The sequence below is a fragment of the Pithys albifrons genome, chromosome 10 (genome assembly GCF_047495875.1).
Source record: "Pithys albifrons albifrons isolate INPA30051 chromosome 10, PitAlb_v1, whole genome shotgun sequence".
NCBI classification, from domain to species: Eukaryota; Metazoa; Chordata; class Aves; order Passeriformes; family Thamnophilidae; genus Pithys; species Pithys albifrons.
The window spans coordinates 14718778-15007135 of NC_092467.1; the positions used below are offsets into that span (position 1 = coordinate 14718778).

Consider the following 288358-nt stretch of genomic DNA (forward strand, 5'->3'; position numbering starts at 1 on the left):
AGAGAGGCATCAGCCAAGTATGCAAAGTTTCAACTTTTCTATGTAGTTCTTATGAAATGCCACCTAAAACAGTCAAGAGCTGTATATACTTAGACTTTCCTAGAACTGGAGTAAAAATATTGAGATGTTGAAATGTGAATTTACAACTTGACTTGAAGTCTCTGCAGACTTGCAAATATTACCCATGAACATTAAGAACTGATCCACTGCAATGGATAGAAAATTGTGTTTCTTTTGTCACCAGATCAGCTTTCACATTAGTATTCTTGAAATTTCTTAATTAAGAAATTCTTAAGTGTGTTGCAAACATTTCCAAACAAATATATACAATTCCTATTGTTGTTCAGCCTCTCACAGAGTGCTAAAAGTAAATTGTTTTGGAGTTTTGTTACTATATTTAATTTCTGTCTGAAGAAAAAGAATTTTGTTTCTATTGAGGCATGCCAAAATACAGTTGGTTAATTTTCTGTGATTAGACACAGAAAAGCGGAGTGTGTCAAAGATCTTAAGCCTGTAAAAAATCCTGATCTTTTTTATGTCACTTGAATGTCACTGAAGAAAGGTCTAAGACACTTGAGGAGACACTGCTCAGTGGTTATCTCTGTGGGTTATGCTGCATAACTGCTCTCATTTGATTAAAATGTAAAAGCAACTTTTAAAGGGAGGAAAATTACCTTAAATTGCCTCCTTCCATTATCTTTAATTTTAAAAAATTGCCTGCCTATCTGTTTTGTCTTTCACCTCACTTTGGAAGATGCATCCTGATTCTGCTTTTCAGAGGTGCATCTCTGGGCATATCACAGAATATATTTTATCTCTCTGTGTATTCTGGGCTTGGGATCTCTTACCAAAAAGCTTTTAGTGTGTCTAGATTAGTAGTTTAGTTCAGATCAGGAAGATGCTTCTGAAGCTCATCTGCTTGTCCCTGCTAAATGTGCTTTGATTCATGTCACGGAGCAGAGTCAGGGTGCTTTATTGGATCTCTTTCACATGAAACTGAAAGGAAAATTGTTCCAAGAGCATGTTCAAGGCTCTCTGACTGCGTTCAGTCCCTAGTCAGACCTGATTAGTTCTTTTTTTGGCATAAACCCCCATGAAATATGCCTGGTGAACATGTCAGGTTACTATCACCAATTGTTTCATTCCATAGCTCTGTTTCTAGTGAAGTCCAGGTCTTGCTGATGTGTATACGGCCTCTGTCTTGTTATTATGATTTCTTTTACCTGAGATAGTCTCTATCTCTTTGGCCTTGAAAGTCCTTGTGAGAATGTCTCCTAAGAATTAGCTTTTTGTGAGACCACATCCAGTTGCACTTTCTTTGTTAGGAGGGAAGGAAGGAAAGCAATTCTTGGCCAGAGCCCAATCTGAGGTTTTACTATATATACATCTGTCTGATTGTTCAGTGCTGGGGTTCTGCTTTGCCCAAACAGGAGAAGCTGAAATTAGCTATGTTCAAATTGTCCCCAAAATCAGAGTATTCCCCAGGTACTGTGGAGTTTAACTTCAGGCTTGCCACTTCTGGAAAAACAGGGAGAGGAAAGAGACACAAAAGGAGATTTGCCAGATAACAACAGACAAGTGACAAAAAGAAGCGTCCTCTCCTTGCATCATATAACTCACCAGTTCTGGAGTCTTCTGGGACAGGTTTTCATTTCCATTTTCTTTCTTGCCTTTCCAAAAACCTCCTCCCAAAAAGAAGTGGTAGAGGCTGATCTTCAGATGCCATGTCTCTCCATGTAGCATTTTTTTGACAAAGCTTGACTCTAATGAGACTAAAAGAAGAATATATTTCAGTAATGATGAACTAATGCAGTCCTAGGGAAGTGCTCCTGGACTGTCTGGGTCTTCATGGCAGGGCAGTGTAGCAAATTTCTGGATTTTAATGAGATAAGCAAAATAGCTCCCCTTTATTTATAGGCTGAACTTGTTTAAATTAGAACAGAAGCAGTTTGCAGACTGAGGCTGATACACTGTGAAAACACTGACTTCAACACCAGTGACATAGCACAGAGTTTTAGGTATACATCATAGCCACACATTAGAAAATTGAATTGTTGATGCTTCCTCGAGTTTGGTTTTTTGTTTTTGTTTTTGTTTTTTTTTTTTAAATTTGGTCCTGTCTGTTTATCCCATGTGTAATCTGTGTCCCCCTTCTACCTCTTCCTCCCCCACTCCTTTTTCCTGCTCTGTAGACATTCTCTATAGTTTGCAAAGAACTCTGGTACAGAAAGTGCATAAACATCAAACCTGAATAGACTGAGATCAAACATCCTCAGTAAGGTGGGAATGTTTGGTGCCAATAGGGCAATTCAGAGCAGTTTTGAGGTGATCTTGGCTTTTATACTATGGTTGAAGCGCTAGAATTCATTAACATATCTGAGGCTGATGTATCTCTGGAACCTAAGAAAAAGAAAATGATAAGGAAGTGATCCTCCTTAAGATTTTGGGCAATTATTCTATGAAATTAATATAGTCTGTCGTAAAGGTATCCTCCAATTACAAATTCAGTCCAAGCAAATGGTTTGAACTGAGCTCACAAAATACTTGATTTGTTTTTCAGATATGAAATGTACTAGTAATTTTTGTTCCTCACTGGAACACTTAAGCAGGAAATAAGCTTCAAAAAGATGTTATTGTAATAGCATGTCATTAACTCCTCTTTGCAGTTGGCTGAAGCCTTGAAGAATTTGGGATAAAACTGTGTTGTCCTAATGAAACAGCATTTAAAAAAAATTAATATGTACCAAGCTAATAGTTACTTCAAAATTTTGCTTCCCTAACTGGAAAGCATTAAAAGCTCAGAGCCACTGTGAAGGATGTGTTAGCCAAAAATATTAATGAAATGTGCTGATCTCCAGATATATGCTCCCACATACAAATATGTGGGTTCTGTAATTGTGACCAATTAAGTGTTGTGGCTGTATTGGCTGAGAGACTCACCTCAGGAGCTGGCTGGCATTCAACACTGCCAGTGTTTTAATCTGTGAGCTATAAAAATGGGGGGATCAGGGGTTGGGGAAGGCAGCCTTAACAGCAGTCCAGTCTTTACTAGTGGGAAGGTCCTTAAAAGGCAAATTAAGAACTCCCCTATACCCTCTTAAAGTATATATAGCAAGTGTATTCAGCCTGCCCTGGTTTTCCCCTGTTAGAAGAAATTTATTTTTTGAGACTGAGCTATGTAGTTTTCTGTGCTTCTCAGTGGTTGTGCTACAATACAGAGATCATAGATCTCATTCCCATGTAAGGACACTTCTTTCTGCTGCAGAAACTCATTAATTTTAATGTACACCAGTGAAGCAGTTGAGTGGGCTTTGAGTTCTCCTTCATAGCAGCATGTTGTGTTGCTTCTTCACCACTGAGTTCATTATTCTTTTATTAATAAAGCAGGAGGAATACAGTTTGTACAGTCCTAGTGCTATCTTGCTTGGATATCACAGGGGATGAACACTCTTCAGAAACATGGAGAGCCTGCCTGAAAATTGAAATGAAACATTCTTTATTTTGTTTAATCCATGAGTGAAGAATACAGGCACATATTTCTACATGATTTGCTTCTTCTCTATTTTCTTCTTACTCCATAAAGTTATGCAGATCATGGCTAAGAAAATTGTCTGTGTAAGAAATAAATGCCAGTGATGCCATATAGGGCCAATATAGAGCTTGGCTGCAATTCCTCTGCCCACAACTGTATGTAAGATGTTTCCTCAAGCCTCCAATATTTAACTGCACTGTTGTATTTTTAGAGGTATGTATTTACTTTCTGTGTTGCTTCATTAGGATTATACTTCTTTCAAGCCTTGGGAGCCCAGTTCCATTTCTGCCAGTTCCCAAGTGGGTCTGAAAGCCTTAGCCCAGTTGTGCCAGGATGTATGAGGCATTCATCTGGTATTCAGGGCAGTGAAGATTTTTACGGGAGGCACGCAGTGGTGCTCAAACCTGCATGTGTTAGTTTAGGCCTAACTCTGATTTGAATTCAAAATGGAGGTTTGATCCAACTATTGAATCCTCCATCCTCCTTGTCCCACCTCTGCTCGGTCAATAAAAAATAGCAAATACAGAATCAGTAAATTCGGTCATTTGAAGTTAGTGCTCAGGCAGAATAAGCAGTCATTTCTGCATATCCAAATACTAAGCATAGTTTTACTTTATTATAGAGTCTCTACTTAATTTCAGTTTTGATTCTGTAGAATATCTCAGGATTTGGATGTAGAGATTAAAACCAACCAGCTGTTCTTAAAGTTTCTAAGACCAAGTCTTCCTTTCTCTTTTTAGGCTCATCTCTCCTAAGACTTGATCATTCTAGTTTATAGGCCTCAAAGTATCTTTTGATTGCAGTAAATTCCCATACCTTGAAAAATGTGCATCCCATGCTCTATCACCAGCTTATCCACCCTGCCTTTCCTGGACAATTATTCAGGAAAAAGAATGAAGGAAAGTATACTGGAATGCCTCCCAGTAACCCCATGCTGTTGTCTCCCTGTGGTGATGGATCAGTGTCCTGTCAAGGGCTGCATGCCTTGATTGATGTGCAGTGTGAGGGGGGATCTGCCGTGTTTGCTTGTCTGCAGTTCCTGTACAACAGAAATGCTCTTTGTAGTGTCTTTCTGTTCTGCACCGGGCACTGGGTGTGGCTGGACAGCAGAGAGGCAACCTTGCTCTCCTGTAATTGTTACCTACATAACAAGTTAGGTGAGTCCTTTGTCGGGAAGACAAAGCAGGTGAGCATGTTTTGGTAGGCAGACTTCTGTCTGGTATGAACATAGACTGGAGGGGTTCAGTGAAGATCTGAGCAGACAAAAAGGCAAGCACTGAAAATACTCAAAGGGAAAAAGCCTTTCGTGAGGACCCAGGGTGCTGTGTTGGAATCTAAAGATAAAGCAAAGTTTATTGTATATATTGTTCTCCCCTATGTCTGCATTAGTGTCAATGCTTTCATGGTCCCCTCAGCATTTTACCTGCCATCAGAAATGCAATTTTTTGCCAGATGAACGTTTCTGAAAGTTTATACAGTACTCTTGTTGCCAGATATATGGGAAGGAGGTGAAGTTTGTGATCTCTTGGAAGAAGTGTGGCCTTGGATCAGTGTAAACTGATTGGAAAGATTGTCACCTTTTATCATTGCCCTGTCAGGCAGAAGATATTTGCCTTGGAGTAAGTAAACAAACAACCTGTTTATATTTAAGTTAATCAATGGAAGAGTTGGTAACACCCTTTTAGTGTAGGAGGAGAGGTGTTTTCCATGAGCAGATGTCTGGATTCCCTGAGTTAGGAGTGCAGTCACAACTCTGGTGGCTGGCATAATAAAGGTAACCAGCTTGCTATCAAGAAATCTCTGCTGGGTAATTGAGGAAATTTAAAATCAGAACAGTAGGTTGGAGTACAAAAAGACACATATATCAACATCCTCCCTCCATCCTGAGTGCTCAGTTAGGCAAAAGGAGATAGATGCCTTGGTCAGAGTCTGGGTAAATTTCTGGGAGTGGTACCTGGAGAGAGAGTCACTTGCTGCTTAAACAAAGGCAAATTCTTACTGTGAAAGATAATCACAAAAAGCACTGAAGATTCCTACCCACAGAGAAACTCAGGCCTGGAGATAACTGAGATTTGGAAAATGTTTTATGAAAAGAGCCAGATGATGGCAGCATTGAATGCAGTAGAAGACTGGGAAAATTCCTGGGTTAAGTGGCAAGAGACCTGCCCTTGAAAACTGAGTCAGGGATCAACCTTTTCATCTAATCCTCCACTTCAGCAGTGGCTTTTGAAATATAGGTTTGTGGTTCTGTGAAGAAGAAAAGTGATTTTTTTTTCTATGAACATGTGTTGATCTTTCAAAAGCTACACAATAAATCAGCTCAGAAATATTTTCTATGTGGCATCAGAGATAAACAATTTTACTTCACCCTCTCAGACCATGAAATCTTGTATTTTGTTTTCAGCTGTATAAATTCTTCTAGATAGTCCTGTCCTCTACTATCCTAATTTCTTGTCACCAAGACCTAATCTGTAACTATGGCAGACTCCAAAACACAATTCAGAAATTAGATATAATAGGAAATAGAAGCTAGGTGCATGTTACTTTTTCAAGAGAAAATCTTAACAACACATGTCTGAAAAGATTGACTTGGGCATCTAAGATGCTAATGTATTTTTTTGTTGTGTGATAGAAAAGTGCTGTCTCTGTGGCAAAATATCAGCCTGCATCTTCCACTGTTTTACTGGTATTGGCAAAGGACAAGTTCTGGAGCTACTGTTTTGTGCTGATGATAAAAGAAACCAGCTGGGCTATTAACTCCTCAGAACTGCTTCTGCAGAGGTAGCCAGGCCGTCCTGGAGAAGCAAGCATGTGCTTTCAGCACATGAACTGTTAGGAGACAGGAAGAGAAGACAGCGAAGCAACACAAAGTCACAGCACATTCACAGCTGCTGTAAATATGTCTTACATCTATGCTGATACAATTTAAAAGTGAGACTGCACCTTTATTTGTTGGTAATTTTCAACTTCAGGAGAAGTTCCATAAGCCAAGGTGCTCCAATGGTTTTATTTTAATGTTTATTGAAAATATTCCCTTCAAAAGCTTATTGAAATAGTTTTATCTATAAGCAAAAGATAAATGACTGTAATGCACTTGAACATTGACTGCTCTTCTGCCAACAGAGACTACTGAATTAATTCTAGTTACATCTGCTGACTCCTCCGTCTCCTCGGAGTTTAATTAGAAATTTCAAGGACATGAGTATTTTACATCCTGAATACTTACAGAAAGAAGAGGTGCTGCAAAGAGGAATGGAGACTCTATCAGTTTCTGAGTTTCTGGGTAGAATAGGAGGGCAATGCATTTTAGGTTCAAACAACTTCTGGAATGGCAAACACTCATTGCTGCTGTGACAGGCTCTGTCTCTACAAATCTCAGTGATTATACACTTGACCCTAGTTTGTAAGCAGAACTGACTCTTTTGCCTGCACTTCCTGCCACTTGAAAAGGAGATAGTTTCCTATGCAAAGTAGGAATTATCAAGCCCTGTTTCACTGGGCTGCTTTGAAAAGAACTAAGAACAATAATGTTTATCCTTGTATTTGTGTAAGCACGTCCTTGAGACTGTGCTCACTGTGAGTTTCTACCTCAGCACGTGCCAAAGATCAGATTCTGGCTTATTCCAGTTCTATTAATTGTGATAGTGAATAAGGGCATTGGAGCTACACAAAACCAAAAGAGGATATTTCCTTGTGAAACCTCTCCAGGACAGCTCACTGTTATGATAAGAGAACAGGCTTCAGAAGAAAGTTGACTCTCCTCTCTATTCCTGACAGATCTCATAAACAATAGGGGTCTGATGGGTTCTATGGCTTGTAAAAGCAAATTCAAACTATTCACTAGTACTAGTATGGAAATCCAGAATTCCCATATACAGAGAAGTGGTGCACTCCTCTAGCCTATGTGAAATGAAACAGGAAGGGGAAAATATCTTAATGAAGAAAAAAGAAAACAACAACCAAAACCCCAAGAAGATACCTGCTGCTACTTTTTTTCCAATGCAAACTAAAATTCTTGCCAAGAGAAACAAATTGCTTAATATTCATACAGGGCTTTGAAGCTCTAAAGTACAGTAAGTGTTATTATTTTTACTGCAGTTAAGATTGTTCTTCTAAATAGATATATTGAATTTGATCCTTAAAACATTGTCTAAATAGGCCTGGGTGATAGTTTTCTGAAAAGGAATGAGTGATATGGTACTATTATCAATGTAGTAATAAAGCATTCACAATTAGACTCTTCATATAGGCTTGGAGGAAAGGAATTTGAGTCAACATGTAGTACCACTGAAGATATTTAAAGGTAGTATAATAATGGTCCTTCCACATCCTTTTAGTGCATATGACTCTAAAAATAATTTTTTTTTAAAGAGAGAAAATTGCTCCTGGCTGTAGAGTGCACTGTTTTCAAGCTATTCTACACCTCTGATTGTAAGTACTGCCATCAGGTGGGTGAACAACACATGACCATGAAAATGGGCATCATGATTGTGAAGTGATACTGCTAGTGTCCATTTTCCAGGAATGCTAATTGAGTGCATGCCAGGGGTATGCAAATAGAACCTCAGTACATGGCTGCACTGCTCCCCCTTAGAGATCTACTATTCTATTATTCAATGAAATCTTTGGTGTCTTTCCTAACCCACAACCTTCAAGACGACCAAAAGTACTGATGTGTCTGCTGTACAGTCTTTCTCTGTTGTTACTCCTTTGGAGTGAACAGGAATATCTGGACAATGTATCTTATAGGCAAATTTAAGTGTCTGAACAGTTCCAAGAAAACACTTTACTCCTAATTAGCAGCTAGTTTAATAAACAGATGTTTTGCAGCTGCCACATGGTTATGCTGAAAAACGTTGCAGTCTTCGTTACAAAATGTTGCAACTCTGGAATGGGACTAAGACCAGCTGGTTATTTAGTATAGAATCCTATAGTAACACCTTCTTTACATCTTTATCTTTTCTGGGATAGGAAGGACTTCTGTGGTTAGGTTATTAGGATAAATGTGATATGAAGACTATTGTGACTGTTTGACCAGGCCTGGATTACTGTCGGTGGACAGCAGGCCTCAGAAACAGAAAATCAAAAGGTATGACCCAGCAGATGAACTTCCCAGATTTTTTTTAAAATCCTTGTGTCAGAAATCTTTTTAAAGCTACATTTCCAGTTTCATTTTAAGTGCAGTGAATAATTTTGTAGTAAGTTCTAGGAGGTCTACAAATATACAACATAAATTATGTTGTAAGTCTACTTAATTTGATTTGTTGAGCAGCATTTAGAATTGCCTTCTTACAGCAGATAAACATAATATGAATATATCTACAGCACATTAGGCAGATTCAGGGCTGAAACAAAGTTCAGCCTGGAGGTGGTAGAACAGTAACCAAAGAAGTTAATGTTTTCAAATAATAAACCTCACTGAAAGAATTTCACATAGTTTTTAATTTGAAAATTATGACTGTCTTTTCTGACCTTGATGCATACTGCAGTCTCTCATGCTATCTTTCTCCTACTGTCCATTTTCCCCCACGACGGATAGAAAAAAACCCTATATTGTATTTGAAAGAACTATTTTCTCTTGATTATTCTAACTTCAGTAATGACATTCATGTCAGTATTGGAAACTGTCCAGAGCTCCCAAACTCCTTCCAATAACAAATACAAAAGATAGAATGATTTTTCTTGGCCATGTTACTTTCTGGGACAGTGAGATTAGGATGATGTATACACATTTATTGTTCATGTGTACAGTGAACGTCTGCAAAACTAAAATGAAGTTATCCACTTAGTCTTACGTGCTTTTTCAATGTCTGTGTTTGCAGATCATATTTATCAGTGTTGCATTTATCAAAAGGAGAAACTAGTTTCAATAGATCATTACTTCACATATTGGACAAGACTATGCAGATTGCCACTGATTTGTAACTAGAACTTGCCTGCCTATCTTCTTCTCATGATTTCAATTTGCTATGACTTAATTTTCCGCAACTAATTAGAAATTGTTTATAGCATTACTGTGTGCTATTATGTATTTCCAAGTTTTACCCCAAAGGTATTTGCATTTCAGTTCTGAGTGAAATTTGTGCTGTACAGTAGGTGATTTGCAAGGTCCTTTGTGATATTTGTTGATAAAAGGTGCTTTGTAAATTATCTTTGGTACCATATGGCCTCTTCATGTTCCCAATTCAAATCCACTGGGAAAAATCCTCTCGGCAGCATCAACAGAAGCACATCTGGTCCACACACAGTCTATGACAGAGTATTCTTTTGGTTTGATTAGTCCTTCTATGGAAGTTCAAATGTATTAGACATAAGAAGAGGTTCTCAAAAATGAAATCCGTTCTACAATGTGTTTTGAGAAATGCCAAACACTGTTCTCAGTAGAGACCAACTTTACAGATTTTGAAGTGGCTTGGTCAGAGTGAAAATCGTTTGTTAGGGCACTGCTTACAAACCATCTGGATTTTCAGGTCAGTACTTTGGTGCAGAAATGCTCCAGACCTTGCATATTGAAGGACAACATGCTAGACTTTACCAGGTTTTCCTTTTTCCTTGTTGCTGACCACTGGTTGCAGATACAAAGCAAGTGATGACTATTAGAACAGCGATGATCGGTGTTGCTTTGAGATGAAGCAAAGAAGTACCCGCGGGATAAGCTGATTGTCATGCCTGCAATACAGGCAGAGTTTTCTTCTCCTGCTTACAGAAAAGCATGCCAAATTTGTGTCAGCGATTCTTTCCATTGCTGCCTCTTGCAATCTGAAAACATTTTCAAAATAAAAATGACAAAGCCAGCGAGAATGAACCTTGACAGCAGTATAATGAAATGTGTGGGAGGAAGCACTCAATCTGCAGACTTTGAAAGAAAATTTAATTCCTCCTCCAGTCCTGCAAGATGTGGTATTGGACCAAGGACTTTCAGTACAAGTAGGAACAGCATACTGTCTAATTCATGCATGGGGAAAATAATCTCTTCTGGTGAATGCAATATTAATACTCCAGGGTTTTCTCCATCTGTTGTCACGTATGCTTAGAGTGTACCTCTTTGAGGCAGGAAGTGACTTTATTGTTTCATGCATTTACTGTGCCTAGCACAGTCAGACACTGCTAGGGGGACATAACCACGACTGTAGTACAAATAACACTTTTTTCTCTCAAGGAAGTCACAGGAACAAAGGAATGATATCATCCCTAGACATATAAACTACTTCATTAAAATAGATGTACTGTTTGTAACTGAATGTAAGTATAAAAATTACCTCATTACTTTGCTTTAATGAAGGTCCCTATTTTCACATAATATAACTTGTGTAGATCTACTGACTACTGTATCAAACAGCATGAGCAGGAGAGACTTTCACTACTGGTGGGAAGATACAAAAAATAATCATGGTAAATGCGGTGAAGGTAGGAAAAAGAAACTGGGCTCTCTGACAGCTCTCAGCTCTGAGAGGGCACATGGCACTCATGATTTATAAAGCATAATTTCTCTAAACTGTCACCTCTGCCCAGGCAGAAGCATCCAGGTCTTTGACCCTGAGTACTAAGAAGCTGAACTGCAATTGTACAGCTGTGTTGGGAGAAATATTCTTATTTGTAATCCTATCAGCAGTAAAGAAAGCTACCCATGGTTATATTGGTGTGGGTCTACAGTATTTCAGGTGAAATTTTATAAGTCAGATGTATTAATGACTGGAAGGTGAAATGAACTTTAAAGTGCTTCAAGTGAAAAAAGAGATGGTTGATGGTTTTTAAAAAGTTCTGTGGGCTTCTAAATATAAAATTAGAGGCCCTTTGTGGACCTCATGTGGTGGATGCCCCAATCAAACAACTTTTAAGGTTAGTGTTATAACTCAAAGTATCACAAAGAACAAGATACTTTCTCACCTAGCAAAGTTTTCTACTTTTTAATTTATTTACTGATTTCCTGTTTGCAGTTACAATATTAAAATTAGTGTTATTATTCACCTGAGTATATGCTGTTTGGCATAAACAGGGATTGCAGAATCAAGTCCTCATCTGAATTACTGAGAAAATACATTTGTGTAAATCAATTACAGTCACTGGTGATGAACCAAAATACTCTTTCCTTTTCCATGTAAGAAGAGTGAAGGCAAGGTCTTTGGTATTTTTTTTTTTTTAATTAGACATTGTAGCTCTTACTTGTACCCCTTGGCAGTTTTACTGAACCAAACTGAGATCTCATCAGGTTTTAACTGTATGGTAATAGCTTTGTGGGAGAAGACATAGGTTTTGAGAAATGGCAAGAGTATTACAAACGTTGGGTCTACAAGGATGCAGACTCTACAAATCCCAATGCCCCTAATTCTGATATTTTATACTGGGTCTACAAGGATGTGGACTCTACAAGCCTTAGTGCGCCTAACATTGACATATTAACATCAATGGTGTAATAAAAAGTGCATCACAAACATGTCTTCTCTATTGTATTTTCCCTTAGTCATCCCCTATCTAAGTTTCTTCTTCTCGTAATTCCATTGGGTTTCTTTCCTGCCATCTCTCTCCAATGGTTAAAGTTCTGTATCCTCACTGGTTCTTATCCCTGTTCTCTGATCCATTGTTATCCTTGCTCTGTCATTGGTTGTAGCAACATTCCACCCCTTTACTCTATTGGTCCGGTTTTCATCCCTTATTTGCATGCTCCTGACCAATAGGAAGCCTTGTACCACCACCCTTCCAGAACCTTCCCTGCCTGAGATTATATAAATGAGTCGTTCAAATAAACTTTGCTGCTTCTGCCACCAAACCTCCTGGTCTCTGGTCATCCTTCCTTTGCAGCTGCAACGCATCGGGAGCTCAGGTGGGCTTGGCACAGAGGGAGCCTTTCCCAGTCCTGGGAAGAAATCCTCAGACCAATTTCATCCACCAAGAGCATAATTAAAATAAGCCATCAAACAGTACTGAAAGCACAATCCTATGTATGCCAGTACTTGAGGTTCATAAAGACACACAATCCCTAAATGTTTCAGTACAAATTAGTCTGGATTGGGTGCTTAAGTAGAGAAAAGGTTGTCCTGTGGTAATACATAGTCATAAGAAATTATTCTCTAAACATTTTGATCTTAGACTGCAGCTGGCAGTTCATTTGCAACCTACCCTTTCTTAGTGTTTTTTGTCAGGGACATAATGTAGTTCTGTGTCACATAGCCAGAGGTTTTTTCACATGCCTACCTCTGCAGGGTAGACCAATTTGATTGCAACTTGTAAATTCACCACTCAGGAAAATTGTTATGTAACTGCAATAAAATGTCTAATCTCCCTTTGCCCTAAGCTGGCATACATGGCTGGATTCTTGGTGAGTGCAGAGCAGTTAAGTTGAAGGCAATGGATATTTTGCTGCTCTGTAACAGCTGAGAATCCAGGCCAAAATATATATGGAAATTGTAAAACCTCTGCTATGGTTTCTGATATTTTCTGGTGTTTTAATATTTTGTTCTTACATATACCTCTACAGTAATTTCTGATTTGTATTGTCTGGGTGAAAACAGGTCTGAACTTTTCTATCAGTTTACATATATGATACCTGTTCAAGAGTAACTCTTGCTCTCTGCAGTAGGAAACAAAGGGAAAGTAAGAATCTGTTTGTTTTTTTGACAGATGTACCAGAAGACAGATGGGAGGACAGGGCTGTGGCTGCCACTGAGACTGATCTGGTCTATCAAGGTGCCTGTGGTGGCTCCTGGAGCACAGGGAGGTGAGTGCACTGCAGTGTCACACCTCAGCCAAACATTTTGTTGCTGCAATGGTTCTGGTGTGTTCAGAGAGTGCACTGCTGTTGTTTTCACTGTCAGTTCAGGGAACTGAGTTGGGCTGAATGATTTTTCCCACCTCCACTACAGCTCTAGTGTAGACGAGACCAGAATGTGATGCCTGCAGCCAATAGTCTACAGCACCCTGAGTTTAGGGGCGAGAGAGAACTGAAATGTTAGTTGGTCACCTGGCTGCCTGAGGGAGTTCATGAGAATAGAGTAGCATTTTGGGATTAAATAGGATGAAGGAGTTGAGGTTACAATATAATAACCTAAACATGACTGAATGTACTGAGGAGGTTAAAATTAGCATTTACTTGCACTGGTGGTATCTTATTTTGCAACTCTTAGAGAAAATAATTCAGTGAGAGTAGAATTGCAGCAGTTAAGTGGATGGCAAGTGTTAGTACTTTTCAGGCCTTTGATTCTGCTTTTCTTCTTCCTACCTGCTAGATCTAAAGTACTTGTTCAACTACCAAGCTGCAACCCACAGCAGGTTTATGCTAACATCTTTGTTGACCTTCTAGAAATAAACTAATTTATGTAATATTTAAGTAAACAATCTTTCTCTCATGCTATAGGTGTTGCTATATCTTGAGTCCCTACTAAAACACCACTGAAAAATAAACACTGTATGTTTTAGTTTGTATCTATCTATCTATCTATCTATCTATCTATCTAATTTACTATCCATTCTCATTTAATCATCACTACTAAATATCTATTTGGAATAGAAAGGATATTTATTATAATGTGAATATTCTGCAGGTGAATTTTTTTCAAATAAAGCAATTATTTTATTTAATTATTCAGATTAAGTAATTATTTTATTAAATAATAATACTATTCTATTTCTCTTAGTATTCCATCAAATTCTTCCTATATTAAGTGACACAAATTCTTTATCAAAAGTAACTGTAAGAAATGACCCTGAGATTAGCTCAGTTAGTTAGATCATGGTGCTGATAACACCAAGGTCATGGGTTTGATCTCTGTACAGGCCATTCACTTAACAGTTGGACTCGATGATCCTTTTGGGTCTCTTCCAACTCAGAATATTCTGTTAAATCTGTGAAATGCAGTGTAGTTTGGGGATGCCTTGTAGAAATGTGCCTCTGTGAAGCCCAGCAGACCTGTGCTCCCACCAGGGGGCAGGACGAGACAATAATTAAGGAGTGTTAAAGGGAGAAACCCAACAGCGTTGCTCTTAATACCCCCAGCTGCAATTTTTGCAAAAGCACAAGCTCTGCAGCTGTATGACTGTCTAAATGAAAGCAAGTCTTCTGAGGATTTTTTGAAGGGGAGTTGTGTAAACAATGCTTGGCTTCTGAGATACTGTACATCCTTACAAACAGAAGTCCTGTGGTCTATCGACAGAAGCATTTTAAATCTATGTAAAGCTATATAATAAATCTGTTTCATCTTGTATAAAACAGTTGTGCTTTAAATCTCTTCTGCAGCATTTTAGCTATCATTTTTCTTAAACTCAATTTGAAGATAATCCTAAACACTACAATTCAGGACTACAGCATTATATTGTCTTCTGTAAAAACAACATAGTAGAAGCCTGAGGCTTATGTCATGCCCAATTACAGAAGAACCCTGATGTCTTAAGTATTTCTTGTGTCTAGGAATAATGCAGAAGGCAGCCTACTTTCTAAGATATTGCAGTGCCCCACTTGTGCCAAGACAGGAAGAGACAACTGACTGAAGCCTATTTAGTCTAACCATAAGTCATGCTTAGCCGTGAGGAGCAAAACTAAATGCAAAAACTAGATTTGTTCATAAAAAGTGGGTGTGCTTGTAAGGAATGCCATTCATAATTAATTATAGCTTAATCCCAGATGATTTGAATACTCAGAGCAAGAGGATTGTGAAAAACTTTTTAGTAATTACACCACAGAACTTGATATCTGTAAAAGGTGAGAATCATCTGAGAATAGAAATGTGTCAGCTGGTTACCAGGACACTGCTGAAGTGTGAAGCTTGTAGCTGGTGCTTATGCTTTGCTGGCAGCCATAATTTTACACGTATGTTACCAGCGTTACAATTTGCCACGCACCAGAAACCATGTTGAGAGTAACTGGATTTTTCATCCTATAATTAAAGACTCTAGTAACTTGAGTATGTCTGCAGTTTTTGTTTTTCATTTAAACTTTATGCTTCATTGTTGCATTTGGCTTGAGAGAGGTTATTCAGGTAGGTTAACTATGTCCAACAGTACAAACAGATGTCGAAGGTCTGAATGCTCAGAGGTGCATGGAGACTGGCCAATATAGTTTCTTACCTATACTTCTGAATTAAAACTGTGAATCTCAGCATTGTGCCCTTCCCTGTCAAAGCTTTAACCACAGCTTTAGGTGGTGGTGGGTTGTATTAAACAATGCATTTAGAGGAAGTGGCTGCAGAGCAGGAGTCAAGTAGCACCTCTGCCACGATGACATGTTTGTGATCATCTGCCAGTTCTCCTCCAAATCTATCAGAGACTTAGAGTTTGTTTCTTCCATGTAAACTTGGGGGTTTTTCTCATTTCAAAAATCTAAATTATAGGAAAAAAATTTAAAACTTCAGCTTCTGGAATGCTTCATAACCTATATGTGTAAGAAATTATTCTTTTGGCTTTTACACAGGTTTGTCATAGGCTGACCAACTTGTACAGGTTGAATGGGACCCAGGACCGAGTCCAACCCACTTCTCAGAGCAGGATCTGTACTCAGTTTGAAGTAGCTTTCTTAGCATTTTGAAAATATCCAGTTCTGGAGACTTTTGGGGCTGCCTGTACAACCTGTTCTACTGCTTCATGTCCTATCACTGTCAAAAACCATTTTCCTGATGAAGTCAGAACCTTCCTTTTTAGTTTATGTCTGTTGTTTCCCATTCTCCTATCAGGCATTGCTGCAAAGGACTTTATCTTCCCAAGAACCTTGTAGGTATTGAAAGGCTCTGTTAAGTCACCCTAAACCTTCTATATCCGTGCTGTGAAGGTGAATGTTTGTATTTCTATATTTTCACCATGACTGTGACACTTACATAACTTTCTATACATTTAGATGGAATCCAGGATACTCTTAAAGATTATGGAACACATTATACTAAGCTCTCCTGGAACAGGCACAAATATTAATATAAACGTACAATGTATCTAGATGTATAACATATAGGTAGATATTACCATAATAATATATAAAAATCCAATATATTTTAAGTAAGATATAAACATAATTTATAAGTGTCTAAATCAAATATATATATTTATTTCTAATACCTGTCAAGTACTTTAAGCAATCTTTTTACTACTATGTTAAAACTTCTTTAGAAATTTTACATATTAAAGTGCAAGAAATTAGATTTAAAAGTAGACTTAATATACATTATTGTGAATTTCTGTTCCCAGTGAGCAGATTCTAATGAGATATCTTGTTGATGTCAGGAATTAGGGAAGAAATGTGCTGCTGTTCATCTTTTTTTGGTCTAATGTGGCTACTTCCAGGAATGAGAAAGGTGAAAGGTGTTGAGTTCACAAGGGTGATGGCAAAACATCATCTATTCTCACTTGTGTTGTCTAGATACAATCAATTAAGGTGTGTTGAATGCAATGTACCTTTTTTCTAAAGTAATTTATAATATAGAATTTTGAATCAGTTAAGATATTCTGTAGCAAAAGGCAACTTGTAAGGAAAAAAAAGAGTGAACATAAGAAGACAGAATGTGAGAATAATGTAAAAATTCTCCTTGATTTAATTGTACTTATCACAGTAAATTCAAATTTTCTCCAAAGCCCTTCACAGATGTACTGCTTTTTCATCTGTGAATCTCGGGAGTGCTAGAAACATTAATTAATTAACCTTCTTAATAATTCTGTGAAAGAATATTGATCATTATGCTGAGATACTCATTTTAGAGTGATAAGACAAGACACAGAGACATTAAGTAATATACATAATGTTAAATACTTTGGCAGCATCTTAAGCAGTTACAGTGAAAATTCTGACAGGCAGAGGTGGGATCTGAAAAGGTAGCCACCTTCAGGATATCTTGAATTGAGAACAAGAAATAGTTTTTCTAGTTTTTATACTCTAGTTCTTCTAGCTACTGGACCTAAAAACTGCCAAGCAGGAGTTGAACAGCAATCTGGATTTCAGTACTATCAGAAGATGTAAATACAATTGTCTCCTATGATGAATTAACTTCTATCTGATATTTTTCTAAACTTTGTTAGATCAAAAAATTCCAAGAGAGACTTGGCTTCTCAAGTGTTTTTCTAGCATTTATAGTAAAGAGAGAATCTTTAAATGATGAGTACAGTTAATGACTTATGTAGCAGTAGGCAACCTTTCCTCAAAGAAATCTTGCTTTAGAGCAGTGGCTTGAGGAAGCCTAAGTCATTATTTTTAATCCTAATGTTGGTACTACTATGAACTGTATGAATTCTTCTTTATGTGAGAACAATATACAGGAAAAAATGAAAAAGATTATATGGAATCTGATGTTTTTGAGTGAAGAAAAACCTCATAGACAGTACTCAGGAGTTGTGAGAGGGTAAACTGTGTCCTACATGAGGAGCATGGATGGAAAAAATACTTGTAACACAGCTAAGAATAATTATTCAAATTAATTGTTACTTTCAAGGATAGCTATTGTTATACTGAAAAGACAAAAACAAAGCAGTGATTGGTTATTTCTCCTTAGACGCTTTTGTTTGAGTTGATGCTCTGACTTGCTTCTTTTGTCCCCTAAGCTATAGGCAGGTTGTGTAAGCCCAGCCATAGAAGAGAAAAAGCAGTCCCTGTTTCTCCCCATATCTGTAGATTGATCTTGGAGTAAAGAGACTTTTATAACTTGGGACTAGTCATCTGTGGGTTCAGTAGACAAAGAAAACAATACAAGCTATACAGATTGCAGGGAGGCCAAACTGTGGCCAGGACGGGAAAGAGGGAGTACTGTACACCTCCAGTATACATGGGTTCTCATTAATTGGAAGATCATGAGGGAACAGAATTCAGTAGATTTCCAGATTATTTTCACTAAGTCCCCATGTGGAGCATTATCTTTCCATTTGTGAAAGAGAAGTGGCTGCTAAGTTTGCAAATGCTCACTGTTTCTGAATTGACATCTAGGTCTGAAGAGCTGCAGGTTTGCACTTGTCAAGGCTGCAGTGCTTTCCACTGTATTCAATTCTACCATTCCTGGTTTGATGTGGCTGTTTCAGAGCCCCTCAGCTGTGATTTCACATGTGTCTTCTTTTCTTCTCCACCTCATTAAGGTGTGAATTAGAACAGTCTTCATTAAATACCCTATGATGTTATTATATGCCCCTTCATCATGTATGACTAAGGGAGAATGCTTCCATATGTCAAAAGAATGCGGTGTGGATGCAATGTGCTGTTTCCTCAGGACAAAGGGAAATGCAGGATGTGAAGATAATCTATAGATGTATACATATTGTGGAGTAGGAATCTCCTTCATATTTTTCCCTCTGTATCTTTTATTTCTTCTATAATGTCAGTGTTGTGTGTGACATATTTTATAGAATAAATATATTTAAAGTTGGTTTAACTGAGAAAATGTAGAGGAAAAAATAAAAGACATAAATCCAACAGAAAGGCTATAGATATCTCGTGGCTTGCAGATATCTTCTTCAGTACTGTTTCCATGGAAATTATTTATAGTGCCTGGAGGGAGTGAAGTGCAGGTCACAGATCCGCAGAGCTACAGTAGGCTTTCAGCCCAGTTAGGCAGAAATCTGACAACAACAAATGGGAATGTCTTTGAATGAAGCTCTTCTGCTTTCATAGGAAAATGTAATCTCTTATAAAAATGTGCCTTTGAAAGAAAAATATTAATCTCTGTGGCAGTTTGGGGTGAAAATGGAACCAAGAGCTGTCGGTTTTCATAATGAAAACAGCTTCAAACTGTTTTCCCTCAATTCCCCCTCCCCCTGTTTGTTGAAGTCATTAAGGGTTTCATCATAGTTATTAGAGCAGAATTCTAAGTACCATTTTGGAGAATCACTGTGTATTCCAGTTTGGCTAATTATTTTTCTTCTCAAATGTCTACCTGAGATATGCTGAAACAGAGCACAAAAATGAAATCTGGCAAACCCTGTATATATTTCCAGTCATCAAGGGGTATACTCCGAGTTTCATTTACATAAAAATCTATTTTATATAAAATACTAAACATACATGGAACATTTTTTATATTAATGTCTATTGCATGTATGTGTGGGTTTTTTCTACTTAAAGACTTAAAAATGTTATATAACAATTTGTGAGACAGCTTTTTGTCTAAATGAATGCTTTTTATAAAGAATTTGTGAAGAGGGGCGTACAGATTTGTGGACCGTAGTTTGAATGAAGAGTGCCATTCTTTAATTTTGTCACAAAATCTTTAAGGATTTTGAAACCAAATGATATTTGTTATCCTCATTCTAATTTTTTTTCCTTTTTAAAAGAAAGTAGTTTGTTTCTTCATCTCCTTCTTCCTGGTTTATTAGATAATAATGAATACTCCCTATACTCTTTAAAGATTAGGATATGCTATGGAGTTACCTATGACTTATGAAGGCTCTCTGTGAACCAGATACTGTGGAATACTAGCTACAGTATAAAAAACTAGGCATTGTTTTTTTCCATTTTGTTGGAGAAATACAGAATGTTCAATATAACAGTAAGTCACTTCAGAATAACTCAATCTGTATTCTGGGAAAATAGCAAATGCAGGAGTTGGATAATGAAATAAAATGTCCTGAAAATTATTTTTTTAGGATTTTTGCACTAGGAATGTTCATGTTCTCCTTCATTTTCGAATTCTTGTAGACACTGTTGTACAGTGCATTTCCAGTAGTTACTTCAAAATGTAAATGACTATTAGTGATCACAGTGAAGCGTTAAACTAGCAACTCTACACATATAAACCAAATTTAAATAGATTTAGCCATAAACCATGACTTTAGGTCTTGTGTGCAACTATTTTTCACCTTTAGTTTAGTATCTGAAAGGTTGTACCTACCATAATGTGATACACTTTACTGTAACTTCTTAGCCGAATGAACTGTGAAAATCAGGAGATAATGGAGTTATTGAAGACAGGCCATTTTCTGCTGGTTATATCAAACGAGTAACTTCTGTGCTGTCCTAAATGCAGGGACAAGGCTTATTATTGCAGATCAATCACAGAATGAATAAGATTGGAAGGGACCACAGTGGGTCATCTGGTCCAACCTCCCTGTTCAAGCAGGATTATCCTAGAGCACATTGAACAGGATTGTGTCCAGACAGTTCTGAAATATCTCCAGTGAGGGAGACACCACCACTTCTCTGGGCAATCTGTTTCTGTGCTTGGTAACACTCACAGTAAAGTTCTTTCTCATATTCAGGTGAAACTTCCTGTGCATCAGTTTCTGCCCCTTGCCTCTTGTCCTATTGTTTGGCACCACTGAAAAGAGCCTGGCTTCACTCTCTTGACATCCTCCCCTCACATGCTTACAGGCATTGATGAGTTCCCCTATCAGCTGTCGTTTCTCAAGGCTGAACTAGTCCAGCTCCCGCAGACTTTCCTTGTAACAGAGATGCTCCAGTCCCTTAGTCTTCTCTGTTGACGTCTGCCAGAATTCCTAGAGGAGCATTTTGTCCTGAGGAGCCCAGACCCAGATCCAGCACTCAAATGCAGCCTCACTAGGGATCATCTCCCTCGACCTGTTGCTCATCCTAATGCACCCCAGGATAACCTTGGCCTTCTTGGCCACAAGGGCACTGCTGGCTCATGGACAGCTTGTTGTCCAGCAGGACCCCCAAGTCCTTCTCCACAGAACTTCTTTCCAGCATATTTTCTCAAAGAATGGTAAGTTTTTACCATTCTAAAACTGTCTAGAAATGAAGCGGGGGAAATAACTTACCTTACTGATCCTTTTCTTTGTCTTCATTTGTCTGACATGGTTTAACGTGAGCTTCTATAGTTTGTGTGGCTCTCCTCTACTTCTCACATGAGAAAAGTATGGCATTTGTTTCATACAAATGTTGTGACAAGGTGTCTCTCCTCCTCTCTCCTGCCTCAATTTTCCAATATCTCTTAGTTTTTTGGGTTTTTTTGGTTTTTATTTCTATTTGGTAAATACTCTTCACATTAGCTCAGTGTTTCTAACAGTTCAATTAGGTAAGCCTCTTGACCACTCAGGTGTAAAAATCTTAGAGGTGTCTGCTGGCTGGAGATTATATATTAACTACAACCTAGAAATTCAGCTCTCACCTCATTAATCCATTTGAAACCATCTGTTGTAAAAAGATGCAATATGTGACATCACCTTATTTCCCCCTTTGACATCTGCCAATTAACTTTTAATCTCAGAGAAATGTGAGAAATATGTTATTAAATTCAATGATTTTGTGGCCGTGCTTTTTCAGTTTGAATATTCTGGCTGATAATTGTTAAATAGCTTCCATTAAAAGAAGCTCCATTTGCAATCTTTTCTATATGGCAGTAAACTTTCCTTTGTGTCATCTTTCCTTGTTGGGACAAACTCTTCTGAACAGCAGTAGGCACAAAGCCATGGACCCTAGGAGGTGGTCTTGGAGGAAAAAGAAGAGCAAAACTAGACCAGTCTATATGCTCCCTTCTTGTGTAAAATGTGTTTGGATTCCCAGAGTGCTATGGAATGGATATGGAATCAAATATCTAGGAACATGCCCATGCATGTTGTGGTCCTGTCCTATAGGCGTGGACTGATTGCAGAGAGCAGTAAGAGCTGTGAACCTTTCCCAGCTCACATGGTGAAAGGAAGATTAAATAGTGAAGCTCATTCTATAGTGTTATTCTATATCTTGGTGAGAGAAGGCTTAAATCAGTGACAGCCTTCTGAAAAATAAATTTTTAAATGAGCATTAGTCAGCAATATTGAGTTTGTTGCAGGTCTTTTATACAGACTTATACAGAATATAAACCCCCTTTTTTATTTTGCAGACAGAAATGACGCAATACTGTTCCTCATTATATTTTGTCCTCAAATTCCCATGCATATCATTGCAGTGCTAATTTGCTACTTGCTTACTTTTCTGATCTACATAAATCCTGAATGTAAGCATTCAGAACCCAGAATGTGTATGCCAATAGAAGCTCAGAAATATTATTTCATAAGAATGAAGCAATATTTCAAGCCTATGAGATCCTTCTATTTTAATGGTATCCCTATTCTTTCAGTTGTATATCAACTATATTTGTGTTTATTATAATAATGCTATAGTAAAACTGGATGGTAAGAATAATTTTTTTAGGTAGCTTTTAATTGTTAAGTGATTAGTAAACTGGTATCTTTGCTTAGTACCCATTGTTTGCTCTGTGTCGAGGCCAAAATAAATTTTCTTCTAGAGATCAGTGCACAGGTGTAGCTTCCCAGGTAAAACCCTTGCAATTATTAGGGTTTTTTTTGACCTGAGGTGCTAATTAAAGCTTAGCAATAAAAACAGACCCCATTGACTCTGATTAGAGCAAACTCTCACATAGACCTGTACCCACTTTGTAAAATTTGACTAGTTTAAACAGCTTCTTTGGCTTTTGTTTTCCATTGCACCAGATTAATATCTTTGTTTTATTTCATTTCACCAAACTGAAACAAGTAACAAAAAATGTAGGGTAAATGGTTTCTTTTCAGCCAATGAGTACTTGTGTTCTTACCAGCCAAGCATAATACTACCCATAATGTGAATAATGCTTCTCGATTTAGTTTTGCAAACTACTGTCTACTTTTTTTTATTTTTTTTTATTTAGACAACCAGGCAGAGTGAGACTTCTGAAGTACATTTCACAGAGATGACTGTATAAATAATCTAACACAGTTGCCCCAAATTTTTTAAGAACTCAGAGATGGATGTCCCTGATGAAATATTCAGGAGAGATTTGGTTGTTCTGTGCAGTTCTCTACTAGTCATTACTGTGTGGTAGCTCTACAGAGACATAAAATATACAATATGTGAGATTTTCTTGTAGCACTTTATCTTCAGCACTCTTTCTCTAGAGCTTATTTCACAGCAGCTTGTGCCGAACAATTATGAATAAATATCTACTCCTGTGTTTGCATAGCCAATTCATAAAAGCATGAATGAAAAATGATAAATCTTCTGCAGTTTACTGCACTTGTGAGTGGTACTTGTATCTATAGTAATTATTTCATTTTTTGTCTCTAGAATTTAAGCTATCAGTGCAATAGCTTCTACATATGAGCAAGATGATATACAGTGCACACTGAATAATTCTAGGCAAATAAATTTTCAGCTGTCTTTGGCAGGAAGGTGTATTTGAGAGGAAAAGCACTTAGTGTAAGCTGAAGTGCCCATAAGCAATGCAGTTACATGGATGTGTCAGTTGCCTGTTGCCCTGTTGACACTTAAAGCTTACATTTTCTATTATAATTCCAGGATGACTATGAAGCTCCCTGACATGAGTGGACTTGGTCGATCACTAAACAGTTTGTAGTTGAAATCAAATCTGTTTGCAGTTGAAATCTTCATACCAGTCCTATTTCTATTTCTGGTTTTGGGTTCCTTAAGCATTATCTCAGACAACAAAAACAGCTGGTTTCCTGTTAGTCTTACAATGTGAATGGAGTACTTGGTTCTGTCATCTTTAAAAGAGAGATTCTCTTGTTACTAATGTCATTAACCATTAGATGTTAATTTTCTAACAGTTACACAATTTTTTCTTAACAGAGGTGTTAAGTTCATCACTATCAGCTAAATTCTTTCACTTTGTGTAAAAATAAGTAACCCAATTGGATGAATTGGATATACAGCAATACATTAACTACACAAAGTTATGAAAGAGTGGGAAAGTAAAAGAGTGACATATGTAAGCCCCAATACATTATATTTTAATGTGGATTTGAGTCTCAGACTTTCAGCTTACCCTACAAAAGAATCTGACTGATTTGCTGACAACCTTCCCCCAAAAGAAGAAGAAAGTGGTATGTGCATTGTAACCATGTTTAAGTGTGTGCAGTAAATACAGTAGTCCTTGAACACTTTTGAGTTCAGTGGAAAGACCCTAAAGATTCACCATATAAGAAAAGATGAACAAACTGTTTTCACACAGAAGTTGCAGGTTTTCAAGGGCACAGCAGTCCTTCACTGTCCCCACAACTAACTCATGTTCACAGGTGTCACTGCATACATGGCACGTGCTGTCTCATCTTTTATTATTTGATTTGTACACATAAGTGCAGTCATTGTGTATATACATCAAAAGACTGGAGCTGTACAAATAGAGAAGACATGTTACAAACAGCCCCCGCCCTTTTAATCATTTTGGTGGAAGTAAAAATGGGTGGGTAGAAGATGTTCTCAGTTCTTAGCTCTGGGCTTGGACCTGGGTGCTGATTGTTCAGATGTCCTTGAATAAAGGTCTTCCTTCCAGTTTTCAGCTGGCTGCAATTACATTTCTATCATCTTTCTTTTTAATATCTGGTGATTTTTTTTAAATCTTACTAAATATGAAAGCAGATGCAAGGAAAAACATCTGCTGTAGAAAATATTCTGAATCATAGTTTAGAGAGCTTATGAATACTGTAGGCTTAACACTTGAACAAAACTGTGTGGGTGGCACATTGTCAAGTGCAGACAGCATGGTGGGAGATCCCAGTATAGAAATCTTTTTTTAATGCTAGTGAAAAGATCAAAGAAAAATTGTTTGGAGGGAAAAGGCTTGATTTGGAGGGAGAAAGTAACATATTGGACACAAATTAAATTACTGTATGGATTTGGACAGACATGGCATGATTAAAAATCCATGTAGTTAATCCACCAAGTCTTTATGGAGCTCATTACTGTCATGTGGGAAAATTCCTGCTGTGAACTTTGGGCTGATTTATATGATTAAATATTAACCTATGGATTTTTGATAATTGGCCTTTTATTTCTAAGATCTAAATTTCTCATGTTATTCAATGATCCAGGAAGAATTTGAAAATTCAGCTGTGCTTTTTTCCTAGTGAAACTGTGTGTTTTCTGATGCTGTTGTTTTCAGCTCTTTCATAGTTCTTCTACCTGGCTTTAATGTTGCAAGGTCAACTAGCTGGGTCTCTAGCCAGTGCTCAGAAAATATTAACAGAATATGAGAAATGGATGATTAGGGTGAACAAAATAAATATTGTGGGCTCTGACAGAATGTAAAAGATTGTACTTGTTACCAGAACACTCTTCTGATTTTAATATAAATGCCAGCTAATATGCGTGTTCCAAAGACCTGTCTGCCAAATATGTTGGATTTGGAAAAGAAATGTTCCTGGCAGTTGCTGTATGCTTAGCCTGCCTGTCGTTATTATGTTCAGCTTTCCCCCCCCCAACAATTGTGCACTTTACATAAGTGCAGAAGAGAAGCAATTTTAAAGGTTTTTTATGTATAAGATACTCTATAGGCAACTCACCTGCTGGAAATTAAATGCTTCTGTATTTGTGACGATTTTCTCCCCTGCATACAACATTTGTTCCACAAAAAGCCATGATTGCAGAGGTGGAGTTCTTATTCACTGATGCATTAGTTATAGTGAATACAAATAATTTTGTATGTGCTTTAAAGCAAGTCAAGCAATTGTTAATAAAAACAATTTATTTACAGCAGGGCAGGAAATTATATTTTCCCAACCTATAAATATTCACTATTAAAATACTTTTTTTCTCACAATGAAATTTGGACCCTCAAAAATATTAATGAACTTACATTATGGAAAACTGCAGTCGGGAAAATTGAAACATCTAATTCAAATGACTTTGAAATATTGAATTTATTTCTTATATTCATTTTATATTCCAAGATCATGCATGCAGATAAAAAAAGAAATTCCAACCAAAAATAGTATTTTCTGTGTTTTGGAAAAGCAACATAAGCTATTTGGATATCCATAGATATTTTTCCATTTCTCTGAAACAAAAAATCTGTTAAAGTGTTTCTTCATCACAAAATGTTTTAGCTCTGAAAATACTATGTTCTTAATTGAAAATATTTAGTCAAACTACTCTCATTGACCTGCAGCACAGACTTCACCCTTGTATCCATTTCTGATCCAACAAATACTGGATTTGTTTATTCAGTTTAATTTAAAAAATGACATTATAGGACATTTGCCATATTTAAAATTATTTTAGTAAGGAGAGCAGACCCACTGTTTTATTGAGCTTTGCAGTAGTTTAACCACCCAAATATGATAATGAAAACTTCCATAAGAGCCTTCACATTGGCACTGTGCTGAATTATCTTGAACAAACTATACCTATGCTGCATACAAAGAATATGAGTGCTTGACATATTAAAAGTAATTTAGGAGTGAGAATGCCATCTTCTCTGGGACAGAGAGCAGAGTTCCCCTGCCCACCATGATTTTGCTTGTGTGAGTGAATAACTAAATAGGCACTTAGAACTGGAATGGGAGATGCATCTCTGGCTTAGCAACTTCCATGGTTAGTGTACCTTATCAGGCACAGCAGCAAACAGGCAGGATTACTGAGCAACAAGGGGATGCTCTCTAATGTAACCACTCTGCAGGCCCCTGGGATTGTTCTTGGGGAGAGGTCAGATCTCCCAGCTATCACCTCTGAGGCACAACCTCAGGGACTGAGAATTCCTCACTGTACAAACTTGCCTTTTCCTGTCATTTGTAGAAAGCGTAGGGTGATCTGGTAGAGGTAGAACCCCAAAGGTGAGGGAATGAATACACCTATGTGGATTACCAGGCGTCCTGCAGCAGGAGACCCTGACAGAGTGAGAGCCTTGGGGCACTTGTCAGTAGGTCATAAGACAACAGGGGCATGTGGCAGTCTCAGGCATGTGAGATACAGTCTGATTGCACTAGGCAGGCAATTAAATAGGAGCAGTTTCTCTGAGAACTCACTGTAGCTATTTTTTACATGAACTACTGTGGTATCTGTTTCCTGAGACATGGGCTGGGTTCACAAGACCTTTGATTTGTACTGTAAGACAACTCTTTTTTGTCACGATACTGCCTGCAGCTTAGCTATGGCTTCATTTCTCCCAGATGACTTACTGGGATTCCTAGTTTAGTTTCTGTCCAACTGAAAACAAAGCCAGAATTATAGTTGTATTCTTTTTGTGTATTGCATACTATATACTGTGGCCTTGAACACACAGACATGCAGAAAGCCACCTCGAACTTAGCTCTGAAGTATCTGTTGTTCTGTTACAGCATATATATTTCTGCTATTTTAGTTCATGAAGTCCATCAGCTGTCATAAATTTTTCCTCACTTGCTTTTAAATTGTGGTACTTCTAAGAAAACGCTTAAGCATTTACTTGAGAAACAGCACTTAAGCATTTTGTAAGGGATTGGTTGTGTGAAGCAGGACAGGAAAATGTCAAACATAACACATTGGTTCTGCTACAGATATTTTTTATGTTTCTGAGGTGCAGTGCTAGGTTTATGTGGCAATGCTGGGTTCTGGCTGACTCCTCCAGGAGCACAATGCCATGCTAATGCTATGCTGGTTGTTACAAGGAGATTGCTTCTTCGAGGAGTGTTTTAGTGTCTTTGTGGAAGGACAGAAGTTATTGTAGGTTAGCAATTTGTCAGGTTCCATCAGCTACATTTAGAGTAGATTCTTTTCAAAATAGACTAGACTGGTGTAAAACCTTAAAGGTTCCCAGGCAGACTCATGTCAGGTTTTCTGCCAAAGAATGATATTTAATGAAAGTTATGCTGTTTCACACCTTAACATGGCTAATGTCTTGTAGGTGTGATGAATCTTGATCTTCAAATGGATTAAATTTGTTTCATGGACAACATAGATGAGGATTTATTCCCCCTGGCTTAGAATTAAAAATATTAGGGAGAGGATTTCATGTAAATCCTCACTTAAGGGTGTTAAAGATTAAAGTGAGTTTTGATTAGCATAAATCTCTCAGTGTCTGTTGCCTGGCCCCTCACAGCTGCCCATAGGTGCCTTCCTTTAAGAAACAGCAAAAAGAGATGTATTAGTTCATCAGAACTTGTTGGGACAGCCCACTGTGAAAAGTAAATCTGCCATGACTTTAGGCTATATGGTTCCTTGAGGTGCATTTGCTTAGTGCCTAGGAAAGTCCTGTAATGACTAAATCTTGTAAAATAATTCTAATCCTTCTTTAAAGATTCTGATCTTTCCCAACTCAGATAATCCTTTCTAGTTGTTCTTAAGTTGAAGCTCTTTATTTTTGAAGTTAATGTAAATTCAGGCTCTTAAGACATGCCAACCTAATATAATATTACTTTAGCTCTGATCACTCTCGTGGTTAAGAAAAAGAGAAGGAAAAAACACATTTCAGGCTCACAAAAGCAGAAGAGAAAATGTCTTTTTCTTGGAGTTCTGGCTTTTCAAATGAATTCAAGAACAGGTGTGTACTGTAAAGAATTCTGTTTCAACTGGCTCTTAACGTTAAGGGTGTTTTTTAAAAATTATGTTTCCTTCTCCATAAGACATTTTAACAACACTAAATGATTTTTAAAAATATTAATTTTAGTCTGTGTCATTATGGATGGGTGGATGGATGAATATCTGTCATTGCATATGACAGGCACCTACTCTTACAGAGCTGTCAGGCTTGTGCTTTTAGTGTTATTGCTTCCAGGAAGAAGTGCAGTTGTTAGGAGGGCTGTTAGAAGACAGAAGAGAAGGCATTAAAGATCTCTTTTAACAAAGCTAAGATTTCATATGACAGGGTACTAAATAACTGTATGCATAAAGTACTGGACACACCTTTGAATTTTAATTTTTGGACAGGAATATTGAAGTATTGAAAGTCTTGATGTTCCCAAAGAGATTTCATCTGGTTTTCTAATGTGTTGTAGTTTTCGCAGTCATTTGTGAAAATGTGGTAGTTACTGTTGAGAGCTGCCCTGTGACAGTGAAAGAGCCTGTACGAAGTGTAGGGAAAACCTTGTTGTTTAGAGACTGTGAATTATCATTATTACTTCTTTTCTCATTCTGGCAATACTGGGAATGTTGTTGCTTTAGGATTATTTAAACAAAAAGTAATTCTTAAGTAGAAATTTATATTAGGACTGTGATGTAAATCACCTTACATGAATGTTGGATATCAGCAGCCACATCCTGGGCACTGAAGTTTCTTGTCAACTGTATGAATTTTCACTCTTAGGTGACATACTGTAGTTTAATTACCACATGTGAGCAACTCTCACATTCTGACAAAGGAGAGTGGACTACAGCAGTTAAAAATACTCAAATCACACCTGCTCTTACATTTTCAAGGCAAAAATCAGTAAAGTGAACTATCTAAATGATGTAGAAGACTGTTTTGGTCCTGATTTGATGGCCTGATTTGTTGCTTTAACTAAAGCTACTCAGAGCTTTACCAATGATGGAGGAAAATTATGTCTATGAATTTCCAGTTTATGCCTAATAACCTCTGTATTTCATTTCACAGTAGCCAGTTTACACCTGTATGTGGGCCCTTCCTGGGCCCCAGCCTGTTCTTCATGGTTGAGATCCATGGAAATACAGTTATGGAATCTATGTGAGTCTCTGGAAGTGCTTAAAAAGATGTATAAATTAAATTTCCTATATAAATGAACCATCTGGTATGCCAAAGAAATAACTCACCTTAGTGCATGTTTTATTTAGAACAACAGAATAAAAATGCTAGTTCTGTGTTACTCTAAAAGTAAAGGAAGAACATAAAAAAAAACCCTGAAAAAAGATTAAAAAGTTTTAAGTGACACCCCCGTCCCCTCCCAACCCCGTCACTCCCCCCCCGACACCTCCAGTATATATTAAACTTGTTTTCTAAAGGGTATTTTTGTAATACATAAATAAGTGACTATCATGTGGGAAGATGTATTACTTTTTGCAAAACAAGGAGTTTTTAGAATAGGTTTGTCTGAAGTTTTGAATGAAATTAGTGTGAAGGTCACTGCTGGAAAGCAAGAGGAACTATGTCAAAGAGAAAGGGGCAGAATTCTTCCTTCTCACATTATGGCGTGGGAATATTCTGCTAGGAAGTGGGAACCTTAAATCATGGCTGCCTCCTTGTATTGATTGTCAACGCATCTGAAAACTGTACTTCTGGAAATTATGGTTCTGACTCTTGTGATCAACAGTGCCAGCAAAAGGAAGGGGTTAGGAAGGAGCCGGAGACTGTGAAGATGGAGTAGGTGGGGAGAGAAGTAAACAACCAGAAGAGAAACCTTTTCAGCAGTTATATGAGAATGCTGCCTTGCTTTTGTTTTTCTGCTGTGTAGAAATGAATGGCAAAGCCACAGGGGAAAAAGCAAATGTGATTTCAGTCATTCTGTTATGAAAACACATGAAATATTTTTATTGTTATTTAATTACAGTTAGAAACTATTTAAATCATAACTAGGACCAGTTAAAAGATGACAAATGTTGAGTTTGGTAGTTATAAGAACAAAAATTGAAGTGATTTTTGACAGAAATCACTTTGACAGAAGTGATTTTTTTTCTTGCTATGTGTTATCAATTCTGAAACATCTAAAAATAAAAAGCAAGAAAGAGGATACAAGTAATATTGGTACAGGGCACATTGCCCCACACTCAATCAGTATTCTGCACCAACAACAGCTAATAGTGCTTATGTCAGCTAGACCAAGGTAGAAGGTTACTAGAATGTTACTCCTGTAAGAACATTAAATTTGCATCTCTCTGCATGCTCTCTTTGTAACATGCAATTGGTTTTTGTTTCATTTTCTTTAATACAAAGTTGCCTACAGAGTTGCTGTAAATACTTCTGGAAATTGCTGCTTTTAGTAGTCTTAGTGCTGAGTCTGAGCAGAAGACTGGAGGGTTTTTATTCACTATCACACACTCATTTATAAAAATCTGTGGGTAAAACTCCCCATATTTTCCTTTTTCTTCCCTCTCTGCTCACCCCCTTGCACCTCTGCCCCAGAATGCATGGTTTATATTTGCTTTTAATCTAGTTTATGTCTTGATGAAGCTCTGCCTTTTAAACAGTAACTGGTTGAAGTAATTTTCTTGTAAAGCCTTAATTTGTCAGGCACTCAACTGCTTTTAATATTGTGTTGCTGCTCAAAATGAAAAAACAGCTTTTTAATGTTTTGTTTCCCAAGTTGCCTTTTAGAGGTTTTCTGCAGGAAGATCTATAAACAAAGTCTCATCTGGAAGTAGAAGAGTGAAATTAACATTAATATTTTGGTGCAATCCTAAAGCAGTCTGCATTTTTTTAACCATTAGAAACCATGCAGAAATATAATGTCTGCTTTGCTATTTTTATTTCTAGTGTCTTTCTTTTAGGTGCTTTACAATTTCACTTTTAAGGGAAAAGTATCACCAGAGTAACAAAATTCATCAGAGTTATCACAAAATGTCTGTGTGAATTTGTTCATTTGTAACTGACATGGATGAGAAGAATGGAAACAGAAACACACCTTTCTGCCATACTTGTCTATGGAGAGATGTGATGAGATGTTTAAGGACAGCTGTTTTATGAAGCCTCAATGTATTCCAAGTGGCAGCTGCAGTTTTCTAAACAGACTAACAAGAATTGAAGAGCAGCAGACCTGTATGTTTTGAAGAAAGTTTTTATCTTTTTCCCATCCATGACCAAACTGTAGATGATAATAAATTGCATAGAAATTGTCAGAAAATTGCAGGGTCTTGCAAGGGTTCAAATCAGACACTAGGAAATGGTGGCTTTAGTTTAGGAAATCATTGTCATTTAATATGGCTGCATTAAACCCAATTTCCATCAGGCCCTGTGTTTTATCACAAAGGATTTTTTTGAGAACCTTCTGAACCATGAACAGTTGAGCAGTTGAGGTTTTTCTTACAGTATTGTATCAATATTTCTTCTTGGTCTTCTATATCCTGAGATAATTTTTTCCATCAAGCCTTTCTATCAGTAATTCTTGTAATACTTTTGTTTTTCACAGTGAAGCTCCAGGCAGTCCTTATTACAAGATGCACAAGCACATGGAATTATTTAATCTCAAAGAACTTCATAAATGTTGAGAAAACAGAATATAGTATATTAGAGTGTGTTGTGAATATCAACCATAGCTGACAGCAGAGATAGAATTCCATAGGCTTTGTTTGTTTACTGAGTTACATATTTGAAGAATGTTAAGGAGTGGTGGTGAGTAAAAGAGGAGGCGAGTCCTGGATTTGCAGAAATGTTGAGTCTTATATGTCTATTGTAATAGCCAGCTGGTAACCACAAACACTGGAGGTGCCTTTTGCCAGGCTTACATTTCAGCCAAAGCACCTATAGAAATGTGTTGGTACAATTGTAGAAGGGCGTGTTTTAGTTGCTGGTTTTGTATTGGTCTCTTTGTAACTCAGAAATACTTGGTGATACTATTTCAGCCAGCGGGTGGATGTGCAGCCATCTCTCTGTTCTGCCACCAGCCAGGCTGCTGCTACAGTGCTGAATAGAAAGATATTTTTCAGTGAACAACCAATGCCTTTCCTCTCTCAAACTGTCCAGTCTGTTTCAGAAATCAGTTCTTTTTCCTCAGACTATTCTGTGAACATTCAGTAGATACTGCCCATCATCATGTGAGCTTCTTGGGAAGGGCAAAGCTATTCCATCTCTGATTGTGCTTTTGCTTTGATTTCAAGAAGCAATCTGCTTTTATCAAGTTCAGTAAGCTGCCTTTTTCCACTACACTGCACTGTAGCATTAAAAAATATCAGAGAATGAAAGCTAGGTATCATGGGATTTTGTCTTTCTTTCTGGTAAGACACCTTCCCAGTAGCCTTTTCCAGGAGTGGAATCTAAACAGCTGCTGCCATTTGGCTAAATTGACTTATTCAGCACTTGTGCTTGCATTTAGAGTACTAAAAGTCTGAAAGCTGCATGAACATCACTTAGACTAAGTTCAGATTTGAAGTAACGGATAGAGAGATACATACATACGTACATATATAAATGAATAACAATGAAAATAACAAACAATGCAAAGTCTAAAAAACAAATGGAAATGTATATATTTTGAATAAATTCTTTTTCTCATATCCTTGCTTTTCTAAAAAAAGAGAAATTAACTCAGTTCATACTGAAGTAACAAATGAGCTATTAATGGAATCATCCAGATCAGAGGTTTGCGTTTTTGAATCCTGATGTTTTTCAAAGTGGACTTTTTAAGGTAAATGTAGCTTACTATGCTACTGTCCTGTGATCTACAGAATGATAGCAGACTGCCTACTTAAATAAAATGCTGTTTGAATGCTTCAGAATAACCCTCAAGATTAATCCTGCTTTATGTCACAGCTATGCTCATTTACATGTCAACAGAACATCAAAAATAGAGGTGTACATTTTCTTTTTCAATATTGCCTTGACATGAAGAAACATATTAACTTACCTTGTGACAATGGCAGTTCCTTGGGTTCCTTCTGTAACTTACAGAACAGAAGTCACTTAGAAGAGAAGTCTCATCATGGACATAGGTTGGCCAGACATCCAGCCTGGGGAGTAGATTTGGGAGCAACTTGGGGCAAGAAGTCTCTGTGGCAACAGCTGTCAGTGTGCTCAGGTGGCCGACAGGTCCAAAGGCATCCTGCCCTGTATCAGAAACAGTGTGGCCAGCAGGAGAAGGGCAGTGATTGTCCCTCTGTACTGGGCAGAGGTGAGATCACACCTCAGATACTGTATCCAGTTCTGAGTCCTTTACAGAGAGGGGCAACAGAGCTGGGGAAGGATCTGGAGCACAAATCTGATGAGGAGCAGCTGAGAGAATTGGGATTTTTTAGGCTGAATGGAGTTTGGATGGGTGTCAGTCATTTCTCCCAAGTAACAACTCACAGAACAAGAGGAAATGGCCTCAAGTTGCACCAGAGAAGGTTTAGATTTAATATTAGGGAAAATTTCTTCACCAAAAGTTTTATCAAGAATTGGAACTGACTGCCCAGCAAAGTGCTTGAGTCACCATTCCTGGAGATATTTGAAAGATGTGTAGATGTTGCACTTTGGGACATGGTTTGGTGGTGGCCTTGACAGTGATGGGTTAATGGTTAGATTCAGTCTTAGAGGTCTTTTCCAGCCTACATGGTTCTGTGAAAGACTTTGTCTCAATTGCTGTGATCCTACTCATAAAATACTGAAATAATAAGTTTGTGAGATTCAGGTATGTCCTTTTTTTCAGAAACAGCTAAACATTGGATACCTACAAATTTTATCTCCTCTGAGATTTGTTATATAACACAGCCAGTTGCAGTGGTTTGAAGAAGCTAAATATTAGATGAGTACTGAAAAGCAGGTTCTTGTATTCTCTTGAAGATTAAGGCTGAATTTAAAACTTTGAGGCAGGTCATCTGCTACTCTACCTCTGGCACTGCTTGCAATCCCCAGAAAAAGTCGTGACATATTTCCCTCTCCCCACTGGGTGCCCAGTCTGATGTGCCCTACTTCTCTGACCTGTTCTTAGAGAGAATGAATTTAGGCCAGGTCCTCAAACTTTGAATTTGTTCAATATGATTATTTACTGAAAAGCCAGTTTCTGTAACGGCAAGTAAAAATAAAAGATCACATTTCAATTAGAAACAATAAGCTAATGAGGAGGTAGTCTTACAGTATTCTTAAAAGATTTTAAGGGATTATAGAGTTTACAATCTGAAATAAATATGCATTTTTGTGGGCAAGATCTTGAAATTAATAAAAGTAATCCAGATCCTATTAATTTTCAGTGGATTGTGTATGTTGGTAACAGGATATATGGATGGGAGTTACCATTCAAAGGAAATGTCCAGCAGTCATCTGCAGTTAAGGCACAGAAAGGAAAACAGGCTGATGGAATTTTATAACTTCATTTAATTTCGTGTAGATAGACTACAAATACCTGTGAAATCACCATTCATACATATATATGTTTATTTCACTGTCTAAATGTAAACTATGTATCACTATAATTTTCTGCAGTCAAGTATCCACCCTTGAGTTGGCAAATTTTTTTATGGACCCTAGGGCATCAACCTGAAAAGGTTTAGCTCACAATGACAACTCTGAAGAAACAATTAATATTAACAATAATGTTGAGCTGTGTTTGGGTTGAAAATAGTAGTCTGGACCAAGAACCAGAAATGGGTAAAATGAGTAGCCATTAAAAATCACTGATTATCACCTATATCATGAACCTTTCTGTCAGATTTCGGAAAGCAAAAAGCAATAACATTTTAGAGAAGATAATGCTCAGCTGCCAGACAGTTGCTTTGGTGAGTCTTAAGCTTAACTTTTTTGAAGGAGGATGTAGACATGGAGCTTTCTTCAGCTGGGGAGAAACAGCACAAGTAGGAGAGCCTTTCTGCCATTACTGAGTAGGAATAGATGTGGCACAGATACCTGATGCCAATACTACAGTGAAGTTGTGGGTGAAGTGAGGAAGTAAGCTTGAGATTGGTGATAAAATTAGCAAATGTAGCATGGAGATGTCAAGTCTGGATTCATTGTACTTCTCTGTAAATAATTTAGTCCTGAAGTAATGTCTTCAGTCTGAAAATAGCTATTTGGCCATTTTATAGCAATAGACTAACATTTTCAGCAATAGAGAAGACTGGAGTTTTTTTACTTTGTGTAGGTGACTATATTCCTTATGAATGCATGTGTCTGTATGCTAAAATAGAGTATCTAGACTCTTAATTAAAAGTATCCTGCATGATATCCTACCTTTAGACTTTCTCTATAAGGAATTTAAAATCATAAGATGGAAGAGTTGCTAATATAAAGAGTAGATGAAATTTTATTTATGTAAAATGGACTCCAGTTATTATCTCTTACGCTAAGGGGGAAATCAGTGCAGTGCAGGCTTGGGGACCCCGTGTAGTCACCTGGTGCTAAGCAGATACCAAGTGTCTTCTTCACACACCCCCAAACCCCACATGAGGACCTTGCAACAGTTGAAAAACCCATACTAGGAATTTTATTTTGGTTTTGTTTATAACCAGAGATATAATAGAGTAAAGCTTTTGCTATTGAAGGTGTGTTTTTTGGTTTTGATGTATTTTCTTCAGTTTGATCATGTTCTTATCTTGTTTCAGTGGCTTTAGATCAGGTCCTGTTGCTAATTTCTGTTCCATTCAGTTTCCCTGGTAACGTTTTATTTTTAGCATCATTATGCTTCAGAGATCTGGCATGGAGGGCTCATTTTGAATATGAACTATTATAATTTTAGTTTAAATATTTCATTCCATGGACAAAAATGGTAAAACCCTCCCAGCCAAAAGCTGTTCTATAAACTATCTATAAATATATAAAAAATATTGGCCATATTACGTTGTTAACACTTTTATTACTTCCCCCACTACCTGCCTATGGATTCAGAGGAAGATTTTGGGGATACACATTGTTGGGCATTCAGGTATTTTTAAATCTTTTGAAAATCATTAGCCTTTTGTGCACTAGAGGTGTGTTATTCTGGTTTTTCAAATCTATTACCACAGCAAGTCTCAAATTATCATCAGCACTGTGATTGTAAAATAATTTGTCTGGCAGAAAAGGAGGAATGCTTCTCTCATTCATCTTCAGCACTGTCTTTCCCTGCAAATTGTCTGGACAGAAGCAAATAAGCTGTGTGGAGATTGTATCTGTTTCCAGTTCTAGGTTATATTTAGTGACATGTATAGTCACCTGAGTGCCTTGGCTAGAACTTTCTTCAGTCTCTGTAAGGAATGAGACAAGCTGAAATTCTTGGTTTGGAGTCTACAGCAATGATTGCATAATAGGATTATAGTTGGAGGTTGCAGATTTTGTTTCTTTCTCCTTCAATATTATCTGCTTGTCCTTCTGAATTCACACAATGACTCTGTCTTAAAGAAAAAATGTAGCAGTTTGTAACACACTTTGGTTTTTTATATATTCATTTATGTAATTATTATTCACGTTAACTCTATCTCTCAACTGAGATATTGGCCAGCCACCCCGACAAAGAGCAGTGCTTGAGGACTTAGGCTGAATTTAGTGGGAATGAAAGTAGCTCTGCTAAACATTAACAGAGTGAAAAATTAAAAAGAAACTTACAAACAACAACCCCCCAGTCTGATCCTAATATGATGCTTAGGCAGTGATATACCTCACTGACAAAGGGGAGAATGTAGTGCAACATTCTAAAGCTTTCAGTATTTTTCAAGGTAGGTTGGATGTAGAGTGCTGTTTGCCCATTAACTGATCAAGGACTTTCTGATTATGTCTTTCAGTCAAGCTGCATTGGAAAGATGATCTGTCAGAATTTATCAGCAGATGAATAATTATTTATCCTCTTATGTAGGCTCCTATTTATAATATTTGTTAAGCAAGTTCTCTCTTAGGGACAGATTATAATACAAGCTCTTCATGGTGTGATGAAAGCCTTCCCATACCTCAGGCTTTGTAATTGCCTTTTATGTGAAATTGCCATAATAAGACATAAGGTCTAAAAAGCTCCTAGGCTTTAACTGAAGGTCCTGTGCTATTCAGAATATGCCTTGGTTATAAGCAGATGCTTCTATTTTCTGGTAATCCTGAAATCAAGGCTCTTCTATAAATGAAAAAGAACCCCTCATTTTCACTGTTGCTAGGGAATGGTAAAAGAGAAATAATCCTTCCTCTTCCTTGAAGAAATGGCCAATTCATGTCCCAAAATGTGTAATTCTCAGTATTTTCTAGCTCTGTAACTTCATCTGTCCAAACAATCTTGACTCAGTCTGATATAAGATAGTCTGATGGGACTTAAATGCCATTAAGATCTCATACTATCTCTTGAGAGATGAAGCAAAACAGTAAGAAAGTGGCTAGTTATTGCCATTGGCCCAACCCAGCTGCCATACCCAAGAGTAGTGCTAATGAGAGTTGATGGGTTTCTTTCTGCCAAATTTGCTTTTTTTTCTTTACATAGACACAATTTTTTCCTCATACAGGGAGACAAAAAAACAAGGCCAACCCAAAGAGTTTCTTTGCTAACACTCCTGTCAGAGTCTTAAGACTGGGGAGCCGAAGACATAGGTTTGACCTTTGTGTTCAGTGTGAGCGACAATATAGTCAACACAGATGTGGTACAATGTGTTCCCACAGAGCAACATTGCTGAGTCAAAAGGCAATCCTTTTCTCAGCAAGGTGAAGAGTCACCAGAATCAACTAGATTTCCAAATGTGTATTTGGAAAGTATATGTTAAAAAGACACAGATCGAAAGTACTTTTTATGCTTAACTGATACATCTGTGATACTGAAATCCAGAGGCTTTTGTTTGTGTAGTTGTTCTAAGGTATTGGTACCAGAGATGTGTAAACATTGCAAATATCTGAACTTCTAGATTAATAGCATCTTAATTCAATTGAATTTCCTGTTCTGGAAATATGAAAGAACTTTTCATTAATGCAGGAAACAATTACTGCAGTTTGCATAAGGTCAGTCCATGCTTTTTGGTAGAAAGCAGCACTTCTGTGTAAGCTGCTGTCACAGAGTACCATTATACAGTGAAAACCATGTAGGAGTGCATTTAAATGGAACACTTTATTTTTGTCTCACAGCAGATAGAAAAACTGAATAATTTTCAAACATACCATTTTTTTTCCCTATTTAAGTGATAACATCAGAATTCTACCAGGAACTGGCAGCACTCAGTAAAGATCAATACAGTGGCAGGAGGTTATACCATCTACCAAATGTCATCTTTGTGCCCTAGATATAATACAAATAACAGATATTACATCTCTGCCTAGAATTTATTATACTACTACTTTGTTTTTTGTTGTCCAGTCTTTTAAAGAAGTGAGAAGTAGGTGGGCTCAGAATTCAATATATCAGATGTGTATCAGTGCTAAATTCTCTCTAGATAACCTAAAGCTGCACGTTACCATAATTTAAAAGCAAAAATACATTTGCACTTCATTGTAGAAGTATGAATAATGAGATCCTGACTACTGACAAATAAGATTTCAGCCTTGCACTGTTGTCATTGTCATTTTTTTCTTAAAGTAAACTTAAAAGTCCAGTTTCTGTAGTGATTTAGACAGCAGCTTATTTTTATTTGATCAAGGAGCACACTGATTGCACCTAAAGCAGTTGTCCTGTAGGTGAAACAGGCTGGCCAGTCTTTACAAGGTGCTCTAGGACTGGCTGTAATAGAAGGTGAAATGTGCAGTGTAGTATATCCTTCTGGCAGCTGGATTCTTTACATACAAGAAAGTGCCATCAACTGGAATAGGAGAGATGGTCTTGCATTAGAAACATGGAATTTGAACTTCATTCTCTGTCAAATAGGTACAAAACACACAAAAATAAAGCACCCTTTAACTGCTGTAGGAGTAATGTCTGGATAAGAAATGACGAGGCACTACAGCTTTTTTCATTTTTCTGAGAATACAGAGCACTCTGGACATAAGATTAAAGCTTCTGAATGATATTTAATCCTTTTTTAAGGTTTTTATCTTGGATTTTCCACTAGTTATTAAGAATCTTCAGTCTGTGCAGCTATGTTGCATTATATATAATAACTTACCATCATTTATCTGTTTCAGATTTTAAATTCTTCTTGAACAAAGAAAATTAGATGCATTTTGTGGTATATTGCTGATCCATGGGTTGTGCTCAGTGTAGCAATGATGCAGCATAACAGCAGCTACATTTGTTTCTATGGCAGCAGATCTCTTGCGGTGTCTCTCCACAGGTTTTCCTTTGTGACAACAGACTGTTTATACAGTTTAACACAGCTTAGTGGAACACAACTGCTACTGCCCAAGTCACCACCCTTGCTAAAAATTCACTCAGTGAGCTTGACCTGGCAGCATGCTCCTCTCACAAGTTCTGAAGCATTTTAGCTGTGTTAGTTGCATGTCCAGTGTTGGATTAGCTACTCTTTCTTGTTGTTATTTTCAAAAATTTTAATCTTGAATATCATGAAGTATTCATGTAACTTCTGTATCACTTCACAGGTATGCTCTAACCCCCTGCCCCCTCCCAGTGAAGGAGCTCAGGGGCTGTGTAAAACAGTCACATTTTGTATCTTAACTGTGAAGGAAATAATTTATTTTAAGGTGACCCAGTCTTCAAGTACTTGATGAATAATTGAAGATGGATTATAAAAGCACTGATTGTACTAATTAATTGTCTGCTCTGCTTGATAAATATCATATGCAAATTTAAAAGTTATGATATTATTCTTTTGGTGCTGCTTAATCTTCCATTTTGGAAAACACCTTAAACTTTCTCCTGACTCGCTTTTTTTTCTTGGGTAAACTATAAATTGAGAGGGTTTTTTTTTTTTTAACTTGTATCTGAGTTTTACTTGCACCGTAAAGGAGGTTCATGAATGGAGGACTCTTCCATAAGTCTCATTAAAAATGAAAGCATTTTAAGAAGCTTCTTCCCGTAGTCTGCCTTGGTTTAGCAAGTTAGACAAGGCTGTAATCTGTTAGGCATACAGAGCTCACAGAACATCCAGAATGTGCCACATAAAGTCTTAGCTGTCCTGATCATTTAAAGTGCATGCTTCTCTTCCATTTTTCTGCTCCTTATGAAAAGGTGGAAACTCATTGTCTCTGATAATAAACCAAGGCATTAGTTTGTCATCATACCCATAGTGGTTCCCAGGAAACTAAAACCTAGAAGTGGCCAAAGCCTACAACTATTCCCCTGCCAGGCTGGTGCACGCTCATTGTTGGGAGATAGAGGATGCTGGAATCACTACTGTGAAAACTCTCCTCTCTGATAAGAACAGAGATAATTGTCTCAAACTATTCAGAAAGTTAAGAAGTATTAGAGGAGACTGCAACTCCTGCCATCCAGAGGTTTTAGCTAATATTTCTTTTGCTCCTGAGATCAGATTTTCTGCCCCTGATGAGGCTCTGTAAAAAAAAAGTGTACATTTAGCATTCTGCTACACTACTTCTGGACTAAAGTAAACAAATTTCAGGGTCACTGCTTAAAGGACAAGTTTTGTAGCTCAAGCAAAGAACATCACACAAATGTATATGTGAAGAAACATTAAAAGAATGCACACTGAAAACCTTGATAAACATAGATTAGACCAACTGAAAAAAACATAGCTAGTTTTAGGGAAAATTCTAATATGGGTATTGTTTGGAAAGCATTGATTCTATTGGCATATACTTTACAGGTAAACAGGAGCCAAGATATTGCTTCCAGTTGTGTGATGTTACTCACGTAGCAGAGCTAGTTTTCTGTCCCCAGTAAAGGGTAGGAACAGAAGTTGTAATCCACAAGGTCAGTTTGAAGCAGGTACAGAAACTTTGAAACAGGATTACATCACACTCAGATATATTCCAATCTCCTTGAATGATTTGGTGAGAGAGCAGAGCTTTTTCTTATGCATCATTTAGTAGCTGCACCGACTTGACAGATCCACAAATCCCCATGACTCTCATTTCTGTTTCTGAGCAGCATTGGAAAAGTAATACAGTAGTAAAAATCTGAATGATGGTTTGCCTTTGAAGACAGAGAGAGAGTTTGCGGAGAGATAATTTTTTTTCTTTTCTCTTTTTACTCAAACATGAGAGGTGCATGAGACTTGCTTTAGTTTTGGATAAGTTTTCATCTTAGCTCTTTTTTTTTTTTTTTTTTTTAGCAGGGCTATGCTGATAAAGCCATTGAATGTGCAAGTTTCCTATTCTGCTTTATGGCAAAACCACTGGAAGAACAGATTTCATATATGGGGGGCATAACTAAATGATGTCTTTATGCATATATATGCATAAGGCCTGAAGAAATTACTCCAGGCTGGGCATAAAAGTTTAGAGAGAGTATTTATAGCCTTGCCACAACCTTTTCCATGATTTAAATTATCTGTTTAGCTTTATCCTTCTAAACCCTGGCTTGAATACCTTAACTTTGTGTTGTGTGTGTCTTTGTATGCACATGTATGCAGCTGGAATTCCCTTACTTTCCTTTTGCATGTGAAGTATGGAGGCACTTGCAAGTTCTGTCCAATGTTTGACACATTCTGTGCTATAAGGTTTCTGAAGAGATTTTATTCATAATTTTATGAACCAGGGTTCTAATGCCATTAAAATATTCCTGCCCAATTAAATGTGCACTGATCTGTCACACAAAAGATCTTCATAAATCTGTACCAAACTGATTCCAGTACAGTCTCATGTGTCTTCTTATATGAAGACCTTTGAAGCTCTTTTAAAATCCAGCACAAAATAGATTTAAGTTTCAGTTTAATCAATCATACCTTTGACAACTCCTTTGCATGTTCAGATATAGTCATCAATCTGGATCAGTGAGGTCTCTTAATTTAGTGACTGTGTTGCTGTAGCCAGAATGGTCTAAGAGAAAATGACAAGCTTCGTCAGTAGAGGTAATTTCTCATTTTAAATCAAATTCTATAATATTACCTCTACGTCAAAGGTACCCTTCAGGGAGGGACTTTGTTTTTAGTCTAAGTTAAATTGTTTAAAATGGTCAAACTAATTGTCTAGGCCCCTTTGTCATCCATGGAAAGGGCCATTCCCAGAGAAGAACTCATCAGGTTTGTATTAGATGTCAGCTTTCAGCAGTCATACCCAAGCCTGCTGTTTTACTCTCTTGCACTCCTTCCCAGGGTCTCTCTGAGCCATACCTGGGACAGCACTCTGTAGCTTTCCCAGGCTACCAAAATATGTTCCGGAGGGTGGGACACCATAACCTTAGGCCACAACCCTTGTTCTTCCTGTAGCCTCACTCAAAAGTATTGTCTGCTGTGGCAGATAATGGACTGCCACACCAGCATCTGCTGCTGGCCAAAGGAAAAGCCTCTCCTGAAACTGGCTACTCCTATTGTGGTGTCAGGACATTCTCCAGCCCCAGCCACGAAAAGAGAGCTCCTTCAGTCACCACAGAGGGAAGAGTATCACACAATTTTACTTAGACTTCCCTTTCTTTGAGAGACAACATGCTGTTTTGTGATTCAGTATTGCCTGAGGGCCCCTATCTTAAATTGTCACGAAAGCCATGGGACAGGGATTGCCAAGTGACCCAGATCTGCAGTGCAGCTTGGAGCAGTATTGGTCAATCCCCACGTGTCTTCACAGGGAGCACAGCACACATGTGACATTGCTGTCTGGCAGCCCTGCAGGGCCTAGATGGAGGCAGCAGTGACAGCAGCTGCCCAGTCCCATGCCAGCCAAGGCAGCCACCTGCTAGAAGGACACACAAGTACAAAGTTACAGACTGCACCAAGGCCCAGGCACATGCGGGAAAAGCTTCTGAGAGTCAGTCTGCTGTGCTGCCATGCATGGCAGGGGGACTGCTAGTTCCTGTGGTGCTTGTTATGCCATTGGCAATATTGATGTGTGCCTCACCTACAACCGTGTCTTCCATCCCAGGCACTTAGGGGCTTGCTGTTGCCCAGTTTCAAGCTGTTTCAAGACAGGCTTGGAGGCAATCTTTGCTGACTCCTTACCATACTGCATTGTGTGGCTTCAAGGTAAGACTGCTACACATAAAACATTTTTCACTGTTGGCCAGAAAAGGGTGTATGTCACCTGCTGACTTCATCCTAACATCTTCTTCTGGGGAGAGCCCATCCTCTCAGATTTGCTCATGACATCTGCCCTGTTCTCTTTCAGAAATCCAAGGTTGGCCTCAGCATGTATGACAGCTCCACCCAACAATTGCAAGGTGTTTTAGAGGCACTAGGGGCTTAGCAATGCAGCTGGTGCTCTAGAATAGTCTAGTAGAAATGTCCTCACATGGCCTAATGTTCCCAATTCATTTGCTTTATTTTCTTGTAATATGTTTTTTGCATAGAGACCAGCTTGTTTGGACACTGTTCCTTATAACTTCTTACTACTATGCAAGGTCTTAAGGTTTCCCATCGATGACCACTTTTAACATGTCATATCTGATACTGAAAAATAATTTGGAAAGGAATGAAACTTTGCTTCACCACAGAGATAACTAAGCATCAATGAGGAATTTTATCTTTATTTCATGATGTTAGCACAATAAACTCACACAGTAGCATTGATCTGTACTTATTTAACAAAATACATTTATAGCAATTTACAAATCTTTTCCATTTGAAAACATTGCATAACATTTTATTAAACACAATACTTTATATAGAGAATTCTCATTTAAAAACATATTTTATTTTAAGTATTTTCTTTTTTTCAGTAAAGCACAGCCTAACAAATAAATTGGTGCCTGTTAGCAAGTAAGAAAATCAGAACACTAAGAAGATGTCACCTGTCAATTTATTTGAGTAATTTTTAAATTAAGGTACCAGTGGAATGTAAACAAAGAGTAATTTTACAAAAGGCTCCTTATCAAATATACATGCAGAGGTCTGAGTTCCAATGTATATATTATTACATTTCTGTTCTCTAACGTAATATAATTTGATAAGCCATTATTAAAAACAGTAGCCTTTGGCACTTTGAGTAAAAAAGAATATATCAATATTTATGTATAGAACACAATTTCAATGATTACACAAGAGCTTTAAAATCTTTTCTTAAGAAATAGGAAACCTTAGGAAAAATATCACACTGCACTTGAAATAGTGCAGCAAGTTTTAGAGTAATAAAAGCAACACATATGCCAATATATATCTGACTAAAACCAAGGAATAAAGAACAAACACTCCCACCAGGAATCCTGCTGTTTTCAAAACAGCTAAATTGCCAGAGGGAACATTTTTTAATCTTTGCTTTATTGCCATTATTCTCCATTTCAATTTTCCATTATTTCCAGGTTCATCTACTTATGTTCTTTTCCCCCTGCACTTACAAACTAACAAACAATTGCATCTTATTTCCCTGCATTGATAGGCCAACAGTGTTTGTGTCTTTACCCATTCCTTTAAAGCTAATCCTACCTGCTTTATCATGTACCTAGACTAAACTAAAACCAAAGGGTTTTGTTCATGACAGTCCAAGTGTTTGTAATTCCTTGGCATCTTGTACAAAACTTGATATTAAATACCAAGGACTAAATATTCATCCTTTTGAAAAGAAAAAAAATCCTGAAAATACTAGAGTCTGAGAACTTATCTCTAAAAAAACTACATTTTTTCCCTGGTATCTACGATTATTTTTCCCAGCTAATGTGCCTTGAAGTGTCTCTTCAACATACTGTGCCTTTAATATTCACAATATGCTGCAACCCTACTGGGTAGCTTCTTACAAGTAACCTGCAGAATACTTTCTCCCAATCATTTTAAGTATGACCGGGCCATCTTCTATCACTAGCAGGGAGAGTGTGGTCATTTCCTTAAAGACCAACTCCATCCCACAGCACTGGGTGATGGGCAGGTGAGGGAAGCATTGCTTGGCACGGTTGGCTGACAGCAAGCACTCAGCTAAGCCTGGAGCACCTGTAGAACTGGGAAGGTATATAAAGCTTTCCATAGACTCTCAATCTTTTCTTCTATACAGATTAGCAAACACCATCCTCATATCTGTGAAATTACTTAGGGTTGGGGTTGGGTTTGAGATTTTGATTTGGTTTTGAGGTCTTTTTTTGGGTTGCTATTTTTTTTTTGGTCTGTGTGTGTATTGTGCTGTTTATCTTCTTGAATGGGATGACTCTTCTTTCTACCTCCTACTTCACTGGAGTAGGGTGGGTTTTTCCTTAGAGTTCTGTGGGGTAAGGTCTGTAAACCGGTTTGACTAGTACTATGTATCTGATTCTCTGATACCCTAAATCAGAACGGGACTTAGACCAAAACACTCCTCAAGAAACCAGAGAACAGACCTGGTCTGTGACTACATATTCATTGAGAGGACTGCTAAGCCATTCCCTCCCCCTCCCAGCAGGGGAGCTGGACAGTGTCTGACAGCAGTTCTTTTTCAGAAAGAAATGGGAGAGAATGAGGAGCTGCAGTGGGTGAGCACTGTCCCTGGCTTCCTTCATGGTTTAAGTCAGAGCCAAATGTAATGAGGCATTTTTTTCTAGCATGCCCAGGACATGCTATGCTTATTCCTTTCAGAGCTTATCCTTTCAATAATTTTTGGCAATGGAGATTTTTAGCAGGCAAGTTCTTTGTTATATTCAAAGCTCAATATACTAAAATAATCCATTCTCTCTCAGGTGCAGAGACCCTTCACATTGTTAAGTGGCAGTGGTGGGAAAAAAATACCATGTTTAAGAAAGCTCTGGAGGGTGTCTCAAGGGAGGTGAACAGTAGTAGTGGCACAATGCAACACTCATTCAGTGATTCTGCAATACCAAGGTATTCCATTTTTTAAAACGAAGCACAAATCCCCTAAATGATGGTGATGGGGATGAACTTGTGATTGTTCTTGTGGCATACTAAGCAAGTGAGGTGAATGACTGCTCTTAAGTGTGATCTACTGTATTAATTCCTGTCTCCTTGGAAGCTGGTCAGCAAAGTGGTCGTTTATTTTTATTTACTTATGGCTCGCCTTTCACTTTTGCACATCTTGCAGTTATTGGTGTCCTACATTATATGTTTAAAAACTAATAGAAAAATGGAAGAGTTGCTGAAGGACAGAATAAGAAGTTTAAAAATGTAAAATCTGAATTGTAGTACTTGATAAGACCCCTTAAAAAACATAATTTAAAACAATTCTACAAGTTAGCCCACTAAGAAGCAGCCTCTTCATTAGTAGCACCTGTTCTTAAACAAAAGTTGAGCAGTAGCAGCAAAACTATTCAAAATAGATAGTCATTCCATTCTAACTGAATGTCACCCACACAGTTTTTGTTGCAGTAGACATCTTAAAGAACTACACAAAACCTTTGCAATCTTTGAATGTGACAGATCCACTATAACAAAGCTGTAAATATTTCCTACGCTAAATGAATGCAGCCAGCATCATCATAGTATTAGCAATATTACTTTTAAAGTAACTGCACATCAATATGTCATGTTTGCAGAGTCTAATAAGTATGCTATTTTTCAAAACAAGTAAAGTTATCATCAGCACCATCCTGTATTAAAGATTTGGTGCAAATTCTGCAAAGGTGAATATATACCACTGATACAGCCTTTGCTGTGAAAAAGTCAGTCACTTTTGGACACAAATATGAAATAAAAAGTTGGCACATTCAGGAAATACAGTGTCTGTGTTCAAGACCATTGTTTTGATTGACATCATCACCCTCAGATAAATGTTTTGAGTCTGAAGAAACAAGTTGCATGAAAATGTTTCACACTGGTTCTGGCATTGTGCTTTTTCCCTCACCACATGCTTTCCACAGGCTCATGCACACTGCACATCAGCAGCACTGATCTGCTGGTCAATAATTTGGCACATAAAGGTAAATATCAGCTCAAAACAAAGAGAGCAGAGCCTGTGTCAAGACGCGTTTACTTTGTGGTGAGACCAGCTGATGTCTCCTTTCATTCCTTGTATGCTCGTGTGGGGGATGTGCCTTTGTAGAAGATGTTTCTGGTGTTCTCTGGACTGCTCCCTCTCTCAGGAATTAAAATGATGTTACCTTTTCTTCGAAGTGTTGAGTCCCGACTAGAAGAAATGGACAGAGTCTCTGAGCCAATCTCACTTCCTTCCACTGGTGTGACTCTAATCGTGGTGATTCCATGATGGTGATGCTCACTGTTATCTATGTTGCTTCTTTTCCTGTCACCTGACCCATAACTGTCTTTTAAGGAGTCACAGCTCTCTGAGTCTCTGTTAAGATCATTTAGCTCATATGTCTGACGAAGGGTGACTTTTTCAGGACCTTTCCATTTCCATGACCCACTTCCTTCCCCTTCTGATGGCATCTGAATTACAGGTCTGTTATTTTCTGGATGGGCTTCAACTCTAACAATGCTACTTGGCTCATGGTCTGTCAAGGTTTTGTATCTGATGGCTCCTGTACAGGTGACCGTGCTTCCCTCTGAACCCTTTGGACTGCTCTGGAGCACTCCTTGCTGCTTAGACATGGCTATTACTTGCATGATTCTTGGCTGGCTATTGCTTCTACATGCAACACTCTTCTCAGCAGCTTTCAGCCATTTAGCTCTAGCTGAACTACTTTTGGGTGATGTGTTCACATTCTCCTGAGTCTCCTCAGGAATATGTACTAGCTGGGATGAGCCAGGACGTGACTGAATAGAGACCCTCGGCCCACCAGAGAGACCTGAGTTGTTACAACCTGGTACACTGCCAGGTTGGATTTTCAGGTATTGGCCAGTTGGGCCATGATGATCACCATTTACACCCACTCTGGAGGGTTCGGAGCTTGACCTCATTTCGATAGCCCTTGGTGGTGACTGGCCAGATTCGGTCTCTATTACTTGCAGTGACAACTTTCGACTTTCATTCTTGTTCTTCCACTGTGAAAGGAGCTGTTTGGAACGGGCAGAATCCATTGATGCGTGTATTGTTGCATTTCGTCTTGCTGGATCTTCCATGGACGGTGTGTTGACTCTTGGCAAAGTGTTGCTGAAAGTGACCATGTTTTCCTTTCCCATTGGGCTTCGTGGTGTTATTATTTCTACATCAGCATTTGCTCTCTTGAGATTGGTCAGAGACCCTGTATCTCTGTGGTTTCTATTCAGGATACTTTCTGTACGGTGAGAGACAATGCCATCACTGCTGCTACCATTTTTACCTGGCAGGATTCTGTTGGCATCTTGACTGAGGTCTGTCAAAGACCTTAGAGGTTCTCTGTGAAAATTTGGGTGAAACACATTCTCATCACTTGGTAAGAAGTTTCCCACAGCATACAGGCCCTAAGATATTTGAAGAGAAGCATCAGCAATCAGGAATGGGAAAAAAGGACACACTTATGGTACTTTAATTACATTCTCTTGCCTTTATATAGATACTGAGTGACATAATTACTCCTGCTAACCTGACAGGGTATGCTCACTTTCCTTTCCTCGCTAATATATTCTTAGTCCAAATTCTGTCCTCAGTCTAGTACATCTGGATATGTATGAAGTCTCAGTAGGATAACTAGGGCATATAATTCATGGCAATAAATAGTTAAGGAAAAGATTCATTCTCCATGAGTTTTCTTCTTTTTATCAAACAAAAGATACAGCTACAGAAATAGTGTTTTGTTAGGAAAATAACAAAATAGATGTTTGCAATCTCTTAGGCAGAGCTATTTTTCAACTATACTCTTTCCTAGTCTGATTTACTGAATCTTGTTATGGCTTGAGTTGTACTCTGCCATAACAGATTCTGCCCTTTCTACTGCATAATAGCCATGTAATACAATGCCTACATCACAGAACAATTTATCAACTTTAAATCAATTGCCTTTCAAGCTGTGCAGAACTGTAATAAGATTTATTTATACAACATTTTCTTAATAAAATGACTCTGCTGAGGAGTGACCCTTCTACGAAAGGGTTGAATACCTGACTCAATCACTTGAGTTACTTGATCTTTACACTCTTTTCACAATTATTTGCAGTTTCACGCTATTTCACCTCCTCTTCCTCTTATTGGTGTGAAGTTTTCAGGGCAGATTTACTGAATAGTATGTATCCAGGATAATGTACTCTCTGATGTATGTTGTCATGCAACAGTATATGAAGATCTGACAAAGCATACTTGTTTGTGGATTTCAAACACAGGAACAACAGCTCCATTTATGATAGTTTATAGCACCTTAATAATTTGAAATAATATTCTCAATAGAGTGCCTTTCTGCTCACAGTGCAATCATAGAAATTGACATTAGTAGCTCATGGGGTTTCTGTTACCACTCTGCTGTTTCTTCTGCCACCGTGAAGACAATTTTTCCCCTGGTCACCTTTGTAGACCATCTTCATGTACCTTAGGTTATGTAATCACAGAAAAAAGGGGACAGGAAATGAACCTTTTTTAGTATTATACTAAAAATCATCATTGACTTAGCACTGGCTGCTAAGACTTTTCTGTTCACCTGCCCACACTTGAGCACAAGTGGTGTCAGAAGCAGCTCTGATTGCTCCCAGGCACCTGTGCTGATGCTGTGCTGAGTAGCCAGGGCAGCAGAACTCCTGCTGCAGACACACTAAGAGCAGCAAGCAAAGGCAAATGCTTCATGAGCTTCCTACTGGCAGATACAAACAGGCCTATCCTACGTCCATCCTTACAGGACCCTTCCAAGGTGCTCCATCTGTTTCAACCCATTCCAGGGGAAAAGCATAGGAATAACCTGATTTGGCCATCCTTTTTCCCTGCATAGTATCCCTAAGAGCTTCAAAGAATCACAAGTGTATAATACTGCTTTGATTTCTTGAAGGTTCAGCAATTTACTCAGCTGAGTTGCTGATACTAATTCAACCATTTTTGAGATCATAAAGCTAACACTGGCAACATAAACTCAGGTCAGAAACAAGTACTAATTCATCCAATATTTTTCTTGTGTTATGGTTTTAAGTGTGGAGTAGAAAAGATGGGTATTTTTAAGTATTTAATGAAGGACATAAGATTAGAGCTGTTTCTGTATGCAATGCCAGATGATTATCTTCCACTTTGTACATTGTTATGGCACCTTAAATTGAAACACCTATTTGCTTTTTCCTGTTTCTTTGAGGGTATTTATCCCTAAATCATCATCTTCAATACATTCTGACTGTAACTATGGCAAGTGACCATAATGAAAAGTTTTCATTAAAATACCAGCACTCCTTTTACAGTCTTACCAGTTTTATTTGCTAAAACTTAACTTAGACTATTATATTTACCAAATAGAGAGCAATTCCTCCTCCTATTAGAAAGCCACAGTAAACATCAACTGGATGATTCTTATACTGGGTGATACGAGTCAGACCGCATATAATTCCACAGATGATAAAAGCAAAAACTAAGAGTGGTTTCAGAAGTTTTGAAGAGTCTGTTAACGTAGAATTGAAGTACATCTTGAAAAAGAAAGAAATGAAGAAGCAGTTCAAGAAAAATTTACCTAAGAGGATATTAATTTCTTGCATTCTATGTTTCTTTCACACATAGATCACTATTACACAGCAGTAATACAAATAATCAGTTTAATTTTATTTTACAGCCCTGTTAAAATTTGCTTACTTACTGTAGTAAGATCTGAAATCACAAGGAATAGATTTCCAAAAACACAGGCAGTGTTGCTCATCGACATCAATTAGGATAAGGATTTTATGCCTAAATACTGTTCACAGTCAGGCTAAATGTTCTGTAAATGTGACTAAGGAGCCACTGCTTGTGAAATACAGAAGCCAGATGTCATGCCAGATGAGAGCAATAACCTGTTCTAACAAAAGCTACCACCAGATGCTTTAGAGTGCCATTTCTCAACTGAGGGCTATAATGTCAGGGAGGGCACAAAAATTAAGTGGAGTAGTTCATCAGTATTATTCCAAATTTTGGCCTTTTTCTGGGCAGAATAAATACTGGCAAACTCCCAGTATGCACACAATTTCTATTATCTAATGTGCTTAACTTGTCATGAGTGATGGATTTGCTTTTTAAACTTTGAGTACTTGTACAAACATTATAGGCCATATTGAAGAAATCAGCTGTGATAGCTGCAGCACACCCTACAATTCTCTGCTAGTGACTGATGGGTTTTATTCACTTGCGTTGCAGTAGCACCTTGAAGGCCTCTGGGAGTGATTGTGCCATTTCATCCAAACTTCAATTCTATGGAGGTCTAATCAAACTACATCACATGAATGTTTGGTCCTTAATGCCTCAAGTTTAAAAGCAGCGAATCAAGTGACGACAGCAATAAAGAAAAGGCAGCATGCATAAAGGGTAATTTGAAAGGTAAGTTAATATATCACCCTATAAGACAGATAAACACTGCATTTTATATGTAGATTAGATGAGGCATCAGATACACTTTAACATTACACTTTTTGCTGCTTCTTAACAAAGGATGTGAAACATTTGAATATTTTTCTTGTTTTTTTAACAACTACAATAAAACCAGCTCTATTAGTAGTTTCATTTTGCTTTCAAATTAGGAGGATAAAATCTTACATCCACCCGAGATATTGGGGCAACACATCACTTTACAATATATGGCAAATTACTTTCTGACTTTTGTCTTGTATAAAGGAAACTGAACAGAGTTGGTTACTCACCGAAATGTACACAGCTGCAAAGGCTGCCAGGGTGGCATGTTGAGAAGGGAATGACTTTCTGCCAAGGAAGGATAATAAAATTATGATCTCAGTTCAAATTCACTGTGCTAGTGCTCATTGAAAAAAACACTGGGTGTTATGGTTTTCTTATCTTACACTTCCTAAGCAATATGTGATTTATCAGAAACATTCAATTTCTAGATTTCTTTTCTGTATTCTGGAGAAAGGACCAGTGTTAATGAAATGCCTTTATTTTGAACTAAATATTTAGTGTGAGACTTCTTGTGTACTAAGTGTGTGTACTAAGAGCAGTGGGAACAAGCTAAAAACTGCTTCCTTGACTAAGAGAAATATCTATACATTTATTTCTAAATATATATTTACATAGAAGTACCTAAATATAAAACTTTTTAAAAGCATGAACTTTGATCTTATGATTATTCTCATTAACCTTACTTTGACTCTTTTCAAAGTAAGGACTCATACACTTTGATAATCAGGCCCTAATTACAGCAACTGCATTCATCATCTTCATGCCTCTTGCTTTGTTGCTTTAATAATGGGGGGATGACAGGGTGATATTTGCCTCAAAGAGAGGCAAACTACATCTTTATTAGCTGTGTGGCTTTAGTTTGGTTTTGGTTTTTTCTTAAATTTCAGCACTTTATAACATGACAGGAGTGAATGGAGCACAAGAACATGGAGAGGGTATTTTAAGAATATCCGGATTCCTCCTTGATGCCCAGAACAAGAAGATAAATGAAAATATGACCAACTCTTACAGACAGTAAGTAATATCATGTCTGTTCTTGAAACTGCTGAGGGCCTTCTGCTCCCATTGAAAACGTGGAGACTTGAATAATGTGGACTGGGTCATGAGTCAGAAACTTCAGATATGAAAATTAAAAAGTGACAACTTAGCTTCTACTTCTGTGACAAGAAGAGGCAGGTCTGTGTAAGCAGAAGCTACACATGAGGCTCTCTAACATTTTAACATTATTGTTATAAACCCATTTCAATCCTCTAAAACAACTAAAGTGATGGGAACATGAAGGAGAGATTTTTTATGCAGTTGAGGGGGTGAACATCTTGAACATCTAGATCATCGCTTGTAGAAGTCCTAAAAAACTTCTAAGACCTCTGTGCTTTAGAAGTGAGTAAGATGCAGTGAAGATGCATAGCAGTTTATATCTGTCCATTTATCTTCTTAAAAGAGTATGGACATGTAATGTAATGTGCTGGCTGTCTTGCTGAAGATGCCACAACAGCAACTTTTACCTGAGAAAGCTCAGTTTGGCAAAAACACTTGCACAATCATTTGTCTTCACAGTTGGGTCTTGCCACCCTAACTGGGCTCCATGTGCAGCCATTTTCCTAGCAGCACCTGACTTAGCTAGCCTAAAATAGCAAAGACTGAAACAGAGCCCTTTAACTTTAGACAAAGGGGTTCTTTTTCTACAAAGCAGCAGTCTACTTCCTAAATTTCTTTCCTATGTATTTTGCCTTGTCTGTTCTACATAATTAATTGGCAGTCAAAGATGTGCACGTGGTTCAGTGTGAATGGTGCACTGTTGACCTGAATTTGGTGAGCCCACGGCTCCAGCAGATTTATGACTCTGGCCAAGATGAAATCTGCAGGATTCCTTTTTCATTTCTAGAGACAGACCTAAATTCTTCCCCTTTTTTTTACCTTCCTGAACTAACCTTTCACAAATAGTATCCCTGGGGAACAAGTTCAGGGTTGAGGACGGCCAAATTGAGACATGAAAAAAAAGTAAATGTTTATAATAGCTCATCAACTCCTTTACTCTGTGCAGGTTTTAGTGAAGCATAAATCTACTTACAGTCTCTGTGGAGCCAATGTGTAGATTTGATTCTATGAACTTTAGTACCACTCCGAACTTAACCTTAATTTGATGGCATTTTTACTGTTTATAGGGTGTGCCACTGTGCTACAGTTAGTTTTCTCTTTATTCTATTTTCTATTCATATGCTTTCAGGGCAAGCACAGATTAAATGCACTCTCTGAACTCTCTAATTGTGTCACTTCTTTTGTTCCTCTATTTATTATCTTTTAATCTAAAATGAAAATAATTCAAGCTAAAAGTATGTGGCCTTTTTGTATAGTTCTGTATTGAAAAGGTGAACACAGGTCTCAAAGAAAATGTGTCCTGAACTTGGATGACAGTGTATCACTCTAATGCTCATGCATGAGGATGTGTAGAAGGGAACAAAGAAAAGAAAGAGTCATACTGAGAGAGAGAGACATACTGAGTTAGAACATCAGAAATGACAGAGGAGAGAGACCTCACTGATCTGAATGGAAATGATTGAAAAGGCTCTTTGAAGATAAACAGAGGAAAAGATGGACAATAGGGACCACTGGATATTCAGGATATTGCAGAAAAATGATTTCATGTGATCAGCTGGACAATTATGTGTTTTTCTCTATACTTTTCCTAGGGGAGTCTAGAGGCAAACTTCTGGAGCCAAAGTTTCTGGGAAGTACAAACAAAAAATGAAGGCCATTAGGAATCTCAGAACAAGTCCATCACAAACTGAAATTAGTGACGTCAGATTAACCTCCTGTACTGTAGAATTTATAATTCCTACAGTAGATGCTATACATATTAATAATTGTATAGGAAATTGTCTCCTTTCAAGGACGGAAAATAGCTACTAATGACTGTGCTTCAAAATCTGACAGTCTTCCAAAGCCCACTGTTAAACTAATATCTTTAAAAAGAAAATTGAACATCACATTCATACACTCACCTATGTTATAAAACACTGACAAACTCATTCAGACTTTAACTAGAAGAAAATCTAGAAATTGAGACAGAAAATGAAAAAGGAAATGAATACTTAAAAATGTAGAAGATGAAGGATAGAACTAACCTTCCAGCATTGATAATATTGAGATCAGCCCCTGAGCAAATATCTTCCACAATATATGAATTCTCTGAGCAGGATACATTTAAGGACGTGTAGTTAGGCTTGCAAACAGTCAAGAAATATGGTGCCTGATATCCTGTTGATAGCTGTATAATATCAGTAACAAGAGCAGTTGCACAAAGACCAAACACATGAACACCTAGGAAAGAAATCAACACAGAGTGTGAACTTTATTATATGACTTAATTAGATTAACTAATTGTGAAAAATACATTCAACAGTACTCTCTTAGATTGTGCCATTGAACTCGAGAGAATTTAACTCAAGAGGGTTTTTAATGAAAGCTTATTGCAGAGTTAACTCTTTAATATAAAAATTAAAATAGTTTATGCTTGCATTCTTCCTGTTGATACTTAAAAATTTTGTTTTGATGGCTTAATGTCCTCCAACATCTTTTACAAGAAGTGAACTACACTGGAGCTGCTTTAATTTGGAAAGAAGCTTTCTGAATAGACTAAAGGACAGTCAAGTGTTTGAGGAGAACACATGTGCTCATCTGGTCCTTGGACTTTCCCACTGGAATACAACTGCCAAATAACATGGACAGCTGCCCATCAGGTCATTGCTCTGAAGACCTGTTCTCTTTTTACCACCACAGAATCACCAGCTGGTGATAACTCTGGCTACCTTCACACCTCTGGTATTTTTTAATATTGTGTCCTTGCCACTAATCCAAATGTTGAAGTCTATTTTGTAAGGGATCAATGTTTCTGTCTGCACAAGGCAATTGAAGTAATGCAACTGCTTTACTGAACATTTTCAATTGCACTTCCCCTAAAGATTTGCCTGTAATTCCCTACTTGTGTTCATATAGATAAATCTATTGTTCATCTTAAAATTGAAAGAACGTTAAAATCATTAAAACACGAGAGAATCTGCAAATCCAGAGTATGAATCAGGAATGAAATTCGTATGTCTGAGCTTGTCTTTTTGCTGATGGAATACCTAACAGGAAAGAAAGTGAACATGGGGTGACTTTACAGTCCTGCTTGCTCATGTTGTCATCTACAAACCCTCTGCTTACTTCCTCACTGCTGCTCATCACAGGATGCTTTGCTAGTCACAGCTGCATAACCCTACTTGCCACTACCTTCCTGCTTGCCAAACTGCAGAAACCCAGTGAAGAGTTGTCCTACCAGGTTTTTAGTCTGCTGTCCTGCTGGTTGTCTTAGCCTAACCTGCCTTCTCTAATGAATTTCTGAAACAGAGTAAACCTTTCCTTTAGCTTTTCATCAGTGCAGGAAATTAACTGTGAGAAGAGGATCAAAGTTCAGTTGCCTTTTCAAATACAGTTTTTCATAAATGACAATTAAAACTTAGTAAAACAAAACAATTGAACATGTTCCTCTGTCATTTGAGTTGCCAGATTCTAGCCCTTTCTGAGAGAAAAATAAACACATTCCAGAAAAAGAATGTCAAACCTACAGTGAGTTTCTGTCAAGTTTTCACTGTCATGCTGAGTACTGTGACAGGTGGGTTGAATCCTTCTGATGCATTGAAGACAGGCAGGGGAAACTATACACTGAAATCATTAAAAGGCAGCCAGCTCAAGGTGGGCAGGGAAGGAAAAACAAATTATTCTTTTAGAAATACTGACAAAAGTATAGGAAGGGAAAGGGAAAACAGAGAGTGTAGATGCTGCATTACTGAGTATGGGGCTGCTCTGTTGCAGTCTGGCAGTTTCTTATATTTTCTAGCAGAAGAAGATATACGCCAGTGATGGCTCTGTTCTGAAAGGCTGTTTTAGAGAAGGAAACCTGCATGCTGAAAATTAAATGTATGTGGAAAGCTCTACTTTGTGACTAATATTGGAAACCCACCAACAAATCTGACAGCTCTTCTAAGGAAAGAATTGAAGTTGCATCCTCCTGCATTAATATTGGCCTCTGTTCCAATCCCATTTCTTCTTTTGGACAGGCAACAGTAGAGAATTCCTTCTCCTATCATTATCTGCAATGACAAAGGAGCCATTAAATTAAATGTAGCATTTACTCAGAAGATCCTGATTGAATTTAAAGGGCTGAAATATAACTGTAACACAACCAATGTCATACACTGACATGTACTCGCCTTTAAAAGACTTGCACCAATGTGTGAACATAAAGTAATGCAACAGCCTGAGTGAGGGCAGGCAAGGAGGTGGCCTGAAATTAAATGCAAATGGCATACAGTATACAGTGCTCAGTGTATCCATGCTTTGATCTACAGCTTAATCTTAATACTGCTACAATAAAAAAGCAATAATCATAAAATCTCACCTCTAAAATAATCCAGAGCCACTGCAATATCCCAGTGCTCGTGAGGTGGTTTTAGTATTCAGTCTTGGCTGCAAGCCTAGCAATGCCTAGCAACTTCTAATTACATGACAGCCTGCTCTTCTGTATTTGTTTAATTTGGCTTGGTTTTTAACCAGATTCACAGCAGCAGAAAAGTTCTGTCCTTATAGTCCCTCTGAGCACACCAAGCAAAACAGATTATGACCAAAGTCCTAGACAAGAGTTTATAAAGGGAAGAATATAAATGGAAAATGGTGTTCCTGATGGAAAATCCAGACTCATTTATACAATTGCAGTCTCAGATTCTATTGTCTTCCTTGTTCAATAGTACAACAATTTGGAAATCCGTACAGGGCTTGTACAAAGTTCAGAGTAAGGGCTGGATTGAAATATTGAAATTAGTGAGGCAGTTCTCATCACTAAAAGGAGATTCATCTTGCCTAGCCAGAGCTGCATGGAAAACTAATACATGCAATGCACAAAGCTTACAATGCAAGGAGATGCCAAAGCATCTGAATTATACTGAATCTGCTGTAATTACCAGGGAAGTTTGTCCATACTAACACCCCTCACCCTTGGAGAAGGGAAGCAAAAAGGCCAAGCTTAGTCTAACTCTTTTTTTTTTTTTCTAAAATTTTGATAAACTTGTCAGAAAAACTGAAGTATGAAGGTTGTCTTATGACATGGAAAAGTCAGTGGAAAGGGTTATTTAAGGAATTTTAATTAGCTGAGAACTATGTTCACTATTATCTGTCTACATTGGATCAATTTGCAGCTCAAATTTCCCAGAGAAATCAGTAGTACTTCAAACTTGAAAGCCTGAGAAATTCTAATCATTTTCAGCCAAGCTTTAGGAAACGTCTGGTACAGGGAAAACAGCAGAGAGATGGATTAACTTGTGTGATAGAGGAAAAAAAGTGGGAAACTACAAGTTCTATGTCAAGGAAAATTCAGAGGCTGGTCTTTCCAAAGAAACAAACTCCCACAATCGAGGAGGCAGTAGGACTGAAACTGGCAGCAGTGAATTCTCCTGTGTCAACTGATGTCCCAGATCAATGTGATCTAATTTCCTGGTGATCTCTGTTAGAAAGGACCTTTAAGCAGGTTTTTAGTCAGTGGCTGACAGGAATTTGAACTTATTTAATGGTAATTAAATAACTGGTCCTAACATTTCTGAATAAGTAACTAGAGAGAATCTGTCAGAGGATCAGAGTCAGAGTTCTTTGAAGCAAATGGCAGTCATGTTGCAATTCAGGTATATCTGTATTCCAGACTTAAAATTTCCATCTTGGTAATTTCTTCAAGTCCAGTTGTTCCACACTGAAGTCTCCTGTGGTTTGTGAATACATATACAAATTTAATCTATGCCACATGCTCTAAGACATATATCAATAATTCAGGTAGTTAATTTCTGTGACCTTTCAGGGCTACAGAACAGATCTGTTTAAAAGCATTTGCTTTTAAACCAAATTAATGAGCAAAAAAAGCCCAAAGGAAAAAACAAAAAAAAATATATAAAAAAAAATAAAGCCCCAAAGCCACACAGATCTTTCTGTAATAATGGCTTGGGAAAATAAACTATAAAATGTTAGATTTATTTTTTGTAAAAAAAATATTAAGTGAACAGTTTTATATATAAGTTCTCCACTCTTGGGCAAAATTATCATGGCAACAAAAAATAATACAGAAAAAAATAATAACTATTGTAATATTTATATAAGACTTTAAAGTGGGACTGAGACTGGAATTTGCTTGTCTTCTACCCTCTATGCAATTTGCATTTTTCTCTTCTTTTTTTTTAAAGGTGGCTGAATCACACCTGTATCTTATTGAGTCTTGATGACTCCCTGCCTCAAACTGCATTAAGTACCTGAAGTGCAGACAGAGGCTTGGATATGTTGTGTTACTAGAGATCCTCAATTCCTCACATAGCTCATGTTTTCTTTCCCATATTTTACAGTTTTTATAAAGTGTATAATTAATTGATATATTCATGTAAACTAACATAAAATGCTAAACTCTACAAGATGAAAATGGCACAATCATAATCTTTTTACACTGTGCTTCACTGGCCTATTTTTCCAAAGAAAAAACAACAAATTGGACAAAAAATCTCAGAGCTTTTTACTTCAGAATTTTTTTTACTCCAATAACAAGGAGCTAACACCTTAAGAAGGTTGTGTATTTTGCACTATCACCCTCCAGTCTCCAACTAATACAAGCATTACATTAATGCTCACACCAGTATTAATGAATTACACCTCCCTAAGGACTTCAGCTTTTAGCCAGTTGTACTTTGAAACTTCGGAATTTATTTTGTTTACCATTTTTTTTCATGGCATGCTCAAGTGTGGGTTTGAGCTTGCTCACATGGCAAGCTTTTGGTCAATATTCTCTACTGCTGGTAGAATGATTCAAGAAAGAATGACATTTTCTATTGCAAAATTTCATGCACTGCCAAAATAATTCAGCTGTGATCAAAGCCCTTAATAAATACTATGTAGGGAAATGGGCATCTTTTATCTTAATTTAAGATGTTTGATATTACCTAGGCTTGACATAAACTCTCTGAAGCAAAAATCAGGTTTTACCCCTTTACTGTGGCCCGAGTCTAGAGAGTCCTTCTTTAGCTATTTGAGAGAAGTCCAATTTGCTGCAGCAGAAATGCTGTCTAACCTTAAGAAATCCAACCAAACCACAATAGTGAAGTTTTGTTTCTATCAGAGTATTTGATGTTTGCAGCAATCATTTGCATCAGGATCACTGGAAGTATTATTTCCTAGTTCCTAAGTAAGTACAATTTTTAGCCTCCTGCTTGTGCAGAATCCTTCAAAAATTATTTCTAAAGCAATGAAAATCAAAATCAGTAAGAACAGTTCAGTTTAAAGAAATAAAGGCACATGAAGAAAAAATACCATGGAAAGCAAAGAAAGAACAGCACATGATGATTTTTATACAGGCATCACATTTATAGATTTTTTTAACTGTAAATTGGATAGTATTATAAAAGCAATGAACTGCTTGAATATAAGGGAATTCAGAGAGCTGGCAGCAGAGATATTTTTGCAGCTGGCCTTCGAGAAGGGCCTATCTGAGATGTGCAGTCATTGCTGTCAGCAGAGAGAAGAGATCCTTTTAAAAGGTTGGTTCAGCTTTTTAGGTGCATGGAATCACCCACTCAAGGTGAATTTCTCTCTCCATCTGCTGGACAGGAGTGGTGTGAGAATAAGGTTCCTATCTGAACTGTTAAAATCAGACAAATTGAATTCCCTCTTTTACACATGAAGTCTTTAGATTTCATTTTAATTTAACACAGAATACTCATCCATACAAGACAATTTATAGGTTGTTTTTTTTTGTGTAGAAATGGCTCATATTCTGACAAGACATTTCTGTTCTACAAAAATCATCTTCTCCCTTTGGGTGAATGGTTAAACTAGCTCCCTTTGGCCTGCTCTTAATGACTAACTCACAATTTAGAGGTGTTCCAGTGTTATTTGGGAAAATGTAGTTGAATTCACTGACAAGACTGATAGACCTTCTCATTGAATAAAACTAGTTTCAGCAAAAGTGGCAAGTTCAGGGCTATTTCCAACAAAATCTTGAATTTTTGTTGTATCTCAGAGTATGGAGATGTCCTGTCTAAAAGTTCAAATATTTCTGGAGCATAACAGAATGATTCAAGTCATTCTCACACAATTGTAGATGCTGTTTCTTAACATTAATGCCCACAATCAGGACAATGAGAGTAGACAAAATGCTACAGGGGATGTTTTAAGGAGTGGGTCTCCTTTTGCTATAGAAGAATTATGTATGAATTTAATGAAACTAAAAGAGCGATTTTCTTTATGTCAACTGAAACTGTTCAAAATCCTTATTAAGTGGCAGTGGCACCTCAAACTTACCGTAATTGATGGTCCAGCAAAAACCAGACTAAGCAACATCAAGAAGGGCACAGACTCTTGTGTAGGTTCAATGTATGGCATACTCAGACTCTTGTCATAGCAATTAAATCCAGAGTGAACTGGCTTGAAGACATCAGTAAGTTCAAGAAAATAGAGGCTAACGACAGAAGATGCCAATATGGGCAACTAGAAGGGAAGAGAACAATAAATTACTGTTTGGAAATGGAATAGCAATGCTTTTGCAAAGACAACAGTCTCTTAATAAATCTCTGTGATGTTTGCTATTTACATCTCACTGCTCCTTGTCATATCCATTTTATTATGTTTAAATAATTAATTCTCTAGAGATCTTATACTGTTCAGTTGATATCAATAAGCATGTTGCCTATCAAGCTAGTCAAAATACCCAGTCCAATCTTCAGCACACATAATTTAGCCTTTTCATCTACAAATCATTAATAGACAAACTTGGATTTTAATTTTTTTAAAGGAAGTACCAGGACTGCAGTCTCCCATATGGGGCCTCAACATTCTGCTGTTCATCAGTTACCCTTTTTGGTCCTTTAGCAACTTTCTGTCATGTGTATGACAGTCATTACATCAAAGCCAGTTTGTATTAGATTTCAAAGTAATAGCTAATGAAAACCAGTATCCGGTGCTTCCCTAGAATCTAAATACACCATAAAATAGCATTCTGCCTTTGTATATCTATTTTGCAATTCTATCAAAAAAGCAATTAACGCTGGCAAGACCCAGTCTGTTTGGAACCATGACAACTAAGGTCTTTTATCCTCTATTTAGTGATTTTACTCTTCGCAATTACTTCCAGTAATTTATTAAGAGTGGAGTTGGCCCTTCTGAGGATTAATTCACCCCTGCTTGCCACCAGCTCCTGAAAGCAGAGATTCAACCAATAAGTCTCTGTGGAAGGAAGCAATTCAAGAGAAGAAATAGCAAAACCACATTTTAAATCTATTGTTTTTTAAGTGATCAAAAAGGGCAGCCCTGCCTCCAGCGTGGGTTGGGGCATTCAGAGGTGACCAGCAGGATGTGATTATTCTCTGTATCCACTTAATAAATTCTCAGAAACTCTTTTTGTTTGTTATTTTCCAGAGTCTTCCCTGAATAAGGCAACACTAGAACAACTTTGTGCTCCTCCACTGAGCAATGACTCCCTACCGGTGTTTCTACTGCAGTGAAGGTACCTATGGCTAATAGCATCTGAGATTATGAGAAATAAGGATTGTACTACCATAATTTGGGGCATACTTAGATTATGTTGTTCTTGTAATGTTCAGTTTACATTTACAAAAATTACTGATTGATTAAAATCAGTGTAATTCATCCCATTCTATGATAAAATAAAAAAGCAGAGGTAAGTGGGATCAATATTTGTTTTGAAAAAATGATTAATAAAATCCACTATACGTGGCAGAGGGACAATGGTTTCTCTCATTAACTGGCAATATTCAGATTTGTAAGCATTGAGCTTTCAAAATGTAGGCTTTTTGTGCATAAAAAGAAGTAATTTTGTGTGATTAAAGGAGGAATGTTCTAGCTAAATTTAAGTGGAACATCTTTTTAATATTATTTTTTATCTTTGATGTGCTGAAGAACAGATTTGAAGAGGGTGAGTTTTATCTTCTGAGTGTTCCAAGCAAAATCTGAAAAAGGTGGAGAATAGAAGAAATTTGCTCATCTGGTTATCTGTGTTCAAGTTGATTGCACTGCAATGTCTCATAGTATAGAGGCTGTGATTGCATAGAAAGGGAGGAAATGTGTATTGGCATCCTTAAGTGCTGTGAGGATTACAAAAATAACAGCAGGATCTAGGAAGTTTGCTTCAATAAGTAGTGTGTGTGTGTGTGTATATATAACCCAAACAAATATATATATATATATATATATATATGTATTTGCATTCCTGTGCTATATTACACATACATATTATGTACAGTATATAACATACACAGGAGGCAATGCATGTTACGTGAATACACAATTTATAACTATTATATGATCTGACATAAATATGTATGGATAATTATATACAATGTCACTAAGTTGAATCCTACTTCCTGCACACCACAGGAAGAAGTCCAATTCTTTAGCTGAATGCATAATGCAATACTGCTTCCCACTTCCTGCTGCGTGCAGCCTCAGTTGACCACAAACCCAGCATGCATCATTAGTCAACATGGACTATACTGCTGACACTCTTTATACAGATATGCAGGATGAAAGAGGACTTCCCTTAACTCTTCAGACTCTGGGAATAATTTAGATTGTTGTGAAACTAGATGCCTTTCTCTCAACACCTGCCTACACAGAGACTATGGACCTGATTGGGATAAGTGCCCGTCTGAAGGAAGGCTGCCACAGTGCATGTTGTCCTGGCGTGCAAGGAGCTTGCATTGAGTCTCTGCTGCTCTTGCTGGGACATTTGAATTCTGCACAGCATTTGAACTCACACATACTGTAACTTGCCTTTTGCAAAACATTTAACTCTTGAAACATTTGCAATGTCTTTTCTTATTAACTGTTTGAAAGTCATACCTAATGACTTAGCCAGGGTCCATGTCCTATGGGGCAAACCATTTGTAACAGGACACAAACATTCCATTGAGCTAAATGGACAAAACAGGCCCCTTCTTTTCATAAATTACACGATTTTTTAAAGATGTCCCCAAAAGTTCATTTCCTAGAACAGAAACACAGAGCAGGCAAACTCATGGAACACCTTGAATTCAGAGTTTCATCTTCAGTGTGTATTTTTCCATTTCTCCAATACCAGGAAAGGGGGGGCCCCCCCTTAAACAACAGGCTATGTGTTACCCACAAGTCCAACTCCACTTTGATCACAGTATTCTTAGGAAGGCAATTGTTTTAAATGGCAATATTAAACTATCAAAATTAGGCAATAAGTGAAGTGGTATTTTATTGTGAGACACTAAAATCAAAGATGTGGATAACTTTTTTCTAAACTACTGTATGTAAGCTATAATTTTATTATTAATTACAAAATCAAGGACTTGGAAAAATTGCATTGTACTGTCTTATGACTTCACTACAAGACTCCCATATTATTTGACTATAATTACCCATTCTGCTAAAAGAAAAGAAATAAATTTAAAGGATTATGAACCTGCAATGTAACTGCTTACAATACTAATGAATAGGTGTGTAGTCATTTTTCTATATACAGTATGTCAGATCCCAAAAGACATTTTTCTTCCAATCTTTATAAAAACACAAATATACAATGCATCTTCTTGAAGTCTTAACTTTTCTTAAAAAAATGTTTCTACAATCTTCTAAACAGTATAACTGGCTATTTAGTACATGAATATTTATGGGGTGTTCTGCTTCAGGCAGAAATCTGTAATTACAGACTTCAACTCCCAACACCTTGAAAATGTCAAATATAATTAGATAGTAGAATGTGTATTGTTTTAATTACAAAATGGAATAGGAATTTTCCTGTTCCTAATTAGAATAATAAAACCTCCAGTGTCAATTCACATATTTTAACTAGCAAGTCTTTATACTCTTACTGACTTGGCTAGCTAATGGAGAAACATCCCCGTTTATCCTGTAATTTAGATCTGTAAATGTAGAATTTGATTTAAACGATCAATCTCTGCTTGGCTTAGAGCCTTAAAAGTCAGAATCATAATCAGCATAGGTGCTGAAAAAGTTTGATTTATGGTCTATTTATTTTTTAAGTTTTTGTTCTTCTTTCTCCTGCTGTTTTCTTAAACTGTAAATCAAAAGCCTTCGTTACACATAGGACTTTCCTATTAATAATTATTAATGTTATTAATATTTTAGAAGCTTTTGCTGTATTGAGCTAGGAATTGTCCGAGCATCAGAAAAGATGTTCTCTGTTCTGAAGAGTTCAACAATGATGTAAATGCCCAGAGATCTTGTAAGTAGAAAATGTCCTGTATGTTACACAGTGTGGGAAAAACCAAAATAGTGTTGTGGCACAACAACTTCTCTGAACTGATGGGACAAGAGGAAAAATATGTATCACATATTGCAGAGAACTGAAAGAAGAGTGGTTGGGAAGGAGTTCAGAGGTGGGAGATAACAGTTCTCCAGGTTGCGCATCACTCTTCTGTGGGACATGCTGTGATTGCTCTGGGGGGTTTTGGGGTGCTTCTGATTTACTTGTGAGGATTAAGATTATGCAGTACCCACAGTGCCTGCCCAATTTTTTACTGGTCCCATGATATAGCCTATGCATCAAAGCTGTGCTGGTCTTGCCCCAAATGTGGAAGCTGGTTACCCCTTAATCAGCAAGTCTAAACTTGCTGGAGCACTCCCAGGTAGATGCTTCTGTTAAACTTCCTGATGATTAGTTTTCCATGGCTTTGAATGCATGAAACAAGAAACCTGTACAGCTGTAGCCCCCTAAATGCATTATCCCATTGCTACTAACAAGCCACAGATTTTGTACAGAGTTTGCAAGGACTCAGGACCAGGGCTTGTCAACCATGCTTTGTTTGTACTTGTCTTGACCTGCCTGGACCTTTGTTTTTATTTGTTTTAACTGTGCGAGCAGTTAGAAATAAGGCTATGTCTAATTTGTTTTACTTTCATATATCTTTGTATGGTACTTGTCTGCCTGATTTTTGTATCTATATCTCGTAGTAACAAGTAAAACCAAGCTACTTATGACTGTAGTGTAGTGCACCCCAGTTTTCATGGCAAGGCTGTGGTATTGTGGAAGACTTTATTAAATTTATCATAAATGTCCATCCTTGTGCCAAAGAATTCATGGTCTAAATGACAAGGCACAACAGATGACTGAGACAGGAAAGAGGGCTGTGGTGGGTTGGAGGAGACAAGGCTTTTCTTAGCCAACCACTAACAGCGATTGCAGCTTGCCACTGCTCAGGCTATTGTCCTGTTGTACTTTGCTGTGGGATAAACAAAGGACAGCAGGAGAGAATGGAAAGAGGATGAATACTGCAATGAATACTGACATCATAACTGTGATTGAATAGTGTCCTTATAAGGCCAGTATTAGGAAGTAGTATCAGCTAAATTCTGCCATTTTCTCTTGGTTTTGAGAACTCATTACTCTTTGAAGAGAGAGTACTAGCCATAGGATGGCTATAGAGCAGGAGGCCTTGCCTAGCATAAAACCGAGATTTTTAGATTTATTTTTATGTTCTAAACGTAATTCTTAAATACCTCAGGTTTATAAGAGAAGGCACTCAGGCTTTTCAGAAGTGTAAGACTTGCATCTGTATAAAGGATTTTTTGCTTTTCTCTCTGAACTCAGGTTTCTGCTGCTTCTTGTCCTTTTTTTGGACGCAGGTTTCATCTATCCCAAAAGTTATAAAGAATAAGTCTTTTCTCTAAAGGATTTTTACCTCACCATTGTCTAATTTTTGAGGAACTTACATGTAAAGACCTGATATAATGATCTTCTAAACTTAACACTATTTGATTGAATTTCAAATCAAAGTTTAATTTCAAATTCCAGTTGTCATTGAAATCTATTATCATTACCATTTTGGAAAATTAAGTTTTCCATATTCCCAGCATTGATTTTAGAATTTAACTTAATTGTTTGGTAACTGCAAATTAGAGTCTAGCTTCGGAAATACAACTGATATCAAACATTTTGATCTTTTACCAGACTTTAATAGAAGGCTCTCAGTATGGGTAAGACCAAAAATAGAGCTGACATACCAGTGTTACAATTACTATTTATTTTAGAAATCTCAGTCACGCTGAATGCATGGTAATCCTAAAAATGCTTCTTCTTTTTTATTGTTTTTATAAATGTATGTGAAGCAGCAATTACACAGGGTAAAACAAACAAAATAAAAATTGTTTAAAAAATATTTGGGGGCAGGAATAATGTAAAAATACTTTGCAAATATTTCTATTCAATTACATATGTGTTAAAATAGAAAGTAGGTCCTTAAGCATAAATTTAAAATGCACAAAATGTCATTAATTTCTTTTCAGTGTGACTTCAAATGTAATTGATGATTCAGTATCTTAATTATTATTATTGTTTAATTAAATCAATGATTAGTTATAATCAATTAATAACTATACACACAATGAGATTTAGGATATTGTACATACTGCTGATGACAAAATTCACTGTATGCTCCTGCTGCAAGGTTATGGTAAATCAAGAACAGGAGCACTCCAAAAAAAGGAGGTTGTGTTCACTTCAGTGCTACCAAATTTCATCTAGAATTTTCCTTAAACACCCCATCCCTACACAATGCTACAATTTATTTTACTCTTTAAGGCATTCTGTTTCCCCATATATACAAAAAAAATAATCCTCTGGGTGCCAGCCTTTCTCCAGTGATTTACTCCCATGTTGTTTTGCCACTTCTGAACTCCCTACAAACTGAGCTTTTAAGTTACAGGAACATCAGTCAAGGTAAAATGTTTGTAACAGCTCAGCTATTGGGCATGTTAAGGTTCCACAATATGCTGTGTTTTATTCATTTTGGCTGCAGAGTAATAGATTTTTAACAATTATGGAAGAAAATCAAAGTGGGGGGAGGTTATTAATTTTTGGAAGAGGCAATAACTTCAAAAAATGCATGTCCTTCAATTTCTGCCATAATCAGGCCTTCCTTTACTACTGGAAGTATTAGGTCAAGAGGCTATTCCTGGACTAAAAAGGGAGTAGGGCCTTCATTCACTAAGAACTACTCAGAGTTACACTTGCCAGGCACAAAGCCAAACACAGATGGGACATCCAGCTTGTGTCATTTGCATTTGTTCTCCCAAGACAGGCTTGGCACAAGCCTGACACCTCCCTTTTCACTCCACTTTTCTGGTCATCTGCTCTAAAACTGGTGTTATGCAGGCTATAAGCACAAAAGTGGCATGGAGGATATAACATTGATGACTTGGCCTATGAATTATAAAGCTATTTTGAATGTGCAGCAGCCTCCTCAGGCCTCAGATAACCCCTAATATTTGGGGGATTCTGGTCTCTCATGCATTGTTATAAAAAATCTGACATCTCTGAGTCAGCCACATGACAAGGTCAGCTGAATGAGCAGACAGCTAAGTGTACTTCTTCCTCTGCTCTCACACATGGTTGACTCTTTTGAGAGAAAAAGCCATGTATTTGGAAAGCATTATGCTATTTTGACAGTATGGGCATAATTTCATCTTCTGTAGTTTGTGTTTTTTTCTTTTTTGAGTGGTCTCCCCCCTCTGCCAGTTAACTTAAGTATAAAAGAAAACCAATCTAGAGAGAAATAGGCCTACATGTGCCTCCAAGGCACAGTAGTGTAGCTTAACTCTTACATTAGATCAAAACATCAGGTTCTTCAGAAGAAAGATTTGGTCCTACAGCCTATTCTCCTTCTCTTTTTCTGATCACTGCACTCCTCTGTGTGCCTCTTGCAGTCACACCTATACGTGACTGGCAGGTGACTATCATTAAAATGTTGTGCGCCATGCATGACTGAACAGCTGAAAAACATTCCAGATGTGACTGAGAAGTGGCACTGAGCTATCAAATAATATTTCAAACCCAACTCTGTCAGTGTATGTCAGAAACAAAGGGAAATAAAGCATCTGTTGCTGTGGTACAGTGGCCATTCTCTAGAGGCACTTATTTCAATGGAAGCTGATGACCTCCTAAGTCTTACAGCCTGGAGTTTTACAGTGATAAGAGATCTTTGTGTTTTCTGCTGGTGAGAATTCCAGCTCCTTTGGGGAACAAGAATAAGTGGTCTTCCAGTACTGAAAAAAGTGTTTCCAAACAATCCTGGCATGATTAAGGCCTGTCTGGAAGCTCAGGAAAATGCAGAAAAAGAAGCTACCTTTATCAGTATGCATGCATCACAGAAGGAGTCTATAAGTCAATGTAAGGAAAAAAATACAACTGTACAAGGGACACTGCCTGAAATATCTCTCATTTTAGTAACTGGAAGTTAAGGAACCAATAGATGAAAGCTGTGTCACAGGAACCCAATTTAGCTGGAGAATAAGTGCATCAAGTCACTCAGATTGACACCAGCTTGACCTTTTGCAAGCCCTCATCTGAGGCACCGGATGAAGTAGTAACGCCACTGAAGTCCAAGGCAAAATTTATAGTGGCTTCTGTGAAAACAGGATTTAAACCAGGAGTTTTTGAAGTGGAGTAACATGAGTGCTGACAGTCTTTTTCCTTCACCAAAAAGAAATGGATCTGTCCTGCCTCCTAAGTACAACCGTTCTGCCAGGAATGGAAACTATGTAACTGGAAGTTTTCCAGATTCATATTAAAATGCAAGACACCATATTCCTTCTGAAAGGGAATATAATTACAATATACTCTGAATATATTGAAAACAAAGTCAGTTAACAAAAACCAAAACTTATTCCAGGAATGCTCCTTTTCAAGATCTCCCAGAGGAGGCCAGAGGGCCTATGAATTTTCATGGGATACTTTGTCTTTCTCAGCTATGCAAATGAATACAGATAGCCCATACAGTCTACAGAACCCTAAAATACCATAAGCATAATTAGGAATAAAACAGACCTAACTGCCTGGAAGTACTGATTACAACATCCTTCAGGTAAGTATACACAAGGCAATCTAAAATTATTCAGCTCTCAGGCGTCTGTGCTAATCAGAGGTTCTGCTAAGCAGAAGTATTATCAGTCCTTTAAAATGACCTCTAGAACATTCATATGAGACATAGCAGAAATCGCCAAGTTATTTTATTTTATGAATTATGAAACTTGAAAATATGTAACTGAAAATGTGTTAAGATTTACTTCATCCTACTTATTTATTTGCCTCTCATGTTTTTAGGGAAAGACCCATCTCTTTTTTCAAAAGCTGTCTCTTCAGTTTCTTTCCTTTACAGTTCTATGTCTTTCAAAGCTTTAGCCCAATTCTCCTTTTGCTTTTCCTGAACAAATGAAGAATATCTCTAGTGATCTTAAGAGAAGCATTTTTGTTTTATGTTTTAACTCTTTTTTTGGCAAAACCTGCTGGTTTGAATTATCCATCAGTTCATAGAAGATGTCCTGAGTTGGAAAGGGCTCACAAGAATAATCCGAATCCAACTCCTGGCCCTGCACAGGACCATCCCCAGGAGTCACACCACGTGTATGAGAGCATTGTCCAAATGCTTCCTGAACTCTGTCAGCCTTGGTGCTGTGACCACTGCCCTGAGGAGTCTGTTCCAGTGCCCAGCCACCATCTGGGTAAAGAACCTTTTTCTAATATCCAACCTAACCTCCCTTGACACAACTTCAGGCCATTCCCTCAGGTCCTATCAGTGGTCACCACAGAGAAGAGATCAGTGCCTGCCCCTCCACTTCCCCTTGTGAGGAAGTTGTAGACTCTGATGAGGTCTCCCCTCAGTCTCCTCTTCTTCATGGCTGTTACAGTCTCCGGTTCTGGATATATTCTATGTAATCATATTTTATGGAACCCTAAAAGTTGTTGCCACTAAACACATTTTTTTACAGGAGCATGTCTCATTCATAATACATTCTTAAGGACCTTAATAGCTGAAACCCCTCAGTGTCAGAACTGTATTTGCTTGCTGCCATTTCTGAAGTTCTGCATGCCTTCATTATGTTGGTTGCTACATATACCATTTCACTCTTTAAGGTATGTTTCATTTGTATAACATGGACACATCCCTGTCCTACTACTTTTTGAATTTGCAATTCCTCTTCAACCCAACATCCATTTTTCCACATCTATCCTTTTGTCTAGCATTCCTTTTTTTACAACATATTTTCTAAACAATCTGCTTTTTCTTTGGCCTAGACCTCCTAGGTAGGTCTTGATGGAAAGTGAATGTCAGCAAAACCCTCATTTTCTCATGTGAAGGTGCAAAATGGGCTATGGCTTTTTTTCTTGCAATTCAGATTAAGTGGGAAGGGACTGTCTGCGATGAACAGGACAGGGAAAATAAAAGGGAATGAGTGCCCAAAGAAAAAAACATAAAAAACTTCACAGCATTCAGAGGTGAGAGGTTGACGATCTGTTTCCTATCATCTAGTCATGAAAGCAAAAGCTTTAAAATTCAGAAAGCCGTATTTAGAGCAGGTAAGTTTTGGTTTTAAGTAATTGTTGTTAGATTGCATCAGGAACTTACCTTCTGCTTACAAAGGAAACCCATGTTACATAGGAGTGCCAGTCAACCACACTGGGTGAACGTCTCTGTTCCTTACACTTGCAGACTTCCCATTGCAATTAACATGTCTCTGATTAAATCCCTCTTTATTTGGTACAGCTTAATTTTTGGTTCTTTTTGAGCCAGTCGCAACAGAAGAATCTAAGTCATCATGTCCTTTACTGGATGCTACTGAAGTGCTGGCATTTGCTGTGCAACAAATCTTTAGAAAGGCATTGTCATTAGTCTGATTAGAATTAGTGTGCATGTGTGTAAATACAGAGTGGGCGCACCCAAGTAAGACAAGCTGCATATTTCTTTCTAAATATATGGATTGTTGCTACCCTTTCACTCAAGTGACTTGAGTACTCAACTGAAATGTGAGACATGGTTTCAAATCCCACTGCTGTGTAACAGTAGAAGGCTGATAACTCACCAAAAGTTTCCTAATCAATGTTTATGCTCAAGTGTATTGCACTCAATGGTTTTTTCTTGATGTTGCTTTTACTTCTCAGTTCAAGAAGGGCCATAAGTCTTCAGTGCAGTAATTAGAACTTGCTCCTGGTGGGGAAGGGCTCATGCAAGCTCTAGATTTTTATCCTGTGACTGTGTAATACAGAAGTCCTAGAAGTTCGCTAGGAGACAATTCCACTAGGTGAGGACTTTGACTCTCTCTCAGAGCAACTGGGTACTGAAGAACTTTCCACCTGTTTTTAGATGTAGCTGTAAATAACTTGCTAAGGGTCCTAGAGGTCCATGCCAGAGTAGAGAACTTGCCTGCCTCATGTGGGAACTATACACAGAACTTGGTGTAAGTTCTTCATTGCTCACAGAAATCCTTTGTTTTACTCCTTGTAAGAGCTGCAGGTAGCTTCTAGGGGAAATACAAGTATGCAATCAATATTATATAAGACAACTATTAAGAGCAGCAGGCACACATTTTGTGCTGTTGTTCTGTATTTTGTCCCATCTTGCTGCAGGCCAAAGCACAGCCCACCAAATAGCACAGGCTCTGTTGTATCTTCCAGGATCTCCGTATCATCCCCTGCATTAGAGTTATGCCCAAGCTGAGGTACAGCAGCTTCACTTCCTGTTTGGGTTCCCAAAGCAGCAAAACAGCACAGAGAGTAAAGAAGCCCCTACTTTTTTTTAGGGGGTTCTCCAAGCTTGACCTCTGCTGCCTATGAAAAGCTAATGTAAGATACGTGGCACAACAAGTCCTTCCATCAAGAGGCTTCTCTTGAGCAGGCCTAATTACACTGATAGGATGAGCCTGATGCTTCCATACAACCACCCTCTGCAAAGCTTTCCAGTTAGTGCAGCTTACTTAGCATAAGCTGCTGACCATGCCCAGGTGCTTAGGGAGCAGAAACATTCCACTGTTACCTAAAATTCCTTCTCAGCCCAACCCCTCCTACCTCCTAGACAGCCTCCTGTTTTATATTTTGCCCAATGGTTATCTTCTAATATTTTATACACTAAGTATTGTATATATTTTGAGTGCAGTTATAGTTAACTTACACCATATTTTACTGTTAAGGTCTTCACATTATTTCATGATTTCTCTCTTAGGTAAGTTACATGGTGCCTCAAAGTGCCTCAGCCTCTCTTCCCTGTGAGTGGGGTCAGATGAAACACTTTGCTCAATTCATAAAACATTTTTACCTTCCTCTTACTGCTGTGCCATTAGACAAATCCATAAGCTTAAACTGTCTACTTATGATCTTACAGAAGCACCTTTGTGACTGTACTTTCCAGGGAGGCTAAATATCTCCAAGTGAAACACCAGGCAGCATCTCTGCAACTCCACCTGCTACCAGCTGAGCAGCCATAGCAGGTTTTGCTCTTTAAGATGCGCCGAGAACCTAATTCTGTTTTCAAAACAGACATTTTTAGCTCTCATAGAAGAAGCACATAGTCCAGGGCTCAGCAAAAATGTAGCAGTGATTATCATTTTGAGAACATTTCTATTTTTATAAGCATTCCCTTATGAATATGATTTTTATTCTATCAAAGCGATGTGCCCAGCGTTTGCCTGGAAGCCAGTCCTTCTTGAAACATGTCTTCCCCTCGAGAGGCTCCCGTGCACATAGCACACTTTAGCTGAGCAACCCTCTCATTTTCTGAGTAATTTTTAGAAATAATTCCCACTTCAAAGAGCTAGCAAGAAGAGGCTAATTTATGCCTGCTCCTTACAGGGGGCTTCGATGCTGATTTCGGTGAGACAAAGCCTCACGTAAGGGCTTTGCATCAGCCGGTGCGGAGTGCGCGCCGAGGCGCGCTCCCTGTCCGCGGGCGCGCGGCGTTCCCCGCGGAGCGGCTGTGCCCCCTCCGCTCCGCTCCCCGCCCCCGGCCACTCACCTCCACGAAATAGAAGCAGGGCAAGAGGGTGACGCTGTCCTTGGTCACTTTGCCCTTTGGCCGCTCCTTCGCGGACATGCTGGCGGGGCTGCGGGCGGCGGCCCCGCGGCCAAGCGCTGCCCCGGCCGCTCGCAGCCGCCCGCCCGCCGCGGGTCTCCTCCGCCCGCCGCCGCTGCGCCGAGCGCGGGGCTGACGTCAGGGGGCGGCTCGGCGGCGGGCGGGGGTCCCGCAGCCTTAACCCCTTCGCACCGGCGGTGCGGAGGGAGCCCCGGGACATGCGCCCAGCCCCGGAGCGCGCTGTGGCTGCAGCAAGCGATTTGCAAAGGTACACATACAGGTGTGAGAGACCTGAACAGGATCCCTGCGGGCACGAGGATGCTCCGTGGGGAGCCTGCGGCATTTATGTTGTTTCTGGGAAATATTTTTTTGTGAAACAAGGCAGTAGAATTGCTCTGGGACTCGCATTTCAATACGAGCAATGTTTTCTTGCAGGTGTACTCTTTTTGAGATTAGGTCGCTAGTGACAGTTCACCCCAGCGAGAGTGCCAGTCAGGGGGAGTGGTGCGACTGGGACTGAGCCAAACTAAGCTCTTCAACCCCATGTGGAATACCGAGGGATGTGATTTCTCTGATTTGTGAAGTATCTAGTGCAGTTCCTGCTGCAGTCTTGAAGAGAACAGAATTAACCTGAACAATTGTTTCCATGGTGAAATGTGTTGAGGTCCTATTTATGGATCAAAGTTTGGAGCCTTTTCTTAGGCAAGCTCATGTTGATGTCCATGAGAGGTACTGTGGTTAAGGCCTGCAGGAGTTCATTATGCAAGATAGCATTTTCATTCTTTGTAGCACACTAATAATGTCTACAAAAGTTGTCTTGTGCCTGTAAGTTTATTTTTGCATTGTGGTTAGCTTTAATGTTCAAGGAGATAAGTGTGACTCAAGCAGTCATTATTTCCTATCCCTCCTCATTTTGGGGAAAATGGGAAATAACTGGCTGTTCTTGTTCAGAGGGTTGCTAATATCTTGGCTGCTATGGCAATGATGGGGGTGAAGATTCTCATCAGCCCCTTTTCTAGCTGTTCTCTTTTCATTTATTTGGGGTGCATATGCCAATCCATACTCTGCACTGAGCAGACAAGCAAAGACATTTCATGAGAGGGTAAAATTAAAAAAGTACTCCATACTTGTAGGCAGGTGTGGAAGGCAAGCCTGTAAGTCTGACTCCAAATCATTGAAAAAGACTTTTCAGAGATGCAACACGTGTTGCCATACCAACATGTATTCTTGTTCTAACCCTGTTTGGAAAGATTTCCAGGGTTTCTGCTGGCTCAGGAATCAGGGCACCTGTTGGTAACCTTGTGAAAGGCAAGCTGGGGGACTCCAGGCAGTGGAGGTGGCCAAGATTGTTACTAGGAGCAGAGGAGATTTGCAGCTGTCTATCAGCACTAATTTCCAGGAAATTACTGTGTGTGGTGTGGAGATGTCTGGTAGTGCTTCCTACCCATCAGTCTAGCCTTTAAGTAAAAAAAGCCTCTTTTTGTTAACTTTGCTGATGGGTTATTCCAAGTAAAACAGCAAGTGTCAGGGAGCTGTAGTAAGATTTTGCTGTTGCCAAATATGTAGCTACTTTTTTGTCAGTGACAGACCTTGTCGACAACTTCTGCCCTTTATCTAGTCAGAGGAGGAAATGTCTTGGTCCAAGGTGTGGCATGTCTGTCTCACACTAGTCTAAAGGTAATACTGATGGTCAAGTATGGACATGGCTAGGGTTCATTTCCCACCCTTCCCTCTGGGCTTTCCTTTATGTTCTCTTTTGAGAATCAGCTGTAGCAACCTATTTCTCAAGAGTAATTGTGCTGCCAGCAATGTGTTCCTGGCTTCCACCTTATTCTTCACCCTTCAGTATCCGGAGAGGGCTGCAGACATTTGGACCTTATGTCCTGAACTAACATGTGATCTCTGTAATATAGCAACATGTTAGTATAAAGCATAATTTTTGTTTTGCTTTGCTTCAACAAACCCAATCAAGTTCATGGAAACATGTAAACAAGTTGGGGAACTGAAAGATGAAATTCACAGATGTGGAGTGTAGGCCTCTTCTGACTAATCTGGAGTAAAATTTTAAGAGCAATTTATTATTCCATCAACAAAAAGAAAACTTGGCCATCAGTGGGTGTCCCTGATGATTCCAAGCTGACTTTTAATTGCTTAGTTTGACACAAGACCTTGCCTCCTTAAAGAAGTATTGCTGGTGAAACTTCTTTAGGTGAAGAAAGCACCTTTCTTTGTACTCGTCAGGCAGACAGCAGCTGCCACAGTTATTGGAAACATGATTTGAAATTATTTTCTATCACAGTCTAGTTTGTTGGCAAAGTTCCACTGCATAAAATGTGACTGCAGGTCACTCTGTATTTATCCAGGTGCTCTCTTCCCTCTGCAGCAAAGCCTGCCTTTATTCCCAGGCTTTGTTAAGTGGGCACAGGCAATGACTGTGGTTTCACTGCTTCCATGGGAACAGAAAGCATGCTGCATAAGGAGGGACCAGTGCTATATCACTGAATAAAGCCACTTGCAAAAGCAGTATGAAATAATACGGCAAAGATTTAAAGAGAGCCAATGAGTGCATGGCTGTGCAGATTCCCTGGTCAGAGAACGGCTCTGAGGGGTTTGTAGCAGGCACATGTTTGGCCAGAGGCTGCAGCAGCAGCTGCAGTTGCAGTTACCATTGCTTAGTAACCTAAGAAAACCTGCTTTCCTCTGGTTACTACATAATTTCCCTGCAGAAAGGTCACTTGTGGGACTGTGTGCATGGATCAGGGTTAACTCATATTATATAGATGGATTTTTTGGTTTTGGTTTTGCTTTGCCCACTGAGTGTGAAATAGATGATATGAACTCAGCATATTAAAACAGTAATCCTCTCTGGAGAAAGAGTGGCATATGGGAACTGGGTTCTGCTGTGGAACTGACAGATGTTTTTTGTTCTGCTTTGCTTGCCATATCAGAATTCAGAAATGCAGCAGTGTGTATTTGTATATGTATATTCTTCTTTTTTCCCTCCTAGTCTCTCAGGAAAATGACTGGGGGAATTTCCTGTGTGTATTGAATTCACATGTTATTCAGTAAGTAAATCTGCCCTGAGAATGTGAGGGGACATTGCTTGTTTTACAGTCATCCATTTAAAAGATTGTTGTGGCCATAAAACATAAATTTTTACAAGTATTTCATAAGCTGGCTTTCTAATCTTTGGTTCAACTACTTAAGTATAGTCTTTTATTCAGAGAAAATAAAATTCTGGCTGCCAGGACAAAGCCCATGTCAGACAACATGGCAACATCTTTTCTAGCTTCCTAATAAGGTACTTTAGGTATGAATCTTGTAAATGTTACAAAAGGAAAAAAAACCTGTAGGATATAGCAAAACTAGATAGCTGAATAATATCAAGGGTATCCCTTTAATTATTAACATTTGCATTAGCTTTCTTGAAGTGCACGATTTTTTCCCCTCGCTTTTTCATATTAGGGCAACATTTTCCTCTTTGACCCGTCTGTAGATCCCATGTGAGCAGCACATAGTACTCTTGGATAGATGGCATGTGACAGCATTGGGAGATTCATAGTGGAAGAAACTCAAACATACAAAAGAGATGAACAGTGCAGATGGGAGAGTTAAATTCTGCTTGGAGGTTGTAATTACAACAAGCAATTGTTTCTCCACTATGCCTAATAATCTCCTGTTGGGGTAAAGCTGTCATCTAATGTCTTTTCTTTGGCTGCTAGATATAGGTCACAGCTTTAAAGTAGCAGATTACTCTGAGTGATTCCTGGCTTTCCTGAATTTTGCATGTTTTGCATGAGTCATACCAGGATCATTCTTCTGAATCTGTGGGTTTAAACACTGTTTATCAACATATCTACATATTATTTTGCAGGTATACATGCTTTCTGACCTTAAATGTGGGTTTGGGGTTGCAAGCTGTGTGGCTGCAAAAGCGGAATGCTGGACTGTGGTTTCTATGAATTGCTTCCCCTTAAGTCAGATTTAGCAATGGGCTGAGTGGTTATGTGGCTTGTTAGTGAAGCTGCCTTGTAGCTGGCTGGTGTGGAACGCAGGAAAAAGAGTCCATTTTTCATTATATTATGCCCAGTCTGCTTTTATTGTGATGCTGATAATGTTAGGTACTTGGTTGCCTGCATACAGCTGTGTTTAAGATCTTAGTTACAGGCATGAAGGCATGAAAATGCCAGAATGTGAAAATCTAAGACTGTTTCTGGAATATCAATGGCTCTTTAAGGCAATGTCATGCAGATATCAATAAAGCACAAATCTGGATTATTATGCGATGACCTGTCACAGATATTTTTCTTGAATCTAGGGATGTTATCACCAGCTAATTAAATATCACCCATTTGGTGCATGAGCTCAGGCAGAGGTTGAGACAGAAACTGCAATCATGCAATTAACAATAGAACACATTTGTCTAAATGGAAGTGCTAAGTCCCAGCAGAAATCCTGTTTGTCCTGCAGTCTGTATGAAATAGCATGTCAGAAAAGGGCTGGTATACTTGTCTGACATTTTTAGGACTTCAATAGCCTGTTGATATTTATTAGTCCATTCCTTTCTGACCACTGCACATTTGCTTCTGAACATAGTCTTGTCTTATCCAAGAATCTGATATCATGTTATTCCAACTTAAATAACCTCCTTCTCAAAATGGAGAATTTTGATGGAAAATGCATGTTTCAAATTCTGTGTGAAAGGCAAACTGTGTGCGTGACTTTGAGAAGGAAATTTAGCAAGTGAGTTGTAAAAACACAAGATAGTGACATTCATAGGCAAGAAAAATATCTAAAATAATAAAATATGTATATTCAGAGTGTTCTTAGATGGCCCAAACTCACAAGTGATAAAAATATTTTATTTTTACAGTATTGAAGTCCAATATTAACTTTCATATGAGCACATCAGTTATTTTGGAAGTCTATAATCATAGTGCTGTTGTCAAGGACGTAAATTAGGCAGCCTCACAACTGAAGAAAATGCCTGTCCCCAACCATTAAATATTAATTTTCATAGTTGGTTATTAAAACCAAGGCATAAAAACATACTTTGTGTGTGCATAGGCACATAATTATGGAGGTTTTGTATTTATGAGGTCTTAAGGCAATGTGACAATTGAATGAAGTCACATTGGCTAAAACAACTGCAATTCCACAATAGCACTCAATATATATCAGGATTAACAATTAATACTGTATAGCTCCAGAGAACTCTGAGTAAACTAACAGAAAGGGAGAAACCTTGAAATACATATTTTATTATTTGTATAATATTTTCATTGAAAGAAATCAATGCCATCAGGTAGCACAAAAACTCACTGTCAATAAATGTTATGCAGAATCAGTGCAAAAATCAGTCTATCATCTTATTAGACTACAAGTGGAAAAAACCTGATCTATGACTAAGTTGAGTAGAAATACCTAGATTATGAAAACTAGTTGAATATTCTTGGAGACATTGTTCTTTATAAAATAAACACTGGCAATGAAAGGATACACAATAATTTTGTACCTTAGTTCTCTAATATGTGACTGAAGAGCTGTCAGATGGCTTCCAGCCCCTTTGTGGTCCTGCTTAGAAAGCTGTTAAAATCAACCATTGCTGAAATAAATGTAGAAAAGTTTGTTAACAATGGGAATGTAGATGCAAACAGTCAACAGGTGTTCACCATAGAAACGGAACAGTAATTATTTCGGGTATACAGAAAGATGTAACTGTACTGAAAATAAGTGAGAATTTAGCACTTGATTAAAATCTTACCTCTAGCAATAGTTCCTGCACAGCAGAGGTGTGCCAAATAGGCATTCTTCTTCGACTTACTGGGATGCTCTGGATGTTTTCTAGCACATAGCATAAAATGACAGTGGCAGAAATGGATATGTAGCTTTCAAAACAGTTAAAGCTATGGTGCTCAAACTTTTTCCAAGGACATGAAAAGTTGCAGATTGCAATCCTCTTGTCGTATGATGGAATTCAACATCTGTCTACACACATTCAGTAGCTGCAGTGCTTCTCAGAAATGGGGATTTACTGCACACATGAAGGTCAGTAATACTGCCCATGCACAGTGGATTTAGTCTTGTGGACCATAGTTGTGCACAGTTAATTTGATGCACTTCAGTTTCTATACATTACCAATGAATAAAGGCCAATGCAGCCAGTTAAATATCATCCTTTTTTCTATACCAAATAGTTTATTTCTTTTGACAAGTTCATTTTTTTTGTAGGAGCTTCTGGACTTCCGTGTGGCAGAAGTATATTGCTGAACTTCAGAGTGCAAAGCCTGAACAGGGGTGTAATGGTAACTGTGATAATGAGAAGATATCTATCATGTAAGTTGCTTGGTGCAGTTCTTTGTCTCCCCAGACTGGAATATCTTAAGCACATTCAAGCCATTATGACTTTTCACTGAGTTTTAAGGTTTGTAACTATTACACATAACTTGCAGAAAAAATAGAGATGCTTTTTTGTAACTTGAGTGATGCAGGCCATATTCTGCTTACAGATGTGCCTGTACAATGAGTGCTTGAGAGATAAATGGGTGTAATTTTCTGTGATTGTTCTCATTCAATAACTTGTCTTTTTTAAAATCAATTACTAATAAATAATTCATTTAAGTAAGCAAATAGCTTTAATAAAGACATATTTCTACACTTGCTTGCATCCATACACATTTTAATATATATAATTTTCAAATTGTCAATTCTGCATCTAAATTCAGTCTGTCTTTTGCTACATACCTACAAAAAATGTGCAGATTTTTCAGATAGCATTTGGGAGTAGGGAGTTATTGCTGATGGTACCAGACTCAGTCCCCAGATAACCGTCCTGCAACAGCTTGTAATGTTTTCAGAATATGGGAAAGATATAAGATGATTTTGCAATGGTGTAAGCAGAAGTGGAGTCTGTGTGTATGCACACAGCATGGTGTGGCAGTAAGTTCTTGTTTTGTGTAGCTGCTCCAGTGAAAACAAATATGATAGGATAAAAGGAAATGGGAAGAAACAGGGAATTAGATATATCTGATGACTTATGAATGCTTTTAGCTTCATGTTTTTCACTTAGCACCTGGCTCTCTCTGGGTGGTTGCTCCTGAATTTGACATATTCCAGAAAGAGAAGGGCTACAGATGAAATCTTGGGGAATTAATGCTCAGGGTGTTTCTCAAGATAAATCACAGTAGCCGAAGAATACCTCAAGTTTGTTGCCTGCAGCAAGGCCCTGTTGAAGCATTCAGGAACACCAAATGCCCTAATAACCATTTCTGCAGGCCTCTACCATAGACTGGTTGGTGGAGAATTCTCCTGCTGGCCTAATATCTCTGCAGTGTGTCCCTCAGCCTAGAGACATGTCTCCAAAGGGAGATCTGACATCTTTATGACTTTTGCATAATTAGTGCAAGAAATCCACAAATGAGGCACTAAGGCTTTGCTCATAACTAAAGGGGCCTTAATCTTTATTGTTGATTTTTGTAGATATGTAGAGGGGAAAGGCTGTGTAGCCCAAATTCAGAAAAAAATCAGCTGCCATTCCCAGGCAGTTGCAACCCAAGTAGAGGCTTTATGAGTTAGGTGATGAGATCTACAAGAGGGGAGAAGCTCCTTTTGAATACTATGGGAGTAAATGGCATTCATGAACAAACAGCTGTCAGTTTAACTGAGGAGGATGGAGCTGTGCATTGCCTGATGGACCAGATCACTGCAGGTTAAGGGAACCCTTAGTGATTTGCTTTGGTGAAAACTTTATTGAGCCAAACCAGTAACTTCTTCCAAACACTTGTAAATCAATGAAAAGCAAGGTATTTCTTCTTTGAAACAATACTTTAAAAGGGCCACAGCATTTTATGTACTAGGATTTCAAATCGATATGCATCTTAATTAGAGACTAGAAATTGTTTAAAATCTCTTCACGCTGTGGACAAAGGGTGTCACCCTGCCCACTTTTCTGCAGTACACCTGAATTGCACTGAAATATATTTATTTATATCTTTAACTCAAATTAAGCAGACTGCTGGATTTTCAAAGAAGCAAAACCTTACAAAAATTATTAATTCCAAATTAATTTAAATAAACTGTGCAGTTTTATTTATCTTTCCCAGGAGCTCATTTACATTGATTGAAGAATTTATTTTTATGAAGTTTATATGCTTTGATAACAGAATATCAGTATAAGTACTTATTTAGTAGAATGTAATTTTCATGTGTTTTTCATTACAACAATCTGCCTTCCTGCTCTGGTAGAATGCTTTCTGGATACGAATTCTAATGATAAATAGGGAACTGTGACCAGTGACAAATAACAAGTCTAAACCCAAGGAAAATAGATGAAAGAGGTATTACTTTTGTAACTGCTTAATACTTAATTTTACTGTTCTTTGAATGGGCTCATCTGTCTTTCTAATGGTAATAATTTATTCCAACTATTTTTCTGCATATTATACACTGCTTTGGCAACAGAAGAGTTTATAATTTTATTATAAAATTCCATACTTAATTAATAATTAAATAAGACTGGGGGAATATTTCATCTCGTTCACCTTGGAATTAAATTCAGATAATCTGACTTGCTGTTAGAAGATCTTAATGTTATGAATTTCCCTATAGTAGGAGAAGTAGGGCAAGTAATCAGCAAAACTTTCTTGTTTATGTGCATGCCACTTGATGAATATGCAGATGAACCATATCATCATCTTGAATACCATGTGAAAATTGTTTATGACTCCTAGCTATCATCATCTATTTTATTTATGGCATAAAAACAAAGTTAAAAGCAATGAATGCCCTTATTATCTTAATAAAATATTTTAAATCACTGTGATGTAAAGATTATGATCGCTGTTAAGAGGATGGAAAATATTGACACTTTTCCAGGAGTTAAAGTGTATTCATTCATCTGTTAATGGATTGGTGGATGAAACAATAAATATTGATTTGTCTTGGGATATAGATGTGAGGTTTGGAGATTTAATGTGATGTTTCAGAACCAGGTATCACTGTCCATAATACGAGTTACACTTTTCTGTGTTTTCTTGCTACACATTTTTATATGTTCTCATTTTATTTTCAGCTGTCCAGATGCTTGTGCACCTCTTGTTCATGTCTCTTTTGCACATTTACCCCATTTTCCTTGCCATTTCACCATTCCAGTTCTATCACTCCATTTTTCTACACACCTTTTCTTTTCCTTCATCTACCTTAATGTCTTGTTTACTCTTTTCTATATAGTTTCTTACTTTTCTTGCCTCCTGCCAATCCTCTCTTCCTTATCCTTTTCTGTCATCCAGCTCTTCCAGTCTTCCATTTTAATATTTTCACCCTCTTTTGTTTACCTTCAGCATGTTTATTTTCAAACTGCCTGCAGATTTCTCCACAGTGCTTCAATTCTTTACTTTTGCCTGTCATGCTGTCTCCTGCATATTGCCAGCCAACCAGCTTTGCTTAGGGCAGTAGTTATTTGAGACAGAAAGCAGAAACCAGGTGACTAAGCCCTGAAGTGAAAAGCAATATGATACCCTTCTCTTTAGTTGTGTCTGTGCCCTGTGCTTACCATACCCCTCTAAATATCTCCTGTAGCAGGTCATTGCTGCCTGTGTGCCACTGGCCTGTGCTCGCCGGCTGCAGCGATGCTGAGGAGCTGTCCAAGGTAAGACTGGCAGTCCCATCTGTCCTGTCCTGTCCCACCTCATCCTGTCTTGTCCTTCTGTCTCTTTACTCTTCAGCATTTTAGCACTGAGCTTTTCAGGAAAGTGGCTGCAGATGTAGCCAGAAAGCCTCTCTTTGTCTCGTCCTGGTAACTCCACTGCTGTCTGTGGCGAGGCATCTGTTGACCGGTGACCAGTTAATAGAATTCAGGATAATAGTCTCAAGTTGCTGGAGTCAGTAGGATGTCACAGTGCAGGCAGCTCAAAGACCATTCCAGCTGAAGAAGATAAGGAGCTAAGTGGAAAGCAGTATCTTTTATTGCCAAGTTTGGCAGGAAGAACATGCATTTTCTACTCAGAGATGGAATTACAGACAGAACGCCAGTGCCCTGCTTTCTTAATCCCTTGCCTAGCCAGATTTCTCAGATATGCAGATATGTTGAGTCTTTTTTCTACATCCAATTCAAACAATTTGATTGTTTTCAAATGTTTGAGAAAATGCAGTCAAAATGTGCTTGTGTGCATTGCTATCAGTATTGTGAACTGACATGTAAGGACACTTTTCCAGTCTGTTGACCTAATCTTTCATTTAGGATATATGTAATGGATATCTGGTATACCAAAGATGATGTAAGACACATTGACAGGTACAAAGGATCAACCTTACCTCTCTTTGTTTCAAACAGTACTTTGTTTTCATGGCCATTCTCGACTAAGTAATTTTCTTTCTTGCCTGGAATATTTCCATCATCAGTCTGAAGAAGTAACATCTCTATACAGAGGATTAGAGAAAGTTTTTCTGTTTTTCAGTTTGTTTAATTTGTACATTTGAGAATTCTTTGTGTGTAATTAATTAGTTTCTCCGGTGGTTCAATTTCCCACTCATTTATGTGACTCTTTCCAAGAGTGATATTCCTGAAACCTATAAAATTAGGATCACCTTCTGAAAAGCAGAAGGCTGGCACTGGCACAGAGCATAAAAAATTTGTTGTTTCTCTCATTAACTTTTTTCCATCTTTCTTATTTTACACTTTTGTGACATGAAGACAACACCCTTTGCAGTCTGAGGAGATGGTATGAGCGTTATGTAAACAATTTAGATTCATTACCTTAAGATCATTAGAAGAAAGCCTATTGTTGTTACTGTAACTCTAAAGATACTCAGTTGGGTACAATTTCTAACAAGATGGATGGGAGTTAGAATTTTTCAGGAACTTCGAAAGGTGTTGGAGACCTACAACGAATACTTATGATCTTTGTCTCTCTATACATTTTGATTATGGACTGAGTCCTATTCCCAAAGGATCTATGGGAATCCTCTACTGTCCCTAGAAATTTTGGAGTCAGGTATGATTTACAAGAGGTTCATCCACTACTCCATCTAATCTCTTTCAGTCACACTGTCACTAAATGACAACATTGCAACAATTAACTACTTCTGTGTCTCCAAAAGAACTTACATATATCATATAAAGTTCCTCTAGGAGACAGTGAACCAGAGGTTGTTTCTTCCAATGGGTATTTTCCATAGGTATTATCCTTTTTAATACAATGACACATTTTTAATGATCAGTGGGATGATTTTCATGTGGAAATTTCACAAAACAAGAAATATGGGTTATTATTAATACTGTTTTTTTGAATTATAAGTCACAGATTTTCCCTTTAAATGTAACACATAAGATTATTATATCTATGTAATAACTTGCCATCTTTCAGTATATTTAAATTCCCAAGTATTTTTTTCCTCAATATTTTCTGAGTCTCCAAGGAGTCTTTTAAAATGTAAAATGGGAAAGACAAGAAATGAGAGTTGGGAAAACAGTGCTGAGATTTTTTTATATGCATTAGCTATTTTTCTGATTTGTTCCCATTATGAAAATAGGGCAAACCAGTAGTGTTAGCAGTGTAATGGTCAAATGTCTTGGATATCATTTCTGAGTAAGATCAGCTTCTGTATTCTGGAAAACCATTGAATATGGGAGAAATGGAAGCTGGTTCCTAAAAGGTCATATAAAAATCATAATCACTTGAGATTTATAAAAATTATGCCTAAAAACATACCTCTGGCATGTGCAGGAGGGCAAAAAAGGAGGACACGTATTTGAAGAGAAGTTTGCTGGGTTAAGTGTAATATTCCTCCGCGGTTTTCTACTTCAGGAGTTGTATGCGCTCTAGGGATAGGAGGGAGGACAGTCCCCATGTGGATCTGTAGATGCAACTTACATAGATTTAAGTGTCACCTCTGCTACCACAAGATCTATAGTGAATAGCTTACTTCGTGAAAAAAAGAAAAGGAAAAGAGAGAGCATTTTTCTGAGTTATTTGCTGCTACTTAATCTACCCCAAGAAAGAAGAATTGCATTAGGATACAGAGCAGAGAAGTACAGATTATACCTGATATAATAGGACATGCATTAATTTTTCATTAAATGTGAAAATTAAAAAGAAATATTCACATCTATTCCTCACCCCTGCCCTTTTCCACCTTCTCAACCTACTCAACTTCATGGGAGTAAAACACTAATTTAAGTACTGTTTTTATCTGGAATGGATTTTACAGTAACCAGTATAGCAGGGCAACATCATTTGCCTCAATAGTTTCCCTGTAAAAACCTGTTTTAAACCAGCAGCAGTCATTTGCCCTCCCTTCCAGTCTTGAGTGCTTAACCTTGGATGGGAGAATCGTGCTGAGTTCTTTTCCCCAATGAATACTCACCTGCAATTAAATTGCTGCTGATGGCATTGGTTACTCACTTATACCTGGTAACATCAATGTCTTCAAATGATATTGAACTTCCCCCTGTGCTGTGCTGTTTGCCTTTTGCTGGTTTGTGAGAGAGTTGGTGAGAATTGAGTCCAAACAACTTGTTCTGTAGAAGTGCCCCAGGATGTTTGTGGAAACATCGGTTATTGCTCAGCTGTGCCCTGTGTGAGTCTGGTTTGTCTTGGCTCCCAGCTGGTCCTGCTAAATGAGTTACAACTTTCATGGCTAAATGACTTTGGGAGGGCAAAAAATGAAGCTTATGTACCTGTGTGTTCTGGCCTTGCTCCCTTGACCAGTTGAATTAAGTTGCCTTCATTGAGATGGTAGAGATTTCACTGGGAAGAAACATTTGCACCTTCAGTCAGTGACTGCCCCCAACATTTTCAGGCAATTTTGCTCTATTTAGGGCCTGGAGACACCAATGCTATGTATTAAAACAGCCACAATCTCTTAAAAATGTGATGTTTAGTTAATGATCATGCTAATCAAGAACAAATAAAACTGAGTATTTGGTTCCATTGTGTTTTCTTAGGAGTTGAAAAGAAGTAAAGGAAATAGTTTTGTGACTATGGTCAGCAGAAGTAACTCACTATTTCAATATAGGTGATCCACCATGTAAACCCTGACTATTTTAGCATAATAACTTTCTAGGTTAGTATTGTATTACACTTAAGAAGGAAAAATCTGGTCCCAAATTAAGTTAGTGACTTCAGTCAAACTGTAATATAAAGTATTTCAAAAGGACTTGCACTCTCTATGAAAACAGGTTATTGAAATGGATCTTTGGTCCCTTTTTAAGGCTGAAAGGGTAAACATGGGAAAAGAAGTTAAATCACACCTCCGTAAAGCTCATGTTTATTTGTTTTACATACTGGGCAGCTTTGTCTAGAATTGTCTGAGATTTTTTTAAGATCTCTTTTATACATTCTTTCTGAAATTTGGATTCATCTTTCAAAGCAAACTTTGCTGTAATGACGTCCATATTTCCTGCCCCACTGATATGGCTTACATCATTTCAGTACCATATAATGTTGGATCATTACTATAAAACATATCCTTGTAAGCAAAAAGAGAATTAAAAACTCAAGAGAGGCACAGCCACAAGAAAATGGTTCTGTCTCTCTCTGTGAATGAAGGGAAATGTCATCATAGATCAGACATTATGCACTACGCATACATAATGTATATATTTTTTCCTCCCATTTTCTCTCAATCAAGTCTGATTATGAAGGAAAACTAAAAAAAAAATGGACAACTGGAAATTGCAAGAGTATGTTGGTTTAGAATGCTTTGGATATTATTAAATGAATTAGTTATGCCATCAGTGGGAGAACAGCTGCATTCTGAACCAGGAAATAGCCTGATTCTGCCTTCATTTTTATTTTAAGCCAGTGAAAATAGCATGTGACTGAAGTCAATGTATCTAATGAATCTTTCAAAATATCTTCCTGGTAGGAACTACTCAAAACATAACCACCTTGTGTGCAAAAACCACTGGAACCAAATATTGCTTCCTGGTGTTTCAGAGTAGCTTCTTTAATTTTCAGTAGGATTTGGGAACATAGTTCAGTGCTTTGTCTCTATGTCTCTTCAGCCTATATATTGCAGAAAGAAAAGGTTATCAATTCAGCAAATTTGTAGAGCTCCACTGACTGAAGGGGCTAACTTAGTAAAGTTGTAATGCAGAAGTCCATTTGGAACACTTGGAACACTTCGTGTTCCTACAAATACACTTTCCCTTACAATGTGTGTTTTAAACATTTATTTACTGTATATTTTAGGTTGTCTCATATTAATTTTAAAATTTTAAATAGGCCAAGAACCCTGTAAGGTCATATTTCTCTGAATGTCCTCTGTACTTGCCCCAAACATGAGATCATGGGAAAACCAGAACAGTTGGTCTGAAGATGCAGCATTAAGGAGAATATGTACTTTGAATTATACATGGTTGTCTTCATCTGTCAGGGTTTCCCCCCTCCTACTTGAAAATACAAGGCTTTATTGGCACCTACAATGCAAAGTTCTCAGGGATATGTGCTGTGATGAAAGTAATGAAGTGGCCTGGAGAGTATCTGCATTTTGTCATTTATATAAAGGCTATTAATGCTGAAAAGAATAACTGTCATTATAGAGTGTTTGATGGTCAATTGATATTTTTTTATGCTATCAGCCTAGCAGTAAAGTGATCTGTGTTTAATGTAAATAGCTGTGGCAGGAAAAAATAGGACTCATGGTAGAGCTTTATTAAACATCTTTCATAGAAGAAAAGAGGGGTAATTTTGCTACCTCCCCAATGACCTGGGTAACATATAAGCTGCATAGTTCTCAGACGCCTGCATGATATGGCACTGTGTGTTTTTAGCACCTCTCATCCTTAGTTCTAAAATAAACTTGAAAATGTTAATTTTCTACTTCAGATTGCTGGTAATGTAATTAAAATAGACATTTTTACTGAGTTTGCATACTCTTTCTTTTTACAGTGCTAAGATCCTTTCACATATGATAGTCTTAAGTCCTGAATGTACTCCCTAATGAAAAGCTCTTATGTCTATATTCACCCAAAGTCTCATTTTTGCATGTATCTGCATATATATATATATATATATATGTGTGTGTGTGTTTGTATGCATATATACTATTTTCATGGCCTGCTCCATATCTCTCTATTTTCTTAACAAAAAAACAATCAGAGAAGACCAGGGACACATGTTTTAAGAATTGTTGTTTCAAATCTTCCTGCTTTAATTTAAATAGATTTCTTGAAAAAATGTGGAATTTTCAGGGAAAGGACCGAAGAATCCCTGTTTATGCTAGGTTTGAAATATGCAAAAATTGTAACATTCCCTCAGCTTTACTTCTGCTCCAGTCCTGCATTTACCTGGTTCTGATCTTTCAAATTGATCAGGAAAATAAATACACAATTCTCTTCTATTTGTAGTCCAAAAGAGAAAGGATGATAAAAATGCCAGGCATTGCATGGATATGTTACATGGCTTGCTGTCATAGGGAAGCCTGCTCTTTCTAGCCTGTTCTGAATTGTTTGCCTGCAGTTACAGTTGTGACATCAGGGCATCTTCTATCTACAAGCCTGTGCTTCACAGCACCAACAGTACTCCACAACAGTGCTCTGTCATATTACAGGAGACACTAGGGCAATTCTCTTTCCCTTTAAATGTTTTACCTACTGAACAAATGACTTTGCCATATGTGTCATTGAATAACATGAGGAATAAAATCTCCTCATTTTGGACAACATCTCTGCCAGAGAAAACCTTCATCTCCATTGTACTAGTCATAAATTGAGAGTTTCTGAGTGTGATTTCAGCCTTACTGGAATTGATGTTGAGGGGTGAAGGACAGTTTTTTACAATAAATACTGAGGAACAAAAATATTATTAAGACTATAAGACATCCCATAAGAAAAATTCTCTGAATTTGGATAAAGTTGAAAATATTTTTTTTCAAGTGAACAGAGAAATTGCATAAAGATCTTAAAGAAAAACAAAAATAGCAATAACATTGCTGTTCTATAGTAATACTACAAGACAGTACAAAATGTGTTTGTATACATTAAATTCAATGGCCTTTCCTCATGGGGAATCAACACATCATCAGAGTCCTTGAAGTCTTCTCTAGGGTTACAGCAACAGACAGCTTTCAGTTCAGATAAAGTGATGACTGCATGTGTAACTGCTGTAACTCAGCTGTGCCTACTGTATGTGAAGGTTGCCCCCATATATGTGTATACTGCACAACCCTTTGTAGCTTTGCCCTGTTTCATGTGTATCAATCCATATTCATATTCATGCACTTGCAATTAGCCTGCTTGTTGGAGACCTGAGTAGAAAAATATTAGTGTATAAGGAGAAGTGAGGGAAAGGATGTAGATCATCCTTTACTGTACAATTAAGGCCCCAAAAATGATCAATGGATGTACCACTAACTGAATAAATATATAGTACTAAGCACAAAGAAACCTTGCTTTTTTAACATTTAATGCTGTAATAAAAAAGAAGTAATAATTGTTTGTATTACCCTATAGACAACATATATTGCAAAGCACTATATAAGGGTGGGGTATAGTCTGAATATGCTTGTTTAGAGGGTTTAATTTAGAATAGAGCTGATCTACTTGCAGTGGTACACTTCAGGAGCAGCTGTACTGCAGTGAAGGCAGTAATCTCAGCACAGACTCAAAATCAGGCCAGTCAGATTGCTTCTGTATTTCATGGTAGGCTCGATTAAGTAGCTGTTTGAAATGTTTTTGTGGTGGTGTTATCAACATCCAGAAAGGTAGTACTGCTTTTCTCTAAGGCTCAGTTTTGTCTGCATTTGGCTCCTTCATTGTGTTTCTATAGCCTAGAAAGCACTCAGTAAAGAGAAGATGGAAGCAGAGACTGACATCCAGGCATGTTTTCAAGAGCATCTTTAATAAGAGAGAGGACAAGTATGTCACTCTGTTCACTCAAGCAGAAGTAGTTATGGTATGTCACTAATGCAGAGTGCATGGGCTCATGAACCCAAGCATGCTTCCTGCTCTGCTGCCTGCTTTTTTCAGTGTGGTGGATGTTGCATAGAAACGGAAAGGACATAAGGCATTGTATTTCAGTTTCTGCAGCTCCTCAGTGCAGGAACACCATAGGTTACTTTTTTTTCCTGCTAGGAGTAACAGTGATCTCCATACAATGGTATGAACAGAAGGCATGAAGCTTATTAATTCTTTCAAGTCAACAAATTATCTTAACCTGGATTTCCATGCTCTCTGTGACTGAATAAAGCATTGATCTCCCCGGGGTGATGGGCTGCCTGCAGCCCTGCTGGGCAGGGATGGCCCGGCTTGGTCCTTTCAGCCTCTGCTCCTTTCCTCTTTGTTTCTTTTCATGGTGAAAGAATATGCCATCAGTATTTTTATCCAGCTTCTCCTCTGCTGCTCTAGGGGATCCCCGTGCAGTGCGAGCAGGCAGGAAGAAGTGGGGATTGAGCAGGTCTGCAGTTTGGGCACTGCAGGAGGGCGAGGAATGGCGACCCCGATGGGGCGGCTCCAAAGTGCAATGGGCGCAACTGGGGCTCTGGGGGACGAGCATGGGCGGTGGTGGCAGCAGTTGGGCCACTACAAGAGCGACACCAAGGGCCACATCCACTTCCAGCCCTGGAGTCTGGACAGTCAAACAGGAATTCTGCTATGGGAGATAGAAATCTGTCGTCTTTTGAGCATAATTGATTTATAGAGATCAGTCGGCAGTGATTTGCATTGCTCCTTCCTTAGCTATGTCAGTCACGTGTGCATAATCTTGTTTTAGCTGGCACCGGCAATTCCTGTTGGGATTTTCCACTGCATCAACAGAGTGCATTCAGAAATGGCTATACATCCAACTTGCTCAGTCAAAAAACCCCCATACATTTGAACCTTTTTTCTATTTTCTCAGTGAGTCCATGTAATGTAGAAGCAATCACATGCTACTATAGCTTTTCATGTTTATCCTGCTATTCCTCTTACTCCTGTGTGCAGACAGACAGCCACGGAGAGCAGCCTCTCACTGTGCCCCAAGCCTCTCTGCAGGCAAACACATACTGCCCATTGCCCTGGCTGTCCCCAGCCCAGCACTGTGCCGTGCCCTGCCTCTTCCTTTCACTGCCTTTAAAAATATTTTGGCACTATATTTTTCTTCACTAGAAGTATTTGATTTAATTAAAAGCATGTAAGGTAGTTTGTTTATATAAATGCCTAATGCATATGGAAACTTCCTAAAGATGCCTGTTACTTTGTACCTGGTTCTGTTAATGTTGATTTAACAGGCATAATGAGTAACTGATGTTGCTAAGAAGGATGGTAACACTTTAATATTTTTAATTACCTAAAATTATCTATCCTCTGGAAGAAATGAACCAGAGACTGAAATATGCAGGGAAATATTTTTTAATGCATTGGGGAATTGATTATAAGAACTCACGTAGATGAAATGCTGATGAGTGTTTAGGAAGACTAATTATAGTTAAAGATTGCTTTGCTGAGCATAGGTTGATATGCAACCTTGCTGTATCTTCAGAAATCTTTAGAGTGTAGAACTCAAACCAGACTTTACCTTTTTTGAAATCTGGTACATGTGCATTTATGTAGTTTACAAAATGCTTTTTGAATGCAGTGAGTGAAGGATTGGTATGTAAATAAGGAGCCAAAGCATCATACAGCTGTAGCAAAACTGGATACAACTTCCCTGGAAAAATGGAGTCTGATTTCTAGGGGCATTCAACTAACAGGAAGAATCTGCACAGCTTGCAGAATGCAAACTGTAATGTTTTTGCTGTAGTCTTTTGCATAATTGATTTATAGAAATCAATCAGCAGTGATTTGCATTGCTCCTTACTTATGCCCTTTCAAGGGCTTAGTGAGTGGCGAATAAAGTGTACTGGAAGGCAATATTTGGGATTAACGAACTCCTGCCTAACATAGTCACTGACTCCAAGCTAGACACCCAGAATGGGACCTAATAAGATAAAGACAAAGAACTTAAACTGCTTCCTGAAATACTTTTTCCTAACTAAAATAACAGTCAATAAAATGACCAAAAATAGGCCAGATGAACATAGTCCTCTGGTCAGGATAGCGAACAATTATTTTCATATAGTGAGTTGAACATCCAAACAGATCTGCCATTTCCATAGTCCTAGATTGAAGAGAATCTAATGCTTCCCAGATTATCACAGCAGGTAAAGTGAGGGCTTCTTTTGTGTCTCAGGTGAATGTTAAAACAACTACTTTCCCAATTATTAAAAATCTTATTAGAAACCAGACTAAGAAGTCTTATGAGTGACTTCCACTAAATAGAGGTATTGCATATGAAATTTTTCTCCCAGTTGCATAGGCACACAGTACCATACCTGTCACAGAGAATAGTTGTCTGCCCACTGTTTACCCATCTTCCTGCCCTACTCAAACAATCTGTATTGATTTTATACCAGATTCATCCACCATAATCATGGTCATTCTTCCTATGGGATGGGACCAAACTGGGAAAAGGCATGCATCTTGGTTTTAAGATGGGTCTCTGGGCAGCCTAAAGGTTGCTGCACATCATCACAATGATGGCTGAGTTCTTGGTGGAAAATAAGCACGTGCCTTTTTTCCTGTATGGTGGAAGAACACAGCAGTTTGTATGCCCACAGCTGAGACCTCTGAGAAACAGAGGTACCTTTGTCATGGTCTAAATAGAGAAGGATATAAAAGATACTGGAAACACTAAGAGATGCAGGTATAGATGACAGCAATGGGTGGAAGGACGAAGGTAGTATCTTCAATTTCAAATTTATGGCTATGTAACTATAGCTAAAAGCTCTTGATTCTTTGCATGAAGTCTTTCTTGAGTGCATCCCCTAGCCTTAGTTTTCTGGAAAAAGACTTTCAATAATGAAGCTGAGAGCCTCTAAATATGTGTGAAATACAGGCACATAGGGTTCTAAAACAAGTGCTGTTCCTTGTAGTAATGCCTACTTGGAAAGTATGGCTGTAAAATTTTACAGGATTTATTTTCAACTTCCTCCTGCCCAGCCTCACCCCCAAGATACTTCTACAGTCTCCTGATCTAACATGTGGGGAAGGAAACAACCTTGACCACATGTTTTATTTTCTGGTAGTGACAATGCAATCTTTTATCCTGGTAGAGGTATTTCCTAATATGTGTCACTGGTGGTGTACCATTCATAAAACTCAAGCACAAACAGGTCTTCTTATAGGAATTATAACCTTCAGCTTCCTAGTAGCTTTCTGCTATCTATCTACTCTGAGGTTTCTTTTGTGTAAATTAGAAATAATTAGAAAAACTTACTATTATTGGAAATCATCAAGCCCATATTCGTGTATCTTTGGATAATTTGAAGACATGAGACATCTCGGTAGAAGACAGGTGAGGAAGTAATGAGAGACCAGCTCATATATGATCACCCAGAGACATATTCAACCTGGTGAACCAGCAGTACTTACTCCCTGTCTTTTTTAATCCATTATGCTTATTCCTTTCTACCTGTGGCATACTCTGCAAAATTTTTCTGATGTACATATTTGAAGTGCTAGGAGATCAATTGCCACTTAACATTTAATTTTGCACAACTGTATCTTGGAAACACATTTTAAAATTATCTATCTGTCTGTCTGTCTGTCTGTCTATCTATCTATCTATCTATCTATCTATCTATCTATCTATCTAATCGAAGTAACAAGCAGTTTTTCAGAACACCTGAAGCTAGCACTTGACTAACTAGTAAGTCTGGATGGACACCAGTGTTAACAGTTCCAAGGACTTTTTTAAAAGGTACAAAATTTTTTAAAATAAATTGTTGTCAAGTATTTGAAATTATGCTCAAAAGTGTCCAAAGTGATATCCCCAAACCTGTTCAGAAAAAAGGAGGATCTTTAAATCTGTCTTTCTGCACATTAAGGCCAAAAGTCCAATTAATTTCAACAGAAAAAGGAAGAATCATTAGTCTTTCCTTTCTGAGAAAAGCAAAAAACCACCAAATCTTATCAAGAACCATTATGTTCCAGAGTCTTTCACATATAACAATTAAAATCATCCTTCAAATGTCAGCGTCAGATTTCAGTGTCAGGTAGTCACCGCCTGTTCTATTATTACTGTTGCTGCTTACTTTGAAAAAAGTCTATTCATCATACATTCTTTGTAAAGATATCCAGTAAGATGTTAATCTGTCTTTCCATCTATCTCTTGTACTGTTTTTATTGCAATTGCATCAGGATCTCAGGACCATACACTGTATTAATATTAGTTAAAAAAAAATAGAAAAAATTGGTGACTGTCTGAGACAGTGGAATGAATTTGTACCCTTTTTTACTGTGTGGTGTTTAGCATTTATGCATTTTGTTCAAGGGAGTTAGCCAGAAGCCTAGTAGAAATATAAATCATAGCTGTAGCTAAACTGAAGGTGGATCATGTCTACATCCATAGTCAAAAACTTTTTAAAAGACCAGTTTTCAATACAGGGTGTGCTAAATTATGAACTGGATGTTTAATTGCATGAAAGTCATTTTAGGTTGAATCCCTCTTTGCCCACACAGGAGTTCTTGCAGAATATGCTACAGCTTTCAGTGGTTCATTTAGATGAATGTAGGTAATTTCACATTTTCAAGTGATGCCATTGTTCCAGTAGTCTTTGTTAGAGACTTAGATACTTTAAAAATAATTCGACTAAATATTTTTCCTTGTAAGCATGGACAATATGACAGTCTGATCTTAAACCTTTTTTTTCCTTATTCTTTGTTACTGATTTTAAATTACAAGCCACTTACAGCAGTGACCATCTTTCCCTTGGCAGCAGTTAGTACTTTTGGAGTGTGTTTGAAACTTTAATGAATAGTACTAATTACACAATTCTTTACAGACTTCAACAGAGTCACAAGGCACTGCAACATTCATTATCACAAAGAAACTCACACAGTGCGTAGAACATTTGCAAGATGCTTTCCAGCAGATCTCAACCAGTTGAAACATGTTTGACCCAAATGCCTGAAAGTCTATTGACTGTGAAGGACACCCACAAATTTTCAAAAAGAAGAAGAAAGATGTCTTAATACCATTAAAATATCATAGTAAGATAGCTTTCTTTTGATCTGTCTTTGATTATTTCAGAATAGTGGTAGACAAAAAAAATCTATTTTTGAGAGCAAGAGACCCTTACTGTTCTCAGGCTCAATGCACAGGCATGCTAAGTTATAACAGAGGGCCATGTAGCCTGTCCCCTGTTTCTGACTAGGACCATGAAATTAAAAAGTAGAAGAAATAGAGAGTATGTCCTAATGTTCCTTCATCTGAATTTAGTGATTTATAGTCTGAAAGTTTTTCAGGATAATCACGTTTAAAAATTGATCTCAGGGAGTGCATCTAAATCCTTTCACAGGTTTAGCCTCCACAAGAATATAAAAATTAAAAAAACTTTCTGAAACAATACATTTGTTTTATTAGTGATATATTTCTTAATACTGTAATAGCAAAGCAAAGAAAGGCCAGACTGTGCTTCTCAAACTGAAAGCTAAGCTAAGCTTTCATTGAAGAGCTGGTATCCCCATCACAACTTGGATTTCAACATGTTTTCTCTCTAGAGGTTCTTTTCCTCTATGGCATGTACATTTCAGCTGTTGTTTACTGTTGGGTTTTTTTAAACTACTTTATTTTAAAAGCCAGATGTCTTCAGCTATGTCACTAACGCACCTGATGGTACTATTTAGTATTATCTTTCGTGTCTACTTACAGTCTCTCTTTGGAAAGAAGTCCTCCATTGAGTAGCCAAACAACCAAAAGCCTTCCTTCTAAGATTGGTCATTGAGTCATCTTGCTGCTTATTTAATCCTATATTTCATACCTATTCTTAGGGCTGGAAGAATTCCATTAAAAACCAGGGAAGGCAGTCTTTCACAATTGAACATTTATCAGCATGAAGTACAATTAGTGAACACTCCTGTTCTTGCATGGTAACTTTTTGTAGCTCAGGACAAGTATTCTTGCTCCTGCCATACCACCTTTGCTTACCTCCAGATCAGGTCTGATGACTTGCTCATAGACTCTAATGAAAATCTTCAATCATTCATACATACCTCTTTTGCATGTTGTAAATGTGCTTCTGATCTTATCCTCCATCTGCTATTTCTTTATCCATTATTTTGGTCCTTTTCTCATCTTTGTCATTATCTTCTGTATAGTGCAAGTCATGATCCTACTTATTTTCGTTGCCTCTTACTTTTCTTATGGTGCTAGCTGCTCTTTTTTCCCCCTTGGTGTGTCTGCCTGTTTCTGTTCTGTATTTCTCCACCTTGATGTTTCAGTTAGCTGTCTTTTCTCTTACCTTGTCTTCATTGTATGAGTGGCTACTTTTCCATGTGTATGTTTTAGATCATCATTTTCTTCAGGCATCTACAGTTCTTGAATCTTCCATGATGTGTTGTCGTTTCTTCTCCTTCACATCCTTAAATCCCCTTGAAAACTTGATTCTATGTACCCATAGCAACAGCCGCTTCAGATGCTGGGACCAAAGCAAGCACTGAATTACTTCTGCAGTGCTTTTCTTGTTTACCATATCACTTATAAATGGGAGAGCTGAATTTTCTTATCTGATGACTCATAACTCTCCACTAGAACTGATGTCTGAGCCCTTTTCCTTAGAGCTTAGTGAACAACTCCTAAGGAACAACTAAGTTAGTGAAAGTAACCTTTTTGATTTTTTTCCAGTTATCGTAAAACAGAATCTGTTGGATTTTTACAAAGAGTAAATACTGAATGGTTGTTTAGAGTGTGATGAGCCTTGGAATATTCTCCCACAAACCTTTAAAGAATAAAAGTCAGCAATGGGCACCACATATCTGGTATGGTAAGGGCGGAAATAGGATAGACCAACTTTGTTAGCAGCCATCTGTCACTCCCACAGACATTGCCTCTTGTGCATGAGTGATTGAAAACATGTGAAACAATGCACTGGGTTCAGTCTGAGGGGATGGCTGTGCAAACCCTTGGCAAATACTGCTAGAAAGCTGCAAACACCCCTCAGTCAATAATGACAGCTACTGATAAGCTCATCACAAAATATCAAATGATACATAGCACCAACTAGAATGTTAAGGAAACCACACAGGTGTTATATATGTAACATGCATATGATCAATTAAGAAATTAGGAGTGAAATGCAGAAGTGGCTATGATACGTAGAAAGGTGCTTAATTAAGCAGGAATGTAGGTGTATACAGGGTTCATTGAACTTGTGAGATGAGATTCTGGTGTGGTTTCTTATGTTAATAATACTAGAAAGAAGCTGCTTATCTGATTATACAGATTGTGGAGAGAACTAGTTCTTTTAGCAGAAGACTGTCCTACAAATAAGATGCATCTTGACCATCTGTTGCCAGATGGAAGTGTTCTACTTCTGAATCACTGGCTGCAATGACATATTTAGACAATGAATCTTTCATGGATAGATCCAAAGCACAAATACATGCTGAGGTTATATTTTGTGTTTCCTTGGCATTGTTATAGTATGGCTATTTACTGCGATGAACGTACTGTTGTTTAGTAGATAGCGAATCTAGCAGTTTGCACCCACTCTTTGTGAGACACCCCAACTGCCTGAATAAGAAGTACATAATTTATCACTAAAAAATGCAAATACAGCATAGAGGTCCTACTTCTCTTTTCTCTTGAAATGTGTAAGATGATTTGAGGAGTCTGAACAATTCAGCCTATGTACTTTGATACCCATTGCAGGCAGTATTTTGGTATTCAGTCAGGCCCAGAACACAGCTTATCAACTCACATACCTTCACTTATGGGTTTGTACTGAAATTTCCCTTGTGAAAAAAAAATAATTCTTTCTTTTTTTCTTTTCTTTTTTTTTTTTAAGATATTTACTGTGATTTTTTTTAAGTTTACATATTAAGAAGAAAAAATTTACTTAAGCTAACTGGGAACTTTACAACTGTGCAGAAAATTTTTAAGTCACTGCTGTTCTAATGAAGTATAAAGATGATTATCATGCCTAAGTTCTTTGAAGTTTAATTGTGGCATTTTACACATATTATTATGTCCAAATTAGATCTTATGGAGAAGCTGAGAACTGTCAGTGACTTTTATTTCAGGAGAAATAATGCTGGGTTTTAGTCTTACATGAGCTAAGTTTATTTGGCCTGAAGGAAATAGAACAAATAAGTGAAAGCTGAAGAAATAGCATGTAGAGATATATACATGCCAGCCTCCATCAAATTTTTCAAAATAAGAAATAATTGATAAGTTATTGTGCTGCAATGTCATAGAGACTCTCATACCAAGGACATTGTGCACCATGTTGATTTTGGAAAAGAAGAATCATACCTGCTCCCATCTATAGTTGCATCACATTTCTTTGGCCGTGCAGAATTTGCTTAGATAGTCACATGAGGAAAGTGCTTAATATATTTTAAGATACAGTTGAAAGAAAAGCTGTAGCTCAAGGCAGGGAAGAAAACCATTACTGTGAATTGAGCCCAGATTCCCAAAAATCACCATCAGGAATTCTGCAGATCAGCAGTTCAAAACAACTTGAGATACAGCTATTTTTAAATACAAATTAGTTTTGATATACATATGATTGTAGTGACTTATGCTTCTTTTGTATGCTTTTGGAGAAGACTAGTGCAATTGATTTTTTCTGGAAAAATATTTAGAAATAGTAAACTTTATAGGCTGGCGTGTCAACTAACTTTTAATTTTAATTAATACAAGATCCTTGTAACAGAAACAATAATGTGTGACATTTATATCTTCCCAAAAGTAATCAGCATTACTCAAAATCTGAATATTTGGCGATTAAAAGAATTTAAAAAATCAGAACATAAATGTCAATACTGAATAAATCTGAAGAAACCACAGTATGACCTCACTTACTCTGCCATAATTTTGTTCTAATAATACTGTTAATGAGACATAGAGCAAGAACATTAATCAGCTCGATAAGACACATCAGCAGCTGTCTTACAGCTGATTCCACATGAGGCTACATGACAGAGAGGGCAAAGTCCATCACTCATGGTGGGCCAACTCTGTATCCACTGTTGGACAGTGACTGTGTCTGCTCAGTCCGAGACTTCAGATAAGGAATGCACAAACTAGAAAGAGTTCAGAAAGTGTAGTTTGGCCAGAAAGTACTTCAGTGACTCTAAATACTCAATTGAGCATTGAGTGAGGCAATGAATTGTGAGAGAAAAGATGCTTATCATATGTAGGTACAATCATGCATACACCAATCAAGTCTGACTCACTCACCGCCTCCACAGCACATCCAGCCATGACTGCAAGGGACTCTCAGCAGCAGCAATTCTAGTGTCACTGGTGTGGAATTAAAACACATCCCTTTAAATTTGCATGTTTTATTTGTGAATTATTTGCTCAGAACTTCTAGGATTCAAGACTTGGCCTCCATTTGGTTTAGAACAAGCACAATGTTGCTACCCCATGGCTTGGCCCGTGTCATTTGTACCTCACTGGCCATTGATAATACATAGAGAGCTGCAGCTGCCTTTGCCTTCTGTGGTAAATCCATTCCTGACTGGAGAACAGGCTGTAGACTAAGGCTAGCTTTTTAAAATATTACATATATTTAAATATTTTGATTATAAAACAGAGACCAAAATGAAGACAATAAGCCATTCTAAGATCTATATTATTGCAGATACTATGCTGACTATTCTGATGAATCTCTGCAGAGATTGCCACAGTCAGCTGCCTCGCTGTGGGAAGGTGTCTGTGTAGATGCCTTCTGAGTGGCAAGGGCTTCCTGTTATTATGGTAGAGGGTTGTTGTCACATCCATGGTGGATGGTATTTCCTGTCAGCACTAGATTTTGCTCTTTCACTCCAGTGGGGGTCTCTTTTTTTTAAGTACAAAACTATAGGACTAAGGTTTGCCTTGATTTACAGGTGGTGTAATTTTATGGAATTCTTTTATTGGTTAATCCCATATTAATCTGCCTGCTTGCCAAACAAGTGCATTCTTCCCTCATCTTCTTAACAGAAAAATGACCTTGTTTTTCCTGATACTGCAGCTTGTTGGGCAAAACTTAATCCTGTCGCTACAAACATAATCCCATGAATCCTCTTCTTGCTGATAACACTTTTTACTATCTGAACTCCTGTGGGAGCTTTTGATTTGGTGTTTGACAGGCTTCCAGGTCCTCCTAATGTTAATCTTCAGATAATGAGTAATTTTAAAAAGAGAGGGATATAATTTGTCTGGTTTATAGCTTTCATTTTTCATGGTAATAAGATTGTCACTCAATTCTCTTACAACTGTTTTATCGCTTTTTAGGAACTCGTTTTATCTAATTTCAAAACATGAGAGCACAATTCAGCTCCTAGTACCACCACAAATGACACACCCATCAGAAGGTCAGCAAAGAATGAAGAAACAAGATATTTGTGCAACATAAGGGGAAATCACTAGGGAAAATACTGTGCTGGTATCTATTTCATTGCCTCCAATCTTCTGGTAACATTCTCCCCCATGTTTCCTTTACTCTTGACATAGATGTTGCTGTCCATTGGCAATCACTGACAGCCTGGCAGGTGTTAAGGGACCTTGTTGACTATGGATTAATATGTTTGTGAGGTGCAAGGTTATGTGGGAAGAAGTGGCAAAGCAAGTAACTCCCCTGGGCTTCAGAGGGAAAGAGCATCTGAGTTCATTACTAAGCTTCACCAGTTAGTGGCACTCACGAGTTTTCAGGTAGCAGAAGCAGCCAAGTCACCCAATTCCTGCTCTCATCAGGGTGATTCACAACTGGTTTTGCATGTGTCTCTCAGCTGATAGCAACCTATTATATTTCTTTCTCTTCATTAAAATGTCATGGTCTTCTCTATTCTCCATTACCACTATGAAGACTATATAGATTTCACACATAAAAATGGTTTCCTATAATGAAGATTTTCTTCATAGCACAGTGACCTTATTTTCCTGTTTTCTTGACCAATTCAATGTTCCCCAGACACATTCTCTGTTTACTGAAGAGTAAAAGGGCTACTGATGGTTCTAGTGAGCTCTATTTGCTTTTTAGTAAATTCTTTCTTTTTTTAGTTCAAAGTGCATCTTGCATCTCCTAGTTTATTAGTAAGTATATTTTCATTAGTATAGTTGAACTTTACCTATAAATGGAAAGAGACAAATGAAATAGATGATGCCGTGATGCCATTTGTGTTTCTAGATAACCCCCAAGTTACAGGGAAACCTCATGAGTGATGGAACAGACATCCTGTAGTGATACAGTATAGTGTCTTGGATCTGCTTGGCATGTATAACACACTGGCTTTCACAAATATTGCTGAAGACAGACATATGAATGGCAACTCTAGATAATGGATGTAGCAAAATAGTGAGATTAGGGGACTCCATTTCAGAACTCAGGATATTTGAGTTCATTTTTCTGGCTGTGGCAGAAATGCAGTATTAAATAAATCTCTTGAAGTCATGGTCAAGCTATGAGCCTGAGTACTTCCTCTTCTGTTTCTGAGTAATATGGGAAGTGATTAAATTCTAGGCAACTTACTTTTTTAGGCTAAAAGTTTTTTAGAGTTTCCCAGAGCTCCTTGTTGATGTCACATCCTAAGAACCTGAAGTACCTGAGTCAGCAGACATGCTAGAAATTGCCTATAAAATTGATTTTTAGACAATATGCAGAGCAGTGACTGCTTTTTCTGTAAAAACATTCTGCTGTTTTGGCCATGGTCTTGCTGTCAAATTCCTACACACCCCCCCCTCCCCCCCCCGCCTTTAAACAGCAGCTAAGAGTTAGTGGTTTAGGGATTACAGAGATGGTGCTGTGATGACAGTTGGACTAGATGATCTTAAAGGTCTCTTTCAACCTTAATGATTCTATGAAAAACCCACGCTAGAAACATGAATGCAATTGTCTCACATTGAGGAGAGGTGTAAATTGAAAGGATTTTGATCCAAATGGTATCAGAAACACTGAGAGCAGGTTTGCAACAAGTGTATAACGTGTGGATGTTCAGCCTACAGTGCCAAGTGTGAAATTCACCTGAGGCTCCTGACGTGCTGTCGTTCAGAGCTGCAGGAGGTGCTGCCGCTCAGACAAATGCTCTTTCCAGAGCTCCTCCTGGAGGTGTGTGCTTGCCATCTTTCTTCCCAAAACAGCACAGATGTGAATATGACGCCCCAGTCCAGCAGTGAGGGAGATGGGTGGTGACATGCGGCAGGAGTAGGTTGTCTAGAGCGTTGTCCTGGAGGTTGTTGGTAGTCATACCCCCAGAACAGCAGCTGGAGGGAGGCAGAGTGCCTAATGCATACAGATCGCTGCAGCCAGAGAAACTGTTTCATAGGCTGCCTAGTAACTAGTTACATAAAAAATTCATATCACTAAAACAGAACTAGTCCTTCAAGAAGATAAATTTATAGGGATGCTTGTAGCATTTCAGCCATTCTCTTACAGATGGCTTCTTGATGCCTCATTCAGGCTCACTCATCTTCCTCCAAACTCATAATAGCAACCTCTGGAAAGGCATTTTCACATATCCACTGTGTTTATCCTGTGTAAAGAGTGTTCCAGGATCCAACCAGTGTCCATCTCCATGCTATGGAAAGAAAAATTCTGGATCACATCTCAGGCTTTAGAGTACATCCCCATTTCAGTGCACTGAAAGCTTTGGAAATTGGCAGACAGACATCTGCAGTACTTTCACAACATTAACAAAAAACATGTCACTCCTTTCATGCCATGTTGGAGACAACAAATCTTAAGTCCTTTTTTGTTCTTGAGGTAATAGCTGAACAGGAGGCACATATTCGTCCTTAATGCTCAGAGCTTGTTCCCTTTTCTTCAATGTATTGTTAGCACTTAATAAATAATAAATAACTGCTATGTTGGTGTCTCCTTAATGAACTGAGCCTATGGTCCCACTGTGCAGTAGTTGTGCATGCACAGTTCCATATGCATTATGAATGGCTATATTATGTAACTGCATAATGCAGTGTCAAGGAGCTTCTGGGACTCTTGCCTGAGTGAGGATTTGAATAGAATATGAACAGCAGCGTTTGGCCCTGGGTGCATACAAGTAAATTGATCAACAGTAGAGCACCACTCTTTATTTGCCTGATAATGAAGTTCAGCCTCTAACAATCTGAGAGAGGTTTTGAGAACATATGTCATACTTGCTTGCTTATGGAGCACTTTTTTGTTCATTGTTTTGGATAAACACAAGCAATGCAGATAACTGCTGCTGTGTTTTATAGCACCAAAGACTGGGCTAAAAATGCCCAGAGTGACAGGGTCACAGCTAAAAATCCCTCAGCTCCCAGGGAGACCCCAGCTGGTGTATGCGTAAGACTCATAGAACTGAGCAAGAGCTCTGCCTCCACACTGCTACTGACTCACTCTTCAGGAGAGGGAGGCGCAGTGTCAGGCTCCCCCAGCCACCCTCACGAGGGGAGCAGAGCATCAGAGATGCTCAGTGCATTGCTGGCAGCCAGGCTGCAAACATGAAGCAGAGCTTGTTTTTGTGATATTGCTTGGAAACCTCTGCTTTCTCTTTCTCATCTGGGCACATGCATAGGCAGGGCATGGGAGGGAGAAAGAGAAGAGTCAGCTGCAGCTTAGTAAAACATCAGAGGAAGAAAGGGAATCAAAGCTGAATTTGGGAGGCCATGGAAGAGAGAGAGAGGAGATGCAAGGTGCTGAAAGATGTGCTACATGCAAGAAACAGAATGAAAGTGGAGTATACAAAAACGATAAAGAGAAACTGGAGGGAGAACACAGAGAGAGAACATAAAAAATGAGTGTATGGTGAGACATAAATGGAGAACAGTGAGGAGAACAGCTGAGAAAAACCAGAAGACAGCTAATGGACTATTTCAGTATCTTTTAGGAAAAGCCTAGAGGGAAGCTTCTACAAGTAGAGTTTTGAAAAATTAAGTAATCAGAGAAATAGCGGTTGTTGCTTTTGTGGGGTGTTTTTAAGGAAGAAGAGAGTAATCTAGAGGGACCACACAGAATTTAGAAGTTTTCTAATTCTTGAGGATTCTAGCTTCTCTAGAGATTTTAGTCAAATTACTATATCAGTCATGGGCTGATTCGTAGTATCATTACCTCCACAGTACTTTGTTTTCTGCTCTACTTTTCCTATGACAGAGATTAGTAGGGCAGTTTTTTCTTTCAGGAAGTTATTGCTTTTTTGTTTGTTTGTTTGTTTTATTTTTAACAACAGATCTTAATTTTCTTGCAAGGGATTAGGAAAGGGTTTTTGTAGCTGCAGTGTTTAAAATAAATATGCTGTGGCTCCATCAAAACCAAAGATTTATTGTAGTGAAACTGCAAGACACAACTTCACAGCTTGGTACTCATGCTTCTGTAGAAGCCTGGTAGATTAATATTTAAGTTTTGAAAATTTTTAAGCCTTCAACTAATGCCTCTTCAGCAAAGTCCTCTAGTATAAACTTTAAGAACATGTAAAGTTTCTTTGAAGTCAACAGAATTAGAAAAGCTCTGCAGAGAAGAGATAGAGGATTTGTTTTGTTGAATATGCAGGGATATAATTAGTATAATTTTAAATAAAAATCTTTTTATAGATACTGTTATTTGGAAGAAAAATTAATCGATTTAACAAAAAAGTAAAATCTCAATTAACTTGAAGCTTTTTCATACTGGAATGAGGGATTACACATAAACAGTCCTTTTCTCTGTTGTAATGCTTGCCATTCCTTATTTTTGTATAAGCCTCTGTTTTAAGCAGGTCTTTCCTAGTTTGGTGTGGGCACATTATTAAAAACAAGGCTAGCTTCTTATAGATGGACACAATATACTTTGTTTCCTTCACAGGTGAACATGATTTCAAACAGCAGGCCTCAGTCTCAGAGAAACCACATGATGTTGCCATGCTCCCTATTAGTTGAGGTAAGCAAGTACTGTAGATGCATTGCCAACTTCTTGAGTGTATTTTCAAAGAAAATGCTCTCAGCAGCTATAATCATGTTTATGTTTATCTCAACTTGGGTTGTTCTCTGCTAGCTGGCAATCACAGCAGCTGTTAATAAAATTCCTATCCTTATACTGTACTTTCTTTCTGCAATTCTTTCATGAAAGAAATGGAGTCTGTATGCCTTCAATTTCATTTTAAGTGATGGTGAGGCTATGAAGTGCCAGAATCCAGGGGAGTACCTGTGAGCCGGACCCATATAGATATTGGCAACAATATTCCGTAAGTCTAGAATTCTTTTCATTCTTAAACCACCTTACATTTGAGAGTAAGTTTCATTATTTTAATTACGAAGTTAAGGAGTAGTGGAACTGCATGTCAAGGTTTTGCTCAAGGTTGTTCAGTCTGTTAGCAACATTTTGGAATAATGCATATTGTGTAACTTAAGCACCATCTAAACCATTCTTTTATTTTTGGCACGTCTTACTGAGGCACTATAAACAATTGATTTTCCTTGCTCTGATGTTTGTAGATCACAGTTATGTCTGCCCTGCAGTGGGGCTGGAGCTGCAGCACAGCATAGATGTAGTTGGATGTAGGTGGCTCTGTATGATCTGCCTCCAAGGTAGCTCACTTGAGCCCCACCATGGACTCAGCAGAACTTGTCACCTGCAGGGACTTTGAAGTGCTTGGCTACTGTGACTATACCCCCATTTTCAGTCTAATTGTGCTGAAGTCAGACTTCGATCCTGAGGGGTATGGGTAAGGCTGGCTGTGTGTGGCTGGGGGCACACTCATTGCACTGGAGTGTGTGGGGCTGGCAGACACAGCCCCTTAATACCTTAGTAAAACTCATGCTAGCACTTAGGTGTAAGTGCACTGCATTGCAGTCATCATAGTGCTGTGGTGTGGAAATGTCCCATTTCCAGTGAGGTGCAAGCTTGGACCAAACTCTCTTGTAACAAATATGTTATTGCATAACAATATATATCTTGTGGAACCCAATCAAATACTGGTGTGAAGGGCAGGCTTTACACTGGCATTCAGTTTAAGGTAGTTGCACCCATTTATATTGGCAGAGGCTTTGTTCTCATTTCTCTTAAAGCATTTCTACATCCAAAACATTTGGATCATGCAAAAAATTCCAGCACCATTTTGCTTATCTTTTAATGCATGCTAATTATAATGAAAAGTCCTGATGGTTCTTCCAGGGTTGCCAGTTGACTTGGTATGAGGGAGCCTGAGGGAGACAATTAAGCTGTATTTTCAGCACAATCTTTCCTGACTTACATGTGCACACTGGTAGCATTGGATTCTGTGGACTGCAGATCAAAGTGGAACATCTTCAGATAAACATTTCTGAGGCTGAGGGAGAGTGGGGGATTTGCATTCAACTTTCTGCTCAGCCATGGACTTCATGTGCCGTATTGAACGTGCCACTTGGGCCTTACTGCAGAGGCAATTGGGCATTGTTATTCCTGGATTTCAGGCAATCTGATTAGTAGCAGTTGTTCTGGGCGTTTCAGTAGTGCTTAGTTTTGAACTTCAGAAGTAAAACTGAGGAGCTTTAAGATTCCTCTGTGAATCCAGTTCCTAGACTCTGTGTCTTGGTACCTGTCTCCTTACCTCATACTGGTGCTGGGAAACCAGTGCTTTGGTTCCTGGGGAATGCATAGATTCTTCTGTGATACATTTAGAATTATCTGATAAATGGAGAGTGGGGGATGTCATAAATTGAGGGAGAAAATAGCAACGTGTCAAGTAAAAGTTTTTTATAGTGTAATCACTATGGCTTAAGTGACCTTTCCTGAAGACATTTTCATCCTCCATGGAGTCTTTCTTCTTTGCCTTTTAAATTAAAGTGTTTTTTTTATTAGTACACTTTGGAAGTTATTTCCATGTGTATTAAAAATTGCTTCATTATTTCTGTCATATAATTTCAGCAAGTTTTGTAACTTGGGAATTTATGTTCACTGTTTTCAAGTGATATATGTGATCCATTGTGACACAAATCACTGCAGATCCACTGGCTTTTCTTGCATGTGCTATGTCACATTGAGACAGCATCAAGATGCATGACCTAATGGTATTAGGGAATCCAAAACTCTGATGATGTCATGATGCTATTATATAATTTTGTATCGTGAAAGTAATTAGGAAGATGGTACAGAGCAAATAGAGTTGTAGATGGGGATTGGGAAATATGAATTCTGTTCCTCAATGTTGGGGGGAATTGGTTAGCCTTATTCAGTTTCTGGCTTGTTATTTGTAAAATCTGAATAAAAATTCTACACCCACATTTGACATGATAAACAGATAGAAAACAACAGATAAGTTGTAGCAGTACTGTATAATCACTTGTTATTATCATTGTTCTCCAGGAATAAGGTGATCCAAATGTTGAATAAGCTGTAATTCTTTTTTAAAGCAACTGGATAAGAGAAGTGAAATATTTGAGCCCCTGATTTTAGTATTTGGATTAAAAGGTCTGTGAGCTTTCTCAGCCTTCCTCTGAAAGCCTTGTAATATGTTCCTCACCCCTCTAGCAGAAGAAATTAGTCCACTCACATACATAGAAAGTATACTAAGGCAACAGTTGTGCTTAAGCTTGGACTGCAGCATGTGAGCAAAAGAAAGTACCAGGTTTGGGTTGAAGTATCTGCAGACATGTGGCCACAAGGCCAAGTCCCCCCTGCTGCTGAAAGCAGCCATGAGGTGCCAGCAGCAGTGGTGGTAACTCATGTAGTGCCAGTTGCCTGGAGTGACCTGATGTGCCTGCAAAGTGTATAGAACTGGGCTGTCTGTCAAAGAAACTGTTTATTTGCAGAGGCACAGTAGTAACTAAGTGGTTGCTAAGTGTGTGTCTTTTTCGGTGGGTATTTCAAGAATTTATTTTGCATCGAACACAGTAAAAATCTGTTTTCCTGAAGATCCGTCAGCCTTTATTATCTTGACTATGTCAGCATTTGAGCAGGTATAAATGGGATACAGGTTATGACATGAGACTCTTCACAAGTCCCAGCTTGCTTCTCAGAGGAGTGTGTCTGAGCTGTTGTTGCTCTCCATGCCACTGATGTCATGGCAGCACTTTCTCCTGAACTCTACAGCAGAGGGTAATCAGGGGCTTAGCCCTCAGCCAAGGCTTGGCCTGGCACTCCTGGCTGGGAGCTAAGCAGGGGCAGCACTGCAAAAGCTGCGTGATGATCCAAAAGTACCTTAGCCCAAGAAGGCGATGTGAATGTGCTTGTTGGAAGTTACACCAGGGAGTAGTTACATACCTGTTAGTCAGGTTCTATTTCACTCTCTTCAGAAAAATATTACTTTTTTATGAGTAGCCTGCAGGTTAGGAGTAAAAGAAAAAGTGGAGATCAGAGTGATTTACATTAGAGGAATACTAAGTAGTTTCTCTCTTGCAACAAGGCACAATAAGGTTTTCTGCTTCCAAGCACAGGCTCAACTCTGCTAAGCAGTGATGTTGTAACAGGTAGATCTACGTGCTCTTGCCCTTTTTAGCAATATTCAGTGCATTTTTTTCCTAATTAATTTCTAATCTTGGGAGAGAAATTACCTAATAAGGTAAGATGTACAGAAACTTCCACTGGTGAGAGACCCAGGGTCTTTGTGTACTTGATTGCTCTCACAATATTAAACTTTATGCCTTTCAGAATGTCAGATTTACTCTATTGAATAGTCTTACAAACTACTACTGTCAATGTTTCAAAAAATGTCTGTCCTCTCCGTTTCACAAATGATAGAAAAGATGCACCTGGGTGTTCTGTCATCTGTTTCAGGTGCTTTCATTAGTCTAATTCAAATAGTTGAACCTTTTTTAATCTGTTGATCCTAGTGGGTAGAACTAGTTTATAGTTGTTTACCCAAGCTGGAGGAAAAATAATTATAGATTCTCTAAGACTTTGCAAGCTCAAACCTGAATCTGCATGGCAGAACCTGAGCTGTGAAAACATCTGTTACATGTTATTGTTAAGAGCTTCTGCTGGTTCAAGGCAACATTTATGTAGTCTCTCTGATACTTGTGTTCTGTATCAGACATTGAATTCTAATGGTATGTTGCTGCACTTGCTTATTTATTGTTTTCTTCACATTTTTTCATTAAAGAAGTTAATGTAAGCATCAGATTTTGAGATTTACTTCCTCAAAGCCATGAAATAAAATAATGTAGTTTCTCCAGCAGTACCAACTCATCCAGCTGCTATGACTGACCATAAATTTAGATTACAAAGGCCAATTATTGTCCAAAGGTATTGTTCAATTTTCCTTTGACCTGAGTTTTCCTACCTTACCTTGTCCATTGTTATGCAAAACCTGTCTTATTTCTGCTTTCTCTGAGATGTTTTAAGTCATTTGTTGATAAGTGAAGTATTTTTTCCAACATACATCATGAAAACAGATGTCCAGGTAACAGCTGTGAGGTCACACTGGCTCTCTCTCTTTAAGGGAAATCCTTGGGACAAGGCAGTGAACTGTCTAACTGCCTGCTGGACTCAGTCTTAACTACCCTAAATCTAATGGTCTGATCATGTAACTTCTTAGTGTTACTAGATGCAAACTTTTGCTGTTCTTTCACACTTTTGGAATTTTAAGCTTAGGCATTCTCATACTAAAATAACTAAGTCTATTACTATCATTTAGTAATTTAAACAATCTATATTATCTGGGGTTTTTTTCTGGTTTTCTCTTTTTTTTCCCACTTGTGCATATAAAAATACTCACTGAATCTCTAGAGCAGGTATAATTCCTTCACCTGTTATTAACTTTTGGAACTAGACTATTATTAACTGTGGCAGTAGGCAGATGCCTTAAAACATGTACCTATGAGAATATTGTCTTCTGTGTACTGCAGACACATCCCAGTTACATCCATCAGCTATATATCTACCTATCTACCTACCTAAATTTTGTGGAAAAATTTACTTTATTATGCAGGAGAATTCTGACTGATAGGCTTTGTCCTTAGGATTTTTTGGGGGATATATTTTGTAACAATACAGTGGTATCTTTTTTTTCTGCTTCTCAGGAGACCCTGGCTGACATTTTTCTCTGCCTTGGTTATACACTCTGCAGAGCTCCTTATGCAATTTACTCTCCATTGAATTGTGAGCTTTTTTATAACTGAAAATCCAGATGACTCAGACAATTCAGAGCTGATTCAACAGCAGGAGGTCAATCTTAGTTTCTCCTTTACCCTTTGAGTTTTAAGGATTTATTTTCTATCTATGAAGGACATTATTTATAATCTCTCTCTTGTGCAATTTTCTCAGCCTACCACTTTCTTCTCCTCTTTCTTTTTTTTCTGTTTCCAGTATCTAAGTAGCTTGTTAACAGCCGTAAAAACTGGCCAGTAAGGCATTTAGCATAGAATGCCCAAACTAGTTGTTTGTGAGTGACTGATCTGCAGTTTTATGAACTTGTGGTGATACTGGAAAGGCAACAGGGAAGTAAGTATTTCACATCTCCCACCAAAATAGCCAGCCTTAAAATCTCAACTTATCAAACAATATATGTTTTAATTTATAAGTCTCTAAATAATTTTTTTCTTTAAATCTTGATTTTTTTTTCCAATGGGCCTTAAAGATACTACACTGAAGTGAAACACTAGATGAATAAAGTAGCTTTCTGCTTCTACCAAGTATATTTTGGGTGTACATTTATTTATATATTTATTCCCATTCCAAGACTTGTAATCCCTTTTATGTGTGGAGTAAGGTGCCTGATAATTTTTTCAATGTCAAATTAAATAACATATGAAAAGGGAAGTAAAATATTAAAATGTGGGGCAGATTTATTTCTAATAATACTGTTATTATATATTGTTGATCTCTTCTCCATGATTTAGCTCTTAGAGCTTTGCATAGACATTTTAATGCAAAATGTAGGTCCTGAAATAAACTAAGAAAATATAAAGATTATCATAACAGTTGTACCATAATAATAGCAAAATATATTCAGCTGTTTTATTAATTATGTTGTAAAAAAAAAGGAAAACTGTTTCAAAACAATGTACTGCTTTAAATAGCATAAATAAATACAAAATACCAAGAGAGGATCAAATATATACAGTCTTCGAAGGAACAGAAGTAATACAGAGATTTAATAGGATAAATCAATAAATAAATAAATTATAGCTGATAATCTACCCCATAGCTTTCAGGGACTTTGGCTGTCTTTGATAGAGAGTTGTTCCTTCAATTAAAAGCTCTTTTGCTCATTTTGTCTTAGGGAAAGTATACTTTTGACTATCCTGCCTATTTCCTGGAGCATCTGAGTCTGGAGGGAGATGGCTTGTTTTTTCCAATCATACACACCCTTGACTACTCATGGTTTATGACTTCAGATAAAAATACAGTCCTAACAGGTGGCACAAATAAGTTGCTTTAGGAAAATGTGTGAGTTTTGAACTAGGAAGTGACTTGCTTAGGCAGTCTTTGTCAGGATGTTATAGAGATTATCTTACACAGCCACTCTCATGACTGATTGTCCTCTAACCCCATTTCAGAAACAGAAAAAAAATTACTGGGCCTTTTAAAATCTTACTGAGTTTGATATATCGATCATCTGACAAAGAGCATAGAGAGAAGTTGCATGGGAATTTCCCATTCCAATAGATTTTTCTTTTCCTTTGTGGAAATAGCAAAGTTTACCAACACAGACTCTGCTTTGCGAAAGTTATTGCCATATATTGATTAAACTACATTTACTACACTGTTCACATCAGTAACTTTTGGATTGAAATTACCTTACATGAAAGTAATTAATTCACGATTCTTTCTGGTTGCTAATTTCTGTTACTCATTTTAGTAATGCTTTAAAATGAAAAATCAATATAATAAAGATCTGTTCCATCATTGCTAGACAGGAATAGTCCCCTGTTAGAAACAGGGGAGGGCTCCAGCTCTCTGTGTAGTATTTAACTTTCAAAAACAGCAACATGTTTTACTTGACAATGCCCTGAAAAATTAAACTTCCAACCATATCTAACAGGATGATAAACATTCAGAGAGAAGAGGATTTCAATATTAATCATTCACGGAGAGCCATACAACTGAGAGAGAACGAACTGATGCTGATGAAAAGCATTAACTGTGGTAATGAAACTTTTTAATGTCTTCTACTGACAAGGCAAGCATTGGAAAGCTGCTGCTTCTTTGAAATGGAGAAAGCATAGTAATTCAATAAATGTTCTTTATTAGTAATATAATCTTCCCAAGCAATTTCTGAGCTTAGCTCTCATAAACCAGTAATGCCCTAATAAGCATTTGCACTGTAGCAGGTAATTGTTTAAGGCTTGTATAATAGAGAACCAGATGCATCTAAACATTCTGTGTGGAAGAGTTGTGTCAGCCACCCCAGGCAATGCAGAAATGAGCCACCTTCCCTTTCTTCATCCTCAAATTCTGGGACTGACCAAAATTGCAGGAGCCAATAACATGAAGTGGTTACCATTTCCCCTGCTTTTCATAATGCCTGGTTTACTTATAAGAAATAGGTCAAAGCACAAGAAGGCAGGAGGAGAACATGCCAAGGACCATAGGATCCAAGGGAGCTATATTCTGAAGGAAACTAATCCATGAATGACTTTTCTTTTCTGGACTTCTCTTGACATCTGAAGAGGTTCCCAGAATTTTTGCTCTTCTCTGTAATGCAATGACTATTTCAGCCCTGACCATGAAGCACGCAGGGAGAAAAAAATTCTGGTATCCAGTGAATAAATTGTGGTTTATCACTGCTGCTGGCCCTCCTAGAGGGGAGGGCATCGTGAGTTCTGTACCTTTTGGATACAAACATATATCTGAACTTTCCTTTTTATGAGGGATATTTTTAGTATACTTAGGGATATTTTTACACAGTGTATGTCTTTTCTATGAATTTGTACAGCATAACTATTCCAATTAGTGTATAAGCTTTGTTAATCTGTAGTTCTATAAATCACCCACACTGGTGATATTTTTCTTGAAAACTGAAATTAAAAGATATATGTATATATCTATTCATTGTATAAAACTAGTGAGATATAGCTACTGATGCAGGATTAAAGTGCTGCATATCAATAGCAATGAAAAATTTCTAGCTTAAAGATTCTTTTTCTCTTTGGGGAAGATTCTATGACAAAATCTACTCTGCTTCCCTGTTTACATAAGCCTTATTTCTGGAGTTGCTAGTTGCAACATTACTCTAAGGCAACTGAGATGTTAAGTAGAGAGTGCAAGATTAAAACCTGTCTGGATGATATGCTTTGTTTAAAGTCAGATGTAATACATCCTACATGGTTTTTCCTAACTTACTGTTGACTGGGGCTGTGTAACTAATGCCAAGGTCAGCTGGGACAAATCTGATATTGTTCCCATTTCTGTGGGATGATTTTTGTTTCCTTGCCTTGCTTTGCCTTGCCTTGCCTTGCCTTGCTTTGCCTTGCCTCACCTTGCCTCACCTTGCCTTATGGAATTAAATACTGAACATTAGGATGCCTAATAAGCTAAATAATTTGCTTAAATCCAATTTGGATGCTGTCCTAGTTACTGTAGAAGCAGTATTCAGCATGCTGGATATTTGCATTGCTCTGTGAAGAAAAGGTTAATGCCATAAAAATTGTGTGTCCTAAGATAGTTGTATCTTTTTAGCAACTGTCCACTCCATTTCCCAAAGGTAATTTTTTTGCTAGCTTACTGAGAATATGATTCTGCAGCCCTTATGTTCTGTACTCAGATATCCTACTGATTTTAATTTCTATAAATCAGCAGAATTCTTATGGGGAGGAGGGGGGGGGCAAAGACCAAAGACTAATAATATTTTGATATCTCTCTATTTCTGAGCTAGTTGTACTGCATTTAGAGTTTTACCACTTGCAGTCACTTCAAAGGAAATGAGCCTTATATGCTTCTAAAAATGATAGTTTTCTGGCAATATGAGGAGTATAAGAACTGAATGATGCTTTCAGTCCATAAAAGAAGTCACTGGGCAGTCATAACAGAAAAGAGATATGAATCTTAGTTGTGGCAGGTATCAACTAATCTCCTCCTGAAATGAATCCAGAAGATATTTCATATTCCTTGGTCTGTCCTGGTGATTCAGCCTTCTTTACCTCTCTGCCACCTGCCAGGCATATGAAGAGCCAGGCTGCCTCTGCATAATCAAATCTCTCCATCCTGTCCTGCTGTCCCATCAGTGTACCAGCTGCCTCTATGAGTTGTTGAGCTGCTACCTTTTAATCCTTTTGCTCTGGCAGAAGCCTTCAGAATCCTCCCACTTACTGCATTTTCCCACAAGAAACCTGTAATTTCAACTTCTGATGTTCTTGCCAACTTTGTAAATGTACCATGGCACAAATCTCTTGCTCCCCACGTTTCCTTTTCTAATAATTTTTTCCCACATAATCATTGGTCTCTTCTTTCTTTTAGTACAGTCTGTTGTCTGTAGTTAAGCTGGCCTGATGGATGAATAAGGCATTGAATGAGTAAGAAGTGATCAAAGTAAAAGAGTTGTGTATTAACCAAACATGTATTTTGTTACATAATAATTTGACAGTGTTCCCTATTATATTAGTGATAGTAATATTCTAATCTAATTAATTTCTTATCCTTCAGTCTAACAATTTGTTAAACAGAGAAGATTTTTAAATAAGAAGCAATCTCAACTAAGTTAATTTAGCAGAGCTTAAAAGCTCTGGCTATTAATAATTCATGGTGTCAAGTTACCACAAAGAACCTTCAAAAGCTGATTTATTTATTATTTTACTATTATTCTGGCTCTTTAGTTTTCCAGCTGCTACTTTCACTTCAGGCTTCACTTCTCAAAGCAGAAAAGGCTGTTGCTATGTCTCCCAGAAGTGAGTTTTCAATGTTTAAGTTCCTTCCTTGTTGCTTTCACGAATCTCCTGCTAATCCTTGACAGTATAGTTTTTGCCTGAAAGGTAATTATGATAAGAAATTATGACCAACTCAAAGGGGTAGTCTCTCAGCTTATTTTTTAAGAGACAATCCTGTAACACATTTAACGTAGCAACTTACTGAAGCACACATACCTACGTATATATAGCTCCATCCCTTGAGAAAGGGGAAAAGTAAAGGATATCTTTGCTACTACCAGTGTAAGTAAGTGGATGGGAAATTTCACTTTGTATCAGTTCACCAATTTAGAGGAAATATGATTATATTTTTAGATATGAATTACAATAATCAAATGAATTACAATAATTGCAGTGAATCACCATTAGAATGGATTATAACCATTTAAGACTAAAGACAGCAAATCTTTGGGCTGGAGCAAATAAAATGTAATTCGCAGAATCAGAGAAAATTTTTGGTTCAGAGCAGGGCTGACTTCACTTTTAGGTCAGATTCCTCAGAGCCTTGTAAGTGAAGTTTTGAATTTATTTTCAAGTATAGAGATACCTTGAGAGTATCTGAATAATGATTGATAGAAATGGAGGTTTCCTGAAACAATTGTTTTGTAGGAATGCAGTCACTTGGAAAAATATGCTGACATCAGTGTGAGCAGGTCTAATGCCTTTGTTTAAAAGGTTGGCCTTTCAGTCCTGTTATGAGCTTAGCTTTGTAGCCAAAAAGGATAGTGTAGAGACAGTGTTCTGAAGAAGTTGGGGACTTCTGAAAATACAGAGACATCTGTGCTGCAGTGGGCATGGAAAGTGGAGATTTATGAAACAAACCAGTGTAGGAAATCCCTGTGAGGTGTGTCCTCACTGACCTGGTGATGGAGTCATTCATGGCAGTATCCCAGGGCTGTACGAGTGCTTTGTGTCTTTGCAGCTGACCACCTTTTGTCACTTAAATTTTCCTCTTTCTTCAGTTTTCTGTCTTTGCTGCAGCCTCGTGAACAAGCTACAAAAGAAAGGGCATTTTTCAGAGATGAGATGTGTGTGAAAACACGAATGTAACATGAATGTCTTGGTGTCAAAGAGAAATGTGTGATACACGAGTTCCTTGTAGCTCTGTGGATCATGAATACTGAGGCCACACCAGGTGCCGAAGAGCTGTGTCTGAATGATGAGTGTTATGAAATGGACTTTAAATATTTAAAACTGTCAAACTGATCTAAGAAAATAATGAGCTCTATTTCTAGCTTTCTTGCACAGTTACCTGCTAGCAATGGATATTGTTTGTAATTCTGTTTGGTAAATTCTGTAAGCTTAGGTTTGGGGTTTTTTTATTTTCTTCATTGAACCACTGCATAAAGGTGTCCTAAACTTGCTCTTTCTGTGCTTTCATTGTAATTTTATGAAGTAATGGATAATATCCAATTTTGGAATGGGATTTCAGGTGTAATGCTAATGAGAAATGTCTGGTATAATTTGTAAGAACATTAGTAGTTTTACCGCACAACTGTGTGTGAGCTGACCCAGCAGAAACTGCCACAGAGGGAGTGTTGGACTCTTGCCAGGATGAGCTGCATACATTAACTACAGCCAGAGCTGGATATATGCAGTGATTTTGGCACATATTTTATTATATTGGCCTATTTGCCTTTGCCTTTTGATAGAAAGTTAGTAAGTGGGTTAGTTTAATCTTATGTACAGATTTATGATTGCAGCAGGAGTTCTGTATACCTTATCTGTTCATGATGCAATGGTTAAAGGCCAAGCTTGGTTAAGGAAAGAGGTAACTGCAAGTTTTACTATGCAGCTGCCCTGAATTATGGAATCATCAGCCATGAAAGGGAGACCTCACAATTGCATGCAGAGTCCCATGCCAAAGTGACAATCTCATTTCTTTACACACCTTTGGATGGGTTTACATTTCCCCTCCTCAGTATCTCAGAATATGTTATTCCCCAGTCACAGAATTAGCAAAAGATAATGATGCTAATTATGCAGAGCTAAAAATTAGTCATACTTCTGTTTAACTGTGGAATTTCAAAATGAGAGGGTGGGTTTGTCCAGAGACCCACAGCCCTGGCCACTAAAACAGCCACCCTGCAAGTAGACAGGGAGTGACTTTTCATAGAAGTTTTCCTGCAAATGAACAAAGTCTCTTTCAGTTAAAACAGAAGTTTATTTCCATCTCTCTTGTAACTTCAGCTGTTCACAGATCATTGAGAAATGTCTATAGTATCTGTAAAAGCACTGGGGACTGCTGGGATCCAGTTCCTACAGGTAGCTAAACTGGGGGTTGGGGATGAGAACATAAGGAACACCAGAAAGGTGGCTGCAGAGGATCACCATTTCCTTCCTTCATACTTCTGGGCTTTCAGATTGATGAAAGTTTTATACTGACAACATAGAACCTTGTGAACTGGGCAAACATTTACTTTAAGTGTATCCCCTTAATGACTGCACAGAATCTTTAGCCAATAAATTATCTTAATTAGTCTCACTATTTATAATAAAAAGGTACAAAAGAGAAGGCAAATTACAATGCAGAAAACTGACATATTCAAATGAGTGAAATTAATTCTGTAATATGTAAAGAGAGTTTTAGAACTGGTCTGTAAAATCTTCAGGCATTGCAAAATGTCTGAACTAATTTTGAATTATGTACAAAATTGGCTGTGTGGATACATAGTGTCCTACACAGGGTAGGTCTGTGTGATCACTTTTTTCCCCACTTGACTACTGCAGCATGAATAGGCAAGTGCTCTGCTTATGTCAGCTACTGTTCATTAATCTGCTGCATCAGTCTTCTAGGGCATCATTGATTACCTTGCAAAGGGGATTTATTTCATCAAAAGAAATTATAAGAATCTGTGTGAATGAGATAAGTAGTTTATTCCAACATTCAGAGGTTAGTCATATGATTTTTATTGAGCCAATTATGCCAAAGATTGCCAAAGTTTAAAGTCTGTATAGCATTGCAATTAGCAAAAATGTGTCTATCAATGAAAATAACTTCATAGCTGCAGTAGTAATTTTCTAAGTGGCAGGCTTTTTCCTAAGTTTATCTTCAGTAAGATTAAGTAATCATTATTTGAGCTTTCAAGTACTAGTGTTTCATGTAAATTCCCACTGACAAAACTGTGTCTGTATTTTTTTATTATGACAGTATAGTGGTAGACATGCTAATGCGGGCTTTAATTCTCAGGAATTACAGGCCTAAGGGTATACGGTGTCCTCCTGGCAACCCAAGTCTTTGTTATAACCTATGAAGAACTTGCATACAATAATACTTCTTAATTTGAATACAGATAGCAGTTTTAAGAAGATTAATTGAATTATTGATGTAAACACTAACTAGTCAACTAATGTGCTGTGACTGCTACTCATTATATCAAACTCAATCATTTCATTGTTGCCTTGTCCTCCTCCTCATTTGTTTCATCTCCATATGCTCACTCTCTCATATACTTGCACTGCATCGTATGGGGTGCCCAAGCTTACTGGGGCAAAATGTTGCCTTCTATGTAAACAGTGTCCAGCTCTACATAATACGGCAATACAAATGCAATATTAATGCTTATGCTGCTACTAATTTGACTTTTTTCATCCATGTTTGAGTCTTGGAAAGTATAATTCCTATTTTAGAGCTAGTTTAGTGTGTGTAAGTGAAACACAAAATTGATCACATCACACGGGAGCCCTTTAAAAGAAGGGTGCTAGTCTAAACTAGTCATCAAAGCTCATGTCATTATCATTGCAAGTGGTATCATCAGAGGCTGGTATTTCTTAGGATGTAATGAATGACATTTTCAGAAGATGATTAATCCTGCCTTAATGTAGTAGAGCTTAGTCACCTGACAGAGTTGTCTCTCTCTGTAAACTACTACTTTGACCATATGAAAAGCTTATATTTGGTGCATAACTTGTTTGAATCATACTGCAAGTGTTCTGGGCAAGAAGCCTCCATTTCTGATTCTGGGCTGATTCTGCTCAAACTGCTAGGAAATTATATTTGTCTTGCATTATGATGGTCCTACAAGCATAAATTTTAGCCAAAAATGCCCTGGGATTTAGGACTTACATTACTGCATATAATTTTGCAATTTAATTAATCAATTAGAATGTCCTTATGTAGGACTAATAGGACACTACTAGTGTAGTAGTGTGGAGATGTAACAGGAAAACAGTCATGGGGCTTGCAGCTGCTGACACTCTGATAAACATGAAAGAAGCAAAGAGAAAGATACAAACAGTGGGATGATTTGATATCAATTCTTATTTTTCTTTCCATTGAGATGGCTTTGATGCATTGGCTCTGTTTCTTTACTGCCATTTGCCATAGCAATGTTATATAATTAGAATATACTATTAGCAGTGGTGATATAAGCATATGAAAGGTTAGTGAATTTGGTTTGGAATTGGAAATATCTTCCTGTAATGAAGGTCATGATCTCAAAGTATTGCAAAACAGTGCATCTGAGGTTTTTCTTTGTCTGCCCTGCTCTGCATTGTGTCTCCTGAGCTGAAATTTCACTTAAAGTTAGGTAGCAAATGAAAAGACCAAGATAAATCTATGAGGACTCCTGCTCTGAGCTCAGTGTCACTATTCCCAAGGAAGTTAATTTCAAAACAAGTCTGTCTGTTAAATGAGTTTCAGCTGATAATTTTATGAGTAGCCTTCTGAAACAAAAATTGTTGGTTCTGGGCTTTTCTCTGCCATTCTGTTGTCTTTGCATATCACAGTAGTTGCAGAATATATTTAGCTGGTTACATTAGTCACTGGGGATTGTGTTCTTATATTTCTATTTGTTTGATTTGATACATGTTTGCATATTCAACTGTGCAGTCAATAAACATCATGTTCTTTATAATAAAAGGCTATCTTTGGTTTTACTTGATCAGCTAACTGCATATTCATGAAGGCAAGTCACTGGTGTGCAGCCTTTGCTTATAAAGTACATCTGTAAGAATGAGAATGTGCTATGAGTATTAAAATAAAGCAACATTTGGTATTATTGTCTGTTTTTGTAATATGCCAAGCACCTTGTGGAGGTGGACCTACCTTACCTATGCATTCCTACCCTTCATTGTTACACTAAATAGTAGTCTATACATTACAACAGTCGACCTCTATGAAGAGAACAGTAGCAAGCTTCAAGTGCGTGTAAGTTTTTCAACTGGTGCAAGTTAGACAGGAGCTAAACCAGATTTTAACTTAATGTTATTAGCTGCAATAAATCAAGCCTTTCAGACTTATTCTAAATGAAAAAAGATCTTCTGAATAGAAGGTGAAGAAGGGGCTGAGAAAGGTTGAGAGTGTGAGAGCAGGTTTTACCTGTACTAAAATAAATACACAGTTCATCATTGTTTTCAGAAACAGACATAAATTTAGAGAGCTTTCAAAGAAAAAAAATCATTGAAGTTTTTATATACCTTCTGCTTTAAAGTTTTGTAGTTGAGCCCCTTGCTATTCAATAAAGAGTTATGGAGATTCCTTCTAAAATCCTTTCGAGATTTTGATAGTAGCTTCAAAACTGTTTTGTGAAAACAAGAATTTATGTCCTCTAATGCATATATGCATTGATATCTCCATTGGTATGTGTATGAACAGAAGTTGGTTTGTAATAGACTATTTTATTAGCTGGTTTCAAGAAAAAGGTTGATTTTCCCCAATGCCAATTTTTGAAAGAAATACACCACCTGCATTTCTCTGAGGCATGCACTCAAATAGGATGAAGAGCTGGGTCTCATACTTATTGCAGTCCTGCTGTTGACTTTGGTCTCTGGATCAGGCCTTATATCCTAACAATGAAGGTGTTTGTATGCAGTTTACAGGATTAAGATTTTTGTGTCTGTAGTAATGGTTATTGAACTGTGGTAAAGAAATGGTAAAAAATAAACTTTGTGCTAGGCAGAATTCACCACAAGATGTCTCATGTCTCACTTTCAAAAATCTGTAAAGGTATTGAGCTATCCAGCTAAGCCTGGTGAGAGTAATGCAAATGACATGATTTAGATTCTTCTGGAGAGTGTGTTAAGAACACATAAAAATAGACTGGATGTGGAATCCAAGCATGAGGAGTGTGTTCTTTAAGGGCTGATTAAAAATAAATGCACAGAGATTAACATCACTGAATATGGACAAAATTTTCTATAAAGGGGAGAAAAAGGAACAGTTACAGCCCAAGTACAACACTAGGAGAATGACTACAGGTTATAAAACAGAGCAATCAAGTCTCATTTGTTATTTCTAATAGACTTTGCTATGTAAGATAAGTGGGCTCTTTATAGCTAAGGTGTCCTTTTAAAGACTGTTTCCACTCCTGATTTTGGAAGGCTTAGGGGGTGAGATTGGGTGTGGGAAACTTCTACTGTTGCCAGTAATGAGCCAGAATGACAAGTTGATTATAAAAATAAAATGTTGCATTTCATACAACTGATGGCCCAAACAAGTAGTTATGCTCAGAACTGATCTTTTGTATTGAAAAGTTTTTTAATGTAAGTACATAAAATAAAGTTGGTGAGTTGGGTTTCTTTAAGGAATCTAATTTTGAACTGTATGATGGACTATTTTGTTAACATATAACTACAAAGTATCTCGAAAACGGCTTACATAAAAGTGTCTGGCAAACCACAGAGAAAAAAATTAAGAATTATTTTTTTGGAAAATCACGAGTCACAGAATCACATATGAAGGTGTTTAAGGAATGACTGGACACGACACTCAGTGCCATGGTCTAGTTGACATGGTGGTGTTGGGTCATATGCTGGACTCAATTATTTCAGCAGTCTTTTACCATCTAATTGATGCTGTGAGGCCTTTATGGCTCCGGCGAGCAGTGGCGACGCGTTTGCCCGCCCGGGCCCGTCCGAGCCGCGGCTGTCGCGGTGTGGGAGCCGCGCTGCCCGCGCCCGCCCGACGGACGGACAGGTGGTGTGCCGGTCCAGAGGGGCACTCACGGTGCCCCCTGCCCCGTAGGCGGGTTCCCTTACTAATCACGGCCGCGCGGCTGTGCCGTGGGAGCCTTCCGGGGCCGGGGGATTCCCAGCTTGGTCTCCCCCCGCAGTGCGGAGCCGCCTCCGCCGCCCGCTCCTCCCCGCCGGGCCGGGGTCCGAGGCGGCCGCCACTGCCCGGGCGGGGCGGGGAGGAGCCGCCCCCCGCCGCCGCCGCCGCCGCCGCGCTCCGCCCGCCCCTGCACGAGCCGCGGCCGCGCTGGAGCCGGTGCCGGTGCCGGTACCGGTGCCGGAGTGCCGGGCCGGGCGCCGCCTGCCCTGCCCTGGCCGCGCTCCCCGCCGGGCCCGCCGCGCTCCCGTCGCCGCTGAGCCGCCCCCGCCCGCGGTGGCCGCCGGCGGGGAGCGGGCGGAGCGCGCCGCCGGGGCCGGGGGCTGCCGGAGCCCACGTACATGCGAGTGCCCTCTCCGCTCACCAGCATGCTTTACTTCCAGATGGTGATTATGGCAGGGACCGTGATGCTGGCTTATTACTTCGAGTACACGGACACCTTCACCGTCAACGTGCAAGGCTTCTTCTGCTACGAGGGCGCGTACCGAAAGCCGTACCCCGGCCCGGAGGACCGCAGCGCCGTGCCGCCGGTGCTGCTCTACTCGCTGACCGCAGGCGTGCCCGTGCTGGTGGTAAGCAGCGTCCGCCCGAGCCCTCGCTCTCGCGGTTCGATGGGCCGGGCCGGGCCGGGGCGGACCGGGGGTCCCGGCCGGAGCGGCGCCGCCGAAGGGAGGGCTCGGGCCGGGCCGGCGGGTAGGAACCCACCGTGCTGCCGGGGCTGGGCTGGGCAGGGCCAGGCGGGCAGCGCTGCCCCTGCCCCTGCCCCAGCCCCTGCCCCACCGCTGCCCACCCGCGCCTCTGAAGTTTATTTTTAGCACCGGTTTATGTAACTGCCAATGCCTGTATTGCCAGCCCCGTGCGACTGCTTTTGGTAAAAATTATCTGTTTGTCGAAACGCGTGTCGGTTGCAGGTACGATGGACAACCTGAGGGAATCCCCTTGTCAGCAACCACTTACTGATGTGTCAGCCGGTACTAATTAGAAACCCCCCTGTCAGTTTTGGTTTTGGAAAGTAAACTGATATGTGCAAGGAACAGGGAACAGTTCTACTTGATTTAGTTGTCTCTATATGTCACATTTATGATTTACTGATATGTGTGCAAATGAAACTGTGCATATGTAACTGAATGTGATCTTCTGTCAATCAGTTTTAAATAGGTCTGTTTAAAAAGAGATTTATTACATTGATTTTCTTTGGGTTTATCTTTTTGGGAAAACAGCTAAGAGGGAAAAAACAGTGAGATGTCTTCTCTTCAAGCTGTTGAAGGTACTCTGTGTTGTCAGATAAGGAAGACATTAGTTAATTTAGTGATCCCTGACCATACTGTGGACCAAAGAGTGACAGAGGAATATTTAACCATTGGGGATGGATCATATATTGACTCACCAGGTGCATGCACAGTTACAAATACAGAAAGTTCTTGTAAAGAGTTTATTTTAATCAACTATGAGCATTAGAATAATTAAAAATAGCACCATAAGAAGAGGCCCTTTAAGATAGTAATTATTTGTTTCACAGATTATATTTTCAGAATATAATCAGGGTGATGCTATGGTAATCCCAGACAAATTCTGCATTTTAGCACCATGAGATCACAGCTGGTATCCAACACAAAACATTTTAGAGGATAAGCCTTAGTATTTGAGACTTTCTTTGGGGTTTTTTGCTTTGTTTTTATTTCCTAGGGATTGAACCTCATCATTTGGCAAAACATTGTTGGTTGCTTGTTGGTGATGTTTTTCTGTTGTTGGCATGTGATGTTTGTTTTGCTTTTAATTCTATTTCTTTTGTTTGGCTCAGGAAGTTATAAAGATTATGTCAGATATTCATGTTGAGCATCAGTTTTTCCTATATGTGTCAGCAAAATGGATTGATAGTTTCCATTAATTTCCTGGGTGCTAGATGATTAGGTGAGAAATCACCATGACATTTTGGGTTGGCAGTCTTGTAATTAGCCTTGCTAAAAAGCTAATAATAGAATTTAATTGTATTTAACTGGGCTTCCTCTCCCAGTCACCAGTCTTTTGGGCAAATGATGTAATTTAGGATGTCAGGGCATGGAAAACCACATTCTAGGTGCCTGTGTTGCACTTTTTGAAAAAGTAATTTTGTTTAATTGTGTTAAATTGAAAATTCAGTGCCTGGGTATCTTGCTACTTCAACAGCACAAAGTCTAATAATTAATTTTATTGATTGAAGGCAACAATTTTCAGTCTTTGGACAGAATTTTGGTCTGATTCACTTTGGAAAATCCTCCTGGACTTAACATTTACACAGGATGGCACTTGCTCAGTTGTGGAGAATATGTACATGGCCTTTGCTCATTCTTTTCATTGACAAAAGTGGTGAAAGGAATATTTCTTCAGCAAAGAAACTTGTTTGTTTTCAGTTGTAGTTGAAGTTCCTTCCCAAGATCTTGGAGATTAATTAGATTATCTTCTATTTGATTTGTTTCTTGTCTATGACAGTTTCTACATACATGTTCTTTGTAATTTTTTTCTGTAAATGAAATACAAAAATTAATCGTATAACAAAGCTGTATTTCTGTCTGTAAAGATACAAATGTAGACCAGTGAAGAAAACGGATTTCTGTGAAGGCAATTGTACCTTTTCTCCCCCCAAATCATTATTGTCCTCAAATATAGCATATTAAATACTATGATTTATGAATTTTAAAAGAAACAATCCTTTTTACTGTTTCTGGAGTTTTGAGAGTGAGCAAGAAAGAGCCTTTACCTTGTTGTTCGCGGCAACTGAGTTTTTTTGAGGGATGGAACTTGTTGAATTGGAGCCATAGAATGCTTCAAGGTAACCAGGTTCTCTTAAAATGACTCAATTAATGGCTCCATTGCATTGAGTTTTAATGAACTTTCTGAAAAAAAAGAGTTTTTCCAGTGCCTGTCCTCTTTCTACATGGCTGCTATTAGAAAGCTGCAAAAGTAAAGTCCCAGTGTGTGGTTCTGTCGTGACGAGTATCTCCAAAGCACTGGGACTCCTGCAGCTGTGAGGCTTCACACAGCTGCTCATCCAGAGCTCCAGTGCTACATCAGACATGCTGTGGCAGATCTGAATGTCAAGCCTTGAGGTTGGGCTGAGTGTCTGGTCACAGAACAGCAATGTGCATGTGCTGAGATGTGAATAAAATGTATTGTGAGCACTGTGCTAATCCTGAGAACTTTCAGGTAAGTCTTTAAAATGCTGCTTCCTGCTAGTACATTCCTGCAGCCCTTGTACAGCACTGCTGCCATGCTTTCATTCCTGAATCCATCTGCTTCCCCATTTCCATCTGCCTCCATGCCATCCAAGGACAAATGCAGCTGGCTGTCAAGGCACAGGTGCTCAGGAGTCTGATCTGGGAAAATGCAGTCCCAGGGCAGAAGCAGCGTCTGCTTTGCTCTACTGTCATGCTTGACTTGCAAGTGCTCTGGTATAGGAAAGGGAAACTGTGCCTGAAGGAAGGAGGTTTGGTTTTGTACTGTGTGCTTGGGACTTACTGAGTTTGTGTATCTACAGTCTTTGCTCAACTTATTACAATGTATTTACCAAGCCTTTGGTCATCCCTGAATTAGCGGCAGTTAGACTGGCTTTTATGTAGGTTTCATGAAATAAAGCAGGATGCATTATAATGTTGGGTTTCTCTGGGTTATCTCTAAAGGGTGTATGTTTCTTACCTGTTAAATCTGTAGTTTGAGTTCTTACACTGTAGAATTTTGAGGGCCCGAAAGATTGGTTTATTTTGTAAAAAAGGCTGAAACCAACTGCACTTTAACATAAAGTATATAGTCTAGTCCAATGTTAGATTTTTATTTGTTGAAGGTCTCCTAAGTCATGCTTTTAGGTACAAGTAAAGTAATGCCTCAAGTGAGTAGACGTGTTTGCATAAGGAGCATTAGACTTGCTAGCAGTAAAATGTGGATGAGGTGGAAATTGCAATCAGAAGAATGGAAAAGCCCTAAGTTTGAGATTTTTTGAGGGAAGAATGAGACTTGGGCAGAGGCAGTGCCCCTGTGGGCTGCCTTCCTTCTATTTATTTCAGGGTTGAAAGAGTACTGCTGGCTCTGTGCTCCCATCCTTTTACTGTCCATAGCACTAATACCCTGAAATCTCTGGTAAACTGTGAAATTCTCAATATGTGATTTGGGTTTTTTTTCTTGTTTGTTTTTTTCTTTTTTTTTTTGTTTGTAATTTTTATCTTTAAGTCAAATGTGAAGGTGACAAGAAATAGGCTCTTGATTTGAGTCTGTTCAAATATGTAATAGGCATAAAACTGCTAGTTGAGAGCTCAGTGCTATTTAAGCCATTTCCCAAAGTGCCAGTTCTTGCTCAGTGGGCTGGTTGCTTTTTTAAACTTGTTATGACAGATGTAGCTTGGGAAATGCACGTCAGTCTAATCCTTTAGCTTCCAGTAGAATTGATTTGTAGAACAGTGAGGCTAGTGCCTCATGTTTTCAGAATCTATAGAGTGATCAGTTCTGTGTTATTTCTTTCTGATAGATCTTAATAATTTTGACCTCCTTAAAAGAACTCAAAAGAATTCTTTTAGCGATTCCACATTCTCATATGGATTACTTAAAATGTCAAAGTTGCTGAAGCAGTGGATGGTGCAAAGTTCAATGTATTGGACCTAAAATGTATGCTGACTGTCATATAAAAGCCAGGAGGAGATAATGACACATTTTCATTAAGATATATAAACAGTTTTGTTATGCAAGTGTTTTTTGTTTTTATTTCCAAGTAACAAATGGATGATTACAGTACTTATCCATAAAATATAAACTTCTATTTGCCTTGATGAATTCCTAGATTATTCCATTTTTCCTGTAAACCAAATAAGACTAATTTGTTTTAAGATAATCCTTCTAATGTCATCACTGAAAAAATATCTGCCATTTAGACATGAAGTATTGTATTTTCTTTTTTTTTTGGTAAACTGGGGAAATCTTTAGATAGGCACATCCCAAACAAGGAGTGGGTCTCAAAAATCAGGCATTCTGGCCTTCAGTTTAGCTTTAGTAGTAACTTTTTCCTTTCTTTTGAGGAAGAAATTTTGTATCCTGGCAAAAAATCCCCCCTGTAAGGTGAGAGATGCAATGTCATTGGTTTTGTGTCAAATTTGTTGTACTCTGATGCTTAAGAAAAAACAAGATAATTTTGTGAAAACTGAGAAAGAAGCCCCCTTCATAAGTCTCCTTTCTTCTTCAGTGTCTGCTGATCTCAAATAGTTCCACGTAGCTCAAGAGTAGTTGAAGAATGTGCAGAGACCTGAAGGAGATGCACCACTTGATTCCAGCACATAGATGTAGCTGATGTGATTGGGCATGCTCCCATCTCAGTCTTCCTTTCTGAAGCTGCTAGTCCCTATTTTCCTCGTGACATCTATGATTCCATATGCTGTGGCATCAGGGACTGATCAGATTTTACCAAGCTGAGTTCTCAAAATGCTCCTGGCAGAGAAGCTTTTTGTTAACCTGTAGTTCACTGGAACTATTTTGCTAGTATATAACTTAGTGCTGTACATGCAAATGGGTTCTATATTGTGATCCATTTTTGAGACATCAAAATGCTTTGTTATCTGTTCATTATAACTCAAAGAAAAGCACAATCTAGAATTAAAGTTCTGAAAAAATAAGTTTTTCTGAAAATGTTCACTGTGGATTTGCTGTGCCTGGAATCTGTAAGTTTGCCTCACACCTTAGATGTTTCTTTATTCCTCACCTTTGAAAAAAACAATACCTTCACAAATGTTTCTTCAGCCTATTTTAGGCTAATTACTTTTCTATTTTATAACTGGTACTAATCTCTTTAGCTTCTATGCACACCTTGATAGTTTGGAAAAAAACTAAAGCACAGGGGTCATTCTGCTTTTGTGGGACCCCATCTGGAGTACTGCTCTGGGCCCCCCAGCATAAGAATAACATGAACATGATGTAGCGATGCCAAAGGAGGGTCACAAAGATCAGAGGGATGAAGCACCTCTCCTATGAAGACAGGCTAAGGGAGCTGGGGTTGTTCAGCCTGGAGCGGAGAAGGCCTTGGGGAGATGTTATGGCCCCTTCCAGTACATAAAGAGGGCTGAGAAAAGCTGAAGAGGGCATGTGGTGATAGGATAAGGGGGAGTAGCTTTAAACTGAAAGGAGGTAGATTTAGATTAGAAATTAGGAAGAAATTCTTACCTACGAGGGTGATGAGGCACTGGAACAGGTTGCCCAGAGAAACTGTGGGTGCCCCATCCCTGGAATTGTTCAAGGCCAGGTTGGATGGGCCTTTGAGCATCCTGGTTGCAGAGGGCAGAAACCAGGTCATCATTAATGGTCCCTTCAAACTGAGACCATTCTATGGTTCTGTGAATCAAACAGACTTTTCTCCTGATCACTACTTGAAGGATCTGTGCATCCTGAAGGAGACTGTTTTGTCTTTTCTGTCAGAAACAAATCAAGGAGACTTGATAAATAATGCAAGGATAAACAGTTGCCAATGGCTCTGTGTTACAGGGCAAAAAATCTTAAGTGTATGTAGCAAGGTATTCAGTTTTCATTTTTATGTACAACTTCTAGCGCAAGTTGGAGGAAAGTGTGCAGTCTGTCCTAGCATTCTTTTCTGGGAACAGTGTATTTTTTTTATGCTAGGTAGCTGCAATACTGGAACATCTAGTGCCATTTTTGGTATGACAACATATACACTACACAACAAAAGATTAAAATTTTATGCCTAGAATTGTAGGAATTGGGTAGACTAATCAGCCTCTGAAATCAAATGGAAATACTTTTATTTGTATGAGAAACTCTCTTTAGCTTCTTGATATGTGACCTATTTCAATAATACTGCAATTATTATCTTTGAGTAGCTAAATGTTTTTAGCTTTATCTGCCTTTTTCTTGCTGATACATTTGTCAGCTGTTAAAACTTCACATGAGTAAGGAATTGCCAGAATAATTTGTTTACTCTGTGATCATGTTGTTCTTGCAGGCCCCATTTGGTCTGTGTTATCTTGGTTCTGTTTCAACTTATTTGCGCAGCTCCAACTTCTTTCCTTGATAGTTTTCATCTTCCATTCTCAAATGGTTTGGGGGAAGACAAAAACCTGCAGCTTCTTTTATTTTTAATTTAATGTGCAAATACTGTGGACTTCAGAAAGACACTTTTTTTTTGAATGGGGAATGCCCTTTTCTGTAATGGTGGAAGGCAGGAAATCTTTAAGGGATACTTTGTGTCATGCTCTTCCTTTGTGAATAGATAATTGCTTTGCAACTTTACTTAAGAATAAAAAAAATAAATCACAGTGTTAAGGCCTGTGGTAACTTCGTGTAGCAGATGTCTGTATTGGCCTGTTGGGACACATAGCAAGAAAAATGCATGATTTGATAGTCTGATGCTGGTTTCATCTCAGCATAAAACCACTAATCCAGCAGAGCTGTAACCAGGAGAAACAAAGACTCAGAACCATTGTGGATTTTCTTGGGAATTCGTCTTTATCTGTCTGTCTTCCTTTCGTGGTGTGATGGCTTACATGAACACTGCCTGCAGAAGTTGTGTTTGTGCTTCCAGTTGAATGTATTTCTGTTTTGCTTAGTATGCCTGCAATTTACAAACACTAACAAGATTGAGGCCATATGCTTCATCCTTTGATGGGCTCTCTGGAAGTAAAGTGGTAAGCAGATGTGAACAAGGCAGACGGGGTTCTGTTTGAAACAGCTGAATGCCTATTTGTCCTACAAATGATGCACTTATGTTTAAGTGAGGAGTTGTTAATCCAACAAATCCTGTATGATAAAGGAATTGGTATGCGTTGTTTGTAATCTAAAATAGTAGGCTTGAAGTAATAATCAATTTTTCCACAAAACAATTCCTACTCGTTGTACATCCTTCAGGATTGAAGAGAGTGGTGTCCATATGATACATACTAAATGACAGTCAAAGTGGAATTTTAAGTATCTTTAGCTGTTTCTCAGCCTTAAAAGCAGTGTGATGTTTAAAAGCTTTATATGCTCTTGCAGTATCTCTTAGATACATTGAAGTGTGTGACGGCCCAGCTTTCATCATGAATGGTTTTTATTTAGAAGAGGTGTGGTAACCTCATAGATTGCAAATAAAAATTCCAACTGAAATGGGTATACCACATCTCTGGCACTCAAAAAGGATGTACTTGCAACATGCTGTTTTAATGAGGATTATCTGTTGAAAACATAATCCTTTGTATTCATGCATAGTACAGTGAACAAGATGTTCAGACTAGGAAAGCAAAAGTTCCAGCACTTGCTGTCTCTGATACCTGGCTTTACTAAGATCACTTCTATTGACCTGTGGGTCAGAATGTATTTATTTTAGTGTAAATGCTAAAAAATCTGCAATAGAAAAATATATATTAAGACTTTTTAAATTCTGCTATTAATATAACACATTGTTCAGCTTCAAAATTGACTCTTAATTCTGGATGCCATTTCCTGGGGTATGAGGCACCACAAAAAACACTTCTGGTTTTACTAGATGAAAACCTAGTAGGTTGTGGATTCCATTTCTGCTTGTTATTCTGGACAACATACAGTTACCTGTAATTTTGTGTGTATTATATAAATGTATCATGATTATCCATTGTCTAATTATTATACATTGTATTTTAATTCAATTAACCCTATGTACTTGTTAATGTACAGCCAATTATAAATGTAGTATAACTGTTTTAAGGGATTTTTTTCTTTACAAGTAGTATTTTTCCTTTTCTGGTGATATTACTTCTTGCTTCTCACCCATGCAGGGTTAAAGAGAATGTGTGAAGGCTTTCAAAGTTTTTAGTTTTCTAAATAATTATTAAGGGAAAAAGTAGCTATCAAGAACCAAAGTCAGCCCAACAGTATCCTGCTATTCTGATTTTATTTTTTCTTTCTCTGCATAGAATTTTGAAACACCTGTTGTTAGGTTAGTGGGTTTCATGCTGTCTCTAAAAAGGATCAGTCATACATTTTTTTAAAATATTCTTTATCGTCAAATTCTGAACAATATTATGAAGATTTCTTTGGTCAATGCATAGTTTGCCTCTTTATAAATCATATTCAATATTAGAATTACTAAGTGGAACTCAGCCTCCCAGTATAGTTATTTTGGATAGTAATAGGGATTTCTGTGACCTGTCTGTAGCAATTTAGGGCTCAGACATGACTGAATTAATTCTGCTTAAAGATTTCTTAATCATGGGTCAGCTGAGCTGCAGTAACCAGTGACATACAACTTGCAGCCTGTGGGAAGCATGAGGTAAAGTATCGGAGCTTGACGTGCTTGAATTAAGATTTAGAGCAATATATGTTACTTTTTTAATGTTTTACACAGTGGCTCTCCGTAACGGGGCTCTGCTGAGAAGTGGGGACCTCATATGGTCAAACAGCTCCTGTCTGATGTCTGACCTTCCCAGGTGCGAGTCTGTGTATCAGTTCATCTCTGTGCAGAGCAATGTGTGGAGAACGTGCCCGAGCTTCAGCACATACTTAATAGTATTTCAATCATATTTACATAGACTGAGCTTGATGTCCAGAGCCTCTTCACTGTTCAATTTCTGCTTTTCCTGTTCCTATGAGGAGTGTCCTTGGACCTCTTGGGATGTATCAGGGCTCTGTCATGAGGCCAGGTTTAAGGCTGCTGCCATTGTGCATTCAAACTGTGCAGACATGAGTCTGAACATCCAAGAGGCCCGAGGGAGGAAAGAGGAGTTTGTGCTGCATTGGACTGTAGGCCACAGGCACGCTCAGTGTGATGGTGTGAGGACCGTACGGCTGTTGGGATGGTCCCCTTTGCCAACTGCTCACGCTTGGCTGCACTCAGCGCTTCAGTCACTCACGGGGACTCTTTCCAGAGCATTTAGCAAAGGCAGATGAGGTTTGTAGGCAGACTGACCTTGGGGCATGTGAGTGTTTTGGGGACATCTGCAGCTGGCAGAATGAATGTACAGAGCTGGGTTGTGAGCTCTGTCAGACTTTGCCTTCATAAGGGGATCTGACCACTCAAGCAGGATGGACATCCAGCCTTTACTGCCTAGCTGTCAAGTGGTAGTTGTGAAACTAGGCTTCTCTGTAAAGCATTAGATTTGTGCATGGAAATAATTATGCATGAGCTAGATACATACTCATTGTTAATTAATTATCTTGGTATTGATGGAGTTTAATTACTTTTCGGTGCTACTTGGAATGGCAAGGCTTTCCTGAGGTGGAGTATATGAGGTGGAGTATATGAATGAGTATGGTGCTGATAGAACCTTTTTATGGAACCAAATTTATTTTAATAGTCAATATTGCAGTTTTACTCAGTATTTCTTTTGTCTCTAAGTTGATTGTAATTGTTGTGTAATTATAAGTAGAAGCAAATCATAAAGCAGAGACTATTTCCTTAAGAAACTAAATGTATTCACACATGTGTTTACACACAATGTGCTGCCAGAAAAAGTCATGTTTATGTGGTTGACTTGTATAACTAACTAGGTTAGTTCAAGTGTACCTTTAAATTTATATGCCAATGGCAAAAAAAGTAATGCCTGAATGAATTAATATCTTACAGATCTATACAAAGAAGTTGATCCTTGTTAAGGTAAAGCATTATGCATTATTTTATGAGTGGAAGGAGATACAGTCGCATGTTGGAGAAGAGTAGCTGGGCTTACTTTGACCAATAGACTTTGCAATTAGTTTTCAGAATGCCATTACATGCCTTAAAGAGCTGTTTTGATGCTCTGCTGTCTTCACAGCAAAGTATACAATCTCCCCTCTGTCTTGCAGGCATTTCCTGTACTAGGAATTTTTTGCTAAAATTTCCCACTCTTGCTGCTCCTGTTTTCAGCTCATTGGCTGCTGTGCTAATGAGGGCACTTGGGACTTCCTCTTAATTCAAGCACTGCATTGTGTGAACTCCTAAACAGGGTCAGGCAACATAGCGTTGCCAGCTGCACATCTGCAGCCATCTGGATTTGTAGCAGGAGCAGTAAAATAGACATTGTGTAGCAGAGTTGAAAGAGTGACAAGAGTGCTGCAAATCATATTTGCAAAAAACCATAAAGAAAATGACCCCTATTTGATCTAGAGGATGTACAGTATCATTATTGAAAAGGCATTTATACATGTATACAGACAAATGGGATATGCTACTGCTATGCAGTGTTGTGTGAAAAAGCTTGCTGGCTAATTCACTCCCATTGCATTGTTAAGAGCAGAGGTAAGTAATTACTAAAGCCTCTGGTGCTCATAAACAGGCCTCTGCCACCACTTTGATGACTTCATTAAGATTCTGTTTCTAATCAACATCACTTCAATATCTTAATTTATTATAATAACATTCTTAAGGAGAAATAATTGCACACTGAAATTAGAGCTTTCAGGCTTAGGAAGAAGATGCAGGGGAAAGGTCATACATTGTTTCATATCTATTTGTTATTTCATGGGAGTCTGGAAGAGGGACTTTGACTTCTTTTTATTGTTCACAGCCTTTCTTAATGGCCACCATCTCTGATGACTGTTATGTAACATCATGGTCTGCCTGAAGTCAGGTGAAGCTTCAGAATTTTAACTTTTGTGCAGTTATTCTCTTTGACAGTGTTACTAAAGTGTCAGTACAAGTTGCAGTCTGTACTTCTCTTTGAAAGCTTTTATTTGGTCACTTGTTTCCTGTCTTTCAGACGCACTGAAAGAGTGGATTAATACCGTCAGGGTTTGTTGCTGAGTAGTTTTACTGCTGGTTTTATGCTGAATGCACATACTGCACACAAGTAACCCTGATGAGAGACAGCTCAGAATAAGTAATAGTTCCAGATCAATGCTTCCATGCATTGGCTGTTAAAATGTTTTAAACCCATTGTTAATGACACCTGGATCCTTTGCAGTCATGCTTACAGTGAAAAGGCACAAACTATTATATAATAAGAATAACTTTAAGGTAATACATTCAGGAATGGGCATTACATTTTGGGACTTTTCTTAATGATTTATCTGACCTGTTAAAGCTCCTTCCCAAATATTTGGTACTACTCCCCTGTAAAATTGGCTTGTCTTCCTAGTTTTGTTTTACTAATTTCTGGGGACAGCACTCATGGCTAAGATCCATCTCCCGACTTTGGATGAAGTATTGCTTTTAATCTAGAGTGCCATAGGTTTTCACAATCAGTCCGGCTCCTGTTGAAATTAGTGGAGTTATTACTTTTGATTTCAACTGGAAGAAGTTAATGACAATGTATTTGATGAGTTGACAATTATGCTGTAGCCTAAGATAATTGTAAAGGAAGAGATGCTTATACAGAGGCCATTATAGTAGGAGTGGAGCTAATTGTGTGATTTCAAAGAAAACTATTTTATTGTGAAGATAACTTTCAGTAAAATTATTTTATTAATTTAATAGAATTTTTTTATCGAGCTGCCTGCTTAAATTTATCATTATGAATCAAATACTTATAGATAATAACAACATAAGTAAAAAACCCCAATTACATGTGAGTGTTTTGCAGATACGCTTATTTTGCCACAAATACCGAGAAAACAATTTGTGTGGAGTCTTACAGGTATTAATCCTATGTACAGCCTGTTTTCCTCATAACTTTATTACAACAGAGCTTGCTTATATTGTTACAGTGTTTGATCCTTCAGTTGAGTTGTTTGACGACGATGACAATTCAGTGAAAGTGGCTTTCCTTGAACTGATTTCAGGAATAATGTATCTGCAAAATGTGGCTGACCTTGAGTAGAAGTGAGATAGCAGTAAGACAGTGTAGGAAATTAAGATATTCTCTGTCCTCTGAGCCTCTGAGAACAGTTGGCTACAGTCATCTACTGACTGTAAAACCACTACTTTGTGACCAGAATCTTTAAGAGATGCCTTTTATGTGTTCAGTTTTTATTCAAACAGGGATGAAAGACCGTTTATGTTGAATTTTGCAATTGAATGTTCATCCTGGGTGGAAAAGTGCAGTTGCGTAGATCACCTAGGGTATAAAATACAACATAACATCACTGTTGGAAATGATCACTGGAATGGGTGTCATAAGCATTGGTATTGTGTTTATCAAGGAATAATATTTTCATAATGCACAGATGGATTAAGAAACCAATCTCCCTCAAAAGAGAGAAAAGAGTACTGTTTTCTTAGGCAGTCAAGAAACAAAGGGGTTTGCCAAGGCCAGGTCAGAAGGAACAATAGCTTTTCTTGCATGTGTCACTGGAAGTCCAATAGAAGACTTCCTTGATACAGTTGAGTGCAGAGCTGAATATGTATGAAATTCGTCTTCCAATAGGGAAGATAAATCATAGGGCTTTGAGCATTTTGTTTTTCTATCACATTTTAAAGGTCGAAATTAAGCGCTTGAAAAAAATTGAGAAATTTCAATGTCAAATTCTTTTTCAAACTCCCTAATGAAATAATTGTATTTAACAGCAGTGTTTTTCAAGTATTACTCAGAGATAGGGAGACTAAAATTAGTTGATCTCTGGTCATATTACAATTCATCTTCCTAACGAGGTGTGTTTGGTAAACTGTGGAGCTTGGAAGCTCTGGATAATGGCATGCTTGTAAAAAGAAAATGCAAACAAAAACTGTATGAATTTCCTGTTTTAAGAATCTTATCTGGAGCATTTGAGTCTAAAGTAACTTTACAGTTGGAAATGTGAATTGATGCTTTTAGAACTGAGTTTTGAATTAATTTTTCTCTCTTCCCCTCACTATTTACTAGGGAGGGTTTTTATATGTAGAGATTTTCTCTAGATTAATATTTTTTCCTAGCTTTTCTTATTTTTTAAAATTAGAAAAGCTCAGTGCATGGGCAAGAATTCTCATGAACGTCTGTTATCTACTACTTCTTGCAATGTGTTCACCAAGAATCCTCAGTATTGTGAAACCATGCCAGCAGTTTAGATAGTTTTAGAACCAGGTGCCAGACACTTACTTGGCCCCCAGGCTGCCATGTTGGCATTGCTGAGTTTGCCTTCCTGGTGTCCTGGCCATTTCTAATCGCTGGGAGAGCTGCAGTGCAGAGCAGCTGGATGTTCTTCATCTCACAGTGATACAAAAGGCTTAGTAGACGTGAACAGGAGCTGTAATGCCAAACACAGTGGGCAAAGAGGGCTGAATGCTGAGTGAATCTCACTGAGTTGGAGTCTGGCAGGGCCGGTGCACCCTGTGGGTGCTTCTGTCATGGAGCATCAAGTACTGCCAAGACTTGTGCTCTGGCCCTTCTCTTAGTTATGCTCAGAAGAGGGGAGCAAAATGACCTTTTATGTAATTAGAATTTGCTCTGGCAATGTGTGATTCCAGCCCTGGTGCTGCTCTGCAGAGACTTTGCCTGTTGGGCACGGCAGTTGTGGCTCCAGAGGAGATGTCGTTTGTACACATGATCAGTTGCTCAGTTAAGAAAAAAACAAACAAAAAGGTGTGGCAAAAAGGAAGTTCTCAGAAACTCTGTCCTTAAAAACATTTCATTTTCTTCTCTCATATGGTAGAGTAACAAATGAAGATAATTCAGGGAGTGTTGAAGTTGCCTGTGTCTCTGTGATTATGTGCTCTTGGGACTTACTTCTGGCTTCCTGCTTTTAAGTGCTTGGTACTCTCTGTGCCTCCTGCTTTTAAATACCAATAAAGTCTTCATGAAGTGAGCAGTCTTTACGGTTGTTACATGTCTACAATGTATTAAAAAGTGGAATAAAGAGTATTTGTTCCTGTCAGAAATAACATTTTTGTTTCATGGCATACAGAATCACAGAATATGATGTGTTGAAAGGTACCCACAAAGATTATTAAGTCCAACTCCTGGCTCTGCACAGGACCATCCCCAAGAGTCATATCATGTGGCTGGGAGCATTGTCCAAACACTTCCTGAACTGTCAGCCTTGCTGTGACCACTGCCCTGGGGAGCCTGTTCCAGTGCCCAGCCACCCTGTGGGTGAAGAACCTTTTTCTAATATCCAACCTAAACCTTCCCTGACACAGCTTCAGGCTGTTCCCTTGGGTCCTGTCACTGGTCATCACAGAGACTATAGAATAGACAATATATAGCCATATTCTGCACTACAGATAATAATTCACTATTAGATAGGTAATCTTTTATTGCTGTTTTTCTTTTGTAAGTGGCCATGACCAAATATGTACCAAGAACTCTATTTAAATTTTAGTATTTATCTCAAATGGAAAAAAAAAGAAAAATAAAAGGATAATATGTATTTTTAAAACAAAATTTACTGGATAAAAAGGCTGAGGTTTGTGTTTTATTCAACATCTTTCTCTAGAAAAAGCAATTTTCTATTCACATCTTTTCTCGAGACTTTTGGAAGCTCTATGCAGTAGGGTCCTATGTCCCCATGCTGAATGCAAGAGGGGATATTTTGTATTTAATCAATAGCAGAGAGATTTATGTAGGATTTATTTTTTCATTTTCTGCAAAACTACTGGTCATTTTTCTCTATAGAAAATGTACTTCTGTAAAAATCAACCAGGGCATTTGCTGTCAGTTTAAGCAAGCAAGGAGCAATGAGAACAAGAAAAACACAAAGAAAATGGCCTCAAGGGAAAGCTCTGCATAATGAACTTGAAATTGCTACTGCTGGAAATACTGTTGCTGCTTTTCCTGCCAGGACTGTCACCTCACTCAACATTTTTCCGCTTAAAATGGAGAGTAGAGCAGCATCACTAAAAGCTGAGGTTTATGCTGCTGGATTTTCCAAACTCTGACCACTGTGCTCGTTGATGGCGTTTCTAAAGAGGAAATAGGCCAGAAATACATCATGGTCTCAAAAGTTAAGAGAACAAGGTAAATAGAAGGAATAACAAAGCATATGGAAACCATACTTTTAGACGAGACATGCACCACACTTTTTAAGTGGAAACTCGTAAGTGAAAGAAATGGAGAGTCAATGCAACTTAATTGATAACTATTTTCCTAGAGATGCGTAAATCATCCCCAAGATTTTTAGCTCCAGTTCCCAGCTCCCCTTATTGGCTTATAAGGAAGTATGAGGAAGCTCAGGAAAAAAAAAGCAAAAAAAAAGCAGAGCTGTGGACTGCCCGAGATGCTCATTCTCCAAAGGGACAATCCCTTGCCATGTTGTTTCTTGAGGATGGTCTCACAAAGCCTTGGTTAGGGTTCGAGTCATGCCTGAATGAGAGAAATACAATGAATGAAAAGAAGTCAGAAGTGAAATTACAATGGACAGTATTGGAAACTGTTCTTAACTTGACAAGTTTAACACATGGATGAATATTTAGTGGTCTTTTTTTAATGCAATAACTGCTTTTCAGGGTTACTCATCTATCTGAGTGGTTGCTGTGGCTACAGCATAACCCTGAGAATTGGCAGAGAGGGAATCGTATTGCACGATGTTCCTTAGCCTGTGGGAAATATTTCATGAACATTTGTATATCCTAAAGTAGGTGGTAGCTGTAAAGGTCTGTGACTGTATAAACAGAAATTTATTTTCTAATCCCAAATAGATTATGAACCTTAAATTTCAGGATTTATCTTGTTTAAATGCACTAATGCACCCTCAAATATCTTGTCATCCAAATGAATGTTTAATTCTCACTTGAGTCCTGAGGTTTTATAGGGAATTATGTGATACATGAGAAGGTAGGCCATAAAATAAACCTCACTAGTATTTCATAAGTGCAGATTTAAGGTCATTTATTTGTATAGGTGCTGGCTGTTGTAAACTATAGGTGACAGTAGGGGAAGTTTGTTTATGGAGTCAGTTTACTGGAAAATCAACAGTGCCGGAGCTGGTCTAGCTCTAATATTTGGAATGAGTCAGGCTTGACATTTTAAGTTGGAAAACAGCTCAGAATTTAGAACTAAGTTAAGAATATATTGGATGGATCATTTTAGGTGGGCCAAATTAGGTTTCCGAATTGACATGCAGTGCTAAAACTAGGAACAGCTTGCCTGGATTCAGAAAAAATGACTAATACAGAAAAACCTTGGACTTATTTGGGAGTAAGGAATCAGTGTAGGGAACATGTGCTAAAGGCTGTAAGAACCTGTGCAGAAAACAAGGAAAGGGACAGGTATTAGGTGGTTGGCAATAAATATATTACTAGTTTAAAACAACAATGAAAATCAATCAGCTAATAAATTAATCAGAAGTCAAGAGATGAAACAAGAAGAAATATTAATTTTAGATCTCATCCCTCCCAAATTCCGTTCCTGCCTTTGAATGGGTTGTCATTTCACAGACAGTATACGATTGCCATGGAGATGGTTACTAGAACTTCTCCTGTCAGTTAAATTTTTCTGAGTTAATACTTTTTTACGTGCTTCCATAAGAGTAAAGGGTCATTCTTGTCTAGCTCCTTCTTGTAGCAATTATGTAGACTCTGTTTTTATCTAAGGACTGTGAAAGTTAGTTATATATATGTTCTTTAGAATACTGAAAGGCCTTCACTTTGTATTGTTAGTCTTCAGGTGGAAATTGTTCTTTTCCTTATACTTTACATGCTGTAGTTTTATGTCCAAAGGTTTTCTCACCCTTGGGGAAGGATTGCTTCCTCTGCTTTTAACAGCTGTTGAAGTATCTGTGCGCTAAGAATTTTAATACATACCTTCAGGAAATTTGTACAGTGATCTTAAGTAGTATAACCCTGTTAGAATAAGGTAAAAGATACTTCTAATATGCTCTTTTTTCATTGCAAATTGTATTTCTGTACCTGAAGTTGTGTAGTTTTGTCCAGAGGTTTATGTTGTCACAACATTCAGATTCTCCATTGCAATCTTTCACCATCAGTTTTGGATCATTCCAAAAACTTTTTGGCCCAAGACTTAGAGAAAAAGTACACAAATAATTCTGTTAAATTAAATGTCATTTGTTGAGTGGTTACAACTTGCATATGCAGTGGAAGGGGTAATGGTGGTTCCTGTGCCAGCAGGAATACAGGTATTGTTTCTTTCAGGAATATATCAGGCATGGAAATTATTGTAAAGGGCAAGGGGGAGATTGCCCTCATTTTCCTCTACCCTGTAGGGCTGATTATTGCCAGTTATGCTGGAGAGAAGAAGGGGAAGGAATTGAGCTAGGAAACAGAATCTCTCCTGGGATTTACTGAGATTGAAAAAGATTTTCTTTCCATTTCTGAAACATCAATAGGCTGATTATTGAGATGAGCAGTGCTTGTGCTGAAGGATGGAGGAAGAAGAGCTTTAGCTGAGCTGCCAGTACAGAAAAATAAAGAACCTGTATTTATTGCCAAATTCTAGAAGGATTCTATCAAAGTGAAGGCACAGAAGCACTGAGATGACTGCCTTGTGTTCTCAGTGGCAAATTCCACTCTGATCAGTTCTGACAGTAGAGCACTAGGACTACTATAGCAAAAGTTTTGTCTTTACCCGGGTTCTGCATCCCTTTGACCCTTGCACATACACACCCACTCTACGACTATTTTCATTCAGCTCCCTGCTGTTCTTGGAGCTCAGGGTTTTCTTCATCCAGGTCACCATCAAAGACGACAGAAAATGTAACAAGGAAAAATTGTTGGCAGCAGCAAGGATCTGGATGCAGCCCTTGAAGGCAGGTTGCTGGAAATGAGGATGTCCTTTCCTATGAGTGAGCAATTCTCCCTTTTGTTAACCCTGGCTTCCCTACCATCCAAGAAGGCCTTTATTCTTAGATCAGCAGATTCAGTCTGTGCTCTGAGCTGGAGAGTTGAGCTTGCTGGCACTCTTTCTCTTGGTGTTCTTGCAAAAGGTTGAGCACTGTGTATCACAGATGCTTCTCTTGTGCTGAATTTTGCTTTTTCCTGGAGTTCTGAAATCTGTGAAAATTTTACTGAAATTTATTGAGTTTGGCAAAAAGCATGAGTTAAATGCAGACTCTGGCTGCAGTCAGGTTGCCTAGTCCTTGATGAGCGGAAAGAAAGGTGTTACTGTGACTCACAATAAAAATAATAGTGTTTCAGTTCTCACCTTTATGAGTCATATTAAAACTAATCTTTTATTTCTATGTTTTTTCATGAGTGCTATAGGGATCGTTGGGTTGAATTCTCCTTGTTGTAATTTGGGTGGCCTTGAATTCAAGGTTGAGTTACTTTTCACGTATACTGATCATTTGCTAATTATAGATGAAGGAAATCTACTTCAGTAGGCTGAAAATTCGCTTGCATCAAAATAGAGGATACTTGTTAGTTCAGGTATTGAAATTTCTGTTTCATCTAAAAATTCCACTGGGATCTGAAGCCAGTCTGAAGTAAGAGATAATGACTGTTTTGATGACAAACTGAATTTTGCTTTTTATGTGCTTGCCACCACAGTTATTTTTGTTACTTGTGCCACATTATTTGTAAGAAGTAATTTCCTCCTGTGTGTCACAATTTAGCCCAAGGTTATCTGTGTAGATCTGCATGCAGCTAAGTAAGGTCATTAATTACATTCTTCCTATTGACAACAAAATTTACATGCGAGTCAGTGCCCACAGATTTTTTTTTCTTAGTTTTTTTTGGTTGGTTGGTTGGTTGATTGTTGGGGGTTTCGTTTGTTTGTTTGTTTTTTGTAACCAGTGCTCTGTGTAGAACTGTTCAGACCTATTTTGATATATCAAAAGTCTGTATTTTCCTCTTAGATCAAATGTTTAGGAAAACCTAGGCAGTGAATCAGATTTTATGGTATTATGTCTTATATTAAGACTTCAGTTTCCTGTTTATCAGTGTGAGGTACCTATCAATAAGCTTTACAGCTTTTCGTAGAGAGGAGTGAATACCAACAGTGAATCAAGGTTGGAATACAATACAGTGCTCAGTATTTGACCATTCTACTCTACTTTTTGATTATACTTGTTCTACCTGCCATAAAGCTTCAGTATCATAAATTTAAAGGGGTACCTGCTTAAGGCTTGGCTTTGGCTTTAAGTCTCAATACTGTAATTGTATGAATAAGTGAAAGGTTATGCTTTGCTGCACAGATAAATACACAATCTAGAGGGGATATTTTCCATTCAAAACACATTTTTCTAATTTTGTGGTTTTTATGTTTACTTTTTGCTGACTGTAATGTGAATGATATATATATATGAGAACTTTATTCATTTGGGGTAGTGAATGTGAAACAGACCATTCTTAATGTTAAAATATCAGTGGTGACACTGTTCAAGTTTGAGGAACAGAGCTAAAGCCAGACTTGATAAACTTAGCTGGCAAAATATGAATCAAACCCCGTGAAGTACCTCCTGGCAAACCAACCCTCTGAAATGAACAGGAGCTCTGTTAAGATTTTTTTTTTATTTTCCCCCACTATAGTTCAAAATTTAAAGCTCAACCCTGTGAAGTGCTGAGTGTCAGCAAAAGCCATGTGGGAACTGAAATGTTCAGCGTCTTCCAGGATTAGGCCTTTACTTTGGTCCAAATATGTATTATGTGATCTGTTGTTCTTGAACTAATAGATTTCTTTCTTTCTCTTTCCCCTCCTACTGAAAACTAGGTTATGATATGTCGACTCCAAATCCTAGTTGTAATAATTTATTTTCTTTTAAGGCAAATAAAGTAAAGCAAGCTATAAAGCATATTTCCCTCATAAGAAGATTAATCTACAGAACTTGATTCATTTATCTTGTCTTTTGTGCTGGTTTGGTCTTGTTTCTTTAAGATGAGATGACTGTCTCTGTAATATTAGTATATTTTACTTGCTGTAATCTGATGTCCCATTTCTCTCCCCTTTTTCTCCTCCCCCAAGATTATCGTTGGAGAAACTGCAGTCTTTTGTCTACAGTTAGCTACAAAGGATTTTGAAAACCAAGAAAAAACAATATTAACTGGAGACTGTTGTTATATAAATCCACTGGTGCGCAGGACCATCAGATTCCTTGGTATGAGCAAAATTATTGCTTTCATTTTTATTGGTGAGAGTGATCAATTATGTCTTAATTTTGACCTGGGGAAAATATTCAGATAATCATAAAACATTTCATGCATAGTCTTAGTCAGGTTCAGTGTTCCTTTTAGGTAGCAAATGAGGCTTCTTGGAAATTTAGGTTAAAAATAGATGCAGAAACAGCAATAAAATTAGAAAAAATTGGGACCACAAAGGGGGAAAACAACCAGAAGGTCTGGAGTGGGTTGAAATGGAGAAGGATGATATCCTTGTGCCGTATCTAGAGGTGATGGCTCACAAACACACACACACAGACACAGACACAGACGCACACACATATGCCAAAGCTGAAGGCATTGGGGTATAAATGTGTGTTTGAAAACAAGCCCAGTTTAAGTGCTTTCTTAACCTGGATATTGTATTATAGTCTCTAGCAGAAAACTGTACAAAATTCATGCTACACTGATTTTGGCTGAAACTCCCCCATCAACTTTGGTAGATATGAAGTGCCATCTTTTCTACTTAGTTTGTTCTAAATGTGTTTGGAGGAAGAAGCCTCACCACTCAAAATGTGTATTGAATATTCCCAAATGCTACTTCTTAATGCATGCAGGGATGCCATAGCAGGGTTCAGTTCTGTTGTTTGCTTCTCTCTCATGGCTTGTATCTAAAAGAAACAGCTGGAGGAATGAGGTCTTGGGGCAGCTAATTCTACTATGAGCCCCAGTCTCAGGGGGAGGGAGGGCATGTGCAGCTGTGTCTGTATGTGGATTGTTGATGTAACAGCCATGCCTGCCTCTCCAAAGTGAGATTGCTGCTGTCACATTGAGTGCTAAAAGCCATTAGGAATGCGACTGTCTTGCATAGGTCTGGAGGAGGTGGGGAGTGATGGTGAGGAGCTCTTCCCACTCCAGTTGCTCTGTGTATAACCAGTGCCTAAGTTTCCTTCCTACTAGGCAGGCCCTCCTTTTTTGCAGAACCAAAAAACTGTTGGGAGGGAGGGCAGGGATAAACCAAAACCTCTGTGCTGTTCTACCAGATGAGGCATCGCTACCCATTGTGCTCACACAAAGTGATGTGTCCGCCTGTGTTGGGGCAGTGCACACCCTTGGGACTTGCTGAAAGGGGCCCTCTGTGAAGCAACTTGGCTAAGCACAATCTGCTGCTCACTAGGGTCTAGCATCTCAAGGGGAATTAACATTAGTGTGACAGTGCTGACCAGCTAGGATCCCAGAAATCATTCTTGATCCTCTAGCTTTGCTGAGAGAAAACCCCGACCTCTAGAAATGCACATGTTTCTGTGAAATTATGTCTGCTGTGATATTCATCCATTAAAGTCCCCATGGTGCCCTATGGCATTGGGATTTGCCAGAACTTGCTCTATATTCACAGTGAATTGGAATATGAGAAAGGTAAGGTGATTTGCCTGTGGAAATACAGGAGGAAATCTATAGCTCAGGTGGAATTTGAACAGGCACCTGCTGGCTTTGCCTCCTGGCCAGGGTGCTGTGTTTGCATGTTCTTCCAGAGCTCATTTTCTATTTACAAAAGGATAGAGAGGGACCTCAGAATAGGAGAAATCTGTTTTCTTTTAAGTAATCAGATACATGCATTTACATTCTAATGAATGAGTACATGTACTTAATGCTTTGCTGATGTGTCTGATTAAAAAAACTCTTTAGCATAAGTAGCTCCTCAAATATATAGATCTTTAGCTCACTGTGTTGATACTGTGATTAATATGCCATGCATAGGGATTTACCCAGAAGCAGGCAGCTAAAGACAACTTGTAAATGGCAATATTGAATTATTCAGCACTTTAGCTTCTGTACAGCTCTAAGGGAAACGTAAATGTTTGTCCAGTATGTGTTATGACTTCAATTTAGTTCTCCATCAGGACCAAGCTTCCTTTGTTCTCAAGCAGATTTATAGGGTGAAGAATTTGGCTCTGTCAGTTTACCATGTTTAGTAAACATGGGCAAAATTTAGGAACCAGTACAGCTTACCTACCCCAAACAGGGGAGGTGCATGGCTAGGGGCACTAGGAAGCTGGGCCACTTGCTCAAGGGGTGAATGTGCTCCTATGGAAGATGGAGAGACTTTGGGTGTGTGGGTACGTTGCACTGTTGCTGCTGCAGTTGTGTAGGAAAGTAACATCTCCAGCATGAGCCATGATCTTTAGAGTATAGTACATGTGAGAATTTTTCATATTCTTGAGTGGAAGAAGCTGATATATTGCTATGATAAATACTATAACATGTTGCCCTGGAGTGAAATTTTCAGGAAATTTAACTCTTTGTTTCCCTCTTCAGGAATTTACGCATTTGGACTGTTTGCTACGGACATCTTTGTAAATGCTGGACAAGTAGTAACAGGGAATCTTGCACCCCATTTTCTTGCACTTTGTAAACCCAACTATACAGCACTTGGATGTAAACAGTACACACAGTTCATCAGTAGCGTACATGCCTGTACTGGAAATCCAGACCTTATCATGAAAGCCAGAAAGACATTCCCATCCAAAGAAGCAGCACTAAGCATATATGCAGCTATGTATCTGGCTGTAAGTATATTATACTATTTAATGTCACTATATTTTTTTGAGAGCAAATGGCTCACACTGTGAGGGGGAGGAGGGAGGAATGGACAGAAGATAAGACAACTATTGGGTGATTTTCTGTATGTAAACCTTCTGTAACTTACTATAAAGCCTTTGAGAATTTGATTAATTGAACTTTATTCTGACAAGATGTAGTGGTTTCTGAGCCTTGAAAGCCAAGGCAATGCTAAGAGAGGACAGCTTGTCCATAACGGGTTACAGATTTAGGATAACCAGTTTCTTGATTTAGCTTTCCCCCATTTTCAGAGCATGTGGGATGATACTTTGTTGGGTTGTAAAGAGTAAGGATAGGGATTGCCTCTGACTGGTAGTGGTTCCTTTCCATGTTTTAACTAAGTACAGATCAGTAGAATTGCACATGGCCATATTCTTTGGTGGGGTGGAGCAGAATGGTGAGTATATATATACATCCGATCTCTGCAGGTTGCCTTGGATTTATGTGTGTCTTTTGGTACCAGGATTGGTACTTAGAGGTGCCTCATTGCTCATGTAAAGTCAGTTTGGCTCTTATGCAATAAGGTGGGCTACTGGACAATCCACCCTTTCTTCCCTGTCTCTTCTCTGTTACAAGGAGTGATAAACAGGGCTGGAATAAAACCCATGTTTACTGCCTGGCATCAGAGCTGTTGTGTAGGCTGGGGAGAGGCAGGGGAGAGGACAAGTGACCAATTAATCTCACTCATGTAACTCTGTGCAGTATTCACTGGCTTAGTTTGGAGTGCTAGTCTTAAGCAGGAGCACATCTTGTTCATGTGCTGTCCCCAGCACATGCCTATGGGAGTCTCTGACCTGATCTGCCCTGTTAATCACAGTCCTTTGTAGCCTCTGGATGGGCCCAGGCCTGCCCTCTATAGTGTCAATAGGAAACTAGGCAGGTGTGTGTTCCTCTGTGATCATTGCACGAGTCATGCCTTAAATTCCCTCAGTATTTGAACAGTGTCCTGCCTCTACATATGTATGTGTGTATAGGCGTGTGTGGATGTAATTGTGTGGTGTGTATTGCTTTTGAGCACATACTGAATGGGCTGACTTAACTCCTGATTGATCTGGAAACTGGTATTTGCCAACATGGCAAAGATCCCAACCCCATCCACACTGTGTCAACTCTGAGCTTCTGCATATGGTTTTAGAACCAGCTGATTAAAATCTACAGCACTGATGGTAACATTTACCAAAAATTTCTTGTGAGCAATGTCTGTTTAAGAGATGTGGATTAACACTTAGTACAGGCAACTGATACCTGCAAATAAGAGAAAAGCAATAATATTCTATTCTAACTTGAGGCAAGTGTAAGTCTCCTAATAGTATTGTCTTTATTTGGGGAGATCTAAGGTTTTGTTTGACTGGAACATGCCTTTAAATTTGGGGCAAGCTATTTTAGAAAATACTCAGAATTTTTCATTTTAATGACTCCTATTTTTCTTATCCATCTGTAAAGTTGTATTTCCACTGTTGCCATGAGTCACAGTAACTAAAGGAAACCAACTGTTCAGCTACTGCAAAGCAGGAAGGAAAATAGTATTAATACATTTAAAAAACATAAATAGACATTAGTAAGGTTTAATGCCTAGTACCTGTGCCTTTTGACATGAGCAAGAATACTTTATGCAGACCTCGCCTCTGGTCAATATGCAGTTAGCAGTATCAAAAATTAAAACTTCTGTGATCCGTTTCATGACTATTTGCTCTTTGAGTACCTGCAGAAATAAATACATCCTGTGTCATTACTGTATCACTGCATGATGCGTGGCACTGTCATCACTTAACCGAAGCACTATAAACTGCTCTTAGGACAGGATATCAGAGTTCTTATAGTAGCTCCTTGATGCAACGATACAAGATTGGCAATTGGTTTGGGGATTTTTTTTTGCTTGGTGGTGTTTTTGGGTTTGGTGGTTTTTTTTTTTTGTGGTTGTTATTGTTGGTTTTGTTTGTTTGCTTGGGGTTTTTTAATCCTATTGCGTGGTTGAAGCTAAAAATACTGTTGGTTACACATCAGGGGAAAAAATTGCAACGTTCCACTATTTGAGATCATGTCCTTTCACTGACATGATGTTTGGCCCTAAATAACAATTTCCTCATCACTGTTCACTGGAGTAGAAGATTTAAAACAGTAGCCTAGTCTTTGAGCCATGTTACAACAGTTATTGAGAGCATGGACATAAAGACCTTCATATATTGCTCAGTATTTCAATAGCATATAATTTCTGGTACAAAATGTACTTTCTTTTTGATTAATAGAAATTTGGAAGAGGGGGAGAGGTTGTTACAGAATCCTCTCTGGGTATTTCAGCTAGCTGTGCACAAAACAAAACCAGCTTAAAGTCAAAAAACACACAAGCTGATCCAAGGCTCCTTGCTATCTGAGAAGGTCAGGTAAATGCCCACTTGCGTGATTTCACCAGTCAACCCATTTAGAAACAAAGCCTGTACTTTATCTAATAATGCTCCTATCTCATTTCATTTAAGTGCAGCCACTTCCCTAGCACCTACCATCTGTGCATATTGTCTTGGTAACAATAGCTTCCTTTTTCATCCAAGTTCTTGAGTCTCCCTTTTCTTCCCCTTCCTCACTTTTGAGAGTGGGTGGCTGCTATGGTAACTCAGAATTCCCCTCCTGCTTGAAAGTGCAGTATTTTCCAGACATTGTATTGCTAATATTTAGACCTCTCTATAATATTTGCCTCCATTACTTTCTTTCAGTACCTATCATGAAAGACTTGGCAATGGAAGTGTTGAATGGCAGCACTATGGTTAGCTGTTTTCTCTATCCTGCTCCAAACACACTCTCAGTGATGTGTTACCTGTCAGGTTTATTTTTCCAGTGTACTAGTGTATTCAAGATGAACGATGGTAAATCTATTCAGAAATCTCTAACCAAGCTGGCTGCTATACCTGGGGCTTTGCTTAGATGTCTTCTTAGCTCATTGGAGATGTTTTGTTTGTTTGTTTTTGCTTGCGTTGGTTTAGTAAGTTGACTGCATCATTTCTTATGAGCATTCACCCTTTCTCAGCTGGAACATTTGCTAACACAGGTATTAAAGACAAACACTGCAACTTTATCAAATAGAATACAATTCTATAAGCCAGATTTTGAGAGGCATAAGATGACACAGTCTGGACAATTAGAGGGATGTTTTGAAGCAGCCAAGGATGCACTTACTTTTTTTTTTTTTCTCAAGTGAGACATAGAAATGAGAAGTTATGAGCTTTTTTTTTAGTAGAACTTCAAAGTGATATATGAAGATTTAGTCAGCCTTTTCCATAGATTTAAATATAAGACTTGTGACTAACAGTTGTCCTTTGGTGCTTCAGACCTAGGGGCTTGGTCTTTGCTAGTTGTAGTTCAAGACAAATTCTATTTCATCCTATAAAATTTTGCTGCCTTTTTTTTTGTTTTGTTGTTTTGGTTTTTTGCTTTGTTTTGTTGTTGTTCTTAGTACATTGGACAAGAGCAGTTGGAAGCCAACCAGTCTGTAGGGTAGTGTTTGAACTTGGTGTTGCTGCAAAGATTTCAGATTTGGATTTGTAATGGTAGAGAAACAGGCTTAATGTCTTGATAATTGACATAGCCCTTAATTCTGTAGGCAGCTTTTGTTGCTTTATGCTGTGAACCCTTGGTTTCAGCTATGGCCTTAGACAGGACTAGCAGTTAAAGCTTACAAATAATTTCTTCTCTGCAGAGCTTTCATTTGCCCCATGATCATCTGCTCTGCAAGGTTCTTGCTCCTGCCATTCTGATGCTTTGTTTTTACTTTTTAGTGTGTTTGTAAGTCACGGGGTAAAGACAGCAGGATGGTCTGGGGCACAGTGCTGGCAACATGGTGACATTCTCCTCAATGTCACTTCTTGGTCCAGTCTTTAGCCATAGGTCTAGTCTCACCTGTCTTGAAGTACCCGTTTGACTCCAGCTAAATGAGCAGCTGGTGGAGGCATGATAGGCCTCTGATAGACTTTCAGCAGTGTTCAGGAGGAAAAAGAGTAGCATGGTCATCTTATTGAGTCAACTTTGTTGTCAATTTTTTGTTAGGAAATGAAAGAGTTAGAGGATTCTTTTGGCTGCCTTTCAAGGGCAGTGTTAGGAATGTGGAATTTCTTTTCTCTATGATGCAGCAAGTAAAAGTATCCCTCAATTCCGATTGTACAATATATTGAGTGTATTGGTTACTTTCAAACTGAATAGTAAACTAACATTTGGAATTTGTCTAAAGACTTTAGATATTTCATATCAGTCAGCTCTTCATGACAGTTCAGTTGTTCAAGATAACAACCTCTGTGTTCTTGGTACAGTGAAGGATACCTCATTCCTTCTCCAGTTGTTTACAGTTGCAGCTGTGGAGAGCTTATAATGCTAAAATTAATAGTAAGGTTCAGAATTTCTAGAGCTTTCTTTTCCTTTTGCCAACCCAGACCCCTGACTTTGAAAGCCAATTTTTGTCTTGATAGTAATAGTCTAAATAGTAAGTGTAAAACATATGGGGAAAGCTGAAGGAGGCTTCAGAAACACTAAAAATCTTCAGTGGGCAGTTGAAGAAAGACCCAGATAATATGAGAATATGATTGTGGTCTGCGCTGGAAATAATTATTAACAAAGGAAGCTGAAGATATTTTAGATTGTCAAACAGGATTCTATCTAATCATTGTACCTGGTTATAGACTACTACAGCCCACTACTTTTTCAGCTTTTTGATCTGAGTATCTCCGTTCTTATAGATAGGATGAATATTGGAAGTTCCTTGTATGAGACATTTATAACATTACTTCTATTACTTGACTAGTTCAGTATTATTTCTTTAATGATAGGACCCCATAAAAGCAAAACAAAACATGAGATAATTTATATGAAGTGCTGCCAGGAATAGGTGCCTGTACAGTGATTCGTTCCTCATTCTGCTTCTTGCTTTGTGAGTCATTATTCACTACCCACTGATGGACTGGTCAATCCCCCAGACCGTCTGCTTCGGGGAGGAATGAAACAGCAAGCACAGGGGGATCTTCTTACCACATCCGTGGGCCCCAGGCTGATGAATCAGCTGGGAAAGCAGCCTGTCTCCTGGCTGGTGCCCCCAGCCTGATGGCCAGCTCCACTCTACCTAAAATGGGACTCTGGGGCCTGTTCCACGTGTGTTTGTGTGCATAGATGGTTGTGTGGGTGGGCCTAAAGAGAGCTGAAAGATGCCTAGGGAAAGCTTGAAGCATAGCCCAGGAGTCCAATTTGTCCCTTACTTGACATAGAATTCCCATTCTCTTATGTGATGTGGAATGATTTTGTTTGCACTGGATTTAGGATGTATTTCACATAGAACTTGCAACATGATGCTTTCGAAATCTTCCCCAGTAAAAGCAATGTGTGATCATTCCTTCCACTCTAGCCTGGGCCAGTCACATCAGAAACCTCAGAGGCAGCAACTTTGGTAGTGATGGTGATGATTCCCTTTGAAATGTGTACTTTCAAACCCACTTCATTTAAAGTTTTTCATTCAATTTCTGACAAACTCTGGCAACTTCACTTCCAGTATCTTGAAGACTTAAGGTCAATATTTGTGTTTTTCTGAAAATCTAGTAAATATTATTCCAGTGTGTGATCAGGTAACAATCCGCCTCCCTGTATGACTCTGACACTGTCTCCATGCTGGTGTCACCTTTATACATTTTAATAATAAAATTGTATTTCAGGAAAAAGGAAAAGCTATAACGGAGGTTCTTCAAGAGAAGATTCAGCACTGATCTGATGCTGCAGAAGAATGTGCAGCCTCCTACATTAATTATAACTACTGTATCAATCCTTGACCTTACATACAAGATTTTTGCTGGTGGTCTTGCTGTTGACTAATTTAAAAGTTTTCTTGAATTAGATTCCTCCTCTCCCAATTTTTGTTCTTAAAAGGAACTGAGATGAAGTTGTTCAGTAACTATCTTAAGCCATATAAAAATTATATTGTAATCCATTCTTAATAATGTTTTAAAATCACTGAACTATTTTCCTTTGTTGATACTGCATTTAATATTTATTAACAGTAAGAGAAGGAAAATCCTGTCGTCTTTTCAAGATATTTATTCTTTGTCAGTTACTGACTGTGCTGGTTTATAGCTTTTTCACCAGAATCAAGAAGAAAACAACTGCTTCATTGTATTTTTTGCTTAGTGCAAACAAGATCTTTAGCTGTGTTAATGTGTTGCTCTAGAGCTGCAAGAGGTCAAGATTAAAAATGGCTTACCTATGAATCCTCACTTGGAAAAGACTACATTTGCAAATTTACAGACTCTTCATTACATTGTTTCAGGAAGAGCTTACCCTGTTTGTGTTGATTCTTGAAATGTTTTCATATAATGCTATTCTTTACATCAGTAGTACCTGTTTAAAGCAAAGATAGAAGTAGCACCTATGCTGGCAGAACCCTCAGGTTATTTTGTGTAATGAACTGGGCATGACAACCTTGACTGCACATGTGGTAAGGGACTTGACAAATGGGTATCTTTGTTACTCACGTGAGGCACAGCATGAATGTGTTCAACCACAGCGTGGGGTTGTTTCTGCTCAGTGCTTTGTCTGAGTAGGGATTTGAAGGACATGCTTGGTTGTAAAAAGATTCTGAGAATTTTCTGCAGAACACTTTCCAGTTTAGCTTTGTATTAAAAATGTTACAGTTTGAAGTACTGCAGAATCAGTTATTTGTATTTTATAATGTGTTTTGTCCTAATAAAAATTGAGATATTCTTCTTGGGCAGCCTCCAGTTCTTATAGATATCTGAAGTGTGTCACTGTGACCTGCCTTAAATAAGCAGCGTTTTCCTTCTCATTAGTAATTTCAATTTAATATGCCATAATACAGAACTAAATGCAGGATAGTTTCCTGACAAATTCCCTGTGTCAACGTTGCCCAAGACGTATGTAAAATTTGATGTTCTTACTGTGTATGCAAAATATGCAACTCTTTTTACCATTACGAGATGTTCTAGTGTAGTGTGAATGTGGATAATGGTGGTAGTATTCAGGATTACAATGAGACTCACTAAAATAGAGGGTTGCTGAGTCAATTCATTGTGCATTACTCTGTCTGTAGCTTGGAGAAAACCAGTGGAGCTAAAGAACTGGAAATTAAAGTTGCAATTACCAACCTTCTGCATGGTAAGAGTAACTCACTGAAGATAGCCTGCAAAAGTATAAGGAGCTATGATAAAAGGAGAGTCAGCAAAGGGAGAAACACTGTTTCTGAAATGGCCTAGGTAGAAGAGAGGAGATGTGGCCTGGAAATAGACTCCAAAACTCTCTTTGCAAACCTTTCCTCTGTCTGAATTCGTGGAAAGCTTGTTACTAGTTTGCTGTTCATTATATAAAGCTCTCTGAAGATTTGTGTATTGCAGTACTCTGATGTGATTTTAAGATTAAGCTTTGTTTTATTCTCTAAACTATGGATCTTTCATTAGTGTTTTGAACAGAATTCTTGTCAGATGTTGCTCTTTTTCAACAAGCTCTGTCCACTACTTGTCACGTAATTTATCTTAACTGTAACCACACTTTCTGGACTACTTCTTGTGTAGATTATTAAAGCACTTCATAACTATTACCCAGTAAATTCCACTGAAGTTTCAGACAGTACAGAAAAACAACCCCATTTGTTGGCCAGAAAGGTGGTACTGGTTCTTCAAGAGAGATTCATCTGTTTCCCTTTGCAGGTCAAAGTGATGGCATTACACACCTGGATTCCCTCTGGCAACTCCATAGGAAATGCTTGTATTCCTCTGAAAAAACTTAAACTCTGTTTAAAATTTGACAATTTAGGGATTTCGGTGGTTTAATTAGCTTTAATTTAACTTTTATGTAACTTTTTCCTCCAAAATCTTATTAGTTGATGTACATATTTTTTTTTTGAATGTGCATAGTGGAGGGGTCTTTCAAGCAGTCTTAATGTCAAGACTCAAGAGAATGAAAGTCAAAGATTTGATGTTCATTTTTTTCCATTGGCCCATGAGAGCTTGAAAAGTCCTGGCTTAAACCTCATAGTCATTAATGCGCTCTTAGGGCTGAAGAGCTGCTCTGTCATTGGGCAGTGTGTTTAATTCAGTAGTTTTGCGCGGGGAATGTTGGACTGCAAGAAGGATAATGGGTTTCTCATGCACAAAATTTGCTGCATTTAGGTTGGTTTGTACAAAGTACAGAGTTGTGTTAGTTAAGCACTGCTTGAAACTATTACATGTTATTTATAAAAGTAGATACTGGCATTTAGTTCAATTTTCACTGCTCTTTGACACTGTTTTTTCACCTTTTGACTGATTTTTGACAAATCACTTCTCAGTCACTTGAAGAAGTGGTGTATAAGGTAAAAAGCATTTGCTAATACAAACAAGCTCTTTTGTGTATTCCTTTTCATAGTAAAGGTCTTTTCCTGTAACTGTCAGCACTGCACAGTGGAAAAATCAGTCTGTTTACCTTTATGCATAAAGAAATAAATAGATGGGATGGGATAGGACAGGACAGGATAGGATAGAATAGGATAGTCTAATTTACCTGGTTTTCTGTGGGTTGTTCAGCTTCACATATTATGTAATTTTGCTGTATGATCTGATTGTTTTTCCATATCCCTAGGAAAAGAGTGTGGTGACTTTATCTAGTGCTCTACTTTCTGGTATCTTTACCCTCTCCCCCTCCAAAAAAAGCCAATGTCTATTCAAGCAAAATGTAGAGCTTTTAGTCACTAATTATTGGGAGAGATCCATCAAGCTTACACTTTCTTCCTTTCTAATTTTCAGATGTATATCACCAATACAGTGAAAGCCAGAGGAACAAGGCTTGCAAAACCTGTTCTGTGTTTGGGTTTAATGTGTTTGGCTTTCCTTACTGGAATCAACAGAGTAGCAGAGTATCGAAATCACTGGTCAGATGTAATAGCAGGATTTGTAATTGGAATATCTATAGCAGTATTCTTGGTAAGTGTGTATCCTGTTTGAAAAAAATAAATTTTAAGTTTCCATCTCTAAAAAATCACGTAGTTTCATAAATAAAGTATTAATTTGGTATAGTGACAACTACACTGATCAGGGAATGGGTAGCATTTATTTTTCTGACTTTAAAGTAACCCTAATGAATTTCTTTCATGCTGATTCAGGCTTACATTGAAATTTTACATAATTCTGTGTTAAAAAAAAAATAAATCTTTCTTGGGCCTTTTTCTTTTCTGAAGCTGTGTTCCAAAGCCAGATTGTTAATCAGAGTTCCCAATGACTAGTGTCTGTGTCAGAAAACTATTTCTAATCTATTAATCACCTTTCTAATGTCTGCAGTACAAGACTATAGAATAGAACAGTCATTGCTGTTTACTGCCTGCAGGTTTGTCTGCCTGGCAGCTTGTAATATTACTAAATACACCTTTGAATATTTTCCCAATGAAAACGCTTTTGAGCTTGATTCTTGGATCTCAAGGTCTTGGTCTCAAGATCTTGGATCTGAAGAATTGTCATGGCTGAGAACCCTCCCAGGGGTGACTGTGGTGGGTGTTTTCAGTCCTCTGATACAGGCAAGAGCCGTTGCAAATCTCCTTTAAAATATATCGGCTTGCATTTCCAAACATTCCCTTCCACACAAGCTGTCCAGAAGTTATATTTAGTTGGTTTTAAGTTTTTACATTCTGTTCATGCCCCTAAAGTAATAGAATAGAGTAGAAATCTGTTTTCATATAGAAAAGATATAGAAAATATATATATTTGGTTTATTTTCTTATATTTTGTGATATATATTGCATAAACTGCTTTGAGTAGCATGACATCAAATTTAGTTGTGTTTTGAAGAAAATACAATTGGCAAACACTGCTGCTCAGCTGAGCATCTGAGTTAGAAACACAAACTAACTGGTATATATCAGATTTCTAAGTCCCTGTGTGAAAACCGCTGCTGCCCTGAGGAGATTCAGAGTTGCATTCGAACTTAGAGATGGTGCTTGTCTTGTTCCCTTTCTCGCTCTACGTTTGAGGAAGCCTTTGCTGATCAAAACTTAGAGGGTACTGCCCTTCATAGGAGTTTAAGGTTAATGCCTGCCGCACATACTCTGAACATCTCTTCATAACGTTGATAATTGGTGTTCTATTATTCATCTTCAGTAGTGGATTTTCTTTATAAATTATTTTCTTTTTATAAGAGAGTTTTTTGGTTCTCAAGTGATGCAGGTAACAATAAATTGGTTGAAAGTCTTTTGTCTTGAAATATTAATGAAAGATTTTCTGTAAAACACAAATTTCACATTTCAGTGTTTCTACTGTAAAGCTGTGACTAAAGCTGGTGTCATTTCTGCCTAATAATGGATGTCAGGATCAAAGCTCAAAAGAATGAGTTGTTCCTTAGCTATGCTGATTATCTTCTGATCCCTTCTAGGTTGTTTGTGTGGTAAATAACTTCAGAGGACGTCAGCCAGACCATGAACATTCTCATCTGGATAATCTGGCCCAGATGCCCATGATCAGCATACCCCGAGTGGAAAGCCCTTTAGAAAAGGTAATGTCTGACTTTTTAAAAAACAATTAAATAGAATGTAGCTGTCCTGGAAGGATGATCCCAAACTTTCTTGACAAGAGTGCCAAGGTAGTCAGATTTAAAATAAGGACACATGCTAGTGAAGGAGAAAGAGGGGGAGAATTAGTTCAGGGAGACTCCCGTTGGAGGCTCTTTGTGTCATTTACAAGGACAGTGGCTCTATAGCTGTCCACTTTATTGCTGTAGCTACTGCTCAGTCCATGGAGGCAGGCTCAGTATATCTGAGGCCTCTTCCCTTGTGGTCCTGAAGTACATTTGTTTAACACTGAGAATCTACAGAACCTGAAGTGCTTAGAAAGAAAATGTAACCCCTGGGCCCAAGGGCTTATGCAATTCACCCACTTGGAAGTGAGAGTAACATGGGTCATAGAGTAAGTGCATAAATCCCATGATCTCTTGTCAAAGCAAAGAAGATTTTGGACTAGGACATGCTAGTGATAGTCTCATAGGTATGGTAAAACCTTTTCCTTGAGTTAGTATCACAGTGTTTTTAAAATTTATTTTAGCTCCATGTGTTTGAAGGTGATGTTGTACTATGTGTTATGTAAGATTATGTCTGAAGAATTTTATGAGCAAACAAATACTGAAATAGATAGCATAACCAATAAAGAGAACATTTTAGGCATTTTTACCAAGGGGAAAGTTTGAACTAGTAATGCAAAGTTTAAAAGAAGGCATACTTTTTCTAGTGAAATTTTCTGTCATTATTTGTTAAAATCCATTGAGTTATGCCAATGTTTGAAAATAGTAAACAATTCTACACTGGGCAGGGCACTAAAAGTACTTTTCTATGGTGTTCTTTTAATTCCAAAATAACTTTGATTTTTTTCATATTAAACATAAGAAGAAATGTTTTTAACCACTTCCCAGACTGCCTTAGTCACTTGGTAGTGGTGGAAGTTGTCCTTTATTAAGGATTGCTGCTAGCCTTATTTTATTTATGCCTTTCCTTGAAGACAAAGATTTATTTTCGAATGGTCTAACATGCCTTTTTGAACCAAATGTGTCTAAGCTACTTCTGCTGATATCTTGTCATAAGCAGTTCAGAGTCTGATTTGCTTGAACAAGCATTTACATGATGAATGTGTATCTTCAAAATAATCCATTCCCTAAACTTTCTGTAAAATGTCAAAACAAAACAAGATGTCAATTGGCCTAGGAGATACCACATTAATAAAAGCATGTCTTATTTACATGCTAGGCTCTTCTGCAATAGAAGCCATTTCTGTGGCTCAAAAACCATCATAGGTAATAACCTTCTCTCCCATGGTGAATAATGTTCTTTTCCTGAGACTTGGCCCAGTTTGAGATGTTGTGGGGATGCTATTTGTGAAGTGCCCAGAACTCTTAATATGAACGAGCTTCTTTCCTTCTGAACCCATGTTCCCATGGCACACACAGTAGCTGTTTGCTGTCGTGGAACTTCTCTCTAGATAATTAAATGGGAGACTGCCCACAGGGTGGTAACACTTGGTAAGATCTCAGTGTACGGATTCTTCTTTGTCTGTATTGTAAAGCCTTTCTCCTTTCTAGACAGAGAAGATGCAAGGACAATAACGTAGAGACTTTGCTAATTGTTGGGAAATGCGATCTTCTGTTTCCACTCTAAAAAACTTTAAATGTGAATTAGCAAATAATTGATGTAAAAGTTACTTACGTGTGAGTGCTTTAGATTTTGAGGGTTTGTGGCCTTTTTTTTCTTTTTTTTTTCATCTTATTAAATGTTTAGTCTAAAGTTTGAAATAGAATACAGACCCTGTTAAATAAAAGGCACTAAGAATAATACTTAGGAGAACCAAAGTCAAATTAAGTTAGTTAATCTCATTTAGCTACCATCACTACAAGAATTATCTTAGTCTTTTTTTTTAACTCCCTTCTTATTTTGCATCCTTTGTTCTCCACTCAAGAGAGAGCGGTGATAAATATTTTGTGTGCTCTTTGCCTTTGCCTGCTTTAGGTACGTGCAAGGTGATATTCACTATGTTTCACTTAGGACTGTTCCAGTTCAACGTTCTGAATGCACAGAGATTTACATTTGGCTTATTTTAAAACTGTTTTTCCTTATTTTCAGTCTGCAATCTCTGTGCCAATATTAGACAGCTTACTGTCAGAAATTAGTTACTAAGAGTAGCACAAATCGTAACTGAAGTTAAAAAAGGTTAAGACAGTGCAAGCATGAAGCAATGCAACTGTGATTGGTATTTAAAAATAGTAACTGTACAAGTATCCGGAAGCAAGCAATTCAAAGTTCCTGTCTTAAAGAATGACTTCATTAGAAAGGCCCACCAGACAGGACCTCCTCATTGCTATTTTAATAGAAATTCACCCCTAAATGAATAAGCACATGATGCATCACACAGACCTGGAAGCACATTACCTTTCTGTTTCCAGATCTGCTACTTGCTATTCCAGTGCTTTCTCCATGGAGAATGAATGCTCTTGGCATGCTCGTCGTGCTGCCACTGTCTGAGTTCTGGTGGAGGTCGAGCTACATTTGAAGTGCACTTAAATAGGAATAAGTGTACTTGTAATATTCTGAATTGAGCTGCTGCTGGTTAATGACAAGGTTAGATAACTGTTTGCATGACACTTCTTTTTAATTGTGGTGCATGCAGATCATTAAGCTGTTCTGCACGGGTACCCACTTCTCATGCACTTAAGCCATAGTTGCAGAGTGTCTCCTTGAGGAATCCTTGCCAGAGCTGGCTCAGCAATGCAGACTTAGTGCTTTTACCTTAACTACAGTCATACTCAGAATTAATGAAAAGAATGGAAGCCAAGAAACCTCATCACTCACCATCTGCTTCTTTTTCTCTCCTATCTCTTGACCTTCTTCATCTCTTGCAAGACAGTGTTCTAGTTAGCTGGCACTCTCCTACCAAGAGTAAACTCTAATCCTACCACAGTCAAGGGTAGAGAGGTCTGTTTTTTTGCAAGAATTACTGAGAAATAGGGATACTCTGGGTGGGAGTTGGAAGAGTTTAAAAGCTCAGCTTCATCCAATGCAGTCACAAACTGTGTTTTCTGTTTCATGGGAGACTGACATTATTTCATGCAAAAGTCACCTGAAATTGGCCAGGGCTCACAGAGATCTCATGCATGACTGAACTATCCATCATGACTGAACTAGAAAGAGATAGTTTATGTGCTCTCTCTTTCTGCCATTCCCAAGTTTTAATGGTCAAAAATATTTGGAATTCCTCTCATAATATGTGACATTCTTGTTGCCCATCGTACCAGCTGCTACTCTCAGGGGTAATTGTCTCAGAAATCTTGTTCAGTTTGACACTATAATTCTTGTTCTATTTGTACGTGCCAAAGGTAATGGTGATAAAATATTTTAATAATAGTAAGTGTAGATATTGCAATGAGTTCTGGTAGTATTTTTAAGACTAGGGAAGCTTTCCCCTCCAGATTTTAAGGTGTAACACTTTTTCTGTTTACGCCATCTTGGTTATTTACAAGACAGAGAATAGCTTCTTCACAGTGTCAGACAATTTTAATTCTCAAGGCTACTGCTTTTTTCTTGGTCTTAAGCGTTTTGCAACTAAGACTTCGATTATTCTGTACACTTGTGTGCACACCGCAGCACTGCCTAGGGAGTCTGGCCTGTTCCTGCAGCTCTCCAGGGAGACTGATCACCTCTCACTGAGCTCACAACTAAAAGCAAAACACAAAAATATTTTACTTTTTCATGCTATGAGCAAATGGGAGAGAGGGTTTGTGTCTATTTCTGTTGCTTCAAAATATTTTACTTGATAAGTATCCAAATACTGTAGTGCTTGATGTCCGAAAGCATACATGGATATCCATGCACTGTTTCTCCAGGATGGCTTGAGGAGAGCCCACGTGCTTACATTGGCTTACAGGCAATTTTCAGATTTCTGTTGGCAAAACGGTTCTCTTTTGGTAATACAGGCTGTTAAGGTAGATATCATACAACACTTTTTCACACACAGCAACACGTACCCAGGAGAGTCAGCTCATAAGAAACCATAAGCACTTTTGTTTCAATGTCAAGCATTTGAATTTGCATACATGTCCTACTCTTCTGCTTAAATCAGCTTCTGGGGGAATGTACAAGAATTATTTCTGTTTGAATGCAAACTATGGTCACCACATCTAATGTTCAGATAAAATAATTCTTTAATATAGGAAGTGGAACAATATATTCAGTGTGACGTTCTCACACATCCATGTTGTAGGTGTTACAGAGTCCAGGTATTAGTAACATCCAGGAAGATCCTTTGCAGCGCCAGTCCCTCAAGGCACGCATCATTCGGTTCTTCTCCTGGATATCAGGAACGGACCGTTTTGAACACCTTCAGATAAGGCAGGAGTGCACTGAGTGAGCTTGTAAGGAGTGCACAAAGGCAGATGCAGTGTGGCAGCAGCCTTCTGTGCAGGTCTGCAATATTTTAAATGGGGGAATTTCACTTTAATGCATTTTTTTCTTCCTCTAAAAATGTGATTTGTCTAGTAAAAGCAAAAAATATACTCTGCTGACTCAGAGAATTGTGTAACATTATTATTATTGTTTGATCAATTACATTTGCCTGAAGTACTACTGTAGTACTGTTCTTTTAACAAACTCTGCAGTGGGAAGGAGTACAAACAATTTTACAAATTCCTGTCTTCAAAAATGAAAAACATCTTTTCTTTAGAATGATGGCTGATTTTGAATATTTCTAACTGAATTGATAAGAACAGAACAAAGGAAAAGTTTAACATTTTTAATATATAATGAAAACTGCAAATCACAGAAATTTTTCCTGTATTTTTTCAATGCTTTAACATTATAGCATTACTTATAAACAGAAATTAATTAAAACTTGACACAACATGTGCAGGTGTGGATCATTTTCCCCAGAAACCTGCACTCAAGGCTTAGCCTTTTAGCTTTCCCTGTTTTATTAGTGATGTGAGAGCATGATTATGGTGCATGCTTTGCTCACCAAGCTGATACTGTCTGTTTAGAATGGATAGTACAAATGCTGGTGGGCCTGTCTGTGAAACTGCTGCCATTGAGCAGACTCTCAGCATTTCTAATTCTTTTCAGTACTGTAGGGAAGATTATTTCCCGTGGAGTTGGAGAAGCTGAGGTCTTGTGCATGTTTTTCGCTTGTCTCCTGCATCTGTGTGGATCCGTTTGCTGACAGTAGTTAATATCTCACCCTGACCTTTATCTTAGTAAACCGAAGCAGAAGGAAGAGAGCTGAAATGCAGTTATTCAAGAGGATGCTGTTTGTTTATTTTTTTTCTGCTGAGTCTCAGCAAGACTTTTTTGTGTTTTGCCTGAGACAATAATGTGAAAAAGCATGAATAACCAGACAGTTGCATGAATCTGTATCAGTGATTCTTGCCATCAGCAAGTGATTAATTTTGACCTAGTTATGCATCACCCTGCTGAGTCTGTTGGAAATGAACTGACAGACCTTTAGTAGGGTCCAAATCAATAGGTCTGTGATCAGCAGCTTAGCAGTTCTCTTTGAGGGTTTATTGAGGAAGGCAGATATTCTTCTGTTACTATAACCCATGCCTTCTGCATGTGCTTCCAGGCATGGTGACCTGCTCATTTTGAAACGTTAGATGGCAGGAGCATGAACCACATTCTTTCCCTAAAAAACAGTTACCCAGTCCTGAATTAATGCCACATGAAAGAGTGTTTCATTCTCTGCATCACAGACAAATGTGTGTTGCTTAAGGAAAAGGATGGCATGTAGCAGGACTTAAAAGAATTGATTAAAATAAAGAGAAATTTTTTCCCCTCCTTGTTTTTTAGAGCATCTTAGTTTTGTACTAAGTGAATAATTTTAGAATGATGATAGTTTGACAGGATGACTTTTCAGGTCTAAAAGAACTAAAATAAAGTAAATACTATGAAGAAAATGTCATAATAGCCTCACAGCAACTCCAGAGTAATTGAGTTTTCCCACTGTATCATCTTTTGTGTACGGAAAACAGAAGACGACCAACCAACAAAAATGCTTTGAATTGTTAATTATTGTTTTCTAATTAGGAAATCTAATTTTGCTTTTCTCCTGTAGAATCAAATGACATTTGTTAGAATTTTTTCCTAATGCTTCTTTAAAAACTCTGGCTATGGTTTAATAATTGCTATTTATTTAAAATACACTCCTGTTTTGCAGAAGAATATATATAGATGCTTACTATTTGGTAGTATTCTTCTATGAATGCTGTCATAAAATGCAGCAAGAATATTGCTGGAGGTAAAAATGCATATTGTAGGGGAGGTGGAAGAGAGCTGCTTCTTCTGGACATAGCACAGTTCCAGCACAGTGAGAGAGGGAGCAAAGCTGCCAGCCTGGCTTGGAGAGAGGAGAATAAGGGGCAGCTCTCCAGTGCTCCCAGTCAGGGTATTTCTGATTTCCTTTCTGTAATGTGAAAATCCAAGATGCCTGCCTGCCTCCCCCTGCACAGATAGACAAATATTCTGAAAATGTAAAGAATTAGAAATATAAAATCACATGGTGGCCTTTGTTTCTCTCCAACACTTTCTATGCTTTGTGATAAGAGATCTTTTGAAGGCCTTCCCTTAAGTAAAAAAAACAGGAGGTCTCATTCTTCTCAAGTTATCTACATCCCCTCCTCCTCAGTTTACACCTCCTCTCTTCTGGCTTTGGTCTGCTCCAGAAGGCAAAGTGATGAGAAAAATCTGCAGTGCTTTGTTTGGTATTTTACTGTCTGTGCATTCTTGTGCTGGGGGACAAGCACATGGCCTGATGTTAAGATTCCCTTGATTAATTTTACCCGTCCCATGATTTATTAAAAATGGTGGCAGTTAAGGGTACTGTGTGCCCTAACAGAAATGTTCATTTCCTTTGGATCCTGCACATCACTGTGCAGTTGAATCTTCACCTATCAAATATTTGCAGAGTCACTTGCTTAGGTTAAAGTATGGAAAAGTAGCAAAGCTCTTTGGGATGCTGCAGTTTTACTGTGTAGCATTGCATGAAGTATATTCACATTCTGATCCACATCTTCTGTTCCCAAGAGTTGTCCCATTGAAGGAAAGAGGAAAATATTCTTACATTGCAAGGGAAGAGGACACTGAAGTGATCCTGAAAAACGAATTTTGAGTATGAGTTCTCAAATGCTGAATGCAACTTGGTTGTAGCATTTTACTTCTTGATTCAGTGCCATTGAGCTCAGGGGGAGAAATTAGTCTTTAAAAGATGACTATTAAAATTTCAATTACACTGAAATAGAAAATTCTAATCTGTCTGACACTGTCATTTTAATATCTAGGAACTTTGTTTTAAAACATGAACGATGTAGCAATAAAAGTATAGCTAATTCAGTTATTCACATTGTTAATTAAAAAAAATAAACAAAACAAACCCAAAACATCTAAAACTAAAATATTGTAGAACTATGTCACCTTATTACTTTGTTCAGTGTTCTTCCCTATCCAGTCTTTCAGTGGTTAAGAAAGAATTGCTGTGAGAGTGAGTGAGAGCACTGCAATGAAAACCAGTTTTATTTACATCATCCCGCAACAATCTCCAAGCACAAGGCTGCCCTTAAAGCACAAGAGGCAAAAATTTTCTGACTGCTGTCTATCTATGTGGTTTTGTGGTTTTTATCTGTTTGTTTTTCCTTTAACTCGTAGAACCACATCACGGCCTTTGCAGAAGTCACATGATGTTGACGCTGATGTTTATTCACTCCATTGGACTTCATCTCTTTTCACAGCCCACACATGATATTTGCAGTGTATCAAAAATAAGAAATTTTTAGAAGTCCTATTTCTGACTTGATTTTTACATCATTAAAATGATACCAATATTTTGAAGAATTCTTAAATAATAGAACATCACTTTACTTTCTAGTAAAAATATTAACTGTTTACTTTTATGATGGAATGGGACAAACTGAGCACTAATTAGAATTATTTGACAATACCCTCTATTTTGGCTTTTCATTGTTTTTAATGGTTCATGTACCTATTCCAAAAGTAGTTCGTATTTTGATTTAACTTTGATTTTTAAAATCTACATTTTTAATTCAGCATGAACTTGTTTCCATTTAAGGCAATTTCAGTGTATAAAAACTAGACAAATATTATGTTCTGTATGAAAATGCTGTTTGCACATTGTATTACACTGTATTCCATGTAAGATATCATTCAAACAGTATGTTATATGTAAGACTGGTGCTTCTGCTTTTGAAGAGAAAAATATGCCAATTTTTACTGTAATAAGTATTGTATCATAATTAAAAGTTTATTTATTTGGATATTTTCCTGACATAATTGTAGTTGAATTGTTGTTTTGTAGTTCTTGAATGTCTCGAATGATATATATGTATCTAGGTTAAAACAAATGAGAATAATATAGCAAGTTTGATCTTTGATATATTCTTTATTACTAATGATGTCCCATGAAAGGTTAAGGGCTCTGTTCTTAGCTTAGCATATCTGATGGGAAGCCATGCTATTCATAAGTCCTTTACACAAGTTATTCAAGGAAGCCTGTGTCTTCTCATGTTTGTGGTGCTCCCTGGTACTGTGCTGGGAGAATGGGTGCCAAGATAAGAAGAGGGTCACTGGCTTACTGAGAGAAGTACATTTGAGTTTCTACTCTCCATTTTCATGGAAAACTCATGGTAAAACAAAAATGGCTTCATTAATTTTCTTCAGCTGAAGTGGCCAGGTCAGACAGACTTTCTTTCTACAAAGCTTTCTATCTCTGTTTGTGTTTCAGGCTCATATTCTTGGGGGAAAGAAAAAATCCTCTGCCAATCTGTGTGGTGTTGATGAATTGATTTTTCTTCAACATCAGGCAATGTTATCATATCTGTGGTATCGCTGTGAATAATCAGATTAAGTTTCCCCTTCAAAAGACAGCCTTGCTGACTATATATAGTGAAGTTGTCATGTAAGAACTGAGCACTAAACAGATCTGAATATTGTAGATGCTGAAGACATTCTTAACGTCTGCTGGAAAGTCTTCCTCTGGCAACAGCTGGTAAAGTGCTGGCACTGTAGAAACATTGAGAATACTATTGTTTAGTGCAGGCTGGTGAGCATTTTAGGCCTTAAATTTTCCACAGTTCAATGTACTTCCTGTGCATTAGTCATTGTTAGAGTATGTTTGAAACATAAGGATGTAGAAGCAGGTATATTTTTCTATGATGAATTTTAAATGCATTCCCACATAGTCATCAGGTAATGCCTGCTTTTTACATTTTCATTTAACCTCTGCTTTCACTAAAGTACAACTACCTAAACAGTGCTTGGCAAACAGGGCAAGGCCAAGTCATCTTTGGGTGCAATAGAGCATATGTCACAAAGTCATTGTGCTAAGCTGAGAATTAAGAGAGTGAAGAAATACATCCGTGGGGAGAAAAGTCCTAGAATAGAGTCCTTAGCTACAACTACATTACTTAGGTGATTGAAAATCCACCTTTATTAGACTATAAACTGTGTTTACAAAATTGTAGTAGATCCAAAGTTTGTATCACCATGTTAGGCACATTTACCCTTCTCTTAGTCTAGGTAGTTAGGGTCCAAAGTACTAATGATTTCTCTGTGTGCAGATTTAAATGAAATCTTCACTCATTTTTGCATGGTAGCAAACCTGCATTTTTTATATCTGATTTATAAGATTACCAAGAGATTCTTTTATGTTAAAAGAGATGACTCTTTTTCAGTGTACTGTATATCATCAGCTTGTAACTGGTCTCTTTCTCAGGATCTTTCCCAGTCAAATAATTGGGTTAAATTTATCATACTATCTCTGTGAACCAGCAGTGAGAAAACAAAAAGAGAGACACTCTGCTGTATAATGTATTTTTAAATAAAATAATTTTTAATTCATATGTAGTGTATGTTTTTTAGATTTGTGCTTTAGATATATTTTGACTGGTAGTGTGCATAAAACAAAATTATGACTTGATATCAAGTGCATTTGGTGATATATTTCCACGATTATCCAGGAAACCCTTAGAGGTAGTTCTGGTGAAATTGAAAAGCATGAAGGGAAGAGCTGTATTGCAGAGTCCACAGCCTGTTGGTGAAGAACTCTCTCTAGGATGTGGACCAGCCAAGCTCCAGACCCTACTTTGATTGATTTTTCACTAGTGACAAGAATTTGCCCTCTTAACAGCTGTAACTTTCTACTGCCCTGAAGCTTGGGCCTTCCTTCCCTCTTCCATTCTGGACCCAAAAAACCTTTCAGTAGGAACATTTTGCCAAAGCAAAAGTAAGTTGGCATTTTATGACTAAAACGGCTTTTTGGTGGTTGCTTTTAAAAAAATATCAGTGATGAGCCTATGACAAACAAGCATCATTCCTCATTCAGGGAATATTCCTGGGCAGAGAGGTTGCTACTAAAAACAGTGTTGTTGAACCATTTCAGTGGTTTTGAATGCAGCTGATTTTATAATTCTTGTGGACCTTTTCTGTACGTACTTCAGTGAAACAGCTCTGCTCTATTTATAAATGAGATGTGTAAGAAGCATCTCTAATGTTATATACTGCTGTGTTCCCAAAAATGGAATTTGTAAGGCATATGGGGACACCAGCTGGGCTCGTATCTTTACCATTGTAGACTCTCTTATATGTGTTCTGCTGTTCATTAATAATCATGAACTGCATAAGACATACGGTGATAACATCCAGGTTCATATCTCTTCAGCTTTTAAAAAGTTTCTTTTAACAATATGTTAGTATTTTTCATCTGCAACTTTCTTTGCTGTTTGCTGTTGCCTTCTAATTTTTTTGCTGGTCCAAGATCACAGGAAGTGCAACAGTCCATTTGCACATTGTGTTAGCAGGGAGCTTTTTATACTCTTCTGAAGTCTAATTCTGGTATTTCTGAAAGCAGAGTGTGTTACATTTTAGGAGCAGATAAACTGGATCTGTTTTGATGAAATACATCCCTGGCCATCTGTACAGCCTTGGCCTTGGGGATACTTGAGAGCTTTTGCAGGCAGAAAGGCGAGCAGACCTCCAGACCTCTCAGCCCTGCAGCACCTCGCTCTAAGCCCATCAAGAGCATTTTTACCCAGCTCTGCCACTGACATCTGACTCAACCCCAGCACACCGGATTTTCCTGCTGCACACCAGCATGAACACTTTTCTTCTGCCCTTAAGCACCTCTGAGACACTGGACAGATCAGGCAAGATGCCACATCCTCACCCTGAAGTGTACTACAAGCATGACTGCAGCTGGAGCCAGAAGCTGCCTGGTTCTCATTTGGACAACTGGAAAGATAAATAAGGACCAAGTATGGTTCCAGCTTTTGGCCTTCTCCTCTACTTTCTAGGCCTTTTTGTTTTCAGGGGCTTTCACAAAGGAAACGAAAAGAAATCTTTAGTCTCTCTGCCCACCTGAACTTCTGTTGCATGCCTAAGGTTGTGAAAGCTTTACACTTGCTGTTGGCTACTGGGGGCTGTTTACACAGTGTTGCCTCTTTGTCATTCTCTCCTGAGTGAGGATGGCTGAAAAGGCTTCTTAGAGTTTCCAGGTTTGACTTGATGTTTGGGCAGGAAGACACTGTGAACACCCCAGAAGCACCCCTGCCAGGATCGGAATTGGAGCCCTGGTGTGTGACTGTAATAAACCTGCTTGTTTCCTCAGCACTCACCAACTTGCCATGACAAGGTATGACTCTAATGGGTTTGTAATTTTTACTTAGTTGCCTATATTTGCCTTATCTTGAAGCCCTAGTACACTTCCAGGAGGATTAGGTACTTGGTTCCCTGCTCAATACTGGATCTTGTTCTTTCTCTGTAGTGAATCCTAGGAAGTACAGCATATCCTGCATGGAATTTGTCCTCTGTGTCTGATGAATGCTCTTCCCAGACAAGCTGGTGGTAAGATGACTGTCATTAAGGCTTCAAAGTTGCTTAGGTTTTACTTGCCTGAAATGATACCATGATCCAGGCATGTTTGATGATCACTCTAGCTGGAAGCACTGTGACTGGCTAGTGCCCAGGCTCCAACTGCATTTTTTCTGAAGATGATGATGACATCCAGTTCTCTGCCTATCATGTCCTTGAACTCAATTTCTTCCATTCCAGTTGTCAGCTTTTGATACTACGTTTTGCTATGATATGTGATACTCACATGGCATAAGGCAAGCACGGTTGTGTTCAACAACAGATGGTTTTAGACACACTTAGATGCCTTCTAATGTGGTCTGTTGTCAGTAGCTGTGTAAAAAATTTGGAAGTAGGTTAATCCAATTGAATTAGGACAATTTAATTCTGAACAAAGGTATAGCCTCGAAGGTTTTATATGATTGTAACTAATCCACAGCAAATCTCTAGCTAATTCAGATAAACTGTCCTGAGTTGTCCTCTGTGTGGACAAGTCCCAGAACTGTTGGGATTTTTTTTTCCTACTGGAGCTGTGCTGTTGTAATATCTTCCCCTAGTGACTATAGTCAGAACAGTGTGCAGCAGTCAGATTCCTGAAGTGGTCACATCACCAAAATAATCATCTGTCTTTCAGTTATGCATGTACTAGTGACTCTATTAGTAGACTGGATGCAGAGGATTGCTCTTGTGCTCTGTAAGTGAATTAGAATGAGCAAAATACTAATCTCTAGATGTGAAATTACTGAATCCATCCCCTAAGATGGGGGCTTCAGTAGAAGCCACATTAAAGAGCTTTAGTCCCCAAACCCAAGTTCTTTGCACCAGTGTTCTCACTGACAATGTTCAGAGCAAAATAAATAAATAAGAAACCAAATCCTTTTTCTGACAAATCTCTCCATAAATACCAGTGTTGTACCTAAGTACATACTTTCTGCAGCTACAGGGAACTTATAGCCTTGATGGCAATCTTTAATGTGGTTCTGAATGCAAGATCCTTGAGTTGTGAATGCGTAGGATTGCTCTGAAGTAGGCAAATAATCCTAACAAAGGGAGTAAACATATCTACAACTGTAAAAGAAAAACTAGAGCTACAAAATGAGCAGGGGATAAATTTCAAAAGCAGGGGGAAAGCCTTACACTCATTAGCAAGTGTGCCAATTTGAGTTAGATTTGCTATGTTTTTCTAATATATAATACTAATGCTTTAGTGAATGGCATTTCTATGTTTTTGACTGCAGTAGATGAGAACTGCTCTTAACCTGCTCTTTCTCCTAAGAAATCATCTGCTGTTTCATACTCTTTTGCTACCGTTGCTTAAGGAAAAGCAGCTACTGTTCTTTCCTTAGCAACCTCTATTTATACAGTAGCAACTGACAAAGATAGTCTATTCAAATATTCTAAAAATAAGTTTGCTGTGATGAGAACAAAGTGCTTATTTAGCAAAACAAAAGAAAATGCCATTTGGCTTTTGTTGAAGACAGGGGACTTGAAGCTAATCCTAGTAGGAAACACCAGGAAGAAGATAAAACCCTTGCCTTTTGGCAATACTTTACAGTGTTGTCAAGACAAGGTGCGAGATCTTTTTAGAGATCAATACCTTTGTTGTTGTTGGGTTTTGTGTTTTTTTTTTTTTTTTGGTGTTTTTGTTGTTTTTTTTTTCCTCTGAGAACTTAGAGAAAACATTATAAAGATGTAGGTTTGGAGCGTGTAATCTTCCAGAGAGAAACAGAGAATGCGACTGTTTTTGTATTATTTTTCTTGTATGGAGTCAGTCTCAAAGACAATGAATACCAGCTCAAAAGAGGGGGAATAGAAAGTCTAAACAAACTATTCATTGTCAATTGGACAGTAAGAGATTTCCCACGCTGCAACTTTTTAGGAAAGAAATCAAGCGAGTAGGGATTTGATGTCAGGTGATTATGTGGCAAAGTTCCGTCCTCCTGCATCTCCTGTGGGAATGCTGCCTGCTGATAGTGTGTATATTTCAGTCAATCAACCTTTTGCTTAGATGTTTGATCTTTAGTTTTTTGTCAGATTAAGAGAAGTTGATACTCCCATGGCATTGGACACTGTTCTGCTGCTTTTTATTTTCTGCCTGATGACCTGGCTTCCCTGGATATTGAAGGTAAAAGGCTGCTTACTACATTTTAATAAAATGGAATTTTTCTTCAGGAATCTGGTGGTCAGCATATAAAGGTTAAGCAAATATCTCTCAACATATGTAATTTCTTTTGAAATTTTAGATTATAAACTCACTTTTACCTGTATAGTACCATAAACCTGAAACTAAAAGCTTCTTGTAGATGAAGGGTAGAGTCACCTCTACAGGTTCAATAGAAGAGGCATTAGCTAAAAGTCTTGAGCACTGTGTGGTAGAAGATGCCACAAGTGTTTGGCCACCTATGAATGTCTTTATAATCTGCTTGATCACAAGTCTCTGTTTTTATTTTCAAATGTAACACTCACTTCACTATGATTGTGGTTTCAATTGGAAGGAAGATTGCTGAGAAATGTACCTGTCAACGCAAAAAGAACAGTACTGAAACTTTCTTTTCTTCTTTGTCCTCCTTGCCCTTTAGCATACCTGCTCCTTTTGTGATATGGCTCTGTGCTCTGTCTTCACTTTCTCACACTTCTGGCATTTGTATTTCTCAGTAGACATTACATACTGCCGTGTCACATTGTGTAATAACATGGAGGTGAACTGGACTTAAGTCTTTGCCACATCAAATTGCTTTTTCAGATGCAGATATGAATATAAAAATAGAAAAATATGGTGTGGTACCAGTTATTTTACTGGGGGTACAGCAACAGCAGAAAGTGAGATTGTTTAAGAAAAGAAATTAAGAGATGGTGAGGAAAACTTGATAATAAACATGAGTGAGATAATCTAAGCTGAAGATTTAGATCTGAATACAAGTGACATTTTAAAGGATATAATGTGCAGTGACTTTATAGATAGTGAATGAGAATTTCCTATACAGCTGGTAAAGCAAATGAAACATATAAGAGTAGTTCATGACATTGCAGATCCCACAGACAGTGGTCTGACAGTCATGTTTATAGGCACAAATGCGGCTTGAGTTTCTGATGAGTCAAAAACTAATGGGAAAGCCAAGATGTTCAGGGCTGTGTCTACCATACCTTCTGCAATATAAGAGCAAAGAAAACTGGTCACGAAAGGCCTTAGATACTGCTCTTGTTGATTCTGGTTTGTGTAACTCCAGGTAGGGGTGAGGGGAAGGAGGGGAAGGGGCACTGTTTTTGTATCTTTTTATTATTTGAAAATTGGACCATATTTGTTAAATGTTTAAAAAATCTGGTATTTGGGAGTAGCACTCTGGATATGACAAATAGCCCTTTCCAAAGTAAGTGTCTTCTATGGAGCTACTCAAAAAAAATCAACAAAAATATATGTGAGACAACAGGAAAATCCCGATCATCATCACTGCTCTTTATGTCCTGCTCCTTTGAGAGGCAACCCATAACCCACCCTGATCAGGCTTTGAATCAGACCTCAAATATAGGCCACCTAATGCAAATCCAATACCTCCTCTCTGCATCTCTCCTCTGCTCTTGTCCCCACTCCAGGCTGTGCACACAGACCATCAGCAAACACAGCTTTTGCATTAGCTGTGAGAACACAGGACAGCTGTACCTTCCCCTGTCACTGCTGTTCTGTAGCTAGAGCTGAGATACACAGCCATGCTCCCTCCTACTGCTGTAAAAGGATACCAGATGTCTTCAGCGGGACAGGATGCTGTGGGAAGCTGGGCCATGGTCTTAGTTGCTGATGAGTATTTGCACATTTGTGTTACTATATTGGTATTATTCTTCCTTATGTACTTGTTACAAGAGGCTGCAAGGTCCCATAGCTAGTGGTTAGCCCTGGGACAGGTCACTTGTCAGATGGAGACTAGAATTACCATGTGAATTTCATCAGCTGAGTTGTCCAGAAGCTTTAGGATGCCCTGGCCTAGCCTTTTTCCAGGAGAGTGAATTATCAGAATAGGCTTTCAGTTTGCCATTTCTTATTCCTTGAGTGTGAGATAGATGTGATTTCCACTCGATCTCTGTAACAGATGACATCTTTTGTTTTCATTTGCCAATTTCTTGTTCTTGATTACTTTTTGAACTTACTCACTCTTCCAGATTGGTCTTTTATTGCTCTTATTTCCAGATGGCATAAAGAGCTTTGCAGCATACATTTCCCTACAATGCCATTCGTCTCTGCTGAGTTTTACACTTCAGCAGTGTTTAAGCATTTCATCTTCCTCATTGTTTGATGCTGGTTTGCAGTATAGCATTTGTCTTAGAATATATAATAGACAAATAGGCAGCTCTGCCTTGCACTTCTCAACACCCAGGCTCCCATCTCGCTGTGGCAGGTGTGGAACTGTGAAGCTCTGCTGTATTGGACATAAGTGCTGGTTTCAGTCCAGAGGTACAGGAGAAATGTGAGACTTTCTAAAAGCAGAGAAAGACCTCCTAGTCTGGGCAACAGTGTCCTTGTGGCTCTCCTGGCACAGTCACTCATGAGACTCAGGAAGCTCTGGCACAGGCACGTGTCAGAGTGGTCCTTTTGGAGCTGTGCTCTTGTATTCAGTGCTATTGTCACAGTAACAGTTATGTTTTGCTGTTTTGCCCATACACTTCTGTTTCTGTGTCAGCAGGGCCCAGGTGAGTAATGCCATAAACACAGAGGTCCTCCCCCATATATTTTCATTTTTGTTGTCTACCTCTATGTGTAAATCCACAGCATGCTGCTATGTCAGTGCATATATCACCTCATCTGTTGCCACATCCATCCTTCAGATACAACTGACCATGTTATTACCAAGGAATCAACACAATATCGACTCTCTTCCCTTGCCTTACTTCCTCCCTTTATTGATTTCCCCACCACAGTTAGTCGCTTTGACTTTGTTTCTGTTTTAACAAAGACCAATACACAACAGAAGTAGGACTGTAAGCAACTGTATTTGCTTTCTGGCTACAAGGGTGATGTGATTTATACCTGTTAGATTGTAGATCCTTTGCAGTACAAATTGTCTATATCAGGGTCTGCAAGGCACCTTATCAGCTGCAGCTTGCATCCCAGATAGGACCTTTAACTGTCATCCACATCTTCTGTAGACACTTCTATTTGCCTAGGAAAGGTTTGGATCCCACTGCTGAGCACAGTATTTGCCAGACCTGGAACAGTGGACATAGCACTAGGATGCTCCAGCCAGCCTGTAAACATTAAAGAGCAGGCCAGGATATAGAAGCATCTTTTATGCTACTGAAGGCTTAACATTGATATTGCTGTGAAAGGAGGAAGGCATGGGGGGGAAAAAAAAAGTAGTGAGAAGTTTATCTAAAGATTTAAGAGCTATTTAGATATTAAGATTCTGAAGAAAAGTTGCTTACTGAATATCTTGGTTCCAGCTGGAATAGGGTTAATTTTCTTCCTAGTAGCTGGTACAGTGCTGTGTTTTGGATTTAGTATGAGAATGATGTTGGGAACACTCTGATGGTTGAGATGTTGCTGAGAAGTTCTTACTCTAAATCAAGGATTTTCCAGTTTCCTCTGCTCTGCCAGTGAGCAGGTGCACAATGAGCTGTGAGGGAGCACAGCTGGGACAGCTGACCCAAATTAGTCAAAGGGATATTCCACACCACAGAATGTCATGCTCAGTATATAAACTGGGGGCAGTTGGCTGAGAGCTGATGATCGTGTTGTGCATCACTTCTGTTCTTGGGTTTTAGTCCTCTCTCTCTTTTTGTAATCTCCATTATTTTTGTTACTGTTGTTACTATATTTTTACTTTATTTTAATTTTGGAACTGTTAGTCCACAGTTTTTACCTTTTTCTGATTCTCTTCCCTATCTCACCAGTGGGGGTGGAGTGGGCAAGTGGTTCCATGGTACTCAGTTGATGGCTGGGGTTAAACCATGGTAAGCACATCACATGAAAAATTACAAAAAAAAAAAAAAAGAAAAAAGAAAAAAAGATAAATCTCTACCAAAGAAGGGAACTTTCCAAATATTTTACTAAAGAAATCATGCAAACAGATTTTTGCCTTTTCTCTGAGACTGAGCCTTTTGATGTGCCATCCTATGCAAGAAATTGCAGTATATGATCAGTGTACAAAGGTATAAATTGACTATATTTATAGATTATATTTATGCCACAGGGATTTGTTTTCTGACCTGCTGTTTCCTGAATGGAGCTCATCATGATCACTATGAGCAATCAAGTGGAGTTTTGCTGAGCATGGTGGTGCAGCCAGGACTTGCTGATATCAGCTAGATAAAAAGCATCTTTGGAAGCTGGGGGTGATGGCTATTGAATCCATCATTCACTGATTCCCTTGTCATATAACCATGCTCCTACACGGAGATATTATAACCAAATCACTCAATTTATGACTGAGCATTAGAAATTTCCACTGTTGGTAATAGCATTACAGTTTCTAATTACAGCAGTTGAGAGGTTTCTAAACAAACAAACTAGCAATTTACATGCAGTTTGACTTTAGGTATCAGAGTCCTGATGTTTCTTGCTGCTTATTTGTTTCTGAAGAAGCCTGAGAGGGTGAGGGAATGTGAGGAAGATAGATCTACATCTATGTGCATTTTGAATAATGACACAGTGCTCCTCTTACCAGATAAGGTACTCGGCTTTATAGGACTCTATAGCTATGAGAAGGTGCCATAGGAGGATTCACACTGATCACCTATTAAAGCAATTGTTCATTGTGGTATCTAAAAGCAAAATCATGGGAAGAGATCTTGTTTTCATCCTAATATAATCAGCTGCTCTCTGCCACACTTTCCCAGTCCACAGATATTTCTGAAGCATGGTGATTTTGGTTTGCTGCATATCAACCAATGTGGTCACTCAGGTAATTAGGACGCATTACAGTTTGACTTGTTTTCAGTCAAAACAGCCAATTTGATGCTTATGCATTAGTTTTGGTAGCAAAGGACCTGATCCCTTGGCTGGTTTCCCCTGACTGTAATTAAAAATTGCTTATTGCCTTGGGGAGTCTACTCCTCTGGAAAGTTGCTCTTTTCAGCAGCTGTTAGAAGTGAGCATTGCTCTTGTTCCTGTTTCTCTGTTCTCTTGGTCTCCATGTCTCAGCTAGTATCAAAGAAGCAGGACATTGCAGGCAACAGCAAAAAGACGACCTGCATCCATCTTTCTCTTCTTCTGTTATTCAAAAATTGTATTTTAGAGGTCACTTTAGTTGCAGGTTTAAGCTTGTGGCTGCCATGTTTCCTTTTCTAAATGGATTTGAGCCTGAGTTGTCATCTGAGTCCTTAGCCATTTGGATGAAAAGATCTGTAGTACATTTTGTATTCTGGCTAACCTCCAAGTACATTCTGCTTGGCTTCATTTACTCAGTGCCACCAACAGACTGATATAGTTTTTACTTCCCGTGCTTCAGTTTGGTATAGTTGTGCATCACTGAAACAGCCAGAGGATGTTGTGTGCCACTAAAACAACCAGTCCAAGGTAGTCACTGAGCAAAGATGGTAATGGCTGAAAAAAGGCAGGCTGGGGCCAGGCAGACAATACCTAGCAACATCGTACTGGATGGTGGTCTGGCCCCACTGGCTTAGGGGATGTTGTTGTCAAGGTCCTTTGAAAACTTAGACAAGGATGACGGATGCGTAAACTCTGTCCAAACTGTTTTTTGAGCATGAAATTTGCCTCATGTTTACCCTGTTTGGAAACATTTTCGTGAAACATGAAGGAGGAATTGTAAGGAGAAATACTACAAGGAAAGCTCCATCTGTGGGCAACAAGAGCCATAAATTCATTTTGAAAGGCATCTAATAGTTAACTTGGGTTCATATTTCCATAATCTGTAGCCTACTTTGCTGTACCTTTCAGGGTTTGACTGAAGTCTGTGGCAGAGATTTCTCATACCTTGGTATCTCTCTTGCTATATCAAATAGAATTAAGTGAAGGATAGTGAAGTAAATACATATGAAATATGTATATAATATGAAATATTATTAAAAAGTGTGAAAGAAAAAGGGGATAGTTGGGGAATGCAGAGGTGAAATATGGAAAGTATGTTTTATGCAGGATATTCAATCTGGAAAGCACTGCATATAAGAATGAGTAGCCTCTGCTTTGAAAGTCTTCATAGAGAAATCACATTCTGATTTACATTTTGTATGGAGTTGCCCTTTCTTATTTTGTAAACTTGAGTTCTTCAAGTGCTTAAGAAGTTGTGTTACTTCTACAAGTGTTTGATTTTGTGGTGTTTTTTTCAAATGTTCATATTTTTTTCAAAGGTATTAACTGCCCACATCTACTTGAATGTGCTTATATCTGGATGAATCAGTCTAATATTAGGCTAAACTTGGATTTGAGCTTAACATTCTGGCAAGTTAAGAGCTGATGCTCAAATCATCCTACAAGGGTCAGCTTGAAAAGCTGAGGTTTTTTTGGCTTTATGCAGAGAAATATGGTTGCATAGGGTGCTGAGCTATAGAAATACATTACTGTGGGGCAGACACAGTGAAGGGCTTCTAGAAGTGCTGAGGAGCTCAGCTTGAGGTTTTGGATTTGTCTCAAGCTCTTGATGAGCTCATTGGACACAGCCAGCAGGAACTGAAAGCGATGAGTGCCTCATCATTCACTTAGCAGGGGCAGAGGCGGCCCATGCAGTCCATGCAGAACAGATTAGCTTGGAAAGATTCCCAGGAATGAAAGTATAAAAGCAGAGATTATATCTCATTCCAGCAGGGTGGTGGAACAGGCAGGCCTTAAATTCCCCCTTCTAGCATGTGCTCTGAGGACGGACATGGCAAGCAGGGCCCTCCCTCGTGGAGTGGTGGCCTTGCTTCTCCCCGCTGAGCTGTTGGTGCTGGCAGCAGTGCCGAGGCTGCCCAGCCAGCTCCTGCCAGGCCACAGAACAGGCTCTGCTGCGGGCCAGTTCTGTTGGCCAAGAAAAGGGGCTTATATATCATAGCTGAAGGATTTGCTGTAGAAATCAAGTGTCAAATGCTTTAGTTTGCTGTGGGAGTTCAGTAGATTTTGTGTGCCTATGAAAAGCACAATCTGTGATGTTCATTTGAGAATTTTAAGTGGCAGATTTATGGGTTGTTAAGAACCCTTTCTTGAAACCATAGAGTGTGGATTTTTAAAAACTATTAAGTTTCATATTGGAAGATTGCTTCTGAAGCAAAGAAATCTTCATTTTGACTCTAGAGTGAATGAAGAGATTTTCCACACTTACAGGACATCAGCAAAGAGTTATGCAGCTTTCAAGTTGGGAAACCTACTTCTGCAGCATACAGCCATCACACACTTAGCATGTGTAATTTGGTAATATTTCTGCCCCTACTTGTCCTTGAATAAACCAGAAAGAAAAAAACACAAAGCTTAATTTGCCAATATCTCTGATGTTGACTTGAAAATTGCAGTTTAGATGAATATCTTTTAGAAGGAGGAGAGGAGACAAAGAAAAGTTTAGAGAGCTGAGTTGGGTTTTGGCTTGTAGGCTGAGGATTGGAGGTTTTGGGATTTTAACATCTGTGGAAACCTGGTCAAGTCATTAGGAAGCAAAAAGCCTGTGAGTTATCCCACAGCTAGTGAGCAGGCATCTAGGAGGAATTCCTGGGAGATAGATGACACTTCAGAGGATGGAGAACCCTTTGTGCCTTGAGTGCTCACATATCACAGCACAGATGATCATTCATGTTTTCCCAGTGCTAATTGTTAGTGGTAAAATAAAGCAATGACTCCTACAGGCAGGGATGATGATCCTCAGGGCCAGGTTGTGATGCTGCTGAAAAGGTAATATCTAACCTGTTCTGGATTTTGACTACCCTATGAATTTCCCAGGCGTCCTGAGGGGTCTTCTTGAGATTCTTGAGAACCATGTTTTGGTCCAGGGCAAATGTATCAAATTACAAGCCATAGAATAAACAAATCTGAAATGACAATACTGTCGAGTATTAACTTTGAAAGCACCAGTGGTTCTGTTGTAATAAGTTTATCTTTGTGCCTGCAGTCTGCTAATGAAAAAAAATGTTAAATTGTGTTTATGACATATTATGACATTTCCATCATTTCATTGCTGAATAATGCTCCCATGTTAGACAAAAATCTGTGAGCTTGGATTTAAGCATGAGAATGTTTCTCTGATGTCCAAGAGTTCATTTTAAAATGCAACTTTACAGTCCTCAGCACTATTCATTCATACAGCCTAGCAGGATTTTATTAAAAATATTTTCTAACATATTTATGATAATTTATGCTTCTTTTTCCAAACAGTTGAAAATTTAATTTAATTTAGAGAAGCCTACAATGATTAAACCGCAAAAATATAAATCATGAAAAAGCTGATCTTCTTCTGTTCAACAATTAATATAATGAAATTCCTTGTGAGATCAAGGGTAGATCCTGTATCTATACCTGAGTTTTGTAATTTTTTCAGGTAGCAAGTTAAACTCTACAAACCGTATTAAAATATTTGAACTTTAGAGTTTTCCTGGTTATTTTCTGGATTTTATGAAATCTACACACTGTGTTGTAATACAATATTAATAATGCATGATGTTTTAATTTTATTTGGTAATCTGTACATATTTAAAATAAGGGAAGAACACAGTTCTGCACTCATCAATGATTCAGTGCAGTGCTGCAAAGTGTACTTGCAATTCATTTCTTCTAATATCTGCAGCTGTTAAAATGGTGCATTGTACATTTGCAGGCAGAGATGGCTTGGAAAAATAGCAAGATTTAAAATATTTCTAAGGAGTAAATAAGCAAAGAGTGATTTTCATCATGCTCTTTATTGCAGATGCTTTTTCCTTTTACAGGTTACACCTCAGGGCCTACCCAGTAGTTTATAGATAATAATATCCAATTAAACCATATCATTTTCCTCCACACATCACCTCCCTGTAACAGTCTGGTGGATAAGGAACCAAACAGAGCATGTGGAGGTTTTGTTTTTGTTGGTGTCAATAAATTCTCTCTGGTACCAGATTTCTGCCAAGTGGATAATTTTTTAATTATTTTTTAAATTATTATTATTATTTTCTTTTTTTCCTTTTCCCCCTTTTTCCCCTCAGGAGTTAAAAAAATAATTCATTTGTTAAGGGTACTGGGAGTAGAAAGAGCTTTATGTGCTAGCAGTGATATGGAAAAACTATCCTTAATCATGCACCTAGTATACTTTTTACAGCTATTTCCAACATATTATTGAATATTTATTTTATTTGCTGACACTTGTGAGTCCCATGTACTGTTCATAACGACTTCTGTGTCCACAGTGCACCCTCTGTGCATGCAGGTGTTACAACAGACTTATTTCACAGATTTCACAAAATCAAGTCCAGCTCACCTCTGAAGTGCATGGCCTATACAGGGATCAAACCTGTGCCCTTGGTGTTATTAACCCCATGCTTTAGCCAGCTGAGCTAATCTTGGGGTTGTCTTCTTCCATGTAGGTCATTTTGGGCTTCTGAGAGGTCATTTTTCTACCCTGGTGATTTCTTCTGCCTCCTCTTTGCTCCTGCTGTGTTTGGAAGCCAACGTGTGCCATGACTCAAGCTGTCACCCACCTGGCTCTCCCCTTGCCCTGCCACAGCAGGACACCCTCCGACTGCTCATCAGGGCTTGGAGCAGTCCTGGCACTGGCAATTCTGAAGGAAAAGTTACTGTTTCAGCAGAAATTATGGCCCCACAGTGTTCATTTGGCATCTCATTGGGAAAATCTAAAATACTGTGTTGAAGAAATCACTTTCTGTTGGAAATAAGGATAGTTCAGAAAAGTTTCTGATGGAATTGCAAATTGAGGTTCACCTGTTTTATTCTGCACTTGAAACTGGGCTCTTTATAGCTGCCATTCCCTGTTATGCACATTTTGGGGCAAAACTCTTTTTGTTCTCTGAGGCTTTTCTCACTGGGGGGTTATTTTGATGTTTAGCAGTATTTACAAATTAAACTATTCAGACTGCAAGTGAGCAAGCCAGGAAGGTGGCATTGTTTCCCCTTTCTGCATGACTAAATATACAAACATGTTATTAAAACAGACCTGTGGTTTGAGTTGTTTTGTCAAAGTGGTTTTGGTTAGTACTGAAATACAAGGTGAAGTTTTTTTCCTATTGCAACAATAATATTGCAAGTTTGACAAACAAGATTTGTGTAGCCAGAAAATAGTGTGGGGATCATAAACAGCTAAGGAAAAGAACAGAATCGTAGCAGGGCATAATGTAATGCATTGTTATTTCTTACACTTTGTTTTCTTTGCCAGACAGAATTCCTTCTAATATTAAAACCTATGGAAAAATTTCTCTTTTTTTTTTCAATAGTGGCGTGAACAGTATAGAATATTAAAGAAATTATAATGTGGTGAAAATACATCATTTATTGCAGTGCTAAATACAAAGAGACGGTAAATGATTCTGTAGATTACAAGACTGAACCACTGGAAAGCAGCATATCGAGACTGTGGTGCAGTTAGTGGAAGTGTGGTCTCAGGCTAAAGGTGTTTAGTAGTTGCCAGAAATCAGCTATAATGTGAAAATTTTTTGAGTGCTTTAGTTTAAGTTGAATAACATTTACACTCCGAAAGGAAGACTTGTGCTGTGGAAAGAGACTGGGTCAATTTTTATTGATTTGCGGTTTACTCAGGGGTTTTGACTACACAAGGATTTGATGCTATTCCAATAACTCATGCATAAAAAGCAATAAACTGCAGTAAATTTGATTGACCCCAAACTTAGTTCTTTGAGGATCAGTAGTATTTTGATAAAATAGATATAGTTATCTCTTCCACTGGGGTTTTTCATTTGAGAAGACACAGCTGTCTGAACATACTGTAACAGAGCAGATCTGACTCTAACATTTTAAGCTTATTTTATAACAAATAGTTTGGCACAATATCCAAAGATGAGATGATGTTTTGGGACAAACTATTGAATTCCTATGGGTTATCATTTTGATGTAGTTAATTACATACACAATTGTAAGCTTAAGGAATGCTGTTCCTTTTGGCAAAGATTCATCAATGGATGAAATTATACGGAACACCCTGGATTTTCATACATGAGATGTCCTTAGTTACTTATTGCACTTCAAAAAACCTTCCTCACTTGTATTTCCCTTCATAATTGTCTTTGCTATAGGAAAAGTAGTATGTTCAAAGGCAGTCATTTAAATTTTTGATAACATGAGAGCTGTAATGTTTTTTTTTCCTTGTGATCAGATAAAATCTGTCTGTTCCTCTTAGGTTTTTGAGGAAGTACATTCCCATAACAAATGCCACAGGCTGCAGAATCCTTGATGTTAAGATGGTGCTCCACTTAAGAGATAGGCAGCCAGCAAATTAGAAATGCTGATCCTCAGATGCCAAGCTGGAACTTTGATTAGTCACTGGCAATAAACATAAAAGTCATATCAAAATATCTTCCTCACTTAGAGATAAATATTATGTGTCATGCCTGTCTCTTTTGCAGCAGCCTCTCCTTTTGCCTGCACAAATGACCAGCAGCCAACATGTGGCACAGTGGCAGCAGGAGCAGAGTGTCTGTGAAATATTACACCAGTTATGTAAGGGTGAAGGACATCAAATAATACATATATCAAGTACCTTGCATAGACAGCAGTAGCTGCACTTTCCCTGGGCCAATCTTTTTGATGCTCATTTTTCTTACAGTGCATACTCTTTCATAATGGATAATCTAGTCTGTGTGGCTTCTCTGAAGCCACATTATCTGTGGGATCTCTCTCAATGAGGTGAGCAGGGTTTCTAAGTATAAATGGGTTTTAAGTATGAATGAGCTGTTGATCACAGTAATTGCATAAACACTGATTAATTATTTTCATAGTGTTTTCCAGCTATTCTTATATTATATAACTGAATTTTAACGTTGATAACAATGTGTAAAAAACCCCAGTAGTATTCTTAACAAAATATAAATTTCCAAGGGATTTATTTTACAGATTTTAATCCTTAACTGCTTGATTTACTTTCTAGTTAGTAGGAAATCCATCATGTACTCAAAGAGCAAGTACTGTACATTTTGAGACAGGGTAAAAAGGGAAACCACATCATTCAGATATAATGAAGTTGAACCCCTGATTTAAATTCAAAGCTCAATTCAGCCCTAACTATAGCACTGCAGCTGGCATCTCATAATTAAACACTTAAATAGGCTGTTGAATTTATCCTCAATGTCCACAAATGAAGTTATAAACTTTCTTTAGAGCTTCACTTCTCTTCAGTGCCTGCCTATGGCTTTAGCTCTCTGCAGACTTCCCAATAACCCTGTTTCCCTGGCTGCACTGAGAGTTCCATAGCAAACCTGCAAACATCCTGTGTATTTAGCTCTCTGCAGCTGTGCAAACAGCACAATGCATTTTCAATATTCTGCTTTAAACATGCACATGGATAATTGAACTTCAAAGCAACAGCTCTACTAATTCTTTTCTGAAGATGCAAATTACTAGTGTGACTTCTCCCCAGATTGGGAGCTTAATGGAACAATCAGTCTGATCTAAATCCTTCCCAAGGAGTAAGCACAGTTGGGGGTATTTCTGCAAGTCTAATCCATACTTTACTCACTGTCAGGGTGCAAAACTAATAGTAGCCTGGAGTCAGCAAAGTTTTCCCATTCAAATCCAAATACTCCAGTCACCTCCTCTTAAAATCTACATTATTTCAGAAACAATGGCCCTGATTCTTGTATTATGTGCAGGGATCAACCATCAAGATTAAAGTTTAAATAAGAAAAAGAATTCAAGGTCTTTGGAAAGATTTAGATGACAAGATGGAGTATTTCTTAAATTCAGTCTGTTTCAGCAAAATGGTACTTAGTAGTTGTTAAAATATGTGGCATATTTGGCTCTAGTATACATATTTCCTGGTATTTTTTTACAATGGTCCTTAACTTGATAAATGCTTGGCATCTTCTCTGCCCATTACCATTGTACAGCCAACTTTTAAAAGAAACGTTGAAAAATACATTAGTTTCCTCAAAGGTAGCCAAGGCAACTTACCATCTTGCTTTCCAGTTCACAGAAACAGATATGAAAGTTTTACTTCTAGCTATTGGGAAGGCCAACTCTAATTAATTCAATACAGAAAAGTAAGGCCCAAGAGGAGTAAGTGGCTTTGTTCAGGCCTTTGCAGCTTTGCCTAACTCCAGACATGCACCTAAAAAGAGCTAAACAGAACTTTTTTTTTTATAAAGCTAGATACTGTGAACACCTGAGTGTGAATTTCAACTTCAAAATTTAATTTAAATTTCAATGGAAGGCCACATAAAAAATGATTGCCTGTATTTTCAAGTATCTGGTTATATGTGATACAAGAAGAGAATTTTTTTTTTCAGTCAGTGTTAAGGATCTCTGGGCTGAAATTTTGCACCTTTTTAAGGTCTTTCCATCTGAAATGCATGTGTATGTGTAGAGACAACTATCTATCTGTTCTCCAGTCTGAGACATGGCCATGTTTTTTACATGCTTTGGACTTATGACCTTCTCAGAGGAAATACATGCAGGATAGCTGTGCTGATTTTGGAAGGGGCAGAGTTCATTTTTTATACAGTAGCTGCTATGGGGCTGGGTTTGGGATTTGTTCTGAAAACAGTGTTGATAACACAAGGATGTTTTAGCTGTTGTTGAGCAGTGCTTCCACTGAGTCAAGGCCCTTCCTGTTCCTCACCCCACCCCACCAGTGAGGAGGACAAGAAGTTGGGAAGGGACACAACCAGGACAGTTGCCCCCAACTGACCCAAGGGATATCCCACACCATATCTTGTCATGCTCAGCACATAAAGGTGAGAGAAAGAGAAGGGAGGGGCGACATTCAGAGTCATGGTATTTAGTCTTCCCAAGTCTTTGTTACCTGTAGTGGAGCCTTGTTTCCCTGGAGATGGCTGAACACCAGCATGCCCATGGGAAGTACCAAATGAATTCCTTGTTTTGCTTTGCTTGTGTTTGTGGTTTCTGCTTTGCTTAGAAAACTGGTTTTAACTCGACCTACAAGCTTTCTCACTTTACTTTTCTGATTCTCTCCCCCATCCACCAGGGAGGAGTGAGTGTGCATCTGTGGACTGCACAGTTGCCATCTGGGTTAAACTAAGACAGTCCATTTTGGTACTCAGTGTGGGGCTCAAAGGGTTTGAAATAATGACAGGTTTTACTGGAATGTGCTAGATGGAATCTATAGCTGTTATGCTGTTTGGTTATTAATTGGCGGTCTCCTTGCACAGGGTTCACTTGTCTATTAGAGTATGGAGCTCATTAGTGGCTGCGTTTTGCTTTCGCTGCTGGCTGTACCACTGTGCTGCTGATCACCTCACTCTGGGAACATTTGGATAACGGCAGTGGAGATGCTCCTGGGCTGGCAGATGGCCCGGACATTGCTGCTGTTTCTGTGCTGCCGTACTGGACAGGCTGGAAGTCTAGAAAGAACTCAGGTCAAAGGGACTGTGACCTGTGGATGAGTCCAAGGTGGAGCAGGTACATCTTGAAGTGTCTGTGGCCATGAAAAAGTCCACACCATAGCAGGTACATCTTAATGCATCTGTGGCCATGGCTGTGTCTGTGCCACAGCAGGTGTCCTTCTGAAGAGACTGTGGCTTGTAGATAAGGCTCAGTCTGGAGGAGGGACAGCCCTGAGGGACTGCAATCTGTGGATGAGTGTAAGCCAGAGCAGGGAGAAGAGGAGGAGTCATTGTGATGGTCTGGTCCAAAGAGACTGGAAGTGGACATTGTAATGGAAATAGCTTTAAACTGTTGAGTTGCATTTTATGGGAATTAACTGTAGCAGGAGCCACCTGAACCAACAGAAGATAATCCTTACAAGAAGCAGTGCAAGTGCATAGTTGCCATCTGTGGTTAAACCATGGCAGTGGCAAAGAGTGAAGAATGGAATGAGAATTCTGTTTCATGAGGTGGATGTAGCTACAGAGGTACTCCTGCAGTGCCACTTCTGTGCATTAGAGCCAGAGTGCCACTGAGCCAGCACAGAGCAGGAGTTGGTTGTGTAGTATGTAGCATTTATTTATTTATTCATTATCTCTTTTTTTCTCTTCTCTCTACTCTTTGATCAGAGATTCTCTGCATTTTTTATTTTACCTCCTTTTGCTCCATTTCCCAATTTTTTTTCCTCTCTACTGTTACTTCCTCTGGGGATTTTTTCCTGTTTGTATTTTCACAGCATTTTTGAAGCAGAAAATGCATCAGAGATGCTTTGAGTTTGAAGTGAACTTTAAAATGCTCAGTCTTTGAGGGACTTCAGGGCTGATGTGGATTCACTTCCTTCTTTGGTGAGTAGAATGGGGGCGCCTGGCATGTCTGGCTGGTCAGACAGCCTTGGCAGGCAGGGCAGGTACTGTCCCCAACAGGAAACAAAATAGGACCAGTCTAGTAGGAACTACTCACGTAAGCTAAAAAAGCATCACAACCTGATAGCAAACCACTGTCAGCATTGCTCTGTCTCACTCATGGAAACAGAAGTACTTTAAAGATAATCTGGAATTTTCCAAAGCCTTGATATTTGGTAAGCAAACAAGAGAAATCTGTGAGTGATAGAAAAAGCCTCCAGTAACAGACGTGCTCTGGTAGTGCCTTACTAGCAAGCAGCACGGAGGTGAGCAATAGTGACCTTCAAAGCTGCATGGAAAAAATGATGCAGCTTTCCTGCTAAGGCAAGGCTATGAAAACCAGTCATGTGAGCTAGGGAGAGGGAAATCAGAAGGTGGTGATTCCCAGTGCTCTCCCCAGGAGGGGGCGCAGGGGAAGGAGCATGGGGGAGTGTCCCACTGCAAACACATGTGCTCTTGCACCCTTTCAGGACTTTACCATGCCACCGAATTATCCTCTTCATAGAAGGGAAATGCTAAAAGTGAGTGCAGCCATGTGTAAGCATCCCTGAAAGACATGGCTTGCTGGCACTTCTTTAAATCTGGCATTTAAAATTGCTCAGACAGATGGAATGAAAGTATGTAATAAAATGTGACATTTTATTTTATCATCTGCATTTGTTAAGTGAATTCTTCTGATCTTTCCCACCGTCAGTAGCACTGAGTGTGAGTCAGATTCTGACAATTTGTAGTTTACAAAAACTAGCTCCAGGGGTCAGACAGAAAAACAATAATAATTAATTATAGAATACACATTCATCCACAGAATCCGGCTATGGTGTGTGACAGCTCAGCCTAACAGAAAAAAAATGACACGATTCCAAAAAGTCACAGCTTTATAGTCAATGATTTACAGACTACTTCTCAGTACATGTCTCTTTTGTGGTCTTCCTTACCTATATATTTCTAAGTATAAAGGGTTTATTAGAAATTCAGGAAGAAAAAATGTTTTTCTGTCTTCTAAGTTAGTCACTCTTGTCTGCTTTGGTGTGTAACATAGTACCTTCTCTTGGTCCTCTTCAAAGCTCAGCTCCATTAGATTCATGTTGTCATTCCCTGCAGCCATGGGCACGCTCCTAGAGCCTCTGTAGAGCACAGGTACAGCTGGCAGCTCTCACAGACTGCAGCAGACAAGCACACTGATTGCACTTCCCATTTGGTTTTTCAAGAGAAGCAAACCCTGAGGGTCAGCACTCTGCATTCAGCATTGCTAACAAAAGGAGGAGGTGGAAACCTGACATAAGCACAGACTGAACTCTGATGCTTTGGAATATTGCCCCCCATCCCTCCTTTTACAATTTGGTCAGGGACTTCATCAGCAGTTACATCACATAATGTTCATTTAGTGCTAAATTGGGAATATTAAGCAGTAAGTGATTAAACTTTTAATTTGCAATTAAATTAAAAGTAGCCTCCTCACTGCAAGAGAATGTCATAAGAACTAACTTTATATCTGATCGTATTTTGGAAACAGGTTTACTGCATTTATAAATAACACTTTTCTGGGGCCTGGCCCTGAGTTTGCAGTGACTATTTGCAATGACTAGGAGTTTGGTCCTACTACAAACATGAATAGCTTTCACCCTAGGACATACCAAAAATACCTATACAGACTGAGCAGCAAGTAGGAGTCCCAACTTCAGAGCAGAAACTGATGTGACTGAAACACACCTGGGCCTTCAAAGCTGACTATCTAAGGAATTGCAATATTTAAATAGATACTTACACAAATACCTGGAAACAAATGCTACTACTAAAATTTGTTGTCACTATTTATTTTGGCACCAAATTTCCTACCAGGAGGCCAAAGTAGTCAAGAATGTCCTGCACCTGTTTATAAGGTGTAGAAATGAGCTGAAAACTGGAAATACAAGGTATAAGCTTGTACAAGAAGGCTCCCTTGAGGAGGAGAGAGAACATTAACAGGGGGATTTATAGTCCAGGATGCTCATTTGGAAATGGCTGTTCTGCTGATGAGAGCAGATGGTGACTGCAAACCTCAGCTGCTTGCAGATAGGGAACAGGGCAGGTGACCTCCTGATCCTGCTGAAGTTTAAACTCCTGAAAGCCCAGGCCCTCACTCCCCAGAGCATGGCATCCCTCTGTGTAAACAGTGAGAGGTCAGCATGCTCTGGCTGCCACTGCTGGCTGAAAAAATATATGGCTGAATATAAGTGAAGCTTCTAGTTTGCATTTGCCCACTCCAGGATCAGTGCTGACCTCTCCCTGCTGTCAGCACTGATGCTGCAAAGAAACCTTAGCACTGTTGTTGCTCTTAGTAGCAGTGTTATCTCTGGCTATGTAAAATCATAGAACCATAGAATGGTTTGGACTGGAAGGGACCTTAAAGATCATCTGGTTACAGGCCCCCTGTCATGGGCAGGGACACCTTCCACTAGACCAGGTTTGTGAGAGCCCCATCCAACCTGGCCTTGAACACTTTCAGGGATGGGGCATCCATAGCTTCTCCATACAACCTGTTCCAGAGCCTCTTTGCAGTGAAGAATCTAAATTATACATACAGCATTGCACTTTTAAGGAACTTGTCACTTGGTGTAACCTATGCTGTTTGATGGTGCTGAGCAGTAAAAGGAGTAACCGAATGAAGAGAGAGAGCATGACAGCCCTCTGGGTAGCTGAACAAGCAGAAATCTCCCTGTAGAAAACACTTCCTGCTGAATGAGACTTCTTTGACCGCTGACTCTCATGTCCTTTCTTTCCAAGTGGTCTAAAAAATATGCACTTCCTTGGTGGGTATTTTTTTCTACATAGAAACTTGTGAACACTGAGGAGTATTTTTCAAGAAGCCAGTTGCAAGTGGGGACATTTTCAGCAGGTGTACCAAACACGGGATAAGAAAAGCTTCCATCTGGGAATGGTTGGATGAAAGTTGGGGTTCTGCCACTTGGGTTTTTGGTTGCACCTCTGAACAATAAACAGGCCAAGAATTATTTGCAAAAATTATTCAGCACCACATTTCAAATAATTAATATTTCAAGTAAATTATTATGGACCATACTTGAATAGGAAAAGCAGCAAAATAGTTGATAAATTATTCAGGAAGCTTTAGCACTAATATAATAAATATTACATGATGTCAGAGGGAAATGAAGGATTTTGAAATGAAGAAAGAAATTAACTGTGAGGGAAAAACACCTGGAAATTGGAGAAGGTGAATAGATAGATTTGAGATATGTGAATAATAATGAAGAGACTTAATGGGGAAAGTAAAAAAGGTGAAAACTGTGAGTCAATTCAAGAGGCAAAATACTCTTCTTCTTTATTTCCTTCTCTACAGAGAATACACAAGCTCCTCAAACCTCCTTTTCAGTTCTGACTAAAAACAAAATGAAAAAACAGAAGACGACCCCCTAGAGTTAGCCAGGTGGGAACATAACTAGATCTGGCTAAGGGAATTACATGATCAGAAGTACTGATTTACAAAGGTCTGTAACATTTGGAGAAAAATATTATTTTTAATATCAAATAAGGTATTATTTTTATTTTGCAACGTGATTTTTCTCAGCAGCTTAATACTGAATTAGGATGACAGGATTGTGTATTTCTTAAGGACCCAATCTGTAAGGCTTCTGTTGTGCTTTGGGTACACATTCAGCAGCATCAGCTGCCACACTGTTGATCACATCTGAATGGTCAGTCTATTCTGCTCTGACATACCACATCCAGTACCAACAGCATTCCATGTTTGCTCTTTTGCTCAGGTGTAGTGTTTACAGATTCTTATTGATCTTATCAATTGATTCTTCATTTTAACATTCAAAACCAGTATTTTTTTTAATCTCATTTCTGTGTGAAAGAGGAATTCAACCTTTTTTTTGCTTCCAAATCCCTCCCTATTGACCTTTCTTTTTCAACAGTAAGTAGAAAATGGGAGAGAAGAAAGAAGTTAAAAAATCCCAATATATTCCAAACGGATTTTGAAAAAAATTTCTTTTTCTAAAAGTGGCAATGGAGACACATTACACATTTTCTCCCTATTGACAATGGACTCATGCTTATTTTAACCTCAGGAGTAACATATTAAAATGAAATGTTTTACGTTCATCATTTCCGTAAATGTCTCATTTACAAAATCTGTCATGGGCACACCAGTCGCCTCTTCATTGGACATTCACCAGCCTTGGCATATCAATCCATTTCTTGCACATCTGCTCACAAAATGCAATTAGTTATAGCCATATGCTGCAGAAGTACATGATAAAACTTAAGAAAAGGCCAAGAGACTTGACAGCCTTTCTCCTTCCTCCTGCATGCATTTTGCTGAAGACTTAAAAAAGCGAGAAGCTTTTCTTGCCCTCTGCCACAGGGTGGGGATATCACTGTGTCCTAAGCAACTTCCAGAGATCAGGCAAAGCAATTTATTGTTTATTCTAGTACTTCTGGTTCTGTTTACTTGAGAACAACAATTTACGGTTTAAAGAGACATAGTATTCCCCATATGGACATACCTTCTTTTCCTGCTCTTTAACATACTTATAAACTTGTCCTTGCAAGGAAGTTTTAAATAAGATGGACAGAGAGCCTCATCAGAAGGTTTATGACATGGGAGAGTATGAGAAGCTTTTGATACACAAAATGACACTTATGGGCAGCAAATATGGAAACTGCAAGCATGTTGACCAGTTTTTTAACGGCTGTGCTCAAATTTGCTGGCAAGTGGAAAAGGAGAGAGTGACTCAGTCCAAAACCGAGCTATGCCTCGGTAACCAAAAGCTGGTTCAATGGCATTTTTGTGCCACTTTGGTTCATGGGTAGAGCTGTTCCATGTTCAGGAATGTTCAGCCCCTGTGTCCAGTGACCATGTCTCTGCAAGAGGGAAGAGCAAAGGGCTGGTGTTTAAAATTATTAACATTAATTACCTTGCTGTAGGTGCTGAAATAGAGCTGTTTTAACTATGATTTATCCATTAATCCCAGCTTCTTTGAAGTTCACCCCAAAGGATAAAATATACTCTGGATATCCTGTCATTCTATCTCTATGAAAAGAGATTTGCAACCGTTCTTATCTGTTGTAATGAAACTCAGTTGAGTTTTTTCATGGATGGTACTTTAACAGCCTCAGTTGGTGGCATGTTTAAAACCCAAAATTACAATTCAATTCACAAGAGATTTGAGCTTTCAACAGGACCTCACAGTGTGGATAAGAAGCCACTAAAATGATATGGTACAAAACAAATTTGGAAAAGGCTGAATTTTGTCAACTCTCTTTTTTTTTTCCTGCTGAAATCCAAAACAATGTATCACTGCTCACTATATGAACAAGTCATGGTGATTTGGCATTACAGAAACACCATGTTAAGTTCATCTCTAACATAACACGTTTCATTGTTGTGTATGTTGTTTAATGGCTGTACATTTTTCTTAAAAATGCCCCAAACCCACTTTCAAATTATTAGCATTCTTTTTCTTCAGTAGGGGGTTCAAAATCAAAGCTGCTGTACCTCCAGCCTCCACCTTTTCTTTCAGGATTAATTGGTAAAAAAGAAAAGCTCTCCAAATTATAGAGATTTAGCTTCCTTTATAAACTGGCTATTTTAAGATCTTTTTACAAGATCAGGTTATGAAACGTCATCCAAAACCAGTGTGAATTGATTACATTCTTCTGAAGAACATGTAGCAATAGAATATGCATTTGTAGCTGTTACACTGCCCTGTAATTAAGATTTTATTACTTCCCTTCTAAACACATGTTGTGGCTGCTGAGGAACAGCTGAGACAATGGAAAATGCTCCCCCGCCCAAAAATCACCCTCCAACCTTTTAGAAAAAAATGGCAGGACTCTGGTCACTACCAAATGAAAGATACTGATTATAGTTTTCTGTTCCAGTTTCGTTTTACAAAAAAATTTTCCCCAAATACTCTTAATAATTTGAATGTTGCTTAATTGGGAGACTTTGTATTAGAACAGTGGAACAGTCTTTGGTGTCGTCATTCATTTGCATGGATTCTGGATCACAGCATGGTGATGGAGTGGTCAGCAATCACACTGGGAATGTTCATGTATCCCAGAATAAATGAGCAAACCAGAAAAACAAGGGTCTTCATATAAATACATTTCCATGTCTAGAATTATTCAGGGAACTGAACTAATACCACATTTTTTAAAAAAAAATCTAAAATGAATACTAATAAGTTAATACAATAGCTGTTACAAATAACAAATTAGAACAATCTAACATTTGTATCCATGTTATTGGAGAGGGACTCCAAAGAAAAAATCACTCTGTATTCAGTGTGCCCCTGAGGGATTGCATAGATAAGGCTTTTCTGTCTCCATGATGATAGCAGGACTAGAGTAAAGATGATGGGTAGGTAGCAACAGGTTCACACAGTAAGACCTTCAAAGCTGTGCAGTGCTTTAAGCATGTTTTGCTGTCCATGTGCTTTCTGCAAGGGCTGTACAATTTGATCCTCTGGTGACTCAAGTCAGTCCCACTGGGTAGCAGGGACGAGCTCCTCCATTTGTTAGAAAAAAGGTTTATTTAGCCATTTTCTCTGAGTAAACTTAAAATATATCAGAGCAGCCTATTGCATATACTCTGCCCTCATCCATTCTTCATGAAGGGACTGTTTGTCAGCAGTGCTGATATGTAGTATTAAAGTGACTTAGACATATGAAAGAAAACCACTTGATATTCCTCCTGGCCTGCAAAGCTCCTGCTGGAAGGTTGGTTTCATGATTAATTTATGCCAGCATGATCCTTATTTTACTGAATCTATCAGTGAAATCCTGCCCATAGCTATCAGGCAAATGAAAAAAATTCAAGACATAAAGTACAAATCTTTTGAAAGGTCACTATTTTGGGTGTAGGCTGACGGCAACAGGGGCCGTATTTATTTCCTTTTTCTCTGGACATGCATCTTGCCACAGATCAGTTGTCAAGTGATGAAGTCTGTACCAGGCAACCATGTAAAATCATTCAGTGCTTACAGCCACTGATGTTTTACCCACACAAGCCACATCTGCTTTACCTTTATTACTGGCAATTTGCACCAATGACAGCTCCCGCTAGGTAGTCAAGAAGCTTTTTTTCTTGTATTTGTATGTTTTCAGTCTAACAAGAGAGAGAGACATTGTTTACAGGCCCTAGATATGAACCACAAAGGCAGTGTGTTCTCAACAACTGATCTTTCCTTCTGTCTGGGAATTTTTAACTCTTTATGGTCAAGACACAGACCAAGATAACTAAACATTGCAGGCCAACAGACTGTGCAATCACGATTCTCTCTGAGGAAGCTGGTTGTAGGTATCCAGGAGCTGGGGTTTACACATTAAATCCTGTGCAAAAGAAGGCCTGTTTTCTTTCTTTTAAATATTTATTTGACTTGTGTTTTCCAAATGCCTGTACATAAATTCAGAATGCTGCAAAGGGCACTTCAAAAATACCTGCCTAGTAACCTGTGACTACCTGCCAATGGTCCGGGCTCTGACGCTGGGCAGAAAGGGCATCACTGTGAAAAATCAGAGTTGTTGGGCCAACAAAACACCCTTGGTCACATTTTCTCTGGCTGCTCAAGGAAGTTAATAAGCTGTGCTGGTTCTGCATTCTACAGGTAGTGATTATCTAGCTCACAAACTGCATGTGCAGTTTGAATTTTCTATTTTACAATGAAACACTGAGGTTGCTTTTAAAGCAATCTCACATACATTTGAGAACAAAACCCACAGAACTGGACGAGAAACTTTGACCACTCAGAGGTGTTGTTTCATGCTTTCTGCAGCCAGACACACTAAAACATGGCACCATTTTTACACTAGTTTCTTTTCTTGAAGATCAGATTTGCCTTTCAGTGTTTAATTAATTTCAGGCAGCAAATCTGAGTTGAGGCCTGCAGGCAGCAGCTCTTAGTGGTAAGCAGCTGAAAGCTGAACTCCTAGCCAGACTTCTGGCACTTCAGAAATTATTTAAAGTGGTTGAGCTCTAACAAGCTCTAGAAAACTATCTGAAAACAGCACAAAGAAAATCCAGTAAGAAGAGGCAGACTGATTTTGAGTAATCAAATAGCTTAATCACTTTCTAATCATTAGCCTAAGGAAGGTGAGACTCTGTAAAGGAAAAATCTTTGGAAATAAGTCTAAATATGCAAGAGAATTTCTAAAATTTTAAGTCTCAGAAGTATTTGTGTGACACAAAAAGGACAATGTTTGATTGTACTTAACAATGGACCTTGGTTTTACATGATGATAGAGCCACTAGAAAATCAGACAAATAAACACATGGTCATAAGAAGACCTCCATGTAAGTGATTGCTAAACTTTCCCCCATAAGTTATGGCCTAGCTAAAGAGGAAAAGAAATGAAAAAGAAATCATGAACATAATGAATGTTTTTTTCCAAGGATGCAAAATGTCTGATGGTGCTTCTGATTTCCAGCTGTCTCAGTAGAAGCATTCTGCTTCAGCAGAATGTGTAGGTAAAATCAACACAACATACATTGGCATTTCCCATCTCAGCTAACCAGACAGTACATGCCCTTAGAGGTGTCTAAATTAGCCACATGGTATTAATTTTTGGTTACACTGAAATATTCCTATCCTCCCAGGTCAGCCTGTTCAAGCTCAATTTATTGAACTTTAACTTACCTGGTATTCAGAGTGTTACTGTACTGCTGTTTGTCTTGCTGGAATCCTGTTTATAGGACTGTACACTGCAGAGAGATTAGGAGCTAAAAACAGCAGGCTAAATTGAGTATTAATAAATGCAAATAAATGCTCACTGGGGAAGATCCAATTCTTCTATATATACACAGTGATGGAAATTAAATTATTCAGTAACCTTCAGAATAACTCTTAATGTTAGTGGACAGTTCTGTGGAATGGCAGCTCAGCATTCAGTGGTACTTTAAAAAATAAATTAGAAATTGGTAGGAAAGAATGATGAATTATGACAAGAATCAATGCATTATTATGACATGTACATTTCTGGTGTGCCTGCATTTTGAACACTGATTGCAGCAGAACTAGAAAATACACAGACAAGCAGTAACAATGAATACAGATGTGAAATGCCTTTTTTTACAATATGATATTAAACTATGGGTTTTTCTCTGGGAAAACAGCAGTGCTTGGAAAACACACCTGAGGTCTGTACATTCTTTAGTGGCACAGCGAAGACAAATAGGAAACAGTTGCTCATCACTTCTCACAATTTAACAGGCAGAGGGCATCACCTGAAGTTATTGGGCAGCTGGTTTAGGAAATCACAAAACATTTTTCCTACATATTAAGTTGTGGAATCCATTCAGCATTGTAAATATTATGAGTTTAGATGGAAGAAGATAGCACAAGGAAAGCCATTAAAGGCTATTAAGGTCACTGATTGAAGCTCTGATGCTGGAAAAAATGACCAGGAAGGATACAATGGGAGAAGAGCACAGTCCAGCCATGTTGTTCTTTCCTGCCTCCTGCAAGCATCCACTGCCAGCAGAGCTGGAGAAGACACTGTGTGGCACAGCCCTTCAGCACTGCACTGCCTTCCTCCTAACACAGACTCACCTCTCCACTGTGAGCTGTCCATGCTGGGAGAGGTGCTTCCAGGAGCATCCTAACTGCCACTTTAGAGATTAAAAAAAAGGAGAGCTGAGCTTTCGTTACTACTTCATGGGGGCAGGATGAGAGCACTCTTCCTAGCATTGCTGAACAGGTTGTACTGGTATTCAGGTTTCACTTACAATTTAAATTTTTTAAAATCAAAGCCACAAAATACTTTCCCAGCTTGGCCAGGTCCACAGCCACCCAAGAGCAGCAGCCATGTGCCCTGGAATGGACCCCCCTGCCATGAGGGGACTGACAAGAGCAAGCTCACAAAGCCCTGCTATTCTGCCATGCCAGAGCCCTGATTAGGTTGTCTCTGATTCCTGGACCTCATTCTTTCCACATTCAGCCTTTGGCCTGCTCAGACCTTAACTACCAGGGAGAAAAACTGCTGAAACTACAAGTGCACACTTGAAGACCTTTTGGGTGGGATGATTCAATGACTGGAAAACTTCCATGCATATTGCATGAGTGAATCAGATAATCATTTTAATGCAAAACTCTCTTTTATTTTCTTAAAGAGGGAAGAAGTTAAGAATTACAGGAGAGTCAGCCATGGGAGTAAAAAGCTTCATCCTGTAAACTCCAAATGGAAGCTTTTGTGCTGGTAGGATCAGTGCTTTGACTAATATCAACACTGTACAAACAATGTGTTTTATGAACTGCCAGTTTTTTCTTTATCCTTTAAAAAAGTGTCAAATTGAAGATGCCTAACAGACATGTAAATAAAGCACACTAAAAATGAAAATAAGAATACTTTAAAGCAGCGCTAATCTTACAGAACATGTTTGGCATCTTTATGTACCATCAGGTGACTAGCAAGATTTATTAATATAACCCTAAATTCCTAGCCCTTACAGCTACATGAGGTAATATTACAAGTACAAGAATTTACTCAAGAAAGAGAATATAAGAAACATGCTAAAATACCAAAATAATTCTTAAATACTAGGATACAGAATGATGACAAAGTTTCCTTATTAAATTTTTTATTAAAATTGAGCTATTTTTACATATTTAAAATACTTTATATCCAAATTATGTAATACTTATGAAAAAATTGTATGCAAATACATAAAAATATGTAAAATCAGAGCTAAGCAATATAAAGCAATATATAGCATGTTCCAAAATGTATTTCAGGACTAGAATACCTGAGTGTTCAATAAGCTGGTTTCCTGCATTTCACTGATTTTACCAGTTAAATTTAATAATGTAACTGATCTCATATAAAGCACTTTGGTTGGGAGAAACTCCATGGAAAAGGCAGAAATCAAGGAGAGATATTATTCAAGGCCTGTCTTCAGAATCTTCTTCCACGTGGAGATCCACTGTTTGAGATGCTAAGAAGGACTCCCATGTAGCAAGGCACTTAAAAAAAACCAAACACATAGATGTGAGCACAGCAGAGAGTTCTGCAAGCTGTCAGCCATGGAGAGAGGAAACAAAATAGTAGAATACATACACATTGTCACAAGCTGCTTTTGTGAGACCATGGTAAGAGCAAAATATGGTTTCCTAGGCAGCTCAGTGATATGCAAAATGCTGGCTAACATGCTGAGTGAGCTGTAAAGGTCACTTCTACATAATGACAAGCGCACAGTGTGAGCACTGTAATTGTATGTTGTAGCATGGACGATGCTAACATTAATTATGCTCCTCTTTAATCTCTTCCTTTAGTAACAGGCAAGGATCTCTTCCAAACAGAAAGCACATTGTTAGGCACAGTTCCCTTGTAATCTCTGTGGATTCCTATTGTATACCCAATTTTCCTTCCAAGTTAAATTAAACCATTTTTTTCCAAAACAAGGACAGAATTCATTTTTCCCCTGAGTAATGGGAAAGAAATGGGACCAGAAAGGCAGGGTCTGGGAATAGGGAAATTGTCATCCTTACAACAAGTGGCATTTATCTCCCCATGGAAACTTGTATTTGTAACTGTAAAAACTATTTTTTTTATTTGAAGCATCAAGACTGTAGGCAGTAAAATGAAAAAAAAACACAAAACACCAAAACCCAAATGACTTTGGTTGAATTTGGCTTCAATGAGTGTTGGCGGCTTTGCAAGCCATAGTAAAACACAGATTAGTGTTGAAAGCCATGGAAAAGCTATCACTAGGTAACCCCTACAAAGCATCAGACTTCTACTATTTCAAGTTTGTCATTAGAACAGGGCAGGCAAATTCATGCAATAATTTTCTTGTTCTGGTGCTGTTGAAAAAAAAGCCCATGAAATGGAAATGGTCTACCAAAAGTCTGACTTACACATTCATTCCTATTGTCTTGACGATGCAGCTTATTTACTACTGACTGTACAGGTTTTTTTCATGAAGAATCTGTATTATTCACAATAAACAAGTCTTCTGAAATTTCTCAGGAAATATATATTAAAACCTCGATAGCACGCTCTATTTATCTGAACTTTGAATTAAATCAGTACCCTGACAACAGCATAATTTCCTAACTGAAATCTTTTGCCATAAGCTATGCAAGCCCAGCTACAGTGGAACATCCAGTATCCATCTGTCATTGCTTAGGAGACATGAAAATTACAGCTTGAACTTACAGCCACCCAACTCTGTTAGACGTTTCTTGTGAATGACTTCCAAACTCTGCTATTAAATATGCAGATTTAATCACATTACATTGAAGAGCCTGAGTCCTGGTATAGCTGCTTATCTATGTGCAAGCAGATGAGTGGGAGAATCTGATAGTCACGAATAGTGTTAAAGTGTAAGCTCAAAGAGCAAACTAAGAATACACACAGGATGACTGAGTGGGAGAATTCATGATGACACAAGGATGCAGAATCAAGGATACCCATAAAATTATGGGTTACAAAAGTAACAAGAAAAAGCAAACAACAAAAGTCAGCAGTGGTTTTGTCTCTGAAGACATAAAAAAGTAGATGCGGGTCTGCAAGGTAATGAGCATGGTCAGAACAGCAAACTGAACTAAGAAATCACAAAGAAAACGTATGTGGGAGCTTATTCTTGCATAGGTTTTTGGTTGTTATCAGCCATGTTAGAAATCATTCCCGTTATTCACACATTGTCCCTGAGGCTGTGGGGACCATGAATCTCCTGCCTTGATCTTTCTTTTCTGATTTTGCTGATAAAAGCCCCAACTAACTTCTGCTATTGCACACAACATTATGCTGCTGTTCAGAGTACATCTAAGGTTTCAATTACTGTGAGAAGAGAGGGCTAAGAGGATAAGATTCATGTGGAAATCTGCTTGCTTCTGGAGAAATATTATTTTGAAATGGTACATCAGGGACAAACAGTGAAGCTACTGCTGGCATGACAGTGAACTGCAAGTGTTGGAAACTGGTTTCTGACTTAAAAGGTCTTTTTGACCTTTTGCATAAAGCCTTTAAGGTTTTATTATTAGATTCTCACATACTTCATGTGACACTGTGGCAGCTGAGTCTATCTGGGATGCTTGAGCTGGAATGTGGCATCTTGGTTTCAAAATGTCAGTGAGGCAGCTGCTAGCAATGTGTCTTCACTGTGGTGTTCAAACTCATCCGTTTCTCTTTGGTAGAGCCCAGCCTGCCTTACCATCCTAGAAAGTTGCGACACACACCTGTTTTCCTAAACCTTTTCTAGGTGTGGGACAAGAAAACATAATTTTTTCTTGAAGAGTCTTCTTTTGATGACAGATCTTTTTTCTTAACCACAGTTTCATTTATACCATTGTAACTCTGTGTTTTCTCATTCTGTAATTTCAGTAATATGAGTTAAAATACGAATATCAGCACTGGCTGCACTGCAAAAATGGCTTTGTCTTATCTTTGCAACACTGACCCAAACTGCACTTGTTAAAATGTAATCAGAGTATATTGCTTAACCAGAGAGATACAATCTACTGAAGTCTCCAGACAAAGATGCAAAGCATTTTTCCACACAAGTTACTCAGTTTTTAATTTACCCCTGTTTATATAACCAAGACACATTTTTTTCAAAATATAAGAGGTGGCTCATTTCTCTGTCAGACATCACAGTGCTGCTACAGCTGACGAGTTTTATAATTAACCATACCAAAACAAAACTAGGTCTCTGTGCCTTAGGCTCAAGCTTTTCATATTGTGAAACATGAACTGCACAAATGACATTTTGTTAGTGATCTGCACTTCAACATTATTACAGAATGATTTTACTCCATTCTCCTGGGAGCTTGAAAACAGAGATCTAAATAGAGGATCAACCAGTTTTCACAAAGGAGACAGAAAGGAAAAAGAAACCCAAGAAAATCCAAACTGAGGAAATTAAATGTGTTTGCACAGGATTGAAATTCATAACCCAATTACATGTAAAAGCCCAAGGGAAGACATAAAAAAGCCTAAGTACATAAAATGAAATAGCAAGAGCTTAAATAAGCCTATTTTACCTAAAATATTCTGATTACTACTTCAGGACTTGTATCTATTCTGCAACATCATTCTTAGAAAAAAACAGCAAAAAGTTTTCCATGTATTACAACTGCATATATAACTAAAAAGAAGATACAAAAATAGAACATGTAGTAAGGATGACAGCAGAAGCAGTCTGTCACATGCCATTTGTGTTTCTGTTCCAGTTCCCTGATATCCATGGTAGATACCTTAAAAATATTATTTATAATGGCATTTTTGGAGCAGAATCTGAAGTCTTGTTTGTGTCTGAGGCAGAAAATTTTTTCATAATTTCTGAGTGCAAGGAAACAACAAGCAGAATGCATAGAAATAGTCATTCCTGCAATTAAAAATGTCTTCCTAAAATTATTTAAAAAGAAATTGAAATGGCTGAAATGAATGAGGGTCCAAAGGTGGATCCTGTCTTGGAAGTGACAGGCACAAGACAGACACAGATGGGCTCAGCCCTGTGGGAGCTTTCAAAAGTCACATGAGGTTTGTTAGCTGAATTCCCAGGCATGGCTAAGGTAGGATGTGATCACCATGCATGAGCAGCTAACTTTCTGCTACACAACCAGATGACTAGTTAAATGCATCACTACTGAGGCCTCCAGGACAAACAACAAACAACAAACCTCATCTATTTTCTACAGCTTTTACTAGACTGAGAGGTACATAAGGGCTTTGGAGTTAGAGGGAAGTTGCTGTAACGGGGAATGAGTATTGTTTTGCCTTAATGAATGTTCTGGATCAATTTATGTACAACAATGTAGGTCACAGAAATATCCTAAGTTGTACTCGAGATAGTTAAGAAAATCAGGAAATAATTTATAGTTTTGGAAAAGAGTAAGACCAATACCAACAAGAATCTGACTATATCAAAGGTAACTTTTGCTTTTTATCTGATTAAGCTGGAAAGGTTTAACAGGATTAGTTTAACACAAAATAAATAAAATTAGATGCTGCACTTTAAAACAAAGGTTCATCCATGCTCAAGAAAAAACATGTTCTTTCAATGCCAAAGGTATCACCTTACATTAGGAAAAAATACCAATCTTTCTGCATTTACTAGAGTGTCTCATAAACAGTGGAAAACCAAACTTGTATATTTGCTGAAATCATAATGTCTACATAGTCTTTGGATTGGGCTGCAAAACCTGGACACTTATTCTGGTGGTTTTCCTGAATAGAATAGGTTAACAAAGTTCTTTGATGAGAAAAATTGAACTATTTCTTCTTTGATGCTGTAAATGTCCTAGAGACTGCAGTAAACACACAAGAAAAAAGGAAAAATTTAGCATATGTTTAATTGCCTTTGCTCTTTGAAACCAGAGTTCAGCATTGCCCAGTTTATTTCGCTGGTTTGCACCAGGAACATTTCAGACATGCCACCTAATTAATACTATCAGCCTCCCCACCAACTTAGCATCCTGCTTTGGTTTTAGTAATGCTGCATCATTAGAGTATGTATACCTAAATTAATGAAAATACTCATGGTGACAATCAGCTTTCTCAGCTGGTAAGCTCCACCCTGTGGACAGTTTGTGATTCCAGCTGTTTGGCAGAAACCTCTTCTGGACTAAGGTGTCAGACCACAGTGTCATGCCTAAGGCATGAGGAAAAGGAATAAAATAAGTGGTGTAGTGTTCATTCATGCTGCATTCAAGAACATTTGTCTGTGAGGCAAATAAATCAATGCTATTCATTTCAGAAATAGAAGTACTGAACTTTGAAAAATTAAAATCTTTTCATATTGTTTCAGAAAATTCTTCCTACTTTAGCAATGCATTTACAGTTATTTTTATTATTTCAAGTTGTTTTTCTTTTTTTTGGCTTTAAGCCATTGTGGCATACAGAGAGACTTAAAATGTATTCAACTCTTTTCCAGAGAACAGAAAAGAAAAGAGAGAACTCTATGAACTCTTGAGACCAGCTACAGGAGTACCAAATGATTGGTCAGTCATTGTAATTCTTGGCTACTAAATTACATATTTAAATATATTATAAAATATGTACATTATCACAGGAAAGCCTTCATTTTCATAGGCCTGCACAGGAGCACCCTGTAAATTTGCAGCACTGGGGTTTCATTTGTTCTCTTTGTTACCATAGCATTCAGAGACACAAAGAGACTGGTGATTCCACAGATGTAGAAACAAAGGAAAACTTCTTATTCAAGTATATTAAAATAGATAGTCAATAAGTTGGAAAGCTATAGGAATAACTCTACTTATTTTGAATTAGTAAATCTGGAGAAATATGATTACATGTAACGCTTTAAAGTAGCACTTCATTAATGTGAACATTAATTCAGCTTAAGGGAGACATACTCTCTTATGAGATACTCTCAACATCTAAATGATGCTTGACAGCAGAATCCTTAGGCAAGTATAATTAAGGAAAAACCCAAACAAATATAAGGTCATACTCTATTCTCAGAAGTTGACAAAAAGGAAATAACATTTTAGAAATTCTAGTGTGCTTTGACACACTGCTATGTTGTATTTGATCACATTGGCTTGAATTTTATAGTCTTGAAGGACTGGATTCTCTGCTGCAGAATCCACCAGAAAATAGGAGATGTCTGTCTCTCATTACTCTGTAGTTCTTAGATATTTACAGGATGCAAAGAATGACTTCTACCAGGAATGACTCCTGGTTTGGTTGTGCACCTGGGAAATGAAGTCTGCAAGGGGAATAACGAGGAGCAAAATTCTGCTGCAGAGAAGAGAATGGGACACTGCTCATGGAAAAGCAAGAATAGCAGTTTAACTGAGGGGTGGGAAGAAGTTGTAGAAAGGAGGAGAACCAGGTAGTGACTCAGTTAGAAAGCAGGAGATGATTCCTCATAGGAGATGGACAGAAGAGCTGGGCAACTGAATCACATCCATGGCACCCATGGTGCCTGGTAAAATGCTTTAGGAAAAAGAAAAGGCAGGAAATGGTGGGTTCTACAGCAAGAAAAGGCCTAGTAAGCATCAAATGGTGCATCAAAAGTCTGAATGAGTAACTTCAGACATGTGAAAGAACATTAATGATGCAGGTAATGACTGAACAAGAGACAAACATTGTAACAGGAACTGTGTTTGTGCACAAGTTTAATGAGTTAGAGACAAACCTTTAAGGTAGGATTTTGTTTCCTACTGAAAGCATAAAAATAATATTTTCCTTCTCAGGTTTCTGAGACACTCTACCTGAAGTTTCACTTCAAAACAGCAGGAGCAGATGCTCCTTTCAGGAGTGCATTACACACCTGTAGTTTGTCGTATAAGGGCCTCTGACAGTAATCAGTAATCACTTCTCCAATAATTAACCATCAGCATTAACCACAGGTCTCAGATGAATGTGTATTTTAGATCAAAACTCGCAACTCAAATATTAATTTTAGCAAATTCTCTTGAATGTCAAGATTAAAATAATGTTTTTCTGATAAAATAGAAAGAAATTGGTAAACTCTCATGTTGCAAAAAAGGAGTGATACAGTTAGCACAATGTTATTATTGCAACTCCTGCAGTAAGATAAGGTGGTTCTTTTTCTAAAATGTAAATGTGAGATGTACCAGCAAAACCATTTAATGCAGATTTCAATATTCAGGAAAAGCACAAAAAATCATGTCTCAGTATAAACCAATTTAAGAAGAACCACCAGCAGTTACAGAAATAGCTGAATGATTTTCTGCAGTTTGTGGCTTAAATTATAATTTCATGTACAGTATGAGCTTTGGCATTCTGAATTAAACTTCTCATTCAGCAAAACACATTTCCAGATAGGAAAAAGAATGAAATAATTACTTTTGTGTTTTAGCTAATCATTCATAAACAGAATATTCCAATATATTCAGCACTGTTTAAACATATATATTGCTGCTATAGAAGTCAGAGACCATCAATAACTGAAGACAATGTGAGAGGGTGCCAAAAGCTTGCTGCCTGATTTCAGAAAATATTTTGATTTTAATATGTAACAACAGATTGTCAATGTCCATGCATCTCACAGAATGCATGTTAATTAATTAGACTTGATGATCAAGAGCTCTGTCTTTTCAATTAAGTTTTACAAAATGATTTGTAAAATCAGGGCACTGCCATTGGCTAATGGGCAATCCATAAAAGGTTCAGACTACAGGATTGAAAGTTACAGATATCAACATATACCTCTGCAAATTACTAATTTATGATTAATAAATGGCTTAGTATATTCCAGTTTTTTTCCTAAAATAAGGAAAAATTCTTTAAAAAGCTTGAAGACATCTGGGATATTTTCAAAATGCACTTTTCAATCAAAAACGTGTTCCCCATGAGGAAACTTCACAGAATGCTTGATGTATTTTGTTATATGTTTTCATGTTCTCCTTCTTAGTATATATTCTTGTAAATGGAAATTCGTACCAAGAATATTACCCGTGGCATTTGAGCTGAAAATAAAAATGTGATAGAATAACATTGAAACGTTTTCCTCATACAGGATCATTTACACAGGTTTGAGCCTTCCAGGGGGCTTCTTCATGCAGTTACAGCAAAATGTTTCCAAAATGAAATATAGCAGCTGATATTGAACCAAAAACTATATTCCAAATTGTTGTGGTTAGTAAAACAAGAGTGCCCTCTGTCGATGATGAACTCAGGATCAACCACTTGGGCACAAATAAAATACATTTTGCTTGAAATGTGTCACATTAAGGAAAACTTCCTCCCTCTTCCCACAAAAGCTGATTCTGATGTTAAAAAATGCTTGATCTAAAATAGAAAAATTCCTCTTTACAGACAATTCATGAATTTCTTCACTGAAATAATCAATTAAAAAATGACATTGCTATGAGAAAGAGCTTTACCTCTTCATAAAAACGGAGGTTGTTCTCAGCGACATTAGTGAATGTTGATCTCATATCACACTGCATGTTCTGCTTCCACCTGTCCCAGTCTGCTTTCAGAGCATTATTGGCACGTTCAACTTTGTCTTCAAGTTTCCCAATCTCTTCTGAAAACTAAATATTAATTTTAAACATGAAAAAATATTAGGAAAATCACAATTTCCAAACATGTTGAAATCAAGTGATGGTAGTGCAGATAAACAGAACTGCAAAACCAAGGTTGGTATTTAGCACAAAAATATCATTCCCCAGGGATAAATGGAAATGATTGTGAATAGCTCACTATAATTTTTGAAATATTAACAACAGAGACTGTAGACCAGAATTAAAGTGCTCCTGAAGATACTTTTATTGGCTGACAAGTTACAAACTCTGGCACTTCTTCACTAGCACTTGACAATAATGCCTCTAGAAAGTAAAATATAGACGGCTTTACTGAAGCAGAATCATCTGTACAAATAATATTTGGCCAGAAAAACTGGGAAAAACCTGAGAGAACCCTTGATAACCTCAGGAGAAACCAGAATGGGGAGAAGACAGCAGAAATCACAGGCACAACCTTTCTGATTTCTTGCCTATCACATTGTCATCTTTTTTGGTGGAACCATATGAGGGAAAAAGAAATACAGAAGCAGAGAAAGAGATTAAACCAATGGACTTCTACAGACAAGAAACTCTTTCACAGCAATCCAGGATCCCAAACCTTGAGGGCTACTCTACAGGCACTACTTGCTTCTAATTACTGTAGCTGCACAAAATGACTTCTCAGCTGATGGCTTGAAAGAGTGGACAGCGGCCCTCTCTTTAATGAGTTTCTAGTTCTCTTAGTAATTTTGTTACCCATTGTCATTTACTAATCAGCAGTGTCAGTTCTGGCTGGCACCCAGTCACAGAACAAGACAAATCTTCTGCAGCTACAGTGCAAATTCATCTGCTGGGACTGCAGGAGGGAGGTCAGGCAGGAACACCACCAGCAAGGAACACCAGGCAGGAGAAGTTAATTCCTTGTATTGCTTCCATTGCAACTCAAGTCCCATTATTTCTTCTTCCTTGTATTCTGCTGTCAGGCAAATAATTTTTTTCCTTATACAACACCAGCGCAAACTTGGACAGCTACCCCTGCTTTCTGCAGAGCTGGTGTTTTCACTGACAGCAAGTTCAGGATTCCAGGATTAACTTCCAGGATTTTCAAGGACATGGAAAGCCTTGGTGCACATCCTCTGGCATGAACCATGCAGGGGGCACAGTGTTTCGGTCCAACAGCCGGTAGTGCTGCCACCATCAGACACAAACCAAGCTGCGTTGCCTGAAACGGTCACAGAAGATGGATCCCATTCAGCTTGACATACTAGAATCCTTTTGCTCTTAAAGTAGCCAAAACCTCCTTAGCTAGTAAAACTGAACATTTCATCTGAATGGATGCTTTCCACGTCTTGTAATAAACGCTTTTAGTTAGACTTCATTTCTACCCTGATTTTCTTTGGCACACTTCCAGATTAATGAAATACTGGTTACTAATCAAGAACAAAGTGCAAAATATTATTTCTACTTTACTGAAAGGTCCAAGTTCAATTACCTAGACAGATCATCAATTAAGCTAAAAAAAAGGGTAATTTCAACTACTAGCACTGTATTCAAAATAAAAAATTTAATTCAAAGTTTAAATGTGGGGGAATTTCCTTTAAAGGAATTACAGGCAACTGGATTTGGTATTTTGAGCATGTCCCATGGTAATTGCTTTTCCTTCAAACACCAAAAAATGAATGCATACAGAATACCAAAAATGGTGTAATTTTTAAGATGATTTAGAGTAGGAAAGGCAGTTGAATCAATTTTCTGCTTTTGCAAAAAAAAAAATTCTCTACGGGAATGTACTAGCCTACACATAAAGAATTTCTCTAACTGAGAAGTCCTGGCTCCAGCAGCTTCCCCTTACCTCGTTCTTTAGATCTCTAAGTAATTTATTTTACACTTGTTTTTGTCTGGCCTTTTCTAGGAACTACAAATTTCTCCCACAGTGTAGTCACAACATGATGTGGATAGGCACACTGTTCTACGTACCTGCCTGGATATGCAGTTTAAATATCCCCCTCTAAAACCCCAGAGAAACCACCCAGTGCTGTATCAAGGCAAGGGTCTGACTTGAGGTGTAAAGGCAGCATTATGCCACACGTCATCGTATCAAGTAGAAAACGTTAATATCTACTTTTTGAAAACCAAAAAGAATCATAAATGCCACCTCTTCAGCTGCTATGACAGCAGAAATCAAAGAATGACTTGATCTTAACAAAAAATATCTCCCTGCTGTGTTCCTCACTTACAAGGTGTAAATTGTTACAATTTATCCTGCAAATTAAATAGGATTCCGAATCCATTTCCTTACATTGATCTCACTGAGACTGCTAGTGTGAGAAATTAAATCTCACATCAGTGATCACCAGAGAAGGACAGCACAGTGCTAATCAGACATAGGACCATGGGACAGGAAGGTGGGAGCCAGACATTGCTAGGGCAGATTGCCACCAGATGTGAACAGTGTCACCTGTAGCCAGAGACTGGGCCCAACAGGCAAATTACCTGGTAAGTGATACAGCATTTTACACTGTCTCACTATGCAAAATAGCATAAATTTCTATCTGCTACATGAATTAATCTTACAGCTTTAAATTAATCCCTTAGCCTGGAGTTAAAACACAAAATATATTTAGAATGTAATAGATTCAGCATTTTATCTCTTTGCTACTCAGTTTCAAGCCTGAACACTAGAATCCTTAAGTTAGCATTTAATGCTTATCTGGTTCTGTCAGAGCACATTATACCAACCTTTTGTCAGAATTATTATCAACACTAGCTGCACTACTAAAACTGTTAAAAACATCCAAACCACAGAGGGATACACTAGCATTGCTGTGTAGCCTTCAGAATCGAGCATGGGTGCCATGGAGCAACATATCCCAGTAACTGTACAGCCACAGCATTGCAGGTAAGAAAGGTCTAGATAACCAAGAGGTACCAAAGTCCTCCCAAATATCTCTGGCATGGCCTGCATCCAAAATCACCGTCTTCAAACCACCCATCCCCTGAACAACTCCTGCCTTCATGGACCAAATTTTGGGGTGAGAGAAATTGTTTTAGGTTTTTAGCAGCACCACAAGCAGCTTTCTAAGGGTGAGGAGGCAGAAGCACAGCTCAAGAAAATGCTTTTTTCCCAGCCAATGAGCCTAATGCCCCATAAGGTTTAATTTGCAATTCCAGCCTATTTCATCTGCACTGACCTTGGGGATGTTTTGCATTCTTCTGCTGTATAACCTCCTGTTTGTTAAATCATTTAATGCTTGCCATGACCAATGCTAAAGATCTCACAGCCTTTTATCAGCTCTAATGACAGTCTGTCTCCTTATCTGCAGTGGAAATGTACTTCAAATGAGATTACAGTTCATGCCACTCATTGTCAGCAAAATTTCTGGCTACTAGATTGCACTGACAAGTTCAATCTGACATCTGTGAAATCATTAGAAGCTACAGAAGTTCTGCTTAGGAATAGAAATGTGCAAATACACCCAAACTCAGTGTTTGACACCAGTTCCAGTAACAGTACCTGTGTTATGACCACCTTTTATTTTGAAATCAGTCTGAAGTGTCAGAAAAATATTTCAACACACAATAAAATTTAAAACATAGTAAAAAAATAACCAGGAAAACAGTTAAAAGTCATTTGAATGGTTAAAAATAGCAATACAGCATTCTCTGTGACCAAACTATCCTTAATAGAAAAAGCTTTCAGCTTCTAATTAAGAAAACATCTTCAGGATACAGCTGCTACTCAATTACAGAACACAGAATTTTATTATCAGATTAGACTAACAGACATCTGTTTTACTGCTCGTGTGAGCCTGCAAGGAGAATCAGGCTCTTAGAAACAGGACTCTCTGAAATGAGTAAAAAATAGAGGGATTGGAAAGATAAAGCCAAGATCTGAACACCTGGGTAATCACACTGTCCAAAGACTTTACCAAAATTGAAAATGCAGATATGAAAACAGAAACAGAGAAAAAAGGTAAGTTTGTACAAGCTGATATCAAAATCCTATTCGAAGCAAGTACAAACATCTGTGATGGAGTAAACCACTGTCAATATCAAATCAACATGGTCTGATCAATAGTATGCTAAAGTAAAAATATTCCTTCTTTTATTTGGTGGTTCTTGAAAAGGGAGTGCATGTACCCTGTCTGAGGATTCCATCAGATTATAACAGGAATACATCCTGAAAAGACAGTGTCATGCCATGCAATATTCTCTTTTCAGTGGTGGACAGTAATGAGACTGACTGCTAAACAAGCTGTAGGAAACTGGAGTGCATCACTCAATGGACCTGCCATTGCTATCCAACTCCCAGCCTGGGGACTGCTCTAACTTACCATCCTCTGTGCAATTTATAAGAGCTTCAAACTTTAAACTAAGGAAAAAGGACAGGAGAAGCAGCAAAGGAAATAAAGAAACAGAAACAAATTAGAGAACACAGAGATAGAGAAAGGATAAGACAATATAATAAACAGACTTTCTACTTCAGGGGAAAAAACCATACAGAGGTATTTACCTAATGTCCCACTGCAGTACACAGGGGCAAGTTGTTACAAAATATACCATAGCCATAGGAGATATCAGATAGTGGTAATATATTCTTATGTATTCATCTCAGTGACAAGAAATCAACTGAAAATATGCATTTCAGGTGCCAAAAACTAACTAAGCAGTTCATCTTTACATGAAAACTAATTACAAAAACCCTAATAAAAACTATCCAAAATGTCAAGGACTTTCTCCTGTGATGTACTAAAAAGTTATTAGTGTTATATATTATTTACATTGTGTAACACTTGGTGTTAACACTGTGCTAAAAGAACATTATTTATGCCTGACAGTGTAACAAGCAAAAATTTTGCAAAAGCAAATACTCATCCCTGAAGTTGCTTTAAACTGGCTCGCTGAGCCTTACTGATGGTTTGGGGGATACCTGCCCCCATGGGCTACCAGTTAGTCTGACTTCACTAGAATGAAAGGAAGTGTCATAGTTGAAGTAAAAAAAGTATCTGGGCCAACTAGATAAAACAGAAACCTGAAAGAAAAAATGCAGAACGTTTCATTTTAAATTTAATGAACAAGTTTGCTGATTCTAACCACCTCCTCTCTCTCCTATATCAATGAAGCAGCAGCTATAAGAGCACTCCAGCAAGTCTTACTTTCTTTAAACTCCAAGTGTGGAAGCAAAAAAGAAGTGCTAAAAATAAGCTGTGGTCCAGTCTGTGTTGACAAAACCCAGTGGCTGCCCACTCTGACCAGCCTTTCACTCCAGCAGCCCATCCATGAAGTGTTGGGTCTTCCTCATGGTGGCCTTGGCCTGGCACATACAGCTACAAAGAACTGCAGAGACACCATCCAGCTATTACACACGACTCCAGAGGACATACTTTCTTCTTTTGCACGTCTTTTGCAGTCAGAATAAGGCCTGGAAGATTTCAGCTTTCTGTATATACTCACCAGATCCTTTTCTGTCTTTTTATTAGCTAAAGCATCAACTTTGGAATCGAGCTCGCCTTGAATTTGGTCTCTCCTTTTCAAAACACCCTTAATGTAGAAGAGAAAAAAAAAAGAAGCAAACTACACCACATTTTATCTGTTTCAGAAAGCCATCAAACAACTTGGCTATTTAATAAATTAAGCACTCATGGGTAACAGACTTAGAAACTATGAAAAATAAGGTTAGAAGTGGGGGAGAGGAAGAATACCTCCAATTGCTAGGATGGTAATCTCTTCATACCTTTAAGCAAAGCAGTACTACCTTCATGTACCAGCATGTACATGTAAATAATGAGGCCTGTGAGATACAGGAGATTTTGTATGGCCCCTTTTTCAGTGAAGCTTGTTTAAAAAACAGCAGTCATTGCAGCAGTAATTCCTAACTTCTTGGTAGCTAAGCCTTATTGATGAACTGGCAACGCTCTGCACAGTGCCAGCAAAGACGCAGTTAACTTTGGTCTTGCTCTGCCCATGGCCTGTAACACACACTCACCCCCTACTCAGAAGCCACTGCAGTAGGAGCTGTGTTCCCAGCAGTAACTCAAGAACAGATACTGCAGCTGGCATTGCTCAAAACCCAGACAACAAGGGGTTTGTACACATGTTCTGCTTTCTGGAGGCAGCAAAGTGGGAATTACGACATGCTGAATTCAGTTAGTTGTGTTGATTATCCACCAGCACCAAGTGTATCAGCTCTGGAGTCTGATTTTTTTACATTCTCTCCAAGTGTAAGAAAACTACATACATAAAGGGAACTGAGAGCAGTAGCTTGTGGCAAAGACTAACAACACATGCTTATATAATGGTGCAGGGAATGAAGTTCCCTGCTGTTCTGGAAAAAGAAAACAGAGTTTAGGAATAGTTCCTAGAAAAGGGAAAACCTCTCCACTCATTTTCCGACACACTATCTGTTACTTGGTGAGTTCATATTTCGGCAGTGTCAGAAAAGGTCTTTCTCAGCTGCTGTTTCCAAACCCTCTTGGTTACAATGCAGAGCCCACTGAAGATGGCAAACTCAGCCACCCTAACACAGCTACCAAGGGCTGCCATCCAGGCAAAACTATCAAGCTTTTCTTAGTTGAAAGGGGCATCTCTTGCCTGATTAGCAAGGGGAACAGGTCCAACCATTTCCTACTAATGGATTCCCTGCTAATGGACAGTTATCCTATGCTGCACATGTTCTGCAACGAGTAAATACAGGGAATGTAAAGTCATTTTCATCATTCTCTCCTAGACTTTGTCACTGGACTAAGCTGAATTTTATATACAGCCATAAACAATCCTTAAAGAAACTTTACCATCAGAATTTCACTGTAGAGAACGTATTCATGTAGAATTGGCAGCAGGTTTTCTGAGAGCCCTGCCATTCGCTTCTCTGTAGCCTTGCAACACCTGTCGATGCAGCTGGCAATGCCTTTGAGGGAGTCTGCTATATCTTCTTCTGATGCTGACCAGAGCGTGTGGATGGGGCCATATTCCTTCATTTCATTAAAATAGTCTTAACAGGAACATATACACATATTACCCTTTCGCTCATTAATAGATGTCCAAGTAATACTAATTACAACCTCATTTACTGTGAACAAAGCAAGAGACTGAGGCTAATGTTTAAATTTGCTCAGATGACCAAGGAAGTAAACTCCAGTTTATTGTTTATGAAAAATCAATTAATGTATTGTAATTAAGTAGTTTTGAGAAATCTATCAAGAAAAATGGCCCAGTAATTTCAAAAGAACACACATACTCAGGCAGACCTGAACAGTTGTATTCAGACACCCACTGACCTGCATTAATTCACATTGTCTTCATACAGAGCAATGAGAGCCACAGCAGTCACTCTGACTTGCTTCTACTGCCCTGAATTCCTCTGCTTCTTGGAACAGTAACATTCTAAATCCTGTGTCAGTTATTAAAACTAGAAGCTTTGTTACATCCCAAGAGCTTCAGAAGAAACACTTAAGTTCACTCCAGCTCCACAGGTGTTAGTTCCTTCAAAAGTTTTTATTAATTTCAATACAGGGATATCCCACGAATTTCTTCTCTTATGTCTCTAGACTAAGTGATAATCTGTAAGCAGAGAGAAGATCTGGAATCCACTGTGCCATTTGAAAGGGAAAGGCTCGATATGACCTGGAAGCTGCATGTTCATAGGAGGGTACTGTACATGCACTGCTCATGTATCAAAAATGCAATTTCATCACTACTGAATTTATAATGTTCTAGAAAAGATTAAGGCAGCTGTGTGGCATGAAGAGTATAATGTTTACTTTGAGATTAATTAGATAGAAAAAAATCTCAATGGAAGATGTAATCAAGAATCCCATGACAAGCTGCTGCAAGCAGGAATGTTGTCTTAATCAATGCTATTAACAGTTCCTGTCCACAACAGTGCAGCCCTGCACACAAGTGCTCTGACAGGTGCTGTTCGGAAAATCTGGAAAGAAGATATAATTACAGTGCTTAGGAGCATGTCAAAATTCTTAAAAGTTTTCCCAGAATTTGGTACTCATGCCCTGAACCTACAGATCTCAGTCAGCTATTTCCACTGGATGGAACAGTATCAAAAGGAACTCTTTTCACCAATGTGTATTTTCCTTTTATAATATCCTTCCAATTCAGTGAGGACATGCTGAGATCTGGTAGTGCACAATAAAGCACAAAGGCTCAGTTTTTGAAGAACACTGTGCAGCTTTTCAAATTATATAGACAAGAAAATACCTCAAGTGCTGCCTAGTGGAAATTCTATGGAACAGGCATAGTCTGAGATTACAGTAATTTCAGAATCTCAGAAAAGTCACTAACTTAGCATTCCAAGTAGGTGTGCAAACTACCATTACTTAAGGAAAAAATTAAGCTATCCTTCTGAAGAAAACTCTTAACAGACACAGCTTACCATGACAGAAATTATGGTCAACAGGAAAGCTATTAAAAAAATAAAAACCTAGTTGATCAACACAAAAAAAAAAAAGGTGCAGAATGCAACAAAAAAAAAGATATATTTAGAGATCTGGAATCTAGAGAGCATTATGTCAGTATGAGATTGCACAGAAAACTGTACATTTCATTCAGCTTTCCAAAAAGCACAAGTAAAAAGATAGCTATATTTACCACATTTTCTTCTGTGTTCCTCGTAAGTAGCTGAATTACATGTTAAAAGTCTTTCTATTCAACAATTATGCAAACTAACGTGAAGATCTGTCAAAACCATAATCATTAAGAAAACCACAGTATAAACATATATCTCCCTTTTTTCTTCCTGGCTGGGAAGAGTATTTTGCCTGGCACATTAAAAACTAATTTACTTTTCCAATTAATTTCTTAAATCAATAAAACTGACACTTGTTTTCTACTTACCCCTTTCTTCCTTGTAAATCCTATGAGCTATTTTATCTAGTAAGTTTATTTTTTGACTAAATGTTTCCATGTAATCATTCATTTCTGTAAACATTCCAGGACGATTTTTAACTGCTCCTCTTACTGAGGATGCTACAGCTCTGACGGTCTGTCCCATCCTGCTCAGCAAACCAGGACCCTGCTTCTTGTGTGAGGAGAGTTCCTAAAGACAGAATAAGTTCTGTTTACTTTCAAGTACTACTTTTAATTCTCTGAAAATAATACATAGAGCTTTTTTTCTTTTTTTCCTTGTTTAACAAAACTACATAAACCTCTCTGTGTCTTTTTAGTGTATAAATCTTATGTTATAATTATTAGTTCTGTGTCGTAATTGTACCTGCCATGTGCATTTATCAGCCAAGCCTTTCTGAGCAAACACAAGCAATGCCATCTATCAGACTCCACATGAATGGTTAAAGATGGCAGAGAACCTTTACCCCTTCAGTCCTCGGGGTGAGATAGCTCGTTTGCAGTTTAGCTTTTTGAACAGGAAAGCAGAGGCAATGACTGCAGAAATAAGTCATTGAGAAAAACAGACCACATTCCCACTGGAGGAAGTAATCCATCTATTTTTTTAACTCTTTTTATATGTTGCTAGAATAACCTCTGCTGAAGTTCAGAGGCAGGCTTTTCTGAGTACAAAACTCCAATTTGCAACTGGACACATCTTGCAACAATGCAACAGGAAATTCTTTTATGAGACCCATATAACTTCAAAAAAGAAACAACAAACAGATGAAAAAGACAGTGCCATGCCAAAACAATAATTAATTAAAAATACTATTTTCCTCATAATCTAGGAAGCTTATATATGTACCAAAAAGAAAGAAGAGTTGACATACTGTGAATTTGCCACAAAAAATCCAAAATGCAGTAACAAAAATTACTTTGGAAGGTACAACAATATTTATAGCCACATACATGATTACCAAAACCACAGAAGACAAGGTTAACTTGCGTGTGTATATTCCATAAATACCTGTTTTCTTCTGACACTTCTGTAACAAGCCACAGGATAACACTACAGAACACTGAACCAGGGAGATTCCTGATACACTTTACTAACACACAATGTGATTTCACATAACTGTAGATAAAACAAAATAATTTTACCCAGGCTTGTGCAGTAAGAAAAATTTTGAAGTCTTCATTAAAAGTTAAAGTTGGATGATCAGCAATGCGATTCAAAAATTTATGTAAAGCTTTTCTTCGAGTCTCAATGAATTCATCACTAAATCGTTCCACCATGCCCCTCATTATGAATTTTTCAGGCAACGGCTATGGAAAATAGAAGAAACATATTGTATAATTTGCATAATGTTAGAGGTATTGTAATAATTCTACTTACAAAAAACCCATAGGTATACCTTGTAAAATCCACCATGAAAAAACCCCAAAGCTATATAAAGTTATCATGTTCAACTTAAGTGTAACACACTTCTTGTAATAACATGGTCCTTGTAACACACAGTGCAGAAGAACACGAATACAACTTAGAAAGAACATAAATTACTGCAAATGGCACAAATTAAAAAACTAAGAAATACCTTCACGTGATTTTTAATTATCACATACATATAAAGATAATGAAAATAGGTTGTCTTAACATTTGTGAGACTTCAGAAGCTGAAAAAAGACCTCAAGCATCTCTGTCTAAAGCTTAAGCCATCTTATAAACAAATAAAAATAACTTGTTTTAGCAAACAAACCGGAATAATCAGTGTTGGATGTGCTTCTTCAAGTTTGTTCTTCAACCAAAGGAAATCCTGATACCGTCTTCGAACTTCATATTCACTGGAGTCAAATTCACCACGGGACGTCTGAACACCAGAGGCAGAAAAAACAGGCTCAAGTTAGAATACCAGAAAGAGAGAAGAATAATGTGGTTTTACATTTTGGAGAAAACTGAGTACTGGAAGGGAATGCATACATGATTCTATTTTGCCCCTGTTATTTCTTTGCTGTTATTTTAAAGTACAATTATCAGCTCTTTGAAGAGTTAAAACACATTTCCACAGGGGAAAAAAGTTAGCACTAAACTGCACTTCATGCAGTGACTTATAATTGTAATACCACAATATTTCCATAATTACTCTAGTGTTGCATTTTCCTTTTAGCAGTTATGTCCACTACTATTAGGGCACTTCTTTTAAAAGTGGTTAGTAATCTACAGGTGAGTAAAGTCCATTTTTTAGCATTCTGAATAAAACTCGAATTGCTGACATATGTCCTTGGGACCTGCTGACACTGATCAATAATCCCCAGATTCAAAACATGAAAACTTCAGCATATCACAGCAATAACATTTCTTGAACTGCTTGATGGATTCTGCATCCCATCATCAGTTCCAGTTTTGTAGCCCTTTGTTAGAACTTGTCAATAAACCTTTAATGTCTACAAAAAATACGGAGTTAAAAAATTGTCAGACCATGAGATTTACTTCACTACTGCTCTGTCTTCTAGAGGCAAGCCACAAAGATCCCATGTTTTCACTAATATGTGCTATTTAGCACTCATTGTTGCAAAGAGATTTATAACATGATATAAATAAATTCTAAAAACCTCAAAACACACTTTTGTAATCCAAACATTTTTGTTGAATAAAAATTTTTCAAAGTATGTGGGAGAAACGCTATTACTTTATCATCAACAACCAGCACTCCAAATTAAATGTGATAAGAAAGAAGAGATAAATAAAGCAAAAGCAATCCACCTTATGGCCCTTCCATACTTGCCTGAAGAAAAAATCTTCACTCATCTACAGAAACATGGATAAAGGGAAAATTACTGCTAGTAACCTAACGAAGATAGCTCTCTTCCTACTCTTTAAATATTTTATGAGGAATTGATATCTCCTCTTATTTAAAGATGAATAATTCCAATTTGAAAATTTGGTTTTAAATGAATCTTTTGAAAAGAACTCAAAGTAAAATAAATTAACAGTGCAATTCTCAAAATGCAGCCTGCAGAATATTTGCAGCTAATCTCAGATGGCCTGGCTTGTCTCACAAGGCTGACTTTCTTCCTTATTTCCTGTACATAACTTGCATTCAGGACAACTAAAAATACACTTCATTGTCCCAAAATATTACTTTTTCATTAGAGAATTGTGGCAGTTTCCCCAGAAATCATATGCAACTGCAAATGGAAAACAAACATCCATGAGATAATGGATGCTGCAATGAGAAAAGAATGGAATTGAAAGACTGTAGCAAGTAACATTTATGCAAGACAAAACACTGATAGCCTGCAACTGATCCAAAAGTCATAACTACTTGTGCCAACACAGCTTTTTCAAACTGAATCAGTCTTTCTGCTGTTTCATATTCCTGCTGAACATCACAATGGGAAATGGTATTCTCACATAGCACTAATTTTACCATTGAAGACTTAACTATTTTCTCAACAAAAAGAATGTAAGCACCTCTGTATGCAGAATTACAGATTTTCTTTTCCAGAATCTACCACAGTTTCATACAGCTTTAGTTGTCTGTAACTCATGGCAAAATTGGAGTACAATTTAAATTGAGTAATATCCCAGAGAATGGTATGCAAGAAGAGTGAAAATGCTGCTAATGTTATCAAAGTAAGCCCTTATAGCCATAAATACATGCTTACCTTTGTGACTACTCTGTATGTAATAAATGTTTCAATGGCTGTAATGTGGCTTTCAGGATCATCGACTGTAATGAAGAGATCTCTTAATTCTGGTTCATCTTCAAATTTATACTGGTTTATCATTGATGAGGGGGATATTGGCATTGAAGGACTGAATGAGTTTACCTCAGCCAGAGATGTATCCTACAGATAAGACATGAGAACATCCACATCAATAGATCTTTGTATACAGACGCATGTGTATCAGATGCTAAAATGGCAAGCTTTTACATAACCTGATAGAACAGATATAATATAGAGCAGATGAAAGAATTATATACTGCCTGGCAAATCTATTATCCTTTTCAGCAGTTGCTCCAGTAAGGATGTAAGAAATTAGATTTATTCTAAAATTGTTGAAAGAGCAAAATACTACCATTTGAGAAGAATGTTATGCATAGCTGGAAAGAGAACTTGCCTATGAAAGGAAAAATTAGTTATGAATCCAAGCACCCATTAATTGTGCAGGATACTTACCAGCTTTATTAAAATGTTAAAAGCCTTATGAAGTTTGAATTATTTCTAATAACCTGAACAGGGTAGATAAAACCCCAATGATTTAAAACAAAACAAGACAAAATCTGAATCATAATTTTATTGGCATTGGATATTTCAGTTTGCTTGTATTTTAAAATAAAAATTAATCTTTTTTTATCCAAAAGGAAAACAGTGAGTAAGGATGAAGTACAAATTTGCTGCTTGATTTCTAAAAAAAAAAAGCCAAACCACTATTTTGCTGATGAAGAAAACCACTTTTTGACAGCATTGACCACTTCCACACAGCTCTCTATGTCTCCATAGCAGCTGCTTCTGCTCAGTGCATTCAATGGTGATCATTCAAATGCTGAGAAATGGAGTGTAAATTGGAAACAAGCAAGAAATCTCATTTGCCTCCTTAGATGCAAGTCTGGATGAGATCTACTAATCTAAAATCTTGAAGGATACAGTTACTAGGAAAAGAAATTGAATTCATTAATTCCATGAAAGAACATAACAAATTATTAATCATTAGAAATAATAAATTAGAGCAATTGAAATAAATCACTGTATTTTAAATATCAAATACTGTATGCTTTTTTAATATCTGCAATGCAATGAAGTACTTTCTTAAAATATTTAAAAACTGATCTACTTTCTGGAAGTTTTCTAAAAGCATAGTTAGACTACACTAAGTGGCAAAGAGGTGATCTTTCCAGTGCCTTGTTGACTATGGAAGAAGGAGGAAAGGGAGGTAGTTAAAGAGAAAACTTCAAATGCCAGGACTGGAAATGTGTGAGTCCACACAAACTGGAGTCACAGCATCATCCCAAGGCTGCTCTCATGGAATTGAAGAGCACACTACCTGTAATGCTGCTGAGCTGGGGGAGCATTCCTTTTTTCCTTTGAATTCAACTGGATCAAAACTTTCTCTGGAATACCTTATCTTGTTCTTTTCCTGCCTTAAGCCTCATTGCCTACTGCCATCCCTCTCCTCTGGATTTATCAATGTACTCCCACAAATAGGGAGAAGAAATTTATACTGGGAATTATGCCCAGAAAGCACTTATGTACCAGTTTTTCTCCCATCACTTACAGGCAGTGCTTTGAAAAGGGAGACAAAAGCAACACAGAAGATTAAAGACAACACTTTAAATATTATATACTGGCTTCCTTGTACACCTGTCAGTCATTTTATTTTCTACACAAGATTTCTGTACTGGTGTGCAGCCAGTACTGTCCCAAGTGGTGGTGAATAAACAGAGAAGCTGTTTTCAGAGCCCACTAGCACTAGCTGGCCATGCTCTAGATGAAGAATGAGGACTGCTAGTTCAGAGCAGCCCATGTGATTCAAAGCTCTGAGACATTGGGATATTTCCAGGGAAAGAAAAATGCATGTGAGTGTGTAAGGGACTTGAATGGCCATATAACTTGAGGAGTAATGACTCTGCAAGGCCTAAATTGGATCAAGGTAAATGTGGTTCATATTTTCTCATTTTCCAAGGGGCATTAATGTCTTAATGTTTCATTCCTTCTCCTAGGTTGCCACTAAAAATTGCTCTATACATGCAGGTTTCTGAAAGAATATTTTTATGCAGAAGGGCTTACGAATATCTGGTTTGTGAAACAAAACATGGGCATTAAAAATCCATAGAATAAGAAGGTCTTTGGATTTGTTTAATAAGCTCTAGTAGTCACGTGCATGTGCATGAATGCATGACAGCTTTAAATAAGCATCTCTATCTTTTTCATTGTCCTCATGATACTTCAGGTTTACTTAGAGTCGTACGTGACGTTCATGTGACGTAAGTCTGATGTCATCACAGAAACACAGTTAAAAAAATATTATAATTTTCTATACAGCTGTAATTTTGTGGTTGGAACGCATTTTTTTGTGCATACAGATGAGGGCAGAGGGAGTTTTGTGGCACAGGAGAAACAGACAATTCTTCTAGCTCTTGTATTGTGAAACCTTTTTACTCTTTATCCATGTAAAGAGCATTGAGGCCCTGTCTCAGAAAACAGATGTCCATTCCTGCACCTCCTCCAACCCCACCCACCTGCAGTACCTCTTCTCCTTCCAAGTCCTTCCACTCCTGACAGAGCAGTTGGCAAAGCTGTGTGTGCCAGTCCACAAACAGGTTTGGGCCAAGAGACCCAACAAGCTCCTGGCAGTATGAGGGCCTTATTCTTGCTCTCCTTTCTCTAATACCCTATCTCACTCTCACATTTGACTGCAACTGGTCAATAAAACTATGAAACACATAGAGGAAGGAAAACACACAGCAGGAGCAGGCTCAAAAAAGAGCACACGGCTGAGACTGCAGGTCTTTGTAGAAGACATTAAGCCTGGGGGTTTGCCTAAGCATGGCTCTTTCCCAGAGCACAGTCCCCTGAGTCAGGGTTGCCTCCATGCCTCATCCATCCATCCCTTTCTCCCAGTAAGGATCCAGAGCTTGCAATCATGTGAAGCTGTGTCAATACTAAGTATCACTTAACAAGGAAGGCACAGGCGAATGGGTATTGTGATACATGCAGTATGCCATACCTTAAAACTAATGGAAGAAAACATGTTGAAAACATTGTATCTGTGTGATTCATAACTCACAGAATTTATCTCTGCTGAAAAGAACTCAGAACTTTTTTCAATGGTAGTGAAAATTAGGATAAAGTGAAATGCACATCACATCATGAAATGCTTTATCAGAGCTGCCAAAGAAGATGCTGGTCTGTAATATTTGAGATATGTCACAGGATACCAGGTCAATGGTTTATGACACTATCGGGTTGAATGTCTATGGATTTTCATAAAATAAAACTAAAACCCCAGTGTTTATGTTTTGAGTAATAACTTAGCGTATTGAGGTTGACAATTTTTAAGAATCTCATTTTTCACCATTTTGGTAGCTGGCACATTCCACTGACTAAACGGAGAAAGATGAAGTTTATGGCAGTGGCAGGCACTGAGCTCTGCGCTGCTGCTGCGGTCCCGCTTGACCTGCAAATGCTACACCACTGCCTTACAGACACTGGCATGGGGAACTCCATTAAGATACAATTTAAAAAAAGTAGTCCTGGAATAGTGTGTTAATGGAAAAATTAGTTTTACAAAACTTAGTCAGAAGCTACATTTAGCCTGTCAGTTTCCCTTGAATACCTGGAACATGAACAAATAGGGTGTAAAGCTCAAATAACCTCACAGATTTTCATCAGAACAAAAGATCAGGCATCAAATTGCACCTGAAAACAAACCAGGAATTTCTGATCTATATATACACAACATGCTGGTGTCAAAGCTTTGGAAAGAAGGCTGTATTTTCACATAATGTGACAATTTTTCTTATTTGCAGGGAGTAACTTTTCATGTAGCATGCATTAATAGTAGTTAAGATTTCATGTGAGTAAGAAATATTTGTCATGAGTCCAGGTAGAAATTTAAACATATAGATACTTGCCATATAGCAGCAGTAATTTGTATCAACTCCACTTATTTTTATTTTTTATTCTCAAGAAGCATTTTTCTTGACAAGCAAGCTCCATAACTCTTGATATGATGTAGTGATAGGCAGATACCTTCATGTAAAGCTTACCTCATAAAAGCAAAAGGATTCAAAGTGAGCACAACCAACTAAGATTATATTTTAGCACTGCTTTTGGATGCCAGTTCAGTGAATCATTCATCTCTTCATGTCAAATCAGGGTGGGTGCTTTCCTAGAAACATGTACTTCGGCCAGACACTAGTTATGCTTCAGAAAAACACAGATAACCTTGGTGAAATTCAGCCTGACTTCTTTCATTATACAGACTATTAAATGACCTGCTAGTTCCTTCTGGCCTTAAAAGCCATGAGTTTCAAGAATTCTACTACGGTCAAAGTTGAAATACATAGCTCTTAAGAAGGAAGTCCTTATTGCATATCACAACAATGTGTCTCGCCTACAGAAATGAAAAAACCCACACATTTAATATATATGACAATGAGTCCTCCTGAATATATATGTTGTTGCTTTTTCAAATCAGAAATGCATCTGCTATTTCTGTCATGGCAAACATCCTGTCACACAGCAGTTCATGAATCTCAGATGGTGAACAGCACCTTAGCCCCTGTATGTATTTTTCCCACCTTAGCTCTCTGTATGTCTATATTTTAGATGCTGCCTTGATGAGGCAAATACATTCATGACATGTTCTCTTCTTTAACTGCTGAGAAGGCAAGAGGTAAGTCTCCTCTTAACCAAATCAGTACAAAATGAAAAACAATATATGTGGTATCTATACCACACTTCATTGGTTTAATTAGAATCAGCAATATTGGCAAAATTGGCACCCGTATACCTAGCTAACTGTGTGCTTTCTGAACATGGACTGGAATATATTGTTTATTTTATTCCCTTCATCAAAATACAGATGTTAACTTCTCAAACCACCTATGTGAATGTGGAAGACTTCATCTTTTAAAAGAAAATTCAAATTGAAACTTGGAAACATTTATTTATATTTAAACACAACAACAGGTACTAAACACGAGTGTTTAATTAATTTACAAATACGTATATGGTACATGAGGAACGTAAGTGATGATCAGGTTATAGCGAGTCCGGATTACATGGCACATTTAAGGTAAGGGCAGTCATGACTCTCACTGCTGGTCCGAAGCAGCGAACGGCGCGTTTCGTGCCCGAAAACTCCTGCGGGGCTCCGGGGGCCGCCGAGCGAAGCCGGGGCGGGACCAACCCTGCCCTTCCCTGCCCTTCCCTGCGGGGAGCGCAGCTCCGGGCCAGGCGGGCAGAGGCCGCGATCGCGATCTCCGCCCGGGGCGGAGCTGCCCCGTCCCGTCCCGTCCTGTCCCGTCGTGGCTCGACCGGCGCCCGCCGGGGCAAAGTGCCAGCCAGCCCTCCCGGCTGCCCCCGGCGTGGCACGACCCGACCCGCGGAGGGCGCTGCCGTACCTTGCTGAACACCTCCAGGTCGTCCTCCTCATCGTCCAGCGCCAGCACGTCGGCGGCGGCGAGCAGCGGCGCCCGGGCCGTGCTGGGGGCACCCGCAGCGGCGTGCGAGTCGGCCCCGGGCCCTTCCCCGCCGGCGGGGAGCGGGGGCCCCGATGCATGGCCCTCCGCCTCCATCCTGCCCTGGGAGCACGGGCGGCGGCCCCGCCGCGGCCGCTCCCCGCGGGACCGCGATCGGCCGCCCGCCGCTGCCCCGCCCGCGGCTCGGCCCGGCCCCGCTCGGCTCGGCCCGGCTCGGCCCGGGGGGCGCGCCCAGTGCGCAGGAGTGGAAGCGGTGGCGGGCGGGCCGCGCTGCCGGAGCGGCTGCGCCTGCCGCCGGGCACCGACGGCGTATCTGCAGCCGCGGCCTCTGCGGGGGCGGGCCGGGGCGGCTGAACGCCCACGGGCGTGTTCGCGGAGGCGCGGGGGCGCTGCCTGGGCCGCCCCTGGTGGTGCCGGGGCTGGGCGGGCCGGGAGCAGCGGCCCTGGGCCAGCCCCCGCGGGGCGTCGTGGGGAGCGTGGCCGCTGGTGGGTGTGTGCACGGCCTTGGGCCGGAGAGCCCCAGGCGGCCCCGCAGCCGCCCGCTCTGTCCTCGGAACCCCCGGGCGTCCGGCAGGGCCGTGTCCAGGCTGCCCTGCGTTCGCCGGGCTGGTCGCTCCCGGTAGGTCCCGCACTGGGGCAGCAGCCACACACTCGCCTCGCCTCGCCTCTCGCACGCCGTGGGCAGCCGATCTGTCGGTGGTAGCTGGAGGGTCGCCTGCCCCTGGGGCCAGCTGTGCTTCCTGATGCTGAGGCCAGGGACTGCCTTGGCGTCAGGGATGTGCTTGTGAGAACAAATTCACAACGCGATACATCAGAAAAGGAGCTCGAAGAGAGAGAGACGCCAAACATTTAAAACCAGTAACCCCTCCTTTTTCTTACAGTAAAAATATCAGAATTGCGGGTTTGGAAGTTGCCAGTACCGATCTGGAAGCAATGGCCGGTGTTACTCCCTGCGGGAGCAGGGACGAGCAGGGAGGAGGAGCGGGGAGGGGACGGCTGAGCTGCGCTGGGCATCCCTGGGCCACTGCAGGCTCCGCTGGGGCTCCGCTGCGGTCCGAAGCACACCCTGGCTCAGAGTACGACAAGTCACGTTTTTACAGGCGCTGCCTGAAATACCTGAAGTCACCTTTGTTGTTAATGTAAGTTTCAGGAGTCCTGGGCGGGTGCTTAGGCCGCTACAATGTAGTCTTTGTGTATTTTGGTTTCCTTGTTGTCAAATTAGAAAAGGCAAACACCGTAATCAAACGAAAGTATTTTGAGAAGTATTTGTGAAAAGCTCCTGGAAGTTGATGAGGAAGTTCGTTTGATATTCCGTGCTTTTCAGTGAAGTCTTGAGCGACAATTTGAAATAAAGGGATAAAAAGAAACTGAACTGTGCAAAGAGAAGACGACTATGCCTGCCTTGTTAGTATACATTATGACATTTGAATTCTCGTCTAAAAAAGAATTAAAATTCAGAGGGAGCTGGGGCAGGGGCTCGCTGCACGTTTTGGGTGAGAGAAGCGTTTGCTCTCGCGCGGAGCAGCCGGCAGAGGGAGATGGGACGCACCTATCCTGGAGACTCCGCTGATGATTCACTAAGTTAAAATAGACAATTTCTGTGGTTTTAAAATAACAACTGCCCCAAGTACGAGATCCTCAGGATTCTTTCCTTACATATGTAGATGGTCCCTGCCCTGCTTCTCTTTGCTGTGCCCCAGCTCTGTCCCTCTGAGGAACCCGAGGTTCCTTTGCTGTGCTGCCTTTCTCACACTCTCATGGGCCCTGGGCTGAGCGCCGCTCACTTCCAGGCGCTGCAAGGTGCAGGCTGGGGTTGTTTCTGGTGTAAGTGCTTCTCATCTGGCATCAAATCCACAGCTTTTCCCACCTCTGTATCTTTTACAGTTCCTTTCCAGTGTCTGCTGCTCCTGTATCCTTTGATTACCTTCAGCTACCCGAGACAGATGAAAAGTGAAAACCACAAAGCGAATTTTCTGTGCTTTCTACATCAGTGATATGCGTAGCTAGTTTGTTTTCTGACTTTATATAGGTGATGGGTGAGATTTATTTCCACTGGGTTTGCCTTTATTTCACTATTTCCAAGTACCACACGTAGTGCCAGACCCCTGCAGGTTTTCTGAATAGAGTAAGTACCTACAGCCCATGTAATGCTTGAGTCTGTATTTAAATTCAGATCTTACACTTGTGAGACAATAACAAGATAAAACTCATCAAGGATCAGACTTCCAGACAATACACATCAGAGATAATAAATAAAAGACAGCCAGTCAAAAAAAGTATAAAACTGATGTACTGTAGGTTTAAATACTAAGGCTGTCATCTGGATCATACTAATTTTTCAAAGTTTTACCATGCTCTTGGGTTCTTTATTTCTGTTTGAGAGAAATATCACAAGATGCTTTAATTGGTTTTTTTTCTTATTATAGCTTTTTATTAGCTCATTAATCAGGCTTAAGAAGATATATTTTTAGTTTCCTTGCTGGTAGTGCTTATCTTTCTGTGCTTTATATTTGAAGTATCAGTCTGTAAGGAAAATGTTTTCATTGTCCTTCACTCTGGAAAATATGCGTTGCATTTAGCAATTATTTGGAGGTTTAATCATCACAAGGACCCCTGCGAAAACAAAACAGTAGACCATTCTGTCATCACTTTCAGCTGCCCTCCCCACCCTCTACCCCAGTTGTCCCTAATTTCTATTGAAAGGGCCCAGTAAAGCAAATGTAGCCTCGGAGCACTTTCCCTCTCATGGTGAGTCCCAGGGGATTGCCAGTACCTCTCCCCTGCAGTATTTAGCAAAAGGAGCATTTTAAAGGCTCAGGAATTTGTTGCTTGTTTTCTGCTATAGGACTACAGGTGACTTTAAACCGTTGAATAATTTTGGTATTCAAAGATATTGCAGGTAATGTAAATGCAGATCTACACTTGGCAAAGGGGATTTAGAGCCTTTCTCTTATACTGTTATTTCAGAAGTGCATTGCTATAGATCTTGATGATTCTTAATTTAATGTGTGTATGTGCAGAGGCTCAGTGTTTCCTGAGCACCAGGGATTTTCACACTTAGCCACAGGTATCCTTCACCGAACCTGTGGAATGAGATGTTGGCAATAATTAAGAGTCAATGTATCAGATGTTCTGTATCAATATTATTGCCCTGCTTATTTAAAGAAATAGCTGTTGCACTGAAAAAATACTTGACAGTATTTTGCTAAATAAATTCTAACATTTTGTATAATATAGTGTTTTTTAAATACCTATATAATCTTCAATAAATACACAACTTTTTCAGGCTCTCCTACTCAGGAACACTGAGTGGAGTATTCTCATATGACAGGGTTGAGCTGTAATCGCCTCCAACTTTTATTTATTCACTTAAGCCCAAAAAGCTATTTTGTATTACAAAAACGTCAATATTACTCCTACTTGCATTTTATCTTTTTCTTTGGTAAGAGTGTTGATCCCAGCTAGTAATCCCTTCCAGAGTTGCTTTTCCTTGAACAAATTAAATTTACAAACACCGAAGCAGAACCAAGTTATTCCTTTGCTCTCATGTGCAGGCTGCATGTGATCCCTTTAGGCCACAATACCACTTTGAATACTTAATGTTGACTTGTCAAGTTTCACCAACTGCACAGTGATATGGACAGGATTAAATCTTGTTTTATTTCACCATCTCCCTAGCCAGGCAGCAGCAGGGTGTGGAGGGCTGGTGGTGCTTTACTCCGTTCCACCACTGCAGTGAAAATAAGAGTAATAGTAAATCTGCTGACATGCGGCACCTTGACGCAAATGAGGTGGTTTTTCTGGGTCTGAAATGGATTGTCAAGTAGCATTCTTGTCAGGGTTGTGTAGTGCATAAGCAGAAAGTCATTATGTTTACACCCAGAAGATATTTTGATGGTGAATTAAGGGCTGATCTTCATATCATACCATTTATTAGAGCAGTCTTTTTAGGAAGCTCCATCTAATGGCTCAAAATGAAGTTAACTATTTATGCTCCATGCCTGAACACACAAGGAAGTTGGAGCATTAAAACTCTCAGATACATTGTGAGTTGCTTATCTTTTCAGCTGCCTGTTGTGTTTTGGTTGAAAGGTATTAGTTAAGCTTGTATGTTGTTTTTGTTGTTGTTATTAGTTTAAGTTTGGAAGGTGCTTTAATTGGAATATTGTGAAATTATTTATCTGTCAGACAGTGGATATCCTCCAAGCTTATTTTTCACAGGGACTATCAGACTGTCTTTCCTTTCTGACTGCCCAAAGGAAATTACAATGTAGTGTACTCATAATCATGTTATCTCTTTTATAGCTGCAGATCATTTTTATGGCATTGTAGCTGAACAAAGCCCTGATCGATATCTGGAGACGTGCTATCCTTTTAAGTTATGTGACTCTGCCAAATTTTAGACATGAAAACATTCCAGGTGAAGCACTATTGGTTTTCTTATTTTTTACAATATCTAAAACCAGTTCCCAAGCTTCATTAGATACGAAAGCATTAATTTTTTTTGGGGGGTAATACTTTGCACTGTTGTCAGATACAGTCCATCTGTTCTAATTTAGCATTGTCTTTTCTGCTGAAGGAATGGTTTCATGTTTCCAAATAAATGCTTCTGTTCTTGTTTTTTGATGAATGATATATTTAGCAATCTATGCTTCATGGCATGAAATATTAGAATATCTCCTGGTCCAAAAGCATGCAAAATATATTAATATTTAACATACCTATAAAGGCTTATTGAATTAATTTGATATATGGAATTCTTTTTATTTTTCTTGATGCCTAGTTTGGAATTCAGCTTTAGGTAAAGAGAAACACATAATGCTAGACCTCAGTTATCCTCTTTATCAATGTTCAGGTGTGGTCCTGTTTGTTAAATAACTGAAAATAAATGACAGGGACTGATATAAATGTTATTTATTTACAGATGTCTATTTATAACCCATTTAAATAGAATAATTCTGTATTTCAGTTGCTGCAGTGTAATGGCTTTGTGATCATTGTTTGCCCTTTTAGGCACCAAGTTTGCCATTATTTCAAGGTTTATTAGCCTTTACAGAATTGCTTTGTAAGGATCTAATGGTATTTGATGTTCACACATGCTTTCAGTGACCCCGAAAGCTTTGTAGTAGGTAAGCCTAAGTAGGTTTATAGTAGGTGAGCTACTTAAACCAATACAGGAGACAAGACACACTGTAGTTGAATTAATGCTCCATATTCACAAGGTTTTAATAGATTTGTTTATTTTTTCAGACAGCAACGTTTTGTGCCTCTTGCCTTAGTTTATTACTACCAGAATAACTATTAAGAAAAATTTTATATAAAAATTTTTTTAGTCCTCAAAGCCACACATGAACTATTGACATAAAATTTGGATCTACATGTGACCTAATTAACATTTTAATACTAATTGGTAGAAAGTGATATGTATATAGTCATCCATAAAACATGTGGAAAATTCATTCTACAGCTACACTGCCACAGAATCTCTCACTTTTATCTGAGCTCTACCATAAAACTGTGTAATACTAATTGCAAAGGGCAATGATTCAAGATCATTCTTGTTAAACATTTCCACTTTTTGTTCTACAGAGATAAGGAAATGTAAGAAAAACCCTGTCGTCATAATGCAGAAATAAAAGTATGGTCATGTTTAGTATATTATGATCCAGAGGAAAGAATGTGAAGAGCATGGCTGCAGAGAGGAATTTTAAGTGATGTATGTGAAACTGCCAAAATGAGAATTGCAGCTGAAGGAAGTGAGCCAGCAGTCTAACTACAATCAATATCCAGGTTAAGTAAACAATTACAGTCTGCCAGAGTTGGAAGAAAATCCACACAGTCTGACAGGGTACCTGCAGTGTCTTCAGGTATAAATTCTGAATTTGCTCCATGGATACCTTTCCTTTTATTTACTCAGACTCTAATTGATTTTTTTTTCACAGTCTATAAGGCAAAGGCTGTTCTCAAGGTATGAAGAGCTGTTAGGTTCTTGCAAACAAATTATGCATTCCAATTAATAATGAAGGTTGTTTTAAAGATCTGAAAACTGATGAGACTCAGAAGTAACTAAAAGAACAATGTATGTTGTCAAACAATCTGACTGGACAGGGAAGCAGGCTTATGAATAATTAAAAAATAAAAAAAGATAATATTAAGGTACTTTATGAGCACTGAGCTTGCCCAACATAGAAGACATCAAGCCTAGAATGGAAACAGCTGTGTTTACAACATTTTAGGATAGTTTCCTTATCAAATATTTTTGGGTGGAAAAGGCCTTGAGTGAAAACTTGGCAGTTGGTCTAACAGAAGATTCTTTATCTCCTTGACTTCTCCTAACTTTACTTGTTATAAAGTTGCTAAATAGCTCAAAATACTTTCAACGCCATTAAAAGAGATGCCTAAATCCCCCAAACACCTGAGATAGATTTATAGAAGAACTAATGTTTTTACATTGTGTCTTGATCTCTTACCCCTTACTTAGGCAAAACTTGGGAAACCTCAACATTTTCCTGACAGTGTACATATATATGAAACTGGTAATATAGTAGAGAACTGTTCTGCTAGTATTCCCTAATTTTATATTTAACCCTCCCAAAATATCTTTGTGATTTAAAAGTATCAGTTGCTCTTGGTGGACAATTATGTAAAAGTATATGAGAGAGAGAGTATTTATTTCCCTGTGCTCAGAACACATGAAAAACAGCAGACCAGCTACTCTCTGTCTATCTGATCTCTCACCACTGCATGTCATTGCTTGGATTAGCTAAGGCATGAAATATATCTGGTAGGAATGCTATATAGCAAATGTATGAGTGAGGCATAGCACAAGTACACAGGAGAGGAGACTTCATTGATTTAGAAGTGTTGAGATTTTTGTGGTGTGGGGTTTGGGGTGTGTGTGTGTGTTATGTTGTGCTGTGGGGGTTTTTTTAAATTTTATTTCCTCTTAGCATGTCTTAGTGTGTTTGCACTGTGTAAAATTTTGGAGGCTCTTTGTCTTCAAAACTGAGAAGTGTTTGTCCCCAAATACAGAGAAGAACCATTGCTAAATTCTAGAAAAGAATAGCAGAAAAAACATTTGAAATGTCAAGACTTCATTATGTAATTCGAGATGCAGAGTGACTTTGGACAGTATGGTCAGACTGCAGCTGCAAGAGCTCTAGATCAGATGGGAAGGAAATATTCCAGCAGATGTGATTTACAGTAGCAGCACAAGCAGTCATGTGCTTCCTGTAGTTTTCTCTTTTGTGAGGAAATGAAAAAGACCAGATTGGTCTGTGTCTTAGAGGGGAAACAATGGGATTAATTATGTCCCTATTGTATTTGACTGCTTTTTCACTTAGGAATGGTGTGAAACCAGTGCACTGAAGATGTAGACCCACTGGATTTGCAAAAGAGTGTCTGTTTAAAATTAGGTTTGCAGATGGACTGTGGCATTGAAATACTGAGTTCTGGTGTGTTATATTGAGCTCTGTAGTTAGTGTTTGCACTTGTTTCCCACTGAAAGAGAAAAGCTGTTAGGGAAGACAAAACTGCAGGGAAGAGTAGATGTACCTCCGTAGCTCCTATGAATTAAATCTCTCATATTAGATGAAAGCTTAAATGCGTTAAATTTCTATTCTTTATTCATCTTTTTCATAAGTAATTGCTAGAAGGGTACTATAGACTTTAAAAAGTGAAAGGAATATAGGAGAACTTGAGAGGTGTGTAGTGCAATATTTACACTTTATACTCTGAAAAAAATGTTGAAATCAGAGAGTTCAGTTCCTTTACACTTTAAGTGTGTAACTGTGCTTTCCTTATCTGTGAAGCAAAGCTGCATGCTATTTTTGGCTTTATTGGACATCTGAAGCCTAGACGGAATGATGCTTTTTTTCTGTGCCATATCAGTTAAGAGAGCAAATGACTGTCTGCTAGATTACATTTATCAGTGTGTGGCTATGTATGCATTCCCCATGAAGATTCGTGATGCCTGTGCTATAGCAGAACCAGTACAGTTGATTCACAAGGCAACAAATTAGCTGAAAGTTCCCATGAAGATATGCTGCTGGTGTGAAGATGTTTTTTGACTTTATCCTTAATTTTGCATGCACACTGGAACACACTAAAAATGCCTGATAAGAGTAAGGAAAGGAGGTAAAAGGAAACAATAAAAGCCAACACAGTAGTTATGAACTTAAACCCAGAAGAAAAAAAGGCTTCAGTAACTATCTGGTAACAGAACATATTTAACAGTGTGAGCTAGTTAATAAAGCATTTTTTGCTCATTATTTTTATAGCACAAAAACACCCAAGTAATGTACAGATCACTATGGAAGCTGGAGGAACGAGTCTTCAGTAAAAATATGTCCTGAAAATGCAAATGGTTGTTAAACAAAATTATACCTATCTACAAATGAATCAGTCAATTTTTGGGTAACCGCAATGCAGAGTGGAATGGATACAAATTATCTCACAGTTGATCAAAAGGTAAACACTGACATGTACTGCTGCAGACTGAGGAAGCTGACAGTAAGGAAATAGCTTTGGTAATCTGCCTCTGGAGGCTGAGGTTGGTGTAACCTGCAAAATGAGGCTGAAGCTGAGAGACGAGGAGTAAGGCAGAGAGATTTTTGGATGGCCCAACAACCTATCTCTCATTAACAGAAAAAGTGAATCAAGTGTTTTCCAATGATGATGGAGTTGGAAACAAGCAGAAACACAGGCAAAAATAAAAGAAAAATAACGATCTGCACAACAATAGTCAGATAGGCCAGTCTGGTCCAGCTTCTACAATGTGAGGCATGGATTCCTTGCTGGGGCTTGTTCTGGCCCCTCTGTGCCAGGGGATGCACCCCCAAGGGAGACATGTTGTGCCACCAGTACCTGCCTGTCCTCTGTGGCTGGGTAGGGGCAGCAGCTCACACAGCTGGGAGGAAATGGTCAGAGGTTTGGAGAGGGCAGTGCTTCTAGCCCAGCTAGGGGGGAAGGCAACAGGCCAGAGCAGTTCCTCAGGGCTGGAGTCAGCAGAAGGATTTTGATTAATCTGGGTAAAAGCTGACAGCCAGGAAAGAGTAATTAAAGTATTTTTATGCAAATATAATGCAAAACGTAGGATGTACTGGAACAGGCTCCCCCGTGAAGTGGTGGGTTCACCATCCCTGAAAGTGTTCAAAAAGTGGATGTGGCACCTGGTGATGCTTTAGTGGGCATGGTGGTATTAATGCAAAGGTTAGACTTGACGATCTTGGAGGTTTTTCCAACCTTTATGATTCTATGTTAGAAGGATTACAAAAATGTAGTGGTAAAACAGTGTGAAAAGGGATGTGACAATCACAAAAGGTAGAATTTCATATTATTTTATGAGGCAGATGAAAGAAAGAAATAACATTAGTGTAGCTATGTTGTTTGAATCAAAAGCACTTCAAGATCAGATAATGATAGAAAAATTCTATTAGTTTGTGAGTCTGTAGGGTATTGCATGGTTGAATTTGGTTACTAAAAGGGATATTCTTTAAAGAATTTTTTTAACATTTTGTACATGATTAAAGCTATTAAGTACTACCAGGAGTTGTGACCATATGGGTGAGCAGCCCTGCATATGGAAGTATTTAACTTCTTCAGAATAACTTGGAGAACAAATACTGATAAGTACTGGTTATTTCTGCTGGTTATAGCTGGCAGTTTTCTCACTTTATCAATAAGGTTTCATTTAAGTAATGAAGATATTCTAGATGAATTGATTGAAGAATGTATGATGTGTGATTCAGATAAAATTAAATTACAAGAATAAAAGAAATCTGTATATAACTGAGGATTTCAAAGCTTGATATTGTACAGATATGAATGATTAAATCAATCGACCAAAGAAATTCAGAAACTTTAATGTGAAGAAGGTCTGGGACTTTCTTATTCAAAAGTCTGAACACTATTCAGCGTTAATATCCAGAACAAAGAAGAAACATTGTAGAAATAATCTAACTGGATGAATAGCCACATAATTAAAAATAAGTTAATAGAATCTAAAAAGATTGCAGAAAGGACTTGCAGGCGGAGAAATCTATGCAAAATAGTTAAAGAAGCATGCTAAATAACACATTTTCTCTACCGTATCTACAGAGATTGTGGGAAAAATAGGCTTAGCCCAAATATCAGAGAGCAAGTCACATTTTGCGACCCATGGCCTTCCCCACCCTTTGAGACTCTGTTGGACTGAGGTTTGAGAAGTTCTGCCCAGAATTGAGATGAGGAGGTGGTGGCATTTTTACAACACAATTAATTTCAGTATTAAAATTAGTACTTAAAAGAGAGCTGGAAAAGGACTGTGCAATGAATAATAAGCTTAGGCAATGCTGATAAATTGAAATAAAACCTGGCTTTAGAAGTTGCTCAGAGTAGTTTGCTAATCTTTAAGTTTTCCCAAAATTAAGTATCAAATTATTGGTAATGCCTGGCATCCTTTGTAAGAATGCAATTCATAGACACTTATCAAAAAAGTTCATATCATTAGAGGGGTGATTGTGTCATCTTCCATAGAATTATTCCATACCATTGGTGTTTCTTGGCAGACTGATGTGTTTTCACTTGACATTGCTGTAACCTCTGGGAAAGAAAGCGAGTCCTGCCTTTCTGTGAATAATTCATTAGTGAGCCATCACACTGAAGTATTCCAAAGAAGTATTCCCTTTTTTTGAGGGAGGAGGTGAAGGTTACCAAAGCTACTTACTTTTTCTTTTTTTTTTTTCCAATGCTATCTTGTCGTCTTACTGCTTCATAAATATTCTTCCATACAAGCTTCTCTCCCAGCATAGAACTAACTCTCAGTTTTGATCTTTTGGTTTGTAAATTAACCCATGTTATTTTTCTAAAGGGTTCTGGAGCAGAGCAGTGGAAGCTGCTGCTGCAGTGTAGCCTTTCTGAGAGTGCTGGATTGTCTGAAACTGGACAAAAATGCCAGTAAATCAAACTTTCTCTCAAAAATGCAGCTTAGAGGCATGGCTGACTGTTTAGTAAAATGTGCTAAAATACATTAAATGACTGTGTAGATTTCCATTCCCAGCAGTGAGCATGCAGGGCATGGATTACACATGTGGCAGAACCAGGGAAAGGTGGCCTTTCATATTTGACCATAGAATGAAGGGCTTAGTATTCACAGGCATGTTTGAAGCAGTAGTGAAAATGTTACATGGAGTTGGTTTGTCTTATGTTTGAAGTGTAAAAAGCCCTGTGTCTTTCCTTTACCTGGATAAATGTTTCTATTTCTAGTACTGAGTTTAAGAAACATAAGTTGAAACAGAAGACTATGTATGACTATTTTTTTTAAATTATTTTAGGTAAAACTTTTTTAGGTGTTCTGTTTGAAGGCTCTATCAATGACTCTTTTCCCATAAAATTGTATCAACAGCAGGTGTCCATTTGATTCTTCACTTTTTTACTTATAATATGTATTTCTTTTGTGTCTGCTAGAAAAGCTTGATTCTAAAGCATGTTCTTGATAACAGACAGGCAAGGGCTGGATGAGCCATTCTTTTATTCTTATGTGCAATATCTTGGGTATTCGAAGGGCTCTAGTGATCCCTTCCTCTAAGAAGCTCAAATAATTCCTGGTCTTTTATTAATCTGTCAGAGCAGGGGTTGCTTCTGAATTTATCTTGGTATTTCTGTCTGAAACAGCTGTGCAGCCTATGCTTCAAATTGCCAGCATTAAATCAACATAGTTTTGCTCCTCATTCTTCATCAATTTGTCACATAGATAAGCCCACTACCTGCACAACCAATCTTCCATTATCCACTGTTCTTGCTGGTTTCTTCCATATACTTCCATCAACACCCACAACGGCTTTTTACCCTCAGATGTATTCTGTCTTTCTCTCTTTAGGCTTTTTAACTACACTAAGACAATGTCTGCAGATAGCTAATGACTCTAAAAATTGAGCATGACATATGACTTATTTTGCCAGTGATATAGCTAGCTGGTTTGGACTTTAATATCTTGAGATCACACAAAGGAAATTAAAAAATTATAAATCAGATTTAAAAAAAAAGTCACAAGAAAAATGCATCCTGATGATTTTTGTTATTTATGGAAACTCTGACATCCAAAATTCTTTTCTAATTTATGAAACATTACACATTGAAAATGTATACATTTGAGGAATATAAATGAATACACCATATCCTCCATTATGCACTGTGCAGGAATTGTCCCTCATGATCAGATTTGTACCACATGAAATTTAATCTTAATTCACATTCTTCTATTTTTTTCATATACTTGCCTGTCTTTAAATGTGCTTCTGTGACATCTGTATAAATAACCTCCATAACTAAGGTGTGCTTATTTGCATTGTAAAAGAGTAAAGCATTTCCAATGCCAGTGTTATAATGAATACTGTATTTAAAAGATCATGCCTCATTTTTCTATGTGCTGTGTTGGCAGCAGTGTTGTAGTCTGTCCTGGTATTTCACTGTATAAATTAGACAGCTAAAGAAGGAGGAAGGAAAACAGCAGATATAGATTAAGTGACCTGTTCCAGATCACAACACACAACTCTGACAGCATGAGAAGTAGATTCCTAGCTCAACCTACTAAATTAGGAGTCATCAGAAATGTAGTCCTGATTTAAGAATGTTTTTCAAAAATGGAAAAAATTAAAACAAATTTTTTTGCATAGGCAGAAACACATTTCAAAGACTTGCTGCTTTTCTTCCATTACAGCACAAGAACAAGTTGAAAAGAGGCATACATTTTTCAGTGTGTAACCACCACCATGTATGGACATATTGGATGCTAAAAAAAGAACTGCCAGACTTTTTTACAGGGAATAGACTTATTTGTAAAGGAAAAGATTAGCAAAATAATCAAAACACTTGAAGAAATAAATAATTAACAACAAGCAAATGGAGACTCTTCTAAAATGTAATTGTGCAGGGTGTTTGCAAATGAATACTTTAAAGGAGATGATTCATATTTCAAATCAGACAGGAGCTCCTGGTACCCTTTGCTTCCCTATTGCTGCTGCAGGTGCCCCAGGCATTTTCCTGTAGTGCAACTGTGCTCCACTGAAACAAATGGCACATCCTGGGGACTGCATCTCTAGTTACTGGTACAAGAGTCATCGTAACGTGCAATGGGATATTTCAATAGTGCTTTCAAGTAACTATTAAAACACAATACAGTATAATAAAATCACAACTCCATGGCTGCAGATAGAGCCACCTACTGCAGCTACCTACTCATGTATTATTCCCTTCAAACAGGAGCTACCAGAAAAATTGTAGGGCAGCAATGAAAGGTGTGAAAAAACCAGATGCTTAGTGATGTAGTCTCACTGCTGTCTGTCTTTTCTTCCCATCTTCCTCCCAGTTTTTTGTTTCAGTTTAAAATCTCCAAAATACTGAGTTTTCCTAGCTCCGCTAATTTTTTTTTTGCCTCACATCATACGTAAAAATAATTCAGGCCTAACAATGTGAAATATGGAAAAGCTGATTCAAAGTATGCCTATGTATTCAAAAAGATCACAGTTATTACCCACACAAAGTCAATATCTTGCTTGGAAGAGTGGAAGATGATGTGCATTAACAGAATGTTTTGCCTGTTCCATAGGAAAGGTCTCTTAGTTTAGAATTTGTGCATTAAAGCGGAGGTAAACTCAAGTGATTGTTGCGGCATCGTAAAGCTCACAGCCTGTTCTGCAGGGTAGAAATCAGTAGGATAAAGAAAAAAGTTAAACAATGTTGAAGAATTGTAGCACAATTATCCCTTTTCTTTCCTGGTATCCCCCAGTAAAACTAAAAGGGAATCACATATATGTTGACTAGTGCAGCAAATGTTCCTGGCTTCTCGGGGCCTCATCTGGGACATGCAGAATTTATCTACCCAAAGCTTTGCAACTGTCAAGGCTGTTGATGTCAAAAGTGGTGAAGTCCTCACCTAACTCTCAGGACTTGTGTGTCAGGGCATGATGCTTTTGTGTCAAGGCATCAAGATTCCCAATAAAGAGTAATGTACACCTCTCGGGGCAAGTAAATAGGGACTTTGAAGTTCTCCTGGGTGCTGGGAAACAGCCCCACAACAGACAACAGTATCTGGTCCTAGGTTTCTAATTTTCATAGTTTTGTGCTTTTGGTCATTATCTTGTTCTACCCTTAAATATAGTTTGGTGCTTGTCAATGTTTTTCATTTGAGGAGCTAAGCCTGTTGTCCTGGAGCCATGAAGTGGTATCTGTGATATGAACAGGAGAATAGTAGCATTGCAAACACCAGCATAGATTTCAAACAGACCCTGTATACTCATAAAATGTTAGAATTTTAAGATTTTGCAGTGACAGCCATGGGTGCCTTATTTAATGTCAGGCTTCTGAAAGATCCTTTCCTAGTCAATGTTGTTTACCTGTATCTCTCCTAAAGGGAAAGGACACACAGGTCTTGTGTTTGAGTTACTCCCTGTCCAGCTGGAAATGTTGTGTAGTGTGGTCTTTATTGTATTTATTAGAGCATGTGGTATCAGCTTGAGTATACCAAGACCACATCCTTGTATTGCCTTGTTTTTATGATTCATCATTTGCCAATGAAGTATAATCAAATCTTTCTGAAACCTTATTCTTGCAACAGAATTTCTGCCTCATCTTGCATTCTGTACCATTTATTTTGTCATCATATCTGTTAAAATTCATAGTAAGTGATTTGGCATTCTGTATATTTAGCCAGTTTATTTGGGAACAATTATAGTTATCTCCTAGATACTTCCATCATGTTTTTTTGAAACATAGCATTTGGCTCTACACTATCTCAGAAAATCAGTAATTGAAATCTGAACTATACGGTGTTTTGAGAGAAAGTATATTCTAGTTTTGTTTTCTGCTTGGGGAGGAATCAGGTTTCAGCTTGAATGGTCACGGTTCTCCCTCTGTGTTTTGTTTCTGGTAGGTTGTTCTACAAGCCTGCAGAGTAATGTTATGGGATAGAAGTTTTCTGAATGCATCCTAAATATGTTGACGTGTATATATTCTAAAGATATGTAGATTTGTCAGTTAGAATATTTGTGATTTAAAGGATTTTAATTTCCTTATAGTTTGGATAGGATTTTTGAGTGTCAGAAATGTCTGTCTTTATCTTCAACTGATTCTTTGCATTAGTTGTAAGGAAATTAGGTATATGGGAAAAATATTCTCCTTTGATTCTTTGGTAGCTTGAAGGTGTTATTTAAATTCATCAGTTTCTTCATATATGTATGTCAATACAAAGACTGAAGGTCAATATGTTGGGGGAAATTAAGAGCTTCTAGAAAGGGGACACTGGACAATTATTCAAATTCAGTATAATTGTGACTAGAGATGCAAACAACTGCTCTTATTTTGATAGCCATTCCTAATTTTCTTCTGATGATTTGTGTCATTTCAAAAGGGTGATTTTAAAGAAGAAACTTTCTATAGAGCTGTCAAAATTAAATAGTTCACATTTCTGAAATAATCAAATTACATTTTCTTGTGCATAAGTAGAGAGACTGAGGTGCTTTTCACATGCAGTACTGTGCTTAGCACAAAAACAAATGCTAATGTGACTATCAGTACAGGACCAAACTTTATCTGAGATCTGGGGTGTTGCCATGGCAATTCCAATTGTTGGAAAAAATTCTCTTTTGTGCTTCATTCTGACATTATATTGTAAAATGATGATTATGAAGAAACATGCAACCCAAAAGGGGGGAAAAAATTGCTTTTTGAAGATGTAAAACATACTTTCTATCACATTTACTTTTTCTGAAACACTGAGTGTGTGCCCAGATTGTTATAAGCTGTATTTTCTGCAGATTCAGATACATTGTTATTTCTCAAGCTGCCATAATGATACTCAATGTTATTTCTCCCAAATGTAATAATCAACATAATAAGGAACTTGGAGACGTATATCCCATTTCCTATGCAAAATACCAATTTTTAATATATTATACTGCTGATGTGGACCTTTTGCTTTTAACAATACTACCTATGTTACTTGAAGCATATCTAAAATACAGATCTTGCTTATGTTATTTATATTTATCAGCTATATAATCTATTTATAATAGAATAGGTCATGAGAGCCAATAGATCAGTCATTCCTGTTTCATTATAAAATTGGTTTTCCACCAGTACATCTTACTGTGAGAAAATTGATATGGTTATTACCTGTTCCTTGCTAAATCAATATCCAACAAGCTTTAAATAAATAAATAACAACACGTTCCACACACACACCCCTCCACCCCCCCACCCCCCAAAAAAAAAGCCAAACAACAAAACCACACAATACTTCCAAAAGAGAAACAAATGAAGGGTTACAGTTAAAATGTGGTTTGCACTGCAATTCATACTGAAGTTTATTGTGCATTCTTTTATGTACAAATGTGTAAAATGGGAAACATTTCCAAAAGAGAACTAATTCTTGCAGTGCTGCATTGCTGCTTTATAAATAAATCATTGTCCTTTCTCTATTGATCACTGGAACAATCCAGTTGAAGAATGCTGACTTAGTGCAGCCCTTTTCAGAGTGGCTGGATTGAGAGAAAAAGCTGGGTAAGTGGGACCCATTAGAGGGAATAGGGGAAATCCTAGCCTGGTTAGAGATCACATTTGGTGCATAAAATCCAGCCCTTGATTTATCTTTTACTTTCAAAAAAACTTAACAAAGCAGCTGATTTCTATAAGATTTTCTGTCTGTTTATCTTTCTTTTCATAGTGTCATTGATCAGGGAAAATCAAATATAAGACAATACTAGCTGTAATGAGTGGATGCTGAAAATCTCTGTATAATGTATTATGATTTTTTTTTCCTAGAACACATCAGAAAGACCTTCCAAATTTAATCCAGTCTTTTAATGATACCGATTATGAAATTTATGTGTCAAGAAATAAGGCCTCAAGTCTTCCAGGAATACATTTGAAGACTCTTGGAAATAGTTCTGCATTCCTGTGAATTGAGCAGAGTCTGAATTTTATTTGGTTATCTAAAACATCGCAGTTTGCCAATCTGACAATTTGATGATTCCTGGTCTGTCAGGATTACTGGTATCAGGCCCCCAAGGCTCTTCTGGGAAGAGGAGTAGCCTGTTACGGTGAGGAGATGAGAAATACTGCCTGGGTTTGCATGTCTGACTGTTACGATCGGTGTTGGATCTCAGGGGCATCTACTTTTTAAACATCTTTCACTGAAGCCTGTGGTAGGCATCCCTTGCAAGGCTGTACTCTCACAATGTTGTTATGCAGAACTTCCAGCTAGTTCTAGGACATAAAGTTCTTATTTTTCATAAAATAAGATTTACCAGTAGATGTAGGGCTCAGTTGATGACAGGTTATTCAGGGCTGTGGTGATGCATTGCTTTTAGGGCATGTTGTCATCACATCATTTTTTTTCTGTTTCCCATTAATTACGAATATTTCCAGGATGCAGGTCTGTAAAATGTAATTATTTATTCCACTGAGTGTTTTGCCTGTAGTGCTGCAATCACAAGCAGCACATGCTACTGTCTTCTCACCCGTGTGCAGTTGGCTGGCAAAGAGGAAGCAAAGCGTCTTGCAAAAGACTTTCTTGACTACAACAGAGGCACAGGGCACGGAGCAGAACAGCTCAATGTGAGGAGCTGTGGACTTAAATGCACGAACTGGTCTGAATTGCCTCAGTTGTGCAGGGAGTGGCTGGGGGTTTCTGTGACCCCTGTGCTGCCAGCAGGCTCCAGCTGTGAGGCAGCCATAGCTGTGCGGCAGCATGGACCCACCAGGGTCAGCTCCGTTCATGGACCCACCGGGGTCAGCTCCCTGTTGAATATACAGTCGACAAAAAAACTTCCCCCAGCTAGAGTGATAAACCTGGACCAAAAGGGAACAAGTCTGGAGGTACAGAAAGAGAGTAAACGTGTTGATGTTGCTAAAATGGCAGAAAGCACCTGGAACAGCCCAGTTTCATTGGAGTGACAGCAGATAGGCTCTTTTCTTTCCGAATATCAGTCCAAGTATCAGTCCCTTCTACTAGTATGCTGAAAGGCCTATAATTAACATGAACATAATAAACAAATAAAGTATTTTGTTATGTGAAATAATGCAATCTATTAAACAAACAAAAACCCCAGTGGTGTTTGCTGTTACTCCTCTGACCATGTTCCTCTTCCAGCCGGAGCGGAGCCTGACCGCTGGCCACTAGATGACACTGTTGTATAAGGACGTGTTGGGCATAATGGCTTAGACAATAACTAATTTACTTAGAGAACATGTATGTGTATAATTAGGAGTCATCAATGTCTTTCTTTTAAAATAAAATAAGTTTACCATATCTAATTAGATATTTCTTATGAGATGGATTTCATTCTAATTGGGTAAAGCTATGCTACTGGTTTAAACTACAGCAAAGGATGTATTTGTATTCACTTTCACAGTTTCCATATTTTTTTTAATCCTTGCAATAAATGGATCTGATTACACCTTTTAAATCAATGTTCTCTCAAACTGGTATGACAAAAATGATTGTTCTGTCATTGTGATTTTACTGCCATTGTTTTCAGCATGTGAGGTTTCTTAAGTGATATTTCTCTTAATCTCATTCTGTCTTACTCTGTTTTCCTGATTGTGATCCTGAATCTTCATGTTCTTTCCACCCAAACTGAAGTAATCTATTAAGAGTCAAAAATTGCCACCATGGATGACTAGCTTGATCATGGCAGTGCAGGCTTTCCAGTAGCAGTGAGCTCAGGAATCCCCAGCTAATAAGCCAGAGCCCCAAAATGTCTGTTGTGCAAGGGGTTTCTTTAAAAGCTCCTATTTCCTGTAACTGAGTGTTTCCAATGGAAAATCTAGGTTTTTCAGATGTCAGACTGTATTCAATCAAGGTAAAATTCAACTTCAGTGCTTTTCTGTAGGGAAAACAAATGCCTTTAAGCTTCTGAATGAATTCAGAGGGCACTGGCTAGTCAGTGTCACCCCTGACATGGACAAGGCTTACCCCCCTTCCCAAAGCAGTTTCATTAGTGCCTGAATTTTCTTCTCCAAGTGAGTTCTGGATTTTTCCACCAAAATTCTTTGCTAATGTAAGGACTGTGCTCATTTTCCCATTCTTTCAGATCTGTGGGAGTTTTAATACAAGTGGTCCTCAGATAGATCTGGTGGTGCGAGGCTGGAACCCTGACCACTTCCACCTTGTGAGTGTTCCCATCAGGCCATTCCTGCCTCTGTCAAACACGTGAGTGACTCCTAACTGTGTTTCCCAATTATGACAAGAACTTGTGCATTCAATCTGGATGGCATCTTTTAAACTACTTTAAATTATCTTCTGAAAAAAGCTACTCCTGCAACAAAACAATGGTAAAGTCATTTTAGAATAATTTTCAAATTGTGGTTTATAACTACATTACACCTCAGAAACAGCTTGTCTATCTGTCACAGTGGACATGGCTTTCTCTGCTTGCCTCATGCCCTGTATACAAAATTATGGATTATAATACAAAAGTTGTATCTGTGTCTTATTTATTACAGTCTTGGTTCCTAAATAAAGGATCTCAACAATGATTTCAGCTGGCTGAAAACGTGCTTGAAAATGATGTATTTCAGCAGAAGGTTTTCAACAATCTTTATTTCTGAAGTTAAAGTACTTCAATTCCCAATGATCAAATTCATTAAAATATAAATTAGCCCAAAGAAACAGATGAATCACAATTGGTATATTTGCATATCGTCTATTTGGTGTGAATATAACAGTTACTTCATGTAGACTAACAGCAACTGCAAACTTCACAACTGCATCATTGAGTAAATGACTGTGGGGTGAATGAGAAAGCAAAGAGTAAAAGAACAAAAATTATTTCTGCTGAATGGGAAAGAATACTGCAGAATTAAAATCTATGTTAAACCAGCTTCCTCCACAACAACATATCTTAGCCTAATCAATTAGCAGAGGAGGTTTATGGCTATCTCAGTATTCTAATAATACACAAGGATTTAAGGAAATACCATGTTTCGATTGTATTTTCAGAATTGTAGGCAATTAGTGATTCTTGCTACAGGGGTGAATATCATCTAAGAAATACAGGTGAAGAGTGATCAGGCTGGATGGAATGAGAATGTCTTATCTCAGGGAAGTTAAATGATCCACCTGCAGTAAGACCTTTGCATTTGCAAAAGGCAGCAACAGAAATTTCTCACGAAGTTTGACCCATTTTCCTGTATGTAATATATCCGAGACTCCACTACAGAGTATCTTGTCAATGCCTTTTAATAAATGAAGCTGAACTGATACAGCAGCTTGTGTAGTTCCTCTGATCTGTACCAGTTCTCTATGCCTTCATATGTATTTCTGTGAATTGCTGATGCACTTGGCCAGTGAGTTTTCTGTGACTTCAAAGCCAAGCCTTTCTCTTTGCCTTGTATAAAACATGCCCAGAAGCTGGGAACAGAAGAAAATAAGTAGGAAGAAAAATATTGATTTTAGGTGTTCCGATAATCTAAGAAAAAATGGTTCAAAAACAATGGTGGGAGGCAACAACCTTTTTTCTTAATTTGGATTTTTTCTTTAGATTTCTCATTTGTTGCAAATACTTCCCAGAAGATTCTTTTGTATTAAAGCATTTAGCTCCATATAAGTGCAAACAGTAACTGCAAATATTGCGTTTGTAACATCCAGAAGGTGCTATGACATTGGAGGACATGTTCCTCAGAGACATTATTGTACATCTCTTCAGTTTTCCAGGGGAAAGGATGAAGAACAGATTGGTTACTCTTCAAGAAGGATGAGCATCAGGATCATTGTTGGCTTTTTGAAAAGGCTTATAGTTGACATCATACAACACAAACTTGATTAGCTCTAATGTAATTTGTTTGCTTTTGCAATGCAACTCAGTGTCTCATCGTGCATTGCTCTGACAATGTAATGTTAGGAGGACAGTCAAAAGAGCCAAATAGTCCCTGATTTGTGCCCTTTTTGGAAGTGACTAAGACATTTTGAATCCTATAGTTCAATAGACTTTATACTTCTAAATCACCTAGAACATTTTTGAAAAAATATGATGTTTTATACAGTCCTATCATTCTAAACAGCTTCAGGGGTCATCCCAGCATTTCCAGATAAATTTGGAGACAAATAAAAAATGAGGAACTGCTGAGCTCAGCTTCAAACTGAGAATGAATAAATCACAAGATGTGGGAAAAAGAAAGTTCCATGACTAAAGATTTTCAAACAATGCAATTTTACTGTATTATCATATCCCACAAGTTCTTCAGTCACATGAGAACCTGAAGCATCTAAGTAACCTATGTGTGACTATTGCTACTCTTTAGGAAAATGGCTCAATAACTCATTGACTTCCAATTGCTTAAACTTGTCCAAAATGTCTTCCTCATTGTACTTGATATGGTTACATTTTTTGTAAGTGGAAGAACTTTTATTACTCAACTTGGTAGCATTTCAAATCAGCCTGAAATAGATAATTTTAAAAGAGTTTTATATAAACTTCATTTAAACTGAGTCCAAAGAAATGGGGAAAAAGGTATTGCAGATGAGTAAGTTTTCAGGAATTGGGAGGACGAGACACCATTATGTAAAGGAATGTTTAGTATCAAAGCATATATAAATAGCTTTAGCTGACAGCGGAACAATAACTTCAGAATTTCTCATATCATTCTCAAATTTTAATAGAAAAGGTAGCTAGAAAAAGGAAGGTAGATTTACTCCATTCTGAAGATAAGAAAGGCTGGTGTAATTGTTGTTTTTAAAGTATTTTTCAGACATCCTCAACTTTTGATTTCAATGTTTTTAATCCTGTTTTTCACTAATAAAAAATAGGTGCAAACAAGTGCTGATAAAGTCTGTACTGAAGTTGAAGGAATAGTTAAAAAATGCCTATGAATATTCATTTGCATTCAGAAATGAACTCCAAATTGATCATGCCTATGACTCTGTGAATTTGCTCTCTACAAGCATACAAGCTCTTGAAATTAACTTTCATGAATATTTGCAAAAGCAAATTTTCAATTAGATATTTCAGATACTTACAGAAAATAATTTTTCAATGATATATTTAATTGTGAGATTTGGATTTCACGTCATGCTGCCTGATATTTGTGGTTTGTTCTGTGGGACTGCATATCTAAAGGCCCTCAGGAAGGTTTTGGCTGGATGGAACACTTTAGAGAACCTTTACCTTGCGAATTGTAGGATTCATCAAGAAGAAACAAATTAGAAGATACAAGAAAACAAGAAACTGTGCAGATTTCAAATTTGTATTTGAGTTTTGTTATGGGTTTGGTTTTGTTTTTTTTAATATATTGAACATTGTACTTCAGCATGAAGGGAATCTTAGAGGCCAATTTCTCCTAATTTGTGCGGTCAGGAGATGATAATTGGCAAGTTCAGTGACTGTGTTCAAGCAGAATAATTTTAAGGAAGTAGTTGGGTTTTTTTTAACCACTGAAGACAAGAATCATGATGGAATGCAGTGGCTGATAGCTTGGGGTAGCCTAGAAAAAGTGATATACCTGCAATGTCTGTCACTGCAGCCACAAAATAGGATGTGTGGTTTCAATTAGAAGCTGACTTCATGTAAGAAGTCCTAGATCTAATAAGATGTTTATATAAAACTGTTCTCATGGTGTTATCCAGTTTAAGCATAATCTTGAGCCTGTTGTGACTTGCATGAAGAAGTGAAGCTGAAAATAATATTCTTACTAAGGAAGCACTAGAAATGACAGTTTGGCAAACTTCCATATCAGGAGAAGAAACCAACACCAGCAGGTGAGTTGAAAGGATGGGATGTGGCCTGCTTGGCATATGTCCATTTGTATTCCTAGAAACATGGGGAAGACGGAAGGATGCTTGGCCCCTGCATGGACCCAGTGGGATCAGTTCTGGCCTGAGCTGTGAAGCACGGGGAGGCTGAGAGGAGAAGCCACTGGAAGAGCAGCCTGCAGGACCCCATGGGCTGGCCCAGAGAAGGTGAGCTTATCCACCTTGAGTGAGAGAAAGGAGCTTCTCAGGGTGAGGAGCCTGAGCAAGGTTTGGGCTATATTTGGCAGCCCACTGTGCTGCTGATCTTGCAAGGGCTAGGAGAGGTCCTTATTGATAACTGCAGTGTAGAAATGTGCTTTTTAATTTTAGTTTTTATTTGTGAGTTTATCCAATGTTGTGTTCAAGAGTCTAACCACTTATTTTGCTAGATTAAATGTGTCCTGATTTCATCTTTTTCTTTGACAAGTGAAAGGCACATTCCCTGTAGCCAATTCAGGGCACTTTCTTACTGGTGGAGCAGAGAACTGTACATGATTGCACACGGGTATTCCCTTGGAGCAGAGAAGTGGTTTCCCACCTAGCTACTAGAGTCATCTTGAGGGCAGGTAACAGGCAGTGCTGGATCAGTCTCCCTCGGCAGGCACAGCCAGTCTCTAACAAGCAGCAGGTGAGGGAGGGGAAATTATTTTTGATGCATAAGGTGCCAAAGATGGTTGTACAACTCAAAAAAATTGAATCAGGTTTCTGAAACTGAGACAACTAAATTATTTAGCATGAAGAATCTTTATTTGCAAAGGTGCTGAGTACCTTGAATCCCATGTTCAAATATTCTGCAAGCTAAAATACTGTTTATTGTTAGAAATTCATGAGTAATTTAAAGCTAGGGATTATTTGGGGAGTTTTCCAAGTGATTTGTAGATGATTTAAAACACAAAAAGAAGGGTGAATAAATTATTTTGTTACATATTGCTTCTTCATCTCTAGTTTGGATAGTGAGGGAATCCAGCCCGAGTGCCCAGAAGGCATACATGCCAAGGATTGGATTTCCTGTGTAAAAGCTATACAATGTGATAACACAGTTGTACTGCATATTCAGTTTTGATATGTAACCTTTTAAATAAATTGGAATACTCTTTGTGCCTATACTGGCACACACAGAGAGATCATAAACAATAATTTTGTAAAGGTCACTTCCTCACTAACCGCTTGAGCTCATGGTAGGAACAGCATAGGGCTATTCAAGGACCTTTAGGCTTCTATTTTTTGGTGTCTGTTAATGTTTTTGCAGCTTTGCAGCTCTGTTTAACATAGAGGCTCTGTAGTCTCTCATGCCATGGGTCTGCCTGTGCAGCCCTGTACCATGGGGCCCTGGGCTGCCCTTCTGTGCTGGGGGGCTGGCAGTGAGTGCCCACGCTGGCTGCAGGGCTGGGGGTTACTCGAGGAGGCAGCGGGATGCAGAGTGCCTGAGGCTGGCAGGATTCCTCCCGCTGCGAATGAGGGGGAGCACAGAAAGATCCAAACTGGAGGCTGCTGACCTTTCGTGCCAGTAGCATCTCAAAACAACCAGGTATCAAGAATCTGGGCAATATGTGAGTGCCAACAGTGGCTGAGGGACCTGCACAAGGCAAAGGGTACCAAATGCTTGCCAAGCTCAGGCCAGGTGCATAGCACATGGCTCAGATTTTCCTTCTGCTGCCTTCTAAGGTGTTAATGAAGTTGTTGGCTGAATCATTTTATTTTCATCGAGAAGAAAACTTGTTCTCTTGCTTTTTCTTTTGTGTCTCCAGCAAAACATTTTGTCTCAGAGGAAATTTTTGGAATCTCATAGTCCATCCAATCAACATTAAAACCACATATATCTGCTGGTCTTTAGAAACAAAGGCACATTTTCTTACAAACACCCTTTACATTATAGGCTGCTCTTCTTTCTTGTGACTGACAAGATAGCCTAAGTCAATATCCTTTCATTTTCAGACCTCTATTATTTTGAAGAAATCCACATCTGTCTTGCTGACAGTGCAGGGGAAAGTTATTCACCACTGTAGTGGCATTAGAGGACACCCTCAGCAAGGTAAGTGGCATGTATCTGGTGTCATTAAAATAGCCCCTATCCTGTGAATGTGTGTGGTATTTGGGGGGCTCTGCCATTGAAGAGAGTTGAGCAGGAGACTGAGACAGTGGGTTTTAACTCCTAGAAGACATTTTCTCTTCAATGCTGCCTGGTGGTGTAAAGCCACAGTGGCTCATAGGAAGAACAGGATGTTTGTAAGGATACTGGCAAATACACAGAGGTATGGTAACCAGCAAACACAACAGTGTGCCAGGAGAAAGGATGTCTGATGTGTCAGACATGGCTTCTCTAGCAGGGAGAGGTTGGTGCTGCCACAGGAGGTGTCTCATCCATCTGCTCAGGACACACCCATGCCCGCTCTGCTGCAGGTAGAATTGCCTCCATCACAGACACAGCACTATGCAGAGCCAGGACCAGAGCTGTGGTGACAGCTTCTGCTGCTGGCATCTGGGCTGTTGTGGTATTTATTCAATACTTAGGAATTTTATTTAAGGTTATTTCACTTCTCTCTCTGTGAAAAGTCCTCAAATGTATGATTCAAAGCTTTGATTTTCTCTTCTGTGTAAGACCCATGCCTAGCACCTGACTGTGATCCCAGGGAAGTTACCTGAACTCAACAGAGATATGTCAGCCTGAAAGTTTAAATTACCCATGTGTCTCTTATCCTGGAAAATCTTTTCACTATTTCTGTGGGCAAGATTGTAAAAATCCATATTTCCCAAATTTAAAGTATCAGTGAGAGTTTGTTGCTGGCCCCTACTGCATGAACATGGACAATCCTATTAATAGATTGTCTATTTTATGAGATTCATAGTAACTCACCTGAATTTTAACACATTTACATGACAAAATTTTAAGGAAGGTCATAACATTACAAAAAGTATGTATTTGTATTTGTTCCATATCACTCCATTGACTGTAACTGTTTTTCTCCTCAAGCTGGTGCATCGTAGCTAATAATCCTGTAGCAGCATTGTCTGACCTCCCTTACCTTCTCCTGTTTCCTGAATCAAAAAGAATTTTTGGTAAGATAGTACATAATCTTCCCAGAAAGGGATAGAACTTCAATCTCATAATAAGGAAGAAAAGATGTAATTTCCCTTGTGATTGATAAGGATAATTTGTAAATGAACCTGCTTTGTGGAATGGTGAAAAATGGTTGGAACAGTTAAAAAATGAATTGAATATAGAGAAAATAGATTCCTGTAAGAAAGAATATAAATTCCTAAATGCAGAATACAAAATTATTTTTAGACATTAAATTAACAAATTAATTTGGCTGACATTACCCTCAATTTACATAGAAACCATCTTTCACATTTTTCATGTAGACCATTTTCTATGTTCTGCTGTGACTGAGGGAAAAACAAAGCACATGAGTCCTTTAAGGCAAGAGGAAAACATCCCAAAAGTCATTTTAACTGATTCCAAGAGTTGTGCAGCAGGCAGAGATTCAGGGAATGACAAAGGCATGCAGAGAGGGAGGCAGTGGTGCCAGGGAAACAGCTGGTGTCTGAAAAGCCCAGTTTGCCATTCCCGTCAATGCTCTGCATGGAGGCTGGGGTGGAGCCATTTGCTGATCAGGCCAGGGTCTATCAAGGATACTGCTGTGGAGATGCTGTTCTGTAACTCATGATTTGTGAGGCCTCAGCCAGCTGGGATCGAGTACAGCAAAACCAGATCCTAACTTCATGCTGCCATGGAGAGTTGAAAAACCAGTTCCTTACTTGACCACATGGCCTCATTGGGAATGGTTGCACTGAAGAAAGGTCTCTGGGGTAGACTTGTTTCAGTTCTGCTCACATGGTAGACATTGTTGCTAGATCATGTGGACACACGCTGGCCTATCTCTGTACTTCTGGCTCCTCTATTACAAGACTGAAGCAAATTTTCAAATCTGTGGCCCTTTGTTTCTCTAATTCTTTCTGAACACCCCAAAGCTGAACAGCTGATGAAAGGCAAAGGTCTGTATTTAAGGCACCCACAAGTGCCACAAATAAACCATAGCATGGTTACATTATGTCATAACAGTGTCCTGAGCATTTCTTGTGCAGGAGGACCTAGGTGAACATCTAGGTAGATGCAGCTAATTTGCACAAGCAGACTCCAGCTCCTGAGCCCCACTGAACATCTGGACACAGCCATAGGCTGGTGTAGAGGTAGGGGATGGTGACTGTCTAATTCTTCCTCTTCCCTTTGTATCCTTCCCCATCTTCTTGGTGATGAGAGTAAGAAACACCCACTTACTCTTCCTAGATCAAACTGTAACTAGTCCATAAATAAGACATGCCAGTATCCTTTCTTCCTACTCAGGCACATAAAATACTCAGCAAGTTTTTCCAGGCTCAAAAACTCACTGAGTTGAGCCTTGCATGGTAATACTATGTGACCAAAAGCAAAGTGTAAATATGCCTAAAATTCAGGACCTCAACTTAACTCCCTATTGTTGGGACATTTCAAACAGAGAGGGTAGAGAATGATACATGAATCCAAAGCACACTGCATCTATAAAAAGTCTAATAAATATTTCTGATTCCTTCCACAAGCATTTTTAGAAACAAGACAACTTTAACAACTCTGCTATTGTGTTCTGACATTGAAGCTCAGTAGCAAACTGTGTGAAATTGGCCATTCACATTAACTGTGACCAGGGACAGGAAAGGATAGTGTGAAGATATTAGGCAGAGAGAAGCAGAAAAATAGGTTGCCCATTTTCCTTTCTCTCATTTCTTGCTCAGTTTGGCAAAGAGTTCGGGAAGGGGCTCTTCGCCTCTTCAGGGAGAGACATAAACTTGGACCACACATTCTCAAACGCTGCCAGCTTGTCATTCAGCTCATGCATTCAAGATGTTGCATATTAATAGCACTCCCTGGTGGCTGGTGGATAGGGTCTCTCCACCTATACAAAATAAGCCTCTTGGCACAAAAAAAGTACAAAAGAGGCCCATACAGGGAAAAAAATGCACTTGAGAACTGGTTTGGAGAAACCCTGCACAGATGCTCATGTGCAGATGCATATTTCATATGGGGTTTTTTTTGCTGATTAGCATGCAGCAAACTCACCTGTTTTGCTGCCTAGAGTCACAGCAGACATGGAGAAACACCTGTGTGAGTTCAGTTCTGTCTCCCTGTAAACATGATTTTCACAGCAACCTTTTTCAATTGCCCTTCTCTGCAGCTACTGATACCCTTTCAATACCCTCTTGGACATGCCTAAGCTAGCAAACACAGAATAGTACTTTGGGGTGAAGACAAAGCATGAACAGTACAGGGAGCTGCATGTTGAGAAGGGAAGAAGGGAATGGGTGGATGAATGGTTGGTCGCACCAACCCTTACTGTACAGGTGCTTTGGGAATGCTCAGGCTGTGTGGGTTCTGACATGGCTGAGATAGGAGGATGAGCTCCCAAAACCTGGGCAAGAACCTAGCATTTGTGATCTGCAAATGATCTGGCACTTGGCACATATGTAGCTTTACCTGAGGCCTGGTTATGGTATTCAAGAAAAAGAACCAGGCTGCTTCCCCCCATCCCCTGCGCGTCTACTCTTAATTTTCACACTGAGCTCTGGAGGCAGATCCTACTTATAAATGGGGAATAAGTTTCCTTTGTGGTCTGCTCCATTGTAGTTTCCTCAAATGGCAGGAAAAACAGCGCAGTTCTAACCATGGGTTTTGTCAAAATGAGCCTCAGGAGGAGAAGGTGGAGAGAGGGTTGTTTATACGTGTTAGTATCTGATACAATCCTCAGTGTGAGCCACGTTTTTCTGGATATTTCAGCATATACTGAAAACGACACATGAGCAGTCCAAGCTATTTTCAGAACTGACAGTTTTCCTTTTCACTCCAACAATTGCTCTTCAACACACTAGAGTATGAAAAGTGCTTCAATAAACTTTTAATTAGGAGTAGGAGTAACAGTGAAACTAGGGGAAAACTTTAGGCAAAATGAGAACTGACCTCAGTTCCTACCTGTTTTGCAGGGGTTTTGTTAAGTTTTTGTAAGAAACTACACACTCTGTGGCATTTGTTGGTTTCTGGCAAGGCTTTTTGGAAGGGGTCCTTTTCAGGGGTCCTGAAACAGCCCACAAAACATTGGTTGTATGACATTCTGATCCAGGAAAGACGCAGCAGAAATTTGCTCTGAAGTCATAGGCTAAATTAGCCTGGATATGTTTTGATCTGAGCTCTCAGGTGCCTCTCTAAACCAAAATATTCAAAATGTTTGAGGTTTTTAAAAAGATTAAAATCTTCTTAGATCCTTACAGCACAGAACAGATTACAAGCAGAAGTCTCCAGATAAATCTGAGATGGATTTTGATGCAATGCCTCTTTCATACTGTTTGACTGAAGTCTACAGACTGAAACCAAGAAAGCAAATACGTGGTGGAAGTGGTCTCGACTTTTTCTTAAGCTATCCAAAGCAATTAGGAATCTGAGGTGTGGTGATGTGTTTCCTAGGAACTTAATTTCTTTCTATTACGCTCCTGGCAAAAGTAACCAATCTCTTTGGAGGTTGCAAAGGAAGGTGCATCCCACAGAGCTAATGCTGTGTGTACTACTTTCAGAAAGGTATGTCTAACAAAGATGTGTTTTGGATGCACCCAAAATATCATTACTATTGTTTAATTTCATCTCCAGTCCTGCATTTGTTTAAGGTAGTGTCAAAGATAATAATCTCACCAGACAGATACAAAATACAAAACTGAAATTACGTTGCTAAGTTATTTTGTTTACTACTGGTGTTAAGCTACGGGTTTTGTCTGAATAATGCAGAAGAGCAATGATTTTTTTACCTTTAAACTCCTCTGAAAATGCAGCCATTTAGCATCAGTGCCTACTTCTTTCCAGATTACGTTATATGAATGAGTTTGATAGGAGTCACCATGCTGAGGAAAGGATAATGGAATTTCAGGTAAGAGTTCTTTATAATGAATTAATTCCTTACACCATGTAAACACCCACCCCTGGAATTGAGGACCTTTGCAACACAATGCAACAATTTACTAGATATCACAAAATACCAATTATAGAATTGGACTGAAATAGGCTGCCAAATCCTCGGTCTCTGATAAAAGAAGGGTAGGTATAGTCATGCCAGCACATTTTAACTCCTTCCTAAAAATTCACTGGGGTCCTTTGTGTACTTCCTTGGTGATACAGAAGTAGATTGATTGTCATGTTATGTATAACATGAAATGTAGAATAAAATAAAATAAATAAAATAAAATAGGATAAGTTGTGAATAGCTGTGAATATGAACTCAGTTTGGATCATATTTATTTAAATAATTATAGCAGATTGTTAACTTTGAGAATCTCCTGATTTATGTAAGGAAAAATGAGAGTTGGCTTCTATATCGTATATTTAGCTTGCTGAGAGGAAGCCAGACTGTAAGGAAGAAGCATGCAACTGAGGTTCCTCAGCTGATATTTTTTAAAAGCGCATATATATGTCAGTACTTTACAAAGAACTCTTAAATCCTTTGACTGAATCTCATCTGTTTTTGCTGGTAGCAGACTACCAAACTGTAAGCAGAACTGAGCAGGATCTGACTTTCCATCACAGACAGTTAATAATTAAATCAAACATTATATTCAACAATAGAACATATGCATCAGCTTCTTTCAAATTGCATTTCCTTCCTGTTAGATCCATTAGTGTAAACCAGACTGCCTTTAGAAAACCCCTTATTGCTGCTGTCTTTCAGCACAGTTCCTGAAATGGATAATGTGGTGCATATTATGGGCAATTACACAGAACTCCCTAGTGACAGGGTTTTAGAGTTTCAGAATAAAACAGCTGGAACTACAGGGCTGTAAACTAATCAGAAAAAGAGACAATAGTAAGACATTTAATGCATATTGTTAGAACATGGACAAAGACTAGATATGAAATACTACATATCACTATACTTACTGTATTGCACACCATCTTCGCTGCAAAATCCTGTTTAACTCTTGAAAGGCAAGGCAGTCAAAAGCCAAAGATTTTGCCATGAACTAATGCATGCAAGGCTGTACAATCTGAGCTAATTGGAAACATTAAAGGAAGAAGCCTTGATCCAGAGCCCTGGTTTTCACTTAATGTCAGTGGAGTTTGAATCAAATCCAGAACTCTATTCAAATATGATAATTTATTAATGAATGCATAATGAATACATACCTAGATATGCTGAGAAACTACATCTCCATCCCTCTTTTACTGTTTCAATACACTCTGAAAATTTAGCATTTGGGTTGCAAAAATTGCATTTGCTCTTGGATATACCAAGACTAATGCCACAATGCATAGTGTTTGGTCCTCCATCAGTTTAAATTGATAGCAAAGCTCCCATTAATTTTAGCAATACACAAGCGAATTTTTAGAATAGCACATGCATCATTTGAAAGCACAATGACCATGATTACATGTGTAATCACAGTAATTGTGCACACAATTACTGGTTGGGTACCTAACTGCCTTTCAAAAATCAGTTGCTCTACTTGCCTGTATACTCACAGCAGTCGCTTGTGCAAATACAGTGCAGCCCGGAGCATCTACCTCCGTGCTCACCACTGAGATGCTAGAGGAGGGCTGTGTCTGTGGCAGTAGTTATGTGGGATAGAGAAGCAAATGCTCATGCTGTGGTGGTCTGAACGATAAATAAGAAAGGAAGAGAAATGGTTGCAGTGTGTCTTTGGGAAAGTAAAAATGTGAAATTACTTCAACTAATTTTTCAAAAGGACAGAGACTGATTTTCACCAGTTCCTGTCTTGTGAGCCTTCTTATCAGCTGAGTCCAGCAGGCATCAGCACATTAGTAGTTTGTAATGCTATGGCAAATCTATCAAATAATGTATCAAATAACAGCACCATACTAGAATAAAATAAAAACCAAAAATTGAAACCAAACAAGACTACATTGAGTAAGATTCTACAGCTTAAAAAATTCAGAAAGCAATTAAAGTTTCAACATAGTGTGCAGTGTGTTTCTTGCAATGTAGAACCCAAAACCAATTTGCTGTGGCTCACTCTGGTTTAAAAGGTGGCTCCTTTTGCTCAGAAGGTTGATATCTATAGCTGAAGAGGTATAGAAAAGCACATCCTCCTTAGATAGTGATAAGACATATGGATCCATCCTTTTTCTCAGCTAAATGATAGCAGAAGAAAATCTGACACAAATCATTTTATACATTTATCCCTCACAGTCCTGTCTTCCTTCTTCTCCTGGGGCACAATGAGTGTGGTTTACTTTTCTAGTAGCAGCTTTATTGACCCCAAAGTTGAGGAGAAGTAGGGACTGGGCAGCCTGAACCTGGCTGCCTGGTGTGTGCCTCTCCCGAGGGGTTTGTGCAGGGAAGGTTGGGCCATGAGTCAACATGAGGAAAAGCAGATGTCAGTTAACAGCCAGAAAACACCCTGTTCCTGGGGAGAAATGCGTCCTCTTCCAGGGAATGCGAGTGCTGGGATTGTGTTAGAGTAAGAGGTAGCACAGCCTCTCCAGGAGCCACCCTTGTCATGCAGTGACAGCTGAAGGTGCAGGCTCCAAGGGACTGGGACAGAACAGGATCCCATGGCTTGTAAGCATGGGCTCCCCGGCAGCCCTGACCCTGCTGTGAAATATAGCTGTCTTCCCATGTGGAAGAATAAAAAAAAATGACTATGTATGGAAAATGAACTTTTTTTCCAAGGCTGTCTGTCAATGGGCAAGGGTGGTTGGGCTGGGAGGCCTTCGGTGGACTACACCTTGTAGGTTTACCAAGGGGAAAACCTTGTAAAGTGTGCTGGGGCAAATGTAATGTTTACAAATCACACATGCTGTCTAAATCGGATCTGTATATAAAATATAACATTTGACAGTATCTGGATCTCAACTTCCCTTGTTTTACAGGTGGAAATTTTGAAGCTCAGCCCTATATGTGGGATTTTAGTCACATCAGGGTTTGGGAAGTTTGGCCCTGGGCTCTGGTATGCTGAGCAGATAACAAATGAACAGTCTCTGTCAGGCACAAGAGAGAACAATGCTTAGATGCTTCTTGAAAAATGTTTGTTCTGCTACTGAAAGCTTCAGCACCTTCCTCTCAGCAGCATCAGCTTGTGGCTGAGCTCAAGGCTGGAGAGTGTTGCACTGTTTGCACTGCTAATCCAGATACTGTGTCCTGTTGCCTCTGCACAAATAACTGTTAAATAATTTTTAAAAACTTTATTGTAGCATTTGATTCCCCTCTTTATTCATTACTACCATCCAGCTGATCATTGCAGCAGGTTTTGTTCTTAGTTTCATTACAGTAAATGAGAAGTAACCTCAGTAAAGTCCAATCAGAGGAAATTTCAGCTCTCTACATTGTCTTGTGTCTGCAGTCACAGGCGCTGTGATTGTAGACTAAATTCAGTACAGAGTGTTAAACACTATCTCTTTTGTAATTAACATCAGAGAGCTGTATGAAGTCTTGAAGCTATGAAATCCCATTAAGTCCTGTAGAAAATATTTCTTTATACACTTCTGAAGTCTTATTCAAAGGAATTGAACCTAAAAGATGGACAACTGCTGGGAGATGAAGAACATAAAGCTCTGACTGTATGTTGGAGAAAAGTTCCCTCAGAAGTGTGCATTTAGTCACCTTTGCTGTCTTGTCTGCCACCCCTGCAAGTGTGGCCTCACTTTCACTGTTTTTGCAACATGTGTCAAGTGAAATGAAAACAGAAATTTGGAAAGGATGTAATTAACCTACTTGTAAACATTAACCTTAAATGTCTTCCTCATTATCTCACCAATTTAATCACCGCAAATCTCAGACTTGTTTGTTAAATATTTAATTCTGCAAATTGTTTTTGATACAGAGGTGTGGGGAGCTCTCTGTGAATAGAAGTAACTCTGTAAAACTCTGCAAAATCATTATGTTCGCACTTCATTGAACAAATCCTGCTGTCAACAAGACTTTTAATGGAAATCACAAGAAACTGTGCCCTGAGGCTAAGAGATATAGTGCCCTATTATTTTAAAATCTAATGAACACATTGTGCAGAGAGTAGACCAGGGTAAATTTCTTCCTACACATCTTCAGGTTTGATTCCATGGGAGTCTAGAGTGGAAAGTCCTGGGTTTCCTTGTTTCTTTGGTTCCAGGGCAGGTGTACAGTTGTTTCTTATTTATTCACCTCTTTATTACTTGAGTAACACAGCAAAATGATGTCCTTGATCTTCGGCGCTTTTTATCAAGGCATTACCTCGTGATGAAAGAAATCTGAAAGGTGTTTAGATGCTCCAGTTACAATGGCACCCAAAGTGGCTCTAATTATTCCCGAGAGGAAGGTTTTGGATTTGGAAGTGTTTGTTAAGAAGATGAAAGCCCCATGTCCGTTCCCCCCCTCCCCAATGGGAAGGGGCTGTGCTCGTACAGCCTCCTGCCAACACCCCTGAGATGCAGCTGGGCACGGCAGGGCCAGGCCACGGGAGCGCCTCCGGCGCTGAGCCTGAGAGGAACAGCCAGGCTGGGCGAGCCGGGGACAATCCCGGATGGAGGGGCAGCCGTGCCAGGGCAAGCTCTGGAGGCTGCAGGCACCTGAACCCTCTGCCCATGGGAAGGCAGCGGCTCCCTGCCCTTCATCATAGAATCATAGAATCATAGAATCGATTGGGTTGGAAAAGACCTCCAAGATCATCGAGTCCAACCCTTGGTCCAACTCTAGTCCATTTACTAGATCATGGCACCCAGCGCCACGTCCAATCTGCATTTAAAGATCTCTAGGGATGGTGAATCCACCACCTCTCCGGGCAGCCCATTCCAATGCCTGATTACTCTCTCTGTAAAAAATTTTTTTCTGATATCCAACTTAAATTTCCCCTGGCAGAGCTTAAGCCCGTGCCCCCTTGTTCTATTGCTGAGTGCCTGGGAGAAGAGACCAGCCCCCACCTGGCTATAACTTCCCTTCAGGTAGCCGCCCCCACGTTTCAGGCTGCACCCAATGGCAGTTCTGCAATGCTATTTTCTTCACTTTTGCTATATATGTCTCCATAATTGAGAAAGAAGGTGAAAGATTGGGACTGACCTTGTGTTCTGCAGAAGGTGCAAAGGTGTGCTAAATCCAGGTGATAGCTCACAGCAGACCTCTGACAGGAACCATTTGATTAGTTAAGTGTCCATATACCTAACTATAGTCCCATACATATTTGGGACTACATTACTACCTTATCAAATATTATTTAGAATGTCACCCTGATTGTCTATATTTATTACACACTTACACACACAATTCATACTGTTTAGTTCAATAAGAAACAAATTTCTGTGAATTTGGCTGAATAAAGCTGTGTTTGTTCTTGCTAGTTATCTGAAGTCTGATTCTCTCTATGCATTATCTCAATTTCTGGGCATTTTTCCCCTTCATTTATTTCAAAAATTACTTCAATACTAATGAATACTGAAAGACAGCCAAGACAGGGTGAACTTTTGGACAATTTATGCAAACACAACAGATGAGAATAGATTTACTATAAACATGCCAGGCACAAAAGACTGCTTTTTAAATACAGTGATACTGGAAAAGATTTATAGGTATTTTCAACTGTTCATTAAAGAGAAAAATATTTTGAAACTATAGGCACTATCCTTTTATCCATTTTTGCCTTCCAGGCTGCGTTGCAAACCTTTGATGTTTTCTTCACCAAAAAATAAAAGTAGTTATGAATTTATTTCTCCCAAGCACTTTCATTTTTGTGTCAATTTACAGTTTTTATTACATTCCTGGCAGTCCAAATTATGGTGTTTGGAGAGCACCTAGAGTCCACAGTTCTGAGTTTTCTGAAAATAGGGATGGAGTTCACTTGATGATGCTTTCTGGCCACTCTATTATCTTCTCCATTAGTAATAAAAGGTTAATAAAATCTTTGAATACTTTAACTGTCTGCTAGGCCAACCAGCCAATTAAAGGTTATTCTTATCTAAATGACTGGAGGTATCTTGAATTGAGAAAGTTAACATGCAATAGCTAGTACCTGCTGGATCAGATTAATAAAAAGCAAAGACTTAGACATGAAAATCATGTATAACTATGATCTCTGTAGTTGACCAAGACATCAATTCTTACAGCCAGAAAGGCATATCCTTCACTGTATATTCTCAGCGTCTGATTCTATGCCCCTAAAAATCAATAGTAAGCCTTGCTTTCAACTTCAGTGCAACTGAGGTTGTTGGCAGTCGATGATTTTGCAAGATCAGTTCAAGATACTGGAGTAGTTTCATGGAATTATCAGATTCTTTTTTTCTAAAACAGTGTTAAACTCATATAAGTAGTAAGGAATTTAGAGGCAAAAATATGTGCTCTTGCATTGCTTCTTAAAGACAGTGTCTCTTGCCAACTCTCCTATCAAATCAAAACAGTGCACCAAAATGATAGCAGGAAGGATTGTGCAGTGCTTGAAAATGTAATCCTGCATAATCACAGGGCTGACTATGCCCTTGTTTTTTGAAAGATGGAGAAAGATGGAGAAAGAACAGATTTGGGTGGAAAATAACAGTTTTCCTCACAACCTTAGAAGGATATTGACAATTGTGTTAGCAGAATCATTTGAACATTTTGAGAACCTTCAAAATAAGGCTGGAAGCTTAATAAAGACTTCGTTTTGGAAAAATGGATAGCTGAAAGTACTGTTTTAACAATTTTTACTGCACTCACATTTCCAGTTTTTTAAAGTTAAATTAAGAGCCACAAACCATCACGCATTTATGAGTAACATAATGAAGTTGGAGATAATGCAAATGTCTTTATAAATAACAGAGTATAGCTTAAATCATTATTTTTAATGCCTCTTTTTTCCCCTCTATATGAACAGGTCTGTGCTGGTCTGCATTAATTAAATCTAGGTAGGATTCTAAGGCCAGATCATCATTACATCCATGTTGCTGATTTAAATCTGCAGTAAAACATTTCTCTATTTAGTTTGGTGCTTTTGTGTCATATTTCATACACTAGTTGTCTCTTAATTAAATCCATGATGGCCCACCAACACAGACTATTAAAATAACTGTACTTTGCACTTGACATATTTATGAGACAGATTCATAAGAGTATAGACTGATACTTGAACTACTCACTGAGAAATGCTAATAAGATTATGATGAAGGTAAGATTAGAACATTTGTCTCCTTTTTGCTTCTCTCTCCTTTTTAGAAATTTATTTTTATAACCGCAATTCACTGTTTCTATTCCAGGCTCTTTGATGTTGTTGTATATACCACACCAATCTGTGTGGATTTATTGTGGCAATGAAAAGCGGGAAACCGCTAATTTATATCACACCAGTAAAAAGTGCATAACTATTGTGTTCCTTGAAGTATGAATGTTTGCAGACATCTGCAAAACCTTTGCATGGGATTGACATGTTCAAGATAATATCTTTGGAACTGGGTGATGAAAAATATGGATTATCATCAAGGGCCACACTGTTTTACCTTTATTGCCTTACTGCTTCAAAGCTGCTGTTGGTGTAGGGCTGGCTGAGTCTGCCCCTGTGCGAGGAAGGAGACGGCGGCGCTGTGCCTGTGGCTCCTCACTGCATGTGGCTGTGCCAGGTGGGATGTGGCCATGGCCCCCCTGCTCTGGCACAGTGCCCTGACATATCCTGGGCTGGGCAGTGTGTTCTGTGCTGTTTCACTGTCACTGAAAGGTTTGGAATTGCCTGGGTGCATGGCCTCAGTGTTAAGAGAAAGAGAAAAACAAGCAAATCCACGAGCCATGTGGTTTAAAAGGTTGCCTGACATACGTGCTAAGATTTGATCGTTTACTTGTATGGATATCTTTAAATTACCTTCCTAGCACAATTTACTGTGAAAGTTGCAAATATAATTTGTTTGATAATTTTCTGAATAATTTGGATGTGGAAAGTTCAAGGAACTGCATGTTTGAGAAGAATGTTGCTGGAAATAAAAGTACTGCTAAATGAAAATCATTGAGGATTTCTATCATTTTCAGGACCAAGATGTTCACCCCTTAGGGATCTTTCCTCTCTCTCTCTTTTTTCCCCATTCATATTCTTTCATGGAAGGGCTCCCACTCATCGCTGTGTCAGGGGTCCAGGTGTGGGTACAAAAGGAGAGCGCACTAAATACATGCAGCTTGAAGGGTATTTATTTTACAAGTGGGGCATATAGAAACCTCTAGCTACATGATGTTCAGATTTTTCTGAGGGTAGTACCTCACTGTATTTCATCCTGGTATTCTCTATGAAAGCAACAAAAGCATCAAATGTCAGGTTTTCATTTAAAAATAAATATAATATTAGAAAGTAAGAATAATAAAGGTATATCGAATATTTCATCCTTTACAGAAACAAGCCAGCTACAGTTCAGGGAGCTTCAGTAAACACATTAAGTCTAATAAAATCGCCTACACGTACTCCTGACACTAGTAGTAATTAAAATAACTTGCTTCAAAAATCTGGTCCTATACATGAATACTTATTGGCAATTATTTCTAAGTTCTTCAAACCAAGGATAAAATAATTTGATTCACACACAATTTTCTTGTAAACATGGTTCATACTGTGTTTTATATGCAGCTTAGGACTGTTAATTGCCATTTTGAGCCTCACAGTAAAATAGAGTTCAATATGTCGCTTTTTCTGAAGTATTGAGAAATGTTTGAGAAATGCTTGTCTTAGTCTAATCAACTGTGAATAATTTATTTCTGAGTCCTAGTTTTCAGTATAAATGAATCTGACTTTTCTCAGAGCTTCTCAAGTCTAATAAACTTGTTACATTCATTTAATTAAGGAAACGAACTGTGAAGTGTATGTACCAACAGGCTTTTTTGTTGTGTAAAATTGGTATATTTTCATTGTAAACGTGATTGTCACTGTTTATACTGACAGGTAACCTGTACTAAACAAATGATTTTTTTTTTCAACCATATAGGTCAATATGAATAGCATACAAGCTCTTTTCTGAACTGCCTCTCTCCTGGTAGACTCACCACCCAGCTTTCCAAATTCACTCAACTGTAGCTTTCAGGCAATTCTCATGTCTGGAAGGGTTACAAGCACGGAAGTGTTCTTCCATGCATCGAAGGGGAGGAAGATATAATAGAGGTGTTACATATAAGAGTGCAGATAAGAGACTAACCTTTTAGTCACAGCCTGAAAAAGATCATCACAGTAGAACATTAAAATACTGGCATAAGCTTATGGTCAGAACCTGCACGCCACAGAGTTACCCATAAAAGGGGTGAGCTAAGGCGCTGAGTGAAAGTCCAGCCTGTGTTTCCCAGCCTGACATGTTTTGTTCTCATTTATCTGAGAAATCAGCATCTGAGGAAGGAAGTAGCTGGTAAAATAAAGGGCTCATACCACATATGCATTTGTCTTAAAAAGGCCTCTATTTATTTGTTAATAAGTCTTCAGAAGTCCATCATTCCTCCCATATTTCTGTGATATGAGGAACATTTTTTATTAAAAATAAAGAGAGATACTGTGAAGACTGACACATTATTTTTTTGTCCTTATGCTCAGACAAATTCTTCAGACACAGAAAAACTCCTCAACCCTTGTTCAAAATACTGCTCAGTGCTTATGGGTTATAATATGAAAATCAGCAAAACTGTCCTTGACAGGATATTTCTTTCCATTAGTTGATTAAAATGTCTTATTGTTGCCTACAGCATCATTGCTTTAAATGTACTTTTTTACAAAGAGCAGATGTGCCCACGTCTTGCCCTGTTTTTCTTCATGTGGTTTCTGAAAAATACTGAAGTGAAATCACTACCTTGGCAGATCCCCCACTGTGGAATTTCAGAGAGGGAGATGGAAAAGTGAGGGACTTGTCGTGGGGCTGGGGTAACTGCTGCGTGGGGCGTGGCAGGGGATGGCAGCAGTGGCAGCACTTGGGCATGGGGAGTTGTGCAATGGCACTGCAAAGAGCTGGAGGCCAAGTGTGCAAACCTGCAAGCACCAGGTACTCAGAGTAGGAAACCCCCACCCTCTCAAAATCTGGAATTATCTGCCTGGTAATGCTGTATGTCTGCCCTGACAAAGAAAGAAGTGAGTTTTGGCACTTTTTCAGAGTGATAATTTTAAAGTTGCACTTAGAGCATCAAAGTGGAGAGTAGCCAATCCTAAAACATTAAACAAGGTTGCATCACCATGAAATCTTATCTATCCACTGCTGAAAACTGAAAAGTTCAGGTCTTCAAGATGCATATTATATTTCTCTGTTTTCTTTTCCCATCCATGTTTCATGGGGAAGCTGAAATCTCAATACTATTTCCAAATCTGGGGGTCATTTCAAACTATAGCTATGGTATGAATAACTTTCCGTCCCCCAGCACAATTTTTCTAAGGCATGTTGTCATCTAATGATAATGGGGTGTTTCATTAGTGAATCATGTATCATTGGGCATGTGACCTTATATTCACTAAATATTTATTTGAGAATCGTAGGTTAATTAATTTCCATTGTTTCTGTTTTAATTGTATACATGCTAATCCTATACAATTAGAGAAAAACAGAGAGAACCATGAGTAAATGTTGCTCACACGAAATGTTTCTATTACCCTTTACTTTTAAAACCATTAATAGATTATTAGGAGATACAAACATAGGAGGCCATGGATCATATTTGCATGTTAATGAAAGCCATGAATTATACATTATTTGCTATGGAGAGTACTAGAAACAATATTCCTCCTTTCTAATGGCTATAAAAGCTGGCGGTTTCCTGGAGCACACATCACATCCCCTCTGCAATACCTTCTAATAGAAAGGAAGAAATCCAGCTCTTCAAAGCAATCTCTCACTAAATGAAATAGATTTGTTTGTGTTGCTTTGCAACACACAAGTGTGACAGTTCATTTTAAACAAAATAGTTTTAATAATGTCATTACTAATATCTATTTGGTCATCTCTCTGAAAAATGTTGTTTTAATAGGAATGTTTCATTTTAATAAATGGCAGAAGGGGCAAGCTGCCCTGAGTCAGCAGGAAGTGGATATACACCAGAGAACAGGCTGATTGTGTTAGATTCATCCAGAACATTGAACAGCACACAGACAGTCCAAGAAAAAGCAACTGGCTGTATTCAAATGATTAGTCTTACTGCTATGCTGTAGCACAGATTCACACATTCTTCTATTATTCCTTGACCTCCTGCCAAAAACTCCCACTTGAAGTAATAATTAGAATTAGTGTTTCCAGTGCATGCTTCCATCTTCCTAACAAACAGTAATGAAATGTGGCTTTTACAAAATATACTGTTAATTAAACTTTTTTTTGAACATTGTTTGATTAATACAGTTCCCCTGTGCTAGCCCCTCATTATGGCTGACTATCTCTACCTGGGGTTGGTGAATTGGAAGAAAAGCACTGTCAGTAAGATAAGTGAAATTTCAGAATTTTGCACTTTACAATTGCTTGTGGTTTTGGGGTTTTTCCTTTCTAGTTTTGTCTCTGTCTTGGAATAAACTGGAAAGATAGCCATTGTTTGTAGTCCTGCTTTTTTAATGCAAAGACAGTATGGGTATTATATAACTACTCTACAAATGCCCTCAGCATGAATATGAAGAACACATATATCAAGTGCTACAAGATAATAAGTGGACTTCTAGGCAAGCTTTTTGAAAAGATGTCTCAGCACTGTGTTGCTTAATAACACTATGCAAATAGATATTCTGATTTCATTTTTTAAATATTATTTCATGCTTTTTTACTGTCTGCCTTAATTATCCGAATGCTGAACAAGTATAGTCTTTTGATTGATGAGAGTTCCACCCCTTTACCCACACCCCTGCAGATATGAAGCTCCACAGTTTAGTACCATAAATCACAGTGATTGTATAACTTAACTACTGTATGATCAGAGATCACATGCAGTGTTAGCCTGGATATGCATTCATTCTCCGTTGTGAATGTTTTAGGGCTGAATTTATTCGGGATATTTTGAGAAATAAAAGTTTCTTCACTTAAAAAAGCAATGCATTTTAAATAAGCAATTGTCACCCCAACTGGAAATAATCACAGAAGTCTTCTATTTGCAAGTTTCATTAATGTGAGTTATTTCATCACTTTAGGAGAAATCCTTTCAGAGGAAAACAACAATTAAACCCCTCCCCCCAGGCTTTGACAGCTAAGAATCTATGGATCAGCCATTTTAGTAATTAACCACAATTCCTCTGATTTGTGAATTTCCAGATGATGAGGCAGGAAGCAAGTTACATCTTGGAGAAATTGCCCTCTGGGGAGAGGAAAAACTATTGCGAGGTTGACAGCACAACCTTGTACCAGCACAGTTTCCTTTCCCCAGTGGTTCAAGGAGTTCCAAGCACCCTCCTGTAAATCATCAGCTCACATCTATTTATTATCTTCCAGCCCAGTGCACAACACTATCTGTTACACACGGATACCAGCAATATTACAAGGTGGACTCAAGGGATAAGAGACAGCAAACCCTGCACACCTCCTATGCCTGAGTCATACCCACTATAAAGTCAGATTCTGTTCATAAAGTGCATACTGTTGTCAGAAATGAAACAATATGAACTATTGTGATTCAGAGTTGGGGTTTTTTAGTGTTTCTCCAATATGCTTGATCTTATCATCTTGATATCTTTGTGTTATTATAGAGAGGCAAAATTTATCTGCATAGCAATGGGCAAAATATCTATGAAAATATTGCTATTCATTCAATGATTGTTGTTATATTTGGAGTGAGGCACAAACCTCACTCTGTGATGCTTGTCCTGGAATATCAATAAATAAATCATAAAAGCCAATGCTTCAAATATTGAAAAATTCACACTTCAAACTGTGTTTTGAACTATACTGAGAGCAATGCCTCAGATTGTCCTTTTGCTTTATATGAACAGAGGAAATTCAAAGTAGGAGGAACTCTCTCCTGGGATTTGCACAAGGGAGTGCCACAAACCATCAGCCTTCCTGTCTCTGCTGTGCCAACGAAGCCTCTCCTGGGATGTACCACGAGGAACTGATAGTGTGTCTGGAGAGTTAATGTGGCTTCAGATGAAATTATCTCCTGCAGAATCCATCTTGCCTGTTGGTTTTGTGCATGCAAAGGAGCCAGGCGGTGGCGAGGAGCCAGGCCACAGACCGGCAGGTGAAGGCTCAGAGAAAAGTAGAAACATCTCCCTATGACTCTGTTGGGTTACGTGAAGTTCCTTGTGCCACAGACTTAAGGTGCTGGTGAAAATGGGACATCACAACTCTTTTTATCCTTCTGTTTGGGGAATGGTATAAACAAACTCACTGAAGTCCCCACCCTGTTGCCCACTTCACTCCTCAATTATAACAGATGTCTAAATTATATGGTGTGAATGACAGTATTAAAAGGAGAAATGAGGGCAAATGCCCTTCTGAAAAGTACACTCTAGTTCAAGCACAAGTGTTTGGGCTGATGCCCAAGTTACAAAATGACTTTCCAGGATTTGCGTGGGGCAGGAGACCACTAGGCAATTCTAATGGTTCTTTTGCTTTTGTTTTAAAAGCACTGAAATTAGCTGAAAGCCAAAATTAAGAATGGTATTTTGTAGTAATTGTAAATGCAAAGCTAGACTAGCACTGGAAGTCACTCATGTACATATATTCAAAGAACAGAAGAAAAAGCACTGCAGGTATTCAGTGCTTTATCTGATTAGAAAACAGCCTGGCACAGATGTGATTTCTGCTCCATATATCAAGCTATGGCAGGCTTTTGCTGCTTCATTATGAAAGCATCTGAAGTAAAATAGGTTTTGGAACATAAAAAATGACAAATTTGGAAAAATATCTATATGCCAGATGGGTGTAGGAAGAATCCTTGTGACAAATATATTATTAAGGGAATATGCATAAGGAAAGAAACTGTGCCCAGTTCTTCCAAGGATGGACAGGCATGAAGGTAGCGTCTCACTGTGTCTAATGTATTCTCATCTGATCTAAATCTAATTAATTACGTTGCATTACTGACATAATATCCAGGCACTGCATACAACAATGGTCGACTGCATCGGGGCTTCAGCAGGGCTGGGGATTGCTTTGCCCTGCCTGCTTTTGTTTGCGTTCCTCGGGGACTGCGGGTCAGGGTGACGACATCTCCCCCGAGGAAAGGCTGATGCGAACAGACGGGGCTTTAGCTGCGCACCACGGACAGCGCGGCGTGAGCTCATCCTCCTCTCCAGCCTTCCCATGCCGCTCCAGCCGCGTGCGGCTCGGAGGGGTTACAGCGCAGACCGTGGGTGCTCCTGCATGGCTTCTCCTTGTACTTTGTGAAGAAATGGGAGCACTTTGGCAGTGGCTGTCTTACTCCACAGATGCTTTTGGAGCTGAGTCCCGTGTCTCAGAGATGAGGCCTGGAGTGCCTGGGAAGACATCTCAGCAGTGCACAGCTCCTGGTGCTTGGCTTTCCAGCGTGGGAAGGGTTGTTGTTATCTGTAGCTCGCCCACCTGAGCTCCCTGGCTCAGAACACATGGCACTGTGTGGGACAGCACAGCAGTGCACAAGGTTGGGGGTACGTGGTGCAGGGAAAAGAGGCTGAGCTCTGGTGCCAGGAGGCTCCTGGACAGGCAGTGGGGCTGGTTGTGGGGCAGGACTGATGCAGGGAGACCATGGAAACTTCAGCTTCACAGTGTGGGGCCATTGGGGTCCTTCAGGACAGGCTGTTGGGGGCAGGCACCTCAAGTTTCCTCAGATTCCTGAGGAAACATTACTGCCTCTTGTAATCAGGCAAGTCAGGATTTCAGCTTTAGGGTAAATAACTGAGTAGGACATGCACACTCTGGCCAGTCCCGCGTCTGGGTGGCTGACCAGATCTGATATGGTCTTAATAGCAGCGGAGAAGCTGCGAGGAGATATTACACAAAGCTGAAAGGGGTCTCAGCCTTTGGTTATTCCCAAAGATAGGATACCATACCTGGTTTGGATTCAAGGTGCAAATGATCTAGCCATGATTAATGTGTTCAGAACTGAAATAGAAATTAAGCAGGGAGGATGGTATGGCAATCGTATAATTTGGCTTCAAATAATTTGATTTTACTGATGCCTCATCCACTATCTGATTACTCTTTTCCTATTTAAACCCAGCCAAACCAGGAGGCTTTTGCTCACGGGCTTTTAGTACTATTTTATTTGGCAGTTATGGAATAAAAGAATTTTAGTATTGCCTTAGAATTTCTCCTGACATCTATCACAACCAATCCAGCTCATATGTGGGTGAACTGTGTTTTGATCCAATTATAAAATTCTCTTGGAGTCTTGTTACAGTCTTATCCCATGTGCATGTTGAAAAATTCAAGAGCAAAAGAAAATTCTACAAAATGTTTCTCATTTACTGTAGGCTTGGAGACACAAAACTGCATCACACAGTCATTTGTAGAGGCTAATGACAAACTAGAAAAACAACATATTCTTCAGGAAAAAACTCCACCCTGTTAATCAGCAGCAAGATTTAGAAGGAGAATAGTACAATATGTGTATAGATTGATGATAGTCTTTTGGGGAAATGCCTTGTTTTTGTTAATTGTAGAAAAAAGAACTTTGTTGGTGTTCTTCCAGCAGTCACGATGACAAAGGATATGCCAATTTGAAGACATTTTTGAGAATGCATAAAAATGACAAATTTGAAGAGAACTCAGACACAAAATGACCAAGGTAACACATAGCTAATATCCCAGTGGTTTATAATGACTATAATACTTAAAAATGAAGATTCTTTACACACTCTTAGCATCTCTATGAAAAAAATGCATTATTAAATCAACAACCCATGAGCTACTTGATGACCATGATGGAGAAGTTGATCTGGGATATTTCTGTCTCAACACTTCCACTGTCTTCAGGCTACAAAACATAATAAAAGAAATTAGGGGTCTTCCTTGCTTATCGGCTGTGGAAAGCCACACAGAGACAGCTTCACAGACATAGTGTTGCTCCCTGCAGAGGAAATACACTTGCTCCAAAGCTTTATGGCTCCATCCTGGTGGAGTCTTTTACACATATACAATCAAGAATTCCCATCCTAAAACTGTGTGATGAGGTAGCCAGCAGACTTGAGCAAGAGCAAGTGGCCCTCCAACCAAACCACACTGGCTGGCACTGCGAAATGCGTGGAGAGGGGCTGGAAGGGGAACACCCAGCAGTTGTCACCAAAGCTGAGCAAGCCAGCCACACACAAACACAAGAGGAAGGCCAAGTGTACATACGCTCACAAACCATATTAGAACATTCCTGAGGTTGTCTGCTCTTGGTTACATCAGTTCTAGCTGTCTGTGATTCCAGTAGCTTAATAATTAGTTCTGTTTTCCTTACTTCTGAGTGTGCAGACTGGTTATTGGTCTCCAGCTCTGGAACACCGTTTGTGTTTCTGCGCCCCGTGGGAGACTGATAAACGTGCCATCTCTCCCCGTGGCTTCCCTCGGTCACTCTGAGCCCCACCATTAAGCTCTGACACAAAAATCTGTTTAGTCACAGAAGCAGATTGCTTCCATGAAGCGCAGAAATGTAATTCGCCAGTACTTACGCTGCAATATTAAATACTAACATGAAGCTCTTTCCCCTTTTCAGTTCTTTACAACAAAAATACTTGGTGTGAAATCTTGTTTCTACAAGGGTCAATGATAAAATCTGCAGCAGCGATGGAGCAGCTTCTGCCCTTCCTATGGTGAGTGGTTTTATTGGCTTTGCATTTAAAGCTGTTCCAATACATCAGCACTTTCATTGCTAGTCCAGAGCACTTGTATGCCCACAAAGCTGGTGAAGAGGTCATCTCCGAACTTCCCTTGCTCCAGCTGTGTCCATGCAGGACAGCCCTTGCTGGGGCTTATTCTCCTGTGGAAATGGACAGCGTTTCATCTCTGAGGCAGCACACACTCCAAGCGCAGCTGAAAGCAAACCTACCTAACCCCAGGCTCCAGCCCACAGTAGCTAATCCTTAAATAATTCCCCTGGTGATGTTAGCCAGTGCTGATAAATTACAGATTCCATTGTTTTGCCTGGAGCAGCTTTAAATTGTGTTAATTTCATCAAAGATTGACACTGTCTTTTATTTCCTCTTGCTCCTGTTTTGTCCTGTAAAGTGACATACACTACAGACTTCAGATTGCTCATGTAATTGGTACAATAGATTTTTTCCTCATATTTGCAAAAAAATTTAATCAGAGGCTTTGAAATACCAAGAACTTTGAGATCAATAAAATACTAATGCTAATGTATTAGAGGAGGAATATTACCACAAATCAAATAGCTTTTAAAACAACCTTATTATTGACCCTGTTTGTTTTACATGTGATCTCAGAATGATTTCTAATTTTGTACAGCAGTGAATTTATTCCACCTACAATACACGTTTCTGACACAGGGTTTTCTCAAAAACTGAAGATGAAATACATTATACATATTCCTGATGAGCCAAACTATCGTTGATCTGATTCTCTATTTTGGCAATGGAAAAAATATCCCCAGGTAGTCCTACTCTTTTTGGGCAGAAGAAAAAGGCTGTTTTAAGTTGATAGGATCTTGATCAGTTCTTTTATGGCAAATTCTACATGTTTTGAAACAATTATTGTAACAGTTCAATGTGTATTGAATAAAGCACATGGAAAATTTTGGAGCTGTAATTTACAACTACGAAACTGATATTAAATAATTTCTGTACTAGCGACAACGTGGCACAATACAATAGCCTGTACTGGTAAATAAGAGAAGGTTTTGATTGTGCACTATTGTAGCTCCCTGAGCAGAATGTTGAGTTCAACTATGAAATACTGAAGTTCTGTATCAGAGCTGGTATTTTTAATAGAGGCCTCTTTCAATAATTTCATGAGGGTACCTGCAGTTTGCTTTGGTAGGTTTTTGTATTTATTTTTTTAAACACATAGTATAATGCAGTCCAACCCCTCCTTTGCTGTAAATGTGGACAGATATTAATTGAACAATTAATAAGGTAACAGGTGCCCTGAGGTACTGATATTAATGGCCCTGACCATCCTCACCTGGGGGATCCCACCCACTCCATGTACTCAGAATTTAAACTCAGTCCTTGCCACCACCCTCTCTCTAAACACTGCTGTAAGGCTGCTGGTCTCCAGTTCCTGGTCCATGCATTCTGCTGATATGAACTCTGGCCTATGTATGGACCTCCAACCTTGGTGACAGAGCTGTCCTTTCAATGCGGACCTGTCTGCCACTCTATGGAATGCATCTGGTTTTGACCTTGACCTTCAGGTTGGCCACTAAGCTTAGCCTCCAGACCTGTGTCATTGCTGTGAACTTGCCTGATGTTGGGACTTCAAGGTGAAGCTGCCCCACTGTCCTCATCAGCTGGTATGGGACTGGCTCTGATACTGCCCCCAGCTGCTGTCTCCCTGTCTTGCTGGAAAAAGTCATGGGTTAGTCAAGGTAAATAAATCTGTTAATAACATTTATTTGATGTGGAGGAATCTGCTCTGCCCCCTGTGTCTATCCTCTATTTCTTACTATGAGGTTGAACTTTCTTAGGAGAATAAAAATTAACTGTATTTAATATCCCAGGAAAATGGTTCTGGGATAGCTTTCTGGATCTAGTTTTCCAGACTTTTGCCCAGAAACATGGGGACAAGAGAGGCAGCTCCTGCAGGGATGCAGCTGGCGAAAGCTTGAACTGACACAGAGCTGCTGCTGAGTTTGTGCTCTCATTTGATCTCCTGTGCAGCTGAAGGGTTTCTGTGGTAATCAGTTCTTGCTCACCTGCCTGACCCTGTGTCTACTTACATTGAATGCAACCCCAAACTATTTTTAAAGAATTTCACAAATGAGAACATGAGCCTCCTGGCATCCGTGTCTTTTTTGCAGGTCATGGTAAAAGATATGGGTGGTTGGGAGCTGAGAATAAGCTGAATGGTTTGCCTCAGTTTGCTTTCTTTGGGACAGAGTGTTAGGCAATGAGTTGATCGAAATCACATGGATTGTTTCAAGAGAAGAGCTATAGTGATTTGTAGCAGAATGGAGCAAGGTAAAATTCCCCCAAGTACTTGATAAACATGCAGCTCCTAAGAAACCTGGGGTACTGTTCCAGACATTCAGTAGAAAAACTACATGTGTAGGCCATTTAAAGGAATGGGGTCTATAACACACCTTATGTTGCCTTTCTCCACCATTTAGAAAAAAAATATGGAAAATGGTGTCACTTAACTGGTTTGCCTATACTTTTGTCCAAAACCATAGAAGGCTTGATCTAGCTCCAGGGGAAGACAGAAGAAAACTGCCTATTCATTTCAAGGCTTAAACTCAGTTAAAGTACTGCTTGGGCAGATTTTCCAGTGTTCCTTAAAAAATATGAATAAATCTCTATTTATTTTGATAGATTCAGATGGGGCGAGTTTGAAGGAGAGGCAAGTGTCTGGTGTTCTGGATAGGTGCAGTGTTGTCCTTCAGGATATTTACAAGTGAATTTGGATGTGTGTCTGTCTAAATGTAGTATTAGTGTTAAGGTAATAGAATATGGGCTTCATCCCACAAAGTTGTAGATTGGAGCACTTGTCAAATTAGATCCTTTACATGTGGGGTTAATTGGCATAATCTCTGAATATATTTTATTTCCAACTGCTTTACATAGATTAGCCTACTAGATTAAAAAACCTGTGGGTCCCTCCAAGCACTTGAGATAATATATTCTCATTTTAAAAGTACTGTTGAATATATTGAGTAAGGGAGAGAAAGGCACGAAATCAAAACTTTAGAAGCGAAGCAAAAAGTCACAATATTTGTTTCATGGTACATCTGGGATCTTACCACTGGGATAGGTTTGAGAAACAGACCTTCCAAATAGAAATAGCAGGATGATAAAACAATAATAGTAAAAAGCAGTGGCAAGATACTTCAAAAATCTCCATTTTGCAGAAATGTAATCATGATTTAAAAATACAGAAAACACTGTGACTCAAAAGAAGGAGAGCGTGGGTGTTTGCTGGGGATGAGTCAAAAGAGAAGAAATTTCAACTCCAGAAAGCAAATGCAAAAGACGAGGCTCTGTAAGTAGAGCCTGCAAAAAGGCAGATCAAATTTATGCATTTGTTCTGCAACCAGGGTTCACCTCCATGCTATGCAGAAGTCATTGATTAACTGACATTAGATTGAAATGGGGCAATTAGACAGAGTAAAATGTCTACAGCATAAATTATACAAGAAAAGTGTCTGAAGAGAGCCTCCCCTTTGTCTTAAAGACTTGCCAGCTGTTCCTTTCCTGCCTTGTGATTTTTACCTTTCCAGATAAGCATATTCCTTTCCCTAAATCAGTCTGACAGAACAGAGCTAACTGTATATCACAGGGTACAGCTGTATGTTCAGATACATTTTTAATAGGTCAGCCAGTCCAGTGGCAAGATAGCACTGATTCATGTTAGCATACAAGGAGGAAAATGATGCTATGGAAGCACCCACCACAGAGACTGCTGCACACTTCTTGGCACTGATTACTTGAAACAGTTTGTCACATGCTTAAACTGAAACATGTGCTTTGGTCCCCTTTGTTGTCAGTGGAATCAGGTGCTCAGTCTTATACAGTATTGAAAATTAATTACGGGAGTTGGAAATCCTGCTGTTTTTCAGTAGAAATAAGGAAAGTAAATCACTGACTCACTGAAATACGAAAGCCAGGGCAGTTCTGTGGTTATGCAGGCTCAATGGTCTTTGCTTGTAACAGTGCAAGACATGTTTTCTTTTTTCAACAGGAACAATGAAAACTGTTTTAGTTTTTTTAAGAAATAAATTACTTGTGATTTTTTCTAACATAGTGTGATCCAAAACCACCTTATTAGTGAATTGAGCTTGTTTGTAATGCAAACCTGCTCTTTGCAGTGATCTTGGGATTGTGGGAGTCTCCACACCATGAGCATGCTTTTGCTCTGCCTTTCATCCCGCTACCTAATCAGCTGTGGGCTGTTTATGGGGCCACATAAAGTTAGACTCTTCTACAGGAGCATAGAGTAGTTGCAGATGCATCCAAGCTGTCATTTTCAGCTGCAGTTTTTACAACCTGTATCCATTTACCAAGTTCAGACATGACTGAATGTGAATGGTCACAGCTATGGCAGCAGGGCTGTTCTCGTATTTTTTTTCATATCAGTGCTGAGCAAGGTTTAGGAGTGTGGGTTTTGCTCAAACCCATTTGTTGGGGGCGTTTTTGTTCTTAAGGTTGTACTTTGCTCCCTCTAAGGCTGTTTTAGGCCCTGACAGGAGTGGGAAAGACAGTCTGCCCTAATACATGGGGGCTGAGATGGACATCCTTACTGTGTAATGTGCACTGAGAGCCATCCGATGACCAGCAATAGGTTTGGCTTTTGTCCAGTATAAGGAAAGCAACTCTTAGCATCCACCTGTTTGAACATCAAAAGAGATCATATGACTGTGCTATACAGTAATGTGCACTGGGCTGTTGGAAGTAAATTGGTCATAAGGCATTTCCTGACTTTCCCTTTACTCATGCTAGCAAGATTAATGAGCAAGCTTTTCCACTGGAGAGTAATATGGTCAAGTGGGATGAGGATTTGATGTTGTGTAAAACCCATCTCACTGTTTACAAAATGGTTAAGGGGAAACTGTTCTTAAGGTGGCTATTGGCCCCTGCACACTGCTTCAGCAAGTAGCCAGTCTTCTGTCCTTGAGTTGTAGGCAACATTTACAATGAATTGGCTTGAACTGGCATTAACTGCACAAAGACCTCTTCAGTTCTGCATTTAGCTTTTGACATATTGTCCATGTAATTCAAGTGGTATTTTCATTCATTCCTTTTGAACCCTTTGTATTGGAAGGCAGACTTGCTATATCTGTGTAGTTATAGCATGGCACTGGATAAGAAAGCCACCCAAATCTGATGGCATCTCCCCTCTTATCTACAGCAGTCAGTACCTGATTCCAATCTAATTGTTAGGACTGCCTCAAGCATAGGAGTTCCACAAAAATCAGATGTTTATTCTATTTATCCAAGTTTAATGGGTCCAGCAAAGCAAAAGGAAACCAGGTGAACAGTTAGCTAACTGATGTTTACATTATTTTTATGCTAGGCTTTATCTGACATGTCAGACACACACTTTGCGTTTTCTAGACATGTCTCCCACCCTTCAGAAATGCAGATTACATGATTTTGAAAATATTTTACCTGAGCTGAGAACATTTATCTTTTCATAATTGGACTAGAGGATTTTGCACATCTCACTTTGTCCAATGTGAAGATGTGAAATATTTCAATTTTTCATATATAAACCATGAAAAGTTGAAGGCTGACTCTAATGATAATATAAGAAATATAAGAGAAATGTCAACTAAACCAGTCTCATAATATATGTACTTGTTTGGTGATTCCTTGGTGGTAAGGAATGTTTATACAGCATTGAAGTTAAAATATCTGAATATCACACAGACAGCATAATGGTTTTGTACAGTGAACTTTTATAACTCACTTGAAATGAAGCTGTCAGTCATCATTAATGGTCTGTGAAACCCTAGCCCAAGCTGGTGCCAAGTCTTTCCCACAGAAACATTGTGATAAGCTCTGCTGTGTTCACAGTAAATCAAGGAGTTTCACAATGAGTTACATGATAAGCCTTGCTGGGTTGCACAGTAAATCATTCTGTTAAACAATTACACAGTAAGCCTCCTTAGTTTTTTCTTTTTGTGAGTGTCTGTCAGTAATGGATAAAAGTCAATATTCATATTTTTATTGCCCTTCTACCACCTACCTCAAATGTAATTCTTCTTAAGGTTGTGGGGAAGACCACTGTGTTAGCCTTGGATACCTGCACATATGATGTGATGTACTTTATGAAGTACTAGAGGACAGTGCATAAGAAGCCTAGAGAAATCTGAAGGCATCACTGAAGTTGATTCGGTGATGGGAAGGGTATCCTTGGCTTTCAGAGGAGCTGTGCCAGTTTACACTAGCTGAGTCTTTGCATTTTGCTTGGTTCTCCAAGGAGATATGTACTAGAAATTCCTATTTCTGCAGTGATTTGTATTTGCTTTGGTCTGTCATGGTTTTCATTGTCCATTTTTTTTTTTAATCAGCAATGCTATAAGCAGCATCTTTCCTTTTAAACTCTATTTTATTGATTCTTGTGGTTTACAGGACCATTTCTCCCCCTACCAGGTCTTATGTGATTTAACCTGCTGCACCTATTTGACAGCTCCTGTCTCAATAAATTTATTCTTTATATCACTCTAAATCCTCAGGTCTTTAGCTTCAGCTGTCCAAGACATCTTCTCCCATTGATGTTCCCTTGTCTTCCAACACTACAGACTGAAACTCAGCTTTTTGCTGTTCCTCACCGGCTAATGCCTGGTGCCTCTCCCTGCCTGTCTCCAAGGCTCAGACTTGTCTTGTGATGCTTTGGTTTCATCTTCTTCTCCCTCCCCATGCCTGACTGCTTCCTAGGGCCTCATACAGCCTATTGCCAAGTGCTTCAAACATGCAATTTGCATTCTTCTTCCTTGGCAGAGCCTCTTAAACTCTCACGACTCCAGCCTTTGTGTGCCACTTCAAAAATGCAAACCTTCTAATTTTCCAATTTTGACAAGATGATATAATAAAAAAGGTTTCTGTTGCCATTTCAGCTGGGTCCCTTCAGGTGTATAAATTGTTGGAGTCAGATTGTAGGAGATATGTCTGCCTTTTAAAGAGCAAGGAGTGGTGTTTGCATTAATGCTGCCTCCATAAAGCATCATGTACTGAGAAGAACTATCATGTACACCAGAACTGCAGGAGCCAAATCCACATCTGCAGCATGTCAGAAAAGTTGCAGTAACAGCTAGGAACGTAGCTTGGGTTTGTGCTGGCTGAAAGTCTGGTTTTGAGTGGGGGACTGTGTAATGCAAGTAAGGAGATAGCTAGTGAGGCCATTTAACCTCTCTTGAAAACTCACTGCAGATATAGAAAAAACACAATAGAGGCTTCTACTAAAAAGAAATGAGAAATTTGGGCACAATGCTTTGTGTTTTAGAAACCGTCCTTCACATATGTTTTATTGATTAATATATTATTAAAAAAATAAAATATTTTGGTCCATGAGCTTAGTGTTGCTGCTGTCTTATAAATCCTGGCATGAGGCATTACCTTGTAAGCATACATGAGATTTTTTGGTGGTAGTCTGTCCTGTGTAGTGAAGAAGTCAGGAAGGAACTCAAGTCTCTGCCAGCCAAGGTTTGTTGCTGTTTCTGAGACTAAGGTTTGTGATTTCTTTGGTCTGTTCCAAGTCATGTACTTATTTTCTATAGATGTTCAATTGAAAGGGTTGTGAGGTTAGGAAGAGGGAAGGAAGGGTGAGAAATGTGGAAACTTTTTTTCAATCACTTTTTAGATCATTTATAGTATACACTACTATTTAAAAAAAGCCCTCATGATGATGTGGCAGGGCTCTGATGTGCAATATCAACACTTTCTGCCCTTATTTGAAATGCCATGAAATGGGATGTATACACTAGGTGCAGAAGCAGGCTATGTAGCCTCCAAAAAGTATGTGTAGGTAGTATATTAGTCTTTTTTTCTGGTATGCATCTGTTATGGGGCCAAAATACAGATTGAATACTGTCTTGTAAGCAAGTGAAAATATTGACACATGCTGTGGTCTAAGCAGCCTCCAAAGGTGGCATAGCACAGGTGTGTGTTTCCCTTTTGTAGGGGAGCTGCCTTTGTGTTGGGATGCAGGATGCCTGCAGATCAGGTTTGTAATTGATGTGTGTGTGAAACATGACGGAGGGAAGCCAAAAAGCTCTGGGAAAGTTCAACTGGGATGAGGCTGTCAGGACAACTACCAGGCCTGTGCATAAACCCTCATGTTGCTAGTGCCATGCATATACTGACACTAGCTTATTAAAGCAGATATTTAGGAGTTGAGATAAATTTACAAAAGAGTTTCATACTTGGGAGCTGGGCCTTTGAAGCTGCTGTTCCTCTCTTTTATAAAAATCAGGAGACATGCTGAAATTGCAAACTGCCTTGTCATCACTGGAATCAAATCTTCAAATGAAGAGGAAATCTTTTCTTTTTCCTAGAAAAGATGCACTCGCTGAGTCTTTTCAGATACCATTTCTATTTGTGACAGGAACTTTTTCAAGGAAATGAGCAGAAGGTAGAACAGCATGCTGCTTCTGATTGTACATTTCTTAATATGCTTTAGAAATATACACACTGGCAGCACTCTTACAAGAAAATGCCTCATCTTTCATTAAAGAATGACTTATAAAAAAAGTCTTGACTTTTGTATAGCTGTGTATTTCATTAGGCATATTTCATACTTCTCTAACAACTCCTAAATGGCAAATAGTCCTGAGTAGTATCTGGGAAAGCAATTTCCTCTAAATGGTTCATTTAGGTGAATTTAGCAATTTTATTTTGTATATAAACTGAAAGGCTTTTCTTAGCTCAGCTTTTCTACTTGCCAGAATACAGGTGTTTAGTTATTGACAGAGAACATGCAAAGGTAAGTTCTTTGTAAGACTCTTTAACAAAACCAAAAGTACTTGCTTCCCAAATTATATTTGTAATCATTCCAGAGGCATTACCTGGACAGTACCATGAGCAGGTAGAATTAAATTGACACTAATGGGGAATGCTTCTGATTTCATTGTTTCCTATAAGCTATTGCAGAGGAACTGCATGTGCCAAAAAGGAACTGTGTGAACATTTACTCTGAGATAGCACTGGAACTGAAGTTCTGAGTGCATTAGCTAAATATTTTTCTCAAAAGTCATCTTGTAACTTTGATCCTCCTAACATGCTACTTCTCGCACAAATTCCTTTGATGCAGAACAAAAGCACAGAGTAAACAAAATAGCCACACCCAAAAAGATTCACATCAGCAGGCTTTCCAGTGACATCATAGTGTACTCTCAAGCAATGATTTCTCTTCCTTTGTATTATTACCCTTATTTTCCTTCCTTTACCCTGATGCTGGAATTAAACTATATACAAGTGTTTTTCTTCTTGGCATGTCCTTTAATTTGACAGCCTCATGGCCTTGGTGCCCTTTTTTGTCAAATATCGCTTTTTCATAGACACAAGTTAATTCCTGTTGTGGTGTGTGATAGGGTTGTGCACAGTGAAAGCCCAGCTTACAAACTGCCTCATTTCTTTCCAGTCCCTGAGGAATTCTGAATGTGTCAGTAAAAGCAGATAAAATTATCAGCATGTTCTTTCTGCTTTCTTCTGAAAATTTGCTCAGCCATATCCTAAATCATAGGGTGTTTTCTTTTTTTCTTTTGATTCATTTTGCCCACTCCTTGCCTCATCCACTTTCTTTCCATCTTCCCCATTTCTCACCTCCCGTACAGGAATGCAATGGCCGTGTACCTCCACTCAGTTGCCTTGCTGCAATTTGTTTGAGTGGCTGGAAGGAAACATTGTCACTCATAAGCCTTTACACCTGCCAGAGCTAACAAGCTAAATTTGACCCTCATTCTGCCTGATTATTTAGAACTCGCATTCGGAGCAGATTTCTTAGTGTCCCGAAGAGGCATCTGAGTATTGCTGCCAGTAATTATATTAATAAAAATTGTAATATGCTTTATATAATATTGATGTGATTGAATATATCCTATCTTATATCTAAAATGCATTTTTTCAGTTAATTTCATCATACAGGTTTCAGTAGCAGAAATAAATTTATGGTATTTTTATTGATAGCTGAACTTCAAAAGTTTATTTGGACCAATGCAGGAGCAGCAGTTTTTAGCAAAAGCATTTTTGCCTGGCCTGATTCAGGGTCCTGTCCTTTCTTTTTGATGTATGTCCTCCTGGTATCCTTGATGGCAGTGACTTTACCCCCTGAGCAATGGAGGCTGAGGTGCGATCAGAAGTGGATTCTAAAGCTCATTGTTTTGGTGATATAACTAAAAATTTTGATAAATAGGCAAAGAAGATGGATAGCTGTTCTAAAGACATTAAGTGATTAGTGATGGGTGAATGTATTTGTGGTCTGATAAGAAAAGAAGTCAGAAGACTGGATGTATGTTTCCCAAAGCTCTTGTCTGGTGGAGAAAAGGGATGAGGAAAGGCTGGTGGTGCCCCCTTGGGACCTTCTCCATGTCTATCTGGATGTGTGGTGGGGGGGGGGTGGCTGCCAGGGGCACTTTGCTGAGGTAGGGCAGGTATCCCCAAACAGTGGGCAGGCTGGTTTTGGGCGTTTTCTACCTCTATGGACAGACCGTTATTTTATGAGGAATTTTCAGATTAAGAGCTAGACAACCTAGAGAGGCTTTCAAAAGATCCACAAACCCTCTGAGCCCATGTGTTGTATTTATCTCTTAAGGAACCTTGTCATTAGGCTCAAATTAAAAATGAGCTGTCAGTTTCTATTAATAATTAATGCTGAAATGTTAGCACTTTGAAAGACTGTTTCAAGTGCAACACATTCCATTTAATGCTGAATAGTTTTATATTTACAGTAATTCCACCTTTCATCCCTTAATGTCAACCTCTAAATCTTTAATACTTTAATCACACTTCTTATTTTGATATCCCAAGTGAGCTGTTCTAACCTGTGTCCTCTCCCTTTCGATAAGGTGCGCATTTTATACTGGAAGGTTAGTTGGCAGCACTTGTTAATTATTAAGGAAAACAAAATGCTGTTGCTGGAAAATTATGTTTGTTCCCAGCTGTATGTGTTACCTTTAATCTGTACTGACAAGAAGCAAGAGGAATCATAAAATAATCAGAGGAGCCAGGAGAGAGGATTGTTTGTGAAGAACATTACCCAGAAGAAATGTAGACAGCCTTGATTTGATTCTGCAAATGAACCTAATTACTGGGTAATGTATTGTTCTATGGAAATAACATATCTGTAAAATATGTAGTTAAAAGAAGACACTGTGAATTTGAAAGCAGGTGATTTTTGCTTTTGAGTTGTCCTCACCATAGCATATTCCTGGACAGAGCTAACTGAATGAAAGCTTTTGTTTTGTGCATAGGCAACACTAAAACCACCCAACCTGCAGCATTCGTTTGTAAGCCAAGTTCTTTATTGCAGCCTTCCCACTGTGAATAGGGAGAATTCTGCAGAGAAACAGGCCACCTAAATGTGTTGTGAAGTTTGTGTTAATACTTTGTCTTCTGTAAATATGCAATAATATAACAAAATAAATACTTAGAATTTTCTTAACTGCAAGGCAAACTATGAATATCCTAGAGAACTAGAAAAGGCACTTCAATGGCTTGCAAAGAAAGGAGATGTTTTTGAACTTGTAGTTAAAGAACATATTGCTCCGATTTCCTTGTTTTCCCTGTTGTTTCAGAATAACTGTTTGAAGTGAGATGTGTGCATATAGCTAATGGTATTTGTGACCAAGTTTACATAACATTAATGGGTTATGGAGTGATATTAATCTATAACCTACTGCCTAGTTACTGGGATCAGTAGAATGAGACTGCACCTTGCGTCTGGCAGATTCATGTGCTCTGATGTATTGCTACCAATTTATGCTAGCAAGTCTTAATTCAGGCACATGTTTTCTGGGATAGATGCTTAAGACTATTAGCCGTATCTTTTTCCACCAGTGCTATTGTATGGAGAATACAGGTGGGTGTTTTGCTGTAACAGAAACTTCAGCTTGCCCCTTTCTTTGCAGAGACTGAAAAGTAGCCTGTGGTGTTGGTCAGGGACCTATTGTGGTCTTTGGGCACCCATATGGACAGACCCCATAAGGCTGTCCTTGTATGGGACTATATTTTAGTCATGTGTATCTATCAGCAGGAAGATATCCAGCCTCTGAATTAGAATGCTAACCAGTCTTCTTTAATAATACATTATTTCTCTTATTCCCCTGCATCCTGAAACATTTTCTCCTTTACTTTCATCATGTTCATAGGCACCTTTCTCCCAGGAACACTGAAAAATCTCTCCATTGGCTTTGCATTGATAGCTAGGAGTTCAAAGGTACTATGGAACTCACAGCAAATACAACCTTATCACATGAATACCCATTTGAAATCAGGAACTGTTAGACTGACACATTCCGAAAAATCTCCTTGTTTGGCTTGGCTGTTCCCACCCAAGCAAATGGTGGTGGGTCAATCAGGTAGTATTTTGCACTTATTTCACCCAGGTGCTACTGAAAGCATGGTGAAGTATCAAGGCTGTATTATGATCAGTTCTAGCATTTCCACCACAGATGCACATATTTCAGTAAGACTAAACTGGAGTAAAAGAAGGTAGGATTTTCTCAGCCTGTGAACTTACGCTTGTATTGTCATCTCTCAGCAATATTATCTGCTTCTTTTATCAGGCTCTCATCGTCTGGGCTTTTATATAATTACATGAAAAGTGGATGAAGTCCTATTAAGTTGTCTGTGACTAGAAAAAGAATTACTGCACTGATACCTTCAATCCTCACTGGTTTGTAAAAAAGACATTCAGAATTTACTGAACCTCCACCTCGCACACATCAAAAAAGAAATAGAAAAAAATCCTGCTGCTACATTATCATGCAAGCATCCAATTCTGTCCTTTCTTGCTGTGGAGACATGGACAACATACAGGAAAGACTTAAATAATATTTATAAGATGCCCAACCAGACAAAACAAATGGACGTGTAAAATATGTACATTGTTCATTACAAACATGATTAGTGTGTATATATAATAGATAAGTATTGTTAAAGCACAGTGGATTCTTCGAAGTTTACAAGTTTGTTATGAATTGATTTATTCATGAAATGCTTTGTTTCTATGACAACTTTATTGGTTTGCCTGTGGTCTAAATACATATAGGCATGGCAGGAATTCTACAGTACAAAACAAATTACATGCTACCACCTGAATGGCTTGATGCCTTTAGGGAATGTACAGAAATAGTCCACAATGAGGACTGAAATCAGCAGAGATTGTGCCAGTATGAGAGGGCTCACTTAATAAAGAAGAATGCTTAAAGGTCCTCCACAGCTTCCAACTCTGGAATAAAAGCAAAAGATGGAAATGAAGAAAGGAATTTGACAGAAAACATAAAAGGGACCCAAAACCCAATTGCAGAGATACTAGTGTATTCAAGAAAAAGCCACAGATCAAAGACCAGCACTCTGTCCCACAAATAGAGCTTGCAAGAAGCTATTAATATTCATAACAGATCTAGAGCTACAAAAGAAACTGGAGAGCTATTGTTTAGTAAGAAATTAGTGTGAAAGTATAGGACATCAGTTGATAAAAAGATAGGAAGGCTTGCTGGGAGAACACAAAATGGGATATGTCAGTGAGTGAATCAAGTAACAGGAGGACAAATCCTAAAATACAAGAGCAATAATTAAGACAGGGACTTGGAAGAGAGGTCTGAGACCTAAACAGACAACACTTTTCAAAGAATGGAATGTACAAGTTATGTAGCAGGGTTTCTATGACTGACTCAGTGACATACAGGCCTCTCCAAAACAGTATCGTGAACTATGGTAAAATGATGGCACCTTGTGATACAAAGTTCTTTGGGAAATAAGCAAAAACAGAGCAAACAGAAACAGACTTTCCTGCTCCATCACCCATAATCTATCTGCTTTTGAAAGCCATAAACATCAGAAGAAGCAGAGAGTGCACTTCTATTGCAAAAGTAAGTTTTCCAGCACTGTTTTTAAGTTTAAACAAAGCTGCATATTATTCTGGATCATTTTTAGAAAATTGGTATGAGAATTTCAAAGAGAAGAAGGGTCAGTGATCATTTTCAGCCTAGCCTGAAAGTAGACATGCAAATACCTTAAATTAGAGGAAACCAGTGCAAACGCAAGCCCTGAACCGATAACCACAGACTGCTTCACCAGCTCTTCTACCTCACTCAGGGACCTGTGCTGTGTTGCAAGTGTTTTCATGCTCACTTGGATCAGACCAGGTTTTTGTGTTGTAATTTGGCTATTGGGACGTCATTCATTGAAATATATCACTGATTTTTTTTTTTCTCTTGTCATGGAATGTGCAGAAAACAGGCATATTTTGCACTGCCTCCCTTGCACTGCCAAACTGCAAAGCTAATGGGGCTCAGTAACTGAGATTTGGCTCAATGAGTTTCAGATGGTGCCTTAGTCAAATAATTTTCTTTTGTGAACTAGGTCACCTGCTTTGAACAATGACCAGGTTGACACAGACAGGAACTGTGTGAAAGTCAAAGTCCTGAGTCCAGAAAGCAGTGAGAGAAAAAAACAAAGGTAGTGATATGTGAAGGCACACAAGGCTTAGTGCTGGGTGGACACACAGGGTGCATAGCTCACCACCACTCTAAGTGCCTATGTAGTCTGACTAATTTGACATGTAAGCACTAATAAAAAAAAAAAGCTTCTCCAATTAGTGAATACTCTCTATTATTTCTGACTTGTATTCTGACCCAGTCCCTTTCATATTCCTAATTGCCTGTGCTGCGCTAAGTGATATCGCCTTTCACACACTTTTATGGGCTGTGTTCTCCTGCAGGAAGAGAGATTTATCTGTAGCAGCCTCCATGACTGACCTGAAATGACGCTTCCTTCAGCTGGTCAAACTGCATATCTACAAGCTATGGAATGTCTACAGAGATAGACTTCAGAGTGAGGGATTGATCACATCTTGGGCCAGGGGCCTTTTTCTCACTGGGGCATCCTTTTGTATAGCAATGGGTTTTATTTTCTTGTTATTTTTGGGGAATTTTTTGGGGTTTTTTCTTTTTTTTTTTTGTGATTGGTTGGGGGTTTTTGTTGGTGGTGGTTTAGTGGTGGTTTTGGGTTTTTTGTTTTGTTTTTTTTGTTGTTTGTTTCTTTTTTTTAGTCTGGGTATAAGCTTTGAGAGATAAAGGAATGTTGACATCAGCCAAGTAGCTCCCTTACTCCACCAGATCTTTGGGACTGAAAAACTGCTGGAGTAAACCTTGTGCTGAAAGAGAATGGGGGCTTGTTTGGTTTTCTTTTGGTCTCCATTTCTAGATACTGAGTCTTTTGTTTCTGGAAGGAGCAGTTGCCTTTTCAGGATTCAGACTGGATATAAAATGTGTAGTGAAGAACTCTTTTGTTTCTCAAGAAAAAGATTTTTGTAGCTATTCTTCCTCCATTATTCTTTCTTACTGGTTTAGCCCTTACAGCATACAAATAATGCATTTTCATTTCAGCTCTTGCTTTACGGAAACGTGCAGGCTGAACAGTGGGACAGGGTATCCCACCATAAGGCATGGAGCCAAAAGTAGTCCTAAATCTCCCTCAATGTACTTGTGTAGGTTCCACTTAGCACTCCTGGAGTATCTGCTGGTTTTTCAGTGCTGCTCCTGAGAAATACAGCAAAGAAGCGCAACTGGTAATGATGCAGGGCAAGAGTGCACCAGACATTTGATGGCCAGAACCACCCCAGGAGCCAAGGTACCTGGGCAGAAGCCAGCTGGTGCAGGCACTGGAGAGATGGGCAGTCTGAAAGTGCAGATACGATTCAGCTGTTTTATTACAGTTCTTTGTGCATCCTCTCTTGTTTCAGAACTTGTGAGACTTTTGGAATGTACATCACAGGGAGTACTGAATCTCCAGAATACAATTAAAGTTCATTCATGGTTCCATCAAAAAATTCTGGTTGTACTGCACCAGCACAGCTCCTGCTACCTACTGCATGTGTAAAGTGTGGCTTTTGACCGACCCACTGGGTTGTGAATTAAAAAACTGTTTTTAGAATCTCATAAATGCTTTTAGGGCCCTTCTGAATGTTGTCTGAGCTACATCTGAAAATGTCACTATTTATCCCATAACTAACTACAATATTTAATTTAATGATAGCTATAAAACATGTTGCAATAAAGAGAAAACTGTTCTGAACTTTCTTGACACTGTATTCAGAAATACTTGCTCTTTATCTGACGTGCCATCATTTGTCCCCTCAGAGAACAGCAGAATAGCTGCACTATCTGTAACGTAGAAGAAAAAATCATAGAAAATAAACTTATATTTTGAAATTAATTATGTATTTCATCTCATTAACTGAATGCCTTATGATAAAAATCTAGACACAAAAGTTTAATGAAATTTTGAAAATCTCTCTATTTCAGTAGTAGACTGTGTGACATCATTTGTGTATATATAAGGATATGTCACATATGACCTGATGTGGTAAGTTTATGCAGGTAATACTTTTACACGCACATTCAAATGCTTAGAAAAAATGCATTTTTTCAGTGCCTGTCTGGGTTTGGGCTTGTGTATGTGCATGTGTGTGCATATACATGCATACAGAGGGGTTAGGAATAGGTACCCTTTTTCATTAAGTAAGTGACATTTTCATGCTGGTGCAGCATCTATCTATCTTCTTTCTGGCAAAGCTGTGTGCTTTTCAGTCAGCATCTGACTAAAGATCAATGAGAGAAAGCTTTTTGAAGGTGCTTTCAGGTCCTGCGGCAAGGGAGATGATCAGAAAGCTGCCATAAGCTTCGGCCCCACTTGACAAATGAGAAACTATTTTGGCGCTCTGTAAACTGCTGTCACATCAGTTAAAAACACTAATTAGAACTACTTTCCTGTTGAAAGTGTCCAGTGCATTAAATACCACTTCTGCTTATTGCAATTAGCTTATCCATTGACTTACACTTTATACCACAAGACTATCAAAGATGGAAATGCATAAGGGATTGTTTAATAATTTATGAGGAAAATTAGAACTGAATGGCAAATAGCTTCTGCCTGCTACCCCTTGACCTTTCATTCCTTGCAGAGCATGAAACTCACATGTGAAATGTGCTCATCCTTGCTTTTGTTTAGCTGGAGAAAAGTCAACAAACCAAGACGCAAAGCAAGCAAACATCAGATTGTCTTCCTCAGAGTGATGTGGAGATTAAGTGATCTGAGAAGCAATTGGACATCATAGTGCCATACAGTATGTGAAGCAAGAGAATTTTATACACTCCCTGTATTTTCTGAAAACTGGTTCTTGTTACTGATAAAGCTGAAAGATGTAGTTCAATAACTTATACCATGTGGAGTTGTTGATAATTTTTAATGCCATTTCCTTTATTTACAGAGTAGATTTACAGATGACAAAATCTCATGAAAAAGTGAAGTTGGAAGGGCTGAGATAATTCATATTTTATTTTAGTGTTTGTTTTTGCATCCATAATATTTCAACATGTCTTAGAAATGTTTCTTATGCCATAAAAGACAGAAATGGCGCAGCCATTGAGGATACTATGACTCTACATTGCACACAGAAAATTTTAGCAGAGAGGGGGAAAAGAAAATATCATTCCAAATAGCTGGCTTGCAATCTCACACACATCATAGTCACAGGGCTGCATTCCTCATTCTGCTCTCGTTACCTTGGTCTAAGCACTTATTCTTTCTGCTTGGATTCTCACTGATGATGTTAGTCCTTAGTTCAGTTGCCAGGGTGTTAAAGAGCAGGATCTGTAATTTTTTTATTTTAAATATAAGGGAGCAATCTTACCACCACTCATACATCTCATGAGCTGGAATAGTATTTTCCTGAAGTGATTGTTTTTTCTTTAATATTTTTGTTCTCTGAGACCAGTTTGAAGAACTATGTTCTATTCCTCAAAAATCAGTAAAGTACAACTGTAATGGACATTTTTTTTCCTAAAGTCTTCTGAAGCAGACAGAAAATATGCAGCAGTAATATGGCAGTTTGATCTAAAAGCTCCTAACATGAATCACCTTCAATGATCTGATTCCAAATATATGAAATTCTTCCTGTTTTCAGATTCCTTTGTATGCTCATGCAGTGATCAATGCAGAATGTCTGCCTGAAGCCCTTTATTTCACCAGACTGCTCCACAGAGAAATTTTCTCAAAAAAGTAATTACTATTTCATTTTCAAAATTGTGAAGTGATAGCAAGATGAAATATTATTAGCAAAGGAATCAACATAGACACTTTCACCTAAATGCACTGTATGAAATGGTTTGATTCTCTGAAAGTATTTACAAGTTTGGGTTTTGTATTTTATGAAAGAAAAGCCTCCAGAAGAGCAGAATGGCATTGCAAGATCTCAAACCATAACTGAGCCCCCTCAGCCTGCAAACACCAGGGGCCAAACCAGTGTCCTTGTTTGTGCCCTTCAGTTTTGATTCCTGTAATGGGGAGAAGGGAGAGAACAGGTTCGAGTTTTTTATTTATTTTAAGTATGATTAATTTGAAAACCAAAACCAAAGATGATGCAACAGAACACCTCTTGGTGTAACATGCAGAGCTGTCTGAGGCTTGCTTTGGTTTGGAGCAGTTCAGCTCTTTAGTCCCTGGAGAGAGCTGCACATGCTGCTTCAAGGGGCTCTGCTCTTCCAGCTGCCATAGCAGAAGTATGACCAAGACATTATTTTTTTCAGAAATTCACTGCAATGTTAAGAGTTTCTGGCCATTAGGAAGGTTCAGATCTACATGGGAGTTATGGAAAACTTTAGAGGTTCAGCTGTGAATACACCACTGCTGTCAGCAAAGTTGCTATTGATACTGTTGGAGCCAAGAAGCAATGCCTGGGCAGGAGGAGCAGAAGCTGCACGTATGTCCCAGCCTAAGGCTTTGCTTTCTTTCATTTCTAATTGTCTGCTGCCTTCTTTTAAGACTGGTAACCTTATACCAGAGGGGAAAAGAGGATTATTTTTAAGCATGATGAAATTTAACTTGTAATTGCTGTTTCCAAAGCAGCCAATTGAGTGGTAAGAGCACAGCTTTACCAGACAGCTCCTAATCTCTAGGATTTACAGATGCTGAAAATGAGCAGGAAATCAGGGCTGCAGTGACCTAGCTGCTGTGCAAGTGCAACACTCACTCACAGATATCCATGCTAGAAACACAACATTCCCAGCAAATTTTGCATCTCCTTCACAACTTTGAAAACCCTCATGGTCTGATGTTTGTGTCA

General features: G+C 38.5%; 3 protein-coding genes and 1 long non-coding RNA gene across 7 annotated transcripts; 1 reads left to right on the plus strand and 3 right to left on the minus strand.

The window, feature by feature from the left end:
- Positions 1-44146: 44146 nt before the first annotated feature.
- On the minus strand, positions 44147-74117 carry PLPPR4 (phospholipid phosphatase related 4). The gene is made up of 7 exons (XM_071565142.1): positions 73842-74117; positions 61357-61542; positions 56996-57125; positions 55119-55314; positions 52221-52278; positions 50847-51020; positions 44147-48893 (listed from the first exon to the last, which is right to left on the minus strand). Exons 1-7 carry the CDS (start codon positions 73917-73919, stop codon positions 47556-47558), a joined length of 2160 nt encoding a protein of 719 aa, XP_071421243.1. The 5' UTR covers positions 73920-74117; the 3' UTR covers positions 44147-47555.
- On the plus strand, positions 73865-164982 carry PLPPR5 (phospholipid phosphatase related 5). 3 transcript variants are annotated; one of them, XM_071565149.1, is made up of 10 exons: positions 73865-74166; positions 80130-80234; positions 83475-83544; positions 105660-105734; positions 123047-123235; positions 143324-143456; positions 145774-146024; positions 154833-155009; positions 156448-156567; positions 164240-164982. In XM_071565149.1, exons 1-10 carry the CDS (start codon positions 74117-74119, stop codon positions 164270-164272), a joined length of 1203 nt encoding a protein of 400 aa, XP_071421250.1. In that variant the 5' UTR covers positions 73865-74116; the 3' UTR covers positions 164273-164982. The 3 variants fall into 3 exon arrangements, with proteins under 3 accessions (XP_071421250.1, XP_071421252.1, XP_071421251.1); XM_071565151.1 differs by lacking the exons at positions 73865-74166; positions 80130-80234; positions 83475-83544; positions 105660-105734; positions 164240-164982 and adding an exon at positions 160812-161116 and having other exon boundaries at positions 122737-123235; XM_071565150.1 differs by lacking the exons at positions 73865-74166; positions 80130-80234; positions 83475-83544; positions 105660-105734 and having other exon boundaries at positions 122742-123235.
- LOC139676319 (uncharacterized) lies at positions 115210-123318 on the minus strand. The gene is made up of 3 exons (XR_011698640.1): positions 123028-123318; positions 116476-116609; positions 115210-115674 (listed from the first exon to the last, which is right to left on the minus strand). It is a non-coding gene; the product is annotated as an uncharacterized lncRNA (long non-coding RNA).
- Positions 164983-195867: 30885 nt separating the features above from the next.
- SNX7 (sorting nexin 7) lies at positions 195868-223144 on the minus strand. Of its 2 annotated transcripts, XM_071565836.1 has the most exons (9): positions 222717-223138; positions 217252-217434; positions 215343-215453; positions 214747-214911; positions 213595-213796; positions 211539-211738; positions 210202-210288; positions 204625-204777; positions 195868-196767 (listed from the first exon to the last, which is right to left on the minus strand). In XM_071565836.1, exons 1-9 carry the CDS (start codon positions 222888-222890, stop codon positions 196687-196689), a joined length of 1356 nt encoding a protein of 451 aa, XP_071421937.1. In that variant the 5' UTR covers positions 222891-223138; the 3' UTR covers positions 195868-196686. The 2 variants fall into 2 exon arrangements, with proteins under 2 accessions (XP_071421937.1, XP_071421938.1); XM_071565837.1 differs by lacking the exons at positions 195868-196767; positions 204625-204777 and adding an exon at positions 204989-205969 and having other exon boundaries at positions 222717-223144.
- Between the last annotated feature and the right edge of the window lie 65214 nt (positions 223145-288358).

Excerpts from the sequence above, each read along its gene's own strand:
- PLPPR4 (XM_071565142.1), bottom strand. The coding sequence starts at position 73,919 with ATGTCCGCGAAGGAGCGGCCAAAGGGCAAAGTGACCAAGGACAGCGTC. Across the intron at positions 61,543-73,841 it reads CCTGCTTCTATTTCGTGGAG|TTGCCCATATTGGCATCTTC; the intron begins GTGAGTGGCCGG and ends CTTCCCTTCTAG. Across the intron at positions 55,315-56,995 it reads AAGAGCTGTCAGATTTGTTG|GTGTTCATGTGTTTGGTCTT; the intron begins GTGGGTTTCCAA and ends TTTCTTTCCTAG.
- PLPPR5 (XM_071565149.1), top strand. The coding sequence starts at position 74,117 with ATGCGCCCAGCCCCGGAGCGCGCTGTGGCTGCAGCAAGCGATTTGCAA. Across the intron at positions 105,735-123,046 it reads CATGCTCCCTATTAGTTGAG|ATGGTGATTATGGCAGGGAC; the intron begins GTAAGCAAGTAC and ends CTTTACTTCCAG. Across the intron at positions 155,010-156,447 it reads TATCTATAGCAGTATTCTTG|GTTGTTTGTGTGGTAAATAA; the intron begins GTAAGTGTGTAT and ends GATCCCTTCTAG.
- SNX7 (XM_071565836.1), bottom strand. The coding sequence starts at position 222,890 with ATGGAGGCGGAGGGCCATGCATCGGGGCCCCCGCTCCCCGCCGGCGGG. Across the intron at positions 213,797-214,746 it reads TTCTTACTGCACAAGCCTGG|GAACTCTCCTCACACAAGAA; the intron begins GTAAAATTATTT and ends TTCTGTCTTTAG. Across the intron at positions 196,768-204,624 it reads ACCTCCGTTTTTATGAAGAG|TGCCTTGCTACATGGGAGTC; the intron begins GTAAAGCTCTTT and ends GTTTTTTTTAAG.